This window comes from Rhamphochromis longiceps, linkage group LG1, assembly GCF_057381845.1.
Source record: "Rhamphochromis longiceps isolate RC_006_pf linkage group LG1, R_longiceps_female_GT1.1, whole genome shotgun sequence".
NCBI classification, from domain to species: Eukaryota; Metazoa; Chordata; class Actinopteri; order Cichliformes; family Cichlidae; genus Rhamphochromis; species Rhamphochromis longiceps.
In genome coordinates, this window is record NC_140557.1 from 24033563 (window position 1) to 24321920 (window position 288358).

Below are 288358 nucleotides of genomic sequence, written 5' to 3' on the forward strand. Positions count from 1 at the left end.
GAGACTGGGCAGTGTGGAGCAGGGAAATTATTTTACTGCTATTGTTAAATAATTGTCATCATTACCATTGCATTAATAATATAATCTGGAGTTTATATTGCATTCAGGGGTTGAACAGTGTGTGTCTTTCAGAAAGGCCAAAAGTAACAGGACAGGAAACAGGCTTGGAGAGTTTTGCAGAAGTGGAAGTTATTTTGAGCAGCAGGCTAAGACGAGGCTTTAACAATGTAACAGATAGCTTTAAGAAGGCCTTAAGCAGTTATGACTATTTTATACACAATGCATATCTGTGCTTATTTGAGTTGATGTTCAGGTTCATTAATGGTCTTAAGCTTCATCTAGTGAGAGTGTCTAGATGATCCATGCTGAGGGAAAACTAGAACATAGAAGGAATTACAGTACATGCTTACACAACAGTTCATTTTAATATCTTTTATATGTTCATATTCTTGTATTAAGCTTTTAGTAGGGGTTCTTGGTTAAAACATTTATTTAGTAGAAGACATACACATAGTCTCAGTGAGCCTCTGGTCTGGTGAAAGGTCAGAAGTGCAACAGGTGAATTGAGAAAGAGCATGTGAGGTCGTGACACACACACATGAGTTAAATTTATTTAGAGGAGAGATTAGTCATGTCTGGTTGTAACTGCAAAAGTGTCTCGGTAAAAGAGGAACCGTCCTTGTTGTCTCGGCAAGAAAGAGGAACAATTCACTTTAAGACAAGAACGGAAAGTACCAGCCATGAAAATAGAAGATGATCTTCTGGGTGAAAAGCCATTGTGGTGTTGATCTGATCTATGTATAAAATGTATCTGTGACGCATGAAGGGGCGTCAGTAAATCAAACCCTGATGCTATAAAATATCTGTTCATGCTTTGATTAAGTCGAGGACTACTGGCTGTCGGCGTACAGAGTGTTCTTCCCACACGTGTGTTCATTAAAATCATTGTTTGACCAAGACCTTCTGGACCATGGGTGGTTTGTACTCTCCCTCCTCAATTGTGAACCTTAACATTTGGGGGCTTCGTCCGGTGGTTGAGGAGGGAGAATTGGAGGTGTAGATGGAGAAATTTGGTGGTCTCTGAGGTGGTCTGACGGGCAGACATGAATTCCAGTGGTCGAAGTGAGTGGGCATAAGCCGGCTTATCCAAAAGGTAAGGCACTACCTGTTGAATTATTTCCAAAGTGTGCCAAATTGGATATGATAAAATTTAAGTCTACTCACTGAAGTTACTGGTGGATGTCTGTTTTGATTTTGATGAAAAATCTCATGAGTTGAAGCAGTTAGAGTTCTGCTAAGAAGAAATGAAAGCAGTTAAGAGTCTGATAAGAAAAGTTTAAATACTGGGTTGAAGTCCCAAAGAAATTGAGTTAGAGTCTCAAGTAGTTTGGTAGGGAATTGGTTATTTTGTAGGTTAGAGTTCAAATTTGGTCATAAGAGTGGACCTGAGCGGTCATTTTGTGAGTTGGAGTCTCCATTGACCACTAGGTTGCATCTGCCTCAGTTATACACTTGTTTTGGGTGTTGATTGTTGTTTCAAAGTATTATAAATTATTTTAGAACGGAACCGTGGGGGTTCTAGGAAGCGCAGTTCTCGGAGGTAATGCTCCCTCCCGGCCAAGGACGCTTGGCCCTGACCTATCGGCGAATAGGGTTAGTACGGTTGGCAACCGGGGAGAACTTGGGAACCTCCAAAATAGCTAGGAGTTAGAGTCTCCTTACCGTTTGGAACGGTAGTCTGCGCTTTTTTGGACAGGAGAAGTTGGACTTCGGGCGTGTAACTTTAACCTAACACTTTGGGGTAAGCCTTGGCTGTGAAACGCCAAAATTAGAGCTTCAGGCAAAGTTTGGGTTGGTTGACGCTTTTAAATTGAGTTAGGGATTTTAGAGATGAGGCCAGAAACAGTTAAAGTCTTGATACTGGTTAATTGGTCGCAAAAAACTCAGGGAGTTTATCCGCTGGGCGGTTATTTTAAATTTGTCTAAATTGTGTAGGCGCTAAAGCTGACAGATCTGACAGTGGTTGTAAATATAAGATGTCTTTGTAATATAAAATAAGAGATCTCTGTGTGAAAGGAGTCTGAGGCAATGCTGGAGCTATTTTTAGACGGAGTGTGTGTGAGTGTGAAAATGCAAATGAGTAAGCAGTGAACTGTTTAAACCACAGTTGGTTTTACAAATACTGCTGCAAACATTGTAGAGTGTGTGTTTAAGATGCCATTTATGTTTATTAGAGGGTTATAAATAAAGTATTGAGTTGCCGTAGTGGATGTATAGTAATTGACTGAGTTTGGATGTAGATATATAAATATATTGAGTGCACTGTGTATACTTAAGATTAACATATTACTTTCAGTAGTAACTTCTCTCCAGCAATAGTTGCTGGTGTGTTTTATTTTTTCAATTTCTTGTGTGTGCGGTGAGAATTAATGGAGGTTTCAATTTTTCGTTTGTTTGTTTTTGACTTGCTCTTTTTGATTATGACAAGCATGTCTAAAATACTCTTAGGAAAGTGTGTTTTGAGTTATATTCCTCAACTCTGGTCACAGTTTAAGTGTGTGAATGCGGTGACTAGAAGGTTTTAAATGATGAATAAAGGTGTGAGAGGTATTTCTTTGGTGATGTAAAGTAGGATGTTTTAAAGTTTGAAAGTGTTTTTAATTTGAGAGAGGCATGAGTGATGTTATAAGAGTTTGAGTTTCTTTTTCTTTCAGTTTAAAAAACACATAAGTACATACACTTGGTACACCTGTTTACTCTTTGACTTTATTAAAACAGACGGTGTATTTGAGTTTGAATTTCAGTAATTGTATGTTGATATGGTAATTTAGTTTTATGTTAGGTGAAGGAGATGTCCATCTCTGCGTCTTGCAGGATTGAAAGTGAAAGTTGAAGGTTGTGATGTGAATGCTGTGAGTACTCGATTTGAATGATTCTGTGTGAGGTGTACAAAATACTAAATAATAATAACACTATGAAAGTTGATAGTAGAGTGAGTGCAAGGTGGTGTGTGAACAGAGGAAGTCTGAGAGAGAAGTGTGTGCGTAGGCAAAATGCAGAGTGTGTGCGCGAAATAAGGGAGTATTGTTTTTACGTCAAGATTTAGTAGAACTAAAGTAGAACGTTACAAACAAACAGATAAAAAGTAAAATGAAGAGAGAAAATAACTGACAATTACATTAATGAATAGAAAACACACATACACAAAGTGCCATATGTGAAATTATTCTAGGAGGGAGTCAGAAGTGAGATAGTTTAATATAAGATGCAATGAAGGAAGCAGCTTACACTCCTTTAATTTCCAGAGCCAGTGTGTTCCCTCCCCTGCCCACTTGGGCCCCGTATCAGGCGAGTATGGAAGGCTGGATAGCCCATGACGGGTAAGATCCCACCTCGAAACCCTGGGACAACCTAAGGCAGGCACAGTCACGATTACTCGGCTTCAGTAAGAAGACGGGACCTGACGGGTAAGGCCGCTGGGCTGAGGCAGAGGGGGTAAGTGGCAAGTGGAGCCCTACCTTCTGGCTGAGGACAAGGAATGCTGCTATTTAAGGTAGGAAATCAGAATTTGGGTTAGTAAATTTGGGAAGGAGTAAATTGACTGTTTAAAGGCAAAATTATGAAGGAGTCTGACACACTGCAAAAGCAACATATGCAAATTCACATACACAAACAGAAAATGCATTAACCTTATAAAGACAAGACAAGCTCATGGAGTTTAATGCATAGACACTGATTAAACCTGGCTAAGAACACGAACATATGCAATGAAGAACAGCTTGCTATTTTGTATGAATGATACAATGGTGTGAATGTTTAATAAAATACATTTGAGTTTGTAATTGAGGAATAGAAGAAGCCATATGACAAAGGGAGTGAGTTATGTAAACAAAAAGTGATTAAAGTAGTTTTAAAAGAGTGACTTAGGAGTGCTCTCTCGTACTGAGTGATCAAAACCAGTGATCACTGTAGAAAGAAATAAAATAATTTAATAAGTTGGTAATGTTTAAACATATGTTTCTGTTGTTACAGCAACTCATTGAGAGATGACTCAGTATGCAAATTAGTTGGAGTGAGTGGTGACGAAGGAACTTCCTGTGTGTGTGTGTGACTGAGGAAGTGACTTTCAGGAGAGGAAGCACGGCAGACAAGAGGAGTGCAGACTTGGGTAGGAAATAATTTATAGTTTAGTGATATGTTGTTGTAAGGGGGTCTTATGCTGAATTTAAGTATGTTAAAGAGCATAAGGGGGTGATTTTTGTGTGCAAATTGTGTGGTTTTAATGAGACTTTCGGTGTATTGAGGAGGTGACCTTATGTGGTGGCAAAACTTTTGTGTGTTTAAGGTTGTTGAGGTTGTTGTGGTGATGGGTTGATTTTGTCAGTTAGGTTTGGGTTGGTGTTTTTGTTTTTAATAGAGGGAGTTTTAGGAAACATGAACATGTCTGGGAGGGGCCCATTATTTTGTAACAGTGCACTTAAAGAAAACCTGTCAGGTGATTTTGTTTTGTGTTTTTATGAGCTAACAATCAGCTCTATTTTTTTCATTTCTGTTTTAAGGAGGCCTGCAACAGTGAATAACGGCGCTGAAAATTCTCGGGAGGAGCAAATATAAGGGGGCTTTCCAGATTACAATTGGCTGAGGAGAAAGCTACCTGGGGACTATTCAGGTCGTAAGTCCCTGTAAAAAGGATTTTATGCGAGTCAATCCAGTCCAAAAGCATAAAGAAATATTTTCCTATGGAAAATAAAAAATGACTGAGCTCATTTTGCTGAGGGTGGAGAATCTGGCGCGGGACGCTCCACTATTAGCAAATATATGGTGTGAATGTGTGAGTGAATGTGAGGATGAATAAATGTGGACAAACAATTTGTTTTTACCAGAGAAAATTTCTGTTTTGTTTTATTAAGTGGGGTTAGATTATGGGATTATAGTATATTGTTGGGAGAATGCCAAATGCTAAAGGGGAAATATTTTTTGATGTAACTCAGTTACCATTAATTGAAGAAACACATGACTGATAACTGTTCTGTTTTAAGTTTATTTTTATGACATAGATTGGATCATGAGTGGGGAAACTGAGCATTTTTAAGTTTTGTATAGTATCTTGACACATGAAATGTATCAAGATAAAGGGGGGTTTAGGGTTTAATAATTTAATTGTTTAATAATTTAGGATCATTTCAGGACCTTTTGGGTTTTTGATCATTTGGATATGGTAAAACTGAAACTGTTATTTTTAAGTTAAGGTTAAAGGATTAAAGTGAACTTGTCACGGTTTGCGGGGCAAGCCGTGTGGAGTTGTAGAAAAGGACCCAAAAGGCGGCAGCTCTGGTGCAGGTGAATATTTATTTACAACGGTGGGCACAAAACAGCACTGGTGGAAAAACAAGAAACCGGAAACCTAAACTGGGTAAGCTAATAACACAAACCAGAAACGAGGATCCTGGAGATCTCGAGGCCTGCTGAACCACCAGAGAGGGACCGAGAAAACCAAAGCTTACACATGGAGTGTTCTCGAATGGGAGCTGGTTGAGCCAGAGGACGGCTAGAGAGGGTCTGAGCGAGGACACAATGTATTGCGACCTCTGGTGTTCCAGAGGTCGAGAGAGGGAGTGTGGAGCAGGGAAATTATTTTACTGCTATTGTTAAATAATTGTCATCATTACCATTGCATTAATAATATAATCTGGAGTTTATATTGCATTCAGGGGTTGAACAGTGTGTGTCTTTCAGAAAGGCCAAAAGTAACAGGACAGGAAACAGGCTTGGAGAGTTTTGCAGAAGTGGAAGTTATTTTGAGCAGCAGGCTAAGACGAGGCTTTAACAATGTAACAGATAGCTTTAAGAAGGCCTTAAGCAGTTATGACTATTTTATACACAATGCATATCTGTGCTTATTTGAGTTGATGTTCAGGTTCATTAATGGTCTTAAGCTTCATCTAGTGAGAGTGTCTAGATGATCCATGCTGAGGGAAAACTAGAACATAGAAGGAATTACAGTACATGCTTACACAACAGTTCATTTTAATATCTTTTATATGTTCATATTCTTGTATTAAGCTTTTAGTAGGGGTTCTTGGTTAAAACATTTATTTAGTAGAAGACATACACATAGTCTCAGTGAGCCTCTGGTCTGGTGAAAGGTCAGAAGTGCAACAGGTGAATTGAGAAAGAGCATGTGAGGTCGTGACACACACACATGAGTTAAATTTATTTAGAGGAGAGATTAGTCATGTCTGGTTGTAACTGCAAAAGTGTCTCGGTAAAAGAGGAACCGTCCTTGTTGTCTCGGCAAGAAAGAGGAACAATTCACTTTAAGACAAGAACGGAAAGTACCAGCCATGAAAATAGAAGATGATCTTCTGGGTGAAAAGCCATTGTGGTGTTGATCTGATCTATGTATAAAATGTATCTGTGACGCATGAAGGGGCGTCAGTAAATCAAACCCTGATGCTATAAAATATCTGTTCATGCTTTGATTAAGTCGAGGACTACTGGCTGTCGGCGTACAGAGTGTTCTTCCCACACGTGTGTTCATTAAAATCATTGTTTGACCAAGACCTTCTGGACCATGGGTGGTTTGTACTCTCCCTCCTCAATTGTGAACCTTAACAGCAGACATCTCCGAAATCATCGAAGCACTTTTGCAAAGAGGCTGTATCTTGACAAACCGACCAGACACATGAAGATTAAACCACTACATTCTAAAAAATATTAAAACGGTATTTGGTGACACACAAACAGGGTTTTTCAAAGTTCAGTTCTGTTAGTTTCCACATGCCGGTTGTTGTGTGCTAAAAACAATGGCCATCAGGCCAAAGCAATGGTTTTGACTCGATCAGCGGTAACCCCGCCCCCTGAGTTTGATGGGTGAGTTTGACAGATAAAATTATTTCATGGTGAGACCTGAAGGTGTCAACTGTGCCAAAATGAATTGATTAAATACACCATTAAATAATTATTTAAATGTGGCAATAATTAATTAATTAAATGTGTCAAAAACATTTTTTAATTATTTCCCATTTTAATTAATTATTTAATGGTGTATTTAATTAATTCATTATGGCAGTCCTGGTGTTTCATACCATACTAGAGGGACCGAATAGCTGAAGGCTCTCCCTCCCAATCTGCTTTTAGAAACTCTGCACACAAGCAGGCAGTCTGAGAGTAAAGTACTATTATGTCTTCAAGGTATAATAATGTGGAGAGATGGATTTTAAATTTCGTTCTGGATTCAGCGGTCAGCCAATGAAGAGAAGCTCACAAGGAAGCTCTTAATTTGTCTTAATTTGTTTGTTTTATTATTTATTTATTTATTTATAACTGAACTTTCAAATTCAATCAAGCCAATTTAGTAGTTCTTGTAACCTTTTATCCTTTTATTTATTCCGCATGCTGATGCAAAAAAGACTGCTGTCAAAAGGTTTTGTTGCTCAAAATGTGCACAATAACGATGGAGAATTTTCAATTCAGATTTACTTTTATAGCGGGGAATCACAATAGTAGTTGCCTCAATGCGCTTTAAGATAAAGACCAGACAATAATACAGAGAAAACCCCACCAATTATATGATATGCTCTCTCTTTCTAGCCCCTGTCAGTATACTTGCTGCACCATTTTGGATCATCAAGAATCTATCTGTATTGCTCAAATGCAAGAAAGCAGTCCTACATATTTGTGTAATGTGCACACTACTGGAATCCCAGATTTCTCACAGTGTTAAAGGAGATAATGGTATCTAGAGTAAGCATTTGGTTAGATACAATGTTTCAAAGAAAATTTAAGCCAAATGTAGTAACCTCAGTTTTGTCTAAATTTAGTCATTTTTGTCTTTAAAATAAGCTTTTAGTTTAACTAATTGAATTTTGTTAAATAAAGCCGGGTCCTCTCCAGTTCAAGGGGCTTATTATAGACTCATTGAACAGCATTCATTATAGCTGACACCGACCCAGCGTTCAGTACCAAAAGACAATCTTTATAGTTAATTTCTGAAAAGTCTAAACACACATACACAAAGGACACAAGGAGTTAGACTGGGGCCGTATATGTTACACAGAGGTGTTATTTGGGTTTGGACAGAGACGAATAACAAAAACAGCTGAAGACTAGAAAAATTTGCATTTCCTGCGAAAATGCTGTGTGGATGCCTTAAGGGCTGAAGATATCTGCTGAAAAAAGCTGAAAAAGTTGAAAAAAAAAAAAAAAAGCAAAAAATGTTGCTCTGAGCAGGATTCAAACCTGGCCCTTCTGGTACTCAAGGCAGGTTCTCATCTCACTTCGCCAACGTCTTTCTGACAAAGAATAGGTGGAGAGACTGACAATTGTGCTGAAATGAGCAGAAGAAGCTGAGAATTGTGCTGATAAGAGGTGAATCAGAAGAATTTCTGCTGAAAAGAGTTTAATCAGCAGAATTTCTGCTGAAAAGAGTTGAATGAGCAGAATTTCTGCTGAAAAGAGTTGAATGAGCAGAATTCTGCTGAAAAGAGGTTTTTGCTGAAAGCAGCTGAAAAAGCTGGTATTTGTGCTGAAAACTGGTGAAAAAACTGAAAAATGTGCTGAAAAGGGGTGAAAAAGCTTAAATTTGTGTTGAAAAGAGTTAAAAAAGTTTAAGTGTTAACTGAAAGAAATGTTGCCATAAGCGGGATTTGAACCCGGGCCTCCCAGTCCGAGAACAGATGCTCATCTCACTGAGCTAAAACACAGCTCAACCCGGCAAGGAAAATCAGTGAGGCCACTGATAATATGCAAAAAAGGGCAAAAAATATTGAAAAGAAAAATCAATATCTCAAAAAGTATAGAAGTTATGAGCACCAAAAGTCATAGCCGGAAAGAGCAGAAAGAGCAGAATTTTTTAAGATTTGAACGGTGAAAATAGCACAAAAACTGTGGGAGTAGTTGAGTGCCAAAAAGTGTACGGAAGCAACTAGAATAAAGTATAAAGATTAAAGAGAAACAGGAACTCAATAGTGTGGATGCCTATTAAGGCATCCACACAATTAAGACACTCAAAGGGAAAAGTAAAACACCAATTGAAACCAGTTTTTTTTCTGCTGTCAAGCTTCAACAGTCGTGTGACCCCCTTATGACCAAACAACAACAGTGGGAAGAAACTCCTTTTTTACCCAAACGAATCCTTCACCAGTTATAGGCTCAGGAAGGGGTGGCCATTTGTTGAGGGTCAGGGGAGGAAGACAGGACAAAGACACACTGCGGAAGAGAGCCAGAGATTAATAAGCTACTGAGCTGCATTTATTATAGCTGGCGCTGTAAACTTACTCAGCACATAGGAGGAGCAAAGAGTAGTCCTGCAATAAAAGGTACTTCGAGGCAGCCTTTGTAGTGATTTGGCACCATATAAACAACTGAAAACAGAAAGAATCTGGAGCGAAAATCTGTAAAGATCCCAACAGACAAAGGACTGAAGGACATTTAAGTAAGAAATCTGCTCAAGGACTAAGATTAAGGTCAAAGAGAGGCTCAGCCACTGCAATTTTTGATTTAGTTATCAGGATAAAACCAGACAAACAAAGAGTAAGACAGGAATCTATTTAGTGCGTTTAAACTTTAGGAAATGCTGCACAGGGTAAATTTGGCTTCATGCTTGGTGCTCTGGATCACTTCCTGCGCCATCACCTTGGCTGTGGATCCCAACGATTACATGGCCAGAGCCTTGCAGTTAATGTCAGAGACGCCACTCATTGATGGGTAAGTGAAATTTTATTTGTTTATTTATTTATTTGTGATTAGTGTGTAAATATCTGCGATTGAAGTCTAATGCTGACCCAATAAAACAAGTTCACTTCTTTCCTGATGTGATCTTTCTCCTGTGCTTTGTTCCAGTCATAATGACTTGCCTTGGCAGCTTCGGTCACAATTCAACAATCAGCTGAACAAAGTGGATCTTAACACACTGGCAAACACTCACACCAACATCCCTAAGATCAAGGATGGACGACTGGGTGCTCAGGTACACACGATGGAAGAATTATTAAAGAAAAACATAATTTCAGTGTCAATGTGCTCCTTATTCATGGGCTCCCACAGCTTATCTACAAACCTTCCTCACTGGAGACATCTCACAAAATAACATAACTGAATCAGACTGATCATTTTAAAAAGTCATGTTACACTCTCATTTTAAATATATTATTAGCAGAGAAGTCAGCCATTTCTTCAAGAGATTAAAAGCATCTCAAAAAATCTATATCTGTCAATACATTTTGTTTTTAATTGCAGTTGTACAGAGTTGTACAAGGAGTGCACAGGAGACGGAGTCCAAAACTAAAAGGCAAATATTGATAGTTAATTTCTAATCTCTAAAAAGTCTACACACAAAACACACACAGGACACCAGGAGGAAAACTGGGGCTGTACATGTTCACATTGACGGCTTTATTTGGGTTTGGACAGAGAAGGGTAACAAAAACAGCTGAACATAATTAAGATACTCACATGGAGAAATAAAACAAAACAATAAAATAATATAATAAAAATAAATCACTAATGGGAACCGTTTTTCGCAAAAGGAACAGAAGATGTTGAAACTACCATAACTGAAACAAATAGACACGAAATATGAAGCTAAAAACTAGTTATTACTTAAGTGATTAAGGAGGGAAACAAAAAACAGAAGGAAGGTGTTACACCATGTGGAGGGGAAGGAAACGGGGAAAACAAAGGGCACTTATATTGATACAGAGTGAAAGAGCTGGCACTCATTCCAAGAAAGCCCAGAAAATAAGAATCTAAATGAAAGATTCAATAATACTCCTTTCAGGCAACTATCACTAGAACGAAAATGAAATCAAGACAGGGATTCAGAAAAGCCAACAGAAGCCGAGCATTTGAAACACTCAAATTAAAATCCCCCAAAACAATAAAAAAGAATTTTTTTGGGGGGGATTTGTTTTTTGTTTTATTTATTTTTTGTCATAGTTAATTTCTATTAAAGTTTCTTGAATGATGTCATGTGCATTGCGCAAGAGGTGTTGGCTACATGGGGCGTGATACAAACAGTCATTGCTAGGAAGACATGCATTCACTGACTGGGTGGTTGTGGTCTCGGGATGTTGCTGACTCAGAACGTACACAAGTCTGTCACTTCCATGCAAACTACAGAGGACCGCAGCAATATCATAGTGACCAAACCAATCACCAGGAAATTTTAACCTACTGGTTAGGATGTGCACACTTTTCCCTAGCAACAGGTGGTTACTGATCTGTAGGCTTGCGTGACTTGGGCTTTAGCAATCAATCACTTTCCCAGTGACAGTCATTAGCTTCCAGCAACCACTCACAATCAATGCCATGAAAAAGAAACACGCAGCCGCCTCCACCCACACCCACAAATTAAAATATGAATTAGCCACACCCTGCTGAATCAGAGAATCATGAGGGGGGCAAATACCTTTTTTACAGCATTGTGCATATGTGTTTGAGAGTATGATTGTATTTTATTCATCTTTGTTTAACTTTGAAAGTTAATTATACATAGTATAATCTTTGCTCTGGTCCTCAGTTTTGGGCAGCATACGTCCCCTGTGACACTCAGTACAAAGATGCTGTCAGACAAACGCTGGAGCAGATAGACGTGATTCACAGGATGTGTCAGAAATACCCTGAAATCTTCATGTTTGCCTCCAGTAGCCAAGGTGAGACACTGACTCCGACAGTTCATAGCTGTCCTTCTCCTGGTTGTATCACACATCAACTGTCATATCTGCACAGACATCTTGAAGGCCTTTAATATGAATAAGACCGCCAGTCTGATTGGGGTTGAGGGTGGTCACTCACTCGACAGCAGTCTGGGGACCCTGCGCACCATGTACCAGCTGGGGGTGCGCTACCTCACACTCACCCACTCCTGCAACACACCTTGGTAAGACCTCAAAGATCAATTAATTTGCTGTTACTTATATGAAGAAATCTGTTTGAATTTTCAGAAGAATACAAACAATGAGTAGGTTATTTTCATGTTTCTATTGATTGACTATAATGCTGCGCAAAAGTCTTGATAAACACATTGTTTCGTTATATTTTGCTAAGAAAATTGAAAATAGCCGTAGTGATTTGCAAGGCATGGATCGAGCCTGGTCACAGACAAAAATCAATCGCAATGACAAATTCAATCAACATCTTCACTGAAAAGTGTTTTTGAGAACTAGTCTGGAAAACTGAGCCTCTATATTTATATGACATGTGTTTTCCAGGCAGAAAATATAGTAGCTATTAGTTCTAGTTCTGTATTTTCAGCTGAGTTAAATATGCTCAGTCACATGCCTTCACTTCCCCATTCAGATGAATGTTTATCCAAATTACAACTACACAACATTAAACAGAAAATGCAGAGTTAGGGGCTGTGTCACTGTGTGACAGTTTCAATAATAAATTAATGTGAAAAAGAATCAAGAGACGTCTTATGTGAAGAATAACTTCCTCTGGATCGTGTTTGCACTGTTTCCATTCATTAACTGAGCCGACAGTAAGGTTCAGATGTTGCATTGGAGCTGTGGAGAGCACGGGGGATTCCTGCAGGCCCACTCAGGCAGCAGTATCACATTCACTGGCAGGTGAATCTGTACTGATATGCTTTACCTCAACAGTGACCCAACCAGGTGCAACCAGCAGCTGGTTAAATTTAGGAAACAGAAAGAGAATAGAATGCCTTTTGTGTCACGATACATGTGTACAGAGAATTTAGAATAGCCTTTATTGTCATTGTACAGAGTACAACGAAATTGGAGTGCCACTCCCTTGGTGCAAGTTTCAATAATAAATATAAATGTAAAATATAAAAAGTACACAAAAACAATCGTAAGTACTCAAACAATAGTATGTACAATATATACAGGATAGCAGCATTAATATAATGACAGTATGAATAGCAGCATAATATAATGACAGTGATGGTATGGAATAGGTTCAATTGTTTTTGTGCTTATTTACTACGGTGATAGCTCTGGGAAAGAAGCTATCCCTGAATCTGTTTGTCCTGGTTTTATGTGACCTGTAACCGTCAGCCTGACGGTAATAGTTCAAACAGTTGGTTGCTGGGGTGAGAGTGGTCCTTGATGATATTGCCAGCTCTGCTGAGGTACCGAGAGTTTGCAGAGCATCTCCTACTCAGTGCAGCTCAGGATCCAGGATCCCCATGCTAAACAAATCAAGCTCTGGAATGGCGCGGTTACGTCTGCAGCTCGGACACAAGGATTTCACTACATGTTGTACTCTGTATGATTGTGTATGTGACAAATAAAGTTTGTTTGTTTGTTTTTGTAAAGGTTTTGTGCAGACATGCATGAAAGAAAGGGAGGTCTGCACCTCACCATGTGAACATCGGCCTCCAGGAAGATGTTAAACTATATTACTAAATTCTTTTACCAATTCTTTTATTTTTGTTTTTGTTTTCAGAATTGGGAAAACGGTGAACTTTATATAATCTGCTACGTCTGAAATCATGGAGAAAGACCTTAAAATATCTCTGTACATCTTCGCCTCTGTCAGTGCGCCACAGGGTGGCTGTGGCCACAATGTAGCTTGCCATCACCAGTGTGTGAATGTGTGTGTGAATGGGTGGATGACTGGATGTGTAAAGCGCTTTGGGGTCCTTAGGGACTAGTAAAGCTATACAAATACAGGCCATTTACCATCTTTCTCAATGTTTCATTAAATGTTAATGAACACTTCAGTTTACTTTAAATGAGTTCCAGATTGTTCGTTGTCTTAAGTTTTGCATGTTTACTAACACTTTTTCATTCACAGGGTAGATAACTGGCTAGTGGACACTGGATCAGAGCCATCGGAGCATAACGGCCTCTCTTCTTTTGGCAAAGTGAGTGATGCAAACGTGGGAAATCATTATTTCTGGGAGTACTATGTTACACATTAACATCTTTTGTGTAGCTTTATTCCTATTCCTCTTTTTTCATTTAACCTCCTAGGACCCTGTGTCCATATGTAGACATCACATTTTGGGTTATTTAGACTAAAATACTCAATTTTGCTCTACATGGGCCTGATATCCACTTACGAGGACATTATACTGCTACTGTTCTATCAAACTTTTAAACAAATATCCTCATATGTGGCTCTTATTTTTCTTAAAAACAAAAATAAGGTTAAAAATAATCTGGTAATTCTTTGTTTTTTCATTCATCAGGCCCCAATATGCCCAAATATCAAAGAGAAATTAAAAATGCATGTCGTGAAAGAGTTCAGGTCTTAGGAGGTTAAAGCTGACCTTCTTGTGTATATGGTAAATCACTACTTTTCAAATGTTTAAGAATCTCTTTATGTTAACTATTTAAGAGGCCTTTTACACAAGAACTGGACTGAAAATAAGTGACAGCAGGCCTGAAGGAGAGATTTGAAGTTAAAATTGTTGTTTTATATGCAAGTGATCAGGAGAGAGCTACAACTCAGACTGCTGACAGCCATTTGTAAAAACCATGACCTCATTAACTCGGAAAAGAAGCATCAGAAAACACTGACAGAGCATCAATAAAAAAGTATTCCGTTATTATGTTTTATAGCTTAACGACATTAGCCCAAAGTTTCTTCTGAGGCACTTCAAAGAAAATAACATTTATTGCCAGAGGTTATATTGGTGGAATTGGTGTAAAAAAACTCTGCTGTTGATAACACGCACATGAGCTTAGTGAGGTGAGGTGGAGGGAGTGTTGGAGCTGTTTGTGATGGAGTTAGATAACGGCAGACTAATAAAAAAAAATTGCTGACGCATGATTACATAAACAAATTAATGTGTTGTTGAATTTTTAAAAAAAAAAAAGCCTGAGAAAAGCTTTACAGATTTTCTTAAATCTTACCTCTTAGCATGTGTGCTACATAAAATAATACTTAAAAAGATCAAAGCTGAAACACTGGGCACATCCTCCCAACCCTCACTGAAACTAACTGAAACTAATATATAAATAAGGAGCAATCAGAAAATATAAAAACAATAACAACCACAGTGGTAACCAAAGTGCATTCACATTACAGCAAGTAATTGCGGAAATGAACCGCCTGGGGATGCTGATCGACCTGGCTCATGTTTCTGAGGAGGTGATGAACCAGGTGCTGACCCTGTCTAAAGCTCCGGTCATCTTCAGCCACTCCTCCGCATACGCCGTCTGTCCACATAAGAGGAACGTCCCAGATGACGTCCTGAGACGAGTGGTGAGTTCACGAGACACAACCGAAAGAAACAGCAGGTCAACCTAAAGGCTGAGGACCTCGTGAAGATCAGCAGTATATGAATAGTTCACATGGTTATTGTTTGATTCTCTCTCTTATTGCATCATCTTTGGTGTTTGCTCCTCAAATAGTTGAAACCATCTGAAAAGTGGGAGTAAAAGCAAGGAGTCACAATGCAAATAGAGGGTTTAAATTATAACAATATATTGTACTTTAACAAGTTAGCATCCACAACCTTTTGCCTGAAACTCTCACATCAAATTAATGGAGTGGAATAGGAATAATATTTAGCTCTTTCCAGCTCTTAGAAATAACACAAAACTGGGCCCAAGTGCACCACAGATGTTGTAAGTGATCTGGATGTGGGGGAGCAAAATGCATCAACAGATCACCTGATCACAGTAAAACACGCAGCCAGCTGATATTGAACTGCTGCTTGGGGTCTTAGATAACGCATCCATAAAAGCTCTTTATGCAACAGATGAGCTGCAAATGGCTGTAAATGGAGTTAAGTTAAATGATGCGTAATGACAACTTCCCTCCTAAAGTCAATAAAATAAGATAAAAGCAAGAAAGTTATTGTACAGCACTGTAAAATGATACACGTAAAGTTATAACCAGGAAACGTAGCAGAGGTCAGTGCACTCATGCGGATCATTGGGACGTGCATTTTGTGGCCCGGTTGATGCTTTTCTTGACTTTCTGTCATTCTCTGCAGTAGATCAGAGCCATTTAACACTAGTCTGTCTCTCCAGAATGAAACTAAAGGAATTGTGATGGTCAACTTCTACAATGACTATGTGACCTGCAGCAATACGGCTAAATTGTCTGATGTCGCAGGTAAATTACTGCTGTGACCATGACATCTGCTGTAAACCAGTCAAACATTAACATTTATCTTTTCATTCTCAAAGCTATCTTCTGTCCATTCACTTCATTCTCAAGTTTGTTGCTTTCATTATAGATCATTTCGACCATATAAAGAAAGTGGCCGGGGCAGACATCATCGGCTTTGGTGGAGATTATGATGGCGTTCCCAGGTGTGTTCCCACATAAACTCGCTGAAATGTGAAGACATTGGCTCACCGTGGAGAGATGCACCAAAGTTTTTTTTTGCTAATAGCTCTTTGGGAATCACCTTGTTGGTGCAAAAACACTTTCTTCTCCTGTCAAACTATTATCTTGGGTATTTTTCAGAGATTCGTCTAAAGAAATTGGAACAAATGATGTGTTTTTGTGCTACTAACAAAGTCTTGTTTTTAAGTGTCTATACTGGTTCATCCTTTTACGTGCCTTTTATTCTTGAATGATTGAAAGGTCTGTGTTATACATGGCTTTTAAAAAAAAGCAAAGAATATTCATCTGAAAATGGTTAGGTACAAGGACTGGACTGAAGATGCATGGAAAAAGCAGCCAGTGTCCAAAGAAACACTTTGAAAAACATTCACAAAGCCTGGAGAACTACTGGTCAAGACCACTTTAAAATATTGCAAGAAAGTGTGAGTCGTTGGAAGGAAAATATGATGAAATGAGGAGTGGTTCAGGATTTTTCCACAGTACTGTAACTTTGCCTGTTGGGTAGTTAGACTCGTGTCATATTCAAAATTGTCTTGATGAAGAAAAAAAACCCACCAACACTTTTCTTTACATTTTGCTTCCAATGAGCTGGATTTTCTTGTAATTTTTCTTGATAAAAAAAAAATTGTGTTTGTTTGTTTTAAATATAGTACTGCTTTTTGGAAGTGCTGTATAAAAAAAAATCCACTCAATTTTACATCACATGTAACTCGCTGGTTGTAAATTTGTCCTTTTAGAGTACCTGAGGGTTTGGAGGATGTGTCCAAGGTCCCCAATTTGGTGGCTGAACTGCTCAGGAGAGGATGGACTGATGAGGAAGTCAAAGCTGCTCTTGGAAATAACCTGCTCCGTGTCATGAGTGAGGTTGAGAAGGTAAGGAATAAATGCATGCACACAAACACACACAAGTAACCTAAACCTCGATGCACTTCATGGGTTCATGTATCATTTGGAGAGCTGTGTGAAGAAGCTTGGTCAAGTTGGTTGCACACGTTTGATTGATTGGCTTGTTCAGTGGTAAACATATTTACCTTAGATGCAAAAGATCTTCAGTTTGAAAGTAGAGGACAAAGCTAGCGTACTCCCAGTGCTGATCCCAAGCCTGGATAAATGTGAGGAGGAAGGGCACCTGGCCAAATCAAACATGCAGATCTGTTTCCCCTTGGGAAATTAGAGAGAGCAACCAAAAGTACCTGTTAAGACGTTTCCTCACTCCATCCATTTAAACCAGCGTGACAGAGATATCAGCCTCCTTATCTGAGGATCTGCAACGATAAGAAAGAATTAGATACTCAGCACACCTTAAAGCAATAAAATCTGATATAGCAGTTGTTTCCGGATTGTAATTCTGAGCTGGTTGATGAAGTGACTCTAGTAGATCTGTTATTCCATTAAAAACCACCAAATGAGTGTTTCCCACCTAACCCCTCAAAGTCAGGTTTTTATTCTCCACCAACTGTGAAATCATAAAATGGACATTTTCTTTGTTACAGGACCAAAAGTGCACAAGGTTGGGCTGAAATTTGGGTCCTTTTAAGTCACAGATTTTTCCACTATTTTTGAGCACCACAGAGACCAGCTGCATGACATCGTCAAGGCTGAAGAGAAAAAATCATTTCAACTAAATCAATTTTATACCAGCTGCAAATGTCTTAAAAACCAAAATCCATGATATCAAACTCTGACCATCAATATCGTGGGATATATCATCAACTCAAGAGCAACACTCCTCCAAGTTAATGCCTGCAACAAAAGCTAGACTGGATGTTTATCTGTAACAACTTAAAACGGTGCATTACTGTGCACATTCAAGGGAAGTTGATCAGGAGTGAGTGAGTTCTTCGCATGTGTGAGGCCACTCAAAGACCTGCTGTGGGGATCCGAGTCATCATGTTGGTTTCCTCTAAAATGGCTCTGAATGCAAGGTGTTTAATAATAATTCCTCCAATCACATCCATCACAAAATGTTTTGCACTAGCTGGTTTCTGCAGGTTGTCTTGTGACAAATGTCCTTTGCGACAAGTAGCAATTCACAAAGTCATTACCTAACCGAAAACTTAGATGTTTACGGTTAGGTAATGACTTGTCGAATTATATCTGCATCTCAGCTGACTTTACAGCACCAGATAAGCATCTGCATAATGATTGGGGGGGGGGGGTTTATAACATTTAACTATTGTGAGTCATTGTTCCTCATCCCCAGAAACCACACCTTCTACCAGTTTCTCTGCATTATTATCGTTTTTCTTTGATCAAGTAGACTTAAATTTAACAGCACTATAGATAAACAGATGAACCCTCATGTGGATCACTGGGACATATGCCTGAATACAATCTCTAAGCTATCAATGATCATCTAAAGACCACTGAGCTTTTTTAAAATGTGTGTGTATAAGTAATGTTGGTGTTGACAGCTACTCCGTGGCTACATCAGGTTTTAAACAATGTCTTTGAATAGCAGATGGGCTCACAGTGAATACACCCCATTAGTGTTTTTGTCTCCTGCCTGACGATGTCATCTTTGTGTGTCAGGTCCGCGACAGCATGAGCAACGAGATCCCGGATGATGTTCCCATTCCAAACGAAGATGTGCAGAACCCGTGCAGAACAAGCTTCGGATACCCCAGCACTCCAACGGATTAGCCCAGTCGCTCAGTACACTGGCGCTTCTGATTACACTGGTTCTCCAGGCTTGGATTACATCAACTGTTTAATGGGTGACTGTAGAACCTACAGTATGTAAGTCCTGAGTTACATCCTGAACTGTAATGCTATACCGCTGAGAGAAACTACTGCACAACTTTCTCCCCTCATGCAGTTTTTAAAGCTTTAAGACTCAATTATATTAACTAAAATGGTATAAAAGATGGACAAACAAATTATGTTATTAAAGTTTATTTAAACCTGAGTCAGAGTTTCAATTCATCCATTTTATCTCATTTAAAACAAAAACAGTAGTAAAGGTGCCTTTTTATGGGCAGGACTGTAAACAGGGTTTTTTTTTTCCTAGTTGAATAATGAAGTCACACAACTATAATCTGAGTAACACACCTGAACATTTTCACTCCAAGCAGTACATTTCTTTGTTTTGTAAAGTGAACAGGGCCATCTAGTGTTCAGAGAGAGAAACACCATCACTGAACATTTTTAAAACAAGTTTTGTCGATTTGAGTTTGCTTTACAGAGAAGTAAAAAAAGATTTAGATTATTTTCCTTAAAAAGTTAACACTCAGCTTTTGCACATTTTACTTTACAAAGAAACAATAAAACATTAGGTTTTAAAAGCTTACATCACCAACTGTAGTTCCAACACAAGCACCTTTGTTTGCTCACTGAAGGTAAAGTTATGTATTCACAAACAGTAAACTATCACACAACGACACTGACGGCTGAAGAAATGATCTCATCTCACAGTTCGAACTAAAGGCTTTAAACACGTAAAACATCCGCACTAGTAAACATAAAAGAACATTAAACAAACCATTTTTTTAAAAAGAATGTAAATATATGTCTACTGGTTCCACAACGTTGTTGCGTTTTAGCTGAAGCATTCCAGACACAGACGCACTTTTCGCTCAGCAGCTGCTGTGGTTAGTGCATCTTGAAATTTAGCCACTTCCAGTTTTTAAGTAGAAAACAACAAGACAGTTTTTAATGCAATAGTTGGTAATAGATGTGGTTTATAGAAGGAGCATGAAGACAGAAAAACGTAATGGTAAAGAAATGGTTGTGTTTATCCACACTGATCACATCCTAACATCAGAAAAAGGACAAATGAAGCTTGTTAGTTGCACAGGAAACAAAAAGCCTTAAAAAAAAAAAAAAAAAAAAAAACCTATAATTGATCATTTTTAGTACATCATCAGCGCCCCCTGCTGTGCTTCACGAGTATAGTCTTGGGTGTTCTGGTGATCTGTAGCTCACTCAGCGCTGCTATCTGCTGGTGAGTCAGGCAGACAGACTTAATGAAGAACTGTGTTACTGAGAAACGCAATCAAAGAGCTTTACATGACAGAGCTCCTCTGGTAACACTGGAGTGTGCCAGTTTGCTTTGAATGCCTACCACAGACATGAGCAGTGTGACCCCAGCTGCACTGGGAATGTACCAACATATTCCTACATCTCAGAAAAGGCTGACAAAACACAGCAAAAGGAGGCCATCGTCCCACAGCGGTGGACCGGATCCATGCGTGAAGACGCCACTGCATAGTAACAAAATGTAAAGAGACCAGATGGAAATATTGATGAAAACTGACAAAGTTGGAGCCATTGCTCTAAAGTGCATCCAGCTCTCCAGATGAGTTATGAAGAGCTAGTCACTGACCCTTGCACTGAAGGCTTATCATAGCCTGTCAGAGGTAACATTTCGGCTCCTCCCCTCAAGCTAGAGTGTAAAGAGGAGGAGAAGGGTTAAATTTAAGACACATCTCTCAGAGTTTCTGGTTCCTGTGTTTCATTGTTTGACAGCAGAGGGGGATGAGCAGGAACACCGATCCTGTAAGGCAAAGAATCTTTAGTCAACATCTTCCTGGTGGCAGACACCAGGAGGGAGTAGTTATCCGGGTTGTACTCCGACAAAGGGGCACGCGCGTGCAGTAGAGGGAGGCTGTCTCTGGTGGGCTGCGACAGGAAGAGGGGTGGTCGCCTCTGGTTCTCGCCGTCCTTCATGGAATCTGGGAGCGGTTTCCGTTTGCTTTCAGGTAGGAGCATTATGCAGAGGACGGAGAGGACAGCGAAGGAAGCGAAGACAACATGATGGAGGAAATAGCCACCATTGTTCTGGAGCTCCATCAGGGAGGAGGCGGCCCTGCCAACACAACCCAATGCCAGCACCAGGCCAAGGCAGCCACCTCTGGACGAGAGAGAGGAAGCACAGGAAAAGGAGAATAAATCACCAAGGTGAAAAGATCGCACGGTACTTTGTTTCAACCCATTTTTTTTTTTCTTTGTACTTTAAAACTTCCTTTTGACTTTGCAGCAAATGGGATCAATACGTCCCATTTTCAGTTTAATCAAGAACAAAGAGACATTTACCGAACTACAGTTGGCATCACCTCACAGGTGAAGAATGCACTGAGCATGGCGAGAGCCTGAGAGAACAACAAACCCACAACGGAGAGCACCAGCACCAGGCCACCCTGCAGGTCTGTCAAACACAAACGTCAATAAAAGAGTCATTAAAACCAGAGAGTGAAAAACTTTCTGGGATGTGATCCAAAACTTTTTCAAGGAAACTCTGAAGGGAATTTACAGTAGATCTTATGGGCCTGTGTGGATGTTACATACATGGTGTAAGGGCCAGCAGCAGGAGTGAAGACAGTCCAGTGATGATGGCAGAGAGGAGAAGCATGCCACGTCGGCCAAAGTGATTGATGGACAAACACAGGAAGATGCAGGCGAGCGCTCCAGTTACCACCCGGAGGAAGTAGCTGAAGTAGAACTTATTGGAGAAAGTGTGCAGGTTTTTGGTGAAGCAGTACTGGATGCCTGTTCCAATGAATCTGGATGGCAAAGGAAAAAATAAAATAATCAGGTTGAAAGCGGGTACCTCAAATCCTAAAAATTACCCGTTAGGGAATATCTCAGTCTATCTAGCTCTGGACCTGTCGTGGCACTTGGTAATCAGTTTTGTGGTTTAAGCGCAGCAGATATTGAAAGCATGTTGTACATTTCCTGCCCTCATGGTTGATGCCATAGCAACACAAACAAAAACAAATGAATTGTTTCCCCTTTAATTTGACCTCTTCTGTAACAAAGTAACAAACCACTGATGTGTACAGCTGATGACAAAGTATTTCCCCCCTTCCTCATTTTTTACTTTGACATATTTCCAGGATTTCAAATTTTCAGGTCAAATTTTTTTTTATATTAGACGAAGACAACCCAACAAGGAGGAAAAAGCTAACAAAACATGCCTTTCCTGTGTGGAGAGTAGATGCCCTCCTTGCTAAATCATGAACTAACTCATACTTTGTTTTGGTTTAGAAAGCTTAGTTCAATTTCACCAGCCACACTCAGGTCTGATTACTGCCAGTTGGATCTCGACATCACTTAAACAGGAACTCGAGTCCTCATTTGAAGTTCAGAGTTCATGATTCAACAATAAGAAAGACTGGGCAAAACATGGCACCATGGGAGCGATCCAAGGAAAAAACCCACTACTGAACAAAAACACCACAAAAAGGTTTTTTCTCACTTCTCCTCAGTGTTAAGAAAAACTCAGTATCAGTTATCAAACACTCGCCTGCAGTTCTTGTTCGTTTTTGTTCAACCCACTGAATTAAAGCTGAACGTCTGCACTTCAACTCCATCTGAGTTGTTTCATTTAAAATGAATTCTGGTGATGCACAGAACCAAAACTGTCCAAATATTTATGGACTTCATTGTAGCGCCCCTGACTCGGGACCGCTGATTTCATGAAGAGAGGAAACTCACAAGGTGAAGCCGAGTATGAGGCAGTTCTTCCAGATGACGTGAGTCCGACGCAGCTCCAGAGCAGAGTGGTATCGTGGCTGACTGTCCTCGCCGTACACTGAATCAATCTCTGTAACCACAAACAGGGAAATCATTTAAACTGATGTCCCAACAAAGTTAAACCCCACTGAGTTTGATTTGGAAATACGTGTTGCTTCTACCAAGGAAATACCAGGGTTTAGAAATTGGTGAGGTCCAGATTTTTCTTCTCTTAATGCATCACGTTTAAGGTTTAGCGCCTGTGCTCCAACAACCAGGAGAAAACTGTACACGCCTACAGAGAAATCCTAGAGGTGTGTGTGTGTGTGTACCTGACAGCAGGGTTTCGCCAGGGTAGAGGTCGTCTTGTAGAAAAACACAATTTCTTTTAGAGAAATCCTGAAGGCTCCTCTTCGCTTGAGGAATCTGAACTGTGGCCAGCAGCCAGCGAGGAGACTCTGGAAATACCGATGCACAGCTGAAGAAAAAAAACCAAACAAAAAAAAACAGTTATTATCCATCACAAATATCAATAGCAAGTCAAAAGGCTTTGACATCTCAAACAGCAACATCATAAGTGCTTTAGTCACCATGTTATGGCCAAGTAAGTGAAAATCTGTATTAAAGTGTTTTTTTAAACTTGATCTTATGAGTGGGTAAAAATGAGAAATCATACGGTAGGCATACTCTGCTTTATAGACAAAATATAGACATTGGGGTCATTTTTCTTCCCCATTGACTTCTAAGCAGTGTACAAGGTAGGAGTTGCCCCCTGCTCGGCATTAGAGAAAAATGCATGTTTAAAGTTTTTTTGCATTGGCTTCACTTTCCAGCCTGAAAGCTCCATCCATCTTTAAAATACAGTACACTGTTTACAGCTGGGAATTACAGACACGTTTATATACAGTTCCCCCCTCCACCTGAGGTTGGAGTGTAATTAGACAGATTTCAAGGACGTGTGCGGTCTACATCATGTGCTCAGAAATTCAATAAGACTTGAGATGATTCAATTATTGTATTTGTAGTTGGAAGCTGTTGCTGTGACAACAACATGGTGGAAGTGAAATAGTCTCCCTCTTCTGGGAGGAAATTTTTTTAAAATAATTAAAGAGCAGAAACAAGATCTAAACAATTTTGATGCCGTGTCTAAAATACTTTAATTTGCCTGCAGCATTTTGTATTGCTTGGAGTACTGACAGTTTTTTTCCCCCCCAAATCTAAGCTGGTAAATATGGCATTTCAGCCATCTAGCCACGATGACACAAATGCATGAACAATTTTTAGCCCAGAGCATACCATGTTAGTTTTGTAGATTCCCCATGCAAAATAAAAATGACACAGCCTCTCCTGAGGCCTTTAAGCTGTTACCTGGCAATTTTTTCAGAGCATCTGAGTGAATGATAACACTTGTTGTTATAGGGTCTCATGTAAAGACCGTTTGAGTGAGGACTGGGTGTTATCTACTAAAATATCCCAGATAACAATTAAACAAACATGGAGATTCTTGTGAACTCGGGTGTGGCTTGTTTGAAGAGGCCTGAGACAGGAACGAAGATCGCATTATGTTATGGCGTGAGGACGGCACATAGAGAACCGCTGGGGAAAAACAAACAGCGTGTTTACCTGTGCGCCTCCAAAAACACTACCAGCTGACTCACCACCAATAGGACAGCAGAAGAACTAAAGGCAAAGTGGCCACCGCCTGGAGGACGGGCCAATCACGGGACAGAACCGCAATGCCTGGCAACAGCAGTTCTGCCAGCACGCCGAAGAAACCACTGACCATAGCAACCATCAGACGATGGGGAGGGTCGCAAAGCTCCAACCCTAAGGGGATAAGAAGAAGAAAAAAAGAAAGCATCAGAGCACAGCTGAAGGAAAGCAAACCTATTCATCCCGTTGCTATGGCAGCCACCTCGTGCCTAAAGCACACTGTAGCACATCCTCAAACTTCATGTCAGCACAGGTCATGTAGCATGTAAGGGTGAAAGCCCCGCCTACCTTCACCTCCCGTTTGGTTTAAGAGAAAAGGAAATGCCAAATGGAACAGCCAGGAAATTTAAAAGTCCCATTTTAGGTGATTTCAATAAGAATCAGTCTTGTTTTTCTAATTTAAAAGTTAATTCCTCAACATCTGTCCTTTATTTAGTTTTTATTTACACTTATCACTTTCTAAATCTTTGATAGAGTCACCCCACTCATCCAGGGTTCAATCGGTTTAACTTCTGTACCACCATTAAGACTGCTTTTAAACCCTCATAGGCAGGGAAGTGGCTTATCTCAAGTGACTCCTGCCATCAAAGACCTGACCTCCCAATAGGGGAGACCTGAAGTCCACCCTCGTGCAAAAACATGAAAACCAGCATTAAAACATAGAATCTGCTCTCAAATTGTCAAAATAAAATTTCAACATATTAAGTTTATAATTTTTTTTTTTTTTTTTTTTTTAAAGAAAGAAGGATGAAGTGGAACGGTTTTCAGTGTGGACGTGGTCGTTAGGGTAGTGAGGAGCTCACTTCCTGGTTGCCCTGCCTTCAGTCCTGTCCTGCTATTATATCCTCCTGCCTATAGCACCCCCCACAAAAAAAAAAAAAAAAAAAAAAAAAAAAAACCCCAAACAAAAACAAAACATTTTCCCCTCTCAGCCTAACCCCACACAGCAACATAATCGGACAGTCCAAGAAAAGAAAAACAAACAAACAAACAAACAAATAAAAACAACGCCAAAACAAACCCTGGAGTGAATTTCGACCTGACCTTGCAGGAATGTGGGAGTACGCCTCCCACATTCCTCCCATTTCTCATATGCATCTACAATCTCCACCTTCGCTCACTGCGAATCACTACCAAGCAGAGAAGTTTTGCTGAATCTCCTGCTGAAGACTGAAAGCTGAGGACTTTTCATAGTGGGGTGGCTCACTTGTGCCGTTTGCCCCACAGAGAGAGGACAGCTGAAGTATGACCGACCTTCACACCTCTTAGCTCAGCTCCAGTCACCTGCCTGCTGTCAGTCACAGCCTGGTTTCTTTAGTTACCAATATAATATCCATCTCCAGTGTGCCTGCTACAAACAACTGAAGCTATAATTCTAATAACAGAAAAAATTCCTGCTCCCCCCCAATAGTCTTGAATGGTAGCATATTTGTACACCTACCAGTCACTGGGTAAGCCTGTGACTGGTACTAGGGTTGCGCCCACTTTTGCCTTCAGGACTGTTTTAAGGCTTCATGACAGATTCAACAAGATGCTGGAAATATTTCTCAGAGACTTCGGTCCAGGCTGACATGATGGCATCACAGATACTGCAGATCCACCACATCCCAAAGGTACTCTGAGGCCATCCGAGTTCAGTGAACTCAGTCATGTTAAAGAACTGTAGTGACTGGACCAAGTGGACCACGGTCACTGCTCAGGTATTTATTACATATCGACATGTCTCTGTGCATTATCCCTTACACTGTCAACAAATCAACTTCGCTCATTCTGATTAATGACAGTCTCCTGCCACAGCCTGTGAGCAGGAGAAAGTCCACAACTAGCTGGTGAACACAGTAACATTTAACAACAAAAGAATCAACTAGATATGTAGGCAGGAGGAAAAGAGGAAGACCTCAAGAGGAGATTCATGAATGTAGTGGAGAAGGACATGCAGCAGCAGATCTGCTGTCGGCGACCTGAATGGAGCAGCCAAAAGAGGAAAAAAGAAAGGGAATTATGACCACAATACGTAATGTCTCTGCATGACTTGTATATTTTAGTCTCCTAATAAAATTATATGACCAGACAAATGTGGAAGTTTGTCTGACGGATGATGTGATTTCATGAAAGTTATTTAATTATTCCTCATGTTATCAGAGGCTTCATGATGGAAGCTGAACTGATTAGAGACACTTGGTGGTTATATTTATCTACAGCCTCTCTTTGCAAACTACACAGTTTAATGAATACGGATAATAGAAATGAGCAGTGATGCAAATGCTCCAAACAACTTTCACAATAAAATGCTGTCAAGTTTAGCATAGAGTTTGAAGCATGAACGCATCTTAACTAATTTGTCTGGAGAATCAAACATGAAGCACTGCAAACGGTGATCTATCAAAGATACTGCTTTAGACTGAAGGTGAGGAGATTTAGTTTAATGCAATGCTGCAGTATATCCTTTAATGCATGAATTTCAGACTTTACTATGAAGGTATCAAGTCTCATTTCAGGACTCTCCACAAATAAAGATAAGATGGGCAAGATTGACCTGCTTCTGTGGGGACAACAAGGGCTTCTATCTTTTCCACTGATAAGATTAGTTCAGCACAGCACGGTGTACAGATAATTAGCTGGGCAAATACATTAACATTATTTAACTTTTACACGACATCAGATTTTTCTCAATAGAAAGATATAGTATCAGGTATCATTGCAATCTCTTGTTCAATGATTTAAGAAGGAAAACAAAATAAAAGAGAGACAGCAAGCTGATGAGCACGCTTTAAAGTTGAAACCATAACCCCGGAGAGCATGTCAGGCTGAGGGATTTTCCCCTCAATGACACGGCACACAGCACGCCATGACAGATGCACAGTAACGATCATGTGCCACTTGTTATTTACCCTCTGGCCTCTTATGTGTGTAACTAAAATGTGAACATGTGACCAGTCCATAAAACCTTTTTCTACTTCAGTGAGAAAGCTCGACTGCCAGACATCAGCTTTAAAATGTGGATACAGATTACTTACGGGCGATGTAGGAGGACACAAACAGCCCAGCGAGTGAGGCGCCTTGAGACAGACGCAGCAGCAGAAACACCACCACACTCCTGGACACAAACAGAGCTACACCCAACAGACTGGACAGACCGACGGACAGGAGGAAACCTCGCCGACGACCCAACCTGAAGACACAGACGTAAAACATGCACGAGTGAAACTTCACAGCCTAAACAGTCAACACACACACAAAAATGATGATCTAATGCAACCGTTTTAAACACATTTATTCTGGTGTTTATGTTCTTCATATCTTATTTAGAGTTACATATCAACTGAGGTTATTACGCACCAGTCACACAGGGTGCCTAGAAATATGTATCCCAGAATCCATCCAGTCATGAAACAGATATGCTGCACGGGGATTTTCCAGTAGTCACTGCAGACCAGGTTCCACTGCAGGGGAGGAAAAAGCAGCACAAACACTGATGAATGTCATGAGTTTAAAAGGAAATGTGAGACAATAATTCAATATTTCAGTGCTCTAATGTCAGAGTTCTTGAACAACACTGTAGGTATACACGAAGACTTTTAGGTACACAAGTTTAACTGCTTGCTAGCACAAATATCTAAATCAGCCAATCACATGGCAGCAATCCATCGCATAGTCAAGTTCAGACTGAGCATCAGAATGAGAAAGGTAATTTAAGCAACTCTGAGCGTCCCATGGTCATTCCTGCCAGACAGGCTGGTCTGAGTGTTTTAGAAACGACTGATCTACTGGGATTGTTCCCACAATCATGTCTATGGTTTACAGAAAATAGTAAAAAAATAAAAAATAAAAATGTTCTGAGGCTGTGATGAGTCTTGATTTCTGTTGCAATATGATGGTAGGGTTTTTTTAAAGCATGAAAGCAAGGATCCGTCCAGCCCCTACGAGTTCAGACTGGTGATGGTGATGAAATGGTGTGGGGCACATTTGAGCTCTTATAATCAAGTGATCATGGTTTAAACGGCACAGCCTAAGTGAGTACTGTCGTTTACGTCCATCCGATAATGCACCATGCCACAAAAGTCAAATCGTCTCAAACTGGTTTCTTGTACATGACAGAGAGTTCACCGTGCTCAAAAGGCCTCCACAGTCACCAGATCTCAATCTGATGGAGGTTTTTGGGATGTGGTGGAACAGCAGATTCACATCATGGATGTGCAGCCATCACTTCACCTTGGACTAAAATCTCAAGGAGTGTTTCCACCACCTTGTCGAGGACAGATCAAGGCTAAAGGGGCCCAACGTGGTACTATGCATGATTATAAAGGTGCTCATGGGTCCTGACAGCGAGCCATTTTCTGGCTAACCGGGTCCATCTACTGTTTGTAGTGTTGGTGCCTTTTGAAAAGTTTGGTAATGATATTTAATGTGTAGTTAATTCTAGCAGCAGTCCTTCCAACATGTTTATGCTCCAGTTCTGATGAGCATTTGCAAGCCAGTTTTCCAGAGGTACTCCACATCCAGCTCCAAAATGGTGAGATTTTAAAAAATAAAAAAATAAAAAGTCAATTTCTTCATTTTAAATTGCAATTGGATGAAAAACAAGTGACCAACTAAAAAGGTAAGAAATCAAGCTAAACGCCTACACTGCAGAACCTCAGCACGAAAGGTTTCAGTCATACCAATGCAATTATACTTTATGTATAAAACATTCTATCAAAGACTTAAAAGGCACAAATTAGAGCTGCTCCCAACATGCTGCATACATCATAACCTGACTATGTAACATGCCGAGAATAGCAGTTGAGTCAAACGCACAGAGAGCCGTCTGTGGGGGAATCAGGAATGTAGATCATGTTGTTTGTAATCGAGTTAAGATGCCTGCTGACAGTGTTATTACATTAGAATAAAGTGCCAGCAGCTTTACGCCTGGTTAGTACCAGTCCCTGCCTGTAAGAAAGATTCTCATCTACTTTCCCTCCAGCCTCATCTCCTCTACTTTCCTACAGACACCAGTCATGTTTTCTGTATTTTACAGATTGATCCAGCCGCACAGTGTAAAGTCAAAGCATCAAAGGAAACAGTGAAGAAAGTGAGAAGAGCTCAGAAAGGAGCTAAATGAAAACGACTGACTACGTGAGGTCACTTTCCAATGTGCCGAGCACATTTTAGGGTTTGCCTAGGAGGTTCCTGGGGGGATCAAAATTGTAAATACGGCTGAGAGACTGGTAAGTGGCATCAAATTGCTAATACTTAAAGCTAATACAGATACGATGCCTTCTGTCCCATCTCCTGGGACAGACTTCAGACCCCCACCCACACTTAACAAGTAGTTAAGAAATCTGATCATCTTGAGTATTTTTTCACTTAAATCAACAAGCCAACAAATATTGGTTCTTCTGATCAGTGCGTTTGTTGTTATTTTGAAAATAATGCAGTTTAGAAGTGGTACAAAGATGCGCTCAGGTGTGACCGGATCGCTTGACCAGCATCATGTGGAGTGAATCACATTTAAAACAGAGGCCAGGAGGGTCATTCAACTGAAGGTGATGGGACATTTGATCATTAACAGCTGTTCATTTTTGTTAATCTGTCAGCTGAGTAAGTGATACGGTTTTGTTGTAAACCAGTTTAATCAGGTTCCATGATTCATGGTTCCAGTTCAACGTTTCTTGCTCTTTAACAATAAGATCTTTAGGTGTGATCAAGTTTTTTGTAAATATTTGGTAAGGATTTACAAATTTCATGCAATGTCAGTGGTGTCCAATTGCACCTGGCCTTAGACTCATATGAGTAATTCTATGCAGACCCGCGATAAAGTGCACCCGTACCCCTTCCATAGAAATGAAGAGTCTACATAGCAACCAGGTGCTGATAATCAAATGCACTTGATTAACTGATCATCAGTAAGTGAGAGTTGTAGCAGTTGCAGGTCTGAAGCGTCAAAGTGTGCGTTAATATGATGCAACAATCTTCCCAGGAATGGACGTCCCAGCAAATTCACCAGAAGGTCTGACCATTCAATATTCAGAGAGACTGAAAAACAAAACAGAAAAGCCCAAGAGCTACATCTGAGACTCTACAGGCCTCAGTTAACATGTTAATGTTAAATTTCATGACAGTACAGTTAGAAAAAGACTGAACAAGCGTGGTTTGTTTGGAAGTGTTACCAGAAGAAAGTCTCTTTCTTCTAAAACAATCAGCGCTGCACAGGTACCGCACAGGACGGGCACACGGCAGTCGACCATGAATTCCTCTGTGCACCAAAGTATTCTAGAGTCAAATGTGAGGCCATCAGTGCAAAAGCTAAAGCTTGAAGGAAACTGGGTCACGCAACAGGACAACTGAATGACTAAGACAAAAAAAAAAAAAAAAAAAAAAAAAAGAAAAGAATCAAGATCCAGTCAGAGTACAGACGTCAACTGTAAGAGAGCTGTGCATAACTGAACACCTACAAACCTCAATGAGCCAAAGTAACTCTGTAAGGAAGAGTGGGCCAAAATTCCCCCACAGTGATACGAGAGGCTGATGAAGTAATGCCTTTTTTGTATTACTTTGAGTTAAAGGTGGTTCCTCAAGCTACTGAATTATGAGGCACACATAGTTTTTCCTCTTGTTCTTTTTCACATGACTGTGTGAAATAGTAGTAGTGAAAACAGTGTACCAAATAAGATAAGATAGAACTTTATTAATCCCTCGGGTGGGTTCCTCTGGGAAATTCGGTTTCCAAAAGCACAGCACTGACAGAAGTTACAGTATGTTGTTTGTTTGTGTTTTTTTTAATATATGTGTATATCTCTATATCCACACACACACACACACACACACACACACGTTTATAAAATTTGCTTAGGCTTTACTTGATCTTACGATTTACTTTTTAGCAATTTTAGATGAGCTTTATCTTGCCAAGTTAAAAAGAGGACTCTTCTATTAAAAGTAAAGCCATTATGTCAATATATGTGCTGAAACTAAGGTAATCGCAGCGGCACAAGCATTTTTTTTTTCCCCCCAAAGGAGGAATCCACAACACAGATAATTTCTATCAAGGTTTCAACCCTCTCCTGGAGTTTTTCAGTCAAAATAAAATTACATTTTGAGGGTATACGGGACACAATTGTCTCTCTTTGCTAATGTTTTTATTCCCACTGGGTCTTGTCGTTAGGATTTCCTACACAGACTTATTTTCCAATTGAACTTACCGTCACTTATTTCAAGCAATGACGACTGACGGCACATGAGAAGACAAAGAAGGAACAGTGATGTGAATTAGACATCTGATCCGATTTACTTAATCCAGGTTACTGGAGCAAACATGAACTGCTTGAACCTTTTGATCAGTCGGGTCTCCTCACCAACTTCCAGCTGCCTACAGAAGGTAAAAACTAAACTCCTCTCTGTGCATTATTTTATATAGGAATATCATCTGGTGCCATATTTGCTGCATGGTCATTTGAACAAACGCAAACTCATTTCAAAATATGCACTAAATAATCAGTGTGATTGCAAAAAAGTTGCATACAAATTAAGGGCCCTTTGGAAGCCTGGACCCTGCAGGGTAAGCTCCTCAAACATTAGTGGCCACAAACGTGAACATCCGTCTCTAAACTTGATAAAGTTGGTTTATAGAGGAGAGTGCTGGACAGCTATGGTTAGTGACTGTTATTCCACCCAGCGCCTGTGTTGTACTCTGCTCAGTTTTTCCGTTACTGGAGTGGTCCTTTGTCTTAGCGAATGACGACATGAGTGGAGGAAGCCGTTGTGTTCAGGGTCTCAGGAAGGAACTGGAGGGGGGGGGGGGAACTTCTAATTTCCCCACTGCCACAGTTTGTCATAGAGGCCTCATGATAAGGCACGATACACAGATGATAATCTGAGAACAAGCTCAGGGGCAATTACCCATAATGACTGTGTCCTGCTCGTATTACCCCCCCACATCAGCTGCTAACAGCCACAACTGTCCACATTTTGATATTTGTTTTAAGATACTACAGCACAAAACAGATGTAGTGTGATTGTGTAGGGGTGTAGCACAGAACTCTGTGGGCCCCTTTTCCTTCCCAGATCCATATCTGTCACGCATATGAGTGTTTTTTAACAAATGATTGAGCTGTAAACAACAATCTGTTCATTAGGATGCTAATAGTGAACTGTCCATGAACCACAGTTAGCTAAAACATCTATGACGTGTCCATACGTCTGCGCAGTTTGAAATCTCCCATGTCAACCCAGATGTCTTAACATATGGAAATCTGCAATTAAAATGAGTTTTTCCTTGGAGTACCAAGCTCTAGAGTGTGTTGTTTTCTTATTTTTTATTAAAGTATTTATAGTTCCCAGGACAAAAGAAAAAAAAAAATGCAGTCCTAGTTTTGTAACACTTTTCTAAAATGCTATGTTTTCCCATCACCCTCGGGGTAACCTTCATTATCCTCTCTCCCTTTACTTCCTCATCACATCCTCTTGCTCACACAGGACTGACGTGAGCCTCACACAGTTTTCAACCTGCCTGTTGATAAGGCACCTCAGAGGTCAAGCCAGATCACCAAGATCGTACAGTAATACATTCTGTCAGAGGTGTCCTAAAATACAAACCACGTGTGCTGGGAATTTACCCAGTGGGCTTCACGCTAACACAGAAACAAACAAATTATAGGGCTTTGGCATCTCTCCGAGCTAGGAGAGCTAGGTGAATTGCACCATACTGGAAGGGCATGTTTGCTCATTCTATGAAGCAGTGGATAAAGGGACTTGGTGCTGGTCTGGAAAGACTAACACACACAGCTAAAAGGAAAGAAGTTTGTGCACCTGCACTCATCTGTAAATTAATCAGTTTGTGCAATTCTATTTTGAAATAATGTATTTGATTGGTACGTCATTTGTTCAACGTTAATGAGTCTCTGTGCACCTGAATGATTTTTCGTTGATTTAGGACGCATTACTGTGGTCCAGGTGTTCATTTAAGTTGTTTTGCATTTGTTTTAATGAAATTGTGCCTGTATATTATCATCATATCATTATGTAACACGAGGTTTGTTGGTGTTCCTCTGGTGAAGTTATACAGCAGGACATACAGCAGACAAGTCTGGATGATTTACAACAGATGAAAACATTTGAGAGTCATGCCAAAACATGGGTGTTGGCAGCCTGCCTCACAGTGCTTCAGCAGAAGTAGCAAAAGCTAAATGAATGTGTCCATTGTCATCCACCTACCTGCAAGCTTACGTTTAATTATTTTATTTAAAGCAGTGTCACTGTGGGATTTTAAGATGCCACGTCATCAGCTTGAAACAACGTAGCTTCCTCAAAGTGTCCTGCTTACCTCGTGGCACCCTGGTTAAGAACCACTCGTCCAACATACAAAGCTTCAAGCTGCTTCACATTAGTGTTGCTGAGCTCTATGAGCCATATGAGCTCAGCTTGTATTACATGATTTGTAAAAAGCACCGCCTGCTGCTGATGTGCTCTCTCCAGCTGTTTCTGAAATTAAGTAGTGCACGTTTCATGCTGTTAAATTGTGCTAGGACTCAATGGTGGTAAAGGAAGAAACTGGGACTGCTGTGGAGATCCACAGCAACATGTTTATAAAGAGGTCAAATTAATAATGAGCAGAAGTGAGTTCAGCTTCTAGTCCTCCACAACAGTCCCAGTTTCTCATGCGTGGGTCGTTCTGATAGATTTAGGATCACATTTGACATTAAGCTCAACGCCTTTAACAGAGGCTTACGAATTCTCCTTGGAAAAAACAAAACACCTTGACAGATAACCTTCTGTGCTGAGAAGGCCAGTCCCACTGTGGGGTGGACTAAAACTGTTTTGCAGCATTTCTAAGGGGGCGACAGTGCCATCTATAATCAAAGTTCAGTCATCCAACTGTTGAAAAATATTTATGTCGGAAATTACCCAGAAGTTACAGAAAAGGTAGGAAACTAATGCAGATGTTTATTTCAGGCTTGCAAGGACCCTGGGTTTTCCCATGTAGAAGGCCCCTTGTTCATGGTTTAGGGGTTTGTGAGGTCATGATGGGATTTTTATTTTTTATCTTTTGGGATGACTCCAAAAGCAGGAGAAAAGCTTAACCTCCTAGGACCTGGTATCCACATGTGTGGACATCACATTTTGGGTTGTCTAGACCAAAATACTAAATTTTGCTCTACAAGGGCCGGATATCCACTTATGAGGACATTATACTGCCACTGTTCCATCGAAATTTAAAACCAATGTCCTCATGTGGATCTCATTTTTCTCAGAAACAAAAATCGGGTTAAAACAAAAAACAAAAAAATCTGGTAATTCTTTGTTTTTACATTAATCAGGTCCCAATCAGCCCAATTAGCAAAGAGAAACTAAAAATGCATGCCATGAAAAAGTTCGGGTGTTAGGAGGTCAAAGTCAGAGTTCACGCGCTGGGTTAAAAGACAGTTAAACCGTGCTTAAAAGCAAAAGTGCATGTAGGACTGCATATTTGAGTGCCAACCTGCTTTCTTGGAGGCAAATTATCATTATACACTTCTTATATGAACTATGAAGCATTTGTTCCCTGGCTGGCTGGCCTCTCATCTTCGTTCCCGAGAAGCCACGGCAGATAAACGACAGTCAGTAAGATTCAAGCCAACAAGAAAGTGTTAACTGCTCAACTTGAGTCAATATTGACTGAAAGCTGCCCAACAGTCGTGTTCGTGACACAGCGTGCCTTTAAGCAGACAGAGCAGCTCAACGAAACAAGGCCAGAAACGAGCACGTGAAAGGAAACTGCTTCACCGGGTAAGAAAATGTAACCCAAACCCACAACCTGTTGTATCTCTGCCTCCTAACTCCCCCACAGATCTGTATATTAACACCAGGGCTAAACGTGCGTCTTACCTCAGTGACAAAGTTGCTCTGGAGGCCCGCTACATGAGAGTACTCCCACCCTGTGGTGCAGGGCACCCTCTCTCTGGGTGCGTTCTCGGAGAGGTCCGAGGAGTTGGGGGGGTACTTATAAAGTTCACAGTGGCTCCGACCGGAGCCGTTCACCCAGGGGATGGTGAGGTTGAGGTACCCTTGTGTGGAGAAGTTGCTTAGGAGGAACGCGGAGGGCAGCAGCGTCGGGTCTGGCTTGCAGTGGTACGAGTCCGGGATGAGTGTGTAAAACACGTCGCTGAACAGATTCAGCGTGACGGCGAAACTGGGGAACCAGCTGAACACGACCACGATTCGGTTATAGCGCCCATAGCCCCCGGTGTGAGGGAAAACCTTAGTTTCATAATCCATTTGAAGTCGACAGCTCGTGGTAACAGACGGTCCGAAGACTTACGCAGTGAGAGCGCACAGCCGCACGACGCTGAAGCAGGCAGGCAGGGGGCGGATCTTAGGGTCACACAGCCCCGGGGATCGACTTTTATGACACACCTGCTACTTGGAGACTGAGTGACTAATTTCAGGGTAATCCCCACTGACAGCGGGAGTCCAGGGAGCTGTCAGTAACAGTCGATGCTTTTGATGTCTCCATGTGACTCACAGCTGGACTTGACATGAAGACAGCTACCCTGGTGGAAAGCTCACATTAATTTTCAAATTTAAACCTCTGTAATTTCATCGAAACGCTTAACTCACAGCTATTTTCAGGAATTTACTGTTTAATTTTACAGAGGTACATTTTACTCCACTTTGAAAATCTTGTTAAAACACATCAATATTTGTGCTATTTATACAACTTTACACAATATGGCTCCTCAACCACTTAGTGTATTATTATTACAAGTTAGACAGGACTGCATTGGAAGCGGGCTTATTTTTTCAGCCTGAACTTGCTGTGCAACAGTAGAACAGAATATATGTAATACTTTCAAACCTCAGTTAAAAAGATTGATAATTAGTTTTGCCAGCATTGGCTTTATTCTGCTGGTGCCATGTTGTTTCCCTGTTGTACAGGTTTTCTGGTAGTTTTTGAATGTATTTTTTTTCTGTTTTTATTTATTTATTTTTAAATAATATTGATATTATATATATTGTTTTGTTTTTAAAATCAGTTCTGAGATTTAAATTGACATATGGCTAAGTCAACTGCATTTACAGCAGTGCTTATTAATGTACACTTTCCCTGTTAAAAAGATTTATTTTTTTAAATAAAGAATATTTTATCTCTTATACAACAAGCAGTGTTTGTGACATCAAAGGAAAATGATTTGTTCTTACACAAAAACATAAGATTATGCTGGGTTACACAATGAACTGATTTAAAGTTTGTACGATCTGAAATATTAATATTTCTTTGAACCCATAAAACACAAAACTGCACTTTGATGCCTGCAGTGTGAGGCACATTTAGAAATGCCTTGCACTTCTTAGATGGGATAAATTAACACAAACGTCATTGATCCTATAGTTGGGAAATTCTTCTTTTGTTACTTCAGTTGTTTACTGTTATCTGAACAGCAGGAGTAACATGTGGGAGAAACATCTGTATTGCTTTAGTCTGGTGACTCATAAGACAAACAGGCTTCTTTTGCCTTGTGACTGTGCAGCTCACCTTATCAGCTGCAATGAAATCCATAAATAGGTGAGGCAGTGTTATGTAATCTGTTAGCAGACAGAAGTCCTCTGGGCATGAGTTAAAGGAGGGCTGGTAATTAAGGTAAAAAATCTGATTTACACAGAAATATTAAAGTTGACTCAGTGGACTCTTCCAGACTATGAGTTTAACTAAAGCACAAAATCCACCACTAGATAATTCAGACATTTAGATTGTGAAACGCTACAAAGATTGGACACCAAACACGTCATCCTGCTATCAATAGAAACACATCTTTGGAGTGAAGACGAGTGGCGTAACCAGGCCTTTTGGGTTGTTTGTGCAACTGCTCTGCCTTAAAGAAAACAGACATGCTTGTTACCTTAAACACTTTCCTGTTAAAATTTTTTTAATGGAAATTTAAAAACTGCCATTTTTTATATTTTTAAAAAACCTTTGTGATAATTTTAGTGTGCCATTATGCAAATATTATTCTGTACTTAGGAGGAGCTATTCAAATATGAAAGGATATTATTTCAGTATATTTCAATGTAAATGTTAAAAACTAGATGTGACAAACTATTTTAGTTAAATGAAAGCTAATAAGTAAAAACTAAAAATTTTGTGATCTTGGAAATGTCATTATAATAAAAATGATATTATAGATATTATTTGACTTTAGCATTTGTTAATTTAGTAAAGATGAGGCTGATAAAGATGCAATCTGCCTGATGAAGCTTTGATGGACATATTTGACATTTTGCATGTCTCCAAGTCTGTGAGTGAACCGCACAGATTTTCCAAAATCCTGCCTCTGACATCCTCCACAGAATAATTAAATATATGAATTCAAATAATAATTAAAAGAACAATCTAACACTGAAAAATACTAAACTGACACTCATTGTTTTCAAAAAATAAAAACATGAACTGAAATAGTCCAAAATGAAACAAAAATACAAAAACAACAACACAAAACTACAATATCTCTGGGCAGCTCTATGAAAACACAAAAACCAAAATGCAGAGAACGGCTGGTAATATTTCAAAATTTTATTAACGAACATAATCTCTGAGGAACAACAGCAGTTCTCGCGCTCTCTGTACATGCAACTGTAGAAAATAACAATTTAGAATTTTTACTTTTCAGTTTTAGTCTCCCCCCCGTCCATACTCACTTTCAGTTTCTCTCTTTTTTGTTTTTGCTTTTTTATTAAATTTTTTGTGTCTTTTTTTCCACGTTTAATTTTTTTTGTCACTTTTTTCTTTTTTGCAGGAAATCAACAACAGCTAGAGGTGAAAGTACTGGATTTCTGTTACAGCACTGACGATAGCATCAACAAACCCATCGTGAACCAACCCTCCCCCCTTTAGCTGCTCCATCAATATGTACACAAATAAACTACATTGTACAAATAAAAAAAAAGAAAAAAGAAAAAAAAAGTTACATTGTTACATCATAATCACCTGCAGCGAGCGCGACACGGCCCGTTGCTGTTAGAACCCCACATTCTACGCAATTTTTCAGACTAGTACAAAGAGGAGGGTGCAAAACGTCCTGGGAGGTTTTATTTACAGAGCTATGTACAGTATGTCTCTTTCACGCATTACAAGGAGGAAAATTTACACAGCGGAGACCAACTTCAACTCAAAACATACCACAGGTGCCAGAAAAAAAAAAAAAAACGAAAACAAAATAAATGATAATAAATAGGTTATTTCCCACCATTTAAAAGAGTAGTTCTCCATGCTTTTTATTAGTCATAATCCATTCTAAAAAATAAAATAAAAAGGAACAAAGAATTTAAAAAAACAAAAAGGCTTGAAATCGTGATTCTACATAATGAAACTAAATCATGTATATTTTTATGTCCAGTAAGAAAACACAACAAGTCTAAAAACAAACATTATAAGCGAATGTGAGTAGAGTAGAGGTAATATGTTGCTGACTGAGGTGGTGTCAGGCTAGCATCTGTATCACCACGGCCAAGAGCTCTACTATGCATCTGCTGTGTGTCTCTGTATCTTAGCCAAATATTCACGCCGGATGATCAAAGTGAATGGATGTGTGTTTGGTCTATTGCTCTGGGGAACGGAAGGGGGGAGGGAGATCACCTGTCGGCTGTGTCGACCATCACCATTTCAAGCCTTTGTAGGTTGTTAAACATACGAACGATGGCAGAAGTACGAACAAAGGCAGGGCTATGAAACTGTTTTTATGTTTTGTTTTCAAAAAAAAAAAGAAAAAAAAAAAGAAAAGAAAGGTGCCACTCAAAACGGAAACGCTCTCGATGTGTTGTAAACAATAGTGAGAGGGTGTCGGTCAGGGCGTTGTAGCGGTATACATTCTGCTCAATAAGCAACGTGATTGACATGCCACTGGTTTTTATACAGAACAGAACCCCTCCCCCTCCCTCCCCCAAAGATAAAACACAACAACATTCAAAGCTACATACACTTTTTGCTAAAAAACACACAAGGATTCTTGAACAAAAGACACCCGCGACCCTCGTCCCCAAAACTGTAAGAAACCAACAGTAAAATAAAAACATGAGTTTTAAAAAACAATTTTTCCAGACTTTTTGTTTCCAAACATATACCAAACCAGGGTGTGTGTGTGTCTCAAAATTAAAAGAAAAAAAATAATACCCAGGACAATACATCTAGCCACCTTGTCTGCACAGTGTAATAGCAACAACCATTGCACTTGACTAGACATACCATACACAGCTATGCTGACTGACAGTGTGTAAATAACTTAAAAGTTTAGGATCAGAATATTGCCATCAGGATACGTGAGCAGCTTTCACACACAAGACCGTGTGCGTGGGGCAGGTCGGGAAAGCTTTTCAAAACCCACTAAAAACAGAGAACCAATACAAGTCATCACAAATCAACGGTTCAATGGGATCCTTTAGTTTTTAAAAGTCAGTCTATTCAGCATTAACCTATTTCTTCCCCCCTCCACTGCTTCTGTTGACGTCTGTTCACTTTTTGGTTTGTTCTGAGAAGATTTGAGTCTGGTAACCTGTCTCCTCGGGCCTGACACAAGACACCACACAACTGAATAATAACAGGAAGTAACCGAAACATTTAAAATCCCTGACCACACTAGCCCCAGCCCCTTGTAGGATAAAAAATAAAAAAGGAGGACAACGTGACTTGGTTGTTGAGCCTATTCCCGTGATTTTAAGTGGGTGTTGTACTGGAGTCCTAACATGGAAATTAACACCTTTAAAATCTACTTTAAAAACACCCGTCTAAGTGGAAGGCCTCAGGTCTGCTGAGCCATGAATAAGTGTTTTTCTTTCTGACACACTGGCACCACCTAGTGAGTAAAAGTTGTAACAGCACCATGAAAATAAGCTGCTCACCAGTACTGTGACATAAGGGGCTGACAGACTGACAGTGTTTTTAGGAGTCTGTGAGGAATGAAAATGTCTCTGTGCCTGTTACAACTCTTCAGTCAGTTCAATGTGAAGTCAGACACTGGGAGGACAGGACGAGTAGTGAAGCGCTGAAAGACCCGTGTCTTGTTGGTTTTAGACGGTGACGTTGTGCGATGATTCATAAAAAAAAAAGTCAAATTGCTTTCTTTAAATTAAAAACAAGCGAAATAATAATTTCAAACAGTTCTACACTCATATGGTTTTGCTTGTGAATGACATCTCTCTTCCATCCCACCCATATATATATATATATTTATTTATATACTTCTGTGTGACTTTGCCCAACAATGAGTACATTTTTTTTTTTTCACTGAAAAAGGCATTTTCTTGGTTCGAAAATTTTCAGATATAATTGTGTAGTAAAGCAATGAATAATAATCCTCTGTCTATTCTTTAAATAAATCCTCAACAACTATTCTGCTACATCTGAGGGGGCTGTATGGTTGTCGGCCCGTGAGAGGCCCATTTGAATGCAGAAGTGTTCTCTGTCAGCTGCTTGTGTTGCGGTGACTCGGGTCCAGGCGAGCCGCCTCACCTAACCCCGGATCGAGTCAAAAAATGGGATTATACAACTGTGCACTGGAGTCTTTCAATACTGACAGAATCGTGTACATGTTTTGGCCCATGGATATGAAGGGGGAAAGTGCTGCCCAAAAGTGAACTGTACATAAAAAGATAATTTTTATTTCTTTTATGTTTTTTTTTCTTTACACTTAACTGAGTGATATTACAGTACATAGGTTATTTACAACTGTGCAGTAATGTGTGGCAAAATAAATTATCTAGAAGGCAGCAAGAATACATTGGTTAACGAATATAAAAACTGTACATAATTTACGGAATACAACTTTTTTTCAGTTTTCTTTTGTTTGTTTTTTCCATTAAACTAATATTGGCTCTGTAGTGTTTCAAGTCACTTCCTCAGAAACAATGAAATGCCCAAGTAAAGAAATAGACAAAAACAATATTTCTCTCCTGCCAAAAACCACAATTTCTCAAATAGTCTCTTTGAATCTCAACATTCGTTGTGTTTGTTTCTTCTGGTTGTCCTGTCCTGTGTGTGTGTGGTTTCTTTTTTTTTTTTTTTTTTTTCCTTTTTTTGCAGTCCATGGCGGTCTGATGTGTTTTGTGGTGGAACGAGCGGGATCACTGAGGAACACTCCGGTCTGTCCTCAGAGATCCGTTCATGTCCTCTTTTGTTAAGCCAGGCTGAGAGGCTGCACGAACGGTCTCTTCCTCTCAGACACTGGGCCCTGACGTGCACACACATCGTGACCCCCACCCTCTCTTGCTTTGTTCCAACCTGCTGCAGCCTTTGTTTCACTACTGTTTAGCCAAGCTCGGTGCAGTGTGAACAGAGAGGGCGTCCTCTGGGTATCTGGGTCTCATAGCCCTGAAAGTGGCTGCTTCTAACCTCCTGGATCAATTTAAGGATCCACACAATTCACCACGGCTCCACTGACTGCATCTGGGTCAGCGCTGGACTCTGTCAAGATCTCCTGGCCCATGTGGAGACTCGTGTCAAAAAGAAGGAGGCGTCTCCTCAGTCCTCCCCCAGGACAGGCACCACTCTGTTGGGAGAGCTCTTCTCTGGTAGATCCCACAGTAGCAGCGGTGGTGGTGGGTACTGAAGCAGGAACCACAAACGAATGCAGAAAATAAATCTGTCCTCCGTCTCACCAAAACTAAGCGATGAGGAGGTGTGTCCCAGTGCCAGAGCCTCAAAGCAAAAACTGTTTCTGCTTCTCTCGCTCTGATCAAACAAACGCATAAAAACTTTGAGGATGAAAGTGCAAGTTGTGTATTTTCTTTTCCCCCATTAAAAACATTTTTTTCTTTCTTCACGGAAGGGAATCGAGAGCAAGTTTTTCAGCTTTATTCTTTTTCTAGAGAATAAATTTTTTCCCCCTCTATGGTCCTCTCTCAAACTTGCTAGCCCTTTCCATTCGTTCGGTTCAACGAAGTCTCCTTGATAAGAAGTGATTGAGACTAAGTTTTCTCTCTGTGGGAAGCGGTATGTCACGCGGGCAGCAGGACAAAGTCGTCGTTGACATCGACCATTGGCACGTAGAAGGACGGCACTTCGTTGACGCACAGGGATTTGTGCCCCGCTGGGTCCAGTTCTTGGACTTTCAGCTGCCACTCCATTCTTTGCACCGCATTGAGAGCTGCTGCCTCGTGCTGCTGTCGCATCAACAAACACGTCTGGGGAAGGAAAAGCATAGCATGAATATAGTGACTATGCACACAGGTCATGGTTCTCATATGTAGAGATGTACCATTAAATATGTAATATCGGCATCAAGATGGCATTTAGCAAAGTCAGTGGTTGTTACTTTGTGCTTCTATTATCAGTTATTTTGTGCAAAGTGCCAGTATTTACCTTCATGCGGTCGTATTTATCATCCACGTCCTGGATCCAGGAAATGAACTGCCGCGCATTGAAGCGATCTCTCACAGATTTGTTCTCATCACCCTAAGAATGCAGAAAAAGTAAGAATGTGGACTAAGTAATGGACATAGAAATACTTAACACTTGTTTTTTTGAGATACTGATACATTTCCCACCTGGCTCTCCGATGGCATATTGTACACTTCAGAGTCCAACAGCATGGTGCAGGCGCTGAACGGCACAGCCTGATTGGCTATTGTCCTGGCTGCCCTGCAGTGGACCCTTAAAACCTCCTGTTCACATGAAACAATCAGCTTCTCCTGTGAACAGCAAGCACAACACAGAAAGAAATAAACATTGATGATATGAAGAGGAACATCATTGCGTCAAACAAATGGCTGTCATTCAAGTAAGTGAGATATATGAAACAGATTTGTTCACTTTGGCTTCACCAAGGCGTGGGGACTATGCCGATTTCACTTGCATTTCCATTTAAAAAAGGCTTTGATCTTTTATCAAAGAAGTGCTCCCAGCGTTTGGTGCACATGTGTATTGTTGATTGTATAAAAAGCAGGGAAGGAGTGAGGAATGAGTGAATTTAGGACAGTGAATGATCCTGAAGTATAAATGACACTTTCTTACCCGTTCTATGCTGTGTTGCAACCTAAGCTTGCCCCTTACTGCCTCTTGTTGCCTAAAGAGCTCCTTCAGAGGTTCTGACAGTGATGGAGGTGGAGCAATCTGATAAGCAAAACACAGCACAGCATTAATACCATTACATTGCAGGATAAGATTATTTTGAAATGGTGCAAAGACACCAGAACTTACCACAGGGATGTGCAACTTGCTGAGAGGCTTGCCATCGAGCAGGTAGGAGCCAGTGTAGGTTACATATTCAGCGTAACACTGTGGAGCCTGAGGCGTGATGTAGCAGAGAATCTTCCTCTTTTCCTCAATCTTCTTCCTAATCTGCAGATAGTCAAAGTACGGGTTGGAACGTTCGCTGCGGTAGGGTTCAATGTCGTCTAGCTTGATGGCATTGACCACTACAGCTAAAGTCTGCTGTATCATCTCCCTGGTCTGCTGCATGGCTGTATTTACCAGCTGAACCTGGACTTGCTGCCCTGTAGAACGTGGAAACTTCCTCTTCCGTGGGTGCTGGGTTTGAGATTCCTCTTCGTCGACAGGAAGAGGACGACCTTTTGTTGTCTTGCTGAGAACCACCGTAGAAGTCGTCACAGATACTGCTGGGGTCAAATTAGAAGCAGTAGACGGGACACTAAGCCCAGAGTCTTTCTCTTTCTTCAGAGCTGTAAAGGAAGATGCTGAGGTGGGTGTTGGGGTTCTAGTAGGAACTGGGTTAATGCTCACCACCGGACTGGTTGTCACTGAGGTGGCAGCGGTAGATGAGGTTATTATGCTAGAGGTAGGAGGGGTGGCAACGGCAAAAGCAGCAGCTGGATTGTTCTTGGCGCGATTTCGGGTCATCCTTTGCGGGATTTCATCCACCTTCTTGGGAACATCTACAGGGGTGGACACTGTGGTCAAGGTCACCAATGTTTGCTTGGATGTGTCCTGAGTGTCCTGTGGCTCCACGGAGGTGGAGAGGGTGACCACTTCTGGGATCTGAGGAAGAGGACTGCAGGACATAGGCTCTGGTACAGCCTCAGGCATCTCCTCCTGTCTCGTGTCCGGCTTGACAGCAGGCACAGAGTCCAGGGTTATATGCAATGACTCAGAGTGCGAATGCATCTGTATATGTGGTTGCTGACTGGCATCTGATTTTACAGATGTATACAACATGCTGGGATCAGACTCATCCGATCCCCCATAAGGTAGTTTTCTTTCCAAAATGCTGCTCTGTTGTTGGTTAAGTCCCACTGAGCTGTTGACAGGCACACTTTGAGGCTCGGGGTCCAATTCCTGCTGGAAAGGGGCACGTGGTGATGGCACAACAAAGTCCTGTCTAGCAGATTCCCCTAAGCCTAAGTCTCCAGCAGAGCGTGAGGTCTTTGCTAGGGTTGGCAGGTCTACTTCCATGATGTCCAGATCCTCTCTGTCTGTAATAGTGTGTCTAATGTGGGTCGACACACTCTTGTTGTGATCAGCAAGTTCAGGTTCCCCAGACTCAGCTTCTTCTGACTTGTCTGGCAGTGGAAGGTCAGGCAAGGAGAAAGGTCCCAGGTCGTCTTCATCAGCTGAAAATGGATCTTCCCAGGGAACCACAGGCTCAGGGCCCACAGCTGGAGCCATGTGAGTTTCAGCGGCAGCACTGAAACTGTGTGTGCTCTGTCTGCTGTCTGGTTCCACACATGTTGTCTCTGTCTCCACCTGGTGTCCCTCTTCGATGCTCGGCTTGTTGCAGTCTGGAAAGAAGGACTCCAGCCTATTGGAGGAAGAAGAGTTGTTTAAATAGTTGGGGTCCTCATCCATAGCAGTGTCTGGCCTCTCTGGAGAGGGTATATCAGCCACAGCCTCCTTCTGCTCATCAAAGTCCTCTGGGTCATCTTTGTGCCACCTGCTCCAGGTAGCATAAGGGGAAGTGACAGAGGGGTGTCCAGACAAGGGCTGCATGTCATTATCAGAATGGGAGTAAGGGCTGGTTATTTTGGAGACAGCAGCCTCTATTTCTCCATATGTCCTGTGGGGAGATTTCATATCCATGTCATTGTTCCAGCCCATGTTGTGATCGAAACAGTTCTCTCCGTGGTCAGCTGCAGGATGTGTGGGGGACAGTTGGTGGACTTCTGGCTCATGCTGATCTGGAGACTCTGCAGGCCAGCTCTTCTGCAAAGGATCCTCAACTTGAGGAGAAAACGAGCATGGCTCCCTTGTTTGGTCCGGCTCATCCACTGCACAGTGCTCTCCATCAAGTCTCTCATCCATGTCGCCCTCTTCCTCCTCCTCTTCCTCCTCCTCCTCCTCTTCTTCTTCTTCCTCTTCTTGTTCTTCTGTGACAGATGGAAGATTTGAGACGACCAGATTAGGCTCGCTGTGGTGGTGCTCCGTGATATCGTCGATATCCAAGGGTGGCAAGGCAGCTGGAGCTGGAGTTGGTGGTGCTGCAATGTCAAAGCATGGCTCCTGGGGGTCTGGCCTGTGAACTGGTGTCGACGGTTTGGGCAAGAAATTGTTGTACACACTTTCAGGAAGGTGTTCATTACCGTCGTTGCCAGCAAGAGTTGGTGTTGCTGCATCTGGTGTTTGATAGGATGGCTCTCGCCGAGGTGACGGTACCCTTATCGGAGGAAAATACGTAGACATCAACTCCAATCTATCCAGAGTTGCAGATTTGTCCTCGAGAGGCTGACAGGCAGACGTCTGATCAAATTCCGCCCCTGGATCATTCTGCTGTCGAAGAAACTTGTTTGCCTCTGCCTTGAACTCATCTTCTAGAGGGCGGCGGACATCAGAGGATGCAGAACGACTGACAAGGGGGAGCTGGAGGTTCTTCGCAGGGGTAGGACATGTGCCCTCCGGAAAAGTCTGGGGGTTAGAGTACCTGCTAGTGGACAAAGAGAAAAACAAAACATTAAGCCTCAGTCCAAAACAATCAAACTATAACATTAGTAACATGCAGTGTGTCTGAGTATTAAAATACCTTTCAAAGAAGGATGGGGAGCAGGCATTCATTGACATAGTCATTGCAGACGAGTTCTGACAGTCCAGTGGATCCAGCATAATGTCAGGGTAATCCTCTGCACTACAGGATGGTGTACGTGGAGTTTGCATTACGTCCTCGAAGCTGGGGCATGACATGACAGGTGTAGGTGTGGGAACACCAGTTGGCCTGCTTTGATCTGGCCTGGGAGAAGCAGGGAGGTTGTCCTTGATTTGGTGGCCAGGGAGCCAATCCTTTGAGTTCTGATTATCAGTAGGCTGGAACTTTCTGCCTGGAGACATCATTTGGGCCGGGAGACCAACATCCTTCAGCTTCTTCTCTTTAAGACCAGACTCAAGGCTGTTAGATTTCTTGGATGATAGCTCACTGCGGCTTTTCCGTATTTCCTCTGTAGACTTGGTTTTGTCTTTTAGTTTTGGGTCGCCAGACTTGGGTCTAAGCTTCTCCATCTGCTTCATTTTTTCTCTGTATTTCTTGAGCCGCTCTTCATTCTCTTGGTCTTTCTGACTCAACATCTGACCAAAACTTGTCATCTGAGAATCCCCATCAACCAACAGTTTTTCACGTGGTCGATTATCTTTCCTTGCATTGTCTTTGGGCTGAGAGAGCTTTTCATTTTCATCCTTAGCCTTAGATTTATTGTGGTCCAGTCTGTTGTCTTTGTCTAGCGTATCCCGATTTCTGTCTTTTTTCATATCAAATTTAGGACTGTCTTCCTTTGACCGGTCCTTCAGAACAGTGACCTGTGGGCTGTCTTTCAACCCTGACTTTGCGTCATCTTTGGAGTGTTTAAATGACCCAAAGCCATCGATATATTTATTCTTCTCTTCCTTAATTTTTTCTTTATGCTTTTCCTTTTTCTTTTTGTCTTTCATTCTGTCACTTATGACGCCAGTTCCTTTGTCTTTGTCCTTTTTGGACATCTCCTTCTCAAATTCTAATGTCTTATCGAAGTCGTCCTCTCCGTCTCCCTTACCTCCGTATGGGAATGTGTAAGGGTCTGCCTCTAGAGGCATAGGCTCTTTCTCAAAAGGCAGGCTCTCTCTGCGGCCGTAGGACTCTCTAATTTCTTCTGTTTTGTCACGTTTGTCTCCTTTGTCTTTTTTTGTCTTTTCCTTCTCCTTGTCATGGCTTTTCTTGGATGAGGACGAAGAGGAGTGCCGATGCCTCTCTTTCTCTCTGAACTTGTCTTGTGGCGTAGATATGGACAGGGAGTCTCTTCTGTCCTCGGCCATATCAGGCAGGCTGATTGAGTCATAGTAACTGGTGAGGACCGGATCGTGACCTCTGTCAGTGAAACTGTCGGAGGAGATTTCACTGTTCTTGTCATTGGAGTCATCCTTGTAGTCATTCATAGCCTCCTCCTCCAGTTTTTCTAAGAGAGACTTCTCATTCTCCCCGCTTCCTTTCGAGGGCTTTCTTTCCTTGGAATGGTCCTGCTTGTCTTTATATTTGCTCTTGGTTTTTTCCTCGCTCGTGTCCCTTTTGTCCAGAAGCTTCTGCTTGTTTTTCTTCTCTTGGTTTGAGTCCACTGACATCCTGTCTTTCCTCTCCTTATGTTTTGTATCTACCGGGTCTTTCCTGTCCTTGCCGTGTTTCTCCTGGGAGCCTTTCCTCTCTCTACCTGTGTCAAATGTGGCCTTATCCTTCTTCTTATCTTTGTGCTCTTTGTCTTTTGCCTTTTCTGTGTTATGTTTACTATCTGCAGAAGATTTTCTTTTTTCTGAAGGGAAGTGATCCAGCTCATCTTGATCGGGTGTCGAATCTTTTCTGATGGAATCAGACACCAGTACCCCACCGCTGTAGCTGTCGTCGTCATCATCGCTTTCATCAGTGAATATGTCGGCTATTTTGTACCACGTTTTCTCCCGGATCTTCTCAGTTTTTCTTTCCTCTTTCTTTACCTCCAAGAAATCTTTCTCCCGATCTGAATGTTTGTCTTGAGAGGCCTTCTCTTTCTTTTCCTTTGTCTGTTCTGAAGACATCTTTCGATCTTTGTCTTTGCCATGAGAGTCTTTATGTTTGTCTTTGGCCCCCTCCTTCTTGTCTTTGGTACTCCGGTCAGCATCTTTATCCTTGACAGTTTTTTCTGTGGAGCTTTTATCACTCTTGTCCTTCTCCTGATCAGCTCCTCTGTCTTTTGTTTTCTCTTTGTGCTTGTCAGCTTTTGTCTTTTCCCGTTTCTCCATTCCCTCACCCTTCTTTTCTTTCTCCTTCCCAGAGTGGTTCCTTTCTCTGATATCACACGATTTACTGACAGGATCAATGTCTTTGAAGAAAGTATCATTGCCATATTCATCTCTTATCGATTCCTGCTTGATTTTGATATCCTTTCTTTCTTTCATGAACTCATACGAGTCTTTACGGTCTCGACTGCTGTCCAGAGAATCCTTGTCTTTTTTGTCCTTGGCTGCCTCTGTGGACTCTTTCCTCTTCTTTTCTTTCTCAACTGAGTGGCTGGAGTTTAATTTTTGTTTTTCTGACCAGTCTTTCTTCTTTTCGTTTGTCTTTTCCGAAGGGTCCTTGTCTTTTTTCTTAGAAGTAGCCTCCTTTTCTGATCTCTTCTCATTGTGGTCTGATTTCTTGTCCTTGACTTTGTTTTCTTTCCTCCTCGTCTCCTCCTTAACAGTCTCAACAATAAGTTTAACAGAATTATTGGCTTTGTAGTCCTTGTACTCTTTGACAGGAGCATCCCAGCTGTCGTCACCATAGAGGGAGGAGTCAGAGGACATCTCAGAGCCCCATCTGTCATGATGGTCATCGGAGGCACTGAGTTTTGTGTCCTCCAAGTTGAGGAAACGATTAACGTCATAACTTTCGTACTCAGACTCCTCTTTCTGTACTTTGTCTTTTTTACACTTCTCCTTATCCTCCTTGGCATTTTTGTCCTTTTCCGCCTTCAGATGTTTTTCCTCTTTCTGCTCACTTTTCCTGTCTGTCTTTGAGGAGGACTTCTCCTTAGACTTTTTCTTTTTCTCCTCTTTGTGAGCTTTTTGTTTATCTTCCTTGGGTTTCTCCTTCTCTTTGACGTTCCTCTCCTTGTCAGATTTTATAGGCTTTTCCCTCTCCTCCTTATTTAACTTGTCCTTGCTGGAGTCCTTTGTTTTCTTGTTTTTCTCCTCTTTTGTTGTTCTGTGCAGGTCTTTTCCCGAGGACCAATCCTTATCCTCAGACTTTGTTTTCGAAAACCTGTCCTCCTTTTTCGAATGGTCTTTTTCATGTTTGGATAATTTGACTTTGCTCTCAGCTGGTGATTCTGACTCAACAATTAGGGACTTTTGCCTCGAATCATCAAAATCAAAAGAATAGCTCTTAACAAATTTCTCATTCATATCTTGATTAAGCACTAGACTAGGAGCTTTGTCCTTCTCCTTATTTTTGTGCTTGTGCTTCACTTTATGCTTTTTCACCACTTTGCCATCCACGTCAGTTTTGGAGATGGTGCTCTCTGTATTTTTGTAGAGCTCTGAGTTTTTCTTTTCCACAGTGTTACTGTGCACGTTGTTATTCTTCTTTTTGTTTTCCTGCGCTTTCCTCTTTACTTGTTTTATCGACTCCACGCAGGAATCTTCAGCTTCAGAGGAGTAGTCAGACCCACTGGACAGTCTAGTTCTGACCGAATCTGAGAGCGAACTGACGTCTGACCATGTGGGAGACGAGACGGTCTTCCAGTTATCCGTCCTCCACTGCTTTGGATGCTGTTCTGCTAAAGACGGCGTCTGTTTCTGAGAGTTCAAGTTTCCATGGGAGGAGGAGGAGGAGGAGGAGGAGGAAGCATTAAAGCCTGGAGAGTCTTTCAGGTTTGCTGCAGAAGAGTCTTTTATGCTATTTGAGCCCTTATCGTCCTCACTCTCCAAATCCGCGCAATCGGAGTCAGACGTACAGAATTTGTCGTTGACTTTACCAAACCGGACTTCTTTACTGACACTATTTTTACTGTCCTTCTTTCGCTTCTTCTTGACTTTATTCTTGTCTTTTTGTTGTTTAGAGCTCATGCTGCCAGAGTCTCTAGTCTTAGTATTTGTTTGCTGGGCTTGTTGCCGTGGCGTAGGCGCTGGCGTGAAACACAACGTCCTATCATCCTCGTCTGAACTATTACTGTCAGAGATGATCCGCCTGCCAGGTTTCTTTGGTGTGAGCGAGTTGCTTTTGGAATAGGTTTTAACCTCCATCTTGGGTATAGAGATGAAGCTGTTGGTCTTGCTTACTGAGTCCTTGCGGAAGTCTTTTTTCAAGAGGTGTTTATCGTCTACGGGAGGGACGCGTTCCTCCTCGTCATCCTCATCAAATTCGTATTCATCTTTGACAGGTGTGACGGCAGATTTAGGAGGGTCTGCGGTTTTCCCTTTTAACTTCGGGCCCTTCTCAACATCTGAGTCTGTGTTATTGCCATCAACAGAGCTGGACGGGGCAAACGAGGGGGCGTCTTCCTCCTCTGAAGATTCTGTAGAACATAAAGAGCACAAAGAGGACACAATTAATTTACTACTTATAGCCTCATGTATTTGAATAACTTTTGTAACAGTTGTGCAATTAGGTGACTCAAAGATTTAAGATTGAAAATGATACCTGATGAACTTTCTTCACTTGAGGTGTAAGTGCCTTTCCCCAGCAACAGATTGAGCATAGTTGGAGAGTTGGCAACCTTCAGTGGGGTTTCCCCTCTCCTGTTGCTTTGACGCGGGTCCCCTCCATACCGTAAAAGTAGCTTAACCACCTGAAAAGGATAAAACTTTAATGATTTTTTGCAATTTTAAAGGTAATATCAGCAACTTCTCAAGTGGTTCAAAGCTTAATAGGATAAAGAGTACAGAATTAATCTTCCACTTCAAAGTTGTTATTTAGTTACGACGAAGCTAGAGCGGGATTTTTGATGGACAGAACTTTTCCACACCAAAACCTCCAGACTTTACTGACAGCAGACTGGGTGATGTGGCGTCTCTGCAACCAATTTTAGTAAAATGCCAAAAGCCGTGTAGAGGTGAGAAAGTATGATGGTCTGAAGCTGCTTTCAGGCCAGGAGAATCAGAGTGAGACAAATTCTAACATCTGCAAAATAGCACCAAGTAAGGGGTGGTCTTCAAAATGTTTTCTCAGTGGGGTTGTCTAAAAAAGATTCTCAGATACTAATCAATACTAAATGTTTAATTGGATCAATTTGCGACAGCATTGATACCAACAGTGCCATCTTAACCTCACACAACACTGCTGCAGACAGGCAGGAACACTTTATTGACACTGGTGGTGATTAGTCTTGGATGTCAAAGATCAGCAGCAAAATTAATTTGATTATAAATCTGATTACACCATTACTTCCAGATGCTCCCTGTGGACACCTTTGTGGCCAAAAATGTCTCATTGACTTCTATTAAAACAACATCAACATCTCATTTCAATGCCATTACAGTATAAAACCATGCACGGCCAGCATTTGATTTTGAAGAAAAGTAGTGAGATTTGACATTTTTCCTGTATTCCACTGGTGCGTGTACCTTTTTGCAATGAAGGTGTTGAAAGGGTAGAAAATTTGAGGACAGTTCAAGAAAAAAAGACTAGTGGTACGATTCAATTTAACCTGGTATTTAAACAAAACCACATCTAAACTCACTCTGTAGCCATCTTCTCACTTTTAAAACTCAGATTTTAATCTGACAAACTTGTTTTGATGGATCACAAATGGGCCACTGATCATTAATATTTTCATTCTTCTGAAGCCTGAAAACCTATTTTGTTCTTTACTATTAGCAACAATGACACACGACACCTTTGGCGGATTTATTTTTACCTTGAAATGTCCATTATTCGATGCATCATGTAGAGGGGTGTCATCATCCAGCCCCTTGGTGTTGACCTCTGCTCCGGCTGCCAGCAGCTGTTTCGCCACATCATAATACCCCCTGTTGCATGCTTCATGCAATGCAGTCCAGCCTGAACACAAGAAGAATTATAGTCAGAGAAGTGTAAACTCTAAATGAATCAATGGTACACTGCTACACACACAAAGCAAAGGCAAGCATAAAACAAAGATGCCCTTACCTGCAAAGTCTTTTACATTCACATCAGCTCCCTCGCTGATGAGCTCCTTGATGCGGCGTACCTCTCCACGGATTGCTGCTCTGTGCAGTCGAGTCTCTCCTCTCTCATTCCGTTTATTCACTTTGTCTTTGGTTTTAGATGCAGAGTTTGGCGTTCCCTTCTGACCCAGACTGGACTGTGACTGATGCTTTGGTGTTGTATCTGTAGGTAAGACATGCATATTTCACTTCAGTGCTGCAAGAGTCAGTCACACTCTTCTGGGAGAATTTACTCTAACTGTTTTTGTTTTGTTTACTACTTCTACTGTGAACAACAAGGTGCTATAACTGCTTACAGCCAGAAGGGGGCAATCCAACTCTAGCAATAAACAGCACAATTGCTGAACCTACTTTACTTGAGCTTATTTCATCACATTTACAAGATTAAATCCAATCCTTAATCACATTTACATTATTGAGTTTGTACAGCTATTGTCCCAAATGATATTTGAAACACACTCGCTTAATCTATGTCCATGCCCACATGCAGGCAACAAAGAAATTAACATACAAATAAAAGCAGTTATAAGGTAGGATCAAACTAATTCAGTCTCAAATGTCAACAATGAGGGGAAAAAGTACAAACTTGTAACAATAGTTATATCTCACAAGTCTGAAAAACTTCCAGCTAAATTACTGTCGATCAAAAATAAAGTACAATTTTTGCAGAAATGGGAAGGTAGTAAACTTATAATAAGAAAAATAATCATCTAACACCAGAAAGGATAACTCAACACTTTCTCTGTTGTCATTTAGCCCAAATAGTGAGATTACGCCATCAGCTCCAGACGCAGTACAAACAGAAAAGCTGGTTTCATTTCCTTATGTACGGAATTTTATAAAAACAACTCCACTACTGTGGCGGCACGAATATGCAACCATTAAAGCAGCTAAAACAAAACACATATCACTGACATCAGAGGTTTAGATTCCAGCTAAGATGTGAAATAATTTTAACAAAGTGGTTCTGTTTAGAGGGACAGTATGACTGAGAAAATGCACAAAAACAATCAGCCCCAGCCTACAGCCCACCCTCACTGGTCTGCCATGCATGGATTCTACATATAAAGCTCCCTCCGATCCTTTTTTTCCCCAATGTCGGCTGTCCGTCCACAGAAGACGTGGCCTAAATGATAAACACGCACCTGGACTGTTGACGGACTCCTCAGCTGTCATTTGCATGAGCAAGGCCACCTGCTGCCGCTCGGAGAGGGGGTACCCGGCCCGGATCCCTGGCATCCCCATTCCAAACGGCAAGCTTGCCTTCCGGGTGTTGGTGGGCTCTTTTTTAATGCGTTTCCGCTCTGGACCTGGTTTCTCTGTAACGAGAGAGGAGAGAAGCAAGGTTAATATCGCTGCATGTGCAAAAAGCTGCATGATCATTCATACACAGACACACACAAATCTAATCTACTGATCCATGTGGTCAGGGAGAGTAACGGGAGCCTTATTAGTGCTACAACAGTAGAAGACATTAACTGTTATGAATTGGCAATTTTTAAAAGAACACTAAAGGCTCACAGCAGTAACACCACTTTCAAATGTTTCTAAAAGACAGATTATTAAAGTTCATAAATCAATAAATAACTAGTAAACATTCACTATGACACATCTCCAAAGGTGTTTTATGACTTTCCAGATCAAGTATAGAGTACTGTAGATCAGCACTGAGTCCAAACAGCTTCTTTACTGTTGGCATCAATCAAGTAAGTGTCATGTATATGTGAGAACAGCTGCTTTCATAAATGAAATTCAGACAATGTCAACATAATCTGACCGAGGGAATCAGATGTGGGCATTATCTGAAGTTGTCCTTTGTGACATGGTCAAACTGGAAATACCCTGCTTAGTTTTGGCAAGGACTGGCACCAGTGTACAGAAAGCAGGAGGCGGCACACACGACGCCCACACACTCCCATTGAATTCACTCTTTTAAAAAAAAGAAAAACTACCTGATCTATTCTCACAAGCACTAGACTGGTCAAGACTGGCTGCCAGGTAATTCTGAGGAAAGTTCAGGGCTGCACTGCTACGTGTGAATAGAGATTTACAGAGCGATAGAAGGTACTTTATTCTTCCCACAGGGAGGCATTTCTATATACCAGGGGCAATCTTTCAGTCACCAAATGAGCAACAACAACAAAAGCATTTTGTCAAACCAAAAAACAAAACCAAAAAAACAAAACCAAAAAGTATTCATTTTTATCAATAATCAATGGGTTTCTCCCTATTTATTTCACACATTTTATCCTCTTTTTGAATTTCCATAGCAAACCCTTTGCTACTTTCCATGACCTAAACGGGCCTCTGTGAAACAAAAACAAAAAGAAAACAAAGACTTGCTCGCTTACTGCATTCTGTAAATGCAGCCGTATGTGTGAGAGGTTTGTTGGCACCAGTGGGCGACTTTTGTGTTATTACCCAGCTGCCCTTAAAGAAGGGAGGGGCCAACAGGCAGTGTGTTTATGTCTGTCTGTCTCCAAGCCAATCAGCCAGAATGGACGAAAAAAGGAAAGAGGGTGTGACTTGGCACAACCATAGTTATTACGAAATAGCTGGTGTACATTTCAATTCAACATGGCCTTGCCAAGGTCACCACATGCCTGCCTGCCTGCCTGCCAGGATTACTGGAGACACAGTGCTACTGGACAAAAGCAGCTGCTCCACAAAGACACACCCAGCAATTATTTTCAGTGGCAACATACCATCTGATGACCCATACAGAGGGTAACGCTACACATGACTGCAGCGCTTCATTACCGAGGGGGTATCAAACCTCACAGTCATAATTCAAGCAACAATACAGGCCTCCGGTCATAGGGAGGAAGAAGCAAATTCAGACGTGCGTGTACAAAGACGCTGTGGACCAGTAGAAGGGTCTGAGTCTGATTTCTGAGCAACTTCTCTCACTCCCAGACTGGAAGCACTGCAGGCCACAAACACAAGTAAATAAGGCAAGAAGGAAGCATGGCAGCGCAGCCTTCCGGTGTCTAAAAACTTTCCAGGAAAATATTTTTCCACTCGCAAGTACAGGGCTGATGAACTTTCACTAACATCTGTGAATACTTAAAGCTAATGTACCCTCCACCCCTCTTTGATACAGTCTCACGTTCCCCAAAGCATTTGCCATTTAGACACATTCCTTCTGCTAAGCCTTTAACAGCAGGGACCACAGAAACAGCCCAAACATGTTTTTTTCAGCAGCAGAACAGAGAAAGAGCTAAGCTAGCTTTTCCAAGCTATGTTTATTAGACTGAGAAGCAGGAAGGCAGTTATTACCCAGCTGCACTTAAAGAGATCTGCTGCTAAACATACAAGACCCAAGTCTCTAATACAACCTTCATCACCAGTGGCAAAAAAACTGTCCTTCTGCGATACAGATCAGACTCTAGGCGACCACTCTAAACAGAAAAGAAGCACTTTCTATAAATCCATGCTGCATAATTATAATCAAATACAGCAGTTGCAGGAGGTATGATCACCATGTTAAAGGGAAAACTACAAAAGAAACACTAGCGAAGCAGCAATAATTATATTGTGAGAAATATGAGCATAAAAAAATATGCTCTTTCCATTCATGAAGGAAGGAATGTGACTTTGCTTTCACTACATTTTTGTCTGGTTAATCATCGTGGGAATTTTAAGGAAAGATACGGATCAAAATATTTGAAGAAAAAAGCTTGGTAAAATGCAACTGTGTTAAATTATCACCACACAAGTCAAATTAACATGTCACATGTGGATTTCTGAATTAAAGAAATTAAACACAGTATGTCTGTCTGCTGGATATCTATTTAGGCAAAACTGCAGGGCTTTTATGTGGCTTAGTAAAATGATATTACTCAGCTTAAAGACAGGGTTGAAACCTTACTCTCCTCACTGCCTGAAACTTGACTAACAAGATAAAGGAGGAGGAGACTGAAAAAGGAAGGAAAGCTGGGTAGGGACTATCACCCCATGACTAGCCTGCCTACCTGAGCCAGGAGGGAGGGAACCACATCAAACACAAATGTCGGGATATAATGGGGGCAGATTCTGATATGGTAGACAGACAATATGACAGTGTGAGCTAACGCCAAAACAAAGAGACTGTCTGCTTCACTTAGCCAACAGACACCATGACAAGAAGAACCGCTCCAACCAGCCAGACCAAGTCTGACCGTAACGCGGGAGCATCGAGCAATGTTCTGTTTAACGACCCAAAAAGTCGCATAAACAGGAAGCTAAGGGAGAAGAGGCAGGAAGTGGCCAACAGGATGTTTTCTCAATGATTCGCACTGAGCAAGAGAAAGTCAGAAATGTATAGAAAGAACATCATGTGGTGCAGGACGCTCTGTTTGTCAAACAGATGCAGTCAGTGAGTGCGCCTTCTGTCTTTTGTTTTTACTCATAAACATCGTGAATCTGGGAAGATAATCTATGCGTTATAACCAATTAGCGAGAATACATGTGTGCACTGAGGATCCTTGCACACCACTATCTGTTTTTATGACCTGTCTCAGCCAAAGCTTCTCAGACATGGCAATAATTAATATCTTAGAATGCTGCCAAAGAGGACAAAATGACTCAGTTTGAAAAGAGTAAGGTGAGCTGAAATTTCAAAAACACAAACAGAACAGCTGATTGAGATAATGCCAACCACCCAGTCACATATCTGCGTCCTTTAAGTCTGCCCCTTTTTACATCCCCATCCCCAAAAAGGTAGTTGCTCCTTTTTTGCATCTGCCAGTAGCTGCGTATACTAATATCCCTTTTTCATTAAGACCTACTTGGCTTGACGTGACACAACTCAAGTCATGTAACTGATGCGCGTGGGGTAATTATAGCAACTCAGCCAAAAGTTGTTATTCTTATGTGACACAACACAACACAACACTGTAGGGCGTCGAGGTGATGGTATACCTGCCGCTCTGCCTACAGCTTTTTTCCCCCCAGACTCTGAGACCATGGTGTTGGGCTTAGTGCTGCCAATTCCCTCGTTGGGTTTAAAAAAAAATTGCAGTTTTAATTTTTGTGAAGGAGTCGCTCTCATGTCATATTTTCACCTCAACTCAGATCGCCTGGAACCTGGGCTTAGTGCCTGGTACCAGACACTACCACCTAATGGAGCCAAGCCCAGCAGAGTAGGTACTAATTGAAAAGGGTTATAACTCAATGCCCAGACACAACCGTGTCAAGCACTTTTGTTGGTTACATCGTGGACTCTACAGAGGTTTACAGCAGAAGAAGAAATTAAACATCAGAAGATACAAATTGTTTTCCAGTAAAAAGAGCAGCAGCAGGAAGAAATTTGGTATTTTCCTGCCTGCCCGTTACAATCCACGAGATTGTAACGGGCAGAGAATCCACGAGAGACGTGTGCGGACTAACTGAAAGACGTAGGCGTAGCTGCAGCATTGTGCCCCCAAAACACACTGACAGACCCTGTGCTTAGTGGGTGTATTCACAAGAGCTCCACCCCCAAATGATGTCATATTTCAAATTGTTTGGAATAGAAGGTCTGTGTATTTACACAACGCTGAAAATGCCTGCAGTGAAAAGATATTCAACAGCAGCTGAGCCGTGAGGAAAGTTCATGTAAAACTGGGCTAACTGACAGAATGCCATCACACAGTATACTATCGAATGATATTAGCCAGATGGTAATGGTCAATACTGATGATTATAAAAGCAAAGAAGGGATGGGATACACATAAGACACACCGTGCCTGAATAAAAAAATAAACAAAGACACAAAAAAGACCCATACTGGGTGATATAATTTTGATTGGAATATAATAGAAGGGTATACTGTACGAATTTTAAAAAACGTATTAATCGTGCTCTCTAAACAGCTATATTTATCCGTCACCAGTGTGCAAGCCACAAAGGAAATGAGCATTGGAAGAGAGGCACAGATTAAGAAGGGTGGGGGGGGCTGTGACGTGTTCGAGGTGTAAAACTTTGCAGAGAGGTTAAAAACAGTCCCAGTAGGGTCAATTGAAAGGCCACAGACTACAAAACACACATATGTAAAAACGCCAATTTTCATGCAGGTGGAAGTCCAGGTTAACAACACACATTTTACTGCCCCCATATACTACCTGGGTAGCTACCGCTAACAAAAATAGGTCTGTCGCTATGACACAATGCAACCTAATAAACTTCTCACGTGACTGGAAAGCGTGCAATGCCAGGAGCCAGCTAATCTTCAAAGCTTGTACAGTGTGTAAATCTTAGAAACTAACACAATATAGCTCAGATCAGAGACAAAGAAAGGCAAGGCGCTGGAAGACAACATGAAACTATTAGTATACTAAAAGAATTTCCAGCTAATGTTCCCGTCTTTAGATTTCGCATCTCGTGTGATTGAGGTAGGGTGAAGATTATCTCAAGATAAAAAAAACTAATGGATAAATAAAATGAATTCAGCAGAAGAGATTAGAATATTAATGCACAACAAGTAAACATTTGTGAAGAAGAACATGAAATAATCTTGCAACTTAAATGGAAGTGAAGAACACGCATACACAAATGTCCAGAGATTTAAGACATATTACAGCCTCTCAAACTTTTTAATTTATTTATAATTTGCTTAAGTTGAGGAGTAATCACATACAACATTATGTGTTTACAAAATACTTGTCCAATCTTGCTAAACACATCCTCATGCCCTAACAGTCATCTGTTGCATACTTGTAGTTTTCCTCTTGTGTGTGGAGAGGAAAGGTTTTTTCCCCAAGTGTAAACACTGAACATGAACCAATTTAGCAACTCACCCAGTGCTGATGAAGACTGTTACCAAAGCCTCTAAGCTGGACCATTATCAACAAACTAAATCCTGAACCCTTAAAGCCCAAAGTCAAACAAGCGTGAGGACTAGTCCTTCTCTCCCTAATTAAAAGAAAACAGCTGGAGCCTTACCAAACCCAGGCCTGGTCAGGCTTGTATGTTGCCCAAACCCCCACTTAATTGGATCATGATTTTGTGTGGTCTTCCTCTCCTTTTAGACTATGATTGTAGGTACAAACTCCTTGATTCTCAAACAACCAGCTAATTCAAAGTTGGGAGCACTTTCACTTCACATAGGTCAAGCCCTGTTCGCACACCAGTGCTAACTACTCTCCGTTCTCTTTGATTTCCGCACTGAGTGCTCAGGTAGAGTAGAAAAGCGCTATATAAGAACCAGTTGAGTCTATACAAAGTCACAAGGTGATCGAGATGCAGAAACATGAGCGTAAACACACAGCAATACAGCCTTACCTGAGTCAGAATCTTTCTGGTCTCCATTTGCTCCAGCAGTGAAGGGCAGCTTCCTTTTAGAGGCCTTTTCTTTCATCTCTTTGACCCCATCATTGCGATCCAATTTGGGAGTCTTGTTTGATAACACCTTATCCTGTGAAAGCAACAAAACACTGGGGTGAGCAAGTGTCTTCATCAGAGCAGTGCACTTTATTTGTCTACCTTACTTTAAAGTCCTAGAAGCAATTCCTGACTCAGCTGCCACCTTGAAAACACCCTCAGGCACATTTTGAAGCATTAATTAAATTAACTTTAATTTCAATGGTCACCAGGAAATAACATCTGATAAAAGACTGCACAAGTTTGCTGACCGCAAACTCCGTTTATAAAAAGCTTTTCCCCCCTGGAGGTTATACATCTACCACCATATTTTTAAGTCGCCGTGTCCCTCTTTCATAATGTCTCTGGCTATACCTTCCTACTGAATTCACTGGCCTGACTCTTCTAGCTATTAAGAGCTTCTCAAAGCAAAAGTTTTTCCAGAGTTTCCTCCTAGATTCCTGGCCACAGTAAAAGAGCCAGGCACAGGGAGAGGAGGCTAAGCTGACGCCGGCTTGGCTCTGGGGTCTACAGCTGCTGGAAACAATCACAAACCCCTGTGTATCTGCTATCAACAGATGTAAATACTTATGTGTTTGCCCAGCTTAACTTAACGGTTGTTCTGTGTTTGGGTGCTCATGCAAACTAATTTATCCAGAATACCTTTTTTAAAAACAAACAAAAAGACCCCCACAGACCACAAACAGTGGAAGATGTCTACAAGTTGTTTATGATGTCATCTTCATAATAGTTTCTTGTGTGGTAGCAGTAAATAATTATTCATTATTAAAGCTACTTTATGTTGGTCCCTTTCTTTAGGAGTCGCCACAGCTGATGGATGCACATATGTGATTTGGCACAGATTTTACGCTGGATGCCCTTCCTAATGCAGCCGTTTCATTTATCCAGGCTTGGGAATGGAACTGAAGCTGGGTTTGTATCTCTTACAACGAGCTACTAACAATTATTCATTATTAATTTATATACATTTTTAACTAGAATACACAGAATTCAACACAGAATTATTTTTAAAGAGGAAAGCAGTAGCTTCTCACTGAGCAAATATATGAAGTCAAAGCCATACGCTGCATTCCTAATTGCAATACATTAGGAATCAATTCAAAGTGGACACTTAGAGATATTTGTAGATGACAAAAACACAATATTAAAAGACAAGTGTTGCATCTGTGTAACAAAAAATGTTTTTAACGTGTCCCCCAGTAATGGACCTATTATGCTTGATATTTTGCGTGCTGATTTTGACATCACATAGTGTGTTGTGTGACACTTTGCAGCGCTTTGGCCATTTGTGCACCTCAAGATCTTTGTAACCTGGCACGTTGTGCCGTGGCTGCCGCAGCTGGGTTGAAGACACGAGTGTACGATTGTGTGGAAAAACCTTTGCAAAACAACACCCGACAAAGTCTTTGCTTCCGTGTTTTGACTTCTTCTTCTGTGGCGATATTGTCTGAGTGGTGACACCTATCGCTCAGGAGAATACTGCAGTGGTTTCCTGCGCCTTAACGGTGGGTATAAATGTGAGTGACTGTGAGACAAGATTGGGGCCGTGATCATTGCGACCACTGTGGTGGGTTTATCAGGGATTTAAGTCATGACTCATGTATTTAGGTTTCTATATTTAATGTACTACATGCTTATGCTAAGGAGGTAGAGGAAGTCAGCTGCTGATTGGAAGGTTGGTGGTTCGATCCCTGGCTCCCCCAGTATGCATGCCAAATATCCTTGGGCAAGATACTAACCCCGACTTGCTCTCCAATGCATCCATCGGAGTATGAACACGTATGAAGGACAGTAATGCACTGACAGTATAGATTACAGTGCTTGGGTGAAAGGGTGTGTATGGGTGAATGCAGCGTGTTGTACAGAGCACTTTGAGTACTCCAGGAGAGTAGAAAAGCGCTATAAGAATCAGTCCATAAACAACAACAAAAATAAAATGAAACAAAAGAGAGCTGATACTGTTTATATGCTAAAAATGGGACATTGTTGTGGCATTAAAAGGATACCATGCTTTTAAAGGATCTTTTTTTTAAAATAAATGATATTACCTAAAAAGAAAAGTGTTTTTCATAATTACATTATTTGTCATGTAAGGTTCTGGTCGGTATCGTGAAAGTCTAAATGTACTCTCTTACAATACAGTAGTCAATACTGGAATTTCAGCAATGACTCCATGTATGATTCAGACGACACCATCTGTGATTAAGCGTTCAAAAACAAAAAACAAAAAGCATACACAGGATTCAGCACAGAGTGAAAAATAAAAAAAATCAGTCCACTATAGCTCCCTATAACTCCCTATACAAATGCTCAAGCAAAACTTCTACAGGAAGGATCTAATCATTTGACGACTCCGTTAACTACACAGGTTTAAGGACTCATAACGTAAGATGCAAGACAGAGGTGAGATAACGTACAAACAGACGCTTTAATTCACCTAATTTCTCTGTCCTATCTTCAGTACCCTGCTCATCTATCTCTATCCTGAGGGCAGGTTTTCTATTATGTATCAACTCTTTGAACTCCTCCCCCTGCCCTGCCCCAGTCATAAGACCATGATGTCATGGTACAGTAGAGACAAACAGTGTCAGCTACAATGAGCTGATCTTTCTGTCTGCCCGTCTGCATCCCCGCTCACTCCCACAAAGAGAGAACACACCATTTGAGCGAAATTATGATGCATACGTTTAAAGCTACAGTACATCTTAAGCATGGAAAACACTATGTGAATTATTTCTTAAAGCAAACAAACAAACAAAAGAACCATCATATAGCTCTGGTTAACTGGACTGGGGAAAAATGGTCAATTCACCAACTCAAATCTCTAAAGTTCAACCGGGTTGATTTTGGAGAATTAAGTGTAAGCAAAGCTTTGACAACTCAAGACTTTCCTCTGATCTGCCTTCACACGACACCCTGTTTGGTGGTCTCCTAGCAATGCGTGCTCTCTTCGTCTCACTCAGTTTTCCACCCACCCCTGTTCGCTTCTTTCCCTCCCTCCCTCCATACCAGAGTCTGATGCAATCCTTTGCAGAGGGTTGTAAATCCATGCCTGCATAAGCTGTACCTCTGCTTTCTACACCTCTCAGAGCTGCTGCTGGTAGCTGAACAGTTAATACACACATGACATCATCAAGCTGCGCCCAAAACTTTGTTCCAACACAAACAGTGACGACAGTATCTGTGTCAAATTCAAGGTAGTGAATACGTCATAACTGGGCAATAAGGTGACACCAATTCAAAAGCACTTCAGACATGTGACTTAGGGCTTTTTAAGACAACAAACACTGAACCCAAGTCTATTATGCAATAGTCCATTATTTAATTAAGCATTTGTGCTGAAGTCAAATGCAAGAACTATAGTTTAATTAAAAGGAATCTCCGTCGAGCTGTTTATCAATCATTAATAACTACAAGATACAACTGAGAGTAAGAAGATTACGCAAGTACAAAGACCTGCGCAGGTATGTTGTATTAAATAATAGCTCAGTCGAAGATGTGGCAAGAAGAAAACAAAATATAGCAAATATGCAGGACTGGTGGAATAAAGTATTCATACCACAATATATTGTATCATTTGTCTTGCAATACAGTACACATACCAAATGCAAATTTTTTATTAAAGTAAGCATGCAGTCTATATAGATTCCCCTACTAAATCACAACTTTACACCACTTATTGTGGCGACACTTATAAAATCTGTACAAGTCAAGTAAAGAGACATTAACCAACATCAACAAGAAAAAAGTCAGGGAGGGGGAATCGCAACCTATCATGAGTTGATGACTAGTACATGCTGGTGCCCAAGCTACAGTATGGTTTGGTCTGTGATTTTAGTCTGTTGTTTGGTTGCCAAACCAAGTAACATGAGTGTAATGCTTTGTGGCTATAAATTAGATGTTACCGTTATGAAATTAAAAATAATGGGATACTTTTATTAGGTGTTACATATGATCTTAAAAAGGGTTGTTTTAGCCTGTTGGTAAGTGGTTACTAGGTAGCATGTTAATGTCATAATATGCAATAAAGAAATAACCACTGGCAGGGACCTGAGATAAACCATTTTCAACTTCAAGGCAAGTGAGTCAAGCAACTACTAATGAGAGTAAAACAAACTGGTGTTTAACATATGACCTGGTAGTAAAAACATATAGGGTTATCAAGGGAACTAAGCACCAATTTCAAAGTTTTGTGGATGCAGATTAACGTTCATCTGTGTTGCAGGTTTCGTTGCTGAACTCCTGATTGTGCAAAAAAAGACAGACAGAGATTTGATGCCTTATAGTAAGCTTCCTACGCCTGATATATAGTAACACAAACATTTTAGGCAGTAAGCTAAAGTGAGTTTGAGAAAGAAATTTTATTTAATTTTATTTTTGTATTTTAAAAGGTACTCGTCAGGGAGGTTTTTCTTGAAAAACCTGCAACTGTTCCTCAGTGGATTTAGGACATCCCATTTATGTCATCCCAGACTGACTTTAGTGTTCTAACAAGCTCAAGATGTAAAACACTGCACTGATGGGAAAAGCCCAACCTAAAGAGCATCACCTTATTAACATACATTATAATGTATGCACAGAAAGGTTAGAGAGAAGTCTGAAGTCCAGAACTGCATCACATGCACACATGAACTTCTCAAATTAAAAAAAAAAAAATCTGCTTCATTCCCATTTTTCTGTTTGATTTAACTTTTGCACATACCAGTACTTATGCATTCATGTGATTTGAACATACCTATTTTGATAGCCCATGTTGTCAGAGAGGGGACAGTGCATAACTATGCACAGGTTTCACTTTTGCCCCATTTCCATGTCATGGAGTCAAATGACATTTGCAAAAAACAGAATAAAAACCAATCAGATATCTTACGTTCTTCTACAGTACCCTGGCTTTGGGTATCTGCTGATACCTAGTAGCGATCCAGTGAGTGTGTTGAATTATTACACTGTATTTTTATACTTGGGAAACAACTGGGGATCTATATGTGTAAGGCAACATCAGTCTTGAGTCAACGCTATCTTTTCCGACTTAGAAAAATTAAATGCAACAAATAAATACATCCGCAACTATAAATTAGCTGAATTGGCTGTTTTTAGTGAAATAACAAACAACAACAGTAAAACAGCAAAGAGATACAGTGGGGCAAAAAAGTATTTAGTCAGCCACCGATTGTGCAAGTTCCCCCACTTAAAATGATGACAGAGGTCAGTAACTTGCACCAGAGGTACACTTCAACTGTGAGAGACAGAATGTGAAAAAAAAAATCCATGAATCCACATGGTAGGATTTGTAAAGAATTTATTCGTAAATCAGGGTGGAAAATAAGTATTTGGTCACCTCAAACAAGGAAAATCTCTGGCTCTCACAGACCTGTAACGTCTTCTGTAAGAAGCTTTTCTGTCCCCCACTCGTTACCTGTGTGAATGGCACCTGTTTGAACTCATCATCTGTATAAAAGACACCTGTCCACAGCCTCAAACAGTCAGACTCCAAACGCCGCCATGGCCAAGACCAAAGAGCTTTCGAAGGACACCAGGAAAAGTATTGTAGACCTGCACCAGACTGGGAAGAGTGAATCTACAATAGGCAAGCAGCTTGGTGTGAAAAAATCAACTGTGGGAGCAATCATCAGAAAATGGAAGACATACAAGACCACTGATAATCTCCCTCGATCTGGGGCTCCACGCAAGATCACATCCCGTGGGGTCAAAATGATCATGAGAACGGTGAGCAAAGATCCCAGAACCACACGGGGGGACCTGGTGAATGACCTGCAGAGAGCTGGGACCAAAGTAACAAAGGTCACCATCAGTAACACACTACAACGGCAGGGAATCAAATCCCGCAGTGCCAGACGTGTTCCGCTGCTGAAGCCAGTGCATGTCCAGGCCCGTCTGAAGTTTGCCAGAGAGCACATGGATGATACAGCAGAGGATTGGGAGAATGTCATGTGGTCAGATGAAACCAAAGTAGAACTTTTGGTATAAACTCAACTCGTCGTGTTTGGAGGAAGAAGAATACTGAGTTGCATCCCAAGAACACCATACCTACTGTGAAGCATGGGGGTGGAAACATCATGCTATGGGGCTGTTTTTCTGCCAAGGGGACAGGACGACTGATCCGTGTTAAGGACAGAATGAATGGGGCCATGTATCGTGAGATTTTGAGCCAAAACCTCCTTCCATCAGTGAGAACTTTGAAGATGAAACGAGGCTGGGTCTTCCAACATGACAATGATCCAAAACACACCGCCCGGGCAACAAAGGAGTGGCTCCGTAAGAAGCATTTGAAAGTCCTGGAGTGGCCTAGCCAGTCTCCAGACCTCAACCCCATAGAAAATCTGTGGCGGGAGTTGAAAGTCCGTGTTGCTCGGCGACAGCCCCAAAACATCACTGCTCTCGAGAAGATCTGCATGGAGGAATGGGCCAAAATACCAGCTACTGTGTGTGCAAACCTGGTAAAGACCTATAGTAAACGTTTGACCTCTGTTATTGCTAACAAAGGTTATGTTACAAAGTATTGAGTTGTATTTTTGTTATTGACCAAATACTTATTTTCCACCCTGATTTACGAATAAATTCTTTACAAATCCTACCATGTGGATTCATGGATTTTTTTTTCACATTCTGTCTCTCACAGTTGAAGTGTACCTCTGGTGCAAATTACTGACCTCTGTCATCATTTTAGGTGGGGGAACTTGCACAATCGGTGGCTGACTAAATACTTTTTTGCCCCACTGTAAATCAAATGAAAAATAAAAATGTATTTGGGTCGTTCTTTTAAATTTTTTGCACTAATCTCATTAGGTTGCTGCATAATGCTCTTACAGCTGCACTGGTTGCTCGTCTTCTTGCACATACATGCGCTTACCATGAGGCTGACAGGATACGGCTTAAATGAAGCAATTTTTATGATGTCTCTTTGATTGAACTAAAGACAAGTTTTTAGCTGTATCAACTCACTTGACCCGTTTGTGGTTAACTAAAAAACTTTTGCAAACATTTATAAAAAACAAACAATTGGTGTAGCAAGTGTAAAATACTTCTAAACCATATTGCTTTGCTTTTAAATTCACTCTGGCTAGCAACCAACACGCTACAGCTGAGGTGTGGCAAAGCAAAGCCTGAACAAGACCACCAAAGATCACCAAAAACCAGTCTGAAATATGGGAACAGCACACCCCTAGAAACATACATCAATATTTATATTTCCATGGAATGAGCTGGGACAGAGCTTACCATACAATCAAATGTGCAAAGAAGAATCTTACTCTTTTTAATTATTTCATTTACACACTACATTCTACTCATTACTTTGGTTGTTAAACTAAAAGTAAATACCTATAAATTGCAGAGTGATGCAACACATACATTGCTCTACTCCACAGTACATTTGAGATGAGCTCTGTAAGCTGACAAGTCAGAACCTGCCTCCAGCTGGTCCACAGAGCCAATGCAAAGCATGGTGTGACTGGTAAACAACAACATTAGTTTGGGACAGAAATCTTTTTGATGTTGCGTAAGGAACTGTCAAGCTTACGGAGATAAACTGGTAATTACTAAATAACTAAACTGATGTGAGCGTCTCAGGTTTATGACCAAAAGGTCAGAAAGTGCTGTTTAAAGGGAGTAAATGATTTCTGCTGAAGACCACGTGTCTTTGTCATTCAGTTCAATGATGATCTAAACCCCAATCTAAAACTAATTTTGTCATTACTTTAACTCATGTTTCTCCAAGTGAAACAGGCTTTGTTGCTGTGCACTGTGTTTACTGTATGCTTTTCAATCTTACCTTTTTCCCACCTTGCTTTTCCACCATGTCGGTGTTGAGTGGGAAGTGGTCCAGCTGGGGGGTTTTAGAACCCCCACCTTTGGGCATCGTTCAGCTCTCCCCACGCCAAGCTTCATTCACGCTGCCATTGCATCGTCATCAACCGTCTGGAACAAAGAGAAAAACAAAATGGTGTGTGGATGGAGGGGAGGGGGAGTTTAGCACCTGACGTTTCATTGAAAACACATTTACACACTGCCAGACGATGCAGCCATTAGTGGTACATCAAGCACTCCACTTTCAACCATTACACCCCTGGCTCTGGAGGAAGAGCATTTAAAGAGGGAGGAGAGCTGCAGCTGTGGCAGGCAAAGGGCTTATCTGTTCACCAGGCAGAACCCAAAGAGCAGTAAGAGCCGCCTGAATACTTAAAAAAAGTTGTTAGAAATCTCTGTTAAGTGTAAACCCAATCAAAGTACAATTACTTTTAACAGAGGCATGCTATTCATATCAGCTACATCTTAAGTGCTGACATACTAGAATTTGGGAATGACAACAGGGCAGACTATGTCCAAGATATTGCATAATGCACATGTTGTGGGCCTTGGAACAGCTGAGGAATGTCTTTAGAAATTTAACCGGCACGTCTCAACAAAAACCCAAACAGCTACTTACCGCCAAAGCTAGCCAGCCCTTGTAATTGTGGGCTTTACCCTGTACTAATTTATGGCATCCTTGCCATAGTGACTAAGGAAGGTGATCCATTGTATTACAGCAACAACAACAAAAACAATCATCTCTGGTATAAGTGGTTTTATTGTAAATTCACAATAAACCATGAGAGTTCTGTACAGTTTATTGTCCTCTGTGTTCTTAGTGTCTACTTTGCCTTACGTGCAAGTACACAACAATATGTGCATTACTATCCACTGCCTTTCCTTCATGGCCGCCTGCTTCACAGGGCCATGAATTAATCATACATTCCTTTCCTCAATTCTCTCCTCTGTAATGTACTTTCTCTAAAGAGTGCGTCCAAATGTGATCATCCCTGTGACTGACTGAGTGAGTGAACAGATGAGGCCATGGCTGCATTATTTTTTCCCTCTACTTTGAGACACTGGCACTCCTATCTTCCCTGGCGCCACTTCCATCTCCACTCCACTCCCCTCCCCCCACCCTTCTTCCCTTCGCTCTGCAGTTATCCTATTCAAAGACTGCTATTTATATCCTTCCAGGCAAGTCAGTCAAGTCAAGACAGCCAGCCAGCCAACCAGATAGGCACACAACTGCAGTGGACGTGCTGACCCCCTTTACAGCTGTAAAGAATAAGACATGAGAAACACAGCAAACCACAGGCACCTTCCTCACTCGCACAGTTCATTGTTAGTCCCTCTTTGCTACTGGTAGGCACTTGCTGCAATCTCCCTCAACTCCCACCTCTCACCACACCAAACAAAGTGACAGGAAGGTCGACCGCTCTCAGAAATAAACAAACACTGCAGCCACGCACAGACACACACATTAAACTGGGTCAGCGAGGCTTCTAGAACAATAATCTGCACTATTTTGGGACTACTATGATAGATGATAATAGCAACCGAGCATTTCGCTGATATGTGAAACACAAGAAAATGCTGTTTGCAAGCTTGCAGTCACACAAAGGCACACATGGAGAGGAAACCCTGTTCAAAACCAAGGGGCATCATTTCCTGTGTAATTTCATGCCAATAACAAGACACCCAATATCTGCTGACAGTGTGTCTGTGTTTCGCCGCTGAACAGTTGATTAATTTCATATGTCCATTTATGAGTGTACATACAAGATTTCTACAAAATGTCACTTTGGGATGTTTTACAACCAACAGACAAAGTCATTTTCTCCAAGAACAAACTGCAAATTCATTCAACATTACTAAAGAAAATGAGTGTTTGATTAACATTACACTATTTAGTTTAATTTCAGCCTTTATAAGATGATGTGTAATGGAAACCAGACATTACTAACTTGGCAACCACTGCAAAAACTACTCCCACTCAATTACTTGGTGGGTTTTATCTACATATTCAGAAATGTAAGTGATCATGAGCTTGCATATAGTGGGAGTGCGTTAAAGTGGTGCTGAATAGTAATCTAGGCCAGCGAACAAAACAACTTTCAGGTGTTTTGAGGTGTTAACGGTTGAAAAGAAGTTTAAGCATTTGCTATCTTTAAGGTGCCAGAAACATTGGTGACCCATAAGGAATGATCAGGATTTCTACATTGATTAGTCATAAAACGCGGCCTTCAAACCGGAGACAAATGCAATATGATAAAACACACTGAGAAATTCCACACGGTACACTTTTGTGCCACTGACTTTGCCTAAACCTACTTGGTGTCAGGTGTTCCAATTAAGGAGATGAGATTGTAAGTGTGGCTTAAGAGGTGTCACTCCCTATAAATAAAGGCATACAAAGTCTGATTACTGTCAAAGCCGTGTCTTTTCGAGAGAGATCAGTTGATGTGAACCATGGCAAGATTGCTACTACATTTTCAGGCTAGAAGCATTTACAAATGGCTAGAATTCAGGTCCACTACCTGGGAATGGGCGTCCTGTAAAGAGCACACCAAAAATAATCCCAAATTAGGTGAAAAAAGACCAAAAGGTAACAGCAGAACAACTGCACAAATCTCAACAACTTGTCCACAATAAGAAGAAACACTGAATAAGAATGGTGTTCATATCAGGACATCGCAGCACATCTGAAAAGACTCTCCAGATATTTCACAAGACTTGCTGGATAATGTTGCTAGATAATATTCTGTGGACATGTGAGATCAAAGTTAAACTTCCTGGCAAAAACCTAAGGGACTTCCAAACTGGAAGAAGAAATTTTTTTTTTTCAATGGAATGTCACGACACAAGACCAATACCTGAGTTTAAGGCAACGAAAGACAGGGTTACAGAGCACACAAGAAAGTTAATAATAAATTAAAAGGATAATTTTAGAACAAATCCCTTAGCTACTTGTGACATAACACGAAGAGGGCTGTTCAACCAAAACATCCCAGAATTATTAATTAACGCACTCGATTTGTAGTGAGGAACCGTCCTCACGTCTTCCTCATCTCTGTCCTGTTACTCATAAGTAGCTGCAGGATAATCTGAGGGTTTTTGTTGTGGCTGTATGAGTTACTAAATTCAACAGTTCATTTACATTTTCCAGCCTAGCTTTTGTTTGTGTTTTACAAAGTTTTGTCAAATGTGTTTGTTGTAACGGTGTCCCATTTCAATTCTCTTCTCTTCACAACTTTTGGGTTTGCAAAGTAGATATATAAAATATGCATTTCAGAGACAAATCATCTGTAGTTACATTTTTAATCAACGGGGCAATACATTTTAAGTTTATAAGCAACCAATTAACTGTTGCCTGCTGACTCGCTCCCTGACATCAGGGGTAGGGAGAAAGAAACAAAAAAAACACGCACTGCACTGTTGAGTTTTAATGTATTATGCATGACGTCAGCCAAGTTAGACGTGGCCATGGAGATAACTGCAGAAAGGAGTGGTGAGTGTTGAGCCAGAGAAGCAATCTCTTCTAAATGAAGGACCGGACCTGCCAGTACTACTCTCCAAGCTTCTCTCACCCCTGAATAAACACACACACCATTCTTTCTATACCCCTGTCCCTCTCTCTCTTCATCCTCCTGTAGCATCCTCTCTATCCCGAGCCACTCCCTCTGCGGTCAGATGGAGGCCAACACTTCAGCATATTGCAGCATACCATGTGCATACTTGCAGAAGCACTGGGACACATCACAAGCACACTTGCACTGGCATGAGGTCAACTTCAAGAGTTAGTTTACAATGGTTTCAAAGCCTACAAGGCAGATAAAATAGAAGAATGGACATAAATGCAGTAGCATTTAATAAAAGGGCACACAGCTGTGAATTTATTTCTTTTAAAGCACAAGGGACATTAGTGTGCCCGCTCATACAAAATTAATGTTCTATTTAAAGATAATGTGTACAGTGACACACATGGAGTTTTCTTATCAAGCATATAAGAAGTGCTGTTATATAAATGAAAATGCTATTGCATATATCTGCTGCAATAAAACTGCAAAACACCTCAACCTCAAAGGCTCACAGACCAAACTCTACCATAGCCAGCACAACCAAGCAGCTGCTCTAATACAGACAGACAATTTTGATTATGTATGGGGAAAACAGAGACATAAAGACACAAACAACTATAGCAGAGGTACAGGTGCAGATTTGAAAAGCAATTGTTTGCCCCAGCCCCGCGCCACTCCCAACTCTCAATGTACACACAAAAACACACCTCAAATTTTCCACTCTGACAGCTGAACAGTGCAGCAGCTGCACACAGGGATGGGCATGTTGCTGTGTCTGCCTGTGCTCGTGTTTGTGTGCGTCGTGCGTGTATCGACCTCGCTGCATATTGCACAATCAGATACGAATCAGCACCGCGCACACAAACACACACACACAAACTGCCAAGCAGTCAACTCGTATCTTGATGTTGGCTAACAGATGTGCCATGACTTCTCCATTGTATCATAAATGGTGAAACAAGTGTTATGCAGGTCAAATGTCCTCATAGCAGAGATGCTCAGGAGTTGCAGTTGTGATTCTTTGCATTCTGGATCTATAGCTCTAGTAAGATCAAGGCCTTTCAAGTGTACTCAACCAAAGACACCAGTTCAAAATAATGCCTAAGAACAGATACTGACACAGCCTTGATTTAGCATGACTCACCCCTAAATACTGTGATACGTTAGAGGATTACACAAACTGGTAAAGCAATACAAACTCCCTTTGGCAGAAATGTAATGGTGAAAAACATCTTTTAGCATCTATATTTAAAAGATAATAAAGATCTTAGTTGGGAGCACAAATCCTCATATCTCCTGCTAGGTTATCCATTTGACAATTCATGGTGAATTTACCAGTTACAATTCCACATAAAAAGTGCTGATGCAAAATACATTTTCAGCCCCAACCTATTTACCTCAAATACAGATTTCTCACCAGTAAAAAAGCCACAGAGTTCTTCCACACTTGGTAGTTATTGGAAAAAGCAGACCACTTAATTTTGAGTACAAGGAGAAAGCATCTATGTTTGTTTATAATGAAGAACTTTATTTTCTTATTAATTTTGAGGGTGCAATAGGAATTTAAGTTAAAATTTAACACCAAATAATCATATTTATTCTGCCTCGCTTCCCATTATTTAGATTTTATATATATATATATATATATATATATATATATATATATATATATATATATATATAGCAGAAACCCAAGAAAGAGGAGGGAGACGAGGAACCATCATGGAAGGACAGAGCCCTGCATGGTATGTACCACCGGCAGATAGAGGAGGTGGCTGATATCCAGAAATCCTACCAGTGGCTGGACAAAGCTGGACTGAAAGACAGCACAGAGGCACTAATCATGGCAGCACAAGAACAAGCTCTGAGCACAAGATCCATAGAGGCTGGGGTCTATCACACCAGGCAAGACCCCAGGTGCAGGCTGTGTAAAGATGCCCCAGAGACAATCCAGCACATAACAGCAGGGTGCAAGATGCTAGCAGGCAAGGCATACATGGAACGCCATAACCAAGTGGCCGGCATAGTGTACAGGAACATCTGTGCCGAGTATAACCTGGAAGTCCCGAGGTCAAAATGGGAGATGCCCCCAAGGGTGGTGGAGAATGACCGAGCTAAGATCCTGTGGGACTTCCAGATACAGACGGACAAAATGGTGGTGGCTAACCAACCGGACATAGTGGTGGTAGACAAACAGAAGAAGACGGCCGTAGTGATCGATGTAGCGGTTCCGAATGACAGCAATATCAGGAAGAAGGAACACGAGAAGCTGGAGAAATACCAAGGGCTCAGAGAAGAGCTCGAGAGGATGTGGAGGGTGAAGGTAACGGTGGTCCCCGTGGTAATCGGAGCACTAGGTGCGGTGACTCCCAAGATAGGCGAGTGGCTCCAGCAGATCCCGGGAACAACATCGGAGATCTCTGTCCAGAAGAGCGCAGTCCTGGGAACAGCTAAGATACTGCGCAGGACCCTCAAGCTCCCAGGCCTCTGGTAGAGGATCCGAGCTTGAAGGATAAACCGCCCGCAGGGGCGTGCTGGTGTTTTTATATATATATATATATATATATATATATATATATATATATATATATATATATATATAAATAAATTAGGGGTGCAACGATACACAAAATTCACGGTTCGGTTCGGTTCGATACTTTGGTGTCACGGTTCGATATTTTTTCGATACAAAAAAAATGTTCATGCCTTCTTAATTTGTCATTTATTAAAATTATGAATATATATTTTAACTCAAAAGTACAGTTTTTAAATTTAACCCTAACCCTTGTACGTGTTTTTTATTTTGACAGCGAATGCGCACCTGCGGACCACTTATGTGCAGCCCTGGTTATTTAGCTCATCATATTGCAGCCACAGAAATTCTTTTGTCCATGAAACCATAAAGCTGCACTTTCTTTTTGCCTTATAGTCTGATTTGTCATAACTTCTCCGTTTTGTGGTAAGCTTTTCTTTGGCTGTCACTTCTTCACCCTGACCTGTCTTATTTGGCTCAGCAGAACTAAAATATATATCCTGCTGCTTTTACACACGCACTCACATAAGCTCAGCGATTCTCTGCGCGATCAACCTCTCACATGTTTAAGCTTGCTGCGGGAGATTTCACTTGTCATGTTTGCATAGTAAGCTAACGATTAATAAGACGATGTCAGAGGAATTGGTGCACAAATTATCATCACTCACAGATCAGTGCTGTCTCTCTATACACAGTTCGCACGATTGCAAAGTGAAAGCAAAAAAACAAGCGCAAATTCAAACGCGATTTCAATATGTCACATATTGACAGTGGCTCACCGATGCCAATGACATAATTACCCAGCTACATTTCTGAAAGAATGCAAAAGCATTGACATATATTTTTCCTACAATAGCCCGACGGGCAGGGAAGAGATAGATTTTGGTAGCCCGACAGGAAAAATCGCTAGCTCCGGGACGTCGGGCTAGCGATATTGCAAGCCCTGTATCTGATTGAGGAATCACTCATCTTTGGAAAAGAGAGTTTATTACAGAGAAATGTCTCTTTCCAAAATAAAAGCTATACTATCCGCTTCTTCTGGGCTATATTCTCAGCAGCATAAGGAGAATCATGTGCTAACAGCTGTCTAAATGACTCGGCTAAAGTTAGTAGCATGCTTGTTGTTTTTGTCTTTGCACTAGGATGATGTCGGCGTAAATGTGCAGTCATATTCGTTGTGTTCCCACTAGTGCTTTCAGGTTAATCTCGTTGAAATGACCTTAACGCCGCAACACGGCAAATCTCCGTTAACGAGCTACCGCCGATCGCCCCGTGCATGGGGCTAGACGGCCAACACGTTAACGAGCTAACTGTGCTAACACACTAGTTCCCACCCATGTAATTGAGCATTGTGTGGCACATCCAACATACTGTTTTACTTTAGTCCATGACTCGCTTACCTTCAGGGTCATACGCCACATGAAAACCAAAATAATTCCAAACACCACATCTGAATGAGGGTGGGGGAGGTGCCCTGCGCTCTTCCTTCTGACGATGCTGTCTGTGTTGAGCGCTCAGTGGATCTGCGCTCGACAGTGCAGCCTAGGCGGAGTAGTCGAACACAGATTCACTGAGCGCTCAACACAGACAGCATCGTCAGAAGGAAAGTTGATAACATAAATTACAAATGTTGTATTGTTCGATACATATGCGTACCGAACCGAAAGCACTGTATCGAACGGTTCAATATCGATACGAATATCGTTGCACCCCTAATATATATATAAATATAATATATATATAATATTATTGATTATTGATTATAAAGCATTATAAAATCTTCAAATTATAGATAAAAAAACACCCCCCCTAAAAAACAAAACAAAACTGTACCAAATCATTGTGCCCTAGTTTATGTATGTGCTTACCCTGCAGTCTATTGACATGCTATGCAGCAGATAAATCTACAGAAAGACAGCAACAGCAGCAGCAGCAGCTAGCTAGCCTGTTTGGTGTGCAAATAAAACCAGCCTGGCTCGGCTGCTGTATCCTGGCAACCAAAGCCCAGCTTGGCTGCTCAGTCCCTGACCTGGGCCCATTCACTTCATTATAAACGTGTGTAGAGAAGAAGAGAATGACACATGAACACGCACACACGTGCACACACACACGCACAATCGGGCGATCGTGGCTCAAGAGTTGGGAGTTCGTCTTGTAATCGGAAGGTTGCCGGTTCGAGCCCCGGCTTGGACAGTCTCGGTCGTTGTGTCCTTGGGCAAGACACTTCACCCGTTGCCTACTGGTGGTGGTCAGAGGGCCCGGTGGCGCCAGTGTCCGGCAGCCTCGCCTCTGTCAGTGCACCCCAGGGTGGCTGTGGCTACAATGTAGCTTGCCATCACCAGTGTGTGAATGTGTGTGTGAATGGGTGGATGACTGGATATGTAAAGCGCTTTGGGGTCCTTAGGGACTAGTAAAGCGCTATATAAATACAGGCCATTTACCATATGTGCTAATGCAAAAACAAGCACAGAGAGAAGATGCATTATGCGAAAAAAGAAAATACATGCCTACAAAAGACGCAGAATTACTTTGTGCATAGTGCTGTATTAAAGAACTGTGATTATCTCTGCTTCTGCGGGTGGAGGCCAAGCTTCTACAGTTTTATTAAAAAAGAAAAATAGAAAATCACACATGAGATATGCTAACTACTTTGCATTTTCAGCAAAAAAAAAAAGTTTCTGGTAAAATACGACGTTATGAGATGTGAATCTTTTGTGCCTTCTCTACTTTAAAGTCAATGTTATGCTTAAATGCTGATTTGAGGATGACCACATCTGGATATGACAAAATATATCTGAAATGTGAGTGGGAGTGGTCCTATTATCTAGGAGGAGAGAGAGCCAGGGAGCAAGAGAAGAGTGAGATGTGGGGAGGAATCCAATCACTGTCTGATTTTCTATTCTGAGCACGTCCACTCTCCCTTACACCTCTCTGTTCCATCCAATAACAGCTCAGGGCTTGCTGCCTGCCTGCCAGTCTGGTAAATCACGCTGTCTTTGCCAGTGACCTCGCTAAGATAGTGGCAGGCCTGTATATATATGCAGCTCGGCTGCAGGAAAGGCCAGCGACAATCTAGTGCATTTTGGCTCTCTCCTCTCCAGTCCCTCAGCTTCATCAGTGCTCTGACTCATTCTCATTTCTTTCCTCTCACCTCTCTGAGTACTTCTCTCTCATCTGCCTTTCTCTCTATTTTCAACATCTCCCTTTCTCCCCCCCCCTCTCTAAAGCCTGACATTGCCACAGCAACGTGTGAGCACACATGCACACGCGCACACACACAGAAGGCCTGTTGCCTAGCAACTAACAAATGAGACAGATGCAGGCCTATCAGAAGCCAGTGAAAGAGCTGTGGACCGAGAGAGGAAGCCTATTGATAGAAGAGTGCCTCTGCATATCAACCTCAAGCAACGAGGTTTCAATCCCTCCCTGACCTTTGGATCCTCATTTGATCAAAAAGAGATGTTTCACTCAGACTGATATGTGCTAACCAATGCCTCTTCTAGCAATTACTTGTATATATTAGATATTAAATTAGATATTGTATATTACATTGACATTTGAACTAGGGCTGCAATGATTCGGCGCCATAATCCATGACGTGGACTATAAAAATTAGTTGACGCCGAATTTCATCGTCAACGCGTCATACTCTAAAACCACGTAAATGGATTTTTGTAACTGCAGTACACTACGGGAAACTATAGGGGGAGGATTGCCTTTGTCGTCTGCCAAGACTGCACTCAATAGTAACGAAGAAGAACGTAGCACGAACAGCAAACCGAGAGGATGTAAGAAAATTGAGATAAAAAAAAAAAAAACGCGAAAGCATTTCACAGAAAACAAACAAAGCTAAATGCAGACAATGAAAGCAGAGCTTTGCGTCCATGACAGCTCTACTGCAGTCCACGAGCATTTAAAACGCCGGCACCTTGGAGCTGTGATGTTGACTCTGAATGGATCCGTTTTAGAGAGTTAAGTTCGTGTGTGGCCTTGATATCTTTTTCATCTTCATGTTTGCACAGTAATATTTATGTTAGCTCACTTGTCGGAAGCTTCTCAGGATGCTTGCTAAGCAGTTCAGCATTTCAGTTTTGTTAGCTAATGATTGAAATGCGATAGTTAAACAGGAGTAGCTACACTGCCTCCTGTTTTTTTTGTTGTCCACATGTCCTCTGCAATTGTGAATTCATCTGTAAACTTTGTTGACTTGTAATTTTGGACTGGAAAATAAAATCTTTTCGATTTAATTTGAAGCTTTATTTGAAATAATGGACATAAGCCATAAGCCATTTAGTTTCCCATTTCCACATTATTTTTGTGTCTAGATACTACTAGCAATTTAATTTGTATAACCTAACATTTTAATTAATTTCATTTTTATTCTGACAGTCCTATGGAGTAATGTTAAAAATACATTTGATTATTTTCAAATTCATACGTTTCCCTAGGTCTTTATTCGTAATTTGCTGTGGGACAGAGCAGCAGGGTAATATTCACAAGTGGGCAGGCTTGAGCAGGTGATATACTGGACCCTAGAACAGGAGGTATGCGTGCAGGAAGATGAGATAAGAGTTACTGAAATAAGCATTGAATAATTGACCAATCAAAGAAAAATTAGGCCGATTAGCTGACTATCAAAATAATCGGTAGCTGCAGCCCTAGTTTGAACACTGCAAAATAGTCAGGAGAATAAAAGGGGGAGAAATAGGGAAAACATTAATGCATTACCTATCAATATACATTTGCAGATCTATCACAACAATGACAAACACCCACAAAAGTGGCACAAAATTATCAATATAGCATGGCATTATTTATTTTCACATGTCAAACCTCTGACTGAGAGGTTGTTAAGCAGGATCGATGGAAATACCAGTATGTTTGGGAATCCCATGCTCCCATTAAATGAGGCCAAAACAACAACAATCCATATTAAAGTCCTCCTACTTATCAAACTACTTACACTATGAAGACAATTTCACACACAACCAATATGAAGCAGCAAAATATTTACCACTTCAAGGTATATGTATATGGATGTCTGCTTGTGTGGAAGGGATTTTGTCTCCAGAGCGTAAACACTAGCCTCCGCATTGGGCATCCACACGCCATCTACACAGCTACATGCGTCCTCCAAGTGGGGTTGAAACCCCCCGCCAATGACGACAACAACAACAACAAAAAAAAAACCAACTAGACAATGCCCCACAGTCGTCTGTGTGTAAATAAAATCACAGTCTGATGCTACAACCATAGTGTAACAGTTCATTGAACTTAAAACTCAAGACAGCAGTGGTCAAATGTCAGATTTACAGTCCCGCATTGAAGTCTGTTTGCGTAGTACTCAGTCTATGGATAAAGAGGTGTTATGTAAATTCAACCAATGCAGAGGCTACCAAGAGTTTAGTGTGGAGCCCTGGAAAAAGCCAATGGTGTGTTGCTAAAAACCAATGATGGCATGTGTAGGTTTGGTCTGAATAGTTTTCTTGAACAAGACAGGGAAAGACCATAGATTGTACCACAAACGTTTATTTTGATAGTCGACTAGTCACCGATTTTTTTTGCGATTAGTCGACTAATCAGATCATCATCCATTGGACGTAAAACGTACAGCTTATTGCACCAGCAGCATCTGCTCTTATATAACTATCATTAGCTTACAGCTTTAAGTGTTTAAGGTATGTGCTAACTAAAAATAAAGACAAGATGATAGTTTATTAAATTTTAATGAAATTTGCAGATTGTTTTGGTGGAGTTTAAAAAACTCAGCCGTCTGCTCCTTGCTTTCTAAAATATAACGGGACACCGGAGGATATTCCCGAGCATCTCACACTTCTGATAATCAGTTGTCTGCTTGATGTTTATTCAGCTGTGTAAAAACTATAACTTTAATCTCAGCCAAACCGATTTACTCAGGAACAAATAAAAAAACTGAAAAAAGCCAAACAATAACATTTTAAGTTATCTAAGTGACTTATATATGTTTAACCTGAGTAGGGTTTGAAAACGATTTGCCGGGAGTCCGGTGTTCTCACCAGCTCCAGTGAGCCTTGAACCCCAGCTAGCTATCGAGCTGATGGGTAACAGACGTCTCCGAAAACGTCGGAGCGCTTTTGAAAATATGTGGTGGCAGATATTTGAAGTTTAAACAGCTACATTCTCGCTTGAAAATATGTTAAAAGTTTATTTTGTGACCCAGAAAGAGTAATATTAAAACTAACTAGCTGCCGCCATTGTTGGAAACTGAGCAGGGCCGCGCTATGAATTCTGGGATAGGTTGGGCCACGAAGTATACACCTGACCCATCTTTCAAATCTGGGGAAATAAAGGACGCATTTGTCGGAGACTTCGAATTTGGACAATCTTCATTGTGTCGCTGTAACATAATTGGCCTACAAATGCGGGCACAGGAGGATGCGGTTCCTGAATTTGGACACATCTACCATCTTCTGTTTCAGTCTGTTATTACACTCTTAAATCCTACTACTTATTCCTGCATCTTTTGGGATCTTACAAAGCTTCAAACGATGCGTCGACTACTAAATTAGTTGTTGACGATTTTGATAGTCGACGTAATCGTGGCAGCCCTACCATAGAGTACGCTACAAACTGGAAGAAATCACAATGGCTGTTTTAATTATATTATTTTGATATTACTTCTGTCAACTCCACTTTGTGAGAAAGATAGCAGAAACACAAGCAAGAGTAGCCCAGTATACCTGCTATTCCATGTTTTTGACGTTGAACATTTTAGATGTAGTCTTTGAGAAAGGTCTGTGAATTACCCATCAATGCCTGGACAATTGCACACACACAGACATACACGAGCCAACACAAGTGCTAAATATTTTACAATGTAAGCTTTCCCAGTTAACAATAATTCATGCAACACAGTCTGTCTTTCAAAACCAAATACAAACCCATTTATCTGCAGGGTTTGATTACTGGTCAAAAATGGGCCCTAATAAGAAAACCAAAAAAACCAAAACAAATTTACAACATTAAAGTATCAAGAAACACCTTTAATCTTTCAGAAATTCTGCTCCTGTATTGAATTCATACAACAGACTGACAGTATGCCAACTATACTGTCAGTTTGATTTATATCAAATCTTTAATCTACTGGTGACCGCAACAAAGTTCACAGCAAAGTCAAGCTACGTCAGCTAGCAGTGTATGTACAGTATTCCTTGAATGAAGGTCACCCTATTCCTGAGCATGGAAATGAGGCAATGTTTCAGTTACAAACAAAGTAATGAGCAGCACAAGATTCAATAAAAACAGCATCTGATAAGCAGAAGTGTGTAGGCAGAATTAAAACAATATGTTAAGTGAAACTACTGTGCAACATATCACATGTAAACAAAAAAATCCTCACTGTGCTACGCAGGGCTATAGTAACATGAACACTGACTGAAAATAACACAAGAGATGCCAGTAAAACAGGAAACTATGACCAAGCAACTCCAAAGTCATATTCACGAGTGTAGTTTCTTTAGATTTAATTTAAAGCATCACAGCAAGCACCGGGGGTTAAGACCACATGCTGAAGTGCAGCCCCTCCCTCATACATAATGCACAGCATTTTGCATTCCCTTCATCAGTTTAAAACTGCATGGGTTTAATGTACATTGCTTAGGGTGGTTACTTCATGTTAGGGATGCTCAATTTCTTTCTTTCTTTTTTTTTTTTTTAAGCACATGGAATGGTTTTCCTACACCACAGCATCAATAATAAATTGGCAACGTTGGTTGCGTGCGTTTCTCAAAGGAAACAACTTCTGCAAGTATCGTTTGAAGTATATGATTCCTGTTAAACTTATCATAAAACCACTAAAACCGAAGATTTGCTGCAGATGTGCTATAATGACGTGTAAATGCCAGCTTGGTTTAAAGTCAGATGAATTTAATGAAGTCTGCTTTCTAATGGATTTCCTGAGTATCCGTGTAGAAAAATGTTAATTAATCTTCTCTTACTCAAAGCAGTTTTACTACTAAATAACAAAAGGGCCAGGTCACATAACCTAGACTGCAAGGGAAAAAGAATAGTGACATTTTTATTCCAGCATTGATAAGATCAATGCAGACTTATTCTACGGTTCTCAATTTGTGTCCACGAAAAGCCACGACGGTACCACATAAAGTGTCCGCTGTTGATTATTTGTTAGCTTGGGCCATCTGGAAAATGAGGAAGGTGATGAGTGAGGTGTCCCAAGCCAGATTGGAACCCATGACATGATGGCTGTGCGATATAAAATTTAGCTCTAAGAGAAATGCAGCCACCAGGATTTATTCTTATAAAACGCGCAGCACATTAAGATGTGCGTGACTGAATTTATGTCTGCCGTGTGCCTGCGTGAGAGCACATGAATGAATGAGTGTATATGTACACAAGTAAGAGTGTACGATAGTAAAATGTGAGGCACGGTGACTGGATCTACATTAATTAAGGATTACGTGAGGAGGTAAAAATAAATGCATTATGTCTCACACACACACACAAATGTATAAACTATCATCTGAAAAGTGTTCCCAATTTAAAGCGGTCTGAATGCCGCAATGCAACTGTGATAAAATTATTGAAGAAGCAGCTACGGGGCAGATTACACAGACATGTGACTGTGTTTTTGGCAGCTACTGGATCTGCCTGCTGTAGGACTGTAGATGATTACAACAGTAACAGTTTCACTGCGCGTTCTTTATTTTTTGCACTTGAGACGGTTTTTTGTTTGTTTTTTCCAAGTGTGCCTTTTTACATCACAACTTCACTGTTTCGTGTTTTCTTAACATAAAGTGCCAAAAGGAATCAATCTTCATTGATTTAAGTGAAATTAATTTTGTTTTCTACACTTGAACTGGACACCAGGGTTAAAATGTGTTTCTGTCACATGTAAAAATACTCCAACAAGCCTCTGTCAGCCGAGCAACAAACAACTGCAGATTTCTCCCTCTAAACATGCATGCGCACATGCTTGTTTGTTGCAAAACGAATACAAAACCTCCTATTTGGCTTAATTTCTTTTTAAACCAAGCTGACGAAGGCTACAGCCTGAAACATGTAATTTTCATTCTGCTGCAATGCAATTTCTGAAGCATTATATACATTTGAGAGAGCACCCATCAGACTGTTTACTAATTTATTTTTAAAACCTAAAATAAGCTCCTACATGAAAAAAAAGCTGTGAATTGCTATTTAACTATCAAGTTACCAGAGTACACAGCCTGTATCGTGAGCTGCTAAAAAACTAATAAATCAAATATAGCTGGACAGCTTTTTTAATCTTACAAATTACTTTGGCACAAGAATTGAGGCTTTTCTTAGACATGGTTTGTTCCACAACATTTAACATCAACCATTCAATGCCAGGTCTCCACAGCATTAAATTCACAAGGTAATCATTTATCAAGATGTTCTCAAGCTGTGCTTAAACATCCAATATTGCACTGAAATAATCAGATGTTATGCTTTAGCTGCATATATTAGCAATTGAATGCAGCATTTTTCAGACCTACTCTTTAAAATATTAGCTTGTTAAAATAATGATCACTACCTCAACATGTCAGTTAAACTGTAAATTAGCTGCTTTGCTCTTCGGTGTATGTGGTGTATGCGTCCTTTCAGTTTTGGCACGCAGCAAGACAAGCAAACCTAAGCTTAAGAGCCAAAAGCTTAACTGCTACAGTACAGCTACCCCCGGTAAGTTTACATTATAGCCACCTGAAAAACACTAAAAAGATGCAGAGAATGGATTCTATGAGAAGTACATTTCTAATGGAATCAGAGCTTCTTGTGAAATAGGGTAACTGGGAGCGATGGTGACGCATTAATAGGCTTGTCTAAAATTCATCGGTGACTTGTCGTGCTTTGGTTTTGTGGTAAAGGTATGAGAGGTTATATAGTACTGGGATAAAAACCTTCTGACACAAAACGACTAATATATATCATAACTGTTTTTTTAACCAATGAGCTGTACTGTTTTCTACAGCGATCAGAAGGTGGACCACCATCCGACTTAGTACTCCATTTCCTCTGTCTTCATACGTACTAATAGAAAAGAGCAGAGACAGACAGCCCAACTTGATTCCCACAATGACAGAGGACAGTAGCAAAGCCGCAGACAAACAAGCACATACAGCTACAATAATAGCCGTTCCAAGTACAGCCCCACTGGCTAGGCCTAAGAATCATTCCTCAGATTCATAACACACACGTGGGTGCAGCGTAGCTGGGGACCAAACAGAATGCTAATGCTGTCCTGGTGCAGAGTGTTGGAGGGAGGCAGGATCCCAGATGAATTATAAATCACTGGGCAGGGCCGGATAGAGGGATGGAAGGATGGAGGGATGAAAGGCCTGCTACTGCAGAGCACAGCCAGCTGAGGGGTGGGGCGGTGCCTGCTTAAAGAGTGGGGAAGGAAACTGATGCCACAGTGAAGCAGTGGTGAGGGCATGTGCATATTCTTCATGAGTATGCTCAAAATCACAGCTTCTTATTATGCACATGCAGATTTTGCTGTGCAGCTTTGTACATCTGTTTACATTTGGATGAGAGTACTAGAACTGAAAAGTGTGGCCTATGCCACTTAAAACAATCTTTCATGGTACCCTACACTGTCATCATTCAGAGTTTTTCAAATAATGTAGTTAAGATAATATTTAAGAAGACATTTAAATTAAAAACTGTAGAACGCATTCTCTGGCTTCACATTTCAGTGTAAGCTTTTCTGTATTTTTCCCCCCACTCTCATCCAAATACCTAATTGTTCTGACAAAGCAAGACATAGTAGACGTCGTGAGTTTTCCTGTGATTTTATATGTAGGGAACTTAACATTTCGCAGGTTGTATTGACTTGTACACTTGTAACAGTAACAGCAGTGCAACTAAGGCATAGCCAATTGCAGTGTTCACTACAATGATAACATACTCTCTAAATAATTTACTTAATCCATGTAGGGCTGCTCGATTATGGCAAAAATGATAATCACGATTATTTTCACTGAAATTGAGATCACGATTATTTGACGATATTTATTTAACCCTTTAAGACCTACTATAGAACCAAGTCCGCCAGAGCTTATATTATTTTTTTTACATGTTGTAGTGCCATTTGTGGGAGCATTTCAAGTTGCTATACATCAATACAACTGTTATAGCCCATATTTTAATAATATGTATGTATTAAGTCCATAGTAACTACATTAATTGCAAAAAAGTGCAATAAACTAGAAAAAAATTGAAAATCGTTTTTGTTTTGTGTTTTTACATATATTTCTACTTGGAGAAATTTAAGAGGCTTATCCCTCAAAACTTTAAATACAAAAAAAGTTGCAAAAAATAGTTTACAACAACAGGAAATTTATTTTGAGTGTCTTCATAGTTTTATTTTGGAGATACAGCAATTTTTATATACTGCAGGAAAAACAAAAAAAAAAACAATCCTATGATGCAAATTTGCAAAGAAAACAGCAGGTGCATCAAAATAAACTATTCCCAGCAGGGCAATTCGAGTTCTAAGCATCACAGAAACTATTCAGAAAAGTCAAACATGACTTATAAAAACACCAGTATAGGCTTTTAAGGCCTACAAGTAAAAAAAACCTACATTTTCCGCGAAAATGACGTCACTTCCGGTTTCGGGCAGGAAATGCGATAGTTCGCGTTGACGTCTTTTTCAATGTGGGAAGTGTTAGGAACAGCTGATCGGATCGGCAAAGCGTGTTTCTGGAATATTATGTTTTTGTTCCTGCAAGCGCTTTTTATGCAATTTTTGCAAAGCTTTATGTGGAAGGAAACCGTGACCGAGGACAAGCTGATGGCAAAAGATGTAAGTACAACTCCTCCGGTTTCATATGGAAAAAAATTTATTGCGCTAGCTTAGCGGTTCAGGTTCTACAGGGATTTAAAAATAGTTACACAAAACAGAGCGTGCTGCTCTGACCGGCTTTAAAGGGTTAACAATAACAATGTATTGAACAATGACTTTAAAAAATAATATAAAACAGTGTGCAAATACTGATAACAGTGCAAATGTTTGCAATATAAGAAATAAATGAAAAATGTAAACATCTATGTTTAGTGAACTTTGCAGTGTTGCTCTGTGGTGCAGCTACGACACCGTAGCAAAGTTTACACACTGTGTCTACTTGATCCACGTCTGACTCCGCGAACCCATAATGTTTCCACACTAGGGCTGCCACAAATGATTATTTTGATAGTCGACTAGTCACCGATTATTTTTGCGATTAGTCGACTAATCAGATCATCATCCATTGGACGTACAGCGTACAGCTTATTGCACCAGCAGCATCTGGTCTTATATAACTATCATTAGCTTACAGCTTGAAGTGTTTGTGCTAACTAAAAATAAAGACAAGATGGTAGTTTATTAATTTTTAATGAAATTTGCAGATTGTTTCGGTGAAGTTTAATAAACTCCTTGCTTTCTAAAATATAACAGGACACCGGAGTATATTCTTCAGCATCTCACACTTCTGATAATCAGCTGTCTGCTTGACAGTTTTAGCTGTGCAAAAACTATAACTTTAATCTCAGCCAAACCGATTTACTCAGGAACAAATAAAATACTAAAGAAAGCCAAACAATAACATTTTTAAGTTATCTAAGTGACTTATATATATGTTTAACCTGACTAGCGAAAGACGGCGGTGGGTTTGAAAACGATTTGCCGGGAGTCCGGTGTTCTCACGGCTCTAGTTAGCCTTGCCCCCGCCTAGCTAACGAGCTAGTGGGTAACAGACGTCTCCGAAAACGTCGGAGCGCTTTTGAAAATATGTGGTGTCTTGATAAACTGAGCAGATATTTGAGGTTTACACAGCTACATTCTCGCCTGAAAATATGTTAAACGTTTATTTTGTGACCCAGAAAGAATAATAAGAGTAAAGTTAAAACTAACTAGCTGCCGCCATTGTTGACAACTGCGCTGGGCTGCGCTATGAATTCTGGGACACAGCTTCTTCTTCTTCGGGGTTTAACGGCAGCTGGCATCCTTGTACATGCAGTGCTGCCATCTTCTGTTTCAGTCCGTTATTACACTCTTAAATCCTACTACTCATTCCTGCGTCCTTTGTGATCTTACAAAGCTTCAAACGATGTGTCGACTATTAAATTAGTCGTCGACGATTTTAATAGTCGACATAATCGTGACTAGTCGACTAATCATGGCAGCCCTATTCCACACCACCGAAGTTTTTTTTTTATATCTCTTTTCAACCAACGGCAGTCACTCTTCTCTCCAAATAACTTCTGCTTAGCTTTCCGAGCTTCCCTCGGGTCCTCTTAATTGTTGTGACGCGTGTTCGAAATGCAGAGCGGTGCGCTCGATTTGCCACACGGAGCAGCGCGAGAGTAAAGCATGAGGGAGGGGCTAATAATCGGCTCAGTCATTTTTAATGATCGTTGAAAACCCAGATCGTAATCGTGATTAAAATTCGATTAATTGAGCAGCCCTAAATCCATGTTTAGTAAAGTTAGACAAAGAGGAAGCAAAAGCATCAATATACACACACATCCGTACAGCCTACTTATCAGCTCTTCAAACACTTTAAAAATACCTAAATGTCTCATTTTAAACAGCCTACGGACACATGGGAACACTGCAAGTACTATTTGCTATACATCTTCAAGCCTCAAGGCAGCACTGCATTAAAAACAGACAATTCAATAATAGGAATGGGCAGAACGTGGACTTCGAAGTAACTCTGAGACTTACAGTCAGTGAACAGAGTTTAATGTTTTATCCATAGAAACAAGTTAAAGCCCTGACAAATCAAAAATCTGAAATTATTTTCAAAAATTGGTGCATGTCGTGCCCATAGCACGAAAGAGAAGAGGGACCATCTGTCTCATTATCCATGCAAAGTTCAAAAGCCAGAATTCGTGATGGCATGGGGTGCACTAACGCACATGGCATGGGTAACTTGCACATCTGTAAAGGCTATATTAATGCTGAACAATACACACAAGGGTTAAACCGACATATGCTGCCATCCAGATGAAATCTCTTTCAGGGAAAGCTTTGCGAGAACACATTCAGCTACATTCCTCACGCCACAACCATTTATGCTTGTATACCATTAATTCTTGTTGTGGAACGTGAATGATTTCAATTCATTAGTTATAGAGCTGTTCATTTTAATAACACAGCTGTATGTATGTAATGCTGACTGATTGTGACTGCAGTACTGTCTAAATGCTTTATTTATTTATTATGTAAGTTTTTGTTTTTCATGAAGACCACCTTTTCATATTTTGTCTGCATCTTTTCTTTAACTGTTCAATCCTTTTCATCAACATTCGCTTTTGCATCAGTGTTAAATCCTTTTTTAACATAGAGGAAATGCAATCTATGTGCGAAGAGCAGTACAGATTTATCTGAAATAAGGTAATAGAGCAGGACGATATGACCAAAAATATTTATCACGATATACATTTGAAAATTTGCAATAACGATATAACTGACAATATAATTGAAACTAGATAATACTTTACAACTCCACAACTTTATTAGTGCAAACCCCCCCGCTCCAAAAAAACATCAATGTATTTTCACTTAAACGAGCAGCTGTTTTTTATCTGCATTAAAGTTATATAAAAATTTAACAGCACAAATGCAAATTCCTTGCTGACAGTTTAACCAAAAGGCATTTCCAGTGGAAATTGGCCGACATATCCTCCGCATAACCATGTATAATATCCATAAAACTTAAAAAGAGGTTATACACACACAATACGGTAATATTATGTTGAAGCACAGTACGTATCACTCCGCGAGGCTCCTGCCTACAATAGCCGTAATGCTACGACAATCCATCAAGCGGTTTGGGTTTCCGACAGATTTCCGAGCGCCGTGTACCACATAAAATCGTTTCGAGGTCAGTAAACACAACCAGAATTCATACATAAGGCACACGGGATTATAAGGGGCACTGTCGGTTTCAGAAAAATCAAAGGATTGATTTTAAGTGTGCCATATTTTCCAGAAAACACGGTAATAACGACGGCCCGCTAGCATACGCTACCAAAAATAGTGCTTTGTTGTGTATCTGACGGACGAAAGCTAAACCAGTTCCACACCACTGAAGTTGCAGCATTTTTACAAAGCAATTCTGGTTCATCTGTTTCATTCAAAGATCCACTTTCGCCCTTCTCATTCTCCGCCGCCGGCACGCTTTCTCCGCCATGTGCGTATGAAAACAAAGGCACTGCGCATGTGCGTTTTACCCATATTCTATTGTGATATTTCATTTTCTTATCATTGCCCAACATCATACCAGTATTACAGTGAACAGTACGATATGGCCCAGCACTATAAGGTAATACTGATTAACTGTCTTTATTGATCTTGCTTATTGGCAAGTGTAGTCACACTCCTAAGGACTTAAACTATGGATACAATGACTGAATTACTTCAGTTGGCTCCTTTTCTTGATGGCAAAAAGTAGCAGCTCTACGATGTGGGGAGTGCCTGCTGGTTGGCAACTCTCATGTTTTAGTACTGGAGTTTGGTGCTCCATCAATAACTGAGTCACAAAATACCTTTACTACAAGACAACTGCCATAACACTATTAACATAACTACCCCTCCCCTTTTTGTTGCATTTTTAAATGTATTAATAGAAGATGTTTGACAATCGATTTTTTCGCCCTCCACTTGTGATGACACATCACAAGGTTCCTCCAGTCAAATACTCAATCCTATGATTCTCTTCTGTAATATTTATGTAGTACCAGTTCATGTAAGTGGTCTTGAGGTACTTTGTATTATTTAAAAAAAAAAACAAAGAAAACAAAACACTACAACAATAGGATGTTACCCTACAAGTAAGCACTCAATGTGCAGAACAGCACCTTGGCTAGGTAACTACAGCTCCTATTTACTAAAAAACTAGACCTTACTATTAAGCCAAAGAGCAAAAACACAACCAGCCGGATGCAGTTTTGAATCAGCATCTGTTTAGATCTTAGGGTAAGTGTGTGTGTGTGTGTGTGTGTGTGTGTGTGTGTGTGTGTGTGTGTGTGTGTGTGTGTGTGTGTGTGTGTGTGTGTGTGTGTGTGTGTGTGTGTGTATACATACGGGATCTCCATCTTTGGCCAGAACAGAAACTACAATAATTGAAAGAAGCACGCCTGGGGGAATTGTTCTTCCGGTGTTCACAAGGTATCACTTCTTCTCATCTAAGCTTGCACACAGATGCGCTCAAACACACGCGCACACACACTCTTCCAGAAAATAGTTATCAACATATGTATGCAATTTAGCCAATTATAGTTTTAGCTTAAAACCCTCTGGAGCCCTACCACAGCAGTAACACAAACTGCTTTCATATGAGAAGAGAAAAGACAATGAATAAAAAACAAAAAAAACAAAACAGAAACCACACAGACACACACACACACACACACAGACACACACACAGGTGAGGCATATATCATTAGAAAACAGCAGTGGTTTTCACTTCTTGGGCCATTTCCCTTTTCAATTCTCCATTTCATGAGGCCAAGTACGTACACATAACTTTGATAGAAATTTAAGCACCAATGTCATCCTTTAATGGTAATGTCACATGGTGTCAGCGCCTACTGTTTGCTCAGTGACGTGTTCTTTGTGCCGTTATATGAAATTTATGATACCCCAGTTTTTAAAACCAATGCATATCATGCAGATTATGTGAAGGACATACCTGTATTTTATTGTGAAATTTCCCAAAAATTAATGGCACAAAAAAGGTACTGTATCTGTCAGGAATTTCATTAATTAGTCAATAAAACAACCTAGGTATTTCTTGTAGTAAAGTGTAATATCCATTTATTTCACCGCTCCCATATGAACAGATTATGTAATGCACTTGATTGCAAACAGAGTAATATCATGGAAATTCCAGATGGAGAGCAAACAAAATGCAACTCAGGTTAACTAGCGGTGCTCAAGCTCATGCTCTACTACTAACTCCAACATCAAAGAATGCACTGCAGCAAGTGTAACAGTCATCTTAGCTGTACAGAAATGTGGAAAATATGCTGAAAATAGCAATTGTTCACACTGGGGAGCAGGTTTCACCAACTCAAAAAGAAACTGCTTACAAACTAGCCACAAGGTTCATTTCTTCACGTAGATGGGGGAATGAAAGAGGTTTAATAACTGTTTTTTGGGCTGGATGTTACCCATGTCATCATTTTCACAGCACTTTTCATATACAGTACTTTTGCTAGGATATAAAACACACTTGAAGGCAATGCTTTTGGACAAATGTTTATGCTGGAATTTGGAAGATAACAGATAAAAAGTTAATAAGTTCAGTTTTTTCCCCTCTAATAGCTGTAGAGTATTCTGAGCCAAATAACTTAAGGTGCAGTCGACACGTGTGGCTGTAATCTAGTGTATGTCTGTTAAATGTGACAGCATTACAGACAGTATAGAAGATGGATCTCTGAAACATGCTAATGTGTTAAGCAAAGTAATATCTTCCCACCACGGTTTACCTCCTCTAATGTGTCAATCAGTGAAGCTTACAGAATATAGTACACAAAAGGTTTATCTGTTAAACGTTGTATGTCCATTTACATTACTTTGGCTAATTACTTCATAGTCTAGGCCGTTTACTTTTATTATTATCAAAGCATCCAACTGTCCTGAGCTGTTCTGCAAAATATCTCATTAATTTTTAACAGATTTTTATTGAGGAAATATAGAATGATTAATGATTAAAGATGATTAGTAATTGTTAACATGGTCCTTAACTGATTCAGTAAATGACTTACAGAGATAAAAGCAATTTTAAAAAAAACTCTGGGAAATACAGCTATCTGAACAAATTATCTGGAGAAAAGTATTTAGAAACTTAAGCGCAGTAGTGGGTGATGAAAGTTTGTCCTCTCTGTAGCAGTGATGAAGCTAAACAAGGAATATGACCACAAACAACACAAGGATGTTCTGTGGAAAATAAGGAGGCCAAGTGTAGAATGAGCGCTGAGGTTAAACTGGTTGGCACCCCCCCCAAAAAAACCTCCCAGTGTGAAGAAAGGTTTGAGCAGTCATTTGATGGAAAAAATAGTATTGAAGACTGGACTGGCATTTAAATAACACTTTGCTGGTCTTTACGGACCACTGAAAACACTTTACACCTCAAGCCATATTATACCTTTTCCCCCACACACAAACAGACACACACACACACACACATCATTTAACCTGGAATCACAACATGGCCAATTCAGGATAACCAATTCATGGTTATGTCATTGGACTGTGAGAAGAAGCTGGAGTACCCAGATGTAAAACACGCAGCTATTAGAGTATAGTAGTGTTTTATGTTTTTAACTCAATGGGCCAGAGGGAGCTCATATACAAACCAAACCAGTCAGAAGCTGTTGGGTGCTCTCATAAAGCTGGCAAACAGAATCCTGATCTTCCTCACTTCACTCTCAGCCATCCCCCTACCCCCACGCTCCGAGGCTGGAATTTCCTGTTGATGGCCCAGTGCAAACGCCCACTCTCTTATGGAAAACTTACTTTGAAGATGAACAGGAGAGACAAATGAACGCAAAAAGTAAAGAATAGAAAACTGTGTTATAATAGTGCCTTCTGGGGGGAAAAAAGAAGAAAAAAAGCAGCTGGCGCACTTTTTATTTATCCATGTCAGAGAGTCAGGCTACTGCTAAAAATCACACATGAACACTGGTAAAGAACATACAAATAAAAGAAAATCAGAATCTGGTGACCATGTCATAGATGATACTGGCCAGAAAGTCTAAAGGTGGGCTGCAGAACAGAGGATTAAACCAACCTAAAAGCTAAAAGTTGTCCTAGTCTCGTCAAGTTTTCTGGTAATACTCATACAAGACGGGCTGCATGGAGGTCCTTGTGGTTGGGCAGTTCGTAAGACAAGGGGTGCATTGAGGTTAGGGAAAAAGGATAGATGATACAGGCTTGTGAATGTACAGCCCCAAAACCAAGCCGGGTTTCCTCCACAAAGCTTCCATTTTACCATGGCACCCCTCCCCCCCCATCTTGCAAACAGATGCACATCCCTCCTCTGCCCTTTCCTTATTGTATATCCCTGCCAATTTAAACTGTCGCTCAGCTTAGTAATTTATGTTAAGGCATAACGCAGCAAACAACAGATGACTACTTTAAGAACCAGTATGTACACTAATAACTGCCAATCCTCCATGCATGTGATGTAATATTGTAGTGTTTTCAGGGAGCACTGCGGGGGGGAACCAGGGTTGCAGAGCATTGTATTTTTTTCCCCCTTCACCCCTCCTCCTGGTTTTGTTCGGTTGAGTGACTCATCAAAAAAAAGCTCCTGTACGCTCTTTTCCTCCCTCCAAGGTCTAGCCAATATGAAAGCACCACTGGAGATTGGAGGACAAAGGACACACATGTGACACACTAAGGCCTTTCGAGATCTGGGTCAGGAGCGTGAGTAGTCATCAAAGCCAAGCTCTCTCTCGCTCGCTCTCTCTCTCTCTCTCTCTCTCTCACACACACACACACACACACACACACACACACACACACACACACACACACACACACACACACACACACACACACACACCAGGGCTGGTAATTCACAGTTGCAAAAAACTGTTAGTTAACGCCTGTGAACTATGATGACTTCTGTACTGATACCTCATAAAACATTGTCTGATTTTTTCTAATCATTGCTCTCTACATTCTGTCATATAAAGACACAATGTGACTACACTATTAACACACGCAGATGTATTTTGCGTGTCATTATTTAACACACTGCTTAAGTATTCAGGGTAGATGTGCAGGTGCAGTTTTGAATTTAGTAACCTGTAGAAACTCCAATGCAGCAGCAACCTCAAGACGTTTCCTGTAGCTGCTTATGAGACTTGCACAACATTGAGTGATTACAAATGTGATTTAGATGACGATCAGACCATATTTTTACCAGTATTTAATACACAAATCCAAGTAATTCCATAAATTTCAGCAACTAAACCTTAATCTCTCCTGCCACCTACAACTGAAAATGTTAAAGAGTACATTTTGGATGAAGCACACATATGAATGCATGAGTGCACACACATGTGCACATGCACGTCGAAGGACCCCTGTGCTTAACATGGAGGGTTCTTCGGTGTCAGAGCATCGAAGCAGAAGGCAGCATTCATATGCAGATATCCTGCCATGTGTGCAAGGAGCACAGAAGAAAGGGCTTCCCTCCTTACCATAACAAGGCTGAACAATCCCTCATAAGGACAAGTAACATAGGCTCACACAAACAGTAAGCTTTCCAGCCAACAGGTAGCAGGACAGAGGACAAGCAAAAGCAATCAGCCACAAACAGATGTGCAGTGTGCACTGGCCTAGATTTGACCCTAATGGATTGTTAACATAGTCACGCATGTCCTCAACGGGTCTGGGATTTAACAAAACAAAACAAAAAAAAAAGAGTAAGGATATGCAATATTAATGTAATACAGTATGCCCTGAAGGTGGCTAGATGGTTAAATAGTATAAATTTAAAAAATAAAATGGTGAAACTTGGCCAATAGCATGAAAGAATACAAAGAAAGACAAGACAATGTCAACCTATCACTTTGACAGCTAACTTAAATCTGGAAATAGGCCTAAGCATTTTAATTCTGACGCAATACTAAATCTGCTTGCTGCAGCTGATGGATTCTGCATCTAGGTCACAGTCAATGCATTATACAGACAAGAACCGAGGCAAGCAGGATTGGGTGTTTTAATATGTACTTGCATAGACTTCTCTCTAGAAATCACTACCGTGCTGGCAACCCCCCCCCCCCCCCCCCCCCCAAATAAACAAACAAAAAAAAAAACGCAACAAAAAAGCTAGAATGCTAACAGAGAAAACAACAAAACAAGATCATCACCAATGACAACACTACGGAGATTTAAAAAAAAAAAAGAGAGAGAGAGAGAGAGAGAGAGGGAGAGAAAAACAATGTCAAACTTAGAACGGCAATCTGCAACTCGCCTGCCTGCACACTCTGTCAAACACACTTCTCTTACACAACCATGAACGTGAGAGGGCTCAAGATAGAGCTGAACTGAGCAGGGATCCGGCTTTTGAAGCATAAAGGAGTGAGTCATGATGACCTACATAGGCTGTGAGGAGAGTGAGAGAGAAAGAGAAGGAGGTGGGGGTGGGAGAGATTCCTTCCGCATATCAAAGTGTTTACTTGGTTCTGTATGCGCCTCTCTCTGGGAGGGAGGGAAGGGAAAAAAGAAAAGCAAGAGGGGGGTAGATAACGCTAGGATGGAAAAGAAAATGAGAGGACAGGAAAGAGGGAGTTAAATAATACAATGGCTGCCACAATGTTATTGTCTCCCTTCATCTGTGCAACACACGACTTTGTTTTGGAAAGCCCAGAGAAGATATTTTTCCTAAATTTACCATTGAAGAGAAATATACAGAAAGCTGGACAAGCAAACACACAAATTTCATGCTGTACATCTTTATGGTGTGAATACACAGGGGAAAAAAATATATCAAATGACAACCCAGCATGTATCTAATGCATGCTGGGACACAAGCGTTGTCTTACATGAAACTGATAAGCACCGAGATTTAGGGAAGTGCAGCTTCTTCATGATATCTCAGCTAGAAATTCACTACAACACCAAGGAGACCAGCCACATTCCTGGCTGATCAATAAGCACTGCAGAGAGATCCAGTTCCCTTTGAAGGCAAGCCATGGATCTGGTTTCCTAATCACCTCCACCACTGGACCCTGTTCCTCCTCCTCTTTTGTCCCTCCCACAGATTTTCCAATACAATGGAGCAGTTTTCACACTGCATGTGGGCCCGAGCTGGGTCAGCCTGTTTGGGAGAAGAGAAGGGGGAGCAGGCGCTTTACGGAGAGGCACAGAGGGAAGGCAAAGGAGAACAAGGAAAAATGGTAAGCACAGAGGCGAGGGCTATCACAGTCTGCATTATGTGTAGCCGATATATCTTTAAGATTATATATTATATGTCTGAGCCCCTTACTTCAAACTAGGTAGAATAAGCCTTTGGAGGTCTTAAAGCAGCTACACAATTATTACGCAATAATCATGCCTTAAAGTAACTTATTTTATATCTTAATAATAATATTATATATTGGAAGTAGTTAGTGAATTTAAGCAGCAGATATTTTAGTAAGTTTGGTTGTAAAATATTATAATTCATGGTTTGGGGAAACAAGATTAACTAGCTTTTAAATAAATACTTTGCTAGAGATTCATACAGACAAAGTACAATTTCAAGAACTCAATTACTGAAAGTGAAGGGAACAGTAGGTCTCCTCTCCCTCCGACATCTTTCTCCTTTCCCTTTCTGTTTTGTGCTGCATCACTGTTAAATGCGGCCATGGGAGCTCTGCCAAAGAGCTGTAAGACTGCCATCCGCAAGAGAATGGTTGCAACCAAAACAACCAGCTACGTCATCTGTCTGAACACATTTCCGTCCACTAGCCCTTTCTTTTTCTCTCTCTCTCTCTCACACACACACACGCACAACTGTTAATTATCTTGGGATATGTCTCTATTATGAATCCTGATAATATAAACTACAGAAATGTCTGCAAGTATGGAGATGGACAATAGCCTATCTTGGCTGGGGATGCTGTAAAACGGGTTGAAAACAGGGAGGAATGAAGAATGAGGTGTGTGTGCTTTCAGGGGGTGTCTTGGAGACGAGGAAGGGGGAGATGAGGTTAAGGAAAAGACAAGAGGACAGAAGGGGTAAATGGTAAATGGGAGGTGATGTAAGGAGGCGGGGAGACGCACTAAAAGGACTGGTGAATTATTGATGAGAGCCAGAAGGCTGGCCCTTAGTACTAATGTGCACACACACACACACACACACACACACACACACACACACACACACACACGGATATTGTTTCACATTACATCAGCCATGCTCCTCCCATCTCTTCCTCCTTTCTCCAGCCATCACAGACAACCTCATCCTCAATTTAGCCCTCTGTCCTCTTGTCCCTTTCCCTTAGCCTCTCTCCTGTCCTCCATCACACCACCCCCATTACAAACCCCTCCCCCACATACTGAATGCTATTGGACTTTATCTAAGCGATTACTTCTATTACGAAAATCATAAACCAAGCAAATGGTGTCTAACAATTAAAAATAATTCACACATGTGTGTCGATATCCACGGTACACACTTTGCAACGTGCAGACCTCAAGATCTGAGTTCATGTAGAGGCTAGGAGCCATGCAGAGTCCCCCCCTTAACAACTCTTACAGGCCAAGCACAATACAATGCTGCTGGACAAATCCATTCCTCACAGACACAAAGGGGGGGGGGGGGGGGGGGGGAGGACTGAACCAATCTGAGCACCACCCCTACTCCCAGATCTCTGTGTCTCTGTGTACGTGAGAGAATTGAAAGAGAGGGAGAGTGTGTCATGAGGCCTGCAGGAAATGTTGTGTCTGTGACTGGAAAGCGAAGGAAGGCGTAAGGCCATTTAAAGAGGTAAGGAGAAATGAAGAAAACAGGGGAAAATAAGGCGTGAGAAATGATAAGCCTTGTTTAGTCAGCTCCATTTTCTGTACTTGTCATAAAATGAAGGCAGTAGCCCCCCCCCCCACAGCGCGATGTAGTCGGAATATTAAAACTAGATCCCAGGAGAGCCGCAGTAATCGGCTCAGTCATTTAAGAGACCCCTCTATCTCAGTCTGCAAAGTACAAGACAAGAACATTTGTCATGTATGAATCATACTCTGCCAATAGTACAGAGGTACCAAAAAAGCAACAATTGCATTCACAATCTTGGAAAATCTGTATCCATGCAAAATGATGAGGTTAGGCACTTCAAAATATTAACTTTTAAACTGATAATGGCAGCTCTTACATTTATTATCATAATTTAATGACAGGAGTATTTTTATAAATAAAGAAAAAAAGGCAAATCCTAAATCATGTCAAAGTCCTGTCTTACAGAAATTTCTCAAAATTCTTCACGATGATTAATGTTATTGTTGTCAATATGCAAGCTAATGTAAGGCAGACAGGCAGTCTTTACTGCCTGTAAACATTCACAGCTGATACTGGCGCACAGGCATATATTTTAGGGTTTTGTATATGCACATGCAAATACAGCAGTGCATGCTGAACCAAAGAGAGCAAAGCTGAGCTGCATACAGAGCTGCCTAGCTCTGCTTCAATGTTGTTGTTGCCTGTGGAGCTCTGGTCTGCCCTTCCCCCACCCCACTGTCTCTTACTGCTTGCTCTCTCTCTCTCTCCGTCTCTTTCTTTCCCCTCCCCCTGACTGCGGCAGGCAGGCAAGCGGGGCAGATGGTATCCTAGCAAGCAGAATGACCCTGGTGTTCCTGCCCCTTGTTTTGATCCTGCAGTCCTGATTGTCCAAGCCTAATCCCACACTAGCCAGAACTGCTGGACCGATGCCAGCACTCTTATTAAGGACACAAAAGCTTTTCATTTCAGCTTGGGTGCTAGCTAGCTCATCAGCCTAGACCAGGGGTAGGCAACCTTTCTGATGATGAGTGCCATCTAAAATTTCCTCAGAAGTCAATGTGCCATATGATTGCATTAGCAATAAATTTAATAACGTTCTATATTAACAGTTACGCACTATATAGAACAACTTTATAGAATTATATTTGTTCGCAGATGTTGGCAGCTATCAGCGAATAGTTATCAGCTATTTTGAAACACTTTTTATCCATAACAAGAACTCCATAACAGCAAATGAACTGTACAACAGAAAATGCAAATGCTATTTATGGTCTCCTCCCAACAATGATAAGAAAAATAAACTGGGCCAATATGGCATGTTTGTGAATACAGAGATACACATGTTAATGTGATCTCTGGTCTCCCACTCAGAGACGCAGGTCTCCGAGCGTCCAGCGTTCAGACGGCTACCTGAGGACACTCGTGAGAGAAAACCTGCTCACACAGATATGTAGAGCCAAATACTGTCAATAAGGCCTCTGCAATGTTCTGAAGACAGTTAAACATGTCAGGTAGTAATGTCCAGCAGGTGAAAATGCAAGCTCCATGAACACGCACAGCTGTGGATTCCAGCTGCGTCTCTAGTTCTGCAAACTTTGACCCCCACTGAGTCGAGGTTTTCAGTTCAATCGGCTGCATTTCGATGTCCTCTGTGTCCAGCCAGTTAATGCGAGACCAACCCAGCTGCTCATTTAACCTTTCTGGTTTGATCAGAAAAGAAAACATTGGTCCATACATCTGAAAGCCCTGAAAACGCATTGTGAATTCTGTCTCGAGTCTACGGATGTATCCGTGTATTTCCGTGGTGCTGATGCTGTGCTGAGCGGAAAGCTCCTGAAGCATTTGAAGTGTTGGAATGTGGAAATTTCAACATCGCTTGAAAAAACTGCCAACTAGCAACCTAAACGAAAATAAACAACACCTAAACTTGGTTTATATATGACCCAGACGCACAGTACCTCTGTGTCGTCACTCAGCTACTTCCCCAACCTTATTACCCCCAACTTGTCTCTTGTATTGCTCACTGATGTATGCTTTAATTGGAAAAAGCCCATTTTGGTCTCAATGCCTTGTATCTTTCCGCATTTATGTTTGGCTTGCTTCAAGCCAAACCTTCATATCCATCTCACTGCTTCTCAAGTTTGTTTTCCTACGCATTTAGATAAGCATGCGAAAAAGCAATTCAATCGTAGACATTAGGGCCTGTGATAAATATTAGTATAATAGTTACAAACTATGACAGATAACACATTTGAACTCTGAGAAAGTGAATCTGAATAGCATTAGGTATTGAATGTAGTGTGACCATAATGCTTTAAGCATAAGTGTATCAAGGTACAAAACAAACCAGTGTAAACAAGGCAGAATAATGCTGTGATGATATGGAGTGAGAGCAAATATTTCATGGAAATATTTAATCAAAATGTGTGACTGGGACCAACCTGACATGTGATGTAGGAGGAGACTTTGTGATCTATTTGAGTGCAGGGTTTATGATGGGGGCAAAGTCATACTACAAGATAAATCATCTGTATCCACTGAGTTAAACAACTTCAAAGTCACCTTTTTAGCATGGCTCCTTTGACCAAAGGCAAAAAACTCCTTTCTACCACTTAATGTAAATGCCAAGCCCAGAATGAGTTTGCTTCATTTCTTCATACTGCACTCTCTCTCTGTAGTACACCCAGTGACAGTCACAACAAATTGCTTGAATACTGTTTATGTGCTTGATGAACATTCCCATTTCAAATTCCATAAAACGGAATGACTGGTTTTCTTCACATAAGCAGCAGGCAGACAGCCAAATTCAACACTGTTACACTCCTCTGTACACTTTGCATTCATGACTAAAAATAAGTGTGAGAGAGAGAGAGAGAGCGAGAGAGAACAACAACACACAAGCAGAACTAAGTCACAAGTATGGGATACAAAACTGCTTTTGCAAAAAAACAAAACAAATGAAAGTGTGAAGATAATAAAAGCAGCCATTAATTCAGTGCAGCTTCGGTGACAGTACTGCAGCTTGTTAAGGACCCGAATGTTTTTTTTGCAGAGGGCTTAGCCGTGCACTGTGAAACACTTGCTCATTCTTGCTTCCTCCTCCACTCTCTCCTTTCCGTCTCTCTGAGCTAAAAATCAAAGATTATGACTGAGAATCCTACTGCACGTTGCCTAGCAACCTATACAAGAAAGCCACACTACATCAGATCACATGAGGGGCATGTGTATGTGCACGCACACCCACGTACGCAACAATATGGGGCTGATGCTTCCCAGGAGCAAGATAGAAAAACGACTGAAAAAAGAAGAAACACTTGAATATTTTCTATTTTGATAACAGAGTAAAAAGATAATTATATCTAGGTCAAGGGCAAAGATAATGCTTATTTTGGACTCTTCCAAATCTGCCTATGAAAAGTGGCAACCACAGTTTTCAAGGCTGAGCTATTGTAAGTCCTTAGAAAATGCTGTTATTTGGCCCGGATAACTGTTGTACTAAAGCATGTTGCTAGGTGAACGACAACAGAGAGATATGGTGAGAACAGCACTGAGGAAGGCAGACCCTCATTAGTTTAAAGACGGGTCATAAAGAGGGGCAGCTTTACACTTTTACAGCTGGCATGTTTACCAACACAAAAAGGTTCAGTGCATAGTCCAGTTCAGCCATGCTCAGCTTCACCACATGTCATTTACATCCTTTCAATTTCAACTGTACACTTTCACACATAACCTTTCGGCTACAGTTTTTTTTTTTTTTCTTTCTCCCCCTCATCGCCTGCTGCCGGCAGACTTGCATTAGTGATTCTCTGAAAGCACGAGCAGGTTGACTCAATGCAGATGATGTCAGACAGCTCCAACTAGGCTAGCCAACCTTCTGTACTTAAGAATCCATCAGGCTAAGCGATCAATAGGAATAGGCCCCGGCTTTGTGCTGCAGCTGCCGCATTGCAATAAAACCCTCACCTGGCAAAAGCTAACACTGATAAAGAGGCCGTGTTGGATTACTGGAAAACCCTTTCCTCTATTCCCCTCACTTAGCTCACCTTAACTGTAAATTTCAGTCACCTGCTGCTCACCTATCTTGTACACACCACTTATCTACAATATACTACAGTCGTAGCAGAGAAAGAAGAAGCAGAGTTGTATTTGTGCATGCACTACATCTAAATTTCTTTTAACATTTCCTCATATTCCTCTTGATAAAGAGCTGAGAAAAATCACATATTAGCACTGTGCAACAAAAATAAGCTTCCTGATAATACAAATCAGGAGTGTGTGCATGTGTGTGTGTGTGTGTGTGTGTGAGTGTAACTGTCACCATCTATGTAAGCGTCATCTTTATTACCAGCTATGATAGCACAGCGGATATTGTTTTCACCTTGTGAGTCTGTGGCTGAGAGAGATGAGGGCCTATAGACACATGCTATAGCGAGAACTACCACAAAGAAGGTTTGGTGTAGATTTCGTCAACAGATGCAGCCAAAAACAATTTACAAGCGCGCAGTTACGATCAAAAGGAAGGCAGAATATGAGTGTGGTCTGACCCGGTAATCGTTCTTACTTTATCACATGAGCACTAGGTACTCATGAGTCTGCAAAGATGGCCTCTAGTTTGCTTTTATCATTATTTATAAGTATTCTTGCTTTTAGCCAGCTTAAAGACCAATAGAAATTGAAATCTCTTTTTCAAGAATTACTTTGCCACGGGGGGAAATATTACTGCAATAAACAAACAACACAGACAGACAAATGCAACACACTACAAACACACACATTCATTTCATATGCACTGAAAGATCAAAGTCAAAAACTATTTAAGCGCAAATTTTTAGAGCAACCACATCACCAAAAGCAATTTTCTCTACGCCTTAACACAGACTTCGACTGCCCTATAATAACCAGCTTGAACAGTTTCAGGTCCTTATGTAAATTATTTAAAAGCTTTTTCGCATTTCATCCTGCTGTGCAAGACGACCAAGCAGGACAGTTCAGTCAAGCAATTTATCAGCGCCTGTTTTTATGAAGATTACCAAAGCAACAAAATTATGATAAATTTGAGTGAATGAAAAGTCAACATGACACAGAATTAGTTTTTCCCTGCATACATTCAAGAATTAGAAAAAAAATAAATCAAGGTACCTGTCATCTCAACACTGACAGGAAGGCCACTAAAGTCATTTCAAAGAAATTATTTTAAATTTTGGTTCAGTATAATTCTATAATAGCCTCAAAAGGAAGACAGCTACATTATCTATAGCTAGAGAAATATCTAAACAGAGCTCTTTGCATTAGTCTTTAGTTGAATTGTGGGAGAGCCAGGCCATGGCTATCAAACCAGTACTGAGTGCTGTCTCTCTAAGCCTTGCAGTTTTACCTTTTCCCTGTTTTCCTCTCTTTGATTCCACGGCCTGTGACATCATCACCGCTCCAAAGAGCCGCTCTATATTTAGCTGCTCACACCCCTGCTGTGCCTCACTACTCTGTCAATGCCTCGGCCGAGCTTAAGCTCCCTCCCCTCTATGCCTGAAATCTTCCCTGTTAGCTGGAGAGGCTTGGTGCTTATTTTTCTCTAAAAGGGAATGGGGGTGGGGACAAGACTAGAGATGTGGAGAAAGGGCTAGAACGGGAGTGAAAGAAGATAAAGAGGAAGATGCTCACTGAGAAAGACAGAGGGGATGGGTTTAGAGGTACAAGCAGAATAGTGTGAATAGCCGTGCTGTAAATCAGCCCCTCCATAAAATCTCTGTGTGAGAACAGCTCACGTGTTGCCTCGTTCTGCCACGCTCTCACAATTGTGTGCTGGCACACTCACACACTTTATAAAAAAAGAAAAAGAAAACAAAAACAAAGCAACAACAACAAAAAGCCACACTGAGCTCTGCAATACTAGACTGCACTCTTCCACTCATTCTCAACAGTACACTGAAAGAGACAGTGTGTTTGAAAGGAGATGGGGGAGGTTGCAGTGAGGCTGTGACTGGCATTTCAAACATCCTCCCAGCACAAAATAACATCCTGGGAAGATAATCTGTGAGCGTGTGACAATTTATTCAGGCTCACGTTTCTGCAGAGTGTGAAAGCCACCGAGCGATACAGGGGAAGTGCAAGAGACCAATGACTGCTCGTTACGTCTGCCAAGCAACACCCAGCCAGTGGCTTCAGCAACCACACAGAAAGAGGACGACACTGCTTCATCTCATTTATTCTTCGATATTCGGCACCTCACTCAATAGCTTCAGCGCTGTGCAATTTTCAGCTCACTGCTTGTTTTGTTACACACATTGCTGCTCAATTCCTTGCTCTTTAGGCAGGGACTATACCCTGCTGCGGATGTAGACATGGACAGCTGCGGACACCGCGGACGAGTAGTCATTCCTGTTACACATTTTTCAAATCCCGGTAGAGGACGTATGTGGAGTTGGTGCATTGTAGTGTGGTGTCTTAAAGACCAAAAATGAATAAAGGCAAGCAAGCAGATACCACGTACAGCACTGCACATGACAACTGATGGGAAAAGTCACACCTGGACATAAGTGCACTGTCAAACGCTTGCGGGCCGGAAGTTTAATACTAACTGACAACAACCCTATTGAGAACGTTTTCAAGAACAGAAAATATTGGTACTCTTATATGGAGGGAAATCAGCTGGTCAGCAAGCATAGTCTACGCTCAAAACCTGTCAGCCATCCTTACTGACCACCATGATGATTCATTTATACAACTGCTGTGGGTCTGGGAGTGTTCAAACCCTGCCAATAAGAGTAAAATATCCTAGGTGGTATTAAGAAAATTCTTTTTGTGGATAAAAAGAGTGACTGGTTAAGTAATAGTAAATATGAGGTTTGACTCCCTAACACAAACATATCTTTTAGAGTGCAATACGACAAACTTCTGAATGCAATCAGCAATGCACACACGTATCATTTAATTGTTGTCCTGTCCAGTAACCCGTTAGCTGCTTTACATTCCTAGAATCACACTCATCCGCACATACACACACTATTCACCTCCTCAGTAATGTGGTAGTGATTGAAGTGGGAACGAGAGGCTGTACTAACAGGTGGGCACACATGCTGCTAGGGAGATTCATCAGATTATCCGACCAGCACTCAGAGCAGGCTTGCCTTGATACCCTGTGTGTGTGTGTGTGTGTGTGTGTGTGTGTGTGTGTGTGTGTGTGTGTGTGTGTGTGTGTGTGTGTGTGTGTGTGTCCTCTCTACAGGACAGGTGAGGAGCAGATCTGCCTCATCTCATTCCTGCTCACGTACACATCTAGCTCCATTAAGACCCCACTCCCCCCTCAATCCATCCATCCGCCCACCCACTCGCTTACTCACATATACACAAACACATCTATACTCCTACTAGCTTTGTGAAGACCCTCATTCACATAATGCATTCCCTAGGCCCTTTTGCTAACCTTAGCCATCACAGATAAACCCATTTCTAACATCACCCCTCAAATCAAGTCTTATTTCTTATGTAGTCCTTCACAGCTGTATTAAACAGGGAGGGTCATCCAAAATGTCTTCACTTTCCATAAATGTACTCACTCCCAAGTTATAAAACTCCCTCTCACAAAGACAGATGTGCAAGTACAGCCTCCCACTCCAATACAAGGCAGGTGGTTTTCACTTTGTTTCCTTCCAAGTGCACTAGTGTAAAGTTTTGCTTTTATACTACCTGTCTGTACACAAAGTGAATTTTCCTGTCTTTAAGGAAACCTGTGAACACTTTTCACCTGAATTTTCTCAAACAGTTTTATATTTTTATGTTACGTTTAGGGCATTATGAAATTAGTCACCTGCTCATTTTGCGCTGTGCATTGTAGACAATTTTTTGTGCCTGAACATGCACAAAACCCACACTATGACAAAATGGAAATTTTTTGTCAAATTTATCAAATATTTAGATTAAAATAAAGTTGCTATGGTACTCGAGATTGTAGTCAGGTGCATCCTGCTAGCCTCAATTATCTCTGAAATAGAACATGATTGTAGTCCACTTGTGCCAAACTGAAATAATCCAAAATAGAATAAAAAGTGACATCCTTGCAAATAAAATACAGGTCGCACAACCCACACAGCAAGTCAAAAATTATCTATGATGTCCAAAAATTCTCTACAGGCCAACAAAATTATGGAAAGGCCTCTATCAGGGCACAGGTATCAAACTACTTCTATGTATTTGAGGGTTACCAAAAGCACAGTAGTTTCAATACTTCTGACTTGGAACCAGAAGATCTTTTCCTTGGAGTTGGCTGTCAGTGACATGACCAGGATCAGAATGTGTAAATAATATTTCTGCATCTACAACAGATTACACAACACTAGAAAAACACGAGACTAGAGAATTGGGTAAAGAGTGCTCCTACATCAGTAGTGGTTTTCGATAGCCAAGGACCAAAAATATAAATAACTATTATTCATGCACAGGATGGGGATGTCTGTCATCTTCTCTGCTTCTAAACAAATGGTTTGCACTTAACTTTCAAATCCTTTCACAAAGTTGATAATTTCTCTATCCTTGACACAACAATGTTTGTGCATGTGTTGAGTCACATCTCTCAACGCATAAACCTCTATCTTGGGGAGAAAGGTTGTTTTTTTTCCTCTCTAAGCCAAACACATGCATCTCTGGCATATATAGACAAAGATTATTTCTCTGAACTTCTCAACAAACAGTAAAAAAGATGATCACTTGAGCTAATAAATAAAGGCACAAACTTGTCTAGCTATATTAGGAATGGCAACAATCCAGAACCCTGTAGAGACATTTTGCAGGTATTGATATTATCTATAGCAGCTGCAGCTCAGGTCCAACTTGGAGTAATGTCAGTTTAATCCTACCAAAACAACAACAACACTTTGGCTTTGATTTGTAAGATTGTTTTTGTAATAGATTCATTTACCTGAACTTAAAATACACTTTTCTTAATCAACCAACCAATCAAAGGGCCAAAGAACAAAAAAAAAATCCACACTGTATGCAGATCAGTCCTCTTTAAATGTATGGTCAGCCAAATCCCAAATGCTCATTCTGAGTCAGGATAACTCCTAACTGTGGAGTTAAAAACCACATTATCAAAACCTGGGTAAATTGTGCAGCTCTGCCTGCTAAATAAAAGAATACACACGATACATGATACACAATTAACCAGAGATGCATGTAGAGAAAACACTGCTGGTAAAGCATTGTCCTCTTTTGTCACTCAGGCATCTGTGACAGGTGCTGAGGATTTTTTCCAACACTATACAGGACCTCATTTCTCTGTAGCATCAATATTGGCTGTGTGAGGCCCAGCCCTGGAAAGTTGGCAAAACCAGTGCCAACTGGGGCACAGGTGAACTGAGCATGAGGTCATAAACATTTGTGCAGGAAAAAAGAATCAAATAAAATGGCAGACCAATGATGAAACTTAACTGGTCTGAAAGAAAAACAATAGCCTGGTGTAACTGTGTAATACCTGCACCTTGGCTGAACTCAACTGTGTGGGAGGAAATGCACAGACAAACATAAGACTAGCAGCTTTCCCTTGTTAATTAATGACACAGTGTTGGCAACTATGTTACAAATGCCAAAACTTTGCATTTCACCTTGCTCTGAGCAAAAGATGAAACAATGTAACTCGGGGAGAGAAAGAAAGAAGAAAACGCACTTCTTATTTCAGCCTTTTTAGGTCCAGCCATATCACCCAATACTACAGGGGCAGACAAAATATGTTCATGTAATATACAACAGCGTGTGATCTACTTTACAGTTTCAGATATATACTTTAATTTGAAGTCTGCTTAATATTTTATATTTCCAGTTTAGCTGTTGGGAGTAACATTTTGATTTAGATGCTAGCCATCAACCCACTGCACTCAGTGTCACAGCCTTGGTAATCAAACATGAAGGTAAATCAAACACTGAGTGAACGAACTTTAGACATAACGAAACAAACACAAAACTCATAATGGAAGCGTACACTTAACATTTAGGCAATCCTCTGACGCGATAATCCTGGAACTTCCCTTCCCTTACACACCCTCTTTAGGACGTTACAATATGAATGGGAACTGGAGATTACTAAAGACAAGTAGGTGTTTGTACTGTTTGTTTATGCAGGGTATTCCCATGGTTCAGTGCTCAGTAACATTATGGCTGTTGTTAAAAGCAACAAACACAAAGGAAAATAATATGAAACATGCGGCCACTTCGCATAAACTTACACTGACTAAATTTGTACCAGAAGATCAGCTGGAATTACAAAAATACATCATGATAAGTTTAATGTGTTGTGCTGTGAACAAATTCAGATAAGAGGAGGTATACAATCAACACAGACACCAATGATTATTGTTAACTTTGGTACCTGAAAATGTAAAATATGGTTAGAAATTTATTTGTTATAGCGATGTTATGGACTTATGGCATTAAACCACGGCCATGATCATTTTACCTTTTGCTTAATTCATTATATTTGTTTAAAGACATTTGTGTAAAATGTTGTTAGTGTATGAATGACTGACCTGCAGTCAAAAACTATTTTGTGATGTCACAGTGACCTAAAACCAATCAGTTTGTCATTAAACCTGAGAGGATATTCCTGCCTCCAGTCTCTCCAGGTGTTCACGAAACATGTGACAGACAAAAAAGAGCAATGAGCCTGATGTTTGTCGACCAAAATCCAACTAGTTAATCTTCCAGTGAACGCTGTACCAAACTTGAAGCGAATAAGACCGAAGTATGGTAGTGAAACACACAAGGCTATGGACGAAAAATGCCAACAGATGCCAATATCAAGGATAAGGTGTCCCGATTGAACATAAAAGGGCTTTAAAGGGTTGATTTAATCTTATCATAATTTAAAACAAAAAAGTGACAGAGCACCCAGCTATGCTCAATACACAAATTCAGCAGCACCTGGGAAACATGGCGAATCACGTCAATAAAATAAACTGCTAGACACAAAGCAAAAGAAAGCAACATAAATAAGAGTGCCAAGTGGGGCAAAAAAGCAGCAGCAAGAACATACGATTCAGTAAATATCGATTTCTTTTATACACCAATCAGTTCTAAGTAGGTCTACTTATTCTTAGACCAAGAATGTGACAGCAAAGCTTTTGAAGGAGGGAAGATTGTAGTGGGAGCAGTGTGGTGTCAGGTGTGACTGTGTGGCAATGGCAAATGTTTTACATGGCTCACAGGTCAGACAGGAGGGCCTCTAAGCAGAATTTTGCTTAGGGGTCCTAGGAAGTCCGGGGCTGGCTCTGGGTCAAACATGTTATTGGTAAAATAATAGACTTGACTATAAGTAGAATAAGTATTCCCAGCGTTCTTTACCAAATACGGCAAAGGTAATAAAAACAATGTGGGAAGAAAACTTAAAAATAACTTAAAATCTCCTTAAAATAGTTTCAAACCCAGTGAACCCAGACAGCAGAAATATTTTCCATTATAAGAACAAGGTGCAGCCCTAATGGTTAAAAAATAAATTCTGTCTTTATCGTTTTCTGGAAATTGAGCACAGATCCATCCATTTCCACATCTGTCAAGTCACTTGTTTATTTATGTGAGAGCATACATTTCCTTCCAGGCTTTTTACTGTGTGTGACAGGCATGAGCAGAATAATTTACTGTTCCAGTTCTGGTATTCAGCCACATCAGGGGACACTGTGAGCAGCATCGATAACTACTGGATTCTGACAGAAAAGCAGCATAAATCCATACTTCAAATTGAAATTTCTATATCAGGCTGGAGTTGCGTGTCATTAGAGGCTTGAACTATAAAACACATCTGTAAAAAAAAAAAAAGAAAAAAAAAAAAGAGGAAATCTGAAGGACTTCTTAAAAAAAAAAAACTGCAATGATGACTTCCCCAAATATGATTAATAATCTAAAAATAAAATGAAAATAAAAACACTGCGTTTACGACACACTCACACACTCATGCTTCTATGACCAATCCAGTAGCATACAAACAGTTGTAATTCACCATTGTAAGAGGAAGGAACACTTGAACCCTTTTCACTAAATGAAACACAGAAAGAGAAAATAAAATGCAACATTTAATCAACTACTGACCAATCAAACTACAGACACCAACGCTCTGTTCATAATCATTCCCATTTATTTATACCGTGATGTTATTAATTACACAAATAATACATAAAAAGTTCTGTACCAGCAATACCAATTCAGAGCGAATCAGTGCATCATTATTTTTTGACACAAGAGCTCACTTTAAAAACAAAGCCTCTTCATGCTTCTTTGGCAAGATTATTCTACATTTACAACTAAATGCCCTTAGTCCTGTGTGACAAAGGAATATCTTTTCTTTATTTATTTTTTTACATTTCTGTCAGTGAAAAACAAAACTTCAGGACCACAAAGGAGCACTTCAAAGTCACCATAGATCTGAATCAACTCCTGTGAGACACAGTCATAACAGAAGTGCACGTCATAAGCTTTGCAATGTTGGCACTTTGTTGCTTTCAGCGCCAACACACAGATACAAACTACTGCACCAAGTGCGAAATTGGAGCTTTTACATTAGTATTTCCATACAACGGCATACAGGTTTCATATGAACATTAAAGTGCTACCTACAAAAAAGAAGCCATCTGAAATCAACATTATAGTCTGCAATGCAGTAGACTATACTATATTTATTTTCTTAGATACTTATATTATATACTATATTTTACATGGAGGGCACTATAGTCAAGATCACAGAGTACTAAAAATGATACCATGACATCAGCTAGAAAAACTACAGATTCAAACGCAGTTTCACCTTATTTAGACTTTGGTGACTCAGATGACATCCATGTATGGCAGTAGCTGGTGTGTCGTTTCAATTCTGCAGGGACTGAACATTTAAAGATATTTCAGCTCTTCATCGCACTTAAAACTGCTGTTACTTTTAGAATCAAGACATCCTTGTTTCCCCTGACACAAACAGGTTAAGTAATTAACAAAAATAAAACCAACCAAGCAAACAAAAACACTCGTATCGGTCATTTGTTATTCAAAACATCTGGATTGTTTCAGAATTTCATAACTGACACATTCACAAAAATTTGTGACAGTGCTCTTGTACACAAAAACCCCAAACAACTTCAAGTATGGTTTTCAAAACACTCCATGATGAGGTCATTTTAGCCCATTGGTAAGTGGCTTGCCAGGCAACACAATAGTGGTATAATGTATCATGCGTAATTCAACTTTCATGGACCAAAATGCTTTTATAAAGTGTAGGTGTACAAATGCAAACAATGGCTCATTTTATTCCATTACTATATGTCTGCTAGGCAACACTACAATATATCTAATATAGGTAAAAATGGTCAGGGGATAAGCTGAACCTGTGCATCAACTATGCTTGCTCAACTCTTCGTGGTCCAAGAGGAGGGGACACACGGACACACACAGCAGTTTTGTGCATGGGACTAAGAGATATAAAATAGCTATTGTTGTTGTGATTTTGTGCATATAATTCAACACTTGCCAGTCTACAAACACTGTGGTTAAAATGCAATGATTTTTTGCCATTTCAATGTCAATATCCATATAGCAGACTGTAGAATGCATGGTATTTAATTCTGGACCTGGAACAGCACAGCCATCTTCTGTGGTAAATTTCTAAGAATTAATACAATAGGCTTTGCAAATACATATGTAAATTTAGCTCAACTATTACTCAATTCACAATCTCAACTTTCCAGTTTCTGCTATGCAAAGGAGTTCAAAGAACAGTCCTCTGTTCTTTGAGGTCAACAATGTTGTTGTTGTTGATTTGCAGATCATCGCTAATGTCTCTTGAAAAGACATTACACATCTGTCAGTCATCCCCATCAGGTTTTGACAAGCTCATCTTCCTCTTTTCTTTTTTCAGCAGCAAAGACCTTTGTTTGTAAAAACTTGAATACTGCACAACTGGCTAAATTCACTAAGCGTCACCAGCTCTTTGCAATGGCATAATGGTACCTGGAAAAAACATTAAAAAAAATGTGTACAGAGGTAGCAGCTTGGACTGTTCGTTATTTACATTATTTTATCATTTTCCTTCTCACTTAGGATTTAAGGGTACACAGCAGGTTATAGCTGACTGACAAAACCTTACATGTTCTGTGGCTGAGTAAGTTCTGTGATGTGGCCAGGAGCAACAGATAAAGGTGGAGGACAGAAAATAGACAGTAACCACACCTCTGATGTCTTATCTGAACACATCACTGTCACACGTATACACACACACACACACACACACACACACACACACGGCACTAGCTCCTCATAAGCACACAAACCCTCTCAATGTGAGGGTGGATGAAGTGAGTCACTCTCCCTTCTGGCCATGGGGGGGGAAAACAAAACAAAAATCAAACAAAACAGCAATCTGTGGCTCAGACAAGGTTTTAACAAGTTTGCTTTCAATAGATACAAAATGTAAAATGTACTTCAAGAGCAAAGATAGGTCAATTTGTAGCTTTTGTAAATGTAACATCTGTTAAGTCGTGTTAATCAGCCTAAAGCTTTCTCATCAGACTAATCACTCTCAATTTCACATGTTCTATGATATTCAGCCCCAACTTTGCCTTTGACTGGCTAATCCTCATAGCTTGGTGAGGTTAGGGCTGAATAGATAGAGTGAGACAAAAATGTCAGGGTAAGAGCCAATCACAGGTAAAGTACGGGGATTTGGGAATATGAGCAGGAAATAAACAAATGAAAGTAATTGTGTTCGCTGTACGTAACACCAAAATGGATAAAGACACGACAAAGCCTATAATTGGAAGGTCTTTTGATCTTTCTGTCTTTTGACTCACCGTATTTTTAGTGTTTCATCATTTAAGGCACAATATTTTATAAACGCTAATCAAATTAATTCATTAAAAACAGAAGACTGAACAAAACTGTGTTTACATTGATTTACTAGCTTCACAAGATGGGTGCATTTAGCGGTTGAAGACAAGGAAGTATTAATGAGGTAACACATAATCACAGTCTTAGGGAAAAGGTGGCAGGACCAGAGGGATTATGTCCACGGGTTTGTGTAAATAATTTTTTAGTTGCCCTGAGCTGCAGTTCATTAAAACCAAAGGAATAGGCCATCGACTATCTTTGATAAACAGAGTGTTGGTTTCCCCAACAACACTTCTAAATATAACCCTCACAACTGGAGCAAATGTTGAATAATGAAGTGGAAAAGGAATACATTGCCGGGAAAAAAAAAAAAATCAAACCCACAAATTTAAATGAAATAATTCACTTTTTCCCCTTTCAAGGGTCCCAGCCAAACACATGGAAACCTTAATATGCCATGTGACACACCTAAGATTCCCATGTTCTCCTTCTTTATTCATCCTTATACATCTGAAGTCTTGCTGTCAGACCTCAGAATTCAGGTTGGTAGGCAAACACACACACGCACACATACGACATAACATAAAGAAGAAAAAAAGAAATGGTGCCAAATAGCAAAAGTATAAATCATACTGGTCCTCTACGTCTCTAAAACACCTGATACATCAACATACACTACTTAATATTCTCCAACTCAAAGGGCATGGAGGCAAATGAAAAGAGGCACTCTCAAAGTTGGTAAATACTATCCAAAACAAGCAGTGTACCACACATACAGACACAAACTGACATAACTGGAAGGTCATCTTTGGAGGACCTACGCAAAAAAACACGTCTAATTAATCAGATGGCATTTCTATTAAAAAAAAAGAAAGGGAAAACATACACATATTCAAACCTACATATATATATGCGCTTACACTACTACGAAAATAAATAAAACACTGAACAAAAGCAATACTAAGGCCCAACTGACTCTGACAGAGATTAAAAAAAAAATATCAGTAGTGTCACAAGATGAAAGAGGTACAAAATAACTTGCATGAACAGAAAAGTTTTGATGGCTGCTAAATAAAGAGATCAGTACACAACCCTTCTTTGGGTGAAACAAGTAAAATAGTATAAAAAGAAATATAAAGCACAGCTAGCAGTCTTGCAGAAGTCCTGAATATATCTTTTAGATCAGAGGTCAGGGCCTTAAAGACCATCCTTCCCAACCCCCACCACTCATGACCCCATAAAAAAACAAAAAAAAAAACACAAAAAAAAAAAAAACACTATAGACTTGATAGCTTTCAAACAAAAACCTCAGTGCTCCACCCCTTTTTCTAGTTGACCATGGGTCTCCTGCTCTCCTTCTGTTATGGTTATCTACATCTCTGAGAACAATAACATTGACTCAGTGAAGCCCAGAGAGAGCTGAAGAGGAAGGACCACAGATGTCTGTCCCGCCACCCACCCCCATGCCACACTCAGCTCTCGCTTCTATTGGTAGATGACAAAGGGGAGGAGAAAGGGGGAGGACACAGTGTAGCTTAACAAAGGTTGTTGTGGTGGCAAAAGGTGCGTAGTTGGTAGGCCTGCTAAAGGGGTACCAAAGCTATTGTTAACAAATGTGTTCCTTTAGAGAAAAAAATGACACTATGTTACAGATAATACTTAAGACAACTGTGTGTTGTCCTTCAAAACCTGTGGCACAGCTTGACAGGCAAAAAGACAAAGTCAACCAACCTGCCCAACCACTCCAACGTGACAAAAAGTGTTGGTGGCATGTTTTTAGATTCAATATGATACACACACACACACACACACACACACACACACACACACACCCTACAAGAAAAAACATCTCTTTCACAGAGTGAGCTTCCCTCCTTATCAACAGGCAGATGTGGTATTGATCCTCCCCTGGGGTTTTCTATTTACAGTCCGCTGGTTAACACAGAGAGCAGGAAGGGAGTCTTCCAGAAACTTTACTCAGCAACCATCGATTTGCCATTAAACCAGGACCTCACATTCCTTCATCAAATTTGTGAGTCCAAAACAACTAAAACAGAGGGCATGTAGTCCCATATTTTGACATGACTTTACACCCTAAACACAATGGAGAGGGCAAAGTGAAAGGAAGTGTTTCCTGTTTTATCAAAACAACCTAAGGAACATTTTTAGTAACATGCTGCTGTTGGGAGTGTTTCTGGAACTAAAAGAAAATGAAAATGCTTTCAAAAACAATGTTTATTCTTCAGTTGACGTCACACACAGTGTAGTAAACAAAGCTTAAAATTTAAATCATATCGCAGTGTATGGATGTGTACAATAACAAATTACCAGTCTAAAGAGCAATAGTGAGTCTAATGGAACTGATAGTCTTTTCTGAATGTTTAATCTATGACCAACAACTGTCTATTTGCTTGGGTGTTACTACACAGGCAGAAAAAGCATTACATTGCTTGGTGCATATCAGTAGAAGTCTGCTTTTTTTAAATGACTATTTTGAGAGTATTTGTATTGATAGCTTATAATAAATTTTGGACATTTGCTGTAGATTTTGGAATAACTGTGGGAAAGTCGACAAAAACTCAGGTCACATGCAAACCCTCTATGGTTATGCTTGTAGACAAATTGGACAGGCCAATGCAGTATGGTCACACTGAAACCACTTTAAGGACATACTCCTGCTTACAAGTGCTGAACAAGTCAAGCTTACAGGAGATAGCGATGGATGCCTGTCTGCGGCAAATGGGTTTTTATACACAAGTGTCAGAAATTATATATTTGCAGGTGAAATCGCCATCAATGAAAGATGGCCTGAGCAATAACACAGACTAAAACAGTTGGAAGAGAGCCGAGGGATCTCACAAGTTATGATGACTTTATATCCCAGAAAAAGCAAAATAGTCCCAGGACAAACAAGCTAAGTGCTGGTTTGGCTGAGAAAGCAGACAGCAAAGTGCACCAGGGAGGGGAAAGAGCTGGAGGGAGACAGCAGTGGACCAACATGGAGGCAGGAGCCATGTGTTAGCACAGTTCATGACACACAAACTGTGTAACTAAAAGTCTGCAAAGGCACAGTCTCTCTTTTCGCTCTGATTTGTGTCCATCTTCTTTGCTTGCTGGTATTAGCATCAGTGTGCATCCCATCCCCCCGAACTCCATGCACACCCACAGTCAGCTACTCCGCTCCCTTCCTTCTGCTCTGCAGAGAGACGTGCAGGTTTGGCGAGGCCCAGAGGATGAAGTGGCGTGGGAAGGGTTAAGTCCAAACAGATCCATCTGCTTCCTCGTCTGTCCTCCTGGCTGGCTGCTGGCCCCAGCCCAGCTTTTACACAGTCTGAAGCCTGACGCAAAGCATACACAAACAGACACAACTGGACTGCACACATCAAAAGCCACCATGCTGACAGGTATGAGTATTTTTGCAAAGCACTTTGTGATTTACAGGGGGAAATGTTTTCCAGATAGCAATAAACAAGATACTAATGCTCTTTTTTCTGTCCCTTTTTATTCAACATTTGAGAATATCTTTAGTTTCACTAAATTCACTTAGAACATACGAAAAGACAGCTACAAGAAAAACTCCAGACCTATTTACTATATTTTTATAACTATATTTTAAAAATGTTTAATGTTTAGAACAGTAAAGTTAGCCTGTCACAGAATGTTCATCGTTATTAAATGGGCATTTTTGCCCATTTTGGTTGGACTCAAACCTGGTGCCCCCTGCATTTCAGCCATATAGCATTTGTCTTCCGCTCAATCACTGAACTAAACTAGTGGCCTGAATTTTTATCTAAGAAGTGATTCTGAGGACCATGTTTGATATCTGTCCTTGGCTGAGAAGTTAGTTATAAAGGCCAGCATTTTATTTTTTCTTTCACGGTGCTGTCAGTAAAGTATCTACAATGATACACCCACTCAGAAGCCTTGAAGCTAAAGAAGCCTTTCTAAAACATCTCCAACAATATTCAAAACACAGCACAGTGAAGCTAAGGACGTTAATGTGAACTAGATGAATGGTCAGTCACACAGAGCTCATGATTATAATCACAATTAGAGTGCACGTAAACGCTGACCCCCATTTTTTTGTAACCACAAGTGAAAACTAGGGGGTGTTTAGTGTCAACAATAACACTAAACACCAAAAGCACAGAAAGAGTCAATATAAAGCAAGAAGGCTGAAGTAGAGAAATAAGCTTAGTAGAGAAGCATAAAAAAATCTCCACCTATAAAAACTCTTTCAGTTGTGTTCATGTTCGGACCCGTCCATGCCACATACACAGCCGAACAGCTGCAGGAAATCAAAGGCAGAGACAGAAAGGAAGGGGACACCCGTGTGCACTGCTGCACGCACCCTTATAAAAAGGATGCGTTGTCACTGAGAGGGACAGGCTGTCTGATGAAGCAACACCTGGCTAGGGAGAGGCCCAAACCTGCAGAACCTTCGCAGTCTTGCTGCATTTGCACTGAAACAACACAACAATAGAGGGCTACTCCTGTGCAGTATACTATTCTGCATTTGCAAAGGTGAAGTTAACACAGAAGGACTCTGTTTAGGCTGTTGACACTGAGGTGTGGGAGAGTGAATAGGAGAAAAGACAAGAGAGAGATAGAGAGAGGGGCGTGCAGACTTACACTGTGTCAGACAACAAGGTCAGCCCATCCCCGGAGAGGTGTTGGCTTTCTAACAGAGCATAGCTACTTGAAACCAAGGTCACTGCTCTGTGGCTGTGAGAGGGACTGGAGAGAGTGGGGCCAGACAGGGACAGCTTTGCCACATATGTTGTGCGGCCTCAGTGAGTGAGTAACTGGGATTTCGTAGGTCTGTTTGTGTGTGAGCATGGCTTGAATGGATGAAATTCAGATCAGTGGCAGAAAATAAATAAATAAAAGAACAAATAACATATCTACACCCACTCAGGGCTAAATTTCCTGAAACCAGATGCTTTTCTGACATAAACAAATCAGAACACAGTCCATTATCGGTGCTATTATGGCTAGAAACTGTAGAGTACGGATCTTAGCCGCTCTCTGCACTCATTCAACATTTAATGGCCCTTTGCTTGCCTTTTTTTTTTTTTAAACTGCTGTTCTAGGAGAGGAGATTTACCGAGTAGCACAGATTCTAAACACAGTAAAACATATGGTTAAGTTTTGCAATTTATACCAACTCTTAATCCAGGTTAAGCCATTACAACTGACACAGAAGCATGAAACTGAAAACAAGACAACATGAATCGCTTTGTTATCTTTCCACTGTCCTCACTTTCAATAATAAATAATAAGGGTTATTTCTGCTCACAATGGGCGTTTGGAGGGTGACCATGCATATCTGCATGATTAGTCCACGCCATTAAGGAAATGTGTCTGTGTTACCTGACATAAAAGCAGTTGATGCTTTTTCCTGTTCTGCCATTTAGTAAGTACTTTTTAAGTATATTAAATCCCACTTACAAAAAGCTTCCTTTTGGTGGAAAACCAAAAACCTCTTTTTTAGCACCAATTTTGAAGTTCGCTTAATCAATTATACAAACAATGTTGGCACGCGACAGCATGTGTCATTGCTTGTGCTCTTGTCAGTAAGATCTAAGACAACATTTGAGAGCTTGAAAATATGAATACGATTTAGGCTTGCACACACTATCACCACCACCCAGCATTTCTATTTATGCACAACAGCCACAGGGGCTGAAAGAGGGTTATTGGATGGACAAACAAAACCAAACTGTGTAGGGAAGGGAGGACTACTTCAATGTTATCTTATCCTCCCCCACCTTGGACAACGGCCTAGCAGCTCTAAAATTAGCCGTCACATCTAAACACAGTCTTTGGTGTAGCAGCTACTCTTTGATGGGAACTTGGCTCATGGCTGACACACTGAAAGCGCACTCAAGCCTGTCTCAAAATGTAGAGATGAAGCCGAGATAGTACACAAATACAAACCAGACGAGCATAGCCCTCTCAATTTTTACAAATAATCTAGAAGAATATGGAGGAAGTTATTATTTTAACTGATTTCCCCTTAAAGAAAGGATGTAATGTAACAATTGTAATTTTACAAAATGACAAGCATCTTCTAACAATAAATAAATCCAACAATAATTATACTGCCACATGACAAAAATGAAAGTGAGCTGCTATGATGTGATGTTTAAGATCAGTTCGAAAAACAAGAAGTGAAAGAAGAAAATGTGACTCAGCAAGGAGACTTTGTTTTTTTAAATACAGGGTTCCGGCTGATGATAGAATAAGTAGCTGGCAATTCATAGACCACCAACATCATGAAGCAGCAGTGAGCCTAAATCAGTCTAACCATCAGGTACACTTCCTCTTTGTGCGTGCGTGTATTAACATGTACTTTAGCTTGAGGAAAACACTGCCTGAGAAACAACCATGACCTCCCAGCAAGAGCAGATTTAAGTTTTTTTTTTGTTTTTTTAAATAGATGAAAGCAGACCAACATCCTGTGTTCATAGCTATGCAGTGATACCACTATTTTGTGTGTTTTTAAGCAAATATAGGAGCGGGATTAGATATAAATGCTATGTTTACAGTATTGAATGCGTTGGCCACTCACACTCTCTCTCGGTGTATAACATTTTGTATACGCATGCATTCTTTAACAAATATATACAATAAAAAGACAGAGAGAAAACCCTAAAGAACAATAAATTAGAGAAATGTCCAATCTGATTGCACACAAATGCAGTATGAAATATACCAGCATGCAGTGATGAGGGGCCAAGCAGTTCAGCAGGTTACAGTCACCATGGCAACCAGATCTGAATTGTGTTAAAAGCGCTGAAAAGAAAAAAGTATTTATTTCCCCTTTTTGCAGTACCCCTTGGTCATTCCTAATGGAAGGGTGTTTTTGTTTTGTTTTTGTTTTTTTGTTTTTTTTTTTGGGGGGGGGGGGGGGGGGGGGCAGGGTGCCTGTGGTCTGTGAAAATAACCCAATCACCCAATTGTAAAGTCAAGGTGGCATGTTATCAAACATAAGACCACATTGCTCTTGTAGCTTCCAACAGAGTTCAAATACAGAGTTGTAGAATTTCATTTTAACAAAAAAAAAAAAAAACAACTGTGTCAATTTTTCTGTGAGTATTGAAAAAGAAAAAACAAAACAAGAACAAAAACTGGACTACATGTTGATTTAATACCTTCCAAAATGGCTGAAATTGGTGCCACGAGCTGATGTGAATTCTGCTTTCCTAGGAATTCATAAGAGTCATTTTTTGATAACCAAGTGTAATTGCACGTGGTTTGAAAATCACACGCATAAATGAACACAAAATAAAAACCTACTGGCATAGCTAGACTGCTTGATATAGTGACACAAAAATTAAGTTAGAAATTATAAAAAAAAAAACAAGAAAACAAAAACGATGATCTATGAAAAGAAGTAGTAACAGTTGAACTTCTTCACCCCCAATTATGTGTTGGTTCGCAAATATGGTGTCAACTGTCTCTAAAGACATGCTATTAAATTCTTACAAACAGAATAAATGGATTTGCAATGTCCATGGCTTCTAAGAGTCAATCATGTTCTGCCAAATTACTTAAACCACTTTTCACCACTGAAACAATCTGTTAACTATCCCAAATTCATGGCAGAAAAAACAGCAGTAATAAGGAGCAAGCTCAATGCTGCAAGATGTGTTTATGTGCCTTCCGCCATGCGATGCTTTGTATTCTTTTCACTCTCACGCCTACGAGTTACTTCCACTCACTCATAGTGCTAAATGGTCTGAACCTTCGTTACACGGAGAAGACTGGCCTCCCACTCACTACCCACTAGAAATGGCATTCTGCCACATGGGGAAGAGGGTGTCTGTGTGAGTGTGCTAAAAAAGCACAGGACAATGACACAAAAACAATAAGGGAGTAGTTAAACTCTCTCACAGCCTGTCATCCTTGAAATATTTCACATCAAATGCAAGTCAAAGTCCAACACACTGATATGGAGCCGCTGGGTAGGAAGCTAAGCTTAGTACTGCATTCCCCCTCTTCCCATTTTCCTGAATCTCAACAATCTATAGCGGACCTCAAATTCCTATGCCTAAGATGTGAGCTCTCTGCCATTCAGTGTGGCTATTAGCGTATTTCTCCAAACTCTATACCACAGTGCTTTGCCTGTTCCCTGTAAACAGGCTCCTTCTATACAGCATCAGTATGCAGTTTGCTTCAGGGGGAGGAGGAGCAGTAGCACAGGAGAGGAAAAGGGAAGGCTGGGAAAACAAAGCCTCTATGGTCCTCTCTCCAGCCGGGCCATGCCGAGCCGCAGTAGCGGGGGCGAGTTATGTAATGTGACTGGCAGGGCCCACTTCCCTGTTCAGAGCTGCCGCTCACACTAATCCCCACTGAGGAACAAGCCCTGCTTTGGAGAAGGAAGAGGAGATAGAAGGGGAGTTGTGAGGGAGCCAGTGGAGGAGGTGTGATTACAAGAATTTTTCCCTTTCATCTGCACCAAATCGAACACCCAGACATCTCCCCTCTCAGCTCCTCTTTTGAAAGATAAAAGAATTATATCAGCACTGCTGATGGCTGGCTACAGCATAGACTGAGACAGAAGCCATGCAGTAAAGACACGTTCCCATCACTTAGGAATCTTTCTGATGACTAATTTATCAGTTGTTTAAAGCAGAGAAAGACTAAAAACAAGAAAACATTTGAAACAGGATACAATCATGTGCTACATGTGAATTTAGAATCTTTCGATAGTCAAATCATATTTTAAATGCTGCAGATCTGTGTGGTTCTTCCTGTCCACACAGAACGTGGTTAATGGCAACATACTGGCCAGAGACCATAAAGTCAAACCTGACTTCAGGCGACAAAAGGCATATCAAAGAATGCCTCTGATAATGGTTAATCAGTAATCAAATCTGGAACTGCCACTGGATAGACATGACAAGTCTATCACTTAATATGTGGGTGGGGCTTCAGCTACACCACTTCGGATTAATTTATCTAGTGTGCCAGCAGCCTTTCGTTGTTACAGGTTAGTGTCCACACTGCCTGTGCAGAATACTGCTACGCATGTGTCAGTTTACTCGGACACAGCCAATATACAACCGCTCATTTTCTACAACAAAGTGCTGCAGAACTGGCTGCTTCACTCAGCTGTCATCTGCTTACTTTTCACCTTGCTTGTTTACAATTTCCAGACATAGAAGGAAAGAGGGGCGCAGCCGTCTGTTGAGGCTGCTAGTGGTGGGTGGCATCAACCAACAGAAAACTGGAATTGCATATAATAAAAACAAACAAACAAACAAACAGAAAATTGGATTAACTAGCTGGTATTTCTGGTGGTTACTAGTGAGGACAGACAAATGGTGGTCATAGTTCATACGCTCATAAACGTAGTTCTACAAACATATTAGTTAAACATTTCTGTCAAAACGCAGTATGGATGCTGATTAATAAAGAAGTCAGCGCAGGGGCTTTGGTGCACCGTAGTAGAACCTCTTCTTTCAGTCATGATATGAAAAATCTGTGCTCGCTATGCAACCCATTCAGCTACACAATCTTGATCAGGAATCTCTACTTCAGGCCGAGAAAAATGAATGTGAGAAAAGATAACGCTAAAATGATGTCTGTACCATTTGTACGAGCAGATCACTGTTAACCCCACATAAAACTCACGCAGACAACTCATGCAGACATGACACCAAAACAGTCATGTTGGTAATAATAAACACACAGGGCAGAGAAAAGAACAAGTAATCACCAGGAACCTCAGTCAATTCTGCTAACCACGGAGACCAGGTGGAGGATTTAAAGCGGTTAAAAATAAAAGTCTGATTCTGATTTACTGAGCTGCTTGCCTGGAAACCATGTGACCAGCATCACATGAGGAGAGGGAGGAGGAGAGTGGCAACACACACACACACACACACACACACACACACACACACACACACACACACACGCTCCACTCCTGGTACGATAATAAGCTTTGTGATCAGTTTCCTTGGTTTCCACTGACAGTAAGCAGATATAGGCAGCTCGGAGAGGTAAACAGAAGCTGCTCTTGCTAGTGCACGGCCACAGGCGCAGGGACGCGAGAGAGGCGGATGGGGAGGAAACAGAGAGAGATGAATTTGTGCAGAAGAGGTGCATAGGCAGCCTCGCAGCTGTTGGGTGTCGGGCAGTGCAGACAGTCCAGACGCTGAACCTTCAGCAGCTGAGTTAAAAAAACAAAACCAACTATTTTTTGTCCTTTCATTTCAATCTCATCTGTGAATTATATTTAACTGCTACCAACTTTACTGCATTTCCTGCCACAAGGCAGTGCGTGTTTGTTGATAGAAGTACAGTAAAATGGGTTGTGCTCTCAGCTACTCGCATTAATCAAACATAAAGATGTGTTTGTGCGTGTGCAATGCATGTGTGAGTGAGACAGATAGAGGGTAACGGAGGGCTTTTGTTGGACACATGCTAGTTCTGCACTACATGAGCTGTGACCTACTTTTTTACAGTCTCACACACACACACAGCCTTTGACAATGGGACAGGAAAGCAGAGGTTAGGCTTGCACTAAGCCCTATTCTTAATACATGCATTCCAATGGATAGAGCTCAGGGGCTGCTGAGCTTTCAGCCTGCCTGTTGGTACAAGCATCTCCTGCACAGTCTCATGCATGCCTAACAATACAGAGTAAATCCAACTACTTGTAGCATTTAGGCACATATGTGCATGTAAAGGGTCTAATGATAAGTAGAAAAAAAGAGCATTTTATAACTGATATATATTTGCAGCCAAAGTGAAAATTCTGAATAACAAAGTTTGCTTTCTAAAAATAAAACAAACCATTGGTAAGTATATAAGCTGCACTGCAACAAAACATGTTTGCCCTCATAGAAACACTTAACACAATTGTGATGTTTATTTCAATTTAGTCAGTAACGCATTAAAACATACCATATGATGATGCCATAGCACCAGTGGAGCTTTAATAGGCTTCAGGGGAAATAAAAAACTGCAAATCCCATGAAAATGACATCTTTTCCTATTTTTGTAGTTAGCGGTGAGCATGAAACCACATGGAGGTTCATGCTAGGGCTGCTCGATTATGGCAAAAATGATAATCACGATTATTTTCACTGAAATTGAGATCACGATTATTTGACGATATTTATTTAACCCTTTAAGACCTACTATAGAACCGAGTCCACCAGAGCTTATATTATTTTTTTTACATTCTGTAGTGCCATTTGTGGGAGCATTTCAAGTTGCTATACATCAATACAACTGTTATAGCCCATATTTTAATAATATGTATGCATTAAGTCCATAGTAATTACATAAATTGCAAAAAAGTGCAATAAACTACAAAAAAAATTGAAAATCGCTTTTGTTTTGTTTACATATATTTCTACTTGGAGAAATTTAAGAGGCTTATCCCTCAAAACTTTAAATACAAAAAAGTTGCAAAAAATAGTTTCCCACCACAGGAAATGTATTTTGAGTGTCTTCATAGTTTTATTTTGGAGATACAGCAATTTTTATATACTGCAGGAAAAACAAAAAACAATCCTATGATGCAAATTTGCAAAGAAAACAGCATGTGCATCATTTCACTGTGGGAAGTGTTACGAACAGCTGATAGGAACGGCGAAGCCTGTTTCTGGAATATTATGTTTTTGTTCCTGCAAGCGCTTTTTATGCAATTTTTGCAAAGCTTTATGTGGAAGGAAACCGTGACCGAGGACAAGCTGATGGCATCAGATGTAAGTACAACTCCTCCGGTTTCATATGCAAAACAAATTATTGTGCTAGCTTACACGGTTCAGGTTCTACAGGGATTTAAAAATAGTTACGCAAAACGGAGCGTGCTGCTCTGACCGGCTTTAAAGGGTTAACAATGACTTTAAAAAATAATATAAAATAGTGTGCAACACCACTGAAGTTTTTTTTTTTAAACTCTCTTTTCAACCAACGGCAGTCACTCTCCAAATAACTTCTGCTTAGCTTTCCGGGCTTCCCTCGGGTCCTCTTAATCAGCGGTCTCCAACCTTTTTTGCGCCACGGACGGTTTATGCCCGACAATATTTTCACGGACCGGCCTTTAAGGTGTCGCGGATAAATTAGGGAGGGGCTAATAATCGGCTCAGTCATTTTTAATGATCGTTGAAAGCCCAGATCGTAATCGTGATTAAAATTCGATTAATTGAGCAGCCCTAGTTCATGCTGACAACTTGATGCCGTATATGCCAATGTAGGAGGTGCTCTGAACAGCTGATCAGATCGATAAACTGTTTGGATTATGTTTTTGTTGTTCCATGCACTTTTTATGTGATTTTTGCAAACCCAAATTAGGAGGGCGATATGACCAAAAATATTTATCACGATATACATTTGAAAATTTGCGATAACGATATAACTGACGATATAATTGACACTAGACAAAATACTTTACAACTCCACAACTTTATTCGTGCAAAACAAATATTAAAAAAAAATCGAGGTGTTTTCACTTAAACGAGCAGCTGTTTTTATCTGCATTAAAGTTATATAAAAATTTAACAGCACAAATGCAAATTCCTTGCTGACAGTTTAACCAAAAGGCATTTCCATTGGAAATTGGAGGACATATCCTCAGCATAACCATGTATAATATCCACAAAACTTAAAAAGAGGTTATACACACACAATACCGTAATACTATGCTGAAGCACAGTACGTATCACTCCGCGAGGCTCCTGCCGATGATAGCCGCAACACTCCGACAATCCATCAAGCGGTGCGGCTTCGTAGCTTAGCAAAGTTCTACTAAAACATTTGACAGATTTTCGAGCGCCACCACATAAAATCGTTTCGAGGTCAGTAAACACAACCAGAACTCATACATAGGGCACACGGGATTATAAGGGGCACTGTCGATTTTCAGAAAAATCAAAGGATTGATTTTAAGTGTGCTGTATTTTCCAAACAACACGGTAATAACGACGGCCCGCTAGCATGCTCTACCAAAAATAGTGCTTTGTTGTGTATCTGATGGACAAAAGCTAAACCAGTTCCACACCACTGAAGTTGCAGCATTTTTACAAACCAAGTGTGGGTCATCCGTTTCATTCAACAATCCGCTTTCGCCCTTCTTATTCCCTGTCGCCGGCACGCTTTTTCCGCCATGTGCGTATGAAAACAAAGGCACTGCCCATGCGTGTTTTACCTATATTCTATCGTGATATTTCATTTTCCTATCATTGCCCGACATTAGACCAGTATTACCGTGAACGGTATGATATGGCCCAGCCCTACCCCCAAATGGAAGAAAACAGTGGTCTGGGACATGTTAAATCCGGTATATCCAAGTCCAATTCGTCTGGTTTTAGATGCCAAAAGAATTATTACTCTAGCTTATTTGGTTATACCTGGATTTCAAAATGGATGTTTGATAGTAAAGGGCATGTTGGGAATAACACGGAGAGACTGTCACACCGCACCAGAGCTGGAGTTATCCATTTTTTCATTTTTCTTTAATAGAAACTGGTTTTACACAAGATCATATCAAACAAGTTTACTTGCAAAATATCCAAATCTAATTCTTGGGGGGCTCTACAAATATATCACAATGAAATTAGTCAAGAACTTCAGGAGAACAAGCTATGAATATAGGGTCACCTAAACTAAAGAGAGGTCAATTCAGAGCTAACTCTTCAATCCATAGCAAACACCTGAAAACTTCTCCATGTGAATATCATTTGATTCCTGTGCTCTCCTCGTAAAGAATGTCTTTGCACACAACATGCATCCCAATCCCAAAAAGCCCTCAAAAGAAACAAACAGCCATAAAACATCTTTTTAAGAAGAAACTTCTCGCTAGTAGAGGTTCAGTGAAAGAGGCCTAAAAAGACCAAGTAAAAAATTATTTGTGTCAACATACCGATTCCATGGCTGTAGGAGAATGTCAGTGGGCTAAAATCCAAATAGAAAATACACCTGCTGCTGCAGAATCCACGAATTCTGAAAAAGGATAAAAAAAATAATATATATATATATATAATATATATAAAATTATTGAACAGAAAAACACAAACAGTCTCACATTTTTATCCAACACATTCAGATGGACGGAGAGGGTAAAATTTATCCTCAAAGGATCTCTTAGTTATTTAACTGAGAAAAGCAGTGAAGCATTTTGTCCCCACATTTGCTCCTCCAACTAAACACTAGATACTCCCATCTTTGTCTTATCAAAAACATGTTACCTCATGTACTTCAAAGTGATTTCAATATGTTACAAAGATAAACTTTTCCTTATCCTTAACCTTCCGCGCCTGGACATGTCATGTCCACGCAATTTGAATTTCCATGCACCAGTATCCTTTTTATGACTGTATGGTTTGCAAGTCTGGGAAAAAAAAATTCAACCTCTGAACAACAAGTGACTATATGAAATACGTCAGAGACAGGTCAACGAGTAATGGCATAAAGAGAAATCCTGAAGTCAGTGTACTGCTGTTGGCCCTGCCCCCAGTCCAACCACACAATGAGGACAAGGGTTTATCAGGATTTAGGCAGCGGGACATGGGAGGGTATTTAACAGGGGCCCAGTGTTGGGTTTGGCATTCCGGTGATTTTGGGACAAAACTCCAATCTGAACCCACACGTATTACATCATTTCATATGCTTTAATGCATTATAACAGGGCTAAAGGGAAAAATTCAATAGCATCTTGTTTTCAGTTTTAGCACAGGCAGGGTGGCAAGTGTGAATGCAAGACAGGATTAAGGTCAGACCTCCCTAGGAGGGCCTGAGTGGTAAGGAGGATGATGGTTAGATGTGCATTTGTGTTTGTACTGGAGTGGAACCTGTGGGGGCTTTCCCAGTGGGAAGTACAGGATTGATGGATTGTTACAATCCAGACAGGGAGTACAACACCACCCTCCCAGAGTTTGTAATACAGGATAAGGACAATCCATTTTATTGATCCCAAAAAAACAAAACAAAACAAAAAAAACAACCCGCCAACAAAAAACCAACTGACAAAGACCATAACGATGAAACCAAAGCCAACTTTGGTAGATAAGGTTAATCGGTCGAGTCACATTATAGTGCTTAACACACCATATTACTAAGAGTAAAAGTGTTTGAAATTTAACAACTGTTATCTGTACAATATAGTAAAACACTGCATTGTGTCACTCCAGAGACAATGAAAATATGTTCCCTTATTGTTAAAAAATAAATTAAAAAATAAAAATAATATCCCCATTCCTTTCCCCTTCAGCATGACAACTCAGACCAGCTATTTGTACTGTTTGACCAAGTCAGACAACGTGTTGCACAAACAACTTGTTTTGAGCGTGATTCAACCACTACTACCTTCTCCAGAGACCTTTGTAAGATTTGAGATTTTTTTGTCAGCTTTCTACAAAATGCTTCTGGACATGCATATTTTATTCTGCTTAGCCTGTATTGCAGAGTATGTCAAAGAGAGCAGTGTTTTATATTTTAATTATACTCTGTTAAACAGAAAAAAAAAGACAGCCGACCTGTCCCTTTGCACAAATTCTTTTAGAAGAAACTGCTAAGGAAATACGAGTGACATAAGAAGTTCAACTACGGTGCAGAACAGATGACAGATATCCATCTTCAGGGAGATAGTCAAACAGGTGCCAATGAAATAAGCAAGAAAGAAAAATGGATCATCATCTTTGTGCACAGCCTATGAAATCAGCTCACATGAAATCTGCGGTGAGAATCACAAAATATGTGTGCATTGCTCAGGGAACAAAAGCCAACTAACACCAAGGTGGAACGGTTGTTTACCTACTGGAACCGACAAACTTCTTACTGATGCTTTCGTCTTAGATAAAGAGCGTTGACTAAGCTACACCAGGAGAGCATGAGAGAGTGACGCATATGTGCTGCACACGCACAAAATCTACTGAACAGGCAAATTTAGACAAAACATTAACCCGACTGACATGAGTCCCATAAAAGCCTAACTTTTGACTGTAGAAGTCTCCAAACGCTGACACGTTTCTATGTTTTCTATACAACTGTGTAAGATTTGTTTCTATACTAATACAGGTCAACAGGTTGAAACACCTGCTTAAAGTGTGGCTCCACTTAACTCCTCTTCGTAAAAAGCCTCGCCTTCAAACTATGCAGAGCTGACTTCAAACATTTAACATGATCATGCATAATTAGAAGACATTTCTAGCTCTGCATCACCATGACAACAGGTCTGCATATTCACTTCTGCATCTTCACTGTCACCATTATCAAGCTGCTGAAATATCAGCAGTGTTTTTCAGATTGCTTCACCAACTTTATTGCAGCACTGCAGGTCACATGTCAGCGAGGAACAGAAGAATATGTGAGGCACGGTGCAATAAGCTACAACATGTGTGCACTTCTACAAGCCTTTCTAAATCCTGCTCCAAGGTGAGCGAGCTAGTGAGACCAGCCCTGGTTTTAATGGTGACCTTCAACAAGAATCAGAGCCCGTCTTTGATGCTGACAGACTATGACTGATGAAAGAGATAAATCTCTTCACTGGAGCTTGGAGAATAGAACTGCGCCTCAAACATTTGGTTGCAGCAAAATAAAGAAAGAAAAAAAGACAGAGGTATAGTTTAGAGAGCTTTACTTACCTAACCATCTCATCAGCTGTATCAACACTGCAAATGTCCTGCCGTTTAAACTTAAGACTAGACTCACTGTGTGCAGTGAGGACAGAGACCAACAGTTCCATGTGAATGACCACTAATGGCACCTGAAGTGCGTGTTCTCTTTGTGTAAAGAGAAAGGCCTTCTCTGGATGTTTTGGGATTATGGAGGACAGGCAAGATTTAACACAGGTTTCAGGGCACAGATATCTTTTTGCTTCACTTTCTGCAAACCTGAATCACTACTTGTTTTCCATCAGAAGTCTGGACCATAAAACACAAACTCAACAGTGCTCCCCAAGGCTATAACGCACCTCTTCAGTCAGCTCTGTGTCTGGCTGTCCTATCATAGAGCAGATCAGAGGCAGCTGAAAGTCAACCTGGAACAACAGCTCAGGCCCTTGTCTGATTTCATAAAGAGTGTCACAGGCCACATAGGCATCGTGCAAGGGCATTCAGACCAGAAATACTGCAGGACTTTACCGAGGTAAGAGACTGAAACAAAAAGTTGTGTTTTTCTTTGATATCACAGATGCTGTACTGCAAAAACTAGAAATAATGAACACATGGAATGGGGTGAACCAATGCTAGTGCATCTGACAAAAAAAACAGACATCTCAAGAGCTATGTATGGAGACTTAGATCATCAGAGACAAAGAAATAACCAAAAAGCAGTATGCAAATTAGGGCTGGGCCATATTATACCGTTCACGGTAATACCGGTATAATGTTAGGCAACGATAGGAAAATGAAATATCGCGATAGAATGGGAGTAAAACGCGCATGCGCAGTGCCTTTGTTTTCATACGCACATGGCCGATTGTTGAGTGAAACAGATGAACCAGAATTGGTTTGTAAAAATGGTGCAACTTCCGTGATGTGGAACTGGTTTGGTGTTTGTCCGTCAGATACACAACAAAGCACATTTTTTTGCAGAACATGCAAGCGGCCGTTGTCATTGTCATATTTGTCGGACTAAGATGCTCTTAAATCTGGGAGTAATCTGGGTCCTAAACTCCGTATGCTTCAGGTCAAACAACACTGCAGCATCACTTAGAGTTAAAAACTGTCTAAATTCTTTCATCTTTAATAAAACGATCAGAATTGCTGCTTTATCAGGTGTAACTATAAAGTTTAACTTCCAGGCATCCATGAAAACAAAAGTTATTACATTTAACGGAGTTAGAAGTTAGCAGGAAGCTAGCGGAAGTTAGCTCGCTAGTTTCGCTAGTTACCTAAGCATGATATTGCATGTTCTGACTGAGAGATTTCTGAAAAAAATCAAACGTACAGCTCTGCTATCACTTCCAACATAAATGAAGACAGGAAACTAAACAGCAGTGACGTTTGTAGGGTTACTGAAGTTGGGCTAGCTGGTATATAATGATGTGCTACGTGATCGCTAGCGACACAGCTATGTTAGCATAACATAAACAGTGAAGCTGGAGGACGAACACTAACACTTTTCCACTTATAAAAGTTAACGTGAAGGTTCTTCATGGTTAGAGACAAATGCAATCGCATGGCAGGATGCTGTAAACGGACCAAACTTCAGTCAGGAGAACAACTGAGATAATCCATCCACAATACAAGGTTAGTCATTAATATACTGCAACAACATGGGAATAGAGCAGCTGCCAGAGAATTCAACATTAATGAATCAATGGTACAGAAGTGGAGGAAGCAAGAAGAATGAGTTTAATAAAGTTTGATTTATCTGACTGCTTTGTTTCGCTTAATGTGCCTTATAATCCCGTGCACCTTATGGTCCGAAAAATGCGTACTGCACACTGCAGTTTAATGTTGCAAAGCACCTATTTTTAACTTCAGTGGATATTATATATGGTTATGCTCAGGATATGTCAGCCCATTTCTACTGGAAATGCCTTTTGGTTAAACTTTCAGCAAGGAATTTGCATTTGCACTGTTACATTTTTATAAAGCTTTAATGTACATAAAAACCAGCTTCTTGTTTAAGTGAAAATAAATGGAAGGTTGTCTTTTTGCGCTAGTAATGTTGTGGAGTTGTATTTTGTCTCGCATCAATTATATCGTCGGTTATATCGTTATCGCAAATTTTCAAATGTATATCGTGATAAATATTTTTGGCCATATCGCCCTGCTCTAATGCAAATAGTATTGCACCTCAAATGCACAGAAGCAGCTCAAATTCAGGCATCGAGATCTGGATTTTAAAAAAAAAACCCAAAAAAACCAATGAATTTCTCAACTTTATATTAACAACATATCGTTAAAATGTTCTAATGTGAACAATTTGGGAACATATCATTTATGGAAGTGGTATAGACTGGGGGTGCACATAAGTGGTCCACAGGTGCGCATTTGCTGTCAAAATAAAAGACGCGCACCAAATAAGAAGTTGCAACGCGCGTTTGCATACATATAAAAGGCACTGTTTTTGTCCGCTAAAGTGGGATTTTCACGGCATATTCTGCACCACATCTCTGTGTGTTCATCATTGGTTTGAAGCCAGCTCACCTCCTGCAACCATACATGCTTCTTTTGCAGAATGGACTCCTTCTGACATTTCTTTGGAGGTGGAGGAACACCAAAGTAATTGCTTAAAGGAGCTTGCTTCTTTGACATCTTTAAGAGTTCTAAACAAATGTCTGTCCTCTAGGGCTGCCACAAACGATTATTTTGATAGTCGACTAGTCACCGATTATTTATGCGATTAGTCGACTAATCAGATCATCATCCACTGGACGTAAAACTACAGCTTATTGCACCAGCAGCATCTGCTCTTATATAACTATCGTTAGCTTACAGCTTTAAGCTTTTAAGGTGCTAACTAAAAATAAAGACAAGATGATAGTTTATTCAATTTTAATGAAATTTGCAGATTGTTTCGGTAAAGTTTAATAAACTCCTTGCTATCTAAAATATAACAGGACACCGGAGTATATTCTCCAGCATCTCACACTTCTGATAATCAGCTGTCTGCTTGACGTTTATTCAGCTGTGTAAAAACTATAACTTTAATCTCAGCCAAACCGATTTACTCAGGAACAAATAAAATACAAAAAAAAAAAAAAAAGCCAAACAACAACATTTTTAATTTATCTAAGTGACTCATATATATTTAACCTGAGTCGCGAAAGACGGCGGTGAGTTTGAAAACAATTTGCCGGGAGTCCGGTGTTCTCACGGCGCTAGTGACCTAGCCCCCGGCTAGCTATCGAGCTAGTGGGTAACAGACGTCTCCAAAAACGTCGGAGCGCTTTTGAAAATATGTGGTGTCCTGATAAACTGAGCCGATATTTGAGGTTTACACAGCTACATTCTCGCCTGAAAATATGTTAAACGTTTATTTTGTGACCCAGAAAGAATAATAAGAGTAATATTAAAACTAACTAGCTACCGCCATTGTTGGAAACTAAGCTGGGCCGCGCTATGAATTCTGGGACACAGCTGCTTCTTCTTCTTCGGGGTTTAACGGCAGCTGGCATCCTTGTACATGCTGTGCTGCCATCTTCTGTTTCAGTCCGTTATTACACTCTTAAATCCTGCTATTATTCCTGCGTCTTTTGCGATCTTACAAAGCTTCAAACGACACGTCGACTATTAAATCAGTCGTCGACGATTTTGATAGTCGACGTAATCGTGACTAGTCGACAAATCGTGGCAGCCCTACTGTCCTCCTCCAGAAAATCTTATGTACGCAAATATACGTTGCAACTTCTTATCTGGTGCGCGTCTTTAATTTTGACAGCGAATGCGCACCTGCTGACCACTTATGTGCATCCCTGGGTATAGAGACCTGCACATCAAAACAACTCCAGCACAATGGCCAACAAACAACAGGTCAGTTCGTCCATCTGTCATTTCATGTCTCAAAAAAAGAGAACTCTACGAACAATTTTTGGATATATGCGATCAATATTTCAATCACTAAAAACAGCAAGGTCCTTCCAGAGTAGAGCAGGGCGATATGACCAAAAATATTTATCACGATATGCATTTGAAAATTTGCGATAATGATATAACTGACGATATAATTGACACTAGACAAAATACTTTACAACTCCACAACTTTATTAGTGTAAAGCCCCCCACCATCAATGTATTTTCACTTAAACGAGCAGCTGTTTTTATCTGCATTAAAGTTATATAAAAATTTAACAGCACAAATGCAAATTCCTTGCTGACAGTTTAACCAAAAGGCATTTCCAGTGGAAACTGGCCGACATATCCTCAGCATAACCATGTATAATATCCACAAAACTTAAAAAAAGGTTATACACACACACACACACACAATACGGTAATATTATCACTCCCCCAGGCTCCTGCCTACGATAGCCGTAATGCTCCGACAATCCATCAAGCGGTGCGGCTTTGTAGCTTAGCAAAGTCGTACTAAAACATTTGACAGATTTTCGAGCGCCGTGTACCACATAAAATCGTTTCGAGGTCAGTAAACACAACCAGAACTCATACATAGGGCACACGGGATTATAAGGGGCACTGTCGATTTTCAGAAAAATCAAAGGATTGATTTTAAGTGTGCTGTATTTTCCAAAAAACACGGTAATAACGACGGCCCGCTAGCATGCGCTACCAAAAATAGTGCTTTGTTGTGTATCTGACGGACAAACGCTAAACCAGTTCCACACCACTGAAGTTGCAGCATTTTTACAAACCAATTCTGGTTCATCCATTTCATTCACCGATCCGCTTTCGCCCTTCTCATTCTCCGTCGCCGGCACGCTTTTTCCACCATGTGCATATGAAAACAAAGGCACTGCACATGTGCGTTTTACCCATATTCTATCGCGATATTTCATTTTCTTATCGTTGCCCAACATTATACCGGTATTACCATGAACGGCCTCTGGAATATGGCCCAGCACTATTCCAGAGGGCCACTTATTTACATACGTCTTGTGGGTAATCACTCCACTTACACTAGAACCGTTATGGCTAAGCCAACATTAGGTAGGTACTTTACATAGATTCATGTGAGGTTATTTTCAGGATCACTGCAGAGAGAATAGCAGAGCAGTAGAGACAAATGGTAAATGGTCTGTATATAAGCAGTAATATTAGACTAACTACCCTATGTTGTAAATCTAATTAAACCTTATTTTCAGTTGTCCCCAAAATATTCTTGCAGCTTTAGATGATCCACCATTCACGAAGAAGGAGGGTTCATAAGGGTGGGTTAGCTTTTAGCTGCAATACTGCAGGGAGCTGTGATCAAACTAAATGGCAAGTCATTAGTACATTTAACTGAAAGTACTAAGTACTATGATTAAGCATCATGTATATAAATATTTTTTAAATCAAAGCCACAATTTATGGAAGCCCGTTTCCGCCACTAAAAAAAAAAAAAAAAGCTAGTATCCATAACTCAAAATTTCGAGTTAGCTCTGTCAATCAAAAATATACGTGAATGAGGTCGCTTTCTTGTTACCCGGAAGCATATGGCGCAGGACCGCGCACTCAAAAACGGATCCCAACAAATTAAAGTATGTTTGCTGATAGTAACACCATGTGATTCAGCTAATAACACATCATTTGTGAAGCCAGGCTGAAAACACTCAGCAATCTGTGCATTCACGACTGGATGTAATACCGGTAGCTTAGCTGTAGCATTTGTAGCTGAGGGCTTCAGCTTCCGGGTAACATGGAAATGACGTCATTCACGTAGATTACTGATTGGCAGCGCTAACTCGAAATTTCGAGTTGCTTTTCTCAAAATTTTGAGTTAATATGTCGAAATTTCGAGATAATAACTCGAAATTTCGAGATAATAACTTGAAATTTCGAGATAATAACTTGAAATTTCGAGAAAATAACTTGAAATTTCGAGAAAATAACTCGAAATTTCAAGAAAATAACTCAAAATTTTGAGTTATGGATCCTTTTTTTTTTTTTTTTTTAGTGGCGGAAACGGGCTTCCATAACAATTAGATGAGCCTCTTCACTTAGTAACCTAATATAGTTTTACCTGTTCAACAGACATCTGCTCACGTACATCCACAAATTCCACACTGTACAAAGTTCAGGAAAAGGGTAAAAAAAACCCCAACAAACTCTGTCACCCTCTCACCCACTGTGTCTGCTGTTTCGTCTGTGGCACATAGGGCTGCCACGATTAGTCGACTAGTCACGATTACGTCGACTATCAAAATCGTCGACGACTAATTTAATAGTCGACGCGTCGTTTGAAGCTTTGTAAGATCCCAAAAGACGCAGGAATTAGTAGGATTTAAGAGTGTAATAACGGACTGAAACAGAAGATGGCAGCACTGCATGTACAAGGATGCCAGCTGCCGTTAAACCCCGAAGAAGAAGAAGCTCTGTCCCAGAATTCATAGCGCGGCCCAGCCCAGTTTCCAACAATGGCGGCAGCTAGTTAGTTTTAATGTTACTCTTATTATTCTTTCTGGGTCACAAAATAAACGTTTAACATATTTTCAGGCGAGAATGTAGCTGTGTAAACCTCAAATATCTGCTCAGTTTATCAAGACACCACATATTTTCAAAAGCGCTCCGACGTTTTCGGAGACATCTGTTACCCACTAGCTCGATAGCGAGCCGGGGGCGAGGCTCACTAGCGCCGTGAGAACACCGGACTCCCGGCAGATCGTTTTCAAACCCACTGCCGTCTTTCGCTACTCAGGTTAAATATATATAAGTCACTTAGATAACTTAAAATGTTATTGTTTGGCTTTTTTTAGTATTTTATTTGTTCCTGAGTAAATCGGTTTGGCTGAGATTAAAGTTATAGTTCTTACACAGCTGAATAAACGTCAAGCAGACAGCTGATTATCAGAAGTGTGAGATGCTGGAAAATTTACTCCGGTGTCCCGTTATATTTTAGATAGCAAGGAGTTGATTAAACTTCACCGAAACAATCTGCAGATTTCATTAAAATTTAATAAACTATCATCTTGTCTTTATTTTTAGTTAGCACAGACCTTAAACACTTAAAGCTGTAAGCTAATGATAGTTATATAAGAGCAGATGCTGCTGGTGCAATAAGCTGTAGTTTTACGTCCAATGGATGATGATCTGATTAGTCGACTAATCGCAAAAATAATCGGTGACTAGTCGACTATCAAAATAATCGTTTGTGGCAGCCCTAGTGGCACACAATTACTGTTTCACGGGTGGATAAAGCCACAGTAATTGAATGTTACATTAAATTGCAACCCACCCTACCCTGATTCCCAGTCACAGCCACCAATCCTTAATGACTTTTCTGGTGGAAACCCTGGAATAACTATCTGCAACCACCATTTTGCCGAAACACACCTGATAAAAAAAAAAAAACAATTAAAAAAAAAATTGGCTTGTACTGAAATAAAGTCTTGCTTTGCCCTTGAGGTGGGGGTCCCCATATGGACGTAACATCACATGTAAACCATTAATAGCATCTGAAGGGTGCCTGGTGTTGATGATAAACCCGTGGTTATATCGAGTTTGAGATAAACAATATGAAGCAACAGCAGCTCAGCAGAACAGCCTGGGTTCAGCCTGCAGTATGTCAAAGGATCAGGTATCAGGCCTTATTGTAATATTTTAACTAATTAGATTCAGTCATCTGCTCCTCTATGCGCAAACACTGGAGGGGAAACCTGATACTGGAGGGTGTGGGTAGACAGCTGTGGGGAGGGAGGATGGGCCAAGGGGAGGAGAGAGAAAAAGAGATGCACACCGCACATCTCCTCTTCAAAAACATCTACATTATTGATAAAGGCTGGTTTCTGCAGGGAGGGACCAGAGCACAGCGATCCTACACATCTCCAGCACGAGCCACCAATGCATACACCATCATTTGAAGCTTTATTTAAAAAATAAATGAATAAATAAAAAAATATAAACACCACATACACTCATGCTTCAGCATGGAAGAACGGAGGAAAAATAAACAGAATAAGTGGGTGAATAAGGAAGCAGGGAGTTGGGACAAACTGCTTCTTTAGAAAACATAAGAAGGAGAGTCTGTTGGAGGGCTGTGAAGGGTGGATACCAGCTGAACAACAAACCAGCTATATAAAAGCCTGATTTCAAAAGAAAGAAGAGGAGTGAGGGGAGGGGGAGAAGGGCTGCAATGAGAAGGCAGCAGCAGCAGCAGCACTCGTGACACAGTTAGCGACAGCGCTTGTTTGTTCGGCACAGCCATGCCGCGGCAAGCTCAGCTCACACGCTCGCACGCTCAGCTCCCTTCACTACGGCTCCACTGCTGTTGTCAAGGTAACAAGCTCTCTGGACTGAGGGAAAAAAATCCTCACATTCAAAATACATCTTTTCAAATGCTGGACTCGAGATGTGTTGCATGTGTTCTCAATATACAGCTAGGGCATATACAGGGTGGTCTTCAGAAAAAGAATGCTTCTCGTTTTACTGTAAAAACCGATCATTTCCAGTGAGCCTTTTATCTAATATAGACAGAATTAAAATGAAGGACCGCAATGAAAGCACTATAGCTGTGAAATTCATATTTCAGAGGTGCTTTTTAAAAATTAAAATAGAATCCAAGGTCTCATCACGAGAGCAAAGATTACGGCAGAGGACAATCTTATCTCACTAGGTGAAACATCCACGGGATTTCAACTGGTTAATCATCACAGGGATCCATATAAACAAAGGAGAAAAATAAAAGAGCATGCAACTTGTGCTCATATGTTACAAGTGTGGGTGTGAGAAAAGTAGACTGAGCAAGATTTGTCCAATCTAAAGCTAAAAATAGCCACTTTTTGCAGTCAGAATGAATACTAAACATTACTAGAGTTCAGTAGTTAAAGACATGAAAATGAGGAGCAAGGAAAGTCTTATGTTCCTAATAATTTCTTAATATACAGCTGCCAAAATCATAACAACATTGCAAACAGGTGCTGTAGGGAGTCATGGTCACATACATCCATTTCACACAGTGACGGATTTCAAATACGTTAAATCCAAAACACGTTTTCTTCTAAGAACCCTTGCTATATTTTGCAATATAAACCTGCACATCGGTGTCAACATGGTGTAGGCTGGAGTGGGTGGATTTGCTGGCCTGCCACTGTCCTATTTTACAGCAGAGGCACTGGTTGATGCTCCAGAAAAAACTGCCAAAAACAGCAGTGCCTTTCAGACCCATTCTCTCCATCAGTACATTCCAACTACGCTACACTTGTTTCTTCTCTTCCTTTCTTCATATCATGTGATTGATATGGAATGCCATTTAAAAGGCGGTTTTCATAGGACCAACTTCCTTAAGCTTAAAATTTCAGACACACACACACACACACACACACACACACACACACACACAGGATCCTTCTATTGCAAACACATACAATAAGATCACATTACACATCACACTAAATCTATAGTCTGTAATATGAAAACCAGCATTTTACTATTTGTTCATCTGAAATATTTTTGTTCCATTTATTAGAAATGGCTTTTCCTCACTTAAAGCTATAGGCTAGTTTAACACAAATATTTCCTGCTCGCCTTTTTCAAAAAACGCACAAAGCCGAAAATTGCACTGCAATGTCTGATGGACTACACACACTGCTGTCTGCAAACATACTAAACTAAAAGAGCTAAGATATGGGACTGCAAAATGAAAAATGTATTTATTGTGCCGCTCGTTTTAACAATAGGATTGTAGAGTAGGAAAAGGCCAGCCATGGTGTTCACTGATGCAGTTTACACAAAAAAAAAAAAAAAAAAAAAAAAAAAAAAAAAATGTTTAAACCGAGAAAGCTTGCTCAGCCATTAAGCCTCGCACACAACCTGAGCATTTCCACAGTTCTGCCATTTGTCATTTTCTGTTGCCATGGTTTCAGTGAAAGACAGAGCTCTATGAATATTGGAAATGGAGGAGTAGCAGCACATGGTACATAAACACCCGCACATGCTCTAACACCACAGAACGAGTCAACTGTGCTGGTTCTAAAAGCCTGCAGCCATCCGCTCACCCACACATTTCTTAGCCAGTAAAAAAGCAGGCATTTAATAAATATCTCCAGCTGACACACATTGTCTCAACACATACACTAAATCAAATATCCAGCTACAAAGCCAGCTTGCCAGTTCTACACACGGTTATTAAATGGATTTCTTTAAACGCACAGTCTGTTCTCCATAAAACAGCATGCCTCTCTAGAAGATGCAGATAACATGATAAGAACAATTATTGGACAGTACAGAACTGCAGCATTGATTGCAGCATTGATGTGTGATAGAATTATTATTATTATCCACATAGCTGACATGAGCCATTGTCAAATGCACTAAAACCTACACATTAACTGACAACAGAGTAGGGCTGGGCGATATGACCCAAAATTCATATCTCGATATTTTTTAGCTGGGTGGCGATTTAAGATATATATCTCGATATTTTTTTAAAGCCATAAGTTAAGAACAAAAAGAGTTCTTAGTCACCCTGTGTCCCAGATGTCACACAGGCATTTTTATTTACATACAGCATAGATTTACATGAAGAAATTACTCAAAAATAAATTATCAGCATTTATTAAATAATCATGCTCCATAAATAAAAGAAAACAATGTTGTTTTTGTGCATAACAAAAAGCTCATAATTGTGCAGTCAAAATGTAAACTAACAGATGCTGAGCATAATAACAAAGACAGATTTCACAGCTGCTCTGTTCCCAACTTCTACTGCGTGACTGACACCCTTGAGTTTGAAATCCGCTTCGTAACCATGTCTCTTAACAGGTGCCATTTATGGTCCTTATACACACACAATACGGTAATATTACGTCGAAGCACAGTACGTATCACTCTGCGAGGCTCCAGACTACGGTAGCCGTAATGCTCCGACAATCAATGAAGCGCTGCAGGTCCGTAGCTTACCAAAGTCGTAAAACATTTTTTTGACAGATTGCTGAGCGCCGTGTACCACCTAAGATCGGTTCGCGGTCAGTAAGCACAACCAGAATTCATGCATAAGGCGCGCTGTCAACTTTTGAGAAAATGAAAGGATTTTAGGCCGTGCAGCCCCTGTGGGCTGCATGTCGTTAGCGTGGTTAGCTCGTTAGCGCGGTTAGCTCGCTAACACGTTGACGCCATCCAGCCCCACAACTCGCTAACGGAGATTTGCCGTGTCCATCTGGTCGCTGCCTGCAGGTGAAGCTATGGGGGAGGGGGAGTTGTATTCAGTGAAGGAGACGCGAGGCCGAGTAACGTTGCGTAGAGACAAAAGTGGACGAAAGAGAGGCAAACTTGTGGCTCCACAAGTATAATTATAACGTAACATAGACTATATCGATATAAAGGATATTGTCATATCTTATATCTCGTATGAAAATATATTGATATTTTTAAAAAACTCGATATATCGCCCAGCCCTACAACAGAGCATGTAAAAATGCCAATGTCCATAGAGGTTTTATATCGGGATATGAGATTTTGGTCATATCGCACAGCCCTAGATGGCCGCATCCTATGTGAAAGTGCCTTAAGATAACATCAGGCTTGACTTAAACGCAAAAGCCTGTAGCAAATAAAGACATCCAAAAAATACGCAAGAACTAAATTTGTATTTATTAGAAAAATAATACATCAGAACACAGTCAAAAGTCAAAACAACTCTACAAGTCATAGTCATCAAGTACTTACACAGACACACAAACAAAATTGTGGAGCTAAAATACTGCAATAGTGAGATTAAGGGGTGTATCAAAAAGAATCATCCCATTTAGAAGTGCTTTAATTCTGCAGCCTTTCATCAGATATATGTGCTAGTAGAAAGAAGGGATTTCTGAGTTTGACAGTATGTAGCATAACAGCATTGGCTACATAGACTCCAAACATGCTTGAAAATGTAGTAAAAGAGTCTGAATATCGTATGGACATACCGAGTACATACAAAGGGCCACAGCATATGTGAATGCTGTAAGTTTTGTAAGTTAAACTTTATAATTAGACATGTATTTTAAAATGTACAGCAATTCTCTACATCTTTTACTTAACAAACAAAACATACACATTATATTAAAACTATACTATTAATAAAAGCTTCCCAATTAGTACTAAAAGCATCTGCCTATTAAAATATCTGACTGAAGAGACTAAGAGAAGCCAAGGCATCATCGCTGGAGCTTTTTATTCATGACCCCTTTGACGTTCCCACAGTTTGCAGTTAACTAAAAAACTTTTGCAAACATAGAAATAAAAGTTGGTGAAGCAGGAACGAAATATCTCTAATCTGCTGCCTCTTTGCTGTTAGCTTCCTCTATGCTTCATTAGCCCTCCCATGAGCTGCATCTGACATGTGACGAAGTAAACAAGGAACGACATAGAACTTGAGTCAACAGACTGGCCCACATTACTGGCAATACCCAGTCAGATTTTTGAATCAGGATTAGACCAACCAACATGCATTTCAATGAATGCCTAGTAACCCAGGTTATTGTAAGTTAGAAGATGAACACTCATCATGGAGCATTTTCAGTATTAGATATAGGGCTGAACGATTATGGAAAATAATCTAATTGCGATTTTTTGCCCCAATATTGCGATTGCGATGCGATATGCGATTATTTTTTAAGGTATTTGTCTTCTGTATTATTAAACAAAGACAAGCAATACATCATATAGTATGGCCAATACTATATTACATTAATTTTAAACTGTTCTTTCCTGGAAGACAGACCTCTGTTATGATGACATGAGGTGATGCATGAATTGATGACTGACATTTTTATTTAACTTCTTCAATCACAACAGTATATTTGAACATACACAATAGTTTATTTTTAGCTTACAAACATCTGAGCATAAAGTGCTGACAAGGAACCCTGGTGTAAACATTAAAATGAAAGTCAGTACAATGTGCAGATTGCAGAAATATACATAAAAAAAATCAGTGGCTTTACCACACTCAGTTTTTCGACATCTGTGAACTACTAGACAGTCATTCAATTAAAAAATAATATTAAATAAATAAAACTAATAAATAAAAAATACACACATCTTACTGATCTCTGCAGTCAGTAACATTACACATAAAGTGCAAACATAATAGCAATTGTATAAACACACACACACAAACATGCCTTTAAAGTTTAAAGGCGTGAAATTGGACGGTCTAGCCTTCTGATTAGCGTCACCGCTGTCTCGGTGGAGTTTAATAAACTCGGCCGTCTGCTTCTTGCTATCTAAAATATAACCAGACACTGGTGTAAATTCTCGACTGTCTCATACTTCTGTTTAATAAGTTTTCTGTTTGACGTTTAGTCAGCTGTGTGAAAACCAAGGAGGAACCCACCCGGGGGATTAATAAAGTTTTATTTTATCTAATCTAATAACTTTAATCTCAGCCAAACCGATTTACTCACGAACAAACAAAACACTGAAAAAAGCCCAACAATAACATTTTTAGGTTGTCTAAGTGACTTATATATTACGTTTAACCCGAGCAGCGAAACTCCGCGGTGATCTGAAAATGATGTGCCGGGAGTTGTGCCGTTCTCGGCCGCATCAGTAACCCTCGAGCTCCCGGCTAGCTGTCGAGCTGGTGGGTAGCAGACGCCTCTGAAAACGTCGAAGCACTTTTGCAAATATGGGATATCTTGATAAACCGAGCAGATATTTGATGTTTACACAACTACTTTCTCGCCTGAAAATATGTTAAAAGTTTATTTTGTGACCCAGAAAGATTAGTATGAGTAATTTTAAAACTTAGTAGCGGCCGCCATTGCTGGAAACTGGAGTTTGGCTGGGCCGCGCTATGAATTCTGGGATATGGTAGTAATTTGGACAGCCTTCGGCGCGTCGCTGTGACGTAATCGGTCTACAAATGCGGCCTCAGGAGGATGCAGCCCATGAATTGTATAATATAATCGCAGTATAATCGCAGCCTTTGCGGTTAGAAAATTGCACTTGATCATGTCGCGATATTATCGCAAATGCGATATATCGTTCAGCCCTAATTAGATATCAGATTAGGTCTGATAGGAAGCATCTCCTGTTGTGTGCTACATGTGAGTGAAACAAGAATCATGAGTGAAAACAGGTATGAAGACACGTCCTAGTTTATATACTGGTAAGAGTAACCGCACAAAACCACACAATTCACAAGAAGCCATTTCAGACTTTCAACATGTTCTGATGAGTTTACTGGCAGCATCCCTATGCAGCCACACACAAACACTGTGTTTCTCTTAGATTTCCCATTTTGTTCCCATTAGGAAGCTGTCTAAGCACCAACACACAGTGTGTATGTGTTAAAGCAGGGAAACTACTGGAAAGCGTGGAAGAAACAGCTACATTAGTCTCTGGCTATATATGCTTCTGTTAAGCAAATACTACCCTCTAAAGATCTGTCACTGAAGCTAAAAATGCTATGACAACACGCAGTATCCCGATAAAGGATATAGATCATGAACACATACACCCCACGAGCATTGTGTATTTTTTTTCCTTCTCTTACTCCTAAGACGCAAGAAGACAAATTGCACAATAGGTTGCTGCAGAGCACTTTAATCTCATGGATGAAAACCAAGCTACTAACTCTCTCCACTCTTTCTGTGGAGGTATGACTGCCATGCACTCACTAGAGCAGAAAAACACAGCAGTTTGGATAGTGGCCATTTAATACTCAAAAAAAATACTATTAATACATCACCAAGAGAACAGCAACGGCAGTATTACAACACAGCATTTTATTTATCAAGGTGCACTTGTACGCGAGTGAAAATTGTTCCCCTCACTTCACACAAATCTTTCTACCTAAAGCTCCCTATATGAAGCAAAGGTAATTGATTTTAAGAAAACAAGACACATACTCATCCTGTAGAAATATAAAAGTCAAGAAATGCAGAAACCTTTAACTGCTCTTGGGCAACTCTTTATACTTACATTCTGATTATATTATGCTCAGTAAAAATGAAACAGTCAGCTTTACCCTAAGTTTTATATAGTGCCTATGCTTCGACATCGAAATCCACCAGCCTTTTGACTTGCATTCCTGTAAATTAATCCTGTTGGTGTGTGCTTATAATTTACTATCGACTGTTGTCATGGTAGGAAACAAGGCAAACAGTTAGGTTCAACGCCCTTAGCCTCCTGCACACAGTGCTTCCTGAGGAACCAAGGCTACTGCATAGAGGTGGAGATGGGGGAGGAGACTGTCAGAGAGAGGGTAGATGAGCATGTGAGGATGCAGTGTGCAAGCATATTTCTGGGCTCTGAAATGCGAAGGAAATGGTGGCTGAGGCAAAGTGGAAGCTGGAGAGAGGGGAGAGAACAGAGGGCTGGGATGTGGAAAGCAAGAGGACATGAGTGGAGTCGAGCCAAATGTGTGAGAGAGCAGCATAACAGCGCACAGCGGGGCTGAGTTCAGCAGACAATATCATCTATCCAGGAATCACAGAGGGCAATATGATGAAATTAAACAGATATGTTGCACGTGAGTATGACAAGCATGCATTTGTGGCAAATGGCTACATGAAGAGCATATCCATACAAGTACAAATCAACAATCGAATTGAGGAAAATTACGTTACGCTGGCATGGCAAAGGAGGCAAGCAAGACATTAAACCTTTATTTATTCTGAAGGACCAAAACCCCAGAGAAGCGACCATAAAAAAGAAAAAAAAAAGAAAACACTCACTAGCTTTAAAATGAATTTACTATGCTTTTCATTATTTTCTGTCATTATTTACATGCAATTAAATTGCCATTGTCAAATAGTAAGGTGTGTGTATGTACAAGTTATAAATAATAAATCTCATGGTTTAGACTAATCTAAACCCTTACTTTCAGAGTTTCTCTTTCTACTCTTTGATTTAATACCAGTAAGACAGGATATCCCTAATGACAAAAGCACACAGCTCTCTCTAAGCACAGCAGCTCCATCCATTCACTGTTCAAACCTTTTGTTTGCAAGGTGCAACCAATCAGAAGATAGACAGCTTAAAGGAAGCTAATATGTTTTGTTTCAGACAAAGGATGAACAGAGGACCTCTACCTTTAAGCATGATTTTGAACAACGAAGTATGCAAAGCTAGATTCCAAAAATAAAAATATGCCGCAGGATATTGATATTGATAAGTTTATTTTTTATATCCTTCTGCAAACACTCTTTTAACATATATAACAACGTCTAATGATCCCAAAAGCTTACCGGTTATAATGACACTCTGAAGTATCAATAGTTTCTGACAAAAATTGCAGGAAATTAAACAGGCACTTTAAAATAGAAGCACATTAGAAGTTCTGGAGATTTAAAGATTTAAGATTTAAAAACAATTAAGGGTTTGGCATCAATATCAAAGCCTTGAGAGCTCGCTTGCTAAATAAAAAAACAAACAAAAAAAAAAAAAAACATATTTTGCTACATGTCTTAGAGGTGCTTGTTGGAGGATGAATGTAATTGGGGGGGGGGGGGGGGGGGGGGGTTGCAGTTCAAAATCCCACAAAACTGTGCTGTGCTCACAAAACAAATGTAAACAGAATCCTGCAAGATAGTTATGCATTGGAAAATGAGGCAATAGGTTTTAGAATTATATTAAAGGGAGAAGCAACACGATCGCACACATGCACAATTTCTAGTACAAGTGCTGAAACTTTAAAGCACTAATGTGGTCCTCCTCCAACACCTTTCTCTAAAAAAAAAAAAAAAACTGTACATTCAAAACAGACTAAGCTCTGATTGTGGGTGAAAACTGGCTTTGCATAAGTAATGAGGAGGAATAAAAGACTGCCCTACATCCACACCAGAGATTACACTGCTAGCTGCCGTTTCTATAAAAAGATTCAATGCAGGGAGTATGAGTGACACAGTCTCTCTCACTCACACACACACACACACACACACACACACACACACACACACACGGTAGTATATTTATAGGACAGAAGGTTTTAGCATAAAAAAAAAAAAAAAAAAGGATCAGTCTCTGGTTAACTGCAGTCATCCAATCACAGATCTGCGACTGTTTCAGGCTTTGGAAGACAAACACAGCGAATGCTGGAAAGATTAATGGCTGCTCCAGACCAACTTCAAATGCCTTATACATTTCCTGTTCTCCTGTTTTCCACTTCTCATTTAGACTGCTTCCTTTTTGGGCAAAAAACAAACATCTATGAAGTATCACAGTGTGTGACACAGAAATACAATGCGGACGTACAAGCCCAGTCTGAGAGCCAAACACATGTTAGCCTGTAGCTTTAAGAAACTGCTCTGAGCTGCCACATATTCAGCAGGGAAAGTCCCTGTTGCAGGCTGACTGAGATGATGTGATTTTCCATTGCTTGATGACAGCTGGGTTAAACACATTAGCTACTGGTTTCAGGGAATTTTTTTGTTAGCCCCAAAAGATAATTCCCTCTACACTTAAAATGTTGAAATAAAAAAAATGAATCAGATTTGTTATGTACTTCAGTATAATTGACTTTTGTTTAGAATATGTTAAAAATGTAAACCCCCTAAAAGTGCACAGCTTTATGTCAATCAGGTTACAAATATATGTTCCATAATATTTTTGTGCTCTGTGTCTGCAGCATAATAGGCAATCATATTAACTACAGTAACCAGTCACCCCTTCCCCCCAAAGGGACATTTTAAGGCGGGAAAACCCCTTGCTACTTAATTCACTACTGGAGAATGAGCAACAGTTTCAGTTTTTTGGCCAAACTGCAGGGCATTAATGTCAGGATTGGCTGATAACAGAGAAATGGGATTTGGGGGAATTTGAGTTTATGTTAAATGAAACTCAGTACATAAGCAACTATATCACGTGGATTAAAATTTGCTCTTTGTTGTGACCATTACGGTGCATCCTACTTTTGCAAATAGGACTTGAGATACTTCTACAACTTGAGTGGACTGTGTTTGACTAAAATACTCTGGAAAGGTTGTCTAGATATCTAGAGTTTATGGCATATGTCAGGCTAAGAATGAAGCCATGAGGTTGAGAGAAATGTTCCTGTGAGACTGGGTGGTCTCAACATACAGATCTCAGGAAGGATTAAAATATATTCTGCAGCACTTGAAGAGCGGTGCGCAGCAGCCTCAATCATTTTCAAATGGAAGCAGTTTTGAACCACCTACAGTCACCCTAAATCTGTCCTACAGACCAAATAATTAATCAAGGACAAAAGGCCTTTGTCAAACATTTAAAAAAAAAATGGCTATGTCTGCCCAGCACATTATGTCCTAATTATAATGAAAGTAATCTGGATCCTTACCACGGTTTAATGGGGTTCTTTTATTTCTCATGTTTAACCTCTACACTAGGTTACGTATCAATGGGTCTGCTAGCTTTTCCATTTATCCAGAAACTAACAGAGACAAACCAACAAACCTCAACAAAAAAATTTCCCTCTATGGAGGAACTGCCTCCTTGTGAATGTCAATACTGACAAAAATAACTTGCATTTCTGGTATATTTTAGAATTAAGTCATCATAAAAAGTGACTTTGTCTACAGCAGCAGCTTTGTCCTTTTTCCTTCTCGCCAGCCTGTGTGTCATGTATGGTTTACAAACCCTGTGGGTGCACCTTCAGCTGCAAACACGTGGACAATAGAAATGTGGTTATGTGAGATTGCACAAAACAGAAAGTGACAAAGTTGTGTTATCGTTCTACCTCCCCAAACTTTCATGATAAGCTCCAGACATATGTAGTTTATGTACTGTCCCGTACACGTGACCTCTTCTCACTTGTCCTAGCTGTTAACTGTTAAGAGCTTCACTAACAGCCTTCATGTACCAGTTCAACAAAGTCACAATAAAGGTTTTACCGAACAGGAAATGTCCACAAAATGTTCTAAATTTGGTCTCGGGTGTAAAATTAGCAGAGTACCTTAAATAGGGATAAGTAACTCTTTTGTAAATAACAGAACCATTGTACAAATGCATATAATTTATTCATTTGAATAATCGTGAGTAGGTCTCTCCCCAATAAATGTGCAGTTAAACATATATGAAAGGCCAATGATGTATATTTATTAGAGGATGTTACAGTGCGCTGTGAGAAAGAGTTCAGGCTTTCATCTGTGTTTTTTTCATGCTTCAGACTGAAAAGCCTGCAGTTTTTGATGCAATGCTACGGCCAGTCTAAGCATGGCTTTAACACATTCCCCCAATATCCTTCAACAGTGTCACATGCACAACTACGAGGACATCCAAGTTATCCTGGAAAGCTAGAGGAACTGACACAGTGTTGACACAGTGGCCTCATTTGTCTGAACTACAGTTTATGTCTGAAGCCCCTAATGAATAATGGACCAGGCCTCTTCTACCAATAGAGCAATGACCTCCATTACAGCAAGCCAGAAACAAGAACTTGAAACTTCATGGCCCATGCAGGATCCATAAATAAGCTTTGACAAAGTATGTCACACAACTGAAGGCAATTACCAAAAAAAAACCCCAAAACAAAACATGAAGAAGGCAAAGTACAACAACATTAACAATAGGTGAAGAGAAGAGTAACATGTAACATGGACAGTGTCGAGAATCACAAGCTCTTTATAGAAACCAGCCTGATTGTAAAGACAGAAAACAGCAGAGTTGTGAAAATGCTTGTACTAGTCAAAAAGGGTGCTCAGACCCTTTGTGTTACATATACTACCCCGCAGCATTGGGGGTAGGGGCGGGGGATAATGGATGCATGTATACGAGCAGATCTTGTCTCTCTGGTATTTAGGTTTGCCTTTACTTTTCATTCACATCCCACCGGCTGCAGAGGCCCATCTCCCTGCAGCCATCCCCTCCCCCCTTCCTGTTGTTGCATTTCAATGTAAATGGGCGCATGAATGGCTGCAGCTGGCCCATCAAAAGGCCAGCACTGCTCCTGGAAAGGGTCTCTGTGATTGAGATTCAGCCAGGCCACCCCACTCTACCCTCCCCCACTCAGCACATTGTCCTAACCCCCTTACCCAAGTCTAAGCTTATAGCTTAGTCCCAAAATAAAGAGGGCACTACAGGACAGCAGAAAGCTGATATAGCTGTGGGCCTCTGAGCATAATTGTTGTCAGAATGAAACCATTTCTCAACTCGGCAATAAAACCAAAACATATTTTATTTTATCAGAAGATGACAAAGGTAAGTAACAGACAAAAAACAAGATCACTGCAGAGAACAGAAAGGAACAGACCCAAAATGTCTTTCATATAGAGTGCTTACAATCAGTGTGGCATGATTCTTCTATTAATATGTCATGTAGAAAGAGAAGGCTGTCAACACAACTTTGAACACTGATGGGAATTTGCACAGCAAATCCAAATAGTTTCTCTCCTCTTCTCTGTTCCACTGTGCTTACACTGGTATATTGCAAGCTCAGCAGTACAGTGGTGTATTATACGTTTCTAAGTATGAAAGGTTCCACTTTGGTCTGGGTAACATAACTCTTGAGAAGGTCCACATTAGGCTTCGTGCAGACGGCTGCATGCCTGCCAATTTGCTATGACCACACTGGCTTGTCTATGCAGAAGCCACCAACTTCCAAGTGTACATCTGTACAGAAGAACCACATTACAGGCAGCACCAACGGCTCTGACAAATCATCTTTAAAACAGTGATTTACACAAAAGCCATTTAAAGAGCTAATGGCATTCACAAAAGCCTCTGACTGAGAAAACACAGCTTTTCAGAGGGTTTAAAACCACAAATGCATCATTTAAGCTCTGGAAGGACATGGAAAAGCCATTTAAAATAATCTGTAAATTAGAAGGGAGAAACATAGAAGGTGAGAGATCAGATAAGCACCCTGTCATGTCTTTTCCCCATGTGTCAGAGACAATCTGAACAGACCAGGACGCATCACACAGACTGTCTGCGCCATTAGCTTAGAGACCTGGCCGACTAACCTCAGGACATTTCCAACCCCACATATGGATAATACATCATTCCATGCAGTCTACTGCTCATCCGTACACTCAAACACCAACTGTTGTCTCCAGATTTACAACACCCCTAATTCATGCCTGCCCAGATTGAAGAATGCAGCCATTTGCCTAATAGTGTTACCAATTCAGACACTTTCAGTTTGAATGGACAAATGAGATGAAGCTTTTTATAGCCAAGACTTTCAACTATTAATTATTCCTTAAGACACACGTGGAGTCATATGAAGAATGTGAACAGTAGCATATCTAGAAAAACATAAAAATGAAACTATGAAGACATGCTCGTACAAACATTAGGTTTACTTTGTACCTGAGCCTCTTTGGAGTCAATCAGAATGGAACTAAAAGTGTGACTAAACATTGGCCTACGCACCTACAGATATCTTAGCTAGAAGGCAAACTATCCAAGGGCATAGGTCAGCTCACGCCATACGGCATTTATGACCTCTAAATAAATCGAACCCTGGAGTATACTACTGTGTGATAAAAGTTTTGACATTTTCTGCATGTCTAAAAATTATAATTTAGCATATCAATAGGTTTCCCTGGAAAATAAGAGTGAAAAATATTCCATTTTCAAGCTTCGATCAGAAAGATCAAAAGCCAAGTCTGTGGGGGGAAAAAAAAAAACATTTCTGGAGAAGTAGTAGCATGCCAGAGTAGAAAACCTTTCCCCTTTGATGTGCAGAGACTCAGGGAAGAGAAAATATTATCAAAAGTGCTGCAGCGGAAGGCTAGCAAGTAAGCAGAATCTAACACGAGTTAAAGACTCCATCAACCATCAGGACCTTCTAAAACCTGAAACGAGGCTCTACAGTCCCTGAGGGAAACAGCAGCATTGGGGCCCGCCATTTTGTTCCATTTCGCTTCGAGGACAGAGGAGGGGGCAAAGGACTAGACTGAATTTCAAAGGGCTTCCGATGCCATTTGAGTATCCACTGAGATTGTACTGTTAGAACAGAGCAGCTATAAAAGATTTACACAACTCAAACAGGGAGGAAGAGAAAAAAACTAAACATGAAGAAAGGGGGGGGGCAGACAGGCAGATGCAAGAAATAGGAGTAGCCATGCTTGTTTACCTAAAAGGACCACACTCTCAGTACAAGAGGGGGAGGGGAGACGCTGCATTGACAGAAGGCAGGCAGAGTGAGTGCTCGAGTTGCAGCTAAAGGCTTCTTTTCTCTCTTACGACCAACACAACTGTTTTATCCTTCCATTTCAGCTAAAGATGGATCTGCAAAGAGTACTGCAACACTGCGCCAGGCACCTTTGAATTGCATTATTATATAACACATGAGAGCAGAAAACACACGACCACTCTTTTTTTCCCCTCAATGCTGCACACATAAATGTTGGCAACGGTGTAAATATCACAACATTTTTTAAAGACAACCCCTTACATAAACAAATGTGAAATTTAGCCATATATTCTATTGAAATAACAGTCATACACCACTTTCTACAAAAAATAGAATCAGCGCCACAAACTTATACTGCTGTACACAACATAATCCTATAAATTTAAAGTGTACTATAATCACTCTACCCAAAACTATAGGTCAAATTTTGTCAAATGTTCAAAAAAATAAAAATAAAACACAACACACACACACAAAACCCCCTACAACCCCCCCCCCCCCCCCCCCCAAAAAAAAACCAAAACAAAAAAACCCAATAAAAAAAAAAAAAAAAAAAAAAAAAGCACGGTATACACACACAATTAATTTCAATAAGTACATGTTCAGTACAGCTTCTCTAAAAAGACAAAACTGAAATTGAGCAGTTAAATAGATTTGCAGGGTCAATTAGTAAACACGCACAATAACAACCTGCAAACCACCGCAGTCATTTAAAGGAATATAGTAAAGCATGTTGCTGAATAGTTATTAGTACTCAGTCATATTTTTAAGCATAAGGGCTACTGAACAACTGTCGCTGCATTTTACCTTTACTTAGCTTGAGTTTTCTTGATAACTAAGCATAATTCATTATTCTGTACTTCTGACGGGTTATCACTTGATTTGCTAACAATAATAGCCTGGTTGTCTGTCCTGTGCAACAGCTACTGTCAAGCCAGCCAAACAGAGCAATCAAGCAGGTCTTGTTCTCTTCCTTGCCATTCTGTTGTTTGTGCATAATACATCGACTTGTTCACCTTCATACCAGCTTTTCATCATTAACAAAAAACAACAAAAAACAAAACAAAACAAAGGTAGTCCATCTTTGAATGAGACAGAAGACTGAAGAGGAAAAACAGAGCACTAAGGTTTACAACATGCTTAACAGCTGGCCGATATCCGTACACCTCAGCGGTTGAGTAAGGTTGCATCGACACTAATCTCTGTCCAGACAAGTGTTTAAGCAAAGTTTCAGATAATCTCTGTCTACACAAACTGCCCGTGAACACACAACACACGATTAATCGCAAACACTGTGCATGAGTGTTTTTATAAATCAGGTAACACACAAATTTAAGGCAATCGTGCTGTCAGAACACAACATGAGCTTCCGAAGCAACTAGGGACGTAGTAATTTGGAGCAGGTATTGGTCAAAACCAGACCAAAAAAGCTGAGATAGATATTCATGTTCATGCAACATTCTTGTCAGCAGTGGTGGATAAGCTGCTAGCATGGGGGAAGGTAAAAGCTTTGTCACTTTCAAGATGGTATGCCAGCAGCAACTCTTTATGTTTGCATTGTTGTTTGATATAACCGCACTATTCAAGTGCGCTGCAATGACTGAAAAGTGAAGATGATGTTGATGTATAGGCTGTTGGCGTCTCTCACTCATTATGCTCTTTGTGTGATACTTGTTAAAAAAGATGTTTTTACAATTATGATAAAATAACATGGAATTAATTCACTTCACTCTTCTCCTGCCAACATGCATCCTGAGTATGTTGTGCAAGTTTGTGTTACATTATTGTGCGAGGTGCATTCACAGAAACTCACTAACAGAACTATAAAAAGCACAATATCCTAAATACACACTCGTCTTAAATGTTAGATACTGTAGGTTTTGTTTTTGCTTTTGTCACTGTGTTATTTATTATTTTACAAATAAATACCAAATGAATAAATGTATTCTTGGATGTATTTATCTGGTACATTTTATACTGATACCCTGTGAAACATAAAAGATCAATTACCAGTCTGTTCCCCACAATGAAGACCACGGCTTACTATTTAACTCTTCAAATCAGCAGATGCTCTAAGCCAATGTTTTAGTGTCATACTGGAAAGAAAGAAGTTGAACTGGTGCATGCCTAATGGAAATAATGGTAGTGACAGTATTATTATTAACAATGTGAAAAGTAACCACACCAAGAAGATAAAGCTATTAAATGTGTATGTATGAGATGGCTTAAGTTTAAATGGCCTGTATTTATATAGCGCTTTACTAGTCCCTAAGGACCCCAAAGCGCTTTACACATCCAGTCATCCACCCATTCACATACACATTCGCACACTGGTGATGGCAAGCTACATTGTAGCCACAGCCACCCTGAGGCGCACTGACAGAGGCGAGGCTGCCGGACACTGGCGCCACCGGGCCCTCTGACCACCACCAGTAGGCAACAGGTGAAGTAGGCAACAGGTGAAGTGTTTTGCCCAAGGACACAACGACCGAGACTGTCCAAGCCGGGGCTCGAACTGGCAACCTTCCGATTACAAGGCGAACTCCTAACTCTTGAGCCACGATCGCCCGGTTAACTTAAATTTGTAATTGACAGTAGGGCTGCACAATTTTGCATAAAATGAGAATCACGATTTTTTGGCTTAGAATTGAGATCACGATTCTCTCACGATTTTCTTTTCTAGTATAAATATTTATTGCACTTATTAACTCCACATCAACTTCGTAACAGTTGAGACTGAACATAAAAACAATAAATAAACCTAAAAACAACAAATGTCTCACGTTTTGTTGTTGTACTGCTTGAAATTCCATCTCCACCGTTGCTCGACACTGTGTGTATAGAGCAGGTAGTGCAACAATAGAAAAATAGTTGCGGGACGGCACAGTGTAGCATTTGTCGAGGGTGTTGATCATTTTCCTAAATCCCTGGTTTTGCACAGTGTTGATGGGAGCCATATGTTTGGTCAGGTGATAAGTGATAGCCTCCGTAATTTCTTTGTGCCTGCGGGAGTTCGACGTGTATAGGGAAGCGCTGTAAGGTTCCCGTTATTGATGTTTGGGTGGTTGACCGGGACAGATTTTCTCCTGTCACTTTCTCGTCATCCCTGACGTGCTCTCCGTTGTTTTTTCCCCTGCTAATTTTAGCATCACACGGCACAGCTTCTGTATCACGTGGTATAAGGCTCCGCCCTTGTCATTTGTTGAGCAGGAAGAGTGAGCGCTTGTTTTCATGCAGATTACGTCCCGGATCAAAATGCGGTACAATCATCGTCGTCGTCTTTTTTAAAAAAAATTTATCGTTGTCATTTGGAAATGAGATCGCACATAAGTATGAATCGAGATTTTCTAATAATTAATCGTGCAGCCCTAATTGACAGGATCAGAGACATGGCACGCAAACGTTCATGACTCTATAGGAGAATTCTGTAACAGGAAAAGAGCCAATCAGCATCCAAGCTGGAAATCACATGAGCCAATTCCAGTTGATAAACTTGCAGTTACGCACAGCAGATTTACAAGTGTCAGCTATGTGTTGGAGGCCACATCTACTCATCGTAAAGATATAACAGAGTGCCCTTATCACTTGATCAATTAAATCTGTAACCAGAAAGAATCAAGGCATGTGGTTCAAGTGTTCTAATGGGATTAGCCAGAGATGCTGACTGAGAAACTGCATACAGTCAGCATCACAACATACACATACAAGTACATGCATATCTTACGCGAGGGGGAAAAAAGGAACAGCTCTTCAATTCTTATTTTAGAGTGAATTGAAATCTGTATGAGCAGGGGATTCTGTACATTCTGATTTTGTTCCAGTGACTACTGAAAATAAGAGCTCAGACTTGTTCTACAATTATAAAAAGGGGCATCAAAATAACTGCCCAAATTTGTTAACAAGATGGCTGTTGAGTGGCGAGAATTGCTTCTAGGATGACTTTGATAAATCGCTGTCAGAAGGGAAGGTGCTCATCTGTGGTGGCCTTTTCACAAGTTTAAGTATCTGTCTGTCCAGACCAAAACACAAGCCCAGAGTTTTAAAACTGGGTCAGCAGAAAGCTCCATTTTATTGGTCCCAAAACGCCACAGTAATGAGAATGCTAGTGGAAAACAAGCAACAACCTAGGGCTTAAAATGAAAATGGATTAGTGGGGATGGACACACAGGCAAAATTATTTTCTACATTTTGGGGGACCCTTGAGATTATTCTCAGACATGAAAACTACTCTTGGGCAGCAGAAGAGCAAAATCACAGAAGTCAGCCTGCCTGAATCCAGGCTCATAACTTATCAAAGCCCAGCAAAACTCCACTTCCTGTTACAGTGAGAGTATATGTCTTGTTTCCTTGGTAGCAATTTTAGAAACAGAGGCATCAGTAAGGGGAACCAGACGGGACATGCAATTCAGCTGAATTCAACCAGGATGGCAGTTATCACTAATATCTTTGAACAAAAAATTCAAATACAAATCAAATGTACAAATCAAAGTTCACAAGGAAACAAAGGAGAACATACACAAAACTGACAAAGTCACTGAATGATGGTCTGCCTATGCTCCAAGGCAAAAACATATACACATACATTTCTTAAAGGCACGAGAAGTGCAATAGTGTCTCAATGAAATGGGCAGTGAGGCTCATACATGGATCAGACGTGCAACTAGAGCTGGGCGATAGAACGATAACGATATGTATCGCGATATAACTTTTACTCGATAGAGAAATTAAACTATCGCGATAGACCTCGCCGCTCTTGTCCTCTTAAAAAAAAAAAAAAAAAAAAAAGGTCAGCCAATCCAAATTAAGTAGCGCAGAGCCAAACCAATCACAGCCGCAGCGTCACGTCGTGTGACTTGTTACGTACAGCACAAGTGCCAAGCCGCACATGTGTATTTGTTTGGGAAGCAGCCAGCCACCGTACAGCCCGGGTAATGGAGGAAATGAGTGCGCCGACTAGGGAAATCAACCGAGCGTGACCGAAGGTTACCGAAGAGAAAACAGATGATGGTTCCAATGCCGGAGAGATTGTCGAACGGAAGAGCCATAGAAGTTCCGTAGTGTGAAGGTATTTCGGCTATTTCAAGTCTGACAAAAAACAGAGTAGCGTGCACTGTAAATTGTGCCGAAAGCAAGTCTGGAAATACAATAAACTGGTGCATGCGTCACACTGTGCGCCACGTTATTGTTTCGGTGAAATGAATTTCTACAATACTGTTACTGTTAATTCTACTCTCTGCAGTGTTTAAATGCTTACATATACACACAGTTACTGTCCCTCCACACATACGACTCGGTTCTGCTTCTATGCCCCAGCTTTGTTTACTTTTTCCCACCGAGGCTTCTAGACTTCTGATTGGCCAACATTTCTGCACGGTTAGGAATCTAGCGCCACCTGCTGCTTTGGCATGTTCATAGCAGCGTTTTCCTTCATTTCTGCCTTTATGTGTGGACGGGATTCTTTTTTAAAACGAAAACGGAAAATCTCCGTTTTCAAAAATACCCGTGTACGCGTGGACGTAGCCTCAGTCTCTGACTGGAAGCGCTAATTCGTCATTCGGCTTTTGTCAGACTAAAGTAACTGTTAAAACTGTTTGAAAAGCTCAGCTATACAACAAGGAGAGATTGAGAATTTCCTTTTAGTTCTCAGTTTATTTGATTTTGACAAAAGTTAGTCAGTTTTGTCTGTTCTTCTGTAAAACAAACTAAGATTTATTTTTAGAATTAATATTTTGTTTCTAAGTGGAATTGACAATTTAGTCTGTTTCGTTTGTTCTATTTTGAAACTTAAACGCTTTAGCGGCTGCCTTTTGTGTAGTTTGCAATATTTGCCTTTATTTATCTGAAAAAGTCTCATGTTCCTTAAGTACATCTACCCTGCTGAACTTCATCCATCCATTCGCGGCCGCTTAATGGATGAACTTATTATGGGAAATAAATATTTAAATAAAAACAAGCTGCTGATTATTTCACATTTTACTTGTGAGCAACGGCACATTTAAATCTTACAAATATAGTTATTTGGCTTATATCGTGATAGATATCGTTATCGCCTGAAATGAAAAAAAAATATCGTGATATGAAAAAATCTTATATCGCCCAGCTCTACGTGCAACGTGACCAAAAATCCAACATGTTAGCAAAGTATGACTCATTCAACATTCACTTTACCAGCTCTGCACTCCGTGTAGAGCTGGTAAAGTGCTGCTCAAGAGAAATGTTAACTAGGGTTAGTTAATTGAATCAGCTACTTAAATCCAACATTTTCAACTGCACTTTCTGTCATTGCGTCTTTTACAATAAAGTAAGCATTCATGATATGACAGAAATGGTATGGAAGAAATAGTCTGGAGTGTATTGTGCGTACTCTGAAGGATGGCAATGCTTCAGAGGGTAAAAGCAATCGCTTGTGTTAACTGCCTTTGTGGAAACAACGCAGCTGGCAGTTTGTTCTAACTCTTCTTTTCAATCGTACCCTCATCTTTTGACCCTTAGTCTATGTCCATTGGGGTGCCACTTCAGTAACACTGTTAACTGGATTTTCATTAACAGTTTTCTGTAATAATTTTGCATTTTATCTCGCCAAGCGCTCCTAATGTGCTAGTGTGTATAGTTGCAGTAGCCCAAACAATAGCACATGAGTTGCTGCTCGCTGCACATCCTATGCTCTGTGTGTCAACCTAACCTGATGTGGACGTAACTCTATTTCAGCCACATGACTGGTTCAGCATTGTCCCTGGCTTTTCATGTTGTCCGTGATTTCTATTGCTCGTATTTCAATGATCTTTATCGCCCAGATCTACTGGAGACCAAATTTGTTTACATTTCTGCTAAGGCACAAATTTCACACATAAATCCTGCACATCACCATCTTCATGTGGACATGAACAGTCTGTGCTGTAACAGCAAAGGAACTGAGGCTTTAACTATAGCACAGACAAACAGAACCTACGCAAGCTCAAGGGAGACAGAGATATGCATCACTGCCTCTGCAGTGTAGTCAACATGAACGCCCCAACAAGCTTCAACACTCAGTATCTTGGTATAAAACACCACCAACGGCACTGCAGTGTTTTCCTCAGCACTGGTACTGCACCAAAGTGGCAAGCTTCTCCTCCATATTCAATTTCCTCAAACCCCACCATGTTGTGTCTTTCCTTCATATTTTTTAAAGGAGGTGGGAAGGGGGGGTGTTCCACTGAACCGACACTGACAATTTAGATAGTTATCCATTCATACAGTTAGGCTCCAAACTGTATGCAAGCACGTAGTGATAAAATCCGGGCAGCCTGTGGACCCGCAATGCATAAACAAATCCTCTTCACTGGTTTCAGCTTTGACTATGTCTTTCATTGCTTTGTTTACACACAGGGTTGTACAAATCCAAAGCATATCCAAATGCATAAGAGCTAGAGAATTAAGACGCTAACCTAACTGGAAAAGCTGGAAGACCAGTATTGCGTTAGGTCACCAGCTAAACGAGCAATGCTACTGTGCCTTTTGAAAATAGGTCAACATTTGGATGTTACTGGTGCACTCTCTTGAGTAATGTCATGTTAATTATTGTCTGGGATATAAAGGTGCCCCTTAGTCTTAAAGCATAAATATACAAATAAGCCAATTATTAGCCTAAAGACCGCGGACAGTTTACATCAAACCACCTTTGCTTGCAAAAACCTTTCAAAAACACACGCACAGCGCTACTCTGTTAGTAATGCCACACGTGGGCATGGGGTACCAATGTTTGCAGTATTGGCTGCTGACTAAGATATTTAGACTTAATTTTAAAGAGTCAACACATTGACAATCACATCAAGCTCAAAAAATGATTCACCACAACTAAATAAATTTTGCTTCAGAGTGTAGACGATTTCTCAATGTGTATCTAAGAGAAGGGATTCCTTCTTTCAAACTCGGATCACTTGGGAGGGGGGATGAAGAGGATAACCCCTCAATAAAGCTGCACTTGAGAAGTAATTCTTAATATTTTAAGAGGAAAAAAACAAAAGTACATGTAGTTCAATGGCGATACAATGTCAAAGCGCTGGTTAAAAAGAGTAAATGCACGAAAACATTGCACATTCACACCATAATAACGGGTTAATCTCGGGGACAGCAGGAGTCAGTTTGTTGTTGTTGCCATGTTAGCTTTGCAGGGAGAGTAAAAGCACACCTACCTCTGTCTGATTCCCACAATTTCAACCAGTTACTGAATCTTTAACGTTTAGTCTACGCCGTGGTGTTTTCCGCCGATGCTGGATGGTCCCATTTGTCGCCGTCGGTTCACTATACACTGCTCCGGAGACATCCGCATAAATTTGCGACGACCATCGCAGCTCATTCGAGTCGAGGCTAGCGCTAGCTTGTTAAAATCGTGTAGACCAACAAACAGACGTCCACAGAAAAAACACTAAAATATCCACGAGAATTCGTTTACAGCGTTGCTATTTCATCTTCTCCAAAAACTACGGACCTTTAACGGTCCACCTATGTAGCTCGAGGCTAGCTTGGGTAAATATAAGCCATCAAAAGATGTTATTTTTGTTTCGCTTTAATCCTCTCCGCCAAACCATTCGAGCGGTTTTCGAGCGGCCTTAGCATACAGTGTGCGGGGACGCTCGGCACGGAAACGAGTCGCGGATGAAACGCGAGCTCTGATTGGCTACGATGCTGTAGGCGGATACCTTTGCAGTGCACTTTGAAAACGACGCCATTTTGGATCAGCCCAACCACCCTATCCACCTTTCTGTCCAAGCTTGAGACGTGCCCCAACGTGGCGGCCCATGTGTCACAGTTTCAAACGCCTGAGACAACGCTCCATTATATAGTTGGAGGACCACGAAAAGGAAATGGAGTACGGGCGTTGGGTGCACTCGTTTTTCTGTCTTTATAAAAACGCATTGCCAGCTCGCGTGGTACATGTTCCTAGACACGTTTACGCCGGTTGGCTCGCATCAGTAAGTGGAAGCACTTGTTTATGACAAAATAGTTCAGACAGACTTTGTCGCGCAGGCGCACAGACATTCGCGAGTTCGTGTTGTCTGACCCTGATGTGAGCTATTTTGCGACACTTATTGAGAGGGGGGGAATCCCTGTGATAATTAAACACCTGCAGCTTCACATAATTACCTACAGGACCTCGGTGTGTGCCTCTATGCACACTGCTATTCTATAACCAATCCGTTTAAGTCCATTTACCACTCATTTAGTACGAGAGCAGTAGTTATCCCCTCTAAGTCTTTTTAGCTTAGCTATACTGACCTTCCTGATACCATTGGGCCTGGTAACCCGCAAGAAAAAATTCTGTATCATCATAAGTCATAGTAGTTATACATACATCATACTCGCTGGCATGTTTTTTAGTATTTAAGAATTTATTAATGAATGTAAAATCATTTAAACAACACTATCGGCGGTTTGGGGTTGATACTTTGAAATTGTAAATGATTATCCTTGTGAAAAACGCTCTGGAAAACTTTTTATTATAATTCTTAAGATATGCATGTTTCACGGCCTTTTATATGTCTAATGACGTGATCTAAGTGCAGCTTTCGGCTGATGAGTCTGTGAAGAAACCGGAGCGTGCTGGTGAACAAACCTGACAGACCCGTGGTTAAACTGATACGTGAACGGATGATACGAATGCTCCTATTGGCCGAAAGGAAAACTCCAAACTCTCATTGGGTCACTTTTATGCCATTCAATCAGACCTGTACATACAGTTCCATACAGTCTGCGTTTCTACGACATTGTTTTCATTATCCACAAAGCCTTTCTTCTTTCTTCTTACTTGACTGAAGCTTATTCACATTAATAATACCGGGTATTATTATTATTATTATTATTATTATTATTATTATTATTATTATTATTAAACTGGACCGAAACACAAAAGCACCCTGCTCTCAATCTAACCCCACGTAACCAACATTGTCTGTTTTCATATGCATTCATTTTGCTAAATCGCACCGTACCAAAACAGCTCAATCATCTTAACCAACAGCGCTCTCTGGTGGACCAGTGATACATCTTTGACTGAAAAATCAAGTAAACAAACACCCACAACGCTTTACTGCAGGCTTCACGGGAAGCAGTAAATTTGCTAATTTAAACCGTTTACATACATTACACACATTTTTCTTTTTTTAATTCTTTGAAAATTGCGGTTAATTTCGCAACAATAAAGAGGGGGGTAAAGGTAACTGTACTCTCTGATGTGTCGTAAATGTGCTGCTTTAAAGCTGTTTTGCGTAAATCCTGCGCAAACATATGCGCAGCTTGCAGGTCCTTAAAGATCGACAAAGAAAGGTTAAAGTTCAAAGTTCGTTTTCCGAGATGCGTTTAACTGTATTATTTAGCATTCTGCACATACTGAACACACAATGTATCTCTAACGAGGATTATTAAATAATGAAATCCGATTTTTTTTTAAATTAAATAGTCTTTGTGAGTTTCTCGCGCCGAAGTAGGTCCCCGCAGGGCTGCCGTCTTTGCCCGGCTGAGCGGTTGAATAACAACGAGCTCGAGCTCCAAACCGAGCTCTAAACCTCCGAGGAGACGGAGACAGCTATGTCGGTGCATTAGCTCCGTTAAATGTTCGCTTTCGACTAACGACAGCCACTATGTCAGCTTTGTTGTTGCAGCAAAGTGCTGGTGTTTGTCGCAAATACAGCAGAGGTTTATTGTGGACGCTGCTGAAGCGAAACTGTTATGTATTGGAGAGCAAGCCATTATCCAGCCGCGGTGTTCAAAATGTCCCATCTAGGTGTGATCACGTGAGGAAGACGCTTCTTACAAAGTCAGAGCGGACTCTTACAGATCAGCAGCAACAGAAACTCATACAGGTAAGAGTGAAGTAACTAATAGGATGAGTGGCCATGGATGGCCACTTCATTCGGAGGAAAGGTGGTTTAAATGACTGACGGTTGTTGATGCCAGACAGGAGTATTTCAGAAAATGCTGTTCTGCAGGGGGGTTTCTTCTTGTTTACCGAGAATGGTCCAAAAAAGAGGAAATATCCGGTGACCTATGGTTCTCTGGATTAAAATGCCTTGTTGATGCGAGAGGTCAGAGGAGAATTCCCAGATTGCTTTGAGCAGAAGAGCATCTCTGAGCAGCTGAACTTTGAAGCAGATGGGCTATAGCAGCAGAAGACCACTCCTGTCAGATAAGAACAGAAAACTGAGTCTAAATTTCACACAGGTTCATCAAAATTGGACAATAGAAGATTGGAAAAACATTGCGTGGTCTGTTGAGTTGATTTCTTCTGTCACATTCAGATGGCATGGCCAGAATTTGGCATAAACAACACGAGAGCATGAATCCATCCTGATCCGTCCATGACTCAGCTGTGTTGCTATCATGTCGATCTGGACCAAAATCTCAGAGAAATTTGTCCAGCACCTTATTGGATCGATGTCACAAAGGATTAAGGCAGGTCTGAGGACGAGGTGTACCTAAAGAAATGGCCAAGAAATATCTTTTTAGCAGAAGGCTCAACATGATTGATTTTTCAACACTTGATCTATAAGTAATTTTATCTCCCAAAACAGTGCTAATAGCTTTTTTGGCATCAACTGAGGTTGATATCTAATAATAAAATAATCAGAAGTATCCATGGCTCTAGTCAAATTTCCTTCTCACATGTCATTTTAACTTCATGTAAGAAAATATTAATCTCTCTGCACTGTTGTTACTGAGATTTACTTCACATATATGGTATAGTTTTATTATAATGATTTAACTTGTTAAATTTGAAAGTGTCAAATATGATCGCCTTAATCACTTGTCTAGCGTGGAAAGAAAAGCGTCTGGAATTTTTCAAGTTTCTTCAAGGAAACTTAAAAAAAGTCCAGAGGCTTTTCTCCTTAGACTATGATGACCTGGATGACTGAGAACCGTCACAGATGCCTTAATAACTTATTTTTATTCTACTCTGGAAAGTCTTCAGTTTGAGATTGTGACATTGTCTGTTGTTTTTCCTTAAGTTGTAAACACATTTGTTGATAATAAATTTACACACTTTTGATTTAACTAGGTTTTCTAGTTCTGATTTTGATTCTGATTTCTTTCCACCTTTTTTCTCCAATATTCCCATAACAGAGTCTTCTCCACAGACCTTTGGGGCCTAGCTTGGTGGGACTTAGAAAAGAGCTAATTAGGAACAACCTGCTCAGGAACCCTGTTGGTTTGGCAAATTTACTCGGTAAATACTTAGTTTACCTTCATAAGTTGTTTAAAAATTCACTTATAGCTGCTTTAAATTAAACTGTTTGATTTCAGGGGCAACAAATCTCTTCAGTACATCTCAGTCTAATCAAAACAAAGATAAAAAGAATGGGCCAAAGGGGAAGACGCCAGAGGAAGATGAAGGTAAGCGATGCATATTTTTTTGCTACTTGATGCAACTGATAAATACCTGCACCACACCTGGTTTCTTTGTCACGTCATTTACTTTATTTTATTTTTTATTTTCGGCCTCACCTTTCAGAGGAGAAGAAACGTCGTGAACAGGAGGATCAGATGTACCGGGAACGCCTGCGAACCCTCTTCATCATAGCGCTCATCATGAGCCTGCTGAACTCCATTAACACCAGTGGCGGTAACATCTCTTGGAACGACTTTGTGAACGAGATGCTTGCCAAGGGGGAGGTGTCACGTGTGCAGGTCGTTCCCGAGAGTGACATTGTGGAAATATACCTTCATCCCGGAGCAGTCATCTTCGGAAGGCCTGTATGTTGTACATGATTTTCTGCACACACACACACACACACACACACACACACACACACACACACACACACACACACACACACACACACACACACACACACACACACACAGTTAACACACTCAAAGTAGTGCAGGAGACCCTCATGCTTAATTCTAATTTCCTGCTACGTCTCATGCTTTGCAGAGGCTGGCGCTTATGTACAGAATGCAGGTTGCCAACATTGACAAGTTCGAGGAGAAGCTGAGAGCTGCCGAGGAGGAGCTGAATATTGACAGCAAGGACAGAATACCAGTGTCCTACAAGCGCACTGGATTTTTTGGGAAGTAAGAAAACAACTCTTATCAGAGCAGACATTCTAAGAAATCGTTTATGAGGTGCCTTCCTAATCTTTTCTGAGGATTAAGAAATAATTCAAGGCACTGCTAAAATCATACAGAGCAGATACGACAACAAAAACAAAATTATGGCTTATTTTGCTTTTCATAAAAACATAAGTTCAGCAGTATTCATTTATTTATTTATTTATTTTCTCCTCATGAATGCCTGTGTGCCAGAAACATGTTGGGAGTTTTTTGTTGTGAAAATAAATTTTAAATTTAAATTTTATTTTGAAAAGAAAATGCCTTGGAGTTTTTTTTTCGTTTTTTTTTCTTTTTCATATTTTATGCTACGTGTATCCCTGCCAAACAGCACTTCCAGTAGAAGTTGTTTGAATCCAAGAAGCGCTTCTTTTCAAATCCATTTGAACTTCATTATTGTTTCTTAGACTATGGGCGTATGCATGCAATCAATGTGGTCATAAATGTTAATATTTGAACTACAGGTTTGTCGTAATTTCAAGTTAAAAACAGCCTTTTTCCTCCCTCTATTCTTGTTTCAGTGCAGTCTATGCTCTGGGCATGGCTGCGATCGGTGTGGCGATTCTCTGGTATATCTTTCGACTTGCTGGCATGGGTGGCAGAGATGGCGGCTTCAGTGCTTTTGTAAATGAAACACATTTTAGCAAACTGACATCTATGTTGTTTGTTCTGTGGACTAACTCCACATTCCAACTTGCCTAACAGAATCAGCTGAAGATGGCCAAGTTCACCATCGTGGATGGGAAGTCGGGTAAAGGTGTGAGCTTCAAAGATGTGGCAGGCATGCATGAGGCTAAATTGGAAGTAAAGGAATTTGTTGACTACCTCAAGGTAAGAAACGTACTCAAAAGTTAAAATATGTTCATTTTGCACAAGTGAAGCACATTAAATATTTGAGATTTAATTAAGAAAGCCTTGATCAACTGAATCCTCAAACCTCCTCCTCTGCGGCTTAATACTCACAGCACTAGCTTTACCTTTTCATAGAGTCCTGAACGATACCTCCAGCTTGGCGCCAAGGTGCCCAAGGGTGCATTGTTGCTTGGCCCTCCAGGATGTGGGAAGACCCTGCTTGCTAAGGCTGTAGCTACGGAAGCCCAGGTGCCGTTTCTGGCTATGGCTGGCTCTGAGTTTGTGGAGGTCATTGGAGGTATGGACACACAGCATGAGCATCAACATGATGCTAATATTCACTGTGTGAGTTGATGATGTTGTTTATGATCATCATATAGATATAGTATTGGGTTTTACTGTAGTGAAAGCTATCTGATTTACTTGAGCCTGTAAGAGCGAGTGCCCTATTTTTTATATGTATATGCGCTGTAACAGTGATACATAAAAAATCCCAACAATCACATGACCAGCTGTGAACAAGCACTTTGCGACAGTCCCCTTTTTCAGGAGGAAACCTCCAGCAGAACCAGATCATGTACAGCGATGTGTTTGTTTGTAGGCCTGGGTGCTGCTCGGGTCAGGAGTTTATTCAAGGAGGCTCGCACTCGAGCACCCTGCATCGTCTACATCGATGAGATCGATGCTGTGGGAAAGAAGCGCTCCACCAACATGTCAGGTTTCTCCAACACTGAGGAGGAGCAGACTCTCAACCAGCTGCTAGTAGAGATGGATGGTGAGTAAAACATCTGGTTTTAGAGCAGCCCATTCGCTTTTCAGGCAGAATACTAACCTCCTCTTCTTTTGCAGGCATGGGAACAACAGACCATGTCATTGTTCTTGCTTCCACTAACAGAGCAGATATTTTGGATAATGCTCTAATGAGACCAGGCAGACTGGACAGACACATCTTTATAGATCTGCCAACACTGCAGGTATCATTGGGTATCTTCCAAATGGGTATCCTTGTCATTTGTTGCTGAGCATTTAATAACAACTTAACCTTGCTGCTGTGCAGGAGATTTGGATTGGTTTGTTTCATTTCGATTGTTTTCCAGGAGAGGAAGGAGATCTTTGAGCAGCATCTGAAGATCTTGAAGCTGACTCAGCCAGCGAATTTCTACTCCCTGCGTCTGGCAGAGCTCACCCCAGGCTTCAGTGGTACGTGCACATTTATGGTTCTCCTTAGGGATGGGGATCAAGAACCAAAAAACTGTCCAGTCAATCGTAATCATCAAGCTTGTTAGCTTATCTTCTGTGTAGGCTTGCTCAGACAACAAATCAGGAATCAATAAAATAATCAGTATTGGTTTAATAAGTAGACTCCCTCTTGGCATTGGTATCATTTAAAGAGCATCATTCCTAGTCCTAACTGAAGTCTATGAACATCTTTGGGCATACTAAAGTACTGGTCTATCTGCCTCCATGAAGAAAGAGAAGTTCTAAATCAAAAAGGATAAAACATCTCAACACTGCTGATGTTGAAGTGTTATTCTAACGTTTGTTATCTCATGGTGTCTCTGCAGGTGCAGACATTGCAAACATTTGTAACGAAGCTGCTCTGCATGCTGCCAGAGAAGGGTACAAATCCATCGATACCTTTAACTTTGAGTATGCGGTGGAGAGAGTTATAGCAGGTACAATAATGCACACGCTAAGTTCTGGGAAATAAATATTTCTCATGTGTCGGTGGCAAAATCTGACAAATGTGTGTCATCAGGAAGCGTAAAGAAGAGTAAGATCCTGTCTAAAGAGGAGCAGAGGGTCATTGCCTTCCATGAGTCTGGACATGCCTTAGTGGGATGGCTCCTTGAGCACACAGAAGCAGTTATGAAGGTACTTGAAATGTGACGCATTCTATATAAGTAAATCTTTCCAGATCTAATTGTCATGTTTAGCTTTAATCAGATAAGTCCAAAGTGTTCCACAGAGCGTGTTGAGAGTAGGGTTTCATTTCAGAGGAGCACTTGTTTCTCCACTTCACCACTGATAAGTGTTTTGGCAGTTTATACAGATGCCTGGATTATTCATAATCCTGGGTCTCTCTTCAGTTGCTCCTTTTCTGCCTCTTATACCATTTGCTGTATTAGACTTTCACACATCTGTGTATAAAAACCCAAATGGATATGCCGCATGTCCCACACAAGACACAACTATGAACAAGGACTGTGGAGGTTATATGTTGATCTAGAAAAGCATACAGTTTAATAGGCTATGATACAAATGTAAATACTCTAAAAAGGCAACAGTGCAATTGGTTAACCCTTAATCTGTACAATTCACCTTTTTATAAACCTTTCATAAACTGACAGATCATGTGATGTGTTTCAGGTTTCCATTGCTCCACGTACAAACGCAGCTCTAGGATTTGCCCAGATCTTACCCCGTGACCAGTATCTCTTCACCAAGGAGCAGCTGTTTGAGCGGATGTGTATGGCTCTAGGAGGAAGAGCTGCTGAAGCAATCACCTTTAACAAGGTTACTACAGGTACCCTGCAACTAATCTTCACACGAATCAGCTGCAATGTTAAAACCACCTGCTTGATATCGTTAAGGTTCTCTTTTTCTGACACTAAACCAGCTCTGGCCTGTTGGAGCTTACAGTCAGGCCTTCTTTGCAGGTGTCCTGTGGGGTCTGCTCCAGGGTAATTTTAGAGGATCTTTTGGGTCTTGTGGGAGGCTAACCCAGCTATCATAGGCTACGTTCACACTGCAGGTCTTAATGCTCAATTCCGATTTTTTGATCAAATCCGATTTTTTTTGGTCTGCTCGTTCACACTACAAATAAAATGCGACAGCAAACGCGCTGTAGTGTGAACGCTTTCAAATTCAAATTCAAATTTTATTTGTCACGTACACAGTCATACACAGTACGATATGTAGTGAAATGCTTGGACAACTGCTCGTGACCTAAAGAGAACAAAAAAGGAAAAGGCTATGAATAAGATAGGAAATAAATATGAAAAATTAAAAAGGGTAAATTTAACTAGGAAGGAATAAAATATAAAGCGGCCCGCATGCGCAAAAGAAGACGTCACACACAACGCGCTCTGTTTAGACCCAGACCAAACAGTATTGTTTGACTGATGGCCCTTAATATAAAGACTTCGGACTTTACATTTCCCAATTTTTGCTTTAAGTTATTTTGTTATTCACATAATAATGTAAATAACCTAATAATTATCCTTATTGCTGTTTTAGAGGAGCGGTGCTTCAAAGGGTAGTTGCAGATTTCTGTCAGAATCTGCAGATTATACAGTACAAATAAAATGTTCACATTTCTCCAACGTTGTCTTCCCAACAGTTTCACTGACATCTACACTGGATGGCCAGGAAGCGTTCGCGATGTCTTCTCTGGAGCTGATAATTGGCGTCTGTCTTGTTTCAGTGACGTAAAAGACGGATTTAATGCGACATGACCGATCAAACAGCAGTCGCTTTCTGAAACATCAGACATGTATCGGATTCAGTACCACATACGAAAGTGACCCAGATCGGATTTGAAAATATCGGATTTGTGCCGTTCACACTGTCACACCATGATCGCATATGGGTCGCATAGGGTCAAAAAAAATTAGATTTGATGCGCTTTCGCCTGCAGTGTGAACGTAGCCATAGGGTGAAACTGGTTGGCACTCTGTTGTAGGATCTGTGTTTCAAGGTTGTTCCTGTACACCTGGATATTCTTACCAAGCAGTTTTTGTGGTGTAGAGAGGTCCATTGTCCTCCTGGAGTAGACTGTTATCATCAGGGGGAAATGTTGCTATTGGTGTTTAGTGTGATTAGTCTCCAACTGTGACAAACTAACACACAGAAGAAAGCCAGGATCCAAGGTCAGAGAGCAAATTGTTACATTAACATGACTGATGATTTACACCCATGTTTATGGTTTCTATTTCCTGTAATCACAACCTACCAGTGAACACTTCTCTTTTTTTTTTGGTCATACTGCTTACTTTAAATACATTTTCTATTATCAGTCAAATATCTAATTGCTGGGCAGCCAAATAAATATTCTCCCTTTTGGCAAGTTTGGTTAAACCTGAAAGATGTGGGAGTGGGCTTTAATTAAATTTAAACATTAAGCGTCTTTTTTTCTGTGTCCCCAGGAGCTCAAGATGACTTGCGCAAGGTGACGCGTGTGGCCTACTCCATGGTGAAGCAGTACGGCATGTGCGACAGTGTCGGGCAGGTCTCGTTCCCAGAAACAGAAGAGCAAGGTGCCATTGGGCGCCGTCCTTTCAGCCAGGGCCTGCAGCAGCAGATGGACCATGTGGGTTCAAAAATCGGATTAGTCCTCTGTTCTCAGATTAGCACTGTGAATGTTGAAGTAATAAGCTAATATTATTATGCTAAAGTATACATTTGTAGCTCTTGCAGCTGTTAGAGTATGTACGGGACATTTTCTGAAGGTTTGGACGCTTTGCTACAAGCATCCTATTAAAAATAATATTTTTTTTATAATCATAATATTTCTCAGTTTTAATGTTATTTGTATTCATTCAAATGTAATCTTAAAAGCAGTTGCAAATCATTGACATTTGTTTTAAAAGTGAATTGGTAAATTTGAATACATCTTTCTGTATTTGCAGGAGGCTAAGATAATGATAGCTCGTGCATACAGACAAACGGAGAAGCTGCTCCTGGACAACAGAGACAAACTAACACTGGTCGGTTGTTTTCTTCTTTATGCGTTTTAATCATGTGAGGCCAATTCTTCTGTATTGCCTTTAAAAACTCGCTGGGTCTGTCTTTCCAGTTGGCCAATGCGCTGCTTGAGCGTGAAGTCGTGAACTACGATGACATTGAAGCCTTGCTGGGTCCACCACCCCATGGGCCCAAGAAGATGATCCTCCCACAGAGCTGGGTGGAGGCAGAGAGGGACAAACAAGACACAGGAGAAGACGAGCCTCAGCCGCCTCCACCCCACAAGCAGACAGACGAGGACATGAACCCTCAGCTGGTGTGATCTTCGAAATGTACAGCGTATTTAGTCCCTTCTTTAGTGCTTTATATTTCTAACAGTGAAAGTTTATAAAAAACTCTGCAGTCCGTGCAAACTTTCGTGCAAATGAACATTTGCAGTTGTCTCCACTTAGCTAATGTGTGTGATAATCTGCAACTTTCAGAATGAATATTTTTGGGGAAATCCATCATTTCTCTCGTGTGCTTGCTGCCGAGACATATGATTATGCAATGGTGACAATAAAAACAAGTGTTTTTAAACAGGTTTACAAACAAATACAAGTGCTAACAGTTGAGAAAAAGCCTCTGAACAGTATTTACTTTGTGCACTTAGCAGGTTTATGCCAACATAGGTGTTGATGGCTCCAGTAGATGTGATCTTTTTAATTTAAAAAATATAATAAATCATTTTCAGGGTTAGCTTCAGATATTTCTTTGGAAAATCTGTGTTATTTTAGATGGCAGAAGTGAAGCTGCTTGAGCATTTGTAACTGGAGTTTTTCTTTACTGAAATAATCTGTACTGTTAGGTCACATGCACAAAATATATTGGCACTGATGTTTGTGACTGGGGTTTTAAAAACTCATCAAGGTGTGCATTAGTCTGTAGTGAGCTGCAGTTAGACCGCTTAGACCTGAAACAGAGGCGGTGAGGAATAACTGTTCTGAGGAAACCACATTCTGCATTTTGTAAAACACCTTTAAAGCTGAGATTTCAAAATGTATGTCATGCTGGTGATGAAGCAGCAGATTTTCCACCACACACTTTGGTCTTTCTCTCATCTTGAATCAGTAATTAAGTAGGAACAGATTAGAAGGTGTTTCTTTTTTGAGAAACGATGTTTGTCAGGGACTGCACGTTGGTTTTATTGCTAGAAGTGAATATAAAGCTCCAAAGAATGGTTTTGCCAAATATTTAAATAAAGTTTTATTTAAACATTGTGTTGTTCTTTGTGGAACATCTAATATTAATGGTATGTATTGATGATGATAATGATAATAATAATAATGATGATAATAATGACAAGAAACAGAGTAAAAAGGTTCTGGTTTATTCATTAGACACGGGTAGAATCGTGCATATATGCATATATGTAAAAAAAATCTTCACTTCCAAAAAGAGTAATTACAGAATATTTTATGGTTCAGTATGTTTGTTGACATGGCTTCCAAAAAGATTAACAGATGCTGGAATGAAGGATCAGTCACCAAAAAAGGCAAATTTAATATGCAAGAAAATTAGTCTTATAAAATAATCATGTATACAAAAACAAGAACATATTTAAAATCTCAGGCTTGTATGAGTCATTACTGAGCCATCCAAGAATGAGAGCAAACAACGCCAGACATGAACGCACATTTTAACACATTTTTTGCCCTGTAGCATGCACACCTCGTTTCCTCGTGACTGATCCTTTCAACTCAAATTTCTCACTGTCTCACTTTCTTTTCCTGAGCTAACCACAAAACTTAGCAGTGAGCCCTTTTGTCAGTGTGTCCACTAAAACACGAGGCACATTAGATCTAAGGCCTGTGCTTTTACAGCATTCGTTTTACCTGGACACACTTTAAGTCTTGCTCTGGACATTTCAAATGTGCCCAGAAAGAAAAAAACAAACAAACCTCCAAAGGCATGATCTGTGTCCTGAACTGCTTGTCAATCACACAGGCATCCTTTCTGTGGCATACTGTTCACCCTAACGCGGGTCATACATGTTGGCAAGTTTCTTAAAGCGTGGTCCCCAGTCATTAAGGTAGTCGTAATCCTGATCTCCATCAGAGCTACCCGAAGCAATAGAGCTGAGGCTTCCTGCAAGAGAGCCATCTCCTTCATAGTCATATATGAGGGCGGTGTCGTATGGAGGCACATTTGGATCATGGTCAGCAGCTTCCAGGCCCTGAGGAAAGAAAATGTTTCTTAGCTGATTAGGTTAAATAAAAAAAGGCTATGGGAATGCTGTTTAACCTGTAAATGGGAGATGTATATAGCTGGGCATCATCTGCATAGAAGTGCAGTGTTTTCTAATAATAGTGCCTAAACGTAAAATATAAATAGTATTGGTGCTATTACAGAACCCTGTGTGACAAAGACTTCCCCTTTACGTGCTCAAATTGGAATCTATTAGATGGATACAGCTCAAACCACTGCAGGACATTTCATTTAATACCAACAGTGTGTTCTAATCTCTGCTGTAAATGATCGTGTCAACAGTGTAAAATGATGCACTGAGGTCTAACGAAACAAGCACAGAAATGGGGCCAATGTCAGAGTCCATAAGATCATTTGTCACCTTCAGTAGTGATGCACTGTAAATCCTGGTTTAAACTCTTTAAATAAACCATTCCTCTGCAGATGATCATGTAGTCGTTTTACAACTACGCTTTCAAGAATGTTTGAAATAGCAGCATAGTTGGAGATTAGTTGGTTTATAATCAGCTACTATAGTTAGGCCAAGTAAAGGCTTTTTAAGTAGTGGTTTATTTACAGACACTTTAAAGCCTGCAGATTTCAATTCAGTTTTATGTATATAGCACCAATTGAGTACGACAGTTACCTCAAGACACTTTATATTGTTTGATAAAGACCCTACAATAATAGACAAAACCCCCAACAATCAGACGACCCCCTATAAGCAAGCCCTTGGCAATTAGTGACAAAAAAGTAAGACGTCCTAGCTAACCCTGTCAAACCTCTCGAATTTGTTGTTTTCTCTTTCAGATGAGCAGCAATATCCAGCGTCTACATTGTGTTGGCACATGACAGTGAAGAAAACAATAAAGAAAGAAGCACTTAAAATTTCATTACAGCACTTTCAGACAGATATCTGCTGTACTGAAATTGTTTTTCCAGTGTAATCCATTAGTGTAAAATTAAATGTTATTAAGAAATGGTCAGACAATAAAGGGTTTTGGGGGAAAAGCATTAGCCTTAAGCAGAGATGAGAAGCAGGAACACTCTCAAAGAAAAAAACATAACTATAAAGTAGATAATAATCATCTACTTTAAACTTGAAACTTACTTTAAAACTCATGAAATTCACCCTTGAGTGTATGAGTCTTTCTGTGCTATGGGCATGCCTTTATGATTACACATGTAAACATAAGAAAACACAATCCAGATTTAGTTGTGCTGTGTTTGGTTGTCGTTTAGAATACCTGTTAGTAACTTCATTAGTAAGAGTTTTGAAATCTAATGATGCATGTTTTATTTTATGTAGATTTGGATTGAGTTTTTGCTTCAAGAGCAAGTTTTTCTTTTATTTATTGTGTTAAATAAATAAATGGTAGGAGCCTCTCACGTCATTAATGTAGTCCTCGATGTCAGTAGGATCTGCAGGAGGCCTCCGTGGGTAGGTGGGCGATGGAAGGTTATGTGGGGCGTCCTTTCTAAGGGGCTGCTTCCCTCGAGGAGGAATTCCAGACCCTGGGTAAAAGGACCCCGGGGTGGGGGGTGCATCATGGGGATTCCACAGCAGGTCAATATTAAAGGCGTTCTGCATTGTGAGAGAAAGAAGTCAGACACACTCAAACCATCAGTTACAATGAAATATTATTAACATTCAATTACATTACAAAGAGTAAGACTGTCTTCTGTACACGTGCCACTGTTTACATGGTCTCCCAACCTGTGTTTTAGCCTTACCTCATCCTCCTCGCCTCCACCTTGCTCATCATAGTTGAAGACATTGTCACGTATGTCGTCTTCAGATTCCCCGATGAGCAGTCCTGTTCCTTTCTTGATGTGGTGGCGTCTTCCACAGGCGGTCACAGCAACAGCCAGGAGGAGAAGCACTGCAAAAATGAATGTATTAATGTTTATCTGATTATTCATTATCGGTGTTTTTTGTATCTACTTTTTTTCTTACATTTTGCTTCAAACATAAATGGTCAGTTAACTAATCTAATTATTGCAGCTTTATTTTGTTAATGCATGCTGGGATTTGGATACATGTTTTGCCTGTTATTCTCATGGCTGGATCATAAGTCTTTGCGATTATGTGTGCACTAAACTGCATGCAAAGCAAGTCACTTATTGCAGGTTTTAACCTATTGTGGCAAACTTTTTCACTAAAGCAGCAATATGGATATGGATTATTTTGCACGAATAACCCATCCATCTTGCTAAATCTTTTTGCTTTAAACATTAATTGAAAGGCTGAAATTACTTACACAGCAGGAGTGCAGTGCTCGCCGCAATGATAATGAGTGCGATGAAGTTGATTCCCACACTGGAGCCTAAGATTGCCCCTGCCTCAGACTTGCAGTCTCTGAAGGAGTCACAGAGACAAACAGTGACATTGACCTGAGCCTCAGCACTCAGAGCTGGGCTGCCGGAGTCCGATACCTGCACCATGACAGCATAGTCTCTGAACTCCAGGTCTACAAGCGGCTGAAGCATGGCATGAGTATCTAAAAAAAAAAAGAAAATTTAAAAAGAAAATGAGAGGAAATAATATTTGCAAGCTCCTAAGTGAACGACCATTAATTCTGCTTCTTGTTGCTCTTTACCATTTACTTGAGTGATGGTCCAGTTGGCTGACAGATCGTCAGGTATTTGAAAGAGGAAGGGTGCAGCTTGCGGAGGAAGGTCTTCATCTACAGCAGTCAGAAGCAAACCTTTACGTGACCTGCTGCCGCCTCTGCATACAAAGCCAGTCAGGGGGAAAACCTGAGGAGGGAAGTCATTCGTCTCTTTGAGTGTAATCGCCACTGTAGCAGTGGCTGAAACACCACCAGCATCTATGCAAGAAAAGATAAATACACAATGTGTAAATCAATAGCAAAACAACAAAATGAATCAGCTTTGAATGTACATTGATTTTTTTTATGCTAAAAGTCTAGAATGAGTAGACGTGCTGACCTATAACCTTCACAGCAGCAGTGTAGATACTGTTTTTCACATGTGGAGATCTCATGTTAAACTTCCTCTTTGCTGTAATGTCTCCTGTATCTCTGTTGATGTCCAGCCAACTCTCAGGATCTCTGCTAATCTCATACCTATCATACAGACAGCAGAGGAAATTACCCCGTGGTCGCATATTTATTTATTTATTTTAGGAAATAGGAAAACATCTCTTGTTTCACTGCCATATCATACCTCAGATCAGAATTATCAGGGTCAAAGGCAATATTGTTTTTCAGTAATGTGCCAGGTTTCACAGACTCGAGGACCTCAATCTGTATGGGCTCCTCTCTGAAACGTGGGGCTTCATTCTCATTCACAACGATGACCGTAACTGTGGCAGAGCTCAAAGTCAGCCTGGAAGCCTTGCTGCTCGGAGGATTAAGATTTTCCACGCTCAAAAGAAGGCGGTATTCGCTCTGCGCTTCATAATCCAGGGGCTGCAATACAGAACAGGAGAGACTTAAAGTATAAATGAACTAAAACAACAAATTCAGTCATCTCATGTAATCTGAAACAGGATTTAACATCTGATTGGAAACACAGGCCTATATTTACAAAGTATGTTTTTTAAGAAAAATGAAAAACACACACAAATGTACGTGAATGTAGCAAATTCAAATTAAAACTCATATGTGGAAAATTTATATGAATTTTTCCTTTAATTTGTCAGAAGGTTCAGCAAATATATTAAATTTTCTGGAAATTATTTCATGATTCAGGCTTTAAAGCAGGGGTGTCAACATAAGGCCCGGGGGCCAGAATCAGTCTGGCAACACTCCAGTCTGACCCACTGAAAGGCTTCAGAAAATGTGGAGGAATGCATAGATTTTCAATTTTTTCCCCTGTAGACCTCTCCATCACCATTCACAGCATAGGAAAGTAAACTAAAAGATAAACAATTAAATGACGGAAAAGTTCCTGTTTTAAACCATCAACTGGAACATTTGTCTGGGCAATGAACTATCAGAATTTTTAGCATAATTTCCCACATTTATCATGTAGAAAAACAGAGGCTTATTGATAAAACTGTTCTTCTTTTCTTCATGTTAAGACTTCTCAGGGACTAAATGTGTACCTAAATGTCTTTACACTTATACAGAGTAGAGTTTGACTTCTCTGGCCCACTTCAGATCGAGTCTAAATGTAAAATTACATCTCTGCTTTAAAGTGGATCTGAGCACAATGTAGTTTGAATACAATCCACTAGATGGTGGTGTTTGATAGAGTATGACGGTCTCAATGGCCATGTAGATTTAAAGGGTGATGTCAGTTGTTTATGTCAGTATTTTTGAGCATGCGATTTACATTACCTGGAGCAATGCAAATAGATCTCTACAATCCAGAATTGATTTATGGTTAATATCTTCTCCATGTTTACATTTTGTTTCAGAATCTTCTCATGATTTTGCTCCATTAACTGATCACAAATTGATCACAATTCACTTAGTTGGCAATAAACAAAGTCAAAGTAAACGACGTGGTTTTTGGAAGCTAAATAATAATTTATTGAATGATGATACATTTTGTAGTATAGTGGAAAAAACGGCAGATCAGATATTCGGGGATACCAATATGAATCACACACTAAAATGGGAATTTTTCAAATTCAAGGTAACGGAAGCGGCAATAAGGCGAAGCAAAGAAATTAAAAAAAGACATGACACTAAAGAAATCAGTATTATGAATGAATTAAACATATTAATGAAGAAAGATGCTCTATCAGATGATGAAGAAATTAAATTGAAAAGACTAAAGGAATAAATAGATAATGCATATATTAACATGGCTAAAGGGGCTTTTATAAGATCCAAAGCAAAATGGCTAGAACTAGGTGAAAGAAATTCTAGTTACTTTTTTGCTCTTGAGAAACGAAACCAAAGAAGAAACAATATATCTGCTCTTAAGATTGATAATAACATAACCACTAATTATTTAGATATCTCAAAACATGTTGGTTCATTCTACAAATATATATACAAATCAAATTGTAATATCAATGATTGTGATAGATTTATCGAGTCAGTTAAAAATTTTGCACCAACTATCTCAGAAATAAAATCAGAAATTTCAGAGGCAATTCGATCAATGAAAAAGGGCAAATTTCCAGGTAATGATGGTTTGTCAGTGGAATTTTATTTACAGTTCTGGGATATCATTGTTGATCCTTTATTAGAATTATTTAAGGAATGCCTTGATGGAAAAGAAATGTCCACAAGCATGAAACAGGGTATTATAACTTTAATTCCTAAACCTGATAAAGATCTTCTTGTTATAGAAAATTGGAGACCTATCACTCTTTTGAACATAGATTATAAGATTATCTCATTGGTCTATGCCAAAAAATTAAAGAAAAATCTTGATGAGATCATAGCTGAAACGCAAACCGGATTTATGACCAACCGCCATATCAGTTCAAACATAAGGCTTATTTTTGACCTATTAGACTACTCTGACAATATAGATGATGATTCCCTTATTGTGTTTCTTGATTTTTATAAAGCTTTCGATACGGTAGAACATTATTTCTTATTTAAAGCACTCAAAACCTTTGGTTTTGGTCCAAACTTTGTGTCAACTATCGAAATGTTTTATAAAAATATTGACAGTTGTGTTATACTATATCCAAATACTACTAAAAGATTTCCAGTCATGAGATCTGTTCGCCAGGGTTGCCCAATTTCACTCTTTTTATTTTTGATTGCGGCTGAACCACTTTCATTACACATTTTAAATATCCCAGTCATTAAAGGTTTATCTATTTTTGGTAAAGAAATCAGAGTGACCCAACTAGCAGACGACACCGTTTTATTCTTAAAAAACAAAGATCAGATTGAAAATGCTATTTCATTAATAAATGATTTCTCAATTGCCTCTGGTTTAAAACTAAATAAATCTAAATGTGAAATTTTAAGTTTGTACCAATCAAATGTCAAATCCTTATATAATATTCCTGTCAAAAACTGTGTTAGATACCTTGGTATTCATGTCTGTAAGAAGGACACAGAGCGTCAACAACTCAACTTTTCTCCCAGGATGGAAAAACTAAAACTATACTGAACTTATGGCTCCAGAGAGACCTATCAATTTTTGGTAGAATCCTTTTGACTTAAGCTGAAGGTGTTTCCAGATTTGTGTATCCAGCCCTTTCCCTTAATGTGTATGATTCCACATGTAAAAATGTTAATAACTTATTTGTTAACTTTGTATGGAAGAATAAGCACCATCATCTAAAACAATCGTTGCTTTGTGGACCTAAAGATAAAGGTGGTTTTGACCTTCTGGACTTCATGGATCTGAACTATACATTTAAGGTGAAATGGGTAAAAGAATGCTTAAAATCTCCTGGATCATTATGGCATTTCATTCCACATAACATTTTTAGAAATGTTGGAGGTTTACACTTCCTATTGTCTTGTAATTACAGTATATCAAAGTTACCAGTTAAAATGTCTGCATTTTATCAACAGGCATTGTTGGCTTGGAAATTATGTTATTCACATAACTTTTCTCCACATAGATCTATTATCTGGAATAATGAATGTATTACTAAGAGGAACAAATCACTATATTTGCAGAATTGGATTGATAAAAATATAATATATTTAAAAGACTTATTTGACTCTGAAGGCCAGCTACTTAGTTACAATGACTTTATTACAGAAAAAACATTCCCTATCAAATTTAAAGATTTTAGCTCTGTAATAAAGTCCGTTCCCAGCGGACTGACTGAGTTGATGAAAAGCTACAAAAAACAGAACACACCACATGCATCCGTTAACACTCTTTATATAAATGGTATTGATTTCTTAAGCAAGAAATGCACCAATAAACATATTAGAGAATGTTTGTATAATGCGAAGAAAATAACTCCAAGAGGGAAGTTTTTTTGGAATGCTAGTTTTGATAATATCAACTGGGATAAAGCGTGGCTTGTTCCTTTTAGATTTTGTATTACAAACAAAGTTAGAGAATTACATTTGAAAATATTACATAACATATATTCATCCAACACGTATGTTTCAAGATTCTGTGACATTGATAGAAAATGTACCTTTTGTAAAATTGAACTTGAAAGTGTTACTCATTTGTTTTATGGCTGTTCATATAGTGCTACATTTTGGAGAGAGCTTGAAAATTATATACTGTGCAAGACAACATACGAAATCAAAATTGAAGGGAAGAACATTATCACTTATTTTGAAACTAAAGGGAAAAAAAATGTGCCATTGTCAATCTTTATATCTTATTAGGGAAATTCCATATACATAAATGTCAATTTCAAGACTCAACCCCATCATTTAATTTGTTTTTGATTGAAATTGAATATTACTTAAACTCTCTTAAATTAACTTCCAATAAAAAAGGTTTATCATTGATTGAAATTCATTCAGAAATGTTTAACGAATGAGCTGTCACAACTTTCAAGTACAAAGTTGTTATGAAGTCTGTCACATCCCCCCCCCCTTTTTTTTTCTTTTCTTTTTTTCTCCTTTACTTATTTATCCTTCTTATTTCATTGTACTGTATATTGTTACTCTTATTTGCCTTGTATGTCTACTGTACAAACTGAACTGGAATGACTGACTGTTCGCTTTATAATTTCAATAAAGTTTGAAAAAAAAAAAGCATGCGATTTACAACAATCCTGGACACCAGAAAGATCTTCTTGTCTTGTCATGTCATTTTTTTCTATTATTGCTATTTTTCTATTCTATTACAGCTATTGCTGTATAAATTATTAATGATTAAATTATCAAATTTATGTAAGTCCCCAACTTTTACCTGTTTAATAATGTTCAATATTTAATAAAGAACCACATTGTTGTCCCTGTTTCTGTGAATGCTTTGGAAACATTCCCTCCCCCTCCCCGGCTTTACCTTCACCACTGTGAGGACCCCCTGGTTGGTGATGGGATCAGTATGGACAGCAAAGTTTCCTCTGTAGTCATTTGAAATGAAGTATCTGGCCTTCCAGTTTTTCGTTCCAGTATCGTCTCTGTCTGTCACATTCACTCGTCCGAGCTCGTAGTCGTTCCTGTTCTCCACCGCTGTCATGTTGTACTACACGCGCCACAAACAGAAAAGAAATCACCGATCGTGATAACAAATTGAAGTGACAGGTTAGATCCTAAAATTACGGAAAGTATTTTCCTGAGACTTCTGAGACTTACTGAGTCAGGGCTGAACTGCGGTGCGTGGTTGTTGATGTCAGAAACATGTATGATTGCCACACCTTCACTTGTTAGTCCCATGCCCCCCATATCAGCCACCTGTAGTTTTAACCTGAATTCTTTCACCACCTACGGGACGCAATACAGCACGTTAGTGAAATAAAAGCATTATGATGCTCTGCAAAAGCCCTCCTCCTGTTTACCTCTCTGTCCAGGCCTACATCTCTTGTGTAGATGGCACCTGTCTTGTTGTTGATGCCAAACATGATCTTGGTAATGGCGTTGGGAGGAATGCTCTCCTGGTCAATGATGGAGTAGCTCAGAACAGCGTTTTCTGTCATTGGGTCGTCTACATCTGTGGCTGTCACTGTCATTACCGATGTGCCTGTCGTGAATGATTGAGAGCTCAGGTCAGCGGGACAGATCTCATAAAGTCCCTCAAAAGATCCATCAGAGTGGATCACGGATGTGTGGCGTTGGTGCTGAGACTGCAGGACTTCATTGAGAAAATGTCCAACGTTACAAAACGCCGTGCCTTTAAAATGGACTATTAGGTGGAAAAAAATAGTTTGCTTGTTATTATCTAAATGGGTCATATATGTGTGTACCTGGGACTGAGAACTCAGAGACAGTGCCCACAAACGGGCTGTGAGGGAAGACAGGTCTATTGTCATTCTGATCCAGCACTAATATCTCTATGGTGGTCGGATTCTCCAGTCGCTCTCCACTGGGGGACAACGCGAAGGCTTTAAGCTACACACACACACACACACAATACAAATACAACAGAAAATGTGTTAGAATCAAATATCACTGTGCTTGCCACAAACATCCAACTATGGAAGCATGATCGGCAGAGCTAAGTTGAAAATTGAACTTGAATTGAACTTATTTTCTCAGAAGTTTTAAATTTTGACTTATACATGGTTGTTTTTTTTTCCAGTGGCAGAAACAATCTTCCACATCCAGCAATCCCCTCAAGGTGTCTTTAGACTTTTACATTATCTGAACACAACATGTGTTGGCAGAAAGAAAAGAGCAGGATGTTTGGGTCAGGGTTACATCACAAGTCATATGATCTCAAACATTCAGAAGTCCTTCCCGAGATGCTCATAAAGATCCCTGGAAAGCTGACCTCTGGCTTTGCTTTGTTTTGCTTTTTCCTGTCTGCTTTAAGGCAGAAACATGCTCTGGAACACACGGGAGCTCTTAAACAGCACATTGTAGCTTGTGTAAGTTAGCACTTCTGGCGACCTGTGCTTTAAAACTTAACTCCCATAAACGCAGTCTTACCGTGAAGTTGCTGTACTTCTCTCTGTCCAGTGGCTGCTTGCTCCTGATCACCCCTGTCTTGTCATCAATCTCAAACAGGTTCTTGGGCTCCTGGTCAACCCCCTGTCCCTCTAACTTGTAGATTACCTCACCGGTGAAGATTTTGTCAGATTTGATCTGGACAGAAAGATTAGAGAAAGCTGATGATCATCAAAAACTTCAAATGAGTCACTTTGTGGACAATTAGGGCTGTGAGACTAATCAATACAACAAGTTTGTATTTTTTTTATGTAATAATTTTTCTATAAAATGGCTATTTCTCAGTGTAAGGTATGATTTGTACATTTAGGTCATGGGAAGTCTGCAACAACGGCTCTATGTTGTGTGTAATATGTTTGAATGAAATTTACAGTCAGTGTTGTTCAATATTAAAGAAATCAACTTAATAGGATTCAGTCCTCACTAATTAACACAATTAGCGTGGACTTAGTCTTTAGAAGGAAGTCACCAAACTCTTTATTTACTGCACCTGCAAAAGTTAGCACCTTGTTGGGAAATCTGTACAAAGCCTATGAGTGTGCAGTGCCCCTCAGTTTCTCAGATGTCATTATGCCTGGTTTCAAAACAATAAGCAAATGTCTTCATGAATGAAGCTTATATATAAATTCAGTCAAGAAGCTCTGTATTCCCTCATCTGCATTGCATTGCTGGATGTGGTGGGGGCTCCTAGTCTCTTTTTTACTCCCCCCCTGCTTTTCCCACGGTGTCGTCATCACCCTGGCCCAATCATTTTCTTGTCTGCCTTTTGCAAGCCAGTCAGCCTCAGTCCCATGTGCTTTAAACCTCACTCTCATCCGTGCAACCCCCATCCTCCCCCAATCCACCGCTTCCGTGCCAGATAGAGATTCTCGTTCAAATCTCCACCTGCTTCGCCTCTGCTAACACCAGTGTCTGGACTCTGGAGGGTTCTGGTCTACTTCCTAACACGGCACTGCTTTGCTATGTTCACTTCTGATCATCAAAAAGTTTATTACTCAGACTTTATATTTCAATAAATCACAAATCATGTTCAGTTCTTCAAATGCTCTCTCCTTATTGAACTGGACTTTACCACCCAATGCGTGATGCCACCATGGTTACTACTGTGGAGCAGGGAAATTATTTTACTGCTATTGTTAAATAATTGTCATTATTACCATTGCATTAATAATATAATCTGGAGTTTATATTGCATTCAGGGGTTGAACAGTGTGTGTCTTTCAGAAAGACTAAGTTGCAGGCTGACAGGAAGTTGCAGGTTTGCAGAGTGTGCCTTTTGCAGAACTGAAACCGAAAGCAGAGTCTAAGTGCAGGTTATTTTGAGGAGCATTTGAGGACGAGACACAGACAGTAGGTGAAGAGGTGACACAAAGAGCATGCGAGGTCAACACATACACACACATTAGTTAAATTTATTTAGAGGAACCGTCCTTGTTGTCTCGGCAAGAAAGAGGAACGATTCATTTTAAGATAAGAACGGAAAGTACCAAGCCATGAAAATAGAAGATGATTTTCTAGGTGAAAAGTCATGGTGATGTTGATCTGATCTATGTATAAAATGTACCGGTGACGCATGAAGGGGCGTCAGTAAACAAACCCTGATGCTATAAAATATCTGTTCATGCTTTGATTGAGTCGAGGACTACTGGCTGTCTGCGTACAGAGTGTCTTCCCACACGTGTGTTCATTAAAATCATTGTTTGACCAAAGACCTTCTGGACCATGGGTGGTGTGTACTCTCCTTCCTCAACTTTGAACCTTAACATTTGGGGGCTTCGTCCGGTGGTTGAGGAGGGAGGATTGGAGGTTTAGATGGAGAAATTTGGTGGTCTCTGAGGTGGTCTGACGGGCAGACATGAATTCCAGTGGTCGAAGTGAGTGGGCATAAGCCGGCTTATCCAAAAGGTAAGGCACTACCTGTTGAATTATTTCCAAAGTGTGCCAAATTGGACATGATAAAATTTAAGTCTACTCACTGAAGTTACTGGTGGATGTCTGTTTTGATTTTGATGAGAATCTCATGACAGTACTGAGGATTTAAAGCAGTTGGACTGCTGGAAAGGATTTAATGCGGTTGGACCGCTAAAAGGATTTAATGCGGTTGGACCGCGGGAAGCAGTTGGACTGCTGGAAATGATTTTAGTAGGTTAGGGAATTTGGTTATTTTTTGGTTATAAGGTTGGACCTGCTTCAGTCTTACACTTTGTTGGGTGTTTTACTGTTGTTCCAAAGTATTATAAATTACTCAAGAACGCCAGTTGGACTGGTAGGAAGCGCAGTTCTCGGAGGTAATGCTCCCTCCTGGCCGAGGACGCTTGGCCCTGACCTATCGGCGAATAGGGTTAGTACGGTCGGCAACCGGGGAGAACTTGGGAACCTCCAAAATAGCTAGTGGTTGGACCACTTTACCGTTTGGAACGGTAATCTGCGCTTTTTTGGGCAGCAAAGGTTGGACCTTGGGTGTTGGACACTCTTAAATTGAGTTAGGGATTTTAGAAATGAGGCCAGAAACAGTTAAAGTCTTGATACTGGTTAATTGGTCGCAAAAAACTCAGGGAGTTTATCCGCTGGGCGGTTATTTTAAATTTGTCTAAAATTGTGTAGGCGCTAAAGCTGACAGATCTGACAGTGGTTGTAAATATAAGACGTCGTTGTAATATAGAATAAGAAAATTTGGTGTGAGAGATCTCTGTGTGTCGAGTCAGTAATGCACTGACTGCCTGCTGCCATTTTTAGATGGAGAGTGTGTGTGCATGCAAATGAGGCAGCTGATGCAGAGCGCATGAGAGGACTATGCTTTCGGTTTTGTGTGATTATTCAGCCCTATAACTATTGTTTGCAAATGTGGATAAATGTCTGCGATTAGAATGCTGGCTTAGTAAATAATAACATTGTAAATATATGAATGGTGACAGCGTTTCAAAATAGAATATAAGAATTGTCTGTGTTTAAAACCAACGTTTAGGTAAGAAGATTTAAGGTGGATTTGAAGGCATAAACAAAAAATAAAAGGGTTACAGTCTGCAAGTGTTGTTAATTCATGAGCTGACTGGATGCAGAGTAAGTGGAGTGGTCATCCTGAGAGGATTGAATGATGCTCTAACTCTGTGGTCAAGTCAGACATAGGTTTTAAGTAACCATGAGCCACTAATAAGCGTGACAGATTAATGAGTATGTGTAAATTGAACTTGTTAAATAGCCTTAATAGAAGTAACTCAATGAACACGCAATGAAGTGGACTTTTTAGGGGTAGTTTACCATTGATACCATAAAAAGCAACTTAATTAGTAGTTCAATAACAAATTTTAAAGATAACCTTTGTTATTTGATAAGAGAGAGAAAAATTCAGGTTACATATAGTAAATAAATAAGGGAATGTTAATCTCTGCGTCATTCCACACTGAAATTTCAATTGTAGGGGATCATTTGGAGGTGAATTGTGTAGGACACGGGGAGACAGAAGAATCTCCCCATGAGTTTTCGGTGTGCATAGAAGTTGAGGAGGCTGAACTGGAAGCCTGCCTGGGTCGTTGTTTTTGTTTATTTGAGGGTCTGCTGGAAATTTGTGAGAACGACCACCTTGATATGTGGGAGCCTTCTCGGGCAGCAATTTTTTTGTTAAACATGTGGCAGGCTGTGCAAAATGGAGAAAGCTTTGACATGATGAATAAAGGTGTGAGAGGTATTTCTTTGGTGATGTAAAGTAGGATGTTTTAAAGTTTGAAAGTGTTTTTAATTTGAGAGAGGCATGAGTGATGTTATAAGAGTTTGAGTTTCTTTTTCTTTCAGTTTAAAAAACACATAAGTACATACACTTGGTACACCTGTTTACTCTTTGACTTTATTAAAACAGACGGTGTATTTGAGTTTGAATTTCAGTAATTGTATGTTGATATGGTAATTTAGTTTTATGTTAGGTGAAGGAGATGTCCATCTCTGCGTCTTGCAGGATTGAAAGTGAAAGTTGAAGGTTGTGATGTGAATGCTGTGAGTACTCGATTTGAATGATTCTGTGTGAGGTGTACAAAATACTAAATAATAATAACACTATGAAAATTGATAGTAGAGTGAGTGCAAGGTGGTGTGTGAACAGAGGAAGTCTGAGAGAGAAGTGTGTGCGTAGGCAAAATGCAGAGTGTGTGCGTGAAATAAGGGAGTATTGTTTTTACGTCAAGGTTTAGTAGAACTAAAGTAGAACGTCACAAACAAACAAAAGAAGGTAAAATGAAGAGAGAAAATAACTGACAATTACATTAATGAATAGAAAACACACATACACAAAGTGCCATATGTGAAATTATTCTAGGAAGGAATCAGAAGTGAGATAGTTTAATATAAGATGCAATGAAGGAAGCAGCTTACACTCCTCTAATTTCCAGAGCCAGTGTGTTCCCTCCCCTGCCCACTTGGGCCCCGTATCAGGCGAGTATGGAAGGCTGGATAGCCCATGACGGGTAAGATCCCACCTCGAAACCCTGGGACAACCTAAGGCAGGCACAGTCACGATTACTCGGCTTCAGTAAGAAGACGGGACCTGACGGGTAAAGCCGCTGGGCTGAGGCAGAGGGGGTAAGTGGCAAGTGGAGCCCTACCTTCTGGCTGAGGACAAGGAATGCTGCTATTTAAGGTAGGAAATCAGAATTTGGGTTAGTAAATTTGGGGAGGAGAAAATTGACTGTTTAAAGGCAAAATTATGAAGGAGTCTGACACACTGCAAAAGCAAGATATGCAAATTGACATACACAAACAGAAAATGCATTAACCTTATAAAGACAAGACAAGCTCATGGAGTTTAATGCATAGACACTGATTAAACCTGGCTAAGAACACAAACATATGCAATGAAGAACAGCTTGCTATTTTGTATGAATGATACAATGGTGTGAATGTTTAATAAAATGCATTTGAGTTTGTAATTGAGGAATAGAAGAAGCCATATGACGAAGGAACTTCCTGTGTGTGTGTGTGACTGAGGAAGTGACTTTCAGACGAGGAAGCATGGCAGACAAGAGGAGTATAGATTTGGGTAGGAAATAGTTTATAGTTTAGTGATTATACGTTGTCGCAAGGGGGTTTTATGCTGAATTTAAGTATGTTAAAGGGGGTGATTTTTGTTTGCAAATTGTGTGGTTTTAATGAGACTTTCGGTGTATTGAGGAGGTGAAATTATGTGATTGGTGTTTTTGTTTTTAATAGAGGGAGTTTTAGGAAACATGAACATGTCTGGGAGGGGCCCATTATTTTGTAACAGTGCACTTTAAGAAAACCTGTCAGGTGATTTTGTTTTGTGTTTTTATGAGCTAACAATCAGCTCTATTTTTTCATTTCTGTTTTAAGGAGGCCTGCAACAGTGAATAACGGCGCTGAAAATTATCGGGAAGAGCAAATATAAGGTGGGCTTTCCAGATTATAATTGGCTGAGGAGAAAGCTACCTGGGGACTGATCAAGGTCGTAAGTCCCTGTAAAAAGGATTTTATGCGAGTCAATCCAGTCCAAAAGCATAAAGAAATATTTTCCTATGGAAAATAAAAAATGACTGAGCTCATTTTGCTGAGGGTGGAGTATCTGATCGTGCGGGAAGCTCCACTATCAGCAAATACATGGTGTGACTGCATGGGAGTGAATGTGTGAGTGAATGTGAGGGTGAATAAATGTGGACAAACAATTTGCCTTTACCAGAGAAAATTTCTGTTTTGTTTTGTTGACTGGGGTTAGATTATGGGATTATAGTATATTGTTGGGAGAATGCCAAATGCTAAAGGGGAAATATTTTTGATGAAACTCAGTTATCATTAATTGAAGAAACACATGACTGATAACTGTTCTGTTTTAAGTTTATTTTTATGACATAGATTGGATCATGAGTGGGGAAACTGAGCATTTTAAGTTTTGTATAGTATCTTGACACATGAAATGTATCAAGATAAAGGGGGGTTTAGGGTTTATTAATTTAATTGTTTAATAATTTAGGATCATTTTAGGACTTTTGGGGTTTTTGATCATTTGGATATGGTAAAACTGAAACTGTTATTTTTAAGTTAAGGTTAAAGGATTAAAAGTGAACTTGTCACGGTTTGCGAGGCAAGCCGTGTGGAGTTGTAGAAAAGGACCCAAAAGGCGGCAGCTCTGGTGCAGGTGAATATTTATTTACAACGGTGGGCACAAAACAGCACTGGTGGAAAAACAAGAAACCGGAAACCTAAACTGGGTAAGCTAATAACACAAACCAGAAACGAGGATGCAGGGAGGTCCGGGGAAATACACAAGGGACGCAGGGAGACCGAGAGGAAACAACACAGACGAACCAGCAACTACCATAACAGAAGACACAACTTAAATACACCCAGAGAACACAGGGAGATTACACACAGGTGGGGAACACAGGGGATACTGATAAACATAACGAGACAGGGCAGGAGTGAACACAACATTACGCATACTGACGAGAGACTGTCAAAGTAAAACAGGAAGTACACAGAGGTTCAGACAGGAGGAGAGAAAGCACGGGGAGAACACAGACATAACAGGCTGGGGGAAACATGGAATAAACACAAAGAGAGACGAGAGCTCATAAATACACAGAGGGGCACAAGGGGGTAAGAGTCACAAAGGGAAAAAACACTTAGGGAACACCACAACAGGACACCTCAGAAAACCTGGCCTAAATAAGGAGCAAAAATACAAGGAACCAAGAATACTGGGCCAACATGGCCCAGGACCATGACAGAACTGAATCCTGTTTAGAAGATACAATGCCGGTTTTTCAAAGCTGTGAATAATTCTTAGAGGGAAAATTAGTGAGGGTTGAAGGGGTAGAACAGCTTTGAGTTCTTTTTGATTTCTAGAAGTAGTGGTTATAATGTAGGCTTACACATACAGATATTACATAGGAGGTATTTTTAGGATAAAGGGGGAGCTTATACGGAGAAATGATTTTTATACATATTGCATTTTGTGCTTTTAAAGGAGTTGTGGCTCAAATTTGTCTCTGGAGGGTCACGAGCCTTTGGCTAGCGCTATGATTAGCCAATCTACTGTGAGGATAATATGAGTTCATGAAGGATTGCACACGCTTACAGACACAGAGTTAAGAAACACACATGACAGTATTGATTCCAGGCAACAGGCCTCAAATTCATTTAGCTTTTAACTGAACTTAAAAGAAGGACCAAAGAGGAAGGAAAGCATATATTTTGGTTAAGTCTGATAAATTAGAATTAGAAGGTATTGTTACATTAAAGGGAGCAAATGAAATAAAAAGGCTATACCAAAATGGGTTATAACATAGGAAATGTGAGGTTAAAATGAAGTTAACACATAGGAATTGTTTCAAGGCAGCATTTAGCTATGATGAAATGTATACAGGAGTAATTGCTTATATGCTTAAACTTAATTGATTAGAATGGGTGTTTTCTTTTGGATCTTTTAGAGTAGAGGAACTTGCAGCAGCGACAATTTGTGCACAGGATGTTGATGATCAGATAAGGGAAAAATAGAGCGAGCAACCGGACGTGAAAGCAGGGCTTAAAGAGTTTAAAGGGATGAGTAACGTTGAAGAATATATATACATATAAGTCAATAAGTTAAGAAGATAATTAGGATCAGGCTTTTGATTAAAGAGTCCCAGATAGGATAGGTTAGGGAGGTGCAGGAAAAGGTGTTTTGTTTCCTTTGCAGAAGATCTCGGCGACCACAGGAGGGACGAGGATCCTGGAGATCTCGAGGTCCGAGACCACCAGAGAGGGTCTGAGCGAGGACACAATGTATTGCGACCTCTGGTGTTCCAGAGGTCGAGAGAGGGAGTGTGGAGCAGGGAAATTATTTTACTGCTATTGTTAAATAATTGTCATTATTACCATTGCATTAATAATATAATCTGGAGTTTATATTGCATTCAGGGGTTGAACAGTGTGTGTCTTTCAGAAAGACTAAGTTGCAGGCTGACAGGAAGTTGCAGGTTTGCAGAGTGTGCCTTTTGCAGAACTGAAACCGAAAGCAGAGTCTAAGTGCAGGTTATTTTGAGGAGCATTTGAGGACGAGACACAGACAGTAGGTGAAGAGGTGACACAAAGAGCATGTGAGGTCAACACATACACACACATTAGTTAAATTTATTTAGAGGAACCGTCCTTGTTGTCTCGGCAAGAAAGAGGAACGATTCATTTTAAGATAAGAACGGAAAGTACCAAGCCATGAAAATAGAAGATGATTTTCTGGGTGAAAAGTCATGATGATGTTGATCTGATCTATGTATAAAATGTACCGGTGACGCATGAAGGGGCGTCAGTAAACAAACCCTGATGCTATAAAATATCTGTTCATGCTTTGATTGAGTCGAGGACTACTGGCTGTCTGCGTACAGAGTGTCTTCCCACACGTGTGTTCATTAAAATCATCGTTTGACTTCACCCGGCCGGATCGGTGTGGTTATTCTTCGATCACCTCTTGTACCCTTCCTCAATTTGAACCTTAACACTACCTGGATGTTTTATATTCAGTGTATAATTAGTAAAAATAGATTTTTTTATATGGAATATGGATTTATATTTATTAATGACCATGCCAAATAGGCCTGTAACAAAAACCTGAAAAGCGGTCCGGTGCTTGATTTTGCATGAAAACCACAGACCTGGCGACCCATGAGAGAAGATGAAGAAGAAAAAGAAGAAGACGAATGCAGTGATGAATCGATGTGAAAAGTTTTAATTTGGCATTTACCTGGACAAGGTCTTCAGGAATCTGCTTGCTATTCTCTGACACTCTGATTGGAGGAATGATCCAGTCCCTCTTTACTCTGATCAGCCCTTTGCCTCTACTTCTCCATGGGTGAAGGACCTGAGGATGCAACTCTTTCTCACTATGGTGAGGTTCTGCAGAGCTCCACACCTGGAGGAGGGAAAAAAAATTACAGCATGAAACTCACTGGAAAATGAAGTTAGACATTAACCACACACACACACACACACACACACACACACACACACACACACACACACACACACACACACACACACACACACACACACACACACACACACACACACTGCTTCCTACTACTGAGCTGTAATGGAGTTATAATGTGCAGCAGTCAGATCACATGTAAGTCACCTTCATGGAATACACACATTATATCATTACATTTGCAGCTGTTTAAATCAATGTTGAGAGTCTTCCTCAGAGCTCTAACGCTCCCTGTGGCCTGATGGAATGGCAGCGTAGAGCCGAGGCCATCTGTGATGTGGAGTTTGTGGGATTGTCTGGGGGCTGAAGGGGAGCAGGGCCGCAGATTCAGGTTACACCCACTAACATGTCATCATCCTTTGATCTGGGTGCAAATTCATCTCAGGACGAGGAAACAAAAACAGTCCTGCTCATTTCACAGGCTCTCCTTCAGCACATTGCTCGTCCTGATTGTGTACGCCCCAAAATGGTAAATGGTAAATGGCCTGTATTTATATAGCGCCTTACTAGTCCCTAAGGACCCCAAAGCACTTTACATATCCAGTCATCCACCCATTCACACACACATTCACACATTACATGCGAGCAGCCCACTCACACAACAGCTGTCGACTATGGATTTAGATCCTGTGCTTTCCCACCCGCATTCCTGCTCACACTCACAAATACCCCTTTATGCTCAGCTCTGCACCTGACTGGGAGTTTGGGGTCACCTTACGGATCTGTTCGGCTGTAGGAATTCCACAGACACGCTCATATACATGATTTCCCCCCCACTCATATATGCACACACATAGAGACTGACATACATGCATGTGCAGAGACCAAACACCCACCCCCGCATAAGTTTATTTACACATTTCCGTAAGTTGCTTCCTGCTTCTCTTTGGGATTTGACTGTTCTCAGGATTACTCCTCATATGTTTAAGAGCTCAGAGGCTCGACCCACAAGACCAGAAATAAAGGCAGATCTATCAGCTATGCAAAAGGCTTTCTCATATATCTCTCTTTGCATTTACACACATGCAGTACATGTCTAACTATTAATTGTTAACCTATTTCATGAAAGTTTTATAGGGTGCGTAAATATGCTGAGTAATGGATAAAGAAAATTGTGAATATTTTTTAAACGGGCTGTGAGCCCATCCTGTCTCTAGGGTGAGTGATCTGCTATACTGATCCTGGTATGCTGCTGGGACAGTGAATGGAGGAATGGCAGCCACTGCTGGCATCTGCAGGTCGAGTCAGAGGGCAGGCTAATCTTAGACCGTTCTATATTCCCAACGCCTGGATACCTATTTAACTTTTTGTAGCCATCAACATCTACACACTGGCAAAGATGTTTACATTCAGATTCCAGCAGTGCGTGTCACCCACACCAAATCGCTTTGATAGTTATCTCCTTTCATACTAAAGACTTCCGATATATGAACTCACAAACTTCTACAGGCATAGCACACATACTGCATTGTTGGTTAATCTTAAAATCAACAACAGCTGCATCACAGTTGCTCCCCTCCTCTCCAAATACAGAACTTTCTAATTTTGTCTGAATTGGTCACATTTAAGAATGCACACACGGCCAGCTGCAGTGAAGTCAGTAACAATGCAAGTTCATGCAACTGAAAAACTTTGCAGAGCTCATCTCGTCTGCTTTATTTAAAAGACTGAAAACAGGTTTGTTGGACAAAGAAACGATTTTTGTAGCTTTTCCTCTGTCAGGAACCTGCTTACGTTTCTCTAACACTCCACTATGGTGGTGGTCTGCGTGCAAACCCAGTATATTTTAAATAAAGCAAGAAATATGTGATTGAAGTGGAGACTTCCAGCTTTGATTCAAGGGGTTTAAATTTATTCATCAACCATCCACTTTCTTCCGCTTAAATGCAAAAACTGAAGAGAATGCACTCTCAGGAAGAGCATGCAAACGGCACAAAGAAAAGCCTTGACCAGATGAATGAACTTAGTAACTGTGTAGGAGAGGGTTATCAAAGATAAGGCCTAAGGGCCAAAATTGTCCTGCCAAAGACTCCAATCTGGCCTGCTGGATAGTAGTGGAAAATGTGAAGGAGGACTTTTAACTGTACTTTTAACAAGTTTTACAACTTTTCCAGCTGATAAAAATCTTCTCCATGGCCTTTTACACTAAACTAAAGTAATTAAGGTAAACTTTTTAGTTACTTAAATACCTATAGTATTAGAAGTACAGTTAGTATGTTAGTTAAGCTTCTTGACTGACAGAAAGGGGCGTGTCAGTGGGCCGACCCACTGAAGATCTAAGTTGGCTGTAGGTGGCCCATGATGTAAATGAGTAGGACTTACAGCCATTTTAATACCGTATCTTCCATTTCTCTATCAGAGGCTTGAAATTTTTAAATATGAGGCCCATAGATGAGATGTGTAAGTAACGCATGTCATAGGCTAAAAAAAAAACCCCCAACAACAACAAAAAAAACCCAAAAACAAATCTATAGAAAAAGCGACTGATTCATTCTTTTAAAAAAATGAATGCACTCAGAAGCTCAGCAACACAAAAACGCCGGACAAATCAGAGAAGACAGTTAAAGTGGATGATGATGGGGTTATTTCCATGGTGAAGAAAACACCATCACAACATCAGCAACAAGAGGTTTTCAAACATGAACCCCTGATAACAAATCGACATTTAACTTTTTCTTTCTTTGTTTTTCTTTTTAAACACTCTGAATCACTGACTTGTCCCATTGCTTCAACTTAAGATGAGGCTGTGTTTTGGAAGACAGTGTCTCCATCAGCACTGTTAAAATGCTTTTACCAGACCGAAATGCGGCAGCACCAAAGTGTCGTGTTACCAATTAGACCGGCGAGTGCCTCTCCTGACAGGCTGAGCGACGACACCACACACAGATTAACTGTTTTTAGAGGCTTTTCCCAGATACTTTTACAGTTTGGCCTTTCACCTCGGACCCTCACAGGACCACGGACGCCTCGTTTGGGGACGACGTGCCTTCACAGCAAGAACCATTAAGCACTCTAAGGAGTCTTTAACAGGTTCGAGAAAGTTTGACTCTAACTCACTGATGCCGGCTTCGGAGAAAAAAGCATACCATCACACTGTGAAGAGTACTGAAATACTGTGAAGCAAGAGATGGATATGTGTTATGTTGCATGTGGTAAGTTCCACTGGGGGAAAATCTATTAGGTTTTCTGTTGCACATAATGTTTTCTAAGTGATGTAATTTGCAGTAAAAACGAACTTTCTTAAATTACTTTAATACTTACTTAGTATTAAAAGAAAAGATACGCAGACACATATCTGTTCCATCCAAACACAATGTCAGGCATGCATACCAGCAATTCATCATGAGGCGATTACTGTAAAACTACTGCCACTATTGTCAACCCTGCAAATGCACTCAATCTGAGACATTCCGTCACAGAGCCCTCTGAGCTGTCCACCTTCCAAGTACTGTTACTGTTACAAATGCATTATTTGTTGGACATGAACCACTGTTACAAAAAAGGCAATGGAAATGTATGCCACAGGTTGCAAAACAATGTTTTTTCACACAATATGGGAGTCATCTGAAATATTCTGTAAAGTAGAGACACAAGTTACAAGGTGTAAAATAGTGAAGGATAACAGGGAGAGATTAAAAGCAAAAGTAAGGCTTTGTAGTATTTAAAATGACATTATATTGATGAAGTCTTGTCCCTGACAATTCACCATGTCTGTAGTGAAGTCAGCACCTCTGTTTATCCTTGCACCAAATCTCTATCAGCCTGAGTATCTTCTTTCTGCATGCATTTGTGTAACAGTCGCACAAATAGCTCAAGAAAACACTGAGTGTTTGAGAAGCCATGCCTGCAGCATACCAGGGAGTACCCCCGGCTGCAGGCTAGAGGTCACACAGGTGTCCCTCAGGTCACTTCTGTTACCGGACCTCAAGCACAGACTCTCGACCGCTCAGCCACCAGCAGTACTGATCCCACAGCTCCACTCTTTGCTAAGTCATGATTGCCTGACATGGGCATATATACCCTATTTATGGTGGCACAACAAGTGTGCCTCCCCCTTAGAACAGATGTCTGAGCTTTAGGAATGCAATGCAAGGCTGTAAAATTCAGCTAAAAGTAGATTTGTTAGGGGCAAAAATAAGCATGGAGTTACTAAATAATAAAATGAAACAACGTGATCTGTGAAGTGTTGGGTTATATTAAAGTGGCCAGTACAATTATTGTACTGGCCACTTTACAATCATCCACACAGAACTTCACACTCAGACTGCAGGCTTACTTGTGGTTCCTAAGATAAAAGTAGAATAGGAGGCAGCGCTTTCAGCCGTGGACCCAGCTCCCAGGTTGGATTCAGGAGATTCAGGAAACAGACACCCTCTCTACTTTTAAGATTAGACTTAAAACTTTCCACTCTGATAAAGCTTATAGTTAAGGCTCGATCAGATGACCAAGAATCCTCCCTGAGTTATGCTGCATCAGGTCCAGGCTGCTAGGAACCACTCTGCATTTAATCATTAGTTATTAATAATCTCAGGCTCGACCACAGCATGTCTTTGTCCCGTGATCCTCCTCTCATCCCCAAAAAATCATGGCAGATGGCTGCCCCTCCCTGAGCCTGGTTCTGCAGGAGGTTATTCCTGTTAAAAGGGAGTTTTTCCTTCCCACTGTTGCCAATCCTTGCTCATAGGGGGTTGCGTGATCACAGTCTTTACCTTTAATATAAAGCACCTTGAGGCCTTTAGTAAAGAAAATGCATTGTACAAATCCTATTAACTGGAATATATAAAACAACAAAAACAGTCTATTCATCCTCAAGACCTCTTAGACTCATTGGAGGTGGAAGCATCACTGTAAGCTTATACTGTTGGGAAATATGTGATTAAAACCTACTTAGTGGAAATTTAAAGTTTCCAGGAATAAAAAAACATTATGCAAGATAAAAGTCTTGGGCTTGAATTATTCACAATATAACAGCCACTAAATTCAGGAACATCAAAACAAGGAAACTCAAAGTAATAATTCTCATGAAAAAGAAGTTATGACAGTATTTAACAAACTACTCAGCAGTTTTCAAGAAATGCTGCATGCGTCCAAGTCATTTGGATGTCCTTTTAACATCTCTGTATGTGTTAATTTACGATTTCAATGGTACAATCTCCTACCATGGGTTTCTACCATGGACAAATGGTCCATGGTAGAAACCCATCATAGCACTGCTGCTGAGTTATTCTTGAGGGTGCGTGAGTATATGTATGACCTCTAAATTACCAACTGTCACCACACGGCTTTCCACGTCTCAGTCTGTAAGAAAGAGGCAACACAAAGAAAAGGAAATTGACTTTACTGCTTAGCTGAATCTTTTTTTTATGAAATTGAAGTTGTATTTTGTACCCTTTGCTCTTTCTGAAACTCTAGCTAGCGCAAACAGCCTGCAGGTATCCACACCCAGCAGGACCTGTGATTCAGACCCTCTGACTGATTGTTTCCGATGAGTGAGACCTCAGCGCCAGCTGGCCAGCCGCTCCACACTCTTGATTTGTACCCGATTTCATGGTCCAGATGCGACGCACTCCTCTTTCCGCAAGGGGGGATTACAGAGCGGGACAAATGGCATCACATATGCATCTGGGAACAGCTGTGGCTGTTGCCCTCTCTTCGCCACAGCGTACCCAAAGCAGGCACCAACACTCGAGTTCAAACAGCTTACTGAAAAATTAAAACACAACTGAAAGCTATCAGGTGACACTAGTGAAAGCCTTTGGAGTGGCCTGACAACCGCTGATGGTTCAATTAATTTTACTCTGATTATTTATGTAGCAGAGACCTTAACAAATTTCTTTCACTTGTGAAGTGTACACAGAAGAGAAACAATGCCCAAAATGTTTGTGCATTTGCCCAGCGTGTCCATCTGTAACGTCTTAGGACCGCTGGCTGGGATTACTTTGAACACATTTCTTTTTCATTCAGATTGAAGATTTGGGGTAAGTTGTTTATATGCTATGTGTGTTAATTCGGTCTGTTGTATACACGTGGTGAGTTGCTAAAATAGAACCGTTTGGCATGAGCAAAAATAATGAATACAAGATGCATTTGTCCTCCTTCCTTCCTTTTATTTTACACCTTTGACTCATTCATCCTAGAAGATGGATGTCTGTTCAGCTCAATCGCTGCTGTAAGATTTGTATTAAAAGATTTTGTATTAAAAACAAGCTGTCTCCGGAAAACTGCCTAAACTTTGAAGCAGGTATTTGTGGAAAGGGCAGAAGTGTGTGTCCAATCACACATTTGCATTTTTACAGCCCTTTTTATAGGTTTTATGCACAGACAGGCAGACATACTCAGGGAGAACGCAGCTAAAGAGTAATCAGTTTGATTTGTTTACGTACTTCTCTTCTGATTGGTTTATGGAACGGTTTACTCCACACATGGGCTTTGCATCAGTTTCATCTTGTTTGCTTTGGTTGAAGGGTTCATGCGGTACATTTCTATTGTGTTTGGGCATTTAAACCAATCTCAATCAAAAATCAGTCATTACAGCAGTGCAGAAGAATAATATACTTAGAGTTTCTAGACTCCAAGCTCATCGCTCCCCAAAAGTATGATACAAATACAAATTAGGGATTGATGAGGAAACAACTCCCTAGAGTTTTGAAGTGGATGCTGGGCTGGTGTAGAGGTCTACACAGGAAGCGGCAGCCAGAACAGAAATCTGTATCTGCAATCTTCTTAAACGTTTTACTGAACTGGATTGGTGACATGAGGAGATTGTGACATGTATGAAGGCTTTGGTCCAGCGTTGGAAGCTGCATGGCAAACCACAACATATATCAAATCCGAAATAAGGCAACAGGTATTTGGGAAGTTCTCATATGTGAACAACAATTGCTTACGTTGTAATTGGACCAATACTTATATAGCACCTTTCTACTTAACTCAAAGGAAATTCTACCAAAAGTCGAATTCACTCACTCACACAGTACAGTCCAAAGTCATGAGGTTAGGGCTACTGGTCATTCTAAATTGGCCATTGGTGCGAATGTGTCTCTGTGTTAGCCCTGCGTCATACTGGCAACCAGTCCAGGGTGTACCCTGCCTCTGGGCTATGGTGGATAGGACAGGCTCCAGCCCCCCCGTGACCATGGTAAGGATAAGCTGAAGACCATGAAAGAATGATTTTAGCATTGGACACCGACCACTGTACCTACCATAAATCTGCTGCTCCATGTGTGCTAATAGACAGTTTTCAGAAGAGCCATAAATGATTGCTTTTTTTTTAGGTTATATTGTATTATATGGATGTTTTACTCTCACTCTGGGACTTGTAACACCTCCAGCGTTTGAAGGAGCAATGTGATCCCCTATCACCCTCTACACTCAGAGCCTAAGCAGCTGTCTGATATCAGACCTGAGGACTGGGATCCTGAACTGTAAAGGTCACTTCAGTGTTTACTGAGCTTTCAAATCATTTACAGGATTATTTATGTGCATATGAAGAGTTATAAATAAAATGGTTACTGATGTCCTGTGACAAAATAGCTTCCTCTGTAGCCGGTGTCAGTGATTTATCACACGCGTGACCAAAAGAGACAATGTATATTATCTCATTATTATTAGTTACCGAATACCCAAATGATCCGAGCAGCAGATCAGAGAAACCGGCGGAAAACATGCGAACCGTTCATTTTGATAGCTTTATAGGATCAGCCACATTTATAGTGAATTATAAAACATCATGGCAAGACTTCCCTCACGAAACCTGGGCTGCATTACTACTCCAAACAGAGAAGAGGACTGATGGTGGTTGGAAGGGCTGTGGGCAATAAGTCAGTTTACATTGTCCTCCATTATAGATTTCATAATGGTGTCTGCTGACAGGGGCTACTAATGATGCCATGAGCCCTCTGTACACATCTGGAGTCTCCTGTTCCTCAAAACACTCCATCATCCTCCTCAGACTTGGATGTAATGTTTATATCAGGCCCGATCTCTGATTGCAGAGCCGGTGAATGGTGCGTCTATTGATGAAAATGAGTTACTGCTTGGCCAAGGACACGTTTCAGGTAAAAACATAAACTGTATATTTAAAGAGCAGAGCAGCTAAAGGTCGTCCTCTAAACAAGAGCACGAGCAGGAAGCAGAGAGGTTCTTGGAAGCTGGCCCAGTGTAGATCCGTACAGATTCACATGGTCACAGCCAGTCTGATACATGCGTTCAGTTACTTCTCGCTGATATTTTTATAGCATGCAGAAAGTGGAGCACATGTACTCCCTCCAATAGCTCAGGCACCTGTGCACTGAGTTTAATATTCACCTCTCAGCATCTGCTACAAAACTGCTATAAGTCAGTGCGACCAGTTTGGATGTTTTAAAAACTGGCTGCCTTTTTAATCAACTACACACACACACGCACGCACGCACGCACGCACGCACGCACGCACGCACGCACGCACGCACGCACGCACACACGTAGCCTAAAGCTCCAATAAATCATGAAAGTTTGTTCATCTCAGTCAACAGGTGGTATGAGGAGACAAAGATTTTTTCTTACCCGACAAACCAACGTAGCGAGCGCGCACACCATCAACATCCGGACCGCCATCCTCAATTCCTACACTCAGAAACTCAGCACAGACAGATCTCTGATGACTGAAAAATCTGAGGGTCCACACAAAGAACCGGGCTGCTGAGCGGCTCCCCTGAACAAAACAGGCCTGACTCTCCAACCCTGAAACCCGTCCCTCTCTTCCCTTCTCTCCAACCGCTCTCAGACTGTCTCTCTCTCCCCCTTTTCCTCTCACAGCATCTGTCTCTCACAGCTCCACCCTGTCCATAGCTGGGGTATGTCTCACAGTCATGGAGTTAGAATTTCAGAAGCAGGCCTCCCATGTATCCCAGCACATGTGCTGTCACTCACAAGTCCAGTGAGAGAGAGAGGGGGAGAGGGAGAGAGAGCCAGGGCAGCTGTTAGCGGTGCAGACAGACACTGTGTCTTCACCAGTGAATGAGTTTTAAACACTTCAGAGACACAAAGCAAAAGAAGTGAATGAAAGAAAGACCAGACGGGATGTAAAACAATTAAAAATGCATTATTAGTTCTGTTGCATTAAACTGCAGAACTAATCGCTATGTTGATTCTTTTTAAGCTGATTTCTCCTCTAAAAGTCTTTTTAGTGATTACAGCTTGGAAAAGAGTGAGTCTATAGGAGAGAGAAAGTTGAACCATTTCCAGTTAATCAATCTAATGTAATACCTGCAAATCCACACCTCAATTTTATAAAGCAAGGGTGTCAAACATAAGGCTCGGGGGCCAGAATCAGCATGCCAAAGACTCCAATCTGGCCCACTGGAAGGTTTTGGAAAACGTGAAGGAGGGCTGAGATTTTTAACTATAGCTTTTCCTACTGATGAAGACCTCCTCCACTGCCATTCATGCAACACCAGTGTAATTAAGCAATAGATAAACAATTAAATGGCAAATGTTTTTCCATGAACTACCATAGAAATGTCTCCACAGTAAAAAACAAACAAACAAATAAATAAATCTATTAAAAAAACAATTTTATAATTAAAATAACTGAGGCACACTGTTAAAAGTGCACTCCTTTTTCTTATGCTCAGATATTTCAGGGATTAAATGAGACCTTAAGCTTCTTTACACTGACAGGATAGAGGAGTTTCATTAGTCTTGCACACTTCAGGTCAAAGTGGGCCGGATGTGGCCCACAGTGTAAAATAAAACCGCTATAAAGGGCAAGTGAAAAGATGACTTTAGTGGAGGATTTCTTCAGAATGTAAAAAGTGTTGTCATATGTGTGCAGTGATATAGCATCTGGAAAAACTGTGATGGACACTGCGGAGCTATGACAGCACCAGCGCTGCGTGCGGGCAGACCGCACCTTAATGAGCTCATGAGGAGGCATTACATGGATGATGATGCCGTAAAGATTTCAGGCTCTCAACTGCTCAACAGCTCCGACTCAAATATTGTTTCAACACCAGTATTGCTCCACTTACAAATACGTCAAAAAACAAACTCTGCATGTCCTCCTTCACTTCCTGTCTTCCTCTTTTCCTTCTGCCTGGCAGCTGTCCGATATATCCACCATCCCTCCTCTGTACATGTCAAAACCATCTCAGCCTTGCCTCTAACTTCATCCCCTAATTGCTCTACCTGAGTTGTCCCTCTGATATACCCATTAATCTTGTCCACCCACTAACGCTTAAAAATATCACATAACTCTTAAAAGCTTGGCTCATTTTTCAAAAAAGTATCTCACAGGGCAGATTGAGCAATTTATATATTGCTTTCCAGAGCCAGGTTTTGGCAATAATAAACACACACGCACAAATGTTGCATTCATAAACATTTATAACTATTTATGTTAGAAGATGAGCTGTTTAAAACTGAAGACAATTCGCTGCTTTGCGGTTCAGTACAAAGATCGCGTCTGATATGTGCAGCGTTTTTTGTGGAACTTCTTCAGCTGAAGAGGTTTCGATTGTGGATAAAATGAAATACTTTCGCAGTTTGTCGGGCTTCAAACTCTAAACTGGTGCTACAGCATCACATGTCTCATGCCAGCAAGCAAGGATCACTCCATTGTAACAGTCAGACAGTATTACTGCATTAACTCATACACTTGTTACATCAGGACATCTCTAAAGACAAACTGCTGAAGAAATCCCAGAGAGCTGAATAAAGCCCATTATTTAGATGGTGTGTAACACATGTCTCAGCACCCACGATACGCATTTTACTGTTAATCTGTAGTACTGAAATATAAAATTGCGCTTTTAAATAACTGCAGATTCAAGCTGTTTAGAATTGTAACTACCTTCAGGCAGAGCAGGTGAGCTACTTTCAACCTTTAACTGGTTGTATTGACTTTAGCCTTAAAGCGAGCAGCAAGATAGCAATGTCGTATTAACCTGATATAAATCACTACATGAAAACAAAGAGGTGTTATTCTAAATATTCTACACACATATATTCTTTCAGACTGTTTTCTTTACATTCACAGCAAATAGTTACACCAAAGAAAATGTCTTAAGTACAAAAAAGCCTGGATGATCTCTAATTTCCATATCAATCTAATAGAGCTCTTCACTCTCAGACTGCGGGCTTACTTGTGAATCCTAGAGTATTTAAAAGTAGAATGGGAGGCAGAGCCTTCAGCTTCAGCTCCCAGTTTGGACTCAGGAGACAGACACCCTCTCTACTTGTGAGATCAGGCTTTAAACATTCCTTTCTTCTACAGCTTGTAGTTAAGTGCTTGCTCCAAGGGGCTTGTTTGATTGTTGGGGTTTTCGTTCATATTATTGTAGCGTCTTTATCTTACAATATAAAGCACCTTGAGGTGACTGTTGTTATGATTCAGTGCTTTATAAATAAAACTGAACTGAATTGATGATTTGGATAAAAATATGCATAATCACACACCCATGGTGGTAAATTATATCAGCAGGTTACTATCATTTTTCCTGTGTAAAAGTAAATACACAAAAACCAGCAGTTCATCTAAATGCTCTCCATGCTTGATGGTAAACCCTTGATGACTTCACTGACTGCTGCATAAACAGAGGTAAATATTTTAGCAGCGTCTCCACTGACAGCACCACACGTCTCTTTCATTCTTCTCTAAGCCTCTCTTTCTATCAAAGCAGAAGACAAAAAAACTGCGAGGCTCTCTGGGTGATATCGTTTCTGTCATTTTAAGTGCGACTGAAAGGCTGCAAAGTGTGTTCCAGCCGACCGTGTTGGCCTTAAGAAGGGGCTATTGTCGTTCAGGGTGGAGGCGTGGAGGGAGAATTGAGAGTGAGAAAGTTTATGGGATGGCTCAATGGGGATAATGGAGTATTTGCAACCCTCTCAGCAAGTTTGTTCACAGGTCAAAGGTCGACACGGATCTTTGGAAAGCAAACAGCTTCGGACCACAACGACTGCTCCTTCGACACAAAGACTGCTTTACTCAAAATCGAAATTGAAGACAAACTCGGACATCGAGCGTGGGTAAAATGAAAAAACGGGTTATGAATGCAGAGCCACACTTGCGACAGAGATACTGTTGATACCACAGCCATGAAACTCTCATGCTAGAAAGTAGAGCAGTGAAATAACCGAGTGAATTGGCAGGCTGTGTGTGCTGAGTGGGTGTCTGCATGCTTTCATGTGTCACTGTGTTCATGAATATGTGTGTGTGAGAGAGGGGTCTTGTATAAAGGGGCGATTTTACAGCACCTGTCTCTGTCATTTCATCCAGAGGCAGTTGGCAGGAGCCACCCTGATGTTTCACTTCCTTCACTTCCCCTGCCCCCCACACACGCTTACAGCAAGCGTTCATAAGAGAAATTTCAGGTATAGAAGACAAACGCTCATCTCTCAGGTAGCTTAGATCGATGTTTTGTGTACAAGAGTGATTCTTATGAATGAGAGCAGAAGTGGTGCTAAAGTTTAAGAGTTGAACCAATTGTAGCAATTTTCAGATTCAGATACAGTTTGCTGCTGCTGCCCACTGTTGGCACAAATAACTGTTCACATTGAAATGCAAAGATCAGTAACTTATTAGTATTTTTTATTTTTTTAAAGTTGTACCATTTTTACACATCATAATCTGTTATAAAATAATACTTTACCTTGAATGGAAAGGCTTTGGAGAAATTACAAGGTACTTAATTTTCTGAGTTTAGGCGCTCAGTTAACAAATTAAAAGCAGACATTCTATGAAATCATTTATTCGGGACTCAAAGGAATGGACAAGTTGTTCATGGTGATGGCGTCTTTGCCTTTGTGAAGTGATGTCAAAATAAATCAATATAAATATATATCAGACCAAGCAGAAGACATTATTAGCTTCAAAGGCTTGTTCGCACAGGATCCCACTGAGGTGATAATAGCAAAGAAGACCTGTGGTGCTCTTGAAGCTGGAGTCAGGTCACGATACAATATTTTGGGAGCACGCAGGTGGCTAGGAGCCCCACTGATCAGGAAATAAGAACCCAACCTGGTACTGCTTGGCTCACCTGGCAGACAGTAACACCATTAATAATGAATATTGGAAGGAGGCATATGAAGCCTGTTCTTGGTTTTCACACTACATCGTGGATGTCAGTGACATGCATTGTAGCGAAACATTTGCACAGTTTGATGGTTTCTGGTCTTCTGTAGTTGCCATAGAGATGTTGTTTCAGTTGTGTGTTTTCATTTTGAGCTTTTTAAGGTGAAAATCTTTAACTTTGAATTTCATTTTTGTGGCTTTGGAAGACTGGCTGCTTTTTTCTTTGTTTTAAGTCTCGTCTGAATTATTTAGGCATAAAAAAAGCAACTAACTTAAGGGATGAAACAGTGATGTGTACACAGATAACAGACAATGTAGCAAAGAACCAGTTTTATCTTTAGACATTCTTTTACTTGCAGCCTGTTGCAAACTCAACATTTGTTCCCATTTTTTCAGTCAAATCTAAGAAAAATGCCAAAGGTGGCACAGTTTGACAAACACAAAATAATATTTTTTTTCCACCAAAAAGATGATTTTCAAAGAGGAATGTTGGCAAATATTTGAGGAAACTGGACAAATAGAGGATAAAAAAACAAACAAGCATAAACACACTGGCTGGAACACGCAAAAGTACCGTCAGATTACCGTCCACTAACACTATCTGGAAAACAGGCTTCATTTTTCACCATGACTATGATCACAAACCATCAAGAAACCTGGAAAACTATTCCTGAAGACTACTCAAAGGAAATGACAAGAAAGCTTGCCTGAGAGAGTTTCTGCCCTATCTATTCCCATGTGTGTCAACAAACTGCTGCATCTATTTTTCATTTTTCAAGGAAAATATAAAGAAGGGTGCCTCAAAACTTTTGCACAGCACTGTAAACCCAGCACTGATAATCCACTGGTCAATTTTAGTTTCCTAATTTTGTTCAACCATGACAAAAATGTGAACACTCCCTCTACAGAGAAGCTAAGTACTTGTTACTATAATGTGGGGGCTTGTATTATAATCAGGATCATCTGGCTTCTTTGCCTTCTCGACGGGAAATCAATTCCAAAGCCAAGAAAGCCTCTAAGTAAGCAGCCAATTAAGCCAAAAGCCCTAACACTTTTAAAATTGCCTTGCAAAGCACTAATATAATTTCTGCATGTATAATGTAGAAGTGCCACCTTCACTGTGAGTCACTGATCAGCCAACAAAACATTTACAAAGATTGCAGTTTTTCAAAAAAGTTGGAGATTAGATTAAAAAAAACAAACTTATGGCACATTTTACCCATTAGAATAATTTTAAAGCAAAACAAAAAAACAAAAAAAACAACAACAACCCCAGAAGCATATTATATTTCTGCACTTACAAAAATACATACTCTTCCTACTGACAAATGACAAGTTAAATGGCAAACAAAGATCAAATGTATCAGTAAGGTTTTGGACCACCATGAGCCACAGCTTCAGTGTGCCTTTACCCTGATCTTCAGGTCCTTACAACAACACTGCAGAGAAGTTATTTGTTACTGTGTCTTTTTTTAAATCTTTATACAGCACGTTGGCCAACATTTTGTTGTATTAAATGTGCTATATAAATAAAGTAAAGTAAAGTAAAGTAAAGATATTTCACAATTTACACTGCCATAGGAGCTCTGCTGCCCTAATATTGACCTGCTTGTGCTCTATGGATGGAGACATTGTCATCTTGGCAGTGACCGCCCCTATGAGGATGCAAATGGTTCATCCTCAGATAAAAATGATCTTTTTGAATACCTTTAAACTGATTCACAGTGACCCTTCCCTTTGAGGGGACAAGTGGACCCAAACCATGCAAGTAAAATGAGTCCCTACAGCATAAGAGAGCAACCAGAGTGTAGTGTGAAGGCCACGCAGGTGAAAAAAAAAGCCAAAAAAAAGTGGAAAATCATATATTCATATAAAAACGCCAATCTGTAAATAAGTGCCTGTTGAGCTCTCTAAATTTCTCCACCTTTGTCATCCATCTACATATCGTGCTTGACCAGCCAAATATGTCTTATTTCGCTTTATGGGCTTATTTTCTCCTTTGTGCATAAGTGTTTTGACTCTGCACGCCTGTAGAGGGCAGTGTTGCATCACATAATCAGTGAACTGGAGAGACGAGGTAGGAAACTTGAGATAGTTAAGATCTGTCTGAAAAACAGAACAAATAACGACCCTGGGGATGGAGAGCAAACTATAAAGCTGAAAAAAAAAAAAAACAGCAGCCTCACATTGTGCAGCTTGAATGCAAAGTGCAGTCTACTAATCAAAATAACACAATCACGGGCACAAAAGCCTTGTAAGATGCGCATCTGTACACTAAAATAATAACGGCATTAAAGTGGGCTCGTCACCTTGCTTGCTGCTCTGAAAATACATCTGCATCCAAACTCTTTATAAATCTGTAAATTCTCCATCAGTGCAGACAATATGTGTGACTCAAAAGCTTCAAACGGCACAATATATAACATCTGCAAAGGCAGCAGTGAAAGAGGAGAGCGCATGAGAGCATTAGGTGTTTGGGTTACTGCAGCTCTGCCTTCGCACCAGTCAACCTCCACCAGGGCAGGTTGCCAATTAGAGGCAACATATATGACACACTTGACTCCCCCGCTTGAACCATGGCTGGAGATAATAGGCCTCTTCCTGCAGCTCAATCGATGACATACTGTCCCAGGGTGGATGTCTGCCTCACTGTACACATATTACAGCCAACACATATGTGCTCGCTGTCTTCCTCACCTCTTCTCCTCTTACGTGCTAGAGAGTAAAATGTCAGCTTTGTGTTTCCTACACAGAAAAATACAAGCAGCACACAGACAAAGGCTATCCTGTCCTATGCTTTTTTTTTTTTTTTTACCAATGACTTCCAACTAGAAAAACGGACCCTTATTATCCATTACTTGTCTAGTTTACTCCACACGACAGATCCTGGCTTAAAAACATCACGGCAGTGGATATCTGTTGTGCAGATTTGTGCGAGTTTGATCTCAGTAGCTGTGTCTCAACATTATAGTTTCTGACTTGAATCTTGGTTTGTTTTTTAGACTTTTTTTTCACTACAGAGCTGGCCAAACAAAAGCATAAACACTGCATCGCTCTGTAGCGATATTATTATTACCATTATTATTATTTGGGGGGTAGTCCTCTGTAATTTTGCATGTATGCACTAACAGGACTAATGGGGATGGGGGTGTCTGAGATTCAATGCTGCTTTCAGTGCTGCCAGGGGGAGGAAGGATGGGGAGAAGCAGTTGAGGAGTGGAGGGGGAGAGGAAAAAGGCTTCTGCATGGTGTTTTGGATGGAGGGGTAGAAGCAAGGAGAGGGGGTGGATGTGTATGGATGCGAGGGTGGGAAGTGGCTGGCAGTTGTGTGTGTGTGTGTGTGAGAGCCTAGTCTGCCTCCATCAACTGTCAAGAGTTCTGGATGTCAGGCCTACTCGAGGCTTCTGGTCCTCCCTCTCTCTCTCTCTGTCCCTCCCTCTCTTCCCTGGCAATGTCATTTTGTCAGCACACATATGCTTGTCTGCAGTAGAGTGGGGGTTGTTGGGTTGGGTGGAGGAGACATAGGCACATGGGCAGCCTCCGTCTTTTTCCTGTCGCCGTTGACACTTGACTTCTTGCTTGTGTGCCGCTGCTGACGGTGTTCCCTTTAACCCCTTCAGCTCCCTCCCGTCCTCGCTCCCCTCTCTGGGCTGCTGAATTCAGATTTACTCTCAGGGGGCTTTTACTTAAGCACGACTTCCTGTCCCTGCTGGTCTCTTTTTACTTAATGTTACAATGCACTTTGTGGCCTCTGTAATTTGGGCAGCAGGGTAATGGTTTGAGGACGGAGACTTCAGAGAATTTATATCCAACAGTGATACTGTTCTGCAGAAGTGTTGTTAACTCAGTTTTTTTAGACTGCTCACTGTTCAGTGCTTTTAACTTCCCAAGCAAAACTCACCTGGCTTCAGTATTTATTTATTTTTTTCAAATCATGATGGAGACAAAAAAATCTGGACAAAGGATTTTTTTGGCGTCCGCAAGGAGCGTTTTTGAGTAAACGCTCCTTGACTTTTCAAAGCAAATAATCCAAAAGGCACCGCTGAGAGTTAAAAGGGCTCGATGTTCTTTTAACTAAAGAAAAAAGACAAAAAAATCAGTGTAGTTGTTCTCCCACGTGTTGCACTCAAGTGTAGTTCCAAGGATCCATTAAAAAAACACATAAATGAAGATGAAATACCAGTGAGAAATGCTGGTGAAGTTAAGCTAACTGACATTTAACAGTCACTCTGTGGCTAAGCTGTCTGTAATGTTAGTGCTAGGGTTAATACATTTTACAATAAAATAATGTCAGTAAGTGAACTCCAGCACCCGCAATGCCTGATGGCAGTACTTACTGTAGGAGTCATCATAATGCAGGTAGGAGAAGGTGAGTATGTCTGCGGTGACCCCATCCAAAACATGAGACCAGTAATGGTAAGCAACACATGTGTTAAACAGTCATAATGTTGAGCTTAATTCCATTAATGAATCTTGGCTGGTTTAGCATTTCTGAAGCATTAAAACAGTGATTGTCTGAAGACTCCAGTGTACACAGCAATGTTTTAAATGCTGATCCTAACGGTGTGCTGTCCCTGATTATTGCTAATAATGGCTGAAACTGTATCATAGTATCGCAGGGCCTTTACGTTATCAGCTAACAATTGGGAGCACTGTCCATCTTTCCGGATAGCAAGAGTTGGGATGGAGGAGTTTTTGATGCAATGAGGCTAAGCTACTTCTTTAAGAAGTTTATGTTAGCATTGCTCTGAGAGGTTGGTCCACTGAATGCCCATTATCAGGTGTTGTGAGTCCATGGTACAGGGTTTAGAGAAGCTCATCTTTACTAAGCTTTAACTGATAGCTTACCACCATCACTTCTTCACAGTTCCACCGGGGGTCTCCTTCCTGACCGTGACGAATAGCTGTGACCACCCTCTGTAGCACGTACTGGACACGCAGCTGAACACTTTATCCAACATCTTTGCTATAGGCTCAGCTGCTTTTTATTGTAGCCCACATGTGTCTGTACTCTGCATTCTTATTATTGCTTTGATTTTTAACATAACTGCACAGTTTTGTATAATTTTGCAGCTTTGACGAATGAGTTTTGTGTCTGTGGAGCCTTTTAACATCCAAGCAAAGACAACAGATGAGAAACAGTTACAATTTCTGCACTGATCAATCTGAACTGTCCCTGAAAATATAATACTGTAATAAAGCAGCCTCTCTTCTCTTTTGAATTCTGTCAGCTTTAAAAAAAAGAATTTTTTTTTATTTCTTTATTCCTTTTTCAGATCAGAAACCACTGGGAATGTGTACCGAGGAGCAAGCGAGGCATATGAAAACAGCAGTCAGGCGTTTAAATCTATATGGGTAACAGTGCTCTCGCCCCAGTGACCTGGCCTTGGCACCTGCCACAAGGGGCTTTGAGACTACCTGTCAATCAAATCCAGCCTCTCCCTCCTCCCCCTTTCTTAGGAGTCATGGCGCACATCTTAGCTAACTCATTACATCGCATCCCTCCATCTCTGACCCCCAGTTTACCACACAAAGATGATATCTTTATACGAGCCCACTGGAGCACACTGCCTCCTCGTCTCAGCATGCATGTTGCATGTTACCCATAAATGCCATGTACCATATGCCTGCAAGATATGATTATTATGCTGTAGAGCATTCAGCTGCAGTTTGTAGCCGTGGTTCCTGAGATGCAGCCCCATCTGAAGATGTCTAGTCTGTAGGATAATGACTTAGAACGCTTCAATCAGGTAGAGGTCAAGTCTGACATTAAAGACGTGCAGACGGCTTTTGAAAAGAGTGATTCGTATAAATTTTTTTAAAATTAGAGCGCTGTGGTTCCTTAAGTGCTTCTAGAAACCAGAAAAATGTCAGCCAGAGAGACATTTTCTAATTAATGTTAATATTTTGCCTTAGCAATAATATGTATGATTCATGAAATGTGATCAATGGCATGAAGCTTTCATGAGCAGCTCTTGCGTGCATCAACATTAAACTTTCACTCTCACACCTGCACACGAGCAAAGAAAACACAAATGTGCTGAACGAAACCCATCTCTGCCAGCACTGACACAAACACACGAGCTGACTGCATGTGCTCTCCCCCTCTCTCTCTCTCACACACACACACACACACACACACACACACACACACACACACACACACACACACACACACACACACACACACACACACACACACACACACACACACACCTACCTCCTGGCTATGAGTACCCTTGCCCCAAGTGCTCCCTTGTTGCAGTCTCCATAGCAGGCAGGGAGACTGTCTGAGTGCTTTATGTTTGCTGTAACACAGAATCATCACCGACAGAGCCATTGATTTGTCAACAACATAGTGAGACACTGTAGATGGATAATGGCCCATCTTGTGCTGCACTTTTCTGGACAGCTAAGAAGCATCTGTTGTTGTATTTTTTTTTCTTCCTCCTCCCTGTTAAATCTCCCTCTGTCCGCCCACACTAACACAAACACAGACACATCCGTGCAGTTTGAAAACAATAAAAGAAAAGCGATGTGTCTTGCTCAGCTACTAAATAGCTGTCTGGTTTGTGTCTCCTGAGGTGGCTGCACATCAGTGGCTGGCCCATCTATCAGGCCAATGCACGGCCCTCAAACCTCCAGGTATAAAGATGATAAATACCCCCACCTCTGGAAAAGGGCAGGGGGTGGGGGGGGGGGGGAGACGGACGGATGGATGTGGAAAGAGAGAGGCGGTTACAGATATCGAAATGGAGTGACTGAGGGAGGAGTTAGAGAGCTATTTGGTGCAGCTCACGACACTAACACTGACTCTGTTAAACAACAGGAAGCAACTGACCTGACAAAATGCTGCTGATTACACATGTAAACTGGGAAGAATTTCAAATAAAATTTCAAAATAAATTAAGTGAAATTACACATCAGAATTGTGTAAAACATAGTGTAGTGTCTCAGCAATGTAAAGTGCTTTGAGTACAGCTACAACCAAAGCATATTTATTCAACTACAGACAAAAAGAACACATACAGTTATACTGCCATATCACATCATTCACACTACCACTGGTATAAATTTTTATGGGATATAAAACGGTTACATCACCATAACATTGCTATAGCAATGTCATCCATTCAAGTTCCCTAGTGAACACAATGAGAGGAGCCTGGGCATGTCTGAGAGCGAGAGCCGTGTGTCAGCCTACAAATACTGGTATCGATCGGATATCAAGAAAATGCAGGGGCAGATACCAGTACTGGTACTTTTAACCTATAAAGGCAACTCATGTATTGGGAGCAATGTGTCATGACTGATTAACAATCATTAATTTGCAAGTTCTGACCACATTTAAATGATCATTGTGATTTCTATTTTCCACAATAACTGGTTAATACAACATAGTGCATGTTTGAATTAGAATTTTTTCGTTACAAAATAATATAAATTTAACAGAATTCAGAGCTACAGGATAGACCCGCAGGATCGCACTAGTTTTGATTTAATAACAATACCAGCGTTGGTATTGATACTATGAATAATTCCATTGGTCCACCCAACAAAGACAACCAACATAGCACAGCACTCACATGCTTATTTTATCACTTGATCTAAATATAAACACAGTTAAGTAGAACCAGGCTGTGAAGGAGGAAATACTAGCAGCTGGCAACCCAAACGTGAACAAATGACCCCCACCGAACATCGATGGAGGACTTGCTAGCTGAGCTCCAATGAAGGAAGAGCAAATGGATGGATGGTGGTAAAGGTGGGCCATAAGGAGATGGTTAGAAAGCTGTTCAAGATAAAACATCCCAGATGGAAAATGTTTGTGACAAGTTTGTGCAGGCTGCTGAAGACTTACATATCTACGTTAGTATTACCTTAGAGTTTTATGTTATACTTTTACTTAAATTTTAGGGAACACTGCCCATTCCTATTCATTTTGTGCTTTGTCACTGAATATAATGCTGTGTCATTACTATTACTGCACTGTAATGGTGGCACCTTGTTACTAGAGATGGACCAATCCGATATTACTTATCGGTATCGGTCCGATACTGACGTAAATTACTGGATCAGATATCGGAGGGAAATAAAAAATGTAATCCGATCCATTAAATATCAAAAAAGCACCTCACAAAACTCGGCTCATAACGGTAGCACGTCAGCAGTATGCATCATGTGATAGAGTGGCTGTGCGTATTTGTAGCCTCGCTAGCAATCCGGCATTTCATCTCCGAGGAAGTTATCCCAGAGAGAAGTAAAGCAAGTGTGTAAGTCCATCTCTGAATGTTTGTAAAGCATTCCCACGTTAAGCTTTGAAGAAAGCTTAATGTGAAACTGATGAAAATGAAACTGATCAATGATCAGCTGATCGGCTTTTCTGTCGCGAGTCCGTTTCTCTTGTTTGTTTATCGCCCACTTCGCGCCAGAAAGAGGAAACCAGCGGCTGAACAACAGCAGCACGTTTAAGCTTGATAAGCTGTTGTTAGAATGTATTTATTATTACTTTCTACACCAGGATCTTTTTCTACGTAGCTGAGTTTAGCCAGGGGGGCCGATAGGGCATTAACAGGGGAAAGGGGGCACAAAGACATACTTTTCTTTCTTATTCTCATTTAAAATGTCTAGCTTTTAATAAATATTTATTTGAATCTTACACCCAAAGTTTTAATCTGATGTAAAATGTATAGAAGTCCATTACTGTATATAGTAACTATTAAGTCTAATATACCCTAGTAAGCTATAGTACGTTTTCCTTTGGGAAGATACCATCTGTGCAGTCTGCAATTCTGTTGAAGAAAGATGTTGAATCTGTTTAATTATTCTTCGAAATTAATTGATTTCTGTGCATTTTTTTCCACACTGCATCAAATTAAAGTTGATTACGTCGGTGGTTCCCACACTTTTTTTTGCTGGGAGTTTTAGAACCCTATTAGTTAGGTTGCTTACTCTTTAAAATACCAGAATAGGGAGGATGGAGTAGGTTTAAGTTTATTAGAACGATCAGTTTTGCTGAACTATGAAATATTTTGGGTGCAGTGTATTTTTTGCATACAGGTATAACAGAATAGCTTTAGTGTTTTGTTTTGTTTTTTAACTTGAGTATGAACTTATACAAAAAGCAGCAAGATATTAAAAGTTTAATTGATTAAAGAACACACTATATCGGATTCATATCGGTATCGGCAGATATCGAAATTTATGATATCGGTATCGGACATAAAAAAGTGGTATCGTGCCATCTCTACTTGTTACAGGAGATTTAGACTTCAAATTAGGAAGTGTTACATCTGTGACAGCAGCTCATTAGAGAAGAAGGATGGAAAACGCTCATCGTTTACTTATATTTATAAATAATGCTGCCTGCAAGCTGCAAGCATCAGTGAAACATCAAGTATTTTTAAAGTATACAGGCAGAAATATCTTTATCACAAATTTTCTTGAAATATCTTACACTATATTGCTCACCCATAATAATATTATATTTAGCAGTTACAGCCTGTGACTCAGTAGTAACTTCCTGTTTTTAGAGCTGACTTTGTTTTTACTCTCTTCAACAGAGCAGTGCCACAAATACTTGAACCAGTGAACATTTAAGGTTGGTTTTCATTTAGTCAATCACTAGTTTGAAGCTAGCTGGTAGTTTGCAAGAACTTAAGAAAGCCTTTGCAAACAAACCTAGTGGTGGATTTATGAATATATGGTACAAACCTTCCAGGCTCCCTACGCTCATTCTCCATTCCCTCCACTGTTTGATTAAACAGTACTAACCCCCCCCCCCCCTTATCTGAGCTGTCGCTGCATGAAGGAGCTATCTGCTGTGTGACTGGCAGACTGCTGCCTGCTGCCTCTGATAGCATTCCACTTTGGTTAGGTAAATAGGAACTTAACTGAACTGAGACAGTTTAAACAGTCTAAATGTAAGGAGATTAAAACTGGTCAAACAGTGGTTGAGCATGGGGATGCATCACAGCTAGTAATGCAGTGCCGCGAGAATGGGAAACACACGTGCGGGCTTGCGTGTGGCACACACACACAGACACACACACACGCGTATTTCAAAAAGTCAAAGAGAAAGACACAAGCACCAGAGACGGTCAGGCAAAGGCACATAAAGCAAGAGGCCACACAGAAGCAGCCCGTAGTTGTTTTTCGATGCCTTGGTGCCCTCTGACCTACAAAATCACGCTCCATGCTTGCAAATTCTTGCACACAAACAGATACAAATGGCACGAGGCAGGCAAAGCCGGATAGACCTGGGGACAAGTTTCCGCCTGAGTGCCCTCATTTCCAAGCCCTGCCCTGCCCTGCTCTGCCCATAGGCCTTTCCAGACTGGCCAGTTGAGTGAGCGACCTACCCTGAGCCTAACACTGTGTGGCAGGGGGGACCTAAAGACAGATGTTCCCTGCCACTGGCATGGTGCTGAAAAGGGGACAGCATCCCATGGGGACACAGTATATATGTGTGTCTTTGATAGCAGAGGGAGAGGAAGATGGAGAAAGAAACTGAATGGTTGGATGGCGATGTCGGGAGGAAGAAGGAGGAGCAGCGCTGGGTGGGTTGCGAAGGTGTCGAGGGGGGGGGGGGGGAGGGGGGGTGCTTGTAAAAGGAGAAATAAATCAACTCAAAGCCATTGGTGGCAAACGGCTGCTGCAGTGTCATTAGGAATCCTGTCACGCAGCAGCTCCTCTGAGCAGTCAGCAGACGCAGGTTGACAGCAGGCCAAAGAGGAATTTTAATTTTACCCCGTCTCACAACTCCAGCCTCACATACATTTTCTAACTATTGACCCACCCTGTCAATAGTACCCTTCAAACTCATCAACCACTTGCATCCTTGCATTAAATGTGCTCGCAATATTACAATTGCAGCCTGTACATTTCAGTTACAGATCAAACTTGATTCACACAAAACTTCAGGATCGATATTTGTCAGATATTGACACACGCACACATAATTTACCTGATTAGTTCTACCTAATCTAGTATTTCTGGTGGGCATGACACCTGACACAGAACTTGTGTTAGTTTATTGTTTTTCTCACTTTGCCTCAGCCATTTATCTATGGCCGTTCAACACTTCTCAAAAACGACCCTGACATGGTGCACGTTTCTTTCTTCAGATTTGAAATGTAAGAGTTAACCGAGTAACATAATGAAACTGTCAGCAACTGAAGAAAGCACATTTTTAAACTAGAAAAAACTGAAACAATGAGCCCTTTCACCAAAAACATTCTCACACAAATAATTCAAAGTATTAAGACTGAGGTGAAATGTTACATTACGTTACAGTTACATCATACACCAATGAGGTGCGACCACTTACCTACCCATATGGAAAAGATATATATAAATCTTATAAAGTTTGTATCTGTCTTGTGTGAAACTTGTATGAAAAGCATATAAGAGTGAAAACAGATATAAGATCCCTTGGAAAATTATATAATGAAACTTGTATGTTTTGGACACTTACTAAAACAATGTATGAAAGTAATGTGAAAGTGGCCACTTTCATGAGTAAATCATGTAAGCCTTATATGATTTACTCATGAAAGTGGCCACTTTCATGAGTAATCACATATAAGTTTTTACTATTTCTTTTCCATATGGGTAGTATTGTGTTGGTCACCCTTTTGCTTGGACTTCACTAGACCCCCAAGGTGTGCTGTGGTATCTGGCACAAAAGACCTTTGCAACAGATCCTTTAAGTCCTCTATGACGTCTAGCGCATCCCACAGATTTGATTGAGATCGGGGGAATTTGGAGGCCAGGTCAAGATCTCAAACTTGCTGTTGTGCTCCTCAAACCACTTATGAACCATTTTGGTTTTGTGGCAGGACACATTATCATACTGAAAGAGACCCCAGCCATTAGGGAATACTGTTTCCATGAAAGGGTCTGCATGTTCTGCAACAACACTTAGGTAGGTGGTATGTGGCAAAGCAACATCCACGTGGATAGCAAGACTCAAACAGAATATTTGATGGATGTCAAACTCACGTTACATCACGAGCCGTGTTACGCCCACTTTGATGTTAAGTGAACTGTATCAAAGAAACTCCCCTTTCTGTCAGTCTAAGGAAGTTAAAAGTCCAAAATTCATGCCCTCTTTCATATTTACCATCTGATTAGAATCCTTGCCGGGCCAATTCTGACCCCCGGGACTTGTGTTTGACATCCCTGCTATAGTGCATCCTGGTGCCAGGTGTTCCACAGGTAAGCGCTACACCTGCACCAAGCAGGCCATCCCCGTGATGTAAAAGAAAACATGATCTATCAGATCAGGCCACCTTCTTCCATTGCTCCGTGGTGCAGTTCTGACGCTCACCTGCCCATTACTGGCAATTTCGCAACAATGGGCTGAAGCCTGACTAGTCTGCAGCCATGTAGCACCAGACCTGACATTTGCTATGCACTCAGTATTCTGACACCGTTCAATCACAACCGGCAAAATTCACCTTAAGGTTTTCTGCAGTTTGAGCTACAGCAGCTAGTCTTTTGGATCAGACCACACAAGTCAGCCTTCACTCCCCACGTGCATCAGTGAGAAATTCGTGGGTCGCGAACGAAACGGCTCTTAGAGCCGGATCTTTGAAGTGAACGACGCGAGCCGGCTCCTTATCGCGAGCCGTGGGGTTTTTTTTTTTCTTTCTCTCACCCTCTCTCTCGCACTTTTTTCCCACTTCACTCCGCATGCGAGCCTTGTGCTTTGCACTGGGAAGAGGGTGGAGAGGCGGTAGTTACAGTCACAGTAGCACAGGAACAGAGCGGGAGGGAGAGACAGAGAAAGAGAGCCAGGGACAACAACGTCACATTAGAAAGGTATAGTAATCATCCACAACTATTTTCAGTTGCAGATGATAAAGGATTCAGAAAGTTTATTCATGCAGGTCCATATGACAGAGAATGTGCATGTTCTTTTTGTTTTCATATTTTAATTTATATTTAATTTTGGTTTGCAGTGTTTTGTGTTGTTTCACTTTAAATTTGTTTAAAAGGAAAAAGCTGAAAATGTAAATATTTAAAAGTTGAAATGTGAATAGTTGGTTTTTGTATTATATGATTTATTTATTACAGTTTCTGTGGAGTGAATAAATAAAAGTATATTTACGGTACCCTAGAGACAAAGCACGTAAAAACTCCAAAACACGTAAAAACTCCAAAACACGTAAAAACTCCAAAACACTATTTTGTTTTAGGCTAGGCGCAGTGTTGAGCTTTTGTTACCTAGGGGCCCACAAGCCAGCAAGTACCAAGTTTGTACGTGCTTTGTCTCTTGGGGCCACCGCATATATTTATATATAAACATATATAAATAAAACCACTTTTTGTTTTACATTAGTAATTCCTTTTGTGCATAATTTTAAATCATTGTTAATAATAAATTAATTAAAGCAACAAAACAACCCGAAAGAGCCGGTTCAAACCCGAAAGAGCCGGCTCTTTTTAGTGAGCCGAGCCGAAAGAGCCAGTTCTCTAAAAAGAGCCGGAAATCCCATCACTAGTGAGAAATATATCCCACCCACAAGCAGGTGCCATGACTAAGAGATCATTAGCGTTATTCACTTCACCTGTCAGTGGTCATAATGTCGTGCCTGATTGGTGTATTATGCCATTCAGCTATTCATCAACTTTTTTCCGCATACACATGGAGAAAAAAAACATCCCAAAGAAACAGTATATGACATAAGTAGAACAGACCCATTAGTGATATGATACAAATCAGTGTTAGGAGAAGACAAGCGGCACAAACACACAGAGATGTTGTGTTTCTAGCGACGTGCAGATATCAGGAAGTAGTAATAATGCTACTGGAGCAGAGCAGGGCAGAGTAATGCTGCACATTTCTCCTCTTCTCCCATCTCAGCTGCCACTTTAATGAGCAGACAAAATGGCCTCTGCTGAATAATTAATATGTGGGTCCATTAACATGACATTAGAATGCATTCTATCTCTTATTGATTTTCTCCTGTCTTTTTTTTTGGAAAACTTTTACTCCATCCGTAGACCACTCTGCGTCCAGCACTGGCGAGAGTGAAATATTGCTGCTGCTGTTTAAATGTCAGCTTTGTAATTACACATGGAGCCACGAGCTGGGCAATCCCACCGCCTGAGGGCCGCTGATTTATAGTCAGGCGCTGATGGCAACAACACAGACAAAATGCATTCACATCCTTACACACATCAAACGTAACTCGTCTCACACGCCTTTTTTATTTACCGTACAGAGTTAATCTGTTATAGTAAAAATGTAGTGAGTGCAGACCGTGCACTGCTCTGTTTTTAGGGGAAAAATTAACAAACCTAAACTGTTAATCTAGAAATTTTGCTCCAACAATGTGAACAAACACTGACTGCATCAATCTACCAATTATGTAAAACCTACAGTTATTACAAATGCCATATTTTCCGCACTATAAGGCGCACTTAAAATCCTTAAATTTTCTCAAAAATTGACAGTGTGCCTTATAATCCAGTGCACCTTATGTATGAATTCTGGTTGTACTGACCTCAAACCGATTTTATGTTGTACACGGTGCTCAAAGATCCGTCAAAAAATGTTTTAGTTCGACTTTGGTAAGCTACGAAGCTGCACCGCTTGATGGATTGTCGGAGCATTGCAGCTACTGTAGTCAGGAGCCTCGCGGAGTAATCTGGGTCCAAAACTCTGTCAAACGAACACTGAGGCATCACTGAGAGTTAAAAACTGTCTAAATTCTTTCATCTTTAATAAAATGATCAGGGTTGATGATTTACCAGGTGTAACAATTAAGTTTAACATCCAGGCATCCATGAAAACAGAATTTATTACATTTAACAAAGTTAGAAGTTAGCAGGAAGTTAGCTTGCTAGTTTCCACCTAAATATATATAGCATGTTCTGACTGAGAGATTTCTGAAAAATTCAAACGTACAGCTCTGCTATCACTTCCAACATAAATGAAGACAGAAAACTAAACAGCAGTGAAAGTTAACGTGAGGGTTCCCGATGGTTGGGGACAAATGCAATTGCATGGCAGGATGCTGTGAATGGACCAAACTTCAGTCAGGAGAACAACTGAGATAATCCATCTACAATACGAGGTTAGTCATTCATATACTGCAACAACATGGGAATAGAGCAGCTGCCAGAGAATCCAGCATTAATGAATCAATGGTACAGAAGTGGAGGAAGCAAGAAGAATGAGTTGAGTAAAATTGGACTTACCTGACTGTTTTGTTTCGATTAATGTGCCTTGTAATCAGTATACGGTAATAAACATATAGCCTACACTTCATGGACAAAAAGCCATATCTTTGAATTCAGGTCTTTATTCAGTCCAGAAAAAGGTGAAAAAATGGGCTCACTGAATTTAAGTGCAGTACTATAAAAGGATGCCACTATTCCTACAAGTCACTTAGTGAAATTTCTCCCCTCCTAGTTATTCCACGGTCACCTGTAAGTGGTACTATTGCAGTGTGGAAGCGACATAATCACCAGGAGTCCATAAAAGTCACCAAACTTTTCACACTCCCAGAAGGATAACTCCTCCTGAAACTGTTGCCATTAAGTTTGACTTGACAAAATAATGAAGAACATTTGCAAGGGGAGTAAGTGGAGACAGGAGGGGGCCCCTCAAGGAAGTTAAGTCTCTTCTACAATAGTTTACAATAGTTTGTCAGGCCTCAGGGGGCTTCAGACTGGCCCGGGGCCCCAAACAGTTGCCTGCCTTGCCTGGTGCCAAGTGGCTCAGCCTGTAGGTGTAGTGTCTGAGCGCCTCAGTGCTCAGCGCTGTATGGAACTGTGTTACTTCATCTCATTTATAAACAACAACCTTGAAACTAAAACAATCTTTAACAGAACATTTGAGTTTGAACTGCAAAAAACAAGAAAAGAAAGTAATAAGTAATGTCTGGTTGTTGCTCCAAAGTCTGTATATACTCTATGGCAGTATTCAGAATCAGAATACTTTGTTATTAATAATAGTTAGAATTATATAATTGTTAACATATAGGGAATTTCACTTACAATATAGACATGAAAGGTAGAAAATGTAAACTCTCTATTTAAAAAAAAAGTAAAACCAAGGCAATCAAAGTGAAATGTTAAATTAAAGTTAAATATACCAAAGTTAAATCTATGTACTGTACAGACAAGATATTACAGGTGATAATGATGCCTTTACAAGTGCACAAACTGTCACTGCTAATCATTTATTTTGTCGAGTTATGTTGTTATTGACACACAGGAAAACAGCCCAGTGTTATTTCTATTTAAGGTACATTTCACCTGAGCTGTGTGTCATGGAAATGTGTGAGGAAACACCAGAGCAAATGCTCGTTAAAAAAATGCCTGCCCGCATTGTGTTTACACACCATTAGTGCTGAGACAATAAATCAATCAATTGATCCACTAATCAAGAGAAAATGAGCTCACATCTTACGTCAATGATTAGTGTTTAAAATCCTCCACGAAGCACTAAATTTATTGATTTGCTGTTTGCTATTTTGGATTTAATCCTATGGAATTTCCACTGTGGCTAAAGGGGAAAAAGAGCAATGTGCAAAGGAAAGCTTGTGATAAAAAGCCTTAATATGAGGAATTTTACAGAATGAAAAGTTAATAAATCTAGAAGCAATCAAGAGTGTAACTGATAATAAAAATGATCGTTGCAGGCCTGCACACTTTAATCTTTACCACTACATCGATTCACAAACTGATAAGAGCGTCACTTCTCTGCTCAGTGTCTTCTGGGAACGGGCGTCTGCTTTTTTTGCTCAGTGGCCTAACACACTCTAGTGGCACGCGGGACACCCTGGTTCAATACACCCTCCCTTATGCACTCCGCCCATCAGTCAGATTCTAGGCACAGATACCTGCTGGGAAAACCAATCTATATCTGGATGAATGGAGGAGGAGAGGCAAGGCCAGATCAATGTACAGATATTGATAAACGCAGCCATGCAAGGAGACTATACTCCTTCTGAACTCATTCACTCTCTCTCTCGCTCTCTCCCTGTGAAAAGATTAGGAATCGAGATGAACTGCTGAGTAAGGTTTGCGGGTGTATTTGTGTGTGTAGATGACAAAAGAGACACTGTAGCGTGCTGGCAGATACTACAGATAGAGCAGGGAGGGAGAGGATAGGAGAGAAAGGGAGTCGAGATACATAGAAGAGACACAGATTACCACCACAGAGCTCAGTAATGGTGTGTAAGGGCAGCACGTCAATAAAAAAATACCTCCCGTTGCAGCGCGGTGGACTGCTGCCGCAGCCTGTACGGCACGACACCTGCTGACTCCCTGATCTACCTCAAATTACAATGATGCCCTCACACTGAGCTTCTGTGAACTACAACATCCACTGGCTGTATCAAACACACAGATAGATACCCAACATTCATATCCACGGACACATGCATAAAATCCCACATGCGGCTGCAATGCTGATTTCATTCAGAGGTTCAGCATCAGGGTTTGATCCCCCTCCTGCGATGCCCTGTTGGGGTGGTGATTTTTATATATATATATTTTTCCAAATCTCCTTCCCCTCCCTCTCTTCAAAGAGACGAGGCTTGACATCCAGGTGTTTTATAGTATTTGTGGCTCTGATCATCCATCAAGGCGATCGATCACTCTCCCAGCAGCTTTTATTAATGATCTTGTCAGCCAGCCCGCTCTCGGGTGCAGCCGCTTGTCCAGAATGATAGATCATTAGCTAGTCTGCCTGCTATTTATTCTCTCATGACCTTGTCTCTCTCCATTGTTGAGTGGGCCGAGTTATGAGCGCCAGAACATAATTCACTATTGATTCTGTATTTTTTTCTTTTTTCTTTTTTTTTTTTAACCAAAAAAAGTTTTTTTGTTTAAAGCAAAAAAGTGGTGAAGCAATCTACACACAAATATTCACTCCAAAACAAGCTGCTAATATCTACATGCTAACACATTACTGGTAAAGTTAAGATGTGTCAAAATGTGTTTAGTTAACTAAGCTAGCTGGGCACATAGAGTACAAATACAGTGGGGCAAAAAAGTATTTAGTCAGCCACCGATTGTGCAAGTTCCCCCACTTAAAATGATGACAGAGGTCAGTAATTTGCACCAGAGGTACACTTCAACTGTGAGAGACAGAATGTGAAAAAAAAATCCATGAATCCACATGGTAGGATTTGTAAAGGATTTATTCGTAAATTAGGGTGGAAAATAAGTATTCGGTCACCTCAAACAAGGAAAATCTCTGGCTCTCACAGACCTGTAACGTCTTCTGTAAGAAGCTTTTCTGTCCCCCACTCGTTACCTGTATGAATGGCACCTGTTTGAACTCATCATCTGTATAAAAGACACCTGTCCACAGCCTCAAACAGTCAGACTCCAAACGCCGCCATGGCCAAGACCAAAGAGCTTTTGAAGGACACCAGGAAAAGTATTGTAGACCTGCACCAGACTGGGAAGAGTGAATCTACAATAGGCAAGCAGCTTGGTGTGAAAAAATCAACTGTGGGAGCAATCATCAGAAAATGGAAGACATACAAGACCACTGATAATCTCCCTCGATCTGGGGCTCCACGCAAGATCTCATCCCGTGGGGTCAAAATGATCATGAGAACGGTGAGCAAAGATCCCAGAACCACACGGGGGGACCTGGTGAATGACCTGCAGAGAGCTGGGACCAAAGTAACAAAGGTCACCATCAGTAACACACTACAACGGCAGGGAATCAAATCCCGCAGTGCCAGACGTGTTCCGCTGCTGAAGCCAGTGCATGTCCAGGCCCGTCTGAAGTTTGCCAGAGAGCACATGGATGATACAGCAGAGGATTGGGAGAATGTCATGTGGTCAGATGATACCAAAGTAGAACTTCTTGGTATAAACTCAACTCGTCGTGTTTGGAGGAAGAAGAATACTGAGTTGCATCCCAAGAACACCATACCTACTGTGAAGCATGGGGGTGGAAACATCATGCTATGGGGCTGTTTTTCTGCCAAGGGGACAGGACGACTGATCCGTGTTAAGGACAGAATGAATGGGGCCATGTATCGTGAGATTTTGAGCCAAAACCTCCTTCCATCAGTGAGAACTTTGAAGATGAAACGAGGCTGGGTCTTCCAACATGACAATGATCCAAAACACACCGCCCGGGCAACAAAGGAGTGGCTCCGTAAGAAGCATTTGAAAGTCCTGGAGTGGCCTAGCCAGTCTCCAGACCTCAACCCCATAGAAAATCTGTGGTGGGAGTTGAAAGTCCGTGTTGCTCGGCGACAGCCCCAAAACATCACTGCTCTCGAGAAGATCTGCATGGAGGAATGGGCCAAAATACCAGCTACTGTGTGTGCAAACCTGGTAAAGACCTATAGTAAACGTTTGACCTCTGTTATTGCCAACAAAGGTTATGTTACAAAGTATTGAGTTGTATTTTTGTTATTGACCAAATACTTATTTTCCACCCTGATTTACTAATAAATTCTTTACAAATCCTACCATGTGGATTCATGGATTTTTTTTTTCACATTCTGTCTCTCACAGTTGAAGTGTACCTCTGGTGCAAATTACTGACCTCTGTCATCATTTTAGGTGGGGGAACTTGCACAATCGGTGGCTGACTAAATACTTTTTTGCCCCACTGTAAGGCTGAAGTTAGTTGATTGGATAAATCATTTTTTGGGGTACTGCGTTTGGAATTTGTTTCAATAAATAAAAAAAAACAATTTCTGAATTGTGTTGTTCTTTCTTCCTTTTGTTGTCTTGACTTTAGAAACATACAAAGACAATGACAGAGATTCTGATCATGTATGAGCAAAAAGTTTTACAGGACTCTATGCAAGACTGTGAAAAACTGAGTTCATCTCATGAACTTGTAGAACCACCTTTAGCAGCAATAACAAGAAGTATATGTAACTGTATGTGTATGAGTCTTTACAATGTTTCTTTTTTTATCATTGAGGTTTGTTTATCCACATCATTTGAATCACACTGAGGTCATTGCATTGACCTTGACCATGCTGTTAGAGATTTGCTGCTGTGCTTGGGATATTTGTCCTGTTGTATGACCCAGGTTAGGCCAAGCTTAGGTTTTCTCCAAAACGTGGCATTGTGCATCACGACCGACTATCTCCACTACCAGAAGTCTTGTGGTCTGGTCAAATGTAACATTATAAACCTAAGCTATACTGCTATTGTTGATTGTTGATTCAATGACTGCAAGGTGCCCAGTTCTGGAGGCTGCAAAACACATCATACTTGTTTAGTTATTTTCTAATTGCACCATCATTAACTTTTATATTTAGCATGCTAACTAAAGTCTGCAGAGACTGAGTTATAGCTCTTTTTTGCAGTTTCTCTGAGCATTGCGTAGTCTGACTTTAGGGTATGTTTGGTGGGATGTTCACTCCTTGGAAGATTGGCATCTATCTTGACTGTTTTCTACTTATAGAATGACAGAATTCAAATTGTTTGGAAATTGCCTAAAAACTTTTACCAGAAGGATGAGCAGCAACAACTGTTTCGCTAAGATCATTGCTCATCACACACCTTCCATCCATCCATTCCCTTCTGCTTATCCTTTTCAGGGTCGCGGGGGGCGCTGGAGCCTATCCCAGCTGTCATAGGGCGAGAGGCAGGGTACACCCTGGACAGGTCGCCAGTCTGTTGCAGGACTAACACAGAGACAGACAACCATTTGCACTCACATTCACTCCCGCATTCACACCTATGGGCAATTTAGATTAATCAATTAACCTATCCCCACAAACTGCATGTTTTTGGACGGTGGGAGGAAGCCGGGGTACCCGGAGGGAACCCACGCAAGCACAGGGAGAACATGCAAACTCCACACAGAAAGACCCCGGCCTAATGGTGGAATGGAACTCAGGACCTTCTTGCTGGCCTAAAAACCTTTACCAGACGGATGAGCAGCAACAACTGTTTTGCTAAGATCATTGCTCATCACACACCTGACCAGCAAAAATCCCCAAACTTCTAGTTTTATAGAGGTGCTCACACTTGGTAATGATAATTTAATCAAGTGTATTTGATTAGCAGCACCTGACTGCTGCTTACCCTCTTAATTCATATGGAAGTTGTAAAGATGTACTTAGTTTTTCTACTTCTACATTAGTAAATATAGTGCAGTGGAGATCTGGCACTGTATAGGCGGTGTTAATTAGACAACTGTGTTGTGGAGCCCATGCTAGGTAAGCTAGCTGACCTTCACATGCACCTCAACATTACTGGTTTGTTACCCTGACCATTTATTACAGTTATCCCTACCTGTTTGTTTATGTAGAGAAGAGTTCACTTGGCTTTTCATATTTATGTGGTATAAATAATTCAAAACAGGTGGTTTTGTGTTCATTTAACCAGAAGAGTGTGAGCTTGAGGGAGCTGTGCACATGGGCTATCGCTACACCTGACTATTGCTGGTGGTTGGAGGTGGCCAGCTGGAACATTAACATATTTCTCTTCATCTGGAAAGAATGAGTTTGTGGACATAACTTGATGGAAATCCTTCTTTTGAGGAGTAAGGCCTGTTTCAGAGGAGGGGATTTGTCTTGATGGTGGGAGAATCAGAAAATCAGCTCCCCTGGTTCTTCACAAATTACAGTCTACTAAATAGTTGTTGGGATAATTCAGTCAATGACGTGATGGGCAGACAATCCCTTGAGTCACGCTGCCAGTATGGCTGAAAACATGTTGTGGAACATCACAGTGAGACTTAAGATAATTAACAGATAGTAACGAGGGGCAGAGAAGAATAGAAAGGAAGTGACTGTAACGGAATAAGAAAGAGGGGGGGAAAGGGCAGCAGAGAAAAGGGCAAAGAGAAAAGAGCAAGTTGGCAGGAGTTTCACAGGAGCAAAGCCCGAGGCCGAGCCAGTGAGGTGTAAGTAGCTTCAGAATAAACATGAGCTCCATGTAAACAACAACCTGCCACTACAAGCGTCGGATACGCACCCACACAGGCCTGGTGGGGTTCTGGATTCACTGATGTGTGTTTTCATGTGTGTGTAGCGAACACTTGGGTGTCCCTGGGGCTGAAAGCCTTGCCTGTCATCCTCCCATCACTCGTCTCTCTACCCACTTACATCCATAAGCCTGTCATGTTGATCAAGTAGCCGCAGGCCCAGAGCCTTTTGTGACTGTCAAAAGTGTGCACGTGAATGTTTGACTGTATAATTATAACCCGATTTTCAGTCTGTGTCTGCAGCGTACAGAACAGAAGAGCAGCGAATTAAACAAAAAAAAAAAAAACACTTTACCTTGAATTCAGAGGCTATTGTGTTTGTGTGACTCACTGCTTCAGTCTGACCTGTTTATTATGCAGTCAGAGTTGAGAGAGAAGAAGGAGGAACTTCTTTCTCCTCCAGATTTATTCATGATGAATGGCTTTCATGTTCAGAGCAGCATGGCGGCTGAGACTTCTATGGAGTCGGAGTGAGAGAGGATATGTGTCAAAGTAGGATACCATGTGCACAATCCTCAAAGTACACAGAGCGCATACGGTGTTGACCAATGTGCAAATGCTGCGTTGCGTCAGAAAGAGCAAATATCCATTGCTTATTGTAAAAATCTGGCATGCCAACGCTCTGATTCAGACTATCAACACAATTAATAAAGTTAAGCTATATATATATATATATATATATATATATATATATATATATATATATATATTAGGGCTGGGCGATATGACCCAAAATTCATATCTCGATATTTTTTAGCTGGATGGCGATATAAGATATATATCTCGATTTTTTTTTTAAAGCCATAAGTTAAGAACAAAAAGAGAGTTCTTAGTCACACTGTGTCCCAGATGTCACACGGGCACTTTTATTTACATACAGCGTAGATGTACATGAAGAAATTACTCAAAAATAAATTATCAGCATTTATTAAATAATCATGGTCCATAAATAAAAGAAAACAATGTTGGTTTTGTGCATAACAAAAAGCTCACAATTGTGCAGTCAAAATGTAAACTAATAGACGCTGAGCATAATAACAAAGAGACAGATTTCACAGCTGCACCACGTCTCTGAACAGGTGCCATTTGTGGTCCTTATACACACACAGTACGTATCACTCCGCGAGGCTCCTCCCCGGTAGCCGTAATCCTCCGACAATCCATCAAGTGGTGCAGCTCCGTAGCTTAGCAAAGTCATATTAAAACATTTTTTGACAGATTGCCGAGCGCTGTGTACCACATAAAATCGGTTCGCGGTCAGTAAGCACAACCAGAATTCATACATAAGGCGCACTGTCGATTTTTGAGAAAATGAAAGGATTTTAGGCCGTGCAGCCCCTCCTGGCTGCATGTCGTTAGCGCGGTTAGCTCGCTAACACGTTGACGCCGTCCAGCCCCACGCACGGTAACTCGCTAACGGAGATTTTCCGCTTTCATCTTGTCATTGCCTGCAGGTGAAGCTATGGGGGAGGGGGAGTTGTGTTCAGTGAAGGAGAGGCGAGGCCGAGTAACGTTGCGTAGAGACAAAAGTGGACGAAAGAGAGGCAAACCTGCGGCTCCACAAGTATAATTATAACGTAACATAGACTATATCGATATAAACGATATTGTCACATCTTATATCTCGTATGAAAATATATCGATATTTTTAAAAAAACTCGATATATTGCCCAGCCCTAATATATATATATTTATTATAGTACAGGGTGGGCCATTTATATGGATACACCGTAATAACATGGGAATGGTTGGTGATATTAAAGTCCTGTTAGTATATGTGAGGGGGCAAACTCCTCAAGATGGGTGATGACCATGGTGGCCATTTAGAAGTCGGCCATCTTGGATACAACTTTTGTTTTTTCAATAGGAAGAGGGCCATGTGACACAAACAAAACCACCGCTAATGGTCTGACACTAACCCACATTGGATGGATCCCTCCAAGACTGTTGGAACAACAAAAGTGATGGTTTGGTGTGGTATATGGGGTACAACTATAGTGGGTCCATTCTTCATCAATGGAAACATCAAGGCCACTGGATATTTGAAATTGCTACATGATGATGTGTTTCCCTCTTTATGCACTGAAGTTGGCACGTTCCCTCAAGATGGTGCACCACCACATTATGGGTGCCAGGTCCGAGCATTCCTAGATGAACAGTTTCCTGGAAAGTGGATTGGTCGTCGTGGGCCAGTTGAATGGCCCCCAAGGTCTCCCGATCTGACCCCCTTAGACTTTTATCTTTGGGGTCATCTGAAGGCAATTGTCTATGGTGTGAAGATACGAGATGTGCAGCACCTGAAACTACGGATACTGGATGCCTGTGCTGGCATTTCTCCTGCGGTGTTGCTATCAATGTGTGAAGAGTGGGAGAAGAGGGTTGCATTGACAATCCAACACAATGGGCAGCACATTGAACACATTTTATAAGTGTAAATAACTCATGAATAACTCATGAAAGAATAAAGTTACGTTGAAACCAAGGAAAGGAAATGTCTAGAGATCGTGACTTAAATAACAAAAAGACTGGAGGTGGCAGAGTTGAAGATGTTAAGACTTTCATAACAAGTGGACAAGATTGGCAAGACTAGAAATGAATACATCAGAGGGACAAAGTTTGAGAGGTAAGGCTGAGATGGTTTGGACATGTGTAAATAAGGGATAGTGGATATATTGGACAATATATTGCTGGTAGAAGAGAAGACCAAAGGGTTTGTGGATGCTGTGAAGCAGGACATGCAGAGAGTTGGTGCGACGGAGGACGACGCTCAAGATAGGGTGAGATGAAGGCAGATCTGCTGTTTCTAACAAATTACAGTGGAGTAAATCAGCAGTGATGTGCTGGAGCTGCACTCTGTTTTGATAAAAACTAACTTAGCACCTCTATGAATGAAAACAGTTTAATTCCCTCTTAAAAGGTGAGATGATGGAGAGCAGTTGATGTTGACCTGCTATAGCATAGTATGGCTTTAATTCTGGAAAAAGAAAAGCTTTGTCACTTTTAATTTGAAAGTCTCAATATACATGATTATGTTTTTTGATTTGGTTTAGAAGACACAGCTGATTGCTTAAAGGTCTCCATCCACCCTGAAGTGAAGCTAACACTGTCTGCCATCAACGAGACCCATGCTGGGATAGGTTTCTGAAAGGCAAGCACAGAAAATGACGCAGTGATTCAATCATTTGGCATTTGATTAGCGTACCTGATGCAATAAGAAAAGTTCATATTAATAGGAAAAGGAAGCTAAATATGCAGATAAGTTTACATAAAAAAGTCAAACTGTGAAAAAAAAAAGGGTACAATCAGCATAACATGAACTCTGTGTTAGCTTCTTTGTACCATCACCTTTGCCACAAACACTGTTTGTATCTCAAATACACAAACGGTCTCATTGGTGTCCCCCATAACCCACCCTCCAGGACCCTGGGGCCCAATAAGCAGCCATCTGCAGACAACCTCTTCCACCACGCTCTGGCAAACATGGGCGAGTGCGTGCGTGTTTGTGTGTGTGAGAGAGAGAGGCAAAAAGGGGAGGTAGAGACAGTTCAAGGGCACGAGTACTCCATCAAGTTGAGTCCAGGGAATAGCCACCACCTTCCCTGGCCCCTCCCGTGTGTGCACCAGGTGAGCACCGAGACCTGTCCTTGGTGCTCGCCTGAATACACACAGTACGGTGCACTGATTACTTCACACCACACGCGCTCTTCAGTTTGAATTTGACCCTCTGCTGCTTCGCTGCAGCCTCCGTGTGGCAGCCCCAGTCTTCTTGCCCGTGGCCCCAGCTGACTCCCGGCTCTGGCGTGGGTGGTTGGGTGGGGTGGCGTGGGGATTTGGGGGCACTGAAGCTGTCCTCTGGTGCTCTTGCAGCCCTGCCTGCTCATCCATCCTAGCCTGCCAGCCCACAGATCGATAGCTCTGCTCTCTTAATCAGGTCTCTGGTGACTGTGGGCGGACGAGTGCGTGTGTGCGTGTGTTTCTGTGTGTGGACAGGTGGTTGTATCAGCTGGGGGCTGCACTTGTATTTCTTTCTATCTTCAGTCCTCTGACTCTTCACCATGACTGTTTATCTCAACCGTATAGCCTTGGCTTATTCTCCTCGTTGCTTATTGCCCCGGCCGTATCACTTACTTCATGCCCTTTGCTGACTTTATTTTTTGCATATTAATTTCTTTCACCCTCATTTTCACAGCTGTTGTTAGAAATCCAATCACTGTGACAGTCCTGCATCGTATTTTTGTCTTCTTTCCCTGGCTTTACTTACATCTCTTCACACGCTCTCTGCACACTCTGGCGGCACGCCAGGGTTCATCCGAGAAGAGTCTCACAGTCGAGTCGGTCCCGGTACCACTGCAATTTGTCGTAACTCGTGATGAAGACAGAAGAGGTTAGACATTGTAGGAATGGAGATGAGAACCGATGAGAGGTGAGAAGAGCGAGCGGAGCGAGAGGGTTAGTCAGATGGAGTGCGGGGCATCCAGCTGTGGTGTTGTGCCTTGCTAGAGAATCCGCCTTCAGGCTCTCATTGCACCTGCATAGCCACAGCTGCACAGACACAGTGTAACACTCTTTGGGGGGAAAAAAACTTCCAAAACACTTTTTAATTAAAAATTTCCAAAACTTTTTAATTTTCATATGAAAACTGTTATTCCAAGTGCATCAGTGTGTTTACAAAACTAAATCAACCCAACAGTGTTCATCGTCTTTCTCCTGATTTACCACCGCACCGGATTTCATTTTGTTTAGTGCAGGTTTAATTAACCATGATCCTTGATTCTGGTTACACCACTCTACCACAAAAAGCTGTCATTGTGCATTCTCTGATCACACCATTTTCACTAATCAAACATCAGAATATTTCAATAAGAGCACATTTACCAAACGCTGCTTCTGGGTTTGAGCATTTTTTTAGTGGAGCATTTGAAAATCCTGGTCATCACGATCCATGCACACCACAGCTAGCTGTTCCCCTCTCATTAATGCAGATTGAAGAGCGGACCCCTCAGTTTCGCTGGGTGCAAAACACTTCACAAAGTGTTTGAAATTTCATATTTATTTTTTGTTTTCCAAGAGCTGCCACAAACATTTGCAACCGATTCCCTTTTTTTTTTTTTAGCTCTAAAAAGGTCCTCTACGAACCTTTCATTGTGGGAAAGTAGCATAATTTGAAAGCACACTCACAATGGAAGTGTTTGGTTTTTTTATATGATAAGTACTTCAGTAGAAGACAAAGGGTCTTCTTTTTGATTCCTGAAGACAAGAAGTTCCCTCAAGTTTGAATCAAATCTTTTGGACCTAAGTCATGACCTGGAAAACAGCAAACATGTACAGAAACACTGTTTATACCACACCTTTTTGAAGCTAATATGGCTAATTTTGTGTCACTAACACTGTGTCTCCTTGCAGAGGTTCTGTTCAATACTGCCCTAAACAAATATCAGACTGATGATTTCCACAGTTTTCCAATGTCACAGAAGAGTAAAAAGTGGTAGACAGTAAACATGTTTGCCCAGTGACTGAACGATGGTACTACTTGCTCACTGCAACTACTTGCATTTAGTTAGTTACAGATTGCAATGTGACTCCACAGGCGACCTCCTAATGGGAGGAAACCTGTCTCCCAGCAATCATAGACTGACTACACTCACTCTCAGAGAGATTGGCAAATAATTAATAACAGGGTGAAAACGTATTGCAATCAATCTGCATCAGTTTCCACCAATGGGCACAAACTCTTTGTACTGGGGACTTGAGTCGCCTGGTTGCGAGCTGGCTGTATTCTGGTTACATAGTTAAATCACCGTAGCAACAACTACTTTGTGGAGGAATTTCTGTTTCAAACCTGCGAGGTTCTGCTTGGACTGAACGTAAGAAGTTAATGTGAATTTCTGTGATCTGGCTTTCTGTGTTTGAAGACAGCAATGTATTTACCATTTTTCCTGATACATCTGATTTTTGCATTTATTTGCCAACTTGACCCCATTCACTCGCAAACTGTGAAACTGGCTGTCTCCTTTTTATTTGCCATTTTATCAGTCTTGATGCACCAATGTTGTTTTGAAGATGGCAGCTGATCGCAAGTGGTTACATACCTGTTCAAGGTCACGAGGTCACAAGTTCATTGCACACAGTCGCAAAACCTTTGATTATGATGTGCCCTCCGCTGTGTATTACATTTTACATATAAATTATATTTATAGTGTATTTATAGTTGCGAATAAGTTTCCTCAAATGTTAGCTTCCACGATGTTCCATGATGTCTTCATCTACTTTTCTGCCTCCTCTCTGTCTACCTGTGTGCAGAGAAACAGCCGTGTTTCTCTCTGCTGATGTACACCTGCAGTTCTTTATCCAGGCACCTGTATGTTGTCATGCAACTTTTCCAGTCATGAAAAGAATAGTCGCAGGAGGTCCTTCTTGTTGACCTTGCCCATCTGATTCCTCGGCATCTCCTCTACCACCACCAGGCCTGTAGGTATGGTGTAGGGTGCCATGTGCTCCCTGCAATAAACACCACTGTTAATATGGATGCACACACAAATACGCAACAACAACAACAACAAAAAAAGAAAAAAGAAAAAACAGCAAACAACTGCAAAACAAAGGCTAGCCCTGTGGCGGAGTAGTCGAGATAAGGAAACGTCCTTCATACGTTCATACACTCTGCTGTTCTTCTCCCTTAATATCCCCAATTCGCCTTCCAGACACAGACAATCCCCCTTCGTACAAAAACAATATAATCACTGCAAGATGAAATAAAAAAATAAAAATAAACAAATAATAAAAAGGGAAAACAGAAGGCTGTGATAATTAAAAGTATTTTATTTTTTTCCGTTTTGAATGCCTGGTTGTTACGTCAAGTCTTGAAGCCCGGAGCTTTTTTTATTATCTTCTAACCTAGTTTGTTTGTTTGTGCGGACGTGCGCGTGCTTTGGTGTGCAATCCAGTTGTGCGTGTGTGCGAGCATAATGACTGATATGACCGCCATCAAACACTCCTTTCAGCAGATGTCCGCGTGTTTCTGACTGAGTGAGTGAAGTGTGAATATATACGCATACGTACACGTCTCTGTAATGGGGGCTTGCGTGCTTGTGTCGCCGATTTCTCCAGGGCAATGTGTTCCTGTGTGTCTGCGTGCACGGGTGCGCGCGCACAAGCCTGAGCGTTCGAGGCGGTGTGAGGCAGTGAGGGTGAGACAGAGATTCAGACTGACAGCTGAAGCCAGGGCACTGAAGAGTGAGCATCCATCTACTTGTTTATGTCTCATTTTATCTCTTTCTCGCTCTCCCCTACACCCAGGCCTCAGCAGAGGGCTGTGTGCTGGAACTGTCTGTCTCCTGGGAGGACCCCTGGCTGCAAACACTGTGTGTGTGTGTGTGTGTGTGTGTGTGTGTGTGTGTGTGTGTGTGTGTGTGTGTGTGTGTGTGTTAACCTGAGTCACAGGCAGTAGTTGTAATCTACCATACTGGACCAGCAGGCGATAGCAGTGGGATCTAACATCCATACACCATATGGAGCTCACAGCAGTACACACACTCACACACACACTGCGCTCTACAAGAATTCAGTGATGTAAATAAATGACACTGGTGGGTTGTAGAAAGTGTGGAGGACAAAAACAGATGGTTGGAAAGTGAAGAAAAGGGTGTAAAAGAGAGTGAGAGCAGATTTTTTATGAAAACAGACTGGAGGAGTTAAAAAAAAAGACTGTTTGTGTCACTGCAATGTGGAGGGTGAATGTCACCAGTAACCGTCTCTAGCAGACAAAATAAACTCAGCTGACATTTAGGAAGCGAGGTGAAAAAAAACAAACTGTTAGGTAGCAGGACAAAGTCCTCTGTAATAATCATTTGTTTGCTTCCCCCACATCTTCTTCTTCTTTTTCATCTCCCTCATTAGTCCATCTATGGCCTTTCTTTCTCTCACATCCTTTGCTATTGATCTGGGGACTTGAAGGCCAGTCACTGGGGATGTGTGTGCTGCTCAGAGACCCACACAGTCTGAATTAGGTGCCTCCATTTGGTCCACTAAACTACATAAAATTGAACTAGTAGTTTAGCTTTCAGTTCTAAAGGCTTACAAGTCAAGACATAACGAAAAAAAATCCAGCCCTTTCCAGGTCTTGAAATTAGGCAATGACAATGTCAGATGAAGAACAAAACATGACATATTACACCATGTCATTATTTATTTAGCAAAAACAAAGTGCAATAACCTGAAGCAATGGTTTTCTGTATGAATTTATCAGCCTCTCACATTATTGTGGGAGAACTCATAGCCCTCATCTTTACAATGCTGCTTCAGTTTATTGAGGTCAGTGAGCGTTCATTCATGCACAGCTCTCTTAAGTTCCCACCCCAGTATTTAAACCAGGGCGAAGCATAGACGTTGGACCATTGCAATGCTTTCTTTGATCTTTTCAGTCATTCTGTTGCAGATTTGCTGCTGAGCCCGGATCCCTGTCCTGTTGCATGACTCAGGATGGGCCAAGCTGTCAGACAGATGGCCTCACATTTGACTCTAGCAGACTTTCATGGTTGACTCAGTGCCATACTTGTTGAGTTTGCTCCTAATTGTACTGTCATGAACGTTAACATTTAACATGCTAACCGTTCTTCTTTTTTTAGTTTAGGAGTGATTCAAGCAGCTCAATTCTTTTCTCTATTTAAATGAAGGATTTTTTACCTTTACTGCCACACAAATGCATAACACTGACTACCTCAGCTGAGAAGGCCTGATTAGGAGGATTTTATTGCTACAATGTTACTTTTTGTTTTATATTTTATATATTTTTTATTTGAACTATTTCTTCAAAGCAGCTTTATAAAACTAGATTTATTCAGTGGGTAGTTTTATTTTAGATCAATTACTTCTAGTATGAAGTAATAGGTTAATTGCAAAGCTATGCCTTCAAAGTAGTTTCCCCAGCACTGAGCAGAACTGACAAAGAGCTGTGAAGATTGTCCTTTTAAATCAGCTTAAGAAGACTTAACAAAAACATGGTCCTGTAATAATAATGGGATACGATGCTCTTTTTGGAGTTTGTTTTTGTGGATTCAGGATGATGGATTAGTTGTAAGTTATTCAGGTCACAATCTCCACTGGTGGTATGAGCTTGGAGTCCCCCTGGGCTGCAAAGCACTTTTAAAGGTGGCAGGTGGTCCAGTGGCTAGTGGTGTTACATCTCTGTTTTTTCAAAAGCAACACTTTGCTTAAAGAAAAATCAAAGCTTTGCTGTTTAAAGTCCAACACCAGTTGAAACACCAGTTTAAAGCAATAAATCCATGTTTTTTCTCATATGACTGGGGTTCTCTCTGTAATACTGCAGTGTCTTTGTGTTACAATATCATTCACAATGCAAAGTCCCTGTTTTAATAAAGTCTGCTTCCACTTGGACGTGTTTATCTGGTGAACAGAGTCCATTCCTGCAAAAGCAGAGCCACCTTAAACTTTTCTGACAGTTCACATATTTGCCTGAAAGAAAATACAGCATGCATTTTCACGCAGTGTGGATGTTAATATCAGCATAGCCTGATAGAATAGTACAGGTTCATGCAAAAATGTGGAAAATATCCCTATATTTAGCCTGTCAACAGCAATGTATTTGCTGGATATCAAAATAAAAGCAGGTATACACACAGTGACGTTCACCCTGTGACAGCTGAGATAGGCTCCAGTCCCCCCCCCCCGTGACCTGAATTGAATAAGTGGGTAAGAGAGTGGATGGATTTTATGCACATAATGCTTACTTTTGTCTGCCTAACATGTTTGATTTGGCCGACTTTTTAAACCGGATGCCTTCTTGACTCAAGCTCAAAGGTGTCAGTATCTCCTCACCGGAGCTTGCTCACTTGCTAGGTGAATAAACCACAACACCAGTTGGTATGTGCATAATAAGAGACAAAATTAATTAGAAAGCTCCAAAAACAGTGCACAAAGCAAAGGTTATTCAGCTGAAAGTCACAGTACCTTGCCCAGGTCTTCAATTCTGGCAAAGTCATGCTCTTGCCCCTCTTCAGCTGCACTACAGCAGTGACTTTTTGACCCCACGTGGCATCTGGGGCTCCAATCACAGCAACATCTACAAGGTTAAATATGACAAAAAATCAGACAAGCTGCAGGTAAAATTCAGCTACTCCTTTATTTTTGTCTTTCTCTACAGCAAAAGGACACCAAACTCATTTTTGATGAGTTACCTTCAGCACATAACTGCTGGATATTAACAGTGATCAAATGGTTGAGGTGCTGGTTCAGGGCTTTAATTACATGTGTCTTACAGCGGTGACATTACTTCATTCCACTTACCCGTGATGTCTGGATGAGCCAGAAGGTGACGCTCCACATCGAGTGCGCTGATCTTGTAGCCACCACTCTTGATGATGTCGACACTGGTGCGACCCATGATCCAATATACGCCGTCTTTATACACAGCGGTGTCTCCTAGAATACAGACAGGCCCATACAAGAAAGACAATGTGATGTAAGGGAAACACAGGGAAAAATACAGTCATAATTTTCTGGAACACCATTTTTATAACAAGAAGTTATTAAGCCCAATTACAATATATATACCTAAAAACAAGGCTGATAATGAACTCAATTAAAAAAATTAAGTAATATTTTTTTATAGCTAAGAATAGGGAATGTAGGGTATGTAAACTTGTATCTGTGTGTAAGAGAGCGTGTGTGTTTGAGACACAAAGTCAGATAACAGTGGATGGATGAGTGTTTAAGTTGCCCCATCCTCCAGACATACATCCTCCACAGACCCACGCACACTCATGCATAAGTTTCTGGGGGACAGGTGTGGGGGAAGGCGAGTACAGTATGTGGGATGAGGGGCGCAGCTGCGCTCGTGTATGACGAGCTGGGGAAATGGGTCAGTATGGATCAGTGGGGAGAGATTAGGGAGAGAAAAATGGACGGAGGAGGGAAGGAGAGGAAGCCTGAAAATAAGGATCAGGAATATATTCTTTAGCAGAATTACATTGGGGCTGTCCACAGCTGAAACAGAGAGTGGACGCAAGTGTGTGAGACACTGTGATGAAGTGATGCATAGCAGTTAAGTTTGGATGAATAGGTTAAAAGGTCAGCGAAGGTCAGGGACTGTTCAAATATGCAAAGTGAACCTTTACGTCTTAAAGCCAGCTGTGATGTTAGAAAATCTGACTCTTTTTCACACATTTACTATGACAACTTTTCACATCTTCCAGTTATCATCATGCTCAGCTGGGTTTTTTCTCTATCCAGGAAGTTGGTAGGTGGAGTTGGGAAGCTTGTTTGCATGAACCAGCAAGATCTGGGCTGAGCAGAGAGCAAAGTGCATAAAGGACTGCCATCTGGGTTATTTCTCTCTCTCCTTGGGCTCCTGGCCTCTTTTCCTCGTCTGTCTTTGGTTTGCTCTTCCAAACCAAAGACACAAAGACCCATGTATACACTCAGCCCTCCATTAAACACACTACTGGCTGACGTGACTACTTGAATATCTCATAATTTCAAAACTGCCCCTGTGGAGTTTCTAAGCAAACAGAAACTCTGGGAATTTTCTACTTTCTGCCAAGAAACAGTCCTCTCAGTAAATGCTCTGTAAAAATGCTACACTCTTGATTTTATTCGTATTTTTTCTATTAGCATATTCATTAGTGTGTTTTAGAGGTGCTTATAAACAGATTTAGCACTTTGTCCTTTGGATGTCATGAGCTCAGATTTTCACTACATAATTATTATGACCAAAAGAATTCTCTATAAGGACATTATTATGATGGCCATAGAAATCTTTAATTTACTTTTCATGTGTTTAGTGTCCTAGTCACACTTGGCTGGGAACACCTTGGCAACTACCAGGGTTGGTATGGAAAAAACTATAGTTTCCATCTGGTTGGCAAGTGGTTGCTGGCAGTTGTTGTGAAACCAATTTCAAACGCCTCAGTCACACAGGGCTTGGTCAGCGAACCCTCCAACATCCACAGGTTGTTAGGGAAGAATCTACAGGTACATTTGATCACAAAGAGGTAATACAGCCATGCCTTGAAAACCTGCATGTGATTGCTTTTTTGCATATACTACGATATACCCGCTACACATGTGTCTTTCCGGTGTACTCTGCACCCGAGACTTAGGAAAAACACAACTTGGACACCAGTCATTCAGTCTCCACAGCATCTGTGTACACAGCTTGCAAGTTAGTATAAACCTATCCTTAAGATGCCACACAAATTACATATGATGTTACTGCACATGATATCACACGTTAGCCTTTCCTTTTGTTCCTGTTAAAGTAACTGGTTGCTGGCTGGAGCTTCATATTGATTAAAATTGTGTCAGCAGTTTAACTCTCAGTAAAAAAGTGCACAAAGCAAAATCCTTAAAGGCATGGTTGGACGTTTATTCCCCAAAATGCTGAACAATTCTGAGGGACATAGTTGCACTTGTAAGCTTTACACAGCACCCCTCAGCATTGCAAAAAACCTCAGTGTTGCTCAGTTAAGAACATTTAAGGTAAAGCTGTGCGTGTTTGCAGACTGTAGCTGAAAAATATGGAGTCAATAAAAGAAAGCAACTGCACCTGCCTCACCTGGAATCAGCAGCATTGTAGGAGAGGGATTACATTTTGATGGTGGTCTGTTTTTACTGCCATCTTCCACCTGTCCTCTATTCCATCATTTAGTCTGTACTGCTAACCCCATATCCCTCCATCCGTCTTACCTATACGTCCATGTTTTCAGCTTCTCCAGCTCCAGTGCCACACAAACACAAACAAACTATGTTTTCTTACGTTTTCAATTCTATTTTTATGCTTCATTTTTTTTCCAACTACCTCTCAAACATCTCTCATCACATCTTCTGTTTCCTTCTCTCCACCTCTCTTCCTGTCTCCTCTTCCCCCCTCTTGCCTCTCCACCTCAGCATCAATAGAGGGCCCATCTGTTCCCATATATCATGCACTTCATTTCAGTTTATTAGCTGGGATAAATCATAAATATTTCATTATACATCACGGGCGGCTGTCGCCTGCACACCGACAATTTATCACCGCTGCCCTCTCTGCCGGCTTGCCACGGCGGCTATAAGCTTTCCAGTCTATTAAACAAGATTGATACAGTGTGTAAATTTAGATATTGGGAATTTCTTCACAGACCACTGCTCCGCACTGATAGGCCAGGGTAACAGGAGGGAGGAAAGGGAGGATGGAGGGAGAGGGGGAGAAAGTAGAGAGGCGAGCAGAGGAGCTGGTTTGGTGTTAACACCACTATCAGGGTAGTTACAGTTCCCCCTCTTTAAGATGAGGGGCAAAAGAAGAAGAAAAAAATGATTTGGTTTCAGCCATGTAGCTCTCTCATCTTATGCAAACAGATATGGAGAAATGAGCAGTTTACGTGCACACTGATAAACTGTTTGTGTATCCTGCGTGGGCGTGTGTGTGCGCGCAAATTGAAACAGATAAAAACATACAATAAAATCAGTACATCTAGCTGTAGCGTCAAGGAAGAAAAGCTGCATTAACGAAGCAAACGCTGACAAAAGGGTTTGAAAAGGAACGCTCAGACAACATAGTTGAATTGAGTTTGAAGTACTTATACAGGACTCTTTGACCTTGTCTCTTTGAGGGGAAGGAAGTAACGAGGGATAGAACAACATGTTTGGAGAGACGCACAAGTGGGAATAGCGATTGGAGAACACAGACTGATAAAAGAGGAAAGAAGGGCGGGAGCGGGATTGTTGGGAACTGTGTTACTAGGACGTACATTTACACACACAAATATACACACATGCGTACTGTATGTACTCACACACAACACATGCGTACGCACACACACGCACACAATCACTACTTCAGGCATCAGAGACTCTCCGCCATTATGTGTTATGGCGTCTGAGGCAGATATGGCCGAATGGCTTTCCTAATTAAAACGATAAGAAGCCTAATTGCACTGGGCTTTCATCTCATTCTGAGGCATTAAAGAAAGTGAAGGCACACAGTGTGAAAAAAAGAAATAAAAATAGATCAAGAATTTAACTGAGGATGGAGGGTCAGAGGAAACTTCCACAGTGTCTTTCAGAAAACCAGGAAAATGACATTAGAGGGGTTCGCAGAAGCAGAAAAGAAAACATCAAATTATTTCAAACCAATAACAAGAAAAACAGCATCGTGAGGAGAGGTGAGCTACGAGCAGCTGCAATATTTCCAACTATTTAACCAAGATTACAGTAAAGCAGAAATTGCCTTTGGAAGGTGACTCATTTATTTTAACAAAAATGAATCGCTTTCACTCTTGCTGTGATATTTTTGCAGAATAAAAAATAAGCTTTTGTCGGTGATATCCTTGACGCAGGAAAACCAAACATATTATACTGAACAAACTGTAGGAAAAAAAGTGGAGAAATGAAGGGAAACTGTATAGTTAAAACAAAAGCTGGTGTATGTTTTTGATGGTATGATACAGTTGACAGAGCTGATATACACTGTATGGACAGGCTGGGGTTGGTCGGGGCCCCTTAGTTCAGTCACACAGGCCTGCAGTTGCTAGGGAAAAATGTGTAATCTGAGATTGGCTGGCAAGTGTTTCCTGGAGACTGCTCGCTGTTCCCAGGTGATTGGCTGCAAAGTGGGTATTACACCAAAAACAGAGAAAGTTTTTGTCTTCAGAGTAAAAGTTGTGCCTCACCACTACAACCAACACATGCCAAAAGCTGCAACTTTCAACTTTCAGAAGGCAAGCATTCTCACACTTTTCAGACTCTCACTACCACGCACGATGTGGTAATGAAACTGAGACCAGTTGGTATCTTCCATGCAAACTGCAGGTGATCATGTGCTACCGAACAAAGCAGTTTCAAAGCACAGTTTCACTAATAAACCGCAGTAATCAGAGATTCACTGACATCTGTTTAGACCTTTATGAATGATCTCACAGAGCTGCCACTTACAAACCTGTTAGGGAATTCACATTTTTCTGTTGTGGTCGCCAACAGGTCTTACCTGACGCCTTACCACGATATTCGAAACAATTCTGTGTATCTAACTTCATGAGAACAGTTTACCCTTCTCTGTCTCAGTATGACTGTTGGTGTGTTCCTAAAAAAGCTGGAAGTTGGAATTTCTGAGTTCTCAGTCAGAGCTGAAATCTGGAATTCCCCTTCGACTCGGATTTCCCACCAGGAAAGTCGGAAAAGACCCAGCAACCCCGAGTTAACAATCCAAGATGGCGGCACTGAACAGCCATAAAACTATAAAACTGCTCATCTGCACTGCCAGCGTTGTGTATTTATGACTGCCTAAATAAGCAATAAACAGCGCACTGACCAGCCTCCATCCATAATGTGCTGCAGCAGTTTTTAAATTAAAAGTATAAAAAGAAACAAGTATTATGATCCTATTTTTATATAGGATTATATAATCCTACTTTTACTTCTTTTTTCTGGAACATGCTAAATTGGGAGTGGTGTCACTCCCGAGTTATTTGGAATTTGGAACACAGTGTGTGCCCCAGTGCACAAAGCAAAATCCTTAAAGGCATGGTTGGATGAGTGTGGTGGTGAAGATGAACTTTACTGCCCCACACAGACTCTTGTGCAACTGCACCGAACATCTTTGGAAGGGGCTAGAATGGCGAATGCAAGCCAGGCCATCGTGAAAATTTCAAAAAAATCCAGCAGGATGGTGTCCCAGAATTGCGAAGCTGTTACAGATCGAAGAGGAGGAGGGGGGTCACATCCAAATTTGCCTATGAATGTAGATTGGGATGCCATAAAAGCTGCTGTAGGTGGCTAAATATTTTTTGTATGTTGTTATAGTTCAAGAAAGACAAAGGGCACATTCACGAGGACATGTAGTTATGTTTCACTAAAAATGAAGTTAATGCAGTTTACTCAGCCTGGAGCTTAAATTTTGGTCCAGGAAGGACAGGAAAGGCCCTCCTGCACAGGGTTGTTGTCTCAACCCATCGAACAAACTGTTTGCCTCTCTTGCAGAGTACCCACTCAACAAACACTCAGTGATGACAGGGAAGCAGAAAAGGGGCTCCACACTCATCTTCCTTACATCAGGAAATGTGACAAGATTCAACAGTCTCTTCTATTTTTAAAACTTGTCCTAAATTATTATTAATCCCCCTCATCGATGCTGCCTGTGCCTTAAAAATGATGCACTTGTATTACGCCCATTTTTTCCACACAACAATCCAGAACGACACAAAGACACACAGACAAAGTCTAGACGTGTTACTTTTCTAAGACAAAAAACGTGCAAAAGAAAAGGTCAGAGTGTGACATATGACAAAGGCCAACACTGCAGAAACAGTTCAGTCTGCTGCCACTAGCTTCACTGCGAGAGGTGCCGGGGAATGAAAGAATGAAAGAGAGAGACAACTAAAATTTCACAAAAACAGTTTCTGTAGAGGTGACAGAAGTCATCTCTTAGCTTGCCAGCACCTTCTAGCACCATAAGAGATTTCTGCTGCTACGGGAACACACAGAAATAAGTGTTTGCAATTCAGTGTGGTTTGAGTGCGACCTTGATCTAAGTACCATGCACTTGTGTTTGTGTGCATGCCCCACTCAACCCTGGAGATGTGGCTGGCATTTCACTTCCTGTAAAGTGTACACTTTCAGTGATAAGATGAAAATGTGTTCACATTCACATTTGAGCCCATTCTGGCTTGTAGTTTATGCTTTAAAAAAAGTATAAAAACACAACAACAACAGAACGTGAACCTTGGGAAGGGTATGGAATAAATAAATAAATCTTATAGACATTCACACTCTCAAACAGCCTGAGCTTCTGGCTGATAGGGGCTTACTTGTAAACATAATACTGACTTCAACATTAAAAACTTTAGTCATGTTAAAGATGAACATCCAAGTCATAAATGGATGGACACGGTCAGCAGCGATACTCAGGCACACTGTGGCATTTAAATGACGCTCAAATGCCGAGCCTATCATCTGAATGTCAAAGCAGACAGACTCATCAGAAAAAGGAAAATCTTTTCCAGTCTTCTGTTGTCCAATTATTGGTTTCTTTGTGCAAATTGTACTCTTAGTTTCCTGTTTTTCTGCTGCTCTGTTTTAAGGTTCAGAGGTGCTCTTCTTCATACCTTGGCAGCAACAACTCGTTATTTGAGTTATGGTTTTGTTCCTATCAGCTTGAAGAAATCTTGGCAGTAATTCCAGATTTAAGCAAAATATAGAAGTGAACCGTTGGGATAGTTAATGCTGTAAGTGACATGAACTCAGATTCAAGTCTGATGTTTAAGGTGATAAGAATACTTACATTTCACCTCGATGTCCTCATGGCTGAAAATTCCACATGCTGTAAAGGTGACGTCTTTAGCTGCCCTCTCTTTGACCTTCTATCTTCACTATTTACAGCCACCAATAGCCACTAGACAGGCTGCTCTGTAGGTGTTACACCTAATTAATTTTAATTGAGTGCCTTCAATCTACAGCATAGTCCCATCCTCTGTATATCTTCTGAATACACCAATGTAGGTGGATGCAAACTTAAAAAACAAACAAAACAAAAAACAGATATAAAATTTCAAAAAAAGACTCCAAAACTCAGAAGTGTTTTTCCTTCTGACATTTTTTTGTAGAGCTGTTATTTGACAGACATAGAGTGTTTATACATGCCTCTACATGAGCATCGCTGAAGTGCTGAACATGAGCCTGACGAGGAGACGCTTCTCCTCTGCGGGAAGGTACAAGTGGAGTCAGGGTCTTTCAACCCATTCAGCACAACCTAAACTCTCACACTGCGGGTCAAAACTAAGCACCCTCCATCACCGTGGAGAGGAGAGCCTTATCTGCACAAGATGAGACAGGTCTAAATATGTCATGCCTCTTCAGAGAGTGACTGTAAACACTTAGCATATATGAATATTAATGTTTCACATTAAAGCCCCAATGCCTAGATGGAAGTCTTAATGAGGATAAATAACAGACAGCCAAGCACCGAAATCTCAGCTCTGACATTATTTATCATCCTTAACTTTTGTCACAGCTCCTTTTTTAGTAATTAATATCATACAAGAAAGCACTTTGCACTTGGATGAGTGATCTAATTTGTTTAATATAATGCAATTAAAAGAGCTTGAATTGCTTTATGTTAATGTTACTGATTATATTCCTGGCTGGACTGCCTTTCTCAAAGAAGATAACAGGCTGAAGCTGAGGATTGATGTCTGTCTCAGATCTGCCACGTTCATCAAGGAAATTTAACCGCTGTTTACAAGCATCCACACTCCACAGAGTCACACAAATCTAGTCTCATTCAAGACACAGTTTTGCCTTTGCCACTTTGGATTCATACCAACTCTTGCCTTTTTGCCTTTCCCTGGAACAGACAGGTGAACGAGGTAAGAAAAAGAATCAGGAGGGAACTTTAAAAATATTTTATGCATCTTCAGTTTACCAAAAACCCCAGAAAAAAACCCATCCTGTACACGATATGGTGTTTATTTACCTGCAACTAGTATTAATAAAACAATGGCCAACATGCGTCGACGTCTCAGCTGTAAAGCTGCACGGATGGCTGTTTGATCGAAGTGCTGCGGGGAGCGGGGCGTTGGATGAATCCCGTAGGGAGCACTGACATTGGAGTTAGGAGGACACGATGTAACTTGGGGTGAAATATGACATTGGGAACACAGAGAGGGATGGAGGCAGGGAAGAGGAGAGAACAGCTGGAAGCAAAAGACCAATGCACAAATGACTAGTGAAGGCTCTGCAGGATATGAGCCACACTCCTGTTTGTCTGTCTGCTGAAAATTTCCCCCGCAGATCTAAAGCTCACCTTTAAAGCTGAGGTTATATCTCTCTTGGTTGCACACAAGCACACACAAACACACACGCACACCCATACTCAATCAAATGTGTCCTAACACTCATGTTTGGTGAAATGAGATTCTGAAAAATGAAGCCCTGCATCATAATACAAATATGGTAGATGCCAAAAAAACCCCAACCAAGTCCAAATTCATATTTTAACCACATTTGCAGCTTTTAAAAGAGCCATTTACCTCACATTAAAACCATATTTCAAGCAATTTCGCATTAATGTTGCCAAATGAAAGACCAGACTTCATGAAAGGATTGAGAGGCAGTAACACAACAGGACCATCATGAAAGACAGCCTCTCTCAAACCCTCCCCCCCGATGTTTCTGCAGTTATTCTTCAGCTGCTAATTTTGAGGTGGAAAATCTTTGCTGCAAAAAGTGGAACCTGCTGATGGCAGACTTGGAAAATCTCCAAGTAATCCAGTCTTGTGAACAAAAACAGCTTTGATAAACTGAATGTTTCAGCTCCTCAGAAATCACAGTGAAATAAACAAAGACGTGCTGGACTGAATGATCAGCTTGCTATATGGTGGGTCAAAGTCACTAAAACATATCAATAACAGAATAGACTGATTTATTCATTCAACCATTCATCTCTTCATGCCTGTCTTTAAGGGGGACACCAAGGTGTTCCCAAGCCAGCTGAGAGATACAATCTTTGCAGCATGTCCTGGGACTGCCCCGGGATTTCTTCCCAGCAGGATATGCCTGAAATACCTCACCTACAAAGCATCCTAGTCAGATACCTGAGACACCTTAATTGTCTCCTTTCCTTTTGTGGAGGCGCTACACTGAGTCCCTCCCGCATGACAAAGCTCCTGACCCAATCTATAAGGGAGAGCCCAGACACCTTTTAGATTAAATTCCTTTCCACCGTTTGTATCTGCGGTCTTGTTCTTTTGGTCACTACTCAGAGCTCGTATCCAGATCACCGCAACAGGCTGGTACATCACCCATGTTACTACAGATGCCACACCAATCTGTCAGTTAAATTCTTGCTTCGTGGATGTCTCACTTGTCAACAAGACCCTATGACGCTCTTCCACTGAGGCATCAACTCATCCCCAACCCCGAGTGGGCATGCCACACTTTTCCAGTGTGTCAGCCAAGACAGCCCCACAGCATCCAGAGCCTGAAGAAACCTAAATCTCATCCAGCCCAGGGGCTCAGTCAACAGGTTATTTTTTTTTAATTTGATGTTTTTATTTTATTAATTGGGTTAGATATGGCAGCTGACTAGTTTGCGTGTTTGTTTTCTGTCACAATGTTTAAAACGATTCATACAAAAATCTGTTTTTGTATCTCTGAAAAGCTGCTGGGAGCTCATGAAAGTTGCCCTAATAAACACCTTTCACACAGTTATGTAATTAAATAATTTAACCTCTCTGGGGCTAATAGTCAGATTCCAGGCTCAGTTTTATCCCAACTGCTCTCTGCAGCACAGCCAAACTTCTTATTAGTGAAATAAAAAATTCAAAAACAGCTAATGCTTAAGCTTCTCTTTCTTCCCATGAGTTCTGACTAATTTATGCATTCATAAATTACTCTTGGAGGAGTTCTGGGTTTTGTTTGTTGGCATCAACTAACGACTAACGAGCAAATCTGAAGCAACGCCTTCAGTCTCTCTTCTCACTGCTTCCATTGCCTTGCTGTATCTATATGTGTACAATAAATGGAACAACAAACGCTCTTACAGGCTTACTGGGTCAAGATGAGCTTTCTTTTTAGCTCTGGACAGCAGACAGACTGTATTGTAGAGCACAAAAGGAGGGCTAAAAAAAGTGAGAAGGGATCAATGTGCTCAGAGATGTTTGTGAAGATGAGTGGAAAGAGAGAACGCTTAGGTGACAGCTTCCCTATCGAGCTGTCAATCACGCTACACAGCACCTGTTAACTCTGGAGAAGACACCTTTGGCCAGCTGAGAACCTATTGATCTAAACTCCCACTCGTTCTCTGCTTCTCAGATTTCACATTTCTTTTCCCATCTCTCTTTGCTTTTGTCAGTCTCCCCTGTTAGCATTGTTTTTGCAAAGTTCAAACAGAATTTTTTTAAAGACATTTTCTCCTCTTGCACAAAGCAATTGTGGCTAATCTAAAAAGTGCATTTTTTCATTATGAATATTGAGGGCTGGTGTGCGTATTTTTCCTAACAGTCTTCCTAATGAGATACATTTAATCTAAAAATAATGAACCCAACAAAACACTGTACATTAACTCTATTGCCTTTCGACCTACACGACGTCTAATGCAAAGTTATTATCATTTTCTATTTTCTTATTCATTTTTATTACATTTTCAGTTCAGGTTCAGTTAGCTGCCAGAGTGGATTTTCGTTTTTGTTTGAAAAATATTGAATTTTTTACAAGTTTTTATTAGTTTAGGCATGAAGGCTTTCACACACCGGACGTGTAAAAGTAGCGTGCACATTTCATTTGCAAGAAAATTTCACAGGATGAAATAAAACATCTGGATTTCTGTTCCTGTTTTTGTCTGCAGCAGATTATTCAGATCGCGTCTTCTAAAATTTGCCATTTGCAATCCACTTTAAAAGTTTGTACATCCACATTTTTACAGCCCAACTCCATAAAGAAAATCTTGGCAAGAAATTTCGGTTAGCAGCCACCTTTTCCCCCAACCAGGCAGTTAAATCCCAGAGCATATAGAAAAAGTGAGATACAGAAGGCCGCAAGAGATCAGCCCACTGTTAGCAAGCGAAAGATGGAGCGTGAGATTGAAACTGTGAAAGAAAAAAGTTGCTGTGTGAAACGTGGAGCAGGTGTAAGAGTAAAAAAGGAGACAGTGTGAGAAATGAGTTAAGAAGCTGGGAAGGAAGATGAAGTGCACAAGGTCTTCATCAAATTTTTGGACTTTGTCTTTCCCCCTTCTCCCTGCCTGCATGTGTATGACCTCATACCTGCTCAGTAAACCCACATCTTGGATATAGTTTTACTTACTAAAAATTCATATTTCAAAGTTTTCTATTATTGATATTTCAAATGTTCCAAAAGAAAACAAATAAACACAAGACAGAGTAACACTATTATAAGTTTATGTTTTTATGTCACTTTGGTGTGTTAAATAAATTCCTCAGTACTAAAGAGAAGAACAGAAAAGAAGCAATCATTTCGATGTAAACAGACAAAATGTTACTGTCCAACATTTTAAATGCACATCTCTTAATGACTGATGAGGGGATTCATATCGATTCAATAAATATTCACCTAAGTCGAGCAGGCACCAGGATAAAATGGCAAGCCTGTTTCAATCTAAAGCTCATAATAAACCTACCAGTATTTAATTCCCAGTAATAAACACAAATCTATAATGTTTTAATTGTTTGACTTGTTTTAATATTGCAGATTTCAATCAGCTCTGGAACCACAAAATGCTTCAAAGGCATTTGTCATGCATGCAGGAGGGCTGCCAAATAGGGCTGGGCCATATCGTACCGTTCACGGTAATACTGGTATAATGTTGGGCAACGATAAGAAAATGAAATATCGCGATAGAATATGGGTAAAACGCACATGCGCAGTGCCTTTGTTTTCATACGCACATGGCGAAAAAGCATGACAGTGACGGAGAATGAGAAGGGCGAAAGTGGATCTTTGAATGAAACGGATGAACCAGAATTGGTTTGTAAAAATGCTGCAACTTCAGTGGTGTGGAACTGGTTTAGCTTTCGTCCGTCAGATACACAACAAAGCACTATTTTTGGTAGCACATGCTAGCGGGCCGTCGTTATTACCGTGTTTTCTGGAAAATACGGCACACTTAAAATCAATCCTTTGATTTTTCTGAAACCGACAGTGCCCCTTATAATCCCGTGTGCCTTATGTATGAATTCTGGTTGTGTTTACTGACCTCGAAACGATTTTATGTGGTACACGGCGCTCGGAAATCTGTCAAATTTTTTAGTACGACTTTGCTAAGCTACGAAGCCGCACCGCTTGATGGATTGTCGGAGCATTACGACTACTGTAGGCAGGAGCCTGGCGGAGTGATACGTACTGTGCTTCAACATAATATTACTGTATTGTGTGTGTGTATAACCTCTTTTTAAGTTTTGTGGATGTTATACATGGTTATACTGAGGATATGTCAGCCAGTTTCCACTGGAAATGCCTTTTGGTTAAACTGTCAGCAAGGAATTTGCATTTGTGCTGTTAAATTTTTATATAACTTTAATGCAGATAAAAAACAGCTGCTCGTTTAAGTGAAAATAGGTTGATTTTTTTTTTTGCATTAATAAAGTTGTGGAGTTTTAAAGTATTTTGTCTAGTCTCAATTATATCGTCAGTTATATCGTTATTGCAAATTTTCAAATGCATATCATGATAAATATTTTGGTCATATTGCCCTGCTCTACTGCCTAAGACCTGTGAACACACTGATTGGTAAAATCTGGATTTTTTTTTTTAAAATGTACTTGAGTTTATTCTCGAGCTGAGTTAAAACACAAAGAAAGCAAAACAATGTGAATTTCCGACACAGTTGCTCCTGTTTGAATCATCGATTCACCGGAGAATTGAAGAAAATCTGAATTTGAAATTTGAAGGGAAAAAAAGCTGCATGTGTGTTGAAACTGGCATCAGCGAACACAGGCAGGGCAGGTAAGGTGTTTGATAGCTTCCACAGTGTGTGTGTGGCTTGAGGGACTGGTCTGTGGGGAGCTGATTGCACAGGCTCTCATTATGTGGCCAGTGGCTGTAATGGAGTGTGACAGCAACGTGCTGTGCTCTGGATCTCTGTCCTTCCAGCCTGCAAAGCCAATTAAACACACTCTGCCTTGCCCTGCTTCGTTCTCCATCACTCACTCCTTCCTTGCTGTTCCCCACTCCCGCCTCCACCACCATCGGCAGCTCCCGATCGCTACCTTCTTGGTCCCCAGAGTCAGCTTTGCAGCTGACTCTTTCTAACCCCCTCCAACACATCTCCAAGCTCAATACTTCAAGCTCCTTCCCAAATCTTTTGCTTCCTCCTCTTATTTCCTGTGGTCTACATGACAATTCAAAGCTCTGATTGCTTCTGCCCTTCTTCCTGCACTCCTCAGCCCCCCCCTCAAAACTAACCGAATGCCTGCCTCTCCCGCTGGTAAAGTATGGGTCTGTTTGGGGGGGGGGCACAAGGGGAGAAGTGCTGGGCTAGAGAGAGGAACATCCTCTGATGACAGCTTCCCTCTATGCTACCACACACACACACACACACACACACACACACACACACACACACACACACACACACACACACACACACACACACACACACAGAGCAATAGTTGGTTCTTCAGGACCTGGAGCAGTCACAACCACTTAGGAGGAAAAATGCCCTGCAGCACCAAAAACACACATAGTCCATTTATCACTCCCTCATAGTTCCCCAAAATGTGCGCGCGCACACACACACTGTCTGAATGTGTGACTATGTGTGTGCTTCCAGCATTGGACTCCTGGTTTTTAAGTGTTTAAAATCATGTCATCGTGCCCCGAAAGTACAGTGTGCAACACTGATGAAAAAATCTTATGACATCTTTCATCTCCTGTGAATCCCTCTGACAGTACAAACCATAAATGGTAGTGAAATGCACTCGCTATGCATGCATACTGCTGAGGAAGATGAGGGTTTGGTACCTGTCTTGAACCAGCCATCCTCAGTGAAAGACTCTCTGGTCTCCTGAGGTTTGTTAAAGTACTCTTTAAAAACAGATGGCCCTCGAACCAGAAGCTCCCCCTCTTTCCCCTCCAGACCAGGTCGTACCTGATGCATATACATGGAAAGAAAGGAAGAAATCAGGATAAATACATCACCGTGCTTAACAGCTGGTATGAGATGTTAGTCCTGATATACTGTGTTCGTTTTATATACTATCATTAAAAATCTACACTGATTTTGTTTATCCAAAGGACATTTTCCCAGAAGTCTTATGATTTTCTTGGATATAACATAAGCTGTGCCACCATGTTCTTTTTAAAGAAAAGTGGCTTTCTCCTGGCAATCCTTCCAAGCAAACGACACTTGTTCAGTCTTTTCCTAATATTACTGACATGAACTTTAACATTTAACATGCTAAGTCAGGCCTGCAAAGTCTGAGATGTACTTTTTCTTTATCCGTCATACAGTCTGACCTTGGGGTCTCACACTTGTTGGTCATCAGTTATTCAAGTGCATTTCATTAGCAACAGGAACAGGATTGCATTGAGTCTGATGCTAAACCTTTGTTTTCACATGATTTTACCTGATGACACCTATATATATTGAACTTATGGATTACCTGAGTCTCTTTGTGAGTGCCTTCCACAATGGTTGTATTAATTGTGTTATTCATAACAATCCGAACTTCCACACCAGGCAGCGGCAACCCAACAGCTCCTGTCAAACACAAAGAAAGCCCATGAACACAGAGAGAAGAGAATACACTTTGTCGAAGCAGAATGGGATGATTTTTGGCCTTTACAGAAGTGGAACACATATTCTGGCAATAATCAGTGAAAAAGCCATCAAAAGCATTCAGTGAGAGATTTTTAACACAAGAGTCATCTTCTCCAAGACAGCATTAGCCTCCATCTGCAGGCCAAAACTGGCCACTGGCTTGCTGAGCTTGTAAAACACTAAACTGAAAGCCATTCGTCTCAGTCACCACAAACCAGCTTACACGGACAGTAATGGGGATTTCTGGGCAATGCCTGATGCAGCCGTTTGCACAAACTTCAAGTAAACGTCAAGTAATAGAACTGTTTTTAGGTGTTTGTTTGCACTTTCAACCTGTTTCTGAAGCCTCCAAAAAAACAAACAAAGAAGAAACAAGGACTCAAGGGTACAGCAGGATTCAGTCCTTCAGTCTAATTTACTGCTGAGCACTTGACATGTTTTATTAATAAAGCACAGCAGCATGAAATGTTATAACTGAGCTGACAAGTATTAAAATACAGTAAGAAGTCTGTGTTAAAAAATCCAGTGTTCATAACTGTGAGGTGCAGTAACGTTTTAGAGAAAACTGTTACTAAAAAAAGGATTTCCACATTTCCTGACATCACCTGCTGTCTCCACAAACTGTGTGCAAGTGACACCTGGCGAGTTAAATAATTAAAGCACAAAAAAAATTCTCATTGGTCTTCTGTGTGCATTAATATTTGCACCTATATTTTATTTTATAGCCTGGTTTAGCTGGAGGTTTCTTCCTGCTAAAAGGGAGTTTTTCCTTCCCACTGTGGCCAAGTACTTGGGTGTTGTGTGATTTTTGTGGTTTCTCTGGATTATTGTCGGGTCTTCGCCTTACAAAAGGAAGTTCCTTGAGGCAACTGTTGTTGTGATTTAGTGTTACATAAATAAATGAAATAAACTGAATATTTTATATCATTTTGCAGACTAACATTTGCCCAATAAAAAGACTGTCAGGTTTTGAAGGATTCTATCAATTTTTATACAAACGGGCTTTTAATTAATTTTAACTTGTATGTCTGATCTTATTGTAAAGCACTTTGTGATTTTTATCTGTGAAATGTGCTATATAAATAAATTTTACTTACTTACTTACTATCAATTCAAACTGTATGAACTTTGGCTTGGAAAAAGTCACACCAACCCACACTTTGCAATCCGTCTCCCACCAAGGGCAATTATAACACTGAAAAAGTACACCATTTGAACCTATTAAATGTAATCACATTACTGCAGCGGTATCTAATAATAGCATCTAAATGTTGGGCATCAGGAGAAAAATCCTGTAAAAATTAATTCCTTATCTCAAGATCCTTTTTGTCCTTGAAAATGCAAGTGAAGTAACTCTGTACTTCTTACACAGGTAGAATGAGAATCCTACTACATCCTATTTATCATCACTTCATTCATTTTCTAACTACTTATCCGATTTATGGTCATCGGGAATAGTGTATTAAAATAACAGTTTTCAGATGCTAGCACGATTACCCTTAATTCACTAAAACTGAAAATGGATCCTTTTGATTGATAAAAAAGGCTGGGGTGTGAGAGCTTTTGTTTTGGCTTTTTAAGGTGGGGAAAAAGCTATGAACAACTGCTTTTATAAGACTGCCGTATCTACACTTTCTCTGTGAAAATACAGGGAAAAAAAGCCTGAAAAGTGGGACAAAAAAGAATCAAAGAGATGAAAGGGGCAGCAGCGTGAGATAATAATAAGATGGGGGGAAAAAATGAGGATGATCTCATATGTTTACATCTCAGGACGGGCAATATGACCTAGAAAGACACTCAGCTTTGTTAATATGAAGAGCTCCAAAAGTGTAAGCACCACAGCAAAATCAGGATAGTTACATGGCCTAAATACAGGAGAGAATTACTAATGAAACTGCTGCCAATAAGTTGTATTAAGAGCTGAAATGTCATCTGTTTAGCTGCTGTGGGGCGGGGGGGTGAGAAAGAGAAGAAGGTGAGAGTGAAAGAGAGATACCACTCCACTGCTCTTCTGAGAGTGTTTCCTGTGGTTGCTATTGATCCATTTTAACCTACTTAAAAGGCAAGATAGGAACACGCCAACTCAAACAGGCGCAGCCTCGTGCCTACATGTGCTCACACCGTCACACACACACACACACACACACACACACACACACACACACACACACACACACACACACACACACACACACACACACACACACGCAGACATACACATACACTTACACAAATGCTGAGAGGAAACATCAATAAAAACGCAGGCCTCTTGAAGCCATTCTTAATAATCACCTGAGAGGAGTCGAACGCAGCCTGCTCGGTTCATGCCAAACATTCAGTGAGCAACAAACAAAACAATACCCTGACAAAACAGGCAGGCAGAGGATTACCAAATCCACTTGCAAGCTAATTAGCTCTACCTGTAAGAGGAAGTGTTGTCTGGGGAACAGGAAAGGAAGAAGACGGTGGAAGAGAAAGAGAGGGAAAGAGAGAGAGAGAGAGACAGAGGAAGAGGGGATGACAGGAGAAGATGGCAACCGCCACTACTCTGACCTCATTTCCAGACCTTGCTTTTGTTTTTGCGTGTGTGAGGGAGGTGTAGTTGGGATCATGGGGTTTTACCTGACATCACGCCAGAGACAACTACCTTTGATTAAAGCACAACGCGTGAAGTTGAAGTACTCACTCAAACTGATGAGGGAGGGTCGAGCAACATCAGAGGTTTTTGGATTATATGTGAAGTAGAACAAAATTTTTGAGAGCATTTTCAAAGTGTAGTATAAACCGGGAACACTGGCTCAATTAAGCAAGGTTTGCTTTTTAAATTATTATTATTTTATGTCGTTCTGTTAAACCACACTGCCTTTCTATGTTTCCAGGATAAAGATTTCTAATATATATGTGTATACTTTTAACATAGAGTGGCAGAAATCAGTGATTGCAAGTTTGTTGATTGATAATCAGTATGCTTGGCTAGTTGTGCTGTGCAGTATCTCAGTATTTGGTACCAAAAGATAAATGCACCAAATGACAAACTGATCGAGGGTTGGCCTGATTTAAAAAGAGAGCAGAAAACGCTGCCATTGGTTTGTCATTAAGGGTTTTCAAGAAAAATGCTGATAATCAGATGCCAAACCGATCTTTAAGAGGTTATCTGTATGGCCTCATTTCCTGCCATTGCTTCAGCAGCTGGTTTGTAACCTGACCATATTCTGCTTGGAAGAGCACCAAAACATGCATTTTATTATCAAGTTAGTATTTTGACACCTGAGGTTTCACAACTTTATCGTTATGCAAAGGGATAAAGGAGTTTTAAAAAAAAAACATACGCAGCTGGCGCCCAAACTATACATGTATCCGGTACTGACTTTGACATTCTAGACAGGTTTTTAGAAGATAATTGAGAATACAGATTTTTGGATGAAGCTAAAATTGTGTAATGCAAGTTTATCTAGCTGAGTGGCTCCAACCATTGTTTACAGGACTCTGCAACAGTGACACGTGGCAGATAAGAAGATAGTGGTGCAAAGTTAAGCAACGTGCAACGAGTTGCTGACTTGTTTGTGAAATACTTTGCCGGAAAGTTAACTAATGATCCCATGACTTCCCTTTTTAAGATAAGTAACACACATACACATGTAAAAAAAAAATTTCTTTCTTTACTCATATGTGTGTAAGGTGTGAGAGTACAAGTGCATCCACTTAGTTCAACCTGGGACGCGTGGGCCCTTGAGAGGGTTGGACAGCGCCATGCCGATCTCAGTCATGCCGTAGCGTTCGAGGAGTGTGTGCCCGGTAATCTCCTCCCAGCGCTGCAGAGTGGGAAGCGGGAGAGCAGCCGAGCCTGAAACCATCAGCCTGGAGAGAAAGGGACAGGCATGAGGGACACACGCCAAAAAACACATCTGCAGTTTATATTTTGCCTGAAAAACCTGTGTGAAACATGTAAATTATCTAATTGTTTGCTAATTAGAAACATCAATTTTTGTGCATCTTCTTACACGTCTCCAAGGACCTGATTTGTGAGAGTCAGTAAGCATAGGGTTGTGCCTTACAGTATTCTAGAAACTGCAGACTGTTTATGAAAAATATACAGAATGCAGCATGGGAGAGATGATTGGCAGCACAAAGGAAGCAAAATAAAAACACAGATGCCACACACACTTGTAAAAGAAACTGTGGCAGTGAAAATTATTAAGAAGCAAAACATGTACTGGAAATGTGGTGTGACATTAATACACCATCCACAAAGGTCAAAAGATTATCAAGTAGCAAGAAAACATAATAATGTAATAATAATGCATGCCACGAGTGCATACACACAGAAAGGTGACAAACAAATTACAAATGAAAAGAACTACAAGTGTCTCAGGGCCAAAATAAACTTTTAAAAACAGGCTTAATGCTTCTTGGGACTGACTTTGCTTCAGGTTTGAACACTTCAACACTTCTGGGGAGGAGCGCAGTCTGACACGCACGTCAACCACACCTTCATGTGGTTTTCAGCTCGGTAAAAGGAGCAAAGATGGCAAGAGAGGTGAGTTGGACAGGTACATGTTGTTGCTCCAAAAGCAGCTGAAATTGTTAACTGTGGTTTGATGCATAGATCATGTTTAGACACCTCCGCGGTCAACAGCTGCAGCTGCATCAGTCATTGTTACACAGAACTTGCTGAGGTAGTTGAAGCACTGAAAAACTTCAATTTGTCTCACAAATGAACTTTATTTTCCAATTTTGCTTTTTTGTCTTCTTTGAATGTGAACCGAAAACACTGCCAGGATAGGGTGATGGTCAATGGGCCCAATTGCTAATCACTAACGCATCTGTCAGTTAGCTGAGCTACTAACATACAGATGTTTGGAGCCCAGAGACTGGCTTACAGCCAAACTCAAACGTTTGTGCTGTCATATCCTGCTCTGTCAGGTAAAGTCAAGGCTTCAAGTTGAAGGAGTTTCACCAAAAATACTCTCCATCAAAGTTATCTGGACATAAATAAATACTAACAGGAATGATGAAGAGCCCAAAATGAATGAACTCCATAGCAACATTAAATTTCCTCTTTAAATTGCCTAAAGCATCCAACTATTGGGTGATTAAAAAAGATGATAATCTCCCAACTGATGACAAAATGCATTAATATTAACTTTAATTAAGCTCTATACATCCCTGTGAAAAGGACATTTAGGAAACACTGCATAAAAACCCTGCATTAAACCATTCAGTGCTACATTATAGTTGCTCTGTTCTTAACCATTTTGCCACCAGTCAATATGTACTCATACATACATGGAAGTATTCACAAATACAGCTACTTGTGAGTAAAATCTTGTGGCACAGATTCCACAACCAGTACCTTATTCTCTCTTTGCAGACTGCTTTGACAAAGTCCTTCACATGAGGCTGTGTGAAGTGCTGATCATAGTACTGGATCAGCTTAGAGTAAATAGTTGGCACGGCCATGAACACATTAACCATGGGAGCCTTGGAGCTCAACAGCATCTCCCACACCTGTGGGGGGAGAGAGGGAGAGAGATAAGCACAACACATAACTGAAGAAGGAAGGAGGAGGAGGAGAGATAAGGAAAATAAAAGCAGTATATCTAACAGTGGGGCATTGCAGACTAAATTATTAAATCCAGATTCATTCCATTAGTTTTAGAGGGGAAAAAAAGTGACATTTTTTCATTTATTTGATGTAAATGGCAGAATAAAGTCCAGACAGCAGCCTCATATTAAACCTGTCAACATAATGCAGGAAAAAGACAAGCAAAAAATGCCCAGATTTCTAAAAGGTCAGGAGGAAGAAAATAGCCGGCTGCCCCGGACTGGAGCGGTATTGCCGGTCAATTAAAAGACCTCGTGTGCAGCTACTTTTGACAAATGTGCTTTTCGACTGCCACAAAAGGAGCCGCTCCCATCCTCAGCTGCGTCAGACGTGCCGCCTTCAACAGCGGCGGGCACTAATGGACGCAAACATGCGTCGCCAACTACATGCACATCTAAACATACTGTATGAAAATCACATAAACTCACTTGTTCAAGGACAAAGTCATTTTACACACCCGGCCCCGCCCACTCAACCTCATTCCTCACACACGCTCACACATTGCAGTAGACGGCAGAAGGATAGGACGACAGCATGAATTAAATGAAGGTGAACGACGGCTTCTCTAAGTCACTCCCCCCGCACCACAGCCCACCACCAGTGCCCCCCTCCAAGCTGTCTCCTCTCAGGCTACTCGATCTCACTTCTTCTTCATTCATTCTGCCTCTATTTTCCAAGTGCTCCGTTTTCACTCTACTTTCATCTCTGACCCCACATCCTCCCTTCATCCCCCCCCCCTCGTCTCTCACCCCCCTATCTCACATTCACTTACCTTCTCTCTCCATTTCGTAATTTCCTGCTTCACTGCCTCTGCAGTCTCTCTCTCTCTCAGACACATACACACCTAGACACATACTCACACACAGAAAAATGCACTCTGTCCCATCATTGCGCTCACCTGAAGTAACACCACATCCTTCTTAATGTGCCAGCAATTTCTAAACTCTTCCTTCCACTTCTCTTTTGTGTGACCCTCACATCACAGACTCACCCAATCTATTGTCTACTAAACTATCTTCCAATCACTTCCTCTGGCTCTAATAAAAACACAAGTCAAACACACAGACAAATACAGCTAAGATGATTAAGATATGCCAACAGTACAATTTAATCAAATCCCAATCCAGTCTCCCAGAGTAGCGTTACAGGCCGATCTAAAAATTGCAAGTAACCTGCGGTTCACGCGAAGAGATACAGAATAAAAGTTTGAAGAGAGAAAAGGATGATTAGCTGAGCGTGCCCTGACCATACTGGGTGGTGTCTATCAAGTGCAGTGAAGCGCTCCCACCAAGCCCACTCTAGGCGGGAGAGGAAGGCAATTTATATCCGTCAAAGAGCTGGCCTCCACCTAGGGGACAGGATGCGGTGAGAACCGAGAGCTATGGCCTGCATCCTAAACAACTTCATGTGCCCTGCACTCAACGTAAGACCCGAAAACAGTTCTTCCCGAGAAGGCCCGATTGTTGAATGTCAATGTGCCAGCAGTGCTGATTCCTAAAAACTGTCAGGTAAGTTCACTCAGCTCGTCTGTCTCAGTAAAGAACATGTCTTTCAGTTTTAAAGTTTTACGTACTGGGAAAACATTTAAAATAATCTGGTCCTTAGTGGATCTAAAAATTGGGTAAATAAAACCTCAGATGAGCAACAATATGTGATCTTCCACTGTTTCATTTAATAAAAAAAAAAAAAACGAAACCAAACAGCAGAATCAGTGTGTGAAAAACTAAGCACAGCCTTACAAAACCACAGGAATTAAGAGCGTAAGTAGCAGCCAGATGCTGCTAATCAAATGCACTTGATTAAGCAGAAATTTTGGTAGCTTGCTGGTCTGGAGCATTCAGGTGTGTGTTAACACAATGCCAAGGTGGGAAGACATCAGCAGTGATCTTAGAGAAGCAACTGCATCGTGTTTTAATGTTCGAGCATTTCACTGACCTTACAGTGGAATAGACCTTGTTTTAATAGTCAAGTCATTAACATAGTAGTATCAGCTATGTAGTTAGCTAAGTTTTTAATTAGTGTTTGCAGGTTCCTACAAACAGACAGCTTTTTTATATTCCTCGTGGATAATAGCTTCAGCTGTAGGCAGATTACCACAGTCCTTGACAGCAGTGTCACATTATCGGTGTCGTAAATGCTTCATGTGAAGCAGAGGTGAAAAACATCAGTGTTCAGGTTGCCAGTGTGTCTGAATTAGCAGATAATAAAAGTTCCTGCTATTGACGTTGATAAGTAGTATCAGTTCTTATATAAGACTTATCCTAATAGTTGACTCTTCCTAGAGAAGGCTGACTGTAACAGAGAGCAACCAGCTATACAGAGTGGCATATGGATTCTTACAGCCAAACACTTTCAAAATGCTTTATCTGTCTGAACTAGACAACTGGTGTATGAAACATTATTTTTAAAATGTCAATTTCACTTTGAATTACAGAACAGGCAGTTGTGAGTATTTCCAAGCAGCATTCCCATCAATCAGGCTACTTAAAAAAATGCCCTTGCCTGTTAGAATTTAAAAATTGATGCCTTAGCCATCCCTCTTGAGGAAAAACAATGACAGTAATATTACATTTGAGTAGTTGCTGTGATGAAGCAGTCAATAAGAAATCAAATAAATTAAAAAAAGAAAAAAAATCCGAGCAACGCTGTTTGAAACCCAGGAACGCTATCTGCTCCCGTCAGTCTAATACAGTACACTTGAAAAAGACTTATCTGTGATTTACTTGATCACAATTCCTGCACTGAAAATTCCCGACACTATCTCCAGGCAAAATCAGAAGAAAAAGAAATCAATGCTGGCCTCTGCTGCCTAGGGTACCCTTCAGAGATCTTAGGGGATAGAAGACGATCGATCACTTCATCAATGTACTGTAACTTCAGGAGGAGGAGTATAAAGGCTCTTTTTTTTCTCTGAAGATGAGAGAAGGGGTTTTGTGGTTTGGCACACAAGGTCAGGGATAACAGTTGAATACTGATAGCTATATTAGTCTAGCAATACCCATGTTGACAGATACACATTTTCTTTAAGGTCGTTTCTTTTTCATTCACCTTAAGTGTCATGAAGTGGTAGACTTCCTGACGTACAAACAAAGAGAGCAAAAAACAGAAAGGCACACACACACATACATTAAAAATTGTGCATTTACACTTCAATACAGCTACACTTATATACACACACGTAGCACCCCATCTTCCCCTCCCTTCTCAGGGCCAAACAAGCACTATCATCCTTCAATGTCAGCTCATCGATTGATCTGCTGCTTAAGTCCCTGCCGTGTGTCGGCATTGGTCAGATACAAAGCCACACAGGGCAATTCATCACTGAGCCCCAAACACTTAGTTTTGACAGTGTGAGAGGGGGAAAGAGAGGGAGATGCAGACGGAGAGGAGATGAAGCGAGAAGAGAGGAGCAAGAACAAAAGAGCAAAGGGAAAGGGAAGCACCAACTGAGAAAGAGGGATTCATGTGGAAAGAGGTAATGGTCTTTTTTAATCCATCAGGGTTGTCTGCAGAAGACCTCTCAATCTGAAAACTGTCTTTGCCTTATGATTAAGTTAGATGGAACCCTAAAAAAAGCCACTTTTGTTCACGGGGGATAATAAAAGACACTGTGTACTGTGCCGAGAGACAGAAGAAGAAGAAGAGTGCATCTCTGACCTTCTGAGGATGGAATTCGGGAAGCATGACACAGGTGGCGCCCACCCAGAGTGGGCACAGCAGCTTGTTAACGACGCCATGAACGTGGTGGAGAGGCAAGGTGTGCAGGATGACATCATCTCTGGACCACGCCCATTCTGAAACCAGACACTGGACCTGAGGGGTGGGCCGGAGTGGGTTGTTAAGATGTCATATTGTCTTTACAATAAATTACCTCAGTCAGCTTTCACTGCTACAGACATTTGTTACAATGATCTCCCCTAAGCTGTCGTTTGGTGCACTTCCAGATGGCAAAATTGATTTTTGTAACTTATTTGAATTCTTCCCCATTGTCACAGTGCGCTATATGAGAGGAGACCAACAACAGCGAGGTTCAAATGAAAGGTTTTATCCTCAGCATACATGTTGCTGTTAGTAACAGGAGTATCAGGATCCCTGTTTTAACAACCTTGATCTTGATCCCTTTTATTGTATTTGTTTTGTTTACTGCATTAAAATTGGGAAAAATAACTTTTAAAAAGGCATTTTATTAAAAATAACATATAATTACGTGTCTGATTTACTGTATTTTTTGTGATGTTGTTTACTTGCTGAACTTTTGGCACCCAGCTAATTTCCACCTGTGCACGTATGAGGTCCGACAAAGTCAAGAGATCCCTGTGAAACTGGTTACAGCCAAAAAGCACAATAATACTAAAAATCATTATAACCTAACCCCACTCCACTCCACTGAGGTGGCTGCTGGTGTAGAAATCTGTAAACACCTCATCAACAGTAATTTCTCCCTCTGTGCTGGGCAAACAAAACACAAAAAAGAACAACATATTCTAAAGTTTATCATCGATGCTCTGCTGCTCTTAATTAAGGGTAGCTTAAACATCAGTGCAAGTCCAACATATACAGTTAGGTCCATAAGTTCTTTGACACTGACACAATTTTATAATTTTTGTCTATTCACATCGCCACAGATGACCACAAATGAGACTGAAGTGCAGATTTTCATCTTTAAATGTAATGCAATCCCCCATTTTCAGTGACTCAAATATAAGTGGACAAACAGACATAACACCGCTGTTGAGCTTTATTAATATTAAATTCTGAAAAAAGGAAAAGCATCTAGTTTTTTAGTCTATTAACTTTACTATAAAAATGATTAGTACTTTACACTTTCCATAATTCTCTTTTTAGTTTGATTTGCTCAAAAAATTTCATTTGAACAAATCTTTTTCTTATATGATGCTTCAACGCTGAAAGGCAAAAACATTTCCTACAATCACTCTAGTAATGAAACCATCAGACTAAGGACCTGCTTAGCATTACATGGAAATGGCCACGGTCATGTAAACAATACACACACATAATTTTTAAACTATGCCACCAATAAAAGTATTATTATTTATTAATTTTGTTAAAATGTTTCAAGGTCTAAACTTTGTGAAACCAGGACTTAAATATAGGTAAAAAAAAACCCCATCTAACTTCATATTCAGCTTATCTATTATTGGTTATATTGACACAAATCTCAGTGAGAACATCACAAAACTAACACATGCAGATCTATAAACTGTATCTATGATTTTCTTCTTAAATTAAAGAACTGTTTAGACACCCCCAGGAGACATATTCCCTGATTAGCATCACCCTCGTTTTTTCCCCACTGTGCTTCCTGAATAATCACTAATTTATGCCATTAAAGATCTCCTGAAGTTTTTCTGTGCAATTTTAAGTGAAACTGACCTACATGCCTGGCAGTGTGGAAAATTAAATCACTCTAAAAGGAGGCAGAACTTCACTTGAATCTGGTCGGTCTGGAAAACTGAGTGAGTGAATAATTAAGTGAGTCTGTCTGGTTTTTTGTTTTTTTATTTTTTGAGAGGTAACGTGAGGTTTTTTTGAAAAAAAAAAAATGCCTGCAGTGAATGTGATCACTACGGTGCGCTGTGTCCAACATATTGTGCATAATGGTATTTAAAGAGATGAGCATCATGAACAGTGTCAGAGTACTAAATGTCATCAGGGACGTCTCCTGGTCGTACATGGCTGCTGGCTTGTGTTATGACTCTTTGAATCATTAAATTAATTCTGACATTTGTGTACATGAGCATCACCAACATGCATGTAGAACACTGAATCTGGTTGCCTGTACAAAATAACGTAAACAGAAATTTACCTTCACGTCTCCCCCCCTCACAGGAACTTTAATTTTCTATGAAGTCACATTGATGGCCAAAAACATCAAATGATTTAAACAGATGCACTTCTGTAGTTTAATGCCAAACAAAATTATTCGTCAGGCCTTCCGTCAAATTTATTTTTTTCCCAATAAATGAAGCTTAATTAACCTTTTCTTTGTTTAAAATTTTCAGTTGTATAAATAAAACTGACTTTACAAAAGAAAAAATGTAAACAGAAATCCAGCAAAAACCTTCATTCCTTATAAAAATAATCTTTCCAAGCAACAATTATGAAATCTTACAATAAGATAGGACTTATTTTTTATTGAATACTGTTATTAAGGACTTATACATTAGAAGAACACAAATAAAACCTAAACATTTAATAAATAACTGACATAAACTGATTTTAGTTGTACATTCACATAGCTTACAGCAAACCATGAATGCACTGTTAAAAGGTCTAATTTAAGAGACCCATAACCCTATGATAAAAAAAAAGAAAAGCTAATAGCTTAATTTACTTTGGCTCCAGTGTAATTAATAGACATAATTTACCATTGCTTGGACGCTGCCGTGTGTATGCAGAACCCCTTTGGGTCGCCCTGTTGTTCCACTGGTGTAGATGATCATAGCTGGTAGATCAGCCCAGTCTGTGATGGCTGTCTCCTTCTCCTGTGCGTCTTCCTCACTTAAAGCATCCAGGTCAGAAGTAGGGGGCAGCTTCAGACACGGCAGCCCGAGCTTCTGTGCCAGAGGTTCGAGGGTTTCAGTGTAGGGGTCCGCTGCCAGCAGCAGCGAAGTCTGGGAATCAGAAATGATGTACTCCAGTTCTGCCGGTGGGTGTTTTCGGTAGAGTGGCACCGCCGTCCCACCACTCATCCAAGTGGCCCACTGTGCTACTGTATAGGAGGCATCATTAGCACACAGGAAGGAGACGCGTTTTCCTTCCAGACCTCCAAAGTCTGAGTTCAGAGCTGTACCGATTCTATTTGCAAGACCTAAACTGCGGCAGTACAGCTGCTTGTAGCTGTGGCTACCACTGCTGTCTATGACTGCAAGCTTTTCTCCATACACTGGAGCTCTGGCAAACACCGGCTTCTGGTTTAGCCTTGATGAAGGTGCTGTAGTCCAGCTATGAGCCTTTCTCAGACCTGCCTGTCTTAAAATCCATTGCCCTGGCTCCAATGGACAATAAGTTAAGGAAAAGGCAGGTTTCCAGTGAGGCAAAGTCCACTTCAAATAGTGGCAAGTAGCGGTTATACATCCTGGCAGCATGTTTGACTTTTAGTTGTTTATACGCTCCACAGTTAGAAGCTCATTACGGCTCCATCATCAGTATCTTACATCTGCTCATAGTGAATATCTGTGGGTTGAAGTGAAAAACATTTGCGCTTAGTTTGATGAAGCAACACACAAAGTCATAAAGCCAATTAACTTTGATCACCAGGGATTCTTTCTGTGACAATTAACCATCTGATTAACCACTAGTTTTGGGTTTTTGTAGATCTGCTGGTTGATGGTTACGAATACAAAACAAGCGCACTGATGTGGTCAGCTTGATAAAATAAATAACTGTTTAATTAAGGAACAAAGAAGATGATCTGGTTCCACCAGTGTTTGAATTTTTCATATATTATTTCCAAAATAATTACAGGAATCACTCAGAGATACAGACAGTCACTGGCTGAATTACATCAGTACTACTGAGCACCGTTTCACTCAGTGCCAAAGTTTGGTAGCAGAACACATCTGGGATAGAGGAAGAAAGGGAGTGAGACCACGTGGCATCACTCAAAAAACACACAGGACTTTAGCACATCTGTCACCAGCGTATAAGAAATTGAACCCGTGAATGATGATAATGAAATTTTTAGTGAGACATCGACATTTTCTTCAGATCATTAATTAGGCAGTTGGATCGGTTGTTGTCAGAGAAACGGGCCTTCTTTCACTGTGTTGGCTGACATTTTAACGTGGCATTTTTACACTGGCTGCACTGAGATTTCTTATCAGCCTGGTATTTACAGTAAACAAGCACGCTGTGTTAGATAGTGTGTCTGCAACCTTAGTATCTAAGCATAGACAATGCTATTTAATATTGCAGCGTGCAAGAACTGTGACAGTGACAGCCTCAGACACTATCAGACAGTTTCAAATGGTGTTGGTTTGACGTGTAAAATGTTGTGAATAAATAAAAAAAATGCTTTAACTGAGAAGTTTTGACCCATTTTGTGAGATACATTTTTGAATGTATTATTTCAAAATAAGTAGAGTCCTGAAAAACACGCTGTGAAACCGCAGACACTGGGCAATTTCAAATACCTGAGGCTAGTAACACAACCACTCTTTTAAAAAAGCTCTGAATGACTTTTGACCTGAGGCCTTTAATCCTCAGGGACTTGTACTGGGACACCACTCAGAGCTTTCTGACAGGTTGCTTCACCACATGGTAGAGCAGTAACAGCAGGGACTATAACATCCAAGAAAGGGTGGTGGCAATGCAAAAAATATAACTCATAAAGGATCAATCTCATTCACACAGCAGTCTGAGACAAACACACAATGAACATTAACCTTTGTACTCTATATAGTTAATGGTTTATGGGTCAATCCATGTCAGCTGACCAAATACTTTAAACTACAAGAATATACACTCTGGGATCATGAATGCTGCCTGAACATATGAATTAAACTAATGTTAAACTAAACATATGACTCTTTCTAAAAATTATTTATGGGAAGGGGGGCTGAACACCACCACAAGTTTTAGACTACAAGACAAAAGCCTTTCTAGATTTTTTTAGGTGGTTTTATATTTTTGGAATATCACAATAACTTGTTTTTTTGTCATAAAAACAAGAAAACATGACGAAAAATATATTATTATTAAACAGGCAATACAAAACCAATTCATGTTTTCCTATGAGCCAAGTCAGAGAAATTATGGAACATTCACACACTAAAACGACTTTTTTCTTTTAAGGAATGCAAATAAATAACAACTACAACTGGAATTAAAAATAAAAATATTTTTTTCTATAAAACTATGGTTGAGAATTCATCAACAATAATGACATATTAGCATAAAGAACTGATTTTGATTTGATCTTTAAGAAATTATGATTTGAATAGTTTCATGGTACAGAGTACACCTCATATGTGGAAATCAGTGTTCCCAATTTCAAGGCCTGGGTGTTTTATATTGACCTTTGCTACAGATTTCCCGTCACAGTAGCGGATATTTACCCGAATACTTAAAATTACTCAAGGAATTCTCTAGATGCATCTATTTGAAATGGCTCCAACTGATAGAAAGAAAAAGCTTGAAAATGCCCCTGACTTCAACAGAAATGACTTCTCCAGGCTGGGGATTTTTCTAAAATTCTAAAAATCGGTCAGTTAAGCTTTCACTGTTATAGTAGTTACTTAACATATATTGCGCTATTATTGTAAATTATTATTTAAATTATTATTTTAATCAATGATTAACAACATCGTGACTCTTTAATAGCATTAACATCATTCAGTCACTTGTCGACTTAAACAGCTTTAAACAGCAACACCGTGAAGTTACAGGAGGACGGACAATGACGAGGATGACCACCGACCGAAATAACCTCTTCATCTTAACGCCACTGTGCTCAGTCCAGGTGACTCTGACCGTCTCTGACTTTCACTTTATTCAGCGAGGACAGGTGACCGGACATCAGCCATGACATGAACGGTACACCTCCGCGTTTGACGGCTACAAACACAACGATATCTCGTAAAATAACACCCAGTTTCACTGTCTACACCTTTCTCTGTTAACTATTTCACTTTCACCTTACCTACAATAATAGTCGGCATTTCTTGGAGTGAAGGACAGTGCCACAACATTAAGCGTCCGGTTTGAAACAATAGTGGTTTAAACAGTTCCCGTCTCGTAAGTACACAGCACAAAGCCAGTTTCTGCAGGGTGGTTGACACTTTAAATACGCAGCTTTAATAACCCTTGAACAATGTTTTAAATGATTTTTAATGATCTTACTTTATTAGTCTACAAAATAAAAACTTACATAAAATAAAATGACAATCACACATTCAAAGCATGTCTGGATATAGCAACGCAAAACCTATGATCTTGTCTCTGCCTATCACTGTACTGCTGCTTTAAAACTCAATTAATTTTCCTATTTTGATGATTAAAGGGGCAAAACAATAATAAGAAATGAGTTAAATATCAGGCCAACAAAAATATAGTTTCAGATAACTAAATCCTTAATTATAAACAAACTAGCATGAGCTGTGTTTTTCTGTCATCCCGTGGTTATTAACTCAGCTTGGCAGTTGTTGGCACAACCTCCACCCACTTTACTGAGGACCTGCAGATCCAGTGGAGAAGCTGCTCGCCAGAGAGGAGGACACGGGAGGGGAGAGCGGGACGTATACGCAGCCGCTCCACACAGTGCTGTGTTTTAGATCACGTGCCAGTCCCACCACGCAGTGTGCCAACTAGCTTGGCTGGCTTCATCATCACAGTGCAAGTGGGCACATTCAGCCGCCAGCTGGCAGTCGCGGGCCTCAGATAAGAGAATGGTACAGACATGGCACACGTTCAAAAAGTTTTCACTTCCCTCCCCAAACCCCCTACACTGCAAACGAGGATGGCATGTTCCTAAAAACTGGAGCCTTTGTTTCTCAGTGCTCCCCTCCACTCTCAGGAATAGTGGCAAAGACCACTCGTTCCCATTCGCAGGGAAAATGCTATTGAAGGGAATGCTATGCTACCCCAGCAACTATGTAATTTCCAGAGAATCCTTTATTTGTAGGGAATTTGGAGTCTTCAGTGTTTTTCTGACGCAGATGGCGCTGCCAGATTTTCGAAGGATTCAACTCAAAAATGACCGAATGTCATCTCTGATGTAACGAAATAAGGCGCAGAAGACCCGTGTTTTTGGATTTGTTTCCTGGAAGTTGGCCATGTCTTCGACGTGTGTTATGTGGGGACGGGAATCTGAGCCAGAGATTTATTTACAGCTACTTGTGACATGCAGGGATGGATGAACAGGGGAGGATAATAAAGACACGCTTGTCATGTAAGGACGAGACACGGCTATCGCAAGGAGTTACGGTTTTGGCTACATTGCGAAAAACGAGGGTTAGATGCAGTATATAGTAAGCAGAGGCTGGCATTCTGCTGTGGTGGCCTCCTGCCAGCGCGCCATTCAAAAAAGAACACCTTAAAGGATCTCGCCACTGATGGGCAGGATGGCCGCAAGCAGGCGCCAACTCTCATCTTGGCAAGGGACGGCATCAGAGGAAAAGAGAAAAGAGGGGACCCCCCACAGATCTGTGAGAGTGGCTGAGATGGTAACACAAACCGTGGGGAGTACCCAGGCATGTGTCAGGTTGGCATCAATGTGAGAATGTCTTGGCAAGCGTGCCGTTCTTTCCCCTCCCACCCCAGCTCACACACAAACACACTGTTGCCCTGCTTGGAACACATGGTACATCAGCAGCGGCATCTGGCCACGCTGACTCCTGGCAGCTGCGCTTCGTCTTCGCCAGTTGGGAGTCTTGGCACTGCCACTTCATCAACTACCTGTGGCTCCTCCTGGGTAAAAAAGGCGAGCGATGAATTATTCCGAGGCTGCAGCTGCAAACTTGACTTTCATCCAAGAGATTGGATGTAAACATATGACTGCCTCACGGAGCACATGCCACCCACATGCTAATGCACGGTTGACGACGTTGCTTGTGTCCTGCGCAAAGGGACATGGGTGTCCTTGCGCGATGGTGCGGTTCACTTTAAGGGAAAGTTAAAGGCTTGTGATAGAAGCAGCAGATGCAACTGGAAGCTTTTGCTTGACAAAAACAGATTTGAAAGCTTCAAAATAAGAAAAACCAAATTGAGAAAAAGACACATTTAAGAGGCAGTGACACAGCTTTCTGAAGGACATAGGAATTTGAGCTTAGGGATCTTCATACAGCGGAATCAGCATGTCTTATTGTGTTGGGAAATAGCGTTGAATAGGCAAATCGAAAAGCCAAGGATTACTCTGAAAGGAATCTCACTACCATTTTGATAATGAACAAATGGACCTTTCAACTCTACAATTACCGCCTTACATTCCAGTTCTAATGGAGGTTTTGACAACTGAGGGCATTTATCTGAGGTTTTTTGAATTCATTTCAGCTGTGACATCATGGATTGATGGCAAAGGTTAGGAAGATTACCTCCAAATGGAAGTGGAAATCTTTGGGAGATGTGATCATAAAGCCGATAGACAGTATTCCCTGATGTTAATTTGTTTAAAGCTCTGTAGTTTTTTTTAAACTCTTGTCACAAATCATATCGTCTGCTGTTTCATAGCTGAGCTGCATTTAATGCCAGCTCTTCTCCATCATTCCAGAAAGGTTTGGGGGATTTCCTGAACTCTCAATTGATTTTTCTTGCGCTGAACACCTCGTGGCAAAAACCCAAATGTTTCAGTTTATCCCAAATGTCAACTCTTCTTCCATCCAAGGCTGTTAGTAGTGATCCAAAAAGAAGAAGAAGATGAAAAAATTACATTGTGTTTACAACGAGCCTTGTTGAGTTTTAATGACATTATGGGCACCCAGTCAAGTTATCGATCACATATTTTTTGTTTATGTTTATACATTAGGTAAAGTGAAGGCAGGCAGAGAAGGGAAGAGACATTAAGACGGCAAAAGGCCAAATGAAACACGAGGAATTCTTGCTATCCCCTCGCTTTCTGCAGAGTTCATGTTCTTCTCTTGGCTACTCGAGAACTGCCTGACCCAATTTGAATTCAAAACTTGTTGTGTTAGTATTTTTTCATCCTTGTTTCGAGAGCAACGTTGTTGGCAAGCTGTTAAAATCTGTCAAAAGTTGAATAAATCACTCACTAGAACACATACAAACACACACACACACACACACACACACACACACACACACACACACACACACACACACACACACACACACACACATTCTCACTTTTTTTTCTGTGGGTGTTAGTCATCTGACAGTGACCCAGTGGGAGTTTTTTTCTCCATCTGTGTCAGTCTGACCCATTTTTGCCCTCGGCCACATCCAACTGTTCCATGTCCCAAACATATGTGTGGTGGCAGGGGGATAAGCGAACCATCGCCGCGCGGGACCTGCAGACACACTGCAGATATGACACTGGACCCTGCTCTCCTGTCTGTCTGCTTCCCATAGCATATGTCATCACTGCTTCTTCTGCTTCTTTTCCTCCCCTGAGTCAGACGTGTTTCATCAGATTTGATTATCTGATGACGTGAAATTAATTTGTGCCTCCTTCTTTTCTATACTGGCCTCAGTTTGTCATCCTGAGTCTGCATCTGTCTCATTAACTAATTTTTATTGAATGTGCACCTAGGGCTGGGCAATATGGCCTAAAATCCATATCACGGTATAATTTGAAGCATGTGCGGTAACGATATATATCGCGATATATTTTTTTCTTCTGTATAATGTATTTTACACACTGTAAGGCACACTTAAAATCCTTTCATTTTCTCAAAAATCGACAGTGTGCCTTATGTATGAATTCTGGTTGTGCTTACTGACCTCGAACCGATTTTATGTGCTACACAGCGCACAGAAATCTGTCAAAAAATGTTTTAGTTCGACTTTGGTAAGCTATGAAGCCGCACCGCTTGATGGATTGTCGGAGCATTACGGCTGTCAGGAGCCTCGCGGAGTAATCTGGGTCCTAAATTCTTTAATAAAATGATTAACGTTGCTGCTTTACCAGGTGTAACAATTAAGTTTAACATCCAGGCATCCATGAAAACAGAATTTATTACATTTAACAAAGTTAGAAGTTAGCAAGAAGTTAGCTCACTAGTTTCCACCTAAATATATATTGCATGTTCTGACTGAGAGATTTCTGAAAAATTCAAACGTACAGCTCTGCTATCACTTCCAACATAAATGAAGACAGAAAACTAAACAGCAGTGACTTTTGTAGGGTTACTGAAGTTGGGCTAGCTGGTATATAATGATGCTGCGCGATCGCTAGCTACACAGCTATGTTAGCATAACATTAACACAGTGAAGCTGGAGGATGAGCGCTAACTTTTTTCCACTTGATGAAAGTTAATGTGAGAGTTTCTGGTGGTTAGGGGCAAATGCAATCACATGGCAGGATGCTGTAAACGGACCGAACTTCAGTCAGGAAAACAACTGAGATAATCCATCCACAATACAAGGTTAGTCATTATTATACTGCAACAGCATGGGAATAGAGCAGCTGCGAGAGAATTCAGCATTAATGAAAAAAAAACAAAACTCACAAATTTCCATAATGAGACATCGAAATCTAGCACATGCTTTGATGAGGGGTAGGGAAGTGGAGGAAGCTCAGGTTTCGGCTTTCCTCATTTTCCAAAAGTGCTTCGTCTCTTTGCTATTACTGTCGCCCAGCATAATTTGCAGATGATGTTGTTTGTAGCCGCTGCAATGCTTTCGACCAAAACAGGCGCAGCTTAATGACACCATCAACATACGCTATCGTGGTAGAGCGGTATAAAATTTATATCGTTTCTACCGTATACCGTTTATACCGCCCACCCCTATGTGCACCTTTTATATTTCTTCTGTTTCTGTTTCTTCTGGAGTGGGCCCTTGACTTGGTGGACTGACTTCATTATCTATGCAGATTATAACATTAGCCATTTAAGTTGCCCTTAAATTACCCAAGTAGAAGAGGGATTGTTTTTTTCCTTCAAGTTGTACATGTTGGCAGATGAGATGGTTTCATTGCACAGAGCCAGGACTCACTGGGGACTAAGGGGTGTGAGGCACATATGGGCAAACAGGCTGCTGATGAGCTGCTTATATGAGCCTCTCATCATGGCCTTAGAGAGTGATATCTCCACCAGAGGATTTAAAGTGGCTGTGTGCGGTGGATGTGCATTGTGTGGTTTGGCACCACAACTTGGACTCATGCCTCATGGAGAGCAGATATGTTTGTCTGCATAGATGTTCTCACTCAAAATATCGAGCTCCATCCGGGGGGTGAACACTGTAGAACAGAAAAGGGAACATAAAAATGCCCGAAACTGGAATTTACACGTTCTCTGAATAACCGAGGGAGACGGTGCGGTCAAGTGGACAGAATAAAGTTGATTTAACTGTAGTCTTAAGCTTACTCACCCTCTAAATAAATTCTATCTAACTTCCTGACCTACTGGCTGTAATAGGCTTTAGACTGCTCAAGAATTTTTTGATAGCTTTCCACTAATGCCTTATTGATTCTCCTCTTTCCCTTTTAACTCTCTCATATGGAAATGGAAACTATTCTGCTAGACGGACAATCAGGGCCTCGGCCTGGCTTTCTCATTCACCTCACTCCCTCTGTCCTGCATCGTCAACATTACGCTGCCTGCAAACATTCAAAGTGTTAAATCGTCTCATTCAAACAAGCGTAACATGCTGTTGTGCTGTATTACAACCAGATGTAAACTGAAATCATTTTCTCTTCAGTCACCTTTTTGATTAGAAACATGCTGATAAGGAAACTTGGATAAAAGTAGAGTTCACACCAGGAGGTGGCTGTTCACATTGTTTCCCAAAGTCTGTAAAATGTTTGCCATGTTGATATCTGTGTGGTTTAAGTGACTGCGCAAGAGAAAGATTTCCAATACATGCTTTCCAATAGGGTTTCTTTGAATTTATTTTTCTACTTGGCAGCCATCTGTCTTGCTCCATCTCCTACAAACATGCCCATAGCACAGCATAAGCAGCTACACACACCCTCACTTGCCCTACACACATAACATAGACACAGGGACAAACGCACACACGGAGGCTGCCAGGATGCTCGGGTGGTGTGTTGTTCTCTGGGAGACAGTGCCATATGCTGTCTAGCCTCCCAGGGAGGGCAGAGCCTGCCGCTGTACTGTGTGTCCTGACTCTTAGGGAAACCCACTGCAGTGCAACACCTCACCTACTGGTAGTCCTGAAACTCAGCCCATTTATGTGCATTCAATAGATTTTTCAACTTGAAGTCTACACAGAGACTGCAAATGTGAGATATTGAGTTAGTTTATCTCAATGACTAAATTTGTTTTATTTCTTTTAACCAAAGTAAATGTGAAGATTTTTATTTTGTTGTTAATTTTATGGAGTTTACTCAGGGGAAAATGATTTAAAACAACAAATGTACTCTTTTACAAAGTATAATGTTCCTTTTATTTATGTCATTGTGTCTTAGCGTCTCCTTTTATTAGCTGTTATAGCACTTAATGTTGTTATTTATTTTAGTCTTTTTGTGTTCAGTGCTCTGTAACTGTTTGTCTTTGAAAAGTCTACTTGTTTTTGTTACAATCTTTATGAGAAAGAAAAGAAATAACTGACACGATACATACAGAAGAAAGAGATCCACGCAGGGCAGCCTCATTAGCTTTTGTTGAAGTCTGTTTCTGATACCTGTGGAAATAATCAACGCCTTCAGATTTCTTTTATTTTAGTTATTTACTTTATATACTTGCCTTTACTTTTTTTTTTTACACTTACAAAAACAAAACAAAGCAGGGTAAAAATTAAGAAAACTATATGGTGAGCCCACCAAAAATCTAATGTCAACCAGAATTTTTATTTGTACAATTTTTACAATTTTACAATAAAAAAGGAGTAGGTTCTGTAGAAACACACTACATGTGTGTGTCTCTATCTTGCTGGATGATAAAAAGGGCTACCAGCAGCACAGCAAACACTTCTAGGGGTAAAGAGCTGCTGAGATGGAGTCTAGACAATGACTAACCTTAAAGTGAGAGCACCTGTCAATGCCTCTGCACATCTGCAGATGAGAAGTCTTGAAAATTCATTATAGCTTGAGAGAGTTCAGTTGTGACACACAGGGTCTCTTAAAACCAATGGATTTGTGCTTTCTCCTCTTTCTGAGTGAAGGTGAGACAGATGAAATACAGATGGTAAAATCACAGAGTGCAGCACGGTGGAAAGAGTGTTTGGATACCTTTGGTCAGAAGTGGCGGTGGGTGTGTTTGTTGAAAGGGGATGCAGGAAAGAGTGGGTGTAAGAGTGCGTTTGTGCAATGACTTGAGGGGTAGGGGACGCGTGTTCAGAATTTATCTTATCTGTGTGTTCATTACTACTTTGCATTTTAGGCAGAGAGCTTGGGTGCTCCACTAAATCGCAGGAAGGATTGTTAGACACGCGTGTTATTAATTTTTTCAGGGTCCCTGTGGCGTCTGTATGAATCTTAATGCTGCTGACTGGGCTGCAGCTCTATCGACTTTCTTTAAAATATGAAGAAGCTTTGCTGGAAGCGCCTGGGGTCATTAGCTGAAGAGTAGGCGCAAATCCCTCACCGAGCCTGCTCCGGCTTCGCCATGTTAAATGTGCTCTTAAAATATTCATAATCATACTCTTGCCTGCACTCACATACACACACATGCATACACACGCGCGCACACACACACACACACATACACACACACACACACACACACACACACGTATGCACACAGACAAAGCACCAGAGACATAAGGGGATCAATATTAAAATGTATTCCTGTTCTGGTGTGCGGTTAATTAGCTGCGGTTCTTTTAAACCATGAAGTTTGAGAACAGATTAACAGTATCTTTTTGTACACAAGATAATATTTACTTGTGCTCCATCTATGCAGGCATATATGAAATGCACATCAGAAGATGTTGACACATAAAAAACAAACACACACACATCTAGGGATTGAGAGTAACGTAGTTTCTATTCTCTGTATGTCCTGTACATGTGGCAGAATTGACAATAAAGCTGACTTTGACTTTGACTTGACTTTGACACAGATTTGATTTTGTGTTCGCACTTCTTTCATGTAATCATATGAGAAATACGTAGTGGCTTCTGTTTCACCGAGATGCTGCTATAATTTCTATATTTGTGTGTTTCTGTATTTCAGGGTGGCTTTGCATGAAATTTGCATTAAATGCTCACAAGCTGCCATTTGATCCACTGTACTTAAACAGCAGTTTCAGTTAGTTTACTGTCTGTTCTTTCTCTTGCTTTTATTTCCATATGTTTTTATGTTAAAATGCTGGTTTGCAATAACTAGACTCAGGTATGGTTTAATTACCTGAATGAGTTTACAAACAAAATCAAAATGTGGACATTTTACAGCTTAAAAAGACTATTTTGATCATTCAGGTACAGACCTTTGAGTGTTGGAAACATACATATTAATAAAACAAAGTACAGGTTAGAAACTGGTTTACATACCAGCATGAAATAACTGAAGTGCAGCTCTTATTGCTTCGTGTGTTCGTGAAAGTTTAACCTTGAGCTGCAGCATACTTTCCTGGATTTTAGGACAGTATTTTATTACAGTCTATATAATCACTCCATCCACTTTCTGCCTTCTGAGTTGGAAACGTGCAAATATTCATTTAGAAAAAATGAAAATGTATTAACCCGAAGTAACATAGCATGGTCCTGTTTAGGCCGGTAAATAATTCAGGTGACAGTTAGTATCAAGGGTGAGCGGCCTTCTCTGTTATGGAACCCACTCTCTGAAACGAGCTCCCCGGGGAGATCAGATCGACAAGTTCCCCGTGATCTTTTATATCTCTCCAAAAGACGTATTTTTAAAAGTCGATTTTCCAGTTTAAGCTACTTTTATGTTGTCTCCTGTTATGTTTCATCATCTCTTCTTACTGATTATTTTGAATTATTTCATGTTGCTTTTAATTTATTTGTTTTTAATTTTAAATGTGTCTATTTATTGCTTGTGCTGCTAGTTTCCCCCTCCCTATGATGTATAATTTTGAAACTTTTATTACAGTCTGTTTCATCACGTCTGTCTTTGAAAGGTGCCTCGAAAAGTTGTTATATAAATAAAACTTATAGATGTTCACATGGCATAAAGAAGAGAGGAGGTTGTTTAACTGTAGTGGTACGAGTTTCTTGAATTAATTGTGTTTTGGTATATTGTGATTTAAATATTGCTGATATTTAAAATCCTCTTTTGCTTTGTCAGCAAAAAACAGAACATGATATCAGTCGTCAGCAATCTTTTCTCTTCTTCTACACTGAATTTCATTATAACACTTGTTAAACACAGGTCATACAATAGGCGCCTGAAGTAGATGTACTTTTCTGGGACTTGACACATTTACAGGCCAATTTAATGAACACAAATAAAGAGTAAATCTACCTCTGTTAAGATCTACAGAGAAACGGGTTCCTCTGAGGTGTAAAGCAATGACCATGAATTGTAATTTTCTTCTGGTTTGAGTCCTTTTTTCCCCATCCTTTTCTGTCATGTCTCTTCTGGAGGCTCTCTAATAAAGACATAAAGTGTCCTTAAAGTACTGATAAAAGAGAACATTACTACAGGTCAGCCACACATCCTTAAAAAGCCATGACACTAAACCATGTTATTTAAACAGCTTTGACACCATAAAATTAATTCCAGGTTCCCTGCTGTCTAGTAGCTGAAATTACACATGCTAACAGTACACAGACTCTATCATTTGCCACAAAAGAACTGAACTAAGGTAAATTAGCTACTCCCAGTCTTCTATTCGCCAGTCCCCGCATTTCTCTTTCACTCCATTTCTTGTCTGGCAAATGTTTAAAATGGCAGTAATGATTGATTAGATGATGAATAACAGTGGAATGAGGTCAGATTACTTAAAGGTTCTGTTTTAAAGCTGTGGACATTGACTGGCTTATGTGATAATTATTTTTAGCCTGGTATTAGCTATTGGACATCGAGTATGACCATTAGGGCTGCCACAAACGATTATTTTGATAGTCGACTAGTCACCGATTATTTATGCGATTAGTCGACTAATCAGATCATCATCATCATCCAAAATAAACAAAAAGTCCTTCAAAAATAAAATGCAGCAACCATCACTGGACGTAAAACTACAGCTTATTGCACCAGCAGCATCTGCTCTTATATAACTATCATTAGCTTACAGCTTTAAGCTTTTAAGGTGCTAACTAAAAATAAAGACAAGATGATAGTTTATTCAATTTTAATGAAATTTGCAGATTGTTTCGGTAAAGTTTAATAAACTCCTTGCTATCTAAAATATAACAGGACACCGGGGTATATTCTCCAGCATCTCACCACTTCTGATAATCAGCTGTCTGCTTGACGTTTATTCAGCTGTGTAAAAACTACAACTTTAATCTCAGCCAAACCGATTTACTCAGGAACAAATAAAATACAAAAAAAAAAAAAAAAAAAAGCCAAACAACAACATTTTTAATTTATCTAAGTGACTCATATATATTTAACCTGAGTCGCGAAAGACGGCGGTGGGTTTGAAAACAATTTGCCGGGAGTCCGGTGTTCTCACGGCGCTAGTGACCTAGCCCCCGGCTAGCTATCGAGCTAGTGGGTAACAGACGTCTCCGAAAACGTCGGAGCGCTTTTGAAAATATGTGGTGTCCTGATAAACTGAGCCGATATTTGAGGTTTACACAGCTACATTCTCGCCTGAAAATATGTTAAACGTTTATTTTGTGACCCAGAAAGAATAATAAGAGTAACATTAAAACTAACTAGCTACCGCCATTGTTGGAAACTAAGCTGGGCCGCGCTATGAATTCTGGGACACAGCTGCTTCTTCTTCTTCGGGGTTTAACGGCAGCTGGCATCCTTGTACATGCTGTGCTGCCATCTTCTGTTTCAGTCCGTTATTACACTCTTAAATCCTGCTATTATTCCTGCGTCTTTTGCGATCTTACAAAGCTTCAAACGACACGTCGACTATTAAATCAGTCGTCGACGATTTTGATAGTCGACGTAATCGTGACTGGTCGACAAATCGTGGCAGCCCTAATGACCATAACATGATAGCTTTCATTAGGCGCCCTGAAACCAGCAGTAATTTATATGTGCAAACAGACATGTATGATGATGTCAATAAAAAAATGGTGCTAGTATTATTTCAGTAATAATTTGTACAGTAAAGAGATATCAGCTGTGCAAGTCATTAGCTGAATGTGACCTGCGTGGCACGTGCTATTTTTAACCCCGTTTGATTTGAACAGGGGTTAAGTTACGGCCCATCAAAGGACTCCAACATGTCCGAGACAGGTGCTGCAATGGAGATGAGATCAAAACAATCATGTTGCTACAGAAAGGCGGCACAGCTTGCTTAATTGAGGCCTGTTTGTGTGGCACGCTTCTGGACAATGGATCAGGACTGGCAGATGTATTGTGGAGAGGGGGGGAGTTGAATGACACGCACAAAGCCACTGAGAACAATACTGCAGAAATAATTGGGGAAGGCAAGTCTATGTGTGTTTGTGTGTGCGTTTGTCTAGGAAGAGACAAAAATCAGGGGACTCATAAGTCTATAAGTTACACACATTCTGTTATTTAGCAAAGTTTGAATACTGCTATTAAAATTAAATCCTATGTTTTTAAAATTACATGAGTGACACCCCTAATTTCCTTACATGTTGTTAACAAAATCCGAAATAAATGCAATGACTTATTGAAACATGTACAAACATGGAAATGCAGAATGTAGGACAAGAGCCAGTTCTAGCAAGCTTAAAAGTCAATATTTGGTATGGTACCTTTTTGGTACCTTTATCCTTCAACACAGTCTGAACTCGCTCATCATTTCTTTAAGCAGTCTTCAGGAATAGTTCTCCAGGGTTCTTGAAGGACATTCAAAGCTCTTCTTTGGATGTTGGCTTCCTTTCTGTCCTGTTCTCTGTCAAGATGATGTCACATTGCTTCAATAATGTTGAGGTCCGGACTCCAGGGAAGCCAACCCAGTACTTCTTGACAGCCACCCTTCCACTGAGACCATTTCAGATGAGACTTCAGTGAGCTGATAGATCAACTGAAGGGCGAGTCTTTTGTCAGGTCTTTGCTGGATTCTTTCTTTTTCATAAGGACATGACTTTCAGGTGCTCTTCATTAGTTTTCAGGCCTGACACTTCTTCTTTTGTCCTCCAGTTCTCCAGTTTCCTCAAATTTTTAAGTACACATTGCATACCATGCTGAGATGTGCCAGAGTTTTGGCTAATAACTCTTTGAGAATCACCTTGTTGGTGTAAAAACAACTTCATGCGCATCAAACTGCATCATCGGCGGCTTTTTTGTAGATTCAACTAAAAACGGGGGAACAAATTATTTTTCGGGACAGGCTTCAAGTAACAAAGTGGAGAAATATACAATTGAAAGTTGTTTCTCAGGTAAGAACACAACAGTGTGCAGCTGTTGTGTAATATGTAGACACAACACTTGTTAAGGTGCGTTTGTCATGCTTGAATGATTCACAGGCCATTGTTAAGTGGCTAAATAATTAAACAAATTAAAAAAATGTTCCTCTGAAAATGGTCTGAACTGAAAATTTACAAGAAAATCTGGCTACTTTGAAGGAAAATGTGAAGAAATGAGGCATGACTCAAGACTTTTTCACTGCACTTTATAGAAGAGTGCATAAAGCCTCTTTTTTAGTTGTTACCTTTATAAAGTGGTTTGATACAAAATGACAGCTACTCACTAGTGGCTGATGTGCATTATTTAGATGTGGCCGCACGTGGATGAAATACACCATTACAATGCTGCTTACACTCAGAATCATTAATATTTAACAACATGAAAGGAACTGGTCTTTTACATGAGTCATTATAATACATTAGTTAAATTTACAGCTAATGCTTCCTCAATTTTCGTCAAATAAAGTTTGAAAGCAAGAGTTTTTAATGGACTGTTTGTACATTGTGGTGCTGCCACTTTTTCTTAAGTAGCCTGGGATGTGAATGTTTTTTTCCCACCACTTTACAGATGATAAGCATTTGTGGCTAATATATTATGAATTTGCTGTAGATTTGTGGTTTGCATGTAACCCATTAAAGTCTAAACAGATGGTGTAAGTTGCACACAGTCAAAAGTTTCTTGACAAACTGTTTTGTTAGGGTCATTTTGGAACACCCAGGGAATAAAAAAATCTGGCATTTCAATAAAAGAAAATATTAGTAAATAATGTAGCTGTCCTTGTTTTCTTTTTTGTGTCACCTCTTTGGGAGTTTTGACCACTGCTGTAGCAAACATTCGATTCAGGGACGGTGTAGCTAATGTTACACAACATTAACGAAACTCACACAAGAGGCAAATGTGTTAAAAGATTTCTTATAGTGGAATAACATTTAAACTTTCTCCAAGGAAAGGCTTAATCATGGCCTTACTCACGATCTCCCCCTTTCCAGTGGTACGTATTGATCTGTGTGTAGCTTAATGTTGGTCTTTATGGCTACACTGCGGTCAGACAAGCCAGTAGGAAAAACTACTTACTCCAGCCCACTGTTATAACTGAATCAATCCATTAGGTGAATATTGAAACTGTGGTCACTCTCCACAATGTGTAGTGATTATATATGGCTGCAAATTGAATTATTCAATATGCGATTCAGTTATGAGCAGCATGTAAAAAAAACAGATAGAGATGAATGTTTTCCTCAGGCCGCGGCGCATTACATCTATACATAAAATTGAAAATGGGGAACCATGACATTAGGCCATGAGACATAATTACAGGCCGTTCAAGAACAGTAGGGAAAGGAAATAACTGTGTGTGTGTGCTTAACAGACTGAGAAGTGTGTGTGTGCTTCTCTGGGAAAGTGACTGCTGTTTGGCTTGGCCCCCTGTCCCCTCTTCCAAAGGACTGTGAAATCAGAAATTAAACGCCTCGCCATCGTGAACCAATTCAGCCTGATACATCTTCCTCTCTTGTAATTGTTTGTTTATTGGACCTTGTTCAAAAGCAATATTGTGAAGGTCTCTGCAAACTCTAGGGGGGCAGCTTGTGTACTGGAGGGAGGTCACACCATGTCAATTAGCAAGCCTGCCTGGGCATTAAGAAAGAAAGTAACACAAAATACAAAAAGTCGCCAAAAAACCATCATTTTACATTCAGACATTTAAACATCTATATCTATTCTAACATTTTCCTCATAAGTTGTAAAGCTGCTATGACAGGAGAGGGAGAGATGACCTCACTAGCAATAACAAGCATATGAGGTGGTGGCAGCACAGTCCACATTGATACTAAATGACTACAGAGGTCATGACCAACGCGACCTTTTAACCTTTTACTTCAGTGGTCTATTGTATACTTTCATTCCAGTGCATTTGCTCTTCTTTGCTCTTTCTTTGTTCCAAATATTGAACAATACGGGGAGGGGATGAAGAACCATGGCCAGGCATAACATTTCTTTTTAAAGAGATGACAGGGAAAAGAGACATTAAAGACCTGAGCAAGAAGATACAGCAATTTAATGTTTCAAGGAAAAGAAAGAAAAGGGCTGTTGAGGTCAGAAACAGCAGGACTGTGAAGCAGAGACAGTTGTTACCCAGCACAGGAAAATTCTTCTCATCTACTGAGAATCTAATGAGTTAGATGAAATAGATGTCACAAATTAAGTTATGATTTGTTATCGTGACTGTAACAACATGAATAGATATTAATGTTTCTCCTTTGACCTACTTTATACAATTAACATATTTAAAATGTGCTTACTGACTTGTTTACTTTGAATCATTCTTGACTGTCAGTAAGAGCTGTCTGAACAACATTAGCAGATGTAGCTACTTACTTAACCTTCCAGTGTCTGGCTGTAAAAATCCTGCAAACCTAATATGAACTGAGAAACAACAAAAACACTTTTTAAATTACTAACCTCTTTTATTGCTAATACATTAACATGTAAGACATGTAGGATTATTTTATAAGATTTAAAGGCCTGGACATGTAGACTCCATGCTAATATTTTGTGCGTTAAAAATATTTTTTTTGGACTCTTAGGAATTTGCATGATTTTTTTCAAACCAAGTTCAATTTTTTTTGGATCCGAATAAATCGATCTGACCAATCAGACCGCTGCACTTGGCAACAAGTGTGCTATACCTTGAAAGGTACTGAGTATACAATAATAACGGAAATAGTAAAATACTATTTTACCTCAAATACACAGTCATGTGCTGCTGGTCAGTCGGCTCTGAAATTATTTCTCTGCCTCCTCAGATGTGCGATGTGCGCTCACTCCGCAACAACAACGCAAGTTCAAACTGTTCCACTGACATCCTGAAATACGTGATAAAACTTCAACCCCCTAGATCAATTCATGAAATTCTCCCTGCTGCTGAGTTCTCTTGAGAATTGCATGAATCCAGAATCTCTGTTTCTTATTTTTCTTGTTCAGAAACATCAGGACAACCTCATCGTGATTTTTTTTTACAGTGCATTTTTTGAGGATACTGCGTTCGGTGTGCATATACGATACACGGCATCTTCGGATCCGACAGATTTGGAATTTCGTTTTTTTTTCCCACAAAGCCAGGTGTTTAATTAAGTTAAACAAACCTTAACTCAGTTAATCTGTAAAGTGACTCAGAATTAAAGCTATCAAACATATAGTACAATAAATAGAGTAATAGTTACTGTAAAACACAGTACCTTAACCTCCTAAGACCCAAACTCTTCCATGGCATGCATTTCTAATTTCTCTTTGCTAATTGGGCTGATTGGGACCTGATGAATGCAAAAACAAAGAATTACCAGATTTTTTTTGTTTTTTGTTTTACCTGATTTTTGTTTCTAAGAAAAATGAGAGCCACATATGAGGATATTCGTTTAAATTTTGATAGGACAGTGGCAGTATAATGTCCTCGTAAGTGGATATCAGGCCCTTGTAGCCACCTCGCAAAGAGCTAAAGGTTTTAGCATTTATAAACCTATAACATGCTGCAAAACAATCTTGTCTTTTTCATGTCACCGCAATAACGTTGCTTTTCTATCCACAAAAGCAAAATTATACATGATTGTATTTGACCTCATTACCCCATTGCTTGGTGGTTGCCACCACATTGCACCAGCTTCAATGATGAATAATCTATGATCGATCACGTCCATTTTCTTTATTTACTTTTTAAAATATGATTAAGTATATCAGTTTTTCAACAGCACAAACAAGCCCAACAACACTGTAGCATAGAGCATGTTCATGTTAATATGAAGTAGAAGAAAACAAAACGTCGTACCTAAAGTGCCTAAAAAAACGAACAAAACAAAACAACAAAAAACAAGTGACGGTAAATAATTTAAGTAACCTTAATTTACATAATCTATACAAACCTCACTGTTACAGTATGTTAACAAGTATTTTAACTTTAACTGCAATGTTTCAATGTTTACCTACATTTGCATTTAAAAAAAAATAGCTGTAATATGTTATATCCCAACAGATAGATGGATTGCATGGTGACAGCTGCAGGGTCTGAGAGCAGGTGAGATGGGATAGAAGAGACTAATTTAGCCATGCACTAGTGGTGCTAACAAGACCTCCACAATGTGAACACACACACCCACACAAACACACACACTCATGACATGGAACCAATCATCTGTTCTCAGCCCGGAGCACTTTCAGCTCTACTTGTATGTGTGTGTATCCAGGCACACATGCCATATGTACTTGTAGACACCTGTCAGTTGAAGGTAGAAAAGAATGGCAACATCTGATGAATAATTCAACCTAAGCAGCAAGTTCACCTGAACTTTCACAGCTTGAGTTCACAGTATGTGACATTTTCTGGACTTTTCTGTATCCTTAGACAACATTTTCTTTTTGATTCTTTGCCATAATCGTCCTGCAGACAAGATTTCTGCAGACAGTGCATTCGTTGCTTAGATTTAGTCTATTGTGAACGATTAGGTGAGCCTCAGAAAAGAAAATATTTAAAGTACTAAAATCTCTGGTGAAATACATGTGCTGATAATCTTCGTCTGTCATTCAGTGGAACTAGTACATGTGCACTGGACTTTTTTTTTTTTAAATGATGTAACCAAAAATGAAGATTTTATAAATAGAAAGTGGGCTATGATGACTTTACGATTACTAAAATGGAGGTTAATAGGTTTCAGATTGCTTCTGCAAAGCTGCACTTTTGGATGGGGAACATAGTTAGAAAGACTTAATTTGGGGTTATTTGGACATTATTTACCTAGTTAGTTATCACATTATTGAGAGTTATTTATTACTACTAGAGAATTACTACTCTTTTTGGTACTAACCTACTATGTACTGCAAGATCATAACACATGAACAACTTTTTTTACTTTCCAACAATAACTAGCAATTTGGAGGCTACTGGGGAAATTTAGTTATTTAAGTATTTATTTATTTGTTAAGCTGTTAAAATACCTCTTGTAAAGAGTAATAGACTACACATAAGTATGATAATAAGTAGCTAAATATTGTTAATCTCTGTAGGCAAATCTGAAGCTTTATTAAAGTTTTAATGCTGAATTAAAATCGCCTAATTTAGCAATGACTAATCAACCTGTTTGGGAATATTAATCATCCTGAAAACTGATAACATACAGCCATTACTTTCAAGTTCATTTAAAAACTATAGAAACGTTTTAATAATTAATACAGAATTCTGAATGCTGAAAATAAATATTAAAAACAAAAAACTAAATATAACAAAAACAGCAATTTATATGGCAACAAATCCACACAGCGAGACTCTGGGTTACTTTTTTTTATCACAAATATTCCACAGTGACACAAACTGTGTGCCAGTCAGCTGTATCATGTGTGTAGCACCCCTCTTATAATATATATTTTATTTATGATTTACAATTTAATGAAGATCATTAAAGTAACTGGTAGAGCTCTGACAGAGCGCAGCTACAGCAAATGAGAATAAAGCAAAAGCCCCTGCACACTGAATCTATATTCATTCTTCATGGCAATCTAATATCACACAATACATGCTAATGAGTTGTCATTGTTTGAAGCCTGAGCCATGGAACCGAGCTCACACTGAGCGGAGATGTGTGAGATGAGTGTGAAATCTTGTAGAGGAAACAGACTGAGCCCCAAGGCCTCAAGATCTCACCACAGCAGATATGCTGAACGGTGAGGAAAATGTGTTGCTGCAAACTGTGCTAGTGTGTGTGTGTGTGTGTGTGTGTGTGTGTGTGTGTGAAGGGTTAGCCTAGGATGGCAGATGTCAGACCTCTCAGCCCCACCCTCACTATGGGACCACCTGTTGGACTGAGGCCATCTGGAGGGTGGGCCGTCTCTTTCTGGTGTGATCCTGCAAGGGTCTGACCCAGCATGCTGACCAACGATAGATGATCACATGATCACACAGAACTTTCTGCATGTCTGAGTCCTTCTGTCTGTCTGTCTCCTTTATTCTCCTTTATTTCTGTTGTCTCCTTTCAGCTGAATATTTGGTGTTACTATGAAGAAAACTGAGATGAATACAACAATAATACAAATATTTTCAAGTAATTTCTTAGCAGTAAAATCGATAGTCGCCAGCTAGAAATGAAAAGCCAACAAAAGAAACCAAGAACCCATTATGTAAAAAAACAAACAAACAAAATCACAAGAAAATTAAAAGGTAAATCTCCCTCATCGCTGTCACAGGAACAACACCTGACAGGTCAGTGTTACTCATTTTAATAAAAAATAAAATAAAATGCCATATCATTTTTTTTTTATCACTGCAAAGATAATAAATGATAATTCCAGAGTTTTAAATTAATTTAATCTGCACATTTTCAAGTCCAGAAAAGCAAATTTCACTAAATGTTTTCAGTGTCAGCAGAGACTAAGAATGATTTCTGCCACATTTTATTATTAAACAAAAGGTTACTTAGCACCCTCTCACACACATACACTAGTTACCTTTCTCCTAATTTCACACACTTGATGTCTCTCTCTCCATCCCTTCCTCCTCACCTGCGACTTCTCCTCACCTTTTCTGTGCTGTTTTTATCTTATTTTCCCTCTGGCTCTGTCAGTTGTCCTGCCAGCCTCACCATGCCTGACACAATTGAGATTTACATTTTAAATGCTGTCCCAGCTTTTCTTTCTTTCTTTCTTTCTTTCTTTCTTTCTTTCTTTCTTTCTTTCTTTTTTAAACTGGGGTATATAACAATATTTTCCCTTTCAGTGCATTTAATGTGAATATTGGCAGGTGGCAGATTGGTGGCCTGTGATGGACCCACTATTCGAAAGGTGCTTAGATGGCTGCACCAGCTTTAATATCTCCATCTGTTAGCACTTTACCTCTGTTGTAACACACTATAACTGAGAAAACGTTTTTGTCCAGCAAGGAAAAAATCACCAGCATCTTTCAGCATTTAATAAACCAGCTGTGGTGCACAGTAACTCCAATAAAAAGTGTGTTTACAATACATATTCCCAACAGTCAATTTACTGTTAATGCAAGTGGTGGTGTAATTTTCACATTTGTTTTCTCCACCTTCTAGGGGCTCAATTCTTTTTATGTCAAAATTAACGCAGAGAAAATGGAAAGTTGCTCAGCATAATGAAACACCTGTTTGCAATAGTTTCTATTATTTTACCTTGGAGTTTTGACGGTGTTAGTGAGTTCAGAGGCTGAAGTGTTAGTGAATATTTGTCAAAGTTATTTGTCTGATCTCAGAATAGTGTACTGGTGAACAGTGTTGGGAAGGTTACTTATTCCGTTACTCAATGTGAGTAACTTATTCTGAACACTTAATATATTGTCATGCTTTTCACAACTACATGAATGTACTATTGCTGTGTGATTTATTACTATTACTGAACTGAACATGATTATTTGCAGCTAGCAGGTTGCTAATGCTATCCATCAAGTATAACAGTCTGCAGCCTATGAGCTAACCTCAGCTAACGCCAGCTAACAATGTTAGCTCGGTGAAGAGTAGCCTTCATTAATAGCAATAAAACACACAGCAATAGTGCACTGAAGATAGTGAAGTGGCACATAACCCAGGTAGCTACCACAACTAAAACAAGGTAGTTGCAGAAGGCTAATGTTAGTTTTTAAAAAGAACTTACTTCCAGATGTTTCTTTAGGTTGGAGGTGGAGTCTTTTGATGCTGAGAGCAGCTTGGTTGCTGGCAAACAGAGTTTGCATTGCACGGTCAGATTTCGCCCATCCCTTTCTTCTTTAAATATAAATTGGTGTTGGAATTTCCAAGTAAGAAATACATTCCTGCCCGTGCACTGCTGGCTCTGTTGTGCTGGCTCCAGGTCCACTGGCAATGCGTGGAATTACCAAAATTAGAGAGGGGATAGCCTAACATATGAAATAGAAAAAGATCACTGTGTAATCCATTTGTTTCAACAAAGTAACTGTATTTTAGTTATCAAATATTTAAGTGGTAACTGTAACAGAATACAGTTACTCATATTTTGTATTTTAAATAAGTAACGCTGGTACATGTATTCTGTTACTCCCCAGCACTGCTGCCGAACAATTAGGTGGTAACCTACACAAACTTCCAGTAGTTTAACATTAACTGATAAAGGAGTTGGCAAGTGGCAAGCTAGCCAATCAACACTTATAATCAGCCCTGCAAGTTGATGTTGCTGCAGGACCAAATTTCGATATTCTGCTTGCAATACTGCATGACAGCTGTGTGTGTGTGTGTGTGTGCTTTTAATGCATATGTAGTGTTTGTGTTGAAGCCCCTGTTGTAGTTAATGGGTTTTGCTGACATTAAAGACATTTTGTTTTTCAGCTGGTTTTAGTAGAAACATAGAAGTAAAAATAGAAGTAGAAAATGAAGCTCTGAGAAAAGGCACATAGGAATGAAAAAACACCATACCGTACTGTCTTTTACACATTGGTTATTCAAAGACAATTTATAGGCAACCGTTGTAGTTGGAGAAAAGTTCATTTTAACAGTTACAGCTATTCACACATAACATATGGTCGGTAAAATTTAATACAAGAATAATGTTTCATATTTTAGACAAAATTCAAAAGCCAACAACAACTGTTTGCCAAAGGCACTTTACATTGCAAAGTAAGTACCCTTCAATATTATAGAGAAAACCTTAACAATCAGATGACCCCCGGTGAGCAAACAATTGATGACAGTGGGAAGGAAAAACTCCTTTTCAACAGGAAGAAACCTCAGGCAGAAACAGGGTCAGGGAGGGGCAGCCATCTGCTGATGGGGAGTGAGAGAAAAGAGAAGAGAGCAGAGAAAGACAGGACAAAAGACACCAGAGAGCCAGAGCCAGAATTTTAAATTAATTATTAATAATTAAATGCAATAGTGGTGTAAAAAATATATGGAGTCTAAAAGAAAAGATGAGTGAAGAAGAAACGTTCAGTGCATCATGGGAAGCACCAGGAACCTAGTTGCAGGGTAACGAGCAGAGGCGTCACCATCACCTGATCCAGCCCTAACTATAAGTTTTAAGGTAAATCTTACAAGTAGAGAGAGTATCCGTCTACTAAATCCAAACTGGAATCTGGTTCCACAGATGAGGCTCTGCCTCCCATTCTACTTTTAAATACTCTAGAAACCACAAGTAAGCCTGTAGTCTGAGAGCTAAGTGCTCTAATGGGACAATGAGGTCTTTAGGATATAATGTGTTGTTATTCAAGACTTGCGTCTCCTTTTCAGTGTTATCTCCTTGTGCATTTCAGGACTGTCATCATAAACATTTCTTGCAATTTTTGTGATCAGTTGCCGGGTTGTTCACTGTGAATTCATTACCCACTGCACGAAACACAATTTCCCACAACATCTTGAGGCTTCTGCTGCCATTGTACCATATTTGCAGTGTGTGAAAATGTGTGTCTGTGTCAACAACCGTGACAGGCAAAATACTTCCACATAAAAAAACCTAGGTACTAGGTTACCATTTTCCAGAAAGTAAATTTTAAAAAAAAGAAAGTATAATCTGTGCTGACTACCATCTGTTCTGACTGTGGTAGGATACAAAGCGATCTGCTGATTACACTGTGGGCCTAAAAGCATGAATATGATGGCAGTGTAAAGGAGGAGATCAATATAAGTGAATTAACATGCACTGACAATTTTTTTTAAATAAATTCTTACAGGGTGGACCGTTTATATGGATACACTGTAATAAAATGGGAATGGTTGGTGATATTAAAGTCCTTTTTGTGCACATTAGTATATGTGAGGGGGCAAACTCCTCAAGATGGGTAGTGACTAGGGATGGGTATCGTTTAGGTTTTATCCGATACCGGTGCCAAACCGGTACTTTTGAAACGGTGCCGGTGCTTAAACGGTGCTCAAACCGGTGCTTAAAGAATGGAGAACACAAAATTGGTCCAAAAACCTCTCATGTTCAGCTGTTTTTTTGTAAAAAGATAACAATGTTAGCCTTTTCTGCAGCTATGGGGCATATATGGTATCATTCTTGGCTGGAAGCAGTGCTTAAACAATGGAAAAAACACAAACTTTGTCCAAAAACCTCTCATGTTTAACTGTTTTCCACTTTTTCTTTGGTCATTTTAGCCTATTTGGCCAGGGTGAAGGGAGTATCTGCCATCAAACAAGAAGAAAGGCGGCATGTAGCTATGATGATGTTTGCTAGTTCACCTTACATGCATTAATGTAATAACGTGGTTAGCCTACTCAACGTAAATCACACACGAACAACATTAAGCTACTCACGCAGAGAACGGCTGCTGCTGCCATCATCATCCGTCATCATTTCTGCTACACTGGCAGGGCTAGGGGCCAGGACTCTCCTCTTCGGGTTTTTGGGAGATGTTGCAAACTCCGGGTCCGATAACAGGCACCACACCCGCAGTAGATGTGCACAGTGTGAGGTCTCGCAGCAAGCTATCAAATACGGCGCATTTCTCGGC

At 40.5% G+C, this 288358-nt stretch overlaps 6 protein-coding genes and 1 long non-coding RNA gene across 11 annotated transcripts; 2 read left to right on the forward strand and 5 right to left on the reverse strand.

Moving 5' to 3' along the window:
- Positions 1-8084: 8084 nt before the first annotated feature.
- On the forward strand, positions 8085-19138 carry dpep1 (dipeptidase 1). The gene is made up of 10 exons (XM_085402745.1): positions 8085-9708; positions 9844-9970; positions 11522-11654; positions 11731-11881; positions 13765-13834; positions 15004-15180; positions 15954-16038; positions 16163-16238; positions 17013-17148; positions 18808-19138. The coding sequence occupies exons 1-10, from the start codon at positions 9575-9577 to the stop codon at positions 18916-18918; spliced, it is 1200 nt and encodes a 399-aa protein (XP_085258871.1). The 5' UTR covers positions 8085-9574; the 3' UTR covers positions 18919-19138.
- Positions 19139-19200: 62 nt separating this feature from the next.
- Positions 19201-36389, reverse strand: slc22a31 (solute carrier family 22 member 31). The gene is made up of 9 exons (XM_085402744.1): positions 35284-36389; positions 27781-27884; positions 27459-27613; positions 24387-24555; positions 23061-23206; positions 22711-22819; positions 21562-21776; positions 21310-21421; positions 19201-21127 (listed from the first exon to the last, which is right to left on the reverse strand). Exons 1-9 carry the CDS (start codon positions 35671-35673, stop codon positions 20692-20694), a joined length of 1836 nt encoding a protein of 611 aa, XP_085258870.1. The 5' UTR covers positions 35674-36389; the 3' UTR covers positions 19201-20691.
- A 1562-nt stretch (positions 36390-37951) lies between these two features.
- On the reverse strand, positions 37952-159421 carry ankrd11 (ankyrin repeat domain 11). 2 transcript variants are annotated; one of them, XM_085402747.1, is made up of 14 exons: positions 158853-159421; positions 125954-126033; positions 67584-67729; positions 59693-59825; positions 53596-53769; positions 52413-52613; positions 52162-52304; positions 50946-51093; positions 46356-50820; positions 43583-46256; positions 43397-43495; positions 42931-43074; positions 42746-42838; positions 37952-42567 (listed from the first exon to the last, which is right to left on the reverse strand). In XM_085402747.1, the coding sequence occupies exons 3-14, from the start codon at positions 67668-67670 to the stop codon at positions 42382-42384; spliced, it is 8547 nt and encodes a 2848-aa protein (XP_085258873.1). In that variant the 5' UTR covers positions 67671-67729; positions 125954-126033; positions 158853-159421; the 3' UTR covers positions 37952-42381. The 2 variants fall into 2 exon arrangements, with proteins under 2 accessions (XP_085258873.1, XP_085258872.1); XM_085402746.1 differs by having other exon boundaries at positions 43583-46259.
- A 1559-nt stretch (positions 159422-160980) lies between these two features.
- Positions 160981-172358, forward strand: spg7 (SPG7 matrix AAA peptidase subunit, paraplegin). Of its 2 annotated transcripts, XM_085402750.1 has the most exons (18): positions 160981-161519; positions 162778-162880; positions 162958-163047; positions 163166-163407; positions 163592-163731; positions 164289-164391; positions 164473-164598; positions 164755-164917; positions 165221-165394; positions 165469-165593; positions 165717-165819; positions 166185-166295; positions 166379-166494; positions 166990-167146; positions 168768-168931; positions 169251-169328; positions 169418-169637; positions 172342-172358. In XM_085402750.1, the coding sequence occupies exons 1-17, from the start codon at positions 161298-161300 to the stop codon at positions 169625-169627; spliced, it is 2427 nt and encodes an 808-aa protein (XP_085258876.1). In that variant the 5' UTR covers positions 160981-161297; the 3' UTR covers positions 169628-169637; positions 172342-172358. The 2 variants fall into 2 exon arrangements, with proteins under 2 accessions (XP_085258876.1, XP_085258875.1); XM_085402749.1 differs by lacking the exon at positions 172342-172358 and having other exon boundaries at positions 169418-170564.
- Positions 170680-198783, reverse strand: cdh15 (cadherin 15, type 1, M-cadherin (myotubule)). Its single transcript, XM_085402751.1, has 14 exons — positions 198517-198783; positions 189730-189897; positions 180993-181148; positions 180308-180452; positions 179903-180084; positions 179700-179828; positions 179407-179589; positions 174721-174965; positions 174484-174620; positions 174132-174362; positions 173793-174032; positions 173266-173414; positions 172922-173116; positions 170680-171520 (listed from the first exon to the last, which is right to left on the reverse strand). The coding sequence occupies exons 1-14, from the start codon at positions 198565-198567 to the stop codon at positions 171320-171322; spliced, it is 2412 nt and encodes an 803-aa protein (XP_085258877.1). The 5' UTR covers positions 198568-198783; the 3' UTR covers positions 170680-171319.
- On the reverse strand, positions 192381-198426 carry LOC146678763 (uncharacterized). Its single transcript, XR_014911353.1, has 2 exons — positions 195361-198426; positions 192381-195270 (listed from the first exon to the last, which is right to left on the reverse strand). It is a non-coding gene; the product is annotated as an uncharacterized LOC146678763 (long non-coding RNA).
- A 29615-nt stretch (positions 198784-228398) lies between the features above and the next one.
- acsf3 (acyl-CoA synthetase family member 3) lies at positions 228399-265557 on the reverse strand. Of its 3 annotated transcripts, none has more exons than XM_085402752.1 (10): positions 265500-265557; positions 262225-263032; positions 259493-259648; positions 255584-255738; positions 253943-254088; positions 250073-250170; positions 249432-249558; positions 235269-235403; positions 234933-235044; positions 228399-231464 (listed from the first exon to the last, which is right to left on the reverse strand). In XM_085402752.1, the coding sequence occupies exons 2-10, from the start codon at positions 262942-262944 to the stop codon at positions 231350-231352; spliced, it is 1764 nt and encodes a 587-aa protein (XP_085258878.1). In that variant the 5' UTR covers positions 262945-263032; positions 265500-265557; the 3' UTR covers positions 228399-231349. The 3 variants fall into 3 exon arrangements, with proteins under 3 accessions (XP_085258878.1, XP_085258879.1, XP_085258880.1); XM_085402753.1 differs by having other exon boundaries at positions 229242-231464; positions 265504-265553; XM_085402754.1 differs by lacking the exon at positions 265500-265557 and adding an exon at positions 265278-265488 and having other exon boundaries at positions 229242-231464.
- Positions 265558-288358: the final 22801 nt, after the last annotated feature.

Bases quoted from the DNA above. Each gene is read 5' to 3' on its own strand.
- dpep1 (XM_085402745.1), top strand. From the start codon at position 9,575: ATGCTGCACAGGGTAAATTTGGCTTCATGCTTGGTGCTCTGGATCACT. The intron at 13,835-15,003 runs GTGAGTGATGCA...TTCACATTACAG, and splicing joins GCCTCTCTTCTTTTGGCAAA to CAAGTAATTGCGGAAATGAA. The intron at 15,181-15,953 runs GTGAGTTCACGA...CTGTCTCTCCAG, and splicing joins ATGACGTCCTGAGACGAGTG to AATGAAACTAAAGGAATTGT.
- slc22a31 (XM_085402744.1), bottom strand. From the start codon at position 35,673: ATGGATTATGAAACTAAGGTTTTCCCTCACACCGGGGGCTATGGGCGC. The intron at 27,614-27,780 runs GTGCGTAATAAC...CTGTGTCTTCAG, and splicing joins CTAGGCACCCTGTGTGACTG to GTTGGGTCGTCGGCGAGGTT. The intron at 24,556-27,458 runs GTAAGTAATCTG...TTATCCCCTTAG, and splicing joins TGTGTCCTCCTACATCGCCC to GGTTGGAGCTTTGCGACCCT.
- ankrd11 (XM_085402746.1), bottom strand. From the start codon at position 67,670: ATGCCCAAAGGTGGGGGTTCTAAAACCCCCCAGCTGGACCACTTCCCA. The intron at 53,770-59,692 runs GTAAGGCTGTAT...CTCTCGTTACAG, and splicing joins CCAGAAAGATTCTGACTCAG to AGAAACCAGGTCCAGAGCGG. The intron at 52,305-52,412 runs GTAAGGGCATCT...TCTTGTGTTCAG, and splicing joins GAATGTAAAAGACTTTGCAG to GCTGGACTGCATTGCATGAA.
- spg7 (XM_085402750.1), top strand. From the start codon at position 161,298: ATGTCAGCTTTGTTGTTGCAGCAAAGTGCTGGTGTTTGTCGCAAATAC. The intron at 164,918-165,220 runs GTATGGACACAC...GTTTGTTTGTAG, and splicing joins GTTTGTGGAGGTCATTGGAG to GCCTGGGTGCTGCTCGGGTC. The intron at 165,820-166,184 runs GTACGTGCACAT...GTGTCTCTGCAG, and splicing joins GCTCACCCCAGGCTTCAGTG to GTGCAGACATTGCAAACATT.
- cdh15 (XM_085402751.1), bottom strand. From the start codon at position 198,567: ATGGCGGTCCGGATGTTGATGGTGTGCGCGCTCGCTACGTTGGTTTGT. The intron at 180,453-180,992 runs GTAAGACTGCGT...GTGTGTGTGTAG, and splicing joins AGAAGTACAGCAACTTCACG to CTTAAAGCCTTCGCGTTGTC. The intron at 171,521-172,921 runs GTGAGAGGCTCC...TTCTTTCCTCAG, and splicing joins TCGAGGACTACATTAATGAC to GGCCTGGAAGCTGCTGACCA.
- acsf3 (XM_085402752.1), bottom strand. From the start codon at position 262,944: ATGCTGCCAGGATGTATAACCGCTACTTGCCACTATTTGAAGTGGACT. The intron at 259,649-262,224 runs GTAAATTATGTC...CCCACCCCTCAG, and splicing joins ACGGCAGCGTCCAAGCAATG to GTCCAGTGTCTGGTTTCAGA. The intron at 250,171-253,942 runs GTTGAACTAAGT...TGTGTTTGACAG, and splicing joins CAAGGGCCCACGCGTCCCAG to GAGCTGTTGGGTTGCCGCTG.